The sequence below is a fragment of the Eupeodes corollae genome, chromosome 2 (assembly GCF_945859685.1).
Source record: "Eupeodes corollae chromosome 2, idEupCoro1.1, whole genome shotgun sequence".
Classification (NCBI taxonomy): Eukaryota; Metazoa; Arthropoda; class Insecta; order Diptera; family Syrphidae; genus Eupeodes; species Eupeodes corollae.
In genome coordinates, this window is record NC_079148.1 from 118,873,034 (window position 1) to 119,154,330 (window position 281,297).

Sequence of the window (281,297 nt, forward strand, 5' to 3'; positions counted from 1 at the left end):
TCTTCGAGCTCTTAGACAAAACATATGAGCAGTGTCTTAGCTACGATATTAAAATTGTCCTGGGCGATTTTAATGCCAAGCTAGGAAGGGAAGACATCTTTGGTGAAATAATCGGGAAGAACAGCCTGCACAACAACACTTCCGACAACGGATTCAGGCTCATAGATTTTTCTGCGGGGTGAAACTTCATGGTAGCCAGCACGCGTTTCCACACCTCAACATCCACAAAGGAACTTGGAGTTCTCCAGATCAATCTACCGTCAACCAGATTGACCATATTGCGATCGACGCCAGGCACGCTTCCAGCATCATGGATGAACGAACTTTCCGAGGAGCTAACATCGACTTGGACCACTACCTCGTTGTAGCCAAGGTAGTACTTCCGATTTCCAGACCCAAGGCTAAACAGGGAGGTGCTGGTAAAAGGAACAACGTCGAACGGCTACAATCGCCAGAGATCGCCAAATCATTTTCCGACCGAGTTACAAGTAACCCCTCTCGAAGTTCTCTGCCGCCAACGCAACGTATTGAAAACCAGTATCAACATTGCCAAGATGCAATCATAGAAGCCGCCTCTGATATGCTGGGTGCCAAACAGCCACCAACAAGGAACCCCTGGTTTGATAAGGAATGTCGGCAAGCAAATGCAGCGAAAACCGAAACAACAGGCACGCAAAGCGGCGCTGCATAAAAGGACGAGAGCTGCTAATGAGCTCTATGAGCAGAAGAGGCGAGAGGAAAATCGACTTCTCAGAAGGAAAAAGAGTGAACGCATGAGAAACGTGATGTCGAAGATGTTGAGAGGTTTTAGAAGCAAGAACGAAGTTCGAAAGTTTTATGAACAGGTGAAACGAAATTCACAGGTACATAAACCTAGAACCGAAGGCTGCAAAGGCGAAAGTGGAAATATCATAGTAGAATCGCAGTCAATGCTGAAGATATGGAAGGTTCACTTCAGCAGGCTATATAACGGCTACGACGAACCGTATTCCGCTGTCAGGCAGGATGATCCAACAATCCCGTTCTCCCGACTTAGACGAAGTAAAGATTGCCATATCTAAGTTGAAGTCTAATAAAGCCGCTGGAGCGGATGGCTTGAATGCCGAGCTCTTCAAAGCAGCTGGAGATAAGTTGGTTAGGAACATGCAACAACTTATCTGTAAGATATGGTCGGAAGAAAACATGCCCGATGAATGGAACCTCAGTATTGTTTGCCCGATCCTGAAACTAAACTGCACCAACTATAGGGGAATCAGTCTACTTAACATGGCCTATAAAATCTTCCGTAATATGTAAACGTCTTAAACCCATCGTCAACAACCTGATAGGTCCTTATCAGTGTGGTTATAGACCAGGAAAGTCCACAGTTGATCAAATATTCACATTACGGCAGATCCTGGAAAAAACTCAAGAACACCAAATCGACACCCACCATCTTTTCATCGATTTAAAGGCCGCATATGACAGCATCTACAGGGACGAGCTGTATAGAGCTATGTCTAGTTTTGGCATCCCTGCCAAACTCGTCCGTTTGTGCAGGATGACCATGGAGAATTCACGCTGCTCCATAAAGGTTGGAAACCAAGGTTTAAGACAAGGTGATGCGCTGTCATGTGATTTTTTTAACACCAGTGGCAACAATAGTGCAGAGCTCACACTTCAACACTAAAAGCACTTTCTTTCAAAAGTCTGTCCAATTAGTAGCATATTATGCTGATGACATTGACATAATCAGAAGAACTCAGCGTGATGCCAATGCGACTTTTGTGGGGCAAAACAAAGTACATGCTTTCGTCAAGAAAGGACATTCAACACCGACGCCTTGTTCAAAACGTCAACATCGACAGAGGTAACTTTGAGGTAGTCAAGGACTTCGTCTACCTAGACTCCGCTGTAAACGCAGAAAACAACACCAGCGCTGAGATCAAACCGCTGTTTCTTTGGACTAAGAAAGCAATTGAGTGGTAAAGTCTCTCTCGAGGGACCAAAGTGTTGCTATATAAGACCCTTATCATCCCCGTCCTGCTATACGGTGCAGAAGCATGGACCATGACAAAAGCGGATGAAAGCACCTTGGGTCGCTTCGAGAGAAAAGTTCTTCGTGTGATCTACGGTCCCGTATGCATCGAAGGGGAGTGGAGGAGAAGATGGAACGACGAACTGTACGGGCTGTACAGCGACGTAGACTTAGCAAGAAGAGTAAAAGTCCAACGACTAAGATGGCTGGGTTACGTAGAGCGCATGGAAACCAATGCTCCGGCCCGGAAAGTCTTCGAATCCGCACCCACAGGACAGCGCAGTAGAGGAAGACCGCGGATCAGGTGGCGCGCACAAGTGGAAAGTGACCTCACCCAACTTGGAGCGCGAAACTGGAGACATCTAGCTAGGGACCGAGCTAGATGGAGAAGTTTGTTGGGTGAGGCCCTAGTTCACACAGGACTGTAGCGACACCTTAAGTTAGTAAGTAAGACCACCTAGAGGGCTGAAATTTCAGGATTGTGATCTTTTGCTGTGTCCATTGCTGTAATCATCTTTGAATAAGACCAAGTTTACAACAAGTTATGGGCAAAAATTCAAGTTCAAACTTTAAGTGCGATTATCTCGCTTAATATGCGTCTTAGGGTATCAAAAGTCGGCAATTTTTGAACTCCATTATTTCTTGATCTAGACCACCTAGAGACTGAAATTTCAGGATTGTGATATAGGAATCATTCCCTTTCCATTGCTGTGCCTATCTTTGAATAAGACCATAAGAATTTAGATATTGAAAATCTAATCGAGAACATTTTTTTAAAGAAAACTTTAAATTTTTAAAATACGCCAATAATCAAATTTTAAAAAAACATCAATTCATTTTAGAAAATTATTTAAGGTTTCTCTTAAAAAGTTATCACACTCACACTCACAGCAACACATTTTGAGAAGCTAAAATTCTTTGATTTCTTTTCAATATCGGGTAAAATTTTGGGAAAAAATGCAGAACAACTTTCATTAGCTAGATTTTGGACAAACAAAAAAACATACAGAGTCCTAGTAAAGCATTTTGGAAAAGATAGAAGTCTCCGTATGAAAATATTTTTTTTTTTAATTTGTAGCTGTTTTCAGTCAGTTTTTTATAAAACTGCCCTGCCGCTAAAAGGGGAAGAAATATGCCTCCTTTTCTGATATCATAATCATGTTTGTATCTTACATAAATTATATTTGGATTTCTTAAATGCAATTTTTGTTAAAATATTAAAGCAGAATAAATTTACTTACATATTTAAAAAAATATAATGTTGATATTATAAATCCAAGGAACCGACATACAAAATTCACTTCTTTTTCAACACTACCGATACCGAGATCGACTACGAGACGCAACGCGATTAGTTGAACATATGAACAGAATACAATTAAATTCAAATTTAATTTACATATTTAAAACAAAAAACACTTCAAAATCCTTTTAAATTTAACTTTAATACACACTTATTATTTCTATTCACTTTTTTACTGCAAAATGAGAGACAAACTAAACACCAAAGAAAACAGATTCGAATTTTCAAATTTTACCGCCATTTAACATTACAACATCTACCTACTGAAACAACCAACTAACGGACCCGCTGAGCTGCGTGTACAATGAAACAAAAGAATTGAATTCATTCACAAATTACAATTTAAAACACTTAACCGTGAGATTTCTTTATATTTTCTTACAAAAACTTTAAATTTACCGCTTATTTAACATTTTGTATAAAATTTTTGTATCGCACATAATAAAATAAATATTTTAATTAATTTGTTTCCGTTTCAATTCGAATTAATACACAATCGCGAGCACGAAATTTCACAAACTGAACTGACTGCAATTTCCGGTTAACGAAGAGCGAAGATAAAGAAGAATGAATATGAAAAGAATTTGTGATGGCGAATTGAGGCGATTTCGGTAAATTAGGAAATGGGTATGGGATTTTTGGTGGCGTTCAGGATACCATCTCTTTTCGTTGAAATGCATGAGGGGCATTCGCGATTCGATGCAATTAACGTCTCTTCTTTTCTTCTTCTTTCTTTTGCACCTCATTATGCCCTGGTCGTATATGAACACTGAAAAGTTTAATACGATGTAAAATAAAATTTACAATTATGTACATTATTATGTACATATTTGACTACAAATGTCACAGCATTACATTTGGATCTCTTATTCATTTCTAGAAATTTAGTACCATGTCTTATATCAACCCGTTGATTTTTAGAAAGATTTCTGTGGGTACGAAAGTTCGTACGTCCGTATGTCTGCAAGTCCGTAGGTACTTTCGCGACGTTTTTTTCGTTGTCCATAGCTCAAGAACCAGAAGAGATATCGACTTCAAATAAATTTTTGTCAGTGAACCTTTGATGGGGAAGGTTGACCCTGTGTTGTGCGTCTCCGTTGTGTCTGTGCTCGTCTTTTTGTTTTTTTTTAATTTGTTTGATAATCGTGTCGTGGAGCAGTTTTTTTTTCCACAAACTTTAGTACAGTTAAAAATCAAAATAGTTTATAAAGGAAACAAAAAAAAAAAACAATAATCTACCAATACAATAAATAATTTCACATTACAATAAACAAGTGGTCTAAAAACAACAAAAACAAACAATAGTGCGCTCTTAATTACAACAACAATATAAGCCTGAAATCACACCTCTCAAGAACAACAACAAAAAACAGGAATTAAAAAAAATTATAAGCCACTAAGCACAGCACATCACAGTGAGTAGTATCAGATCCTTACTTTACCCTTCTTCCACAGTTTCTAAGCCTAGTGTATGTATTAAGTTTTCATTACAATCAAGGCCGGATCCAGACTTTTCATCAGGGTGGGGGTCACACACTTAGATGAGTTTTTACTCTTCGCTTAAAAATATTCTTTAATGTTTTGTAAAGGAGGCTAACAAGATTTAAATAACATAATGTGTACGAGTATATTAACCTAACCTTTACACATTTCAATTGCTAAAATGATAACTTAAGTTATCAAATTATTTTAGAACACTGTTGTCCAGCAAAGTATTGTCTAACTATTTAATGTGTATGACATATGAAAGCATTCCCAGATGCTAAGAAATTCAAAAATTCAGAAAGCGAGAGAGGATCTGATATGAAGTAATGCCGGGCTTTTTTGACGAAGTTTTTCGAACTCTATTTTCGGGAGTCTATTATTTTATTCCTATCGCTATCAGTGTGCTTACTCGTATTTTGATCTTAAAGGAGTCAAAAAAACTTAAACATTTTGAAGAGAAAAATGATTGGTTCTTGAATTTAAGTAAATAGGTGCTTTGGAGTACCTACATAATTTTTCTAAAAACTTAAATTAAAACAAATTAAGGTAAACAAATAAGTTTTGAAGAAACGTTTGTGTGGCACTTACAAATTACACGTTTCAGAATCTCTTTTCACTTCAAATCTTAAGAGATTCAAAGTTTGTATATCAATAGATATGACCCGTTTATTATGTTTTTCAATTAGCCATTAGTTTAACAAAAGTGTCACTTTTGCTGTTTTCGGGACATTTATGTGTATTATTGAAATTCGTGTTTAAATATTAATTCTAGAGCATCCAAAGCAAATTCATATCAAGAGTAGATTTGTTTAATTTTTTAAAATCTTTTAAGATTTTTTGTATTCAACAGAAAACCAATTTTAAAATAAAAAAATGTACGACTGGGTCGCTAGAACTTGCTAATTTCTTCCAAAAAGTCTGTTTAAAAATATTTCCTATATTTTAAGATTTAAAAATGTACCTGTAAAATAAGTTTTTCTCAAAAATTTAAATGCCATTTTATTTTTCAAAAAATTTAGATTAACTAATTTTTTTTCGAAAATCATTTTAAATTTCAAATTTTGTCTTAAAAATAGCACTAAATAAAGAGCTCATAAATACATGTACATGTACATTTTACATTTAAATTTCGTCAAACAAATTTAATATTATTCTTAAAATAAAAAAAAATTTGATCATAAAAATTCATCAATTTATTCAATTGATCATCAAAAAGCGCTTCCCAGAAAGTGAAGATTATTAAAATTGAAAAATCCCATGTTTTAACCATGGGGACTGCTGTTATTTTTCGTATTAATAAAATAAAAAAAACGCCTTACGCTAATCGGCTGAAAACCTTAATGTCAATCACAACAATTGTTTGGACTGTAGGAGCCAGGAAAGACAGACAAACGGACGGAATCGGGGTACCCACTTTTTGCAACTTCTCTACTGTTGTAATGTCAATATTGATTAATAGCTCTAGTTCGAAATTGTTTACTAACGCAAAACTTACCATATAGTTCCTATATGTCGCAAGTAAAAATCACTTCAATGTTCATTATTTATATGTTTCAAAAAAATTTAATAATAAAATTGAAGGCTAGGTTGAGAAATTTAAAGGCAATTTAAAATAAAATTGATGATCTCTTATTCAAGGTTTCTTCTTAAGAACCTGAATATTTGCTGTTGTTCATGACTCCTACGACCCCCCCCCTGGATCCGCCATTGATTACAATTGGAAATAATGCATATGATAGTTTGCGTTTCAGCAGATTATTGAATTTAATTTACTGTTTTGCATTACAGGGTTGGATCGGTCTCGTCACTGCTAAGGCATAACACTAGCAGTGAAGGATATGGATAATTTATTCTGTGTTTGAATTCAGTGAATTTTATTTTTAATTTTATCTGTTTTGGTTTTAGACCGTTTTTTTTATTTTGCAATGACTGGACAACTCAGAGTAGAATATTGTAATATTCGTGGCTTAAGGGCGAATTTTTTGTTTGCATAGCGCCATACTGTTTCATACAGGCCAGCTGTTTTGGCATTAAGTAAAACCCAAGAAGGTGAGGATTCTGATCCTGCTGAATTTTGTATTCATGGGCAATGGGTATAGCTTGGTGCCTTTATTCTTTTCCCATCATGGCCTCGCCATATACATTAGGAATGATGTTGCTTATCAGCTCTTACCAGAATATGGTACTTGCACCAAAACTGCCTCCTTTATCAAAGCTCTAATTTAGACAAAATATCAACTTCTCGTGAATTTGATGCTTTGTCTGATTCCATCCAAAGAATTGTTTCGTCCTATCCTCGCACATAAATCGTTGTTACGGGCGATTTCAATGTACACAATTCTTCATGGCTTCATCATTCAGGTCAGACAACACCCGATGGAGTGTGTGCAGAAATCTTCGCTGAGTTGAACCACCTAACTCAGCCCACCCGAATGTCGGACGTTGAAGGTCGAGCAGAAAACACTATTGACTTGTTTCTTACCTCTGATCCTGATAAGTACACTGTTAGTGTTCTATCTCCTCTAGGCACATCTGAATATTGTGTTATATCAGCAAATTTCTCGTGTCAAAACTGTTCAGTTAAAGAAATAGCTTCTAAGAGAACCGTTTGGTAATACGAGAAAGCCAACTGGGACGGTCTAAATAATTACTTTAGAATCTTTAACTGGTCACTATGCTTCCTCGATGGTGAGGTTGACGCCAGCGCTGATATGGTAACAAGTTTGATTCTCTTGGGAATGAGAACTTTTATACCGATCAGGGTTAAAAGTGTCAGACCCAAGGAAAACGCATGGTTTGATGCTAGCTGTAAAGAAGTTATTAGGGTCAAAGAAATAAGTTTCCATTGCTATAAAGCCAACCGTACTGAGCAAAGCCGGAAAAAGTTCAAACAAGCCAGGAAGGCCTGCACCTATATTCGACGGAACAAATTTTTACATGACCAAAAATTACGGCAAAAATACTGCAATGTCCCAAAGGCAGTACAAAGTTTTGGTTATTTGTAAAAAACATGAGGAATTCATCCTCTTCATCGGTTCCTACGCTCGTTGTCAATGACAGTCCTTTTGTTAGCTCTTTAGAGATAGGTAATCTCTTTGCTAGTTCACCACCAATTCCGCCTGTACTTGAGCGAGTTAGTGATTCTATGGGACCAATCTTTTTTCGCACTCGTACTGTGGCAAGAGTCCTTAGAGATCTAAACAAACAAAAATCTGCTGGTCCGGATGGTATCCCCGCTATTGTTCCGAAGAGGTGTCCTTCAACGCTGGCAAAACCACTGCGTAAGCTTTTTCATCTGTCCTATTCCTCAGGTCTCGTTCCGAGCGGATGGAAAACTGCATTTGTCCAGCAAATAACTAAAAAAGGTGAATCTTCCTCACCTTCTAACTATAGTCCAATTGCACTTACGTCAATTCATTCCAAGGTCATGGAAACGCTGATTAATTATCAGCTCAAGAAATATCTTGAAGAGCGAAAGCTTCTTAATGACCGGCAGTACGGCTTTCGAAGCAATAGGTCCACTGGTGATCTCATGGTTCATCTCACCGAACAGTGGAACAAATCTTAACATAGCTTTGGAGAAAATAAGATTATTGCACTTGATATTTCAAAAGCATTTGATAGGGTTTGGCATCAGGCTCTCTTATGGAAAATGCGTGCTTTCGGTTTTCATGAATCCCTATACCTCATTGGATTAGTAATTACCTTTCGAATCATTCAATACAAGTTGTATTGTATGAAATTAAGTCTGAAAACCATAAAATAAATGCTGGTGTGCCACAGGGCTCTGTTCTATCTTCAACACTCTTTCTAATTTGTATAAATGATCTCCTGTCTTCCTCATCTATTCCAAAACATTGTTTCGCTTACGATAGTACTCTTAGCTTTTCATTTTCGTTTTCAGACTCACACCCCCCTTCTTCGGATGTAAAACTGCAACGACAAAATATGATAAGCTCATTAAATTCCGACCTTAACAGCATTGTTCAATGGGGATTAAAAAACCGCGTGGAATTTAATGATTCCAAAACGCAATGCTTTCTTGTATCGCCAGAGTGAGATATACCCCCCTTGCCATTATCAATGGATGGCACTTGCATCAATGAAACTGAACACCTCGATATTCTAGGTATGTGTATCACCAACCACCTTTTGCGGAATGATCACATACGCATGTCGCTAAAAATGCCGCAAGGTGTTTGGGTTTCCTCAGGCGATGCAAGAAATATTTCACCCCTTCTGATCTGGCGGTTATCTACAAGACTTACATACATCCAAAGCTTGAGTATAACTCCCATATCTGGGCTGGTGCTCCTGCAACTTACTTAAGCCTCTTGGATAGTATTGAACGTAGATCATTTAAATTGAAAGATTATAATATCATCATAAGTTCGTTTACTTCGCTCGTCGTAAGCTCTCTTGTCTGACCCTTTTATATCGTTATTTTAACGGTTCATGCTCTAGTGAAATAGCCAGTTGCATTCCTCCCCTTAAACAGTTCAACCGTAATACTCGTGCTTCTAGGAATGTGCACCGACATCTCCTTTTTAACCTTCTTTCCTCTGTCTAGTGCTCACACTGTGCCTTTGCATAATAAGGGTAACAATAACCCCTTGAGTGTGTGTTTGTTATAAAAAAAGGAAGACATTTGTTATACAGATAATAATGCAGAGATATGTAGAAAGGGCTCTCAAGAAAATTTCGTCGGTGGTTTTTTACCATAGCAGTTTAAAAAAAGGTAAACCCTAAATATCTTACGAACCGAAAACGCTAAAGACTTGAATTAAATTGTATATAAAACATTGTAACGTGATACATTAAAAGCATATTTTTTGAAAAAATGCAATAAACGGGTTTTTTATAAAGCAAGAAAACCGAAAAAAAATTTGCCACCTCGAAAATTTTAATAATACAAAATGATTTCATCTCCAAAACAATTTTGTGCAACGAAAAATATCTTTTTTAACATCTGGTAAAATTTTGAGAAAAATCGAATTTAAAAACCTAATACTAAAACTTGGTAACATTTTTTGGACAGTATGTGATAAGATTCGTGACAACCTTTTCAACTGAATACTACATTCGAAAGTGACAATCCTCTCCCTTCGATATGAACAATTATGATGATTTTATTATCTCCAACCATTAGAAACTATTGTTTGCCATTAAACTACCTCAATTTTTAAATATGTAATTCATTTTGTATACCCTTCGTGAACTTTAAAAAGTAAACCTCTTCTCTATACAGCTAGGTAACTCGTATAAGCCCATAATCCATAATATCCCGATGCATTTCATCATATTATTTAAAATATAAAAATGGAACAAAAAGAAAGGCGTTAAAACACAACGAAAATTATTTCATGGACGAATTGTTGCAAAACCATCATCATCGTTATTTGGCTCGGTCCTGTAACGTGTAGCCCTTTCGATGATGAAGGATTGGTTTTAAAATTGATTTTCACCAAAACCCAAATGGAATTATGCGAATAACGAAGGCAAGAGTTCCAAAAGTGATTATTATTTCAATTTTAACGAAAACGCTAACGATTCATTGGGAATTGGGATTGAAATTGTGATTGCCAAAGGATTTTCAGTTCAGATTTTGTTAAATCCACTGGAATATTGTGCGTTGATGGCTTCAAAATGTTTTGGCTTGTATTGAATTTTTGTAATTTTAATAAAAAATCCTTTAAGCGTAATAATAATGACGAAATAATTGGCCAGGATATTAGTAGGCATAGGTAGATACCTATAGATATGAAATTGTGATGTTGGCGGTGGTTGTGGTGATGGTGATGGTTATAAATTTAATGACGGTGGAAAATTAAATTATTGCTGCTGCTGATGATGGTGAATCCTTATTTTCTCTCTGATTCCTGTGCGAAGGTAGAAACTTTTCCAAAACCAACAATATGCATAAACAGGAAGTCGTAATAATGAAACGATTCTTTTTGAAAATAATAATCGTCGTTCGTTTCGTTTTTATTTACATTTTAAGTAATGAAATTTCTCTTTAAAATTGAAATGTTTTATCTGCCTGTTTTAGGAATTTGAAATTGTACAAGATTAAAGAAAAACAAAATTCGATGAATCCTTAAAAGGAAGTCGTGTTGAATGGATTGAAATTTGATAGCCTCAAAATAAATGGTGGGTGTGCCTCAGGGCTCTGTCCTGTCTCCGACAATTTTTCTCATTTTTATTTATCTGTTTTGAAAATTCTTTTCCATTAACTTACTCTACTGTCAACAGCACCCTCATAATTTGATATTCAAATACTTTTAGATTCACAACACTGCCATTCAACGAAAATGTTGAAGATCCACAACATGAGATGTTTGTTGTTATATTCGACCAGCCCAACAAATTAAAGCATACCAAGCTGTTGTTAATACCATTGATTATCTGCTTGAACAAGTACAACTTAATGAATTGATCATCGTCAACAAGAACGGGCTTTAATCTTCCCCATCTCAATTGGTCCACCTCAAATGATCACACATCCTTCTTTCCAACTAACATCTCCTCAGAATCTGAATCGCTGTTTATTAATCGTCTCACGTCTGTCTGATTATGGTATTTTTCAACCTTCCCCATTGAATTTGAAAACAATTTTTTCGAAATGGAGAATAACTGTTATGATTTTCGATCTGATTCCTCCAAATTCAACAATCTTCTTAGCTCAGCCAACTTTGAATTAAGTTCCCTCCACTTAATAGTAGAGTCCCTTACAAATTGTTTTTATTTGATTTTTTCATACTGTATTGAAGAATCAGTACCGTTCTCTCGAAAAAATGATTTCACCTCTGCTCCCCCTTGGTACAACAGAGAGCTCCGTAGCCTAAGAAATACAACAAGTTGTGGAAGATCGTTATACAGTCTAAATCTGATACCGATTACAACAATTATCTTCTCGCCTATAATTCTTTTTCTGAATTAAGGAAATCCCTTTATAACCAATACCTTAACCAAATGGAAAATTCTTCTTCCTTCTTTCTGATGCAAGGACATTTTTCAAGTTTATAAATGTCAAACGAAAATCTGATGGGTTTCCACTTTCAATGAGTTTCTCCAACATAATCATCTCAGATGTTCAAATGGTAGACATGTGCATTCAAGAGGACACAAGCGTCCACAGGTTTTTCCCAAAACCCACCTCTGTCTATAAACTCCTAGTCTCACCTCTCAGCGGTGAACATTGGGTGCCTAGTACCTCAACTGGAGATTGGGTTCCAACCCCAGTGGAAAGTTGTTGGGGGCAGAAAATGAGAGAGGGGGGTTGAGGTGTTTCCACTTAGGCACCTTTCCTTATCATGACGTCAGCGGAGGATTTCCCGATATGGAATCAACGGTGGCGTCTACAGTTCCAGTAAGGTTGAACTACTTAGTGAACACCTTAAAAGGCTTCTACGACTTATTCGGAGCCCAGGTCTATAAGGAGTGGTTTAATCCGGCTCCCCGTCCTTGGAGTTATACTTAGAATCTGGCCCTCCAGGGTTGGGGTTGTGCCGTCAGGGTGACTTCCTGGCCACATAAAAGTCTCATTGTTGCGAAGCACCAATAAGCCTCGGATGGATACGGACGGATTTACTGTTGACAACCAACGCAAACGAATTAAGGACAATGAACTTCGGATATGCACGTGGTATGTTAGGTCCCTTAACAGACCACGTGCGGCCGAAGAATTAGAGGAGGCCATCCAGGAAATACGATTTGATGGGCCGGGCAAAAAGAGGATGAAAAACTGCGATATTTAGTATGGTGACTGCTACCACAAAAACCATCAGCGCTTATTTGGATGCGGCTTTGTCATTGGAGCCAGACTAAGGTAAGAAGTCTTGAGGTATAGGTGCATTAATGAGCGCCTTATGACCATACGCATCAAGGCTTAATTCGGCAACATCAGCCTGGTATGTGCGCACGCCCCTCAGAAGAGAAAGACGACGGTTTAGGCTCATAGCTTTTGCTGCGGGGCGAAACGTCATGGTAGCCAGTACGCGTTTTTTACACTTCAAAGGAACTTGGACTTCTCCAGATCAATCTACCGTCAACCAGATTGACCATATTGCGAATGACGCCAGACACGCTTTCAACATCATGGATGTACGAACTTTCCGAGGAGCTAACATCGACTCGGACCATTACCTCGTTGTAGCCAAGGTAGCACTTCGGATTTCCAGACCCATGGCAAAAGAGGGATGAGCTGGGAAAAGGTACAACGTAGAACGGCTACAATCGCCAGAGATCGCCAAAAACTTTTCCGACCGAGTTACAAGTAACCTCTCTCGAAGTTCTCTGCCGCCAACGCAACGTATTGAAAACCAGTATCAACATTGCCAAGATGCAATCAGAAAAGCCGCCTCTGATGTGCTGGGTTTCAAGCAGACACCAACAAGGAACCCCTGGTTTGATGAGGAATGTCCGCAGGCAAATGCAGCCAAACAACAGGCACGCAAAGTGGCGCTGCATAAAAGGACGAGAGCTGCTCAAGCTTATGACTCTATGAGCAGAAGAGGCGAGAGGAACACATACTTCTCAGAAGGAAAAAGAGAGGGCATGAGAAGCGTGCGGTCGAAGATGTTGATACTTGAGGTTTAACAGCAGGAATGAAGTTTGAATGTTTTATGAACAGTTGAAACAGTTCACAGGTACATAAACCTAGAACCGAAGGCTGCAAAGACGAAAGTGGAAACATCATAGTGGAACCACAGTCAATGCTGAGGATATGGAAGGACCACTTCTGCAGACTGTATAACGGCGACGACGAACCGAATTCTGCTCTTAGTCAGGATGATCAATTCAACATAGACGACGAAAGCCAACAAGCGGCTGCCTTGAATGCCGAGCTCTTTAAAGCAGCTAGAGATAAATTGGTTAGGAGTATGCACCAACTTATCTGTAAGATATGGTCGGAAGAAAGCATGGTCGATGAATGGAACCTCAGTATTGTTTGCCCGATCGTGAATAAAGGAGACCCTCTAAACTGCACCAATTATAGAGGAATCAGTCTACTTAACATCGCCTATGCAAACGTAATATGTGAGCGTCTAAAGTCCATCGTCAACAACCTGATAGGTCCTTATCAGTGTGGTTATAGACCAGGAAAGTCCACAGTTGATCAAATATTCACATTACGGCAGATCCTGGAAAAAACTCAAGAACACCAAATCGACGCCCACCATCTTTTCATCGATTTCAAGGCCGCATATGACAGCATCTACAGGGACGAGCTGTATAGAGCCATGTCTAGTTTTGGCATCCCTGCCAAACTCATCCGTTTGTGCAGGATGACCATGGAGAATTCACGCTGCTTCATAAAGGTTGGAAACAACTTAACGGAACCTTTCAATGTCAAAAAAGGTTTAAGACATCGACAGACGTAACTTTGAGGTAGTCAAGGACTTCGTCTACCTATGCTTCGCTGTAAACGCAGAAAACAACACCAGCGCTGAGATCAAACGCAAAATAAATCTTGCTAACCGCTGTTTCTTTGGACTACGAAAGCAATTGAGTGGTAAAGTCCTCTCTCGAGGGATCAAAGTGTCGCTATAAAAGACCCTTATCATCCCCGTCCTGCTATACGGTGCAGAAGCATGGACTATGACAAAAGCGGATGAAAGCACCTTTTGTCGGTTCGAGAGAAAAGTTTTTCGTGTGATCTACGGTCCTGTACGCATCAAAGGGGAGTGGAGGAGAAGATGGAACGACTAGCTGTACGGGCTGTACAGCGACGTAGACTTAGCCAGAAGGGTAAAAGTCCAACGACTAAGATGGCTGGGTCACGTAGAGCGCATGGAAACCAATGCTCCGGCCCGGAAAGTCTTCGAATCCACACCCACAGGACAGCGCAGTAGACGAAGACCGCGGATCACCCAACTTAGAGCGCGAAACTGGAGACATCTAGCTAGGGACCGAGCTAGATGGAGAAGTTTGTTGGATGAGGCCCTAGTTGACACAGGACTCTAGCGCCATCTTAAATAAGTTAGTAACTTTCTCAGATCCAAAAACCATATCAAATCTATTTGCTTAATACTTAAGCAAATCATATACTGAACATCTTCATGATCCTCATCCACACTACTTTAGATGGTGGCACTCAAACCTCTCTTTCATCTTTTACAATAACTGAAAAAATGGTACTTGCCAAAATAGTAAGCCTCAAAGAAAAACTTTAGCCCTGGTTCTGATGGCGTCAAATCAGTTGTTCTATACAAATGTAGGCATTCTCTGTCAAAGCCTCTAACTGCACTTTGAACCAATGTCCAGAATTCTTCGTCACTGCTAATGCTAGTCATCGACTTTAACATTTCCAAATCCAATCTGAAACATACCCTTTACTTTTTCCCTTTTTGAGTCCGAATTATTCGATTCTTTTAATTTTAAGTCTATAAAATCAAAATTGTTAGTTCTTGTGCATTAAAGAGCTTTTATGTGGGCCTTAGTGCCCACATGAATTAATGCTGAAAACTGATAACAAGAACATACAACAAATCAGTGTTAAGTTATAGCTTGTATGAAGCTGAATTGTTAATCAGGGAACACAAATTCTTCTACAATTTAATGCCTATACAAATTCAGCATTGCCTATTGAACCTAAAGCGGAATTTACGTGCCTCTAGAAACGCTTATCAGTATATTTTTGGTCCCAACTTCGGTCTTACTGTTAGGTACTTACAGAGATTCGTTCTCTTACCTTACTATGCTTATGTTAAATGACTATTTTCTTTTGAAAATGCTTGCACCGTGTCCTTGATATAATAATGTCCCTTTAAGGGTTTGTTCATTCAAAAAAAAACACTACTTCTTTCAATTTTTTATTTTTATTAAAATATTTACAAATTTTAATAATAAGTTATAATATTTTTTTGTTTTGTCGTTTTTAATTTCATTATAGAATTATTATATAATTATTCATTATTTAATACTATTTTATTATGTATATTTGTTTGTCAAATAAATATTTGTAGTTTTTTTTACTTTTATTTAATAATAATTTTTCCTAAACATATTCAAATAGTATAATTATTTGTGTATATAAGTTTATTTTATAATTTAAGACAATATTTAACACTTTGCATTCACATATACATTATTTTTTTATTTTGTTTATTTTAAATTTAACAAATAGAAAAATTAAACAACATTTAAGTACATAATTTTAATCTTTTTAACTGACTTGTTTTTTGTTTTTGTTTTTCTTAAAATGTATAAGTATATATTTTTGTATTTAATAAAATATTACATATTTGTTTTTTTTTTTTTTGTATATAAACATTTATAAAAAATTACAACTTTTATCATAAAATACTTTTATTTATTGTTTTTGTTGTTTGTTTTAATTTGTTTCGTATAACTTTTGTTTATTTTAATTTTTTTATTATTATTTGTTTGTCACACAGGAGAAAACACATTATTTTTTGTTTGGATTTAAATTTAATACTTCAGTCAATATAGTTTTTAATTGAATTTAATTTGTTTAGATTCTATCTGTGTATGTATATATTTTTTTCGATTAAATTACTTTAATGTACATATTTCATTTATTGTTTAACAAAAAAAAAAACATAGATTCTATAAAATGTTTTATTTGTTTTGAGCTGTTAAGTATATATAATAATATTTATAATAATTATTTACGAAAAATGTTACAAATAAATTAAAAGAGTACAAAATGATAACGATGATGGCTTTCACGTCATGAAAACGCTCGTAATTATTCAATGGAGCTAGAACTATTGTGCGAAGGAGCAAGTAGATAGGAGGAAACGAAGCTGCCCAAAATGGCTCAATCAATTCTGAATCATTACATTACACCGATTACGGAATCCAAAAAGGTGGATGAGGAGGGCTTTAAATGACAATTTTGACATTCTTATAATAGTTACAATGTCAAAAAACAATCCAAATCGCTCAGAAACTCATTCATCAGTTTTTGGAACCTTGAGATTATGGTAGTCTTCTTCACTGTTTCTAGATAACTATAAAAGAATACGAAGCATGACTTGCTGTTCGATTTGGTGTGATTTTGTCCTCAATTTTACTATGAGCAGGTTTAGATAATTAAGGACTTCATTTGCAGTCTAGTTAGTTTTTCAACTGTCATAACCTTCAAACTTGGAACTTTACTTCACTAACCTCTACCTTCAGTTCATTGTACACAAACTATCAAAAAGCAAGCTACAAATCCATTACGATTTGTATTTTGTATTGTAGCGAAATATTACTTATTTGTCTCTCAATTTGACAAAGAACCCTTTTACAAAAAAGATTAAATGAAGTTGTGCAAAAAATAAATAATTCATGGAGTAATAAAGTTCAGCTCTCAGTTGAATTGAAAAACATAATCAATTGTCATTGTGACATAAGTTCACTTGACTTGATAGTTAGGGAGATTTTTCTTGACTAACTTTCCAGTCAACTTTCCAATAAAGTTGCCTTAATTGGAAGGCAATTTTTTGGCAGCAGATCAGATACTAGAAACTTGCGTTACTTTCAAGTCCCTTATGCCGCCTGAACTTACCCTATGGTAGAAACGTCAAAATTAACATTTGACTAACCAGTAACCTCCCTGTATTCTCGCCGGCTTCTGTAATCGGTTTAATTGTTTTAATATAAATGTCTGCTTTAATATTTATATGTACGAATCTGATTACCCTCATTAAGACTTTGAAATACAAAATAAAATAAAATAATTATATTTGTAAGAAGAAGATTTGAAAAACTTTTGTCTTAAAAAACGGCATATGACAATTTAAAACTTCGGAACGCCTGACCATGGGTTTTTTAATAATACTGTTTAATTAAATTGTAGGTTCCTTAAATTGGTAGAAATTTGGGAGTTTTTAAGGTCTGGCATTTACTGAGAAACTAAAAGCACCTCAAAGGTGCTACAATCTCCCATCATCATAGACCAACTTTTTGGATTTTTTTTTTATTTTAGTGCTTCAAATCGTGCAGCAAAATAAAGTCAGATACTAAAAGGTAAAAAATCATTTTGACATATTTATTGGTCATGACAAACGGACAATATTTTCATTTTTAATAAAGTTTCTTAGAGTTGTGAGCAACTTACAAAAAAGTAAATGCAACCATTACTTAACAATTTCATTTAATCTTTTGCTTGAGTGAGAAGTTTGAAAGTGGCATAGGTGCCATTTGCTTTTAAAACTTGAAACATCAGGAAAATTTATCTGCCATTGTGAAATATTTATTGGCCGTGACAAACGGAAATACCATATTTTCATTTTCGATAAAGTTTCCTAGAGTTGTGAGCAACTTACAAAAAAGTAAATGCAACCATTAGTTAACAAACTTAAGTTGCTTGAGTGAGAAGTTTGAAAGTGGCATAGGTGCCATTTGCTTTTTAAACTTAAAACATCAGGAAAATTTATCTGTAGAATTTCTTAGTTTCTGCTATCAGCAAATTCAAAATCGTTTAGTTTAATAGACGAGTCTACGAATTTGCAAAATCGCTCTGACGAACATAAAAAAAAAAATATTTGCTGTATCGCACTGTTTCGCTTCTTTTTCTGGATCACAAATCAAAATTAAAATATTTAAGTTATGCTTCCCATATGATTTCGAAGCTCTTAAGCCTAGTACGCTGCTGATGCGAAACGAAAATTCTCATACAAAAATGACATGACGAAATCATAGACGAAAAATTTCGCTGTGCTTTTCGTTTTTCAGTACGCTGCTGAATGACGAAATGCATCATTTTAGTGAATAGCTGTACTAGACTTCTTAGTACAATTCTCCACTCTTTTCGTTCTCAATTTAATTGCTAGGCATATTAATTTCTTGCGAAATTTTGACGTTTAATTTTTTTATTGTAAAAAAAATTGTTTACTTTCGGTGTTTTGACTTTAATTTATATTTGATTTAAAATTAAAATTTATGTGTTCCAACAATACATTTCTGAATCGGAAACTCAGGATGTTGAAGATGTTATTGGTGATGTGCAAGAAGTGATGAAGACGATCAGTGAACTTCAACTTCCAAAAAATAAACCGAAGAAAAAACAAATTGATTTCTCTTCGGAGGAAAAAAAAAGAAACTGGCTTCGTTGGTCGAAACCAGTGAAGCTATTTGGAAGTTGGAGCTTCACAAAAATAATTCAGTCGTAATATAGCTGCAGAAATAAAAAACTATGTACTAACTGCTCAACAAAATGTTAATAAATATAATTCTTTTCTACTTTTGTTTACCAGCAGCTGACTGTCAGAACTTGTCAATTATTTTTGACAGCTGACAGAACTATCCACAAATATTTTTCTGCCGTCGTTTTCGTTTTCATTTTTTTCTACACTTGGAGATCGCCGAAAAAATTCGTTCCACTTCAGCTGCGTACTAGGCTTTAAACGGAACGTGCTGTAAATTGTACTAGTGTTAGAAAAGAACAGTGGTGTAGAGATCTGTTGACGAGAAAAACTTTGACGTTTGACATAGAAGTCCAAGATACCAAACAGTCATACAAAAGTCTCCACAATTTTTTTTGTTCAGCAACAATTTCCGAAAAATGAATAGCTGATGGATTCAAAGTAATACTCGTATGTACTGAAATTTGTATAGTGTCAAAAATTTAAATCGGATTAGAATGAAACAGATTTGACTGTTTGCACAACAAACTCATTGCATTGCATTAATTGGTTAAGAATAATACAAGCTGCGTTCATTGAGCAATCAGAAGGGCTATTCTCAAATTGTTTGGGATTTATTTTTGGCAAAAAGAGATCTGTTCAATGGCTGTATGGCGCCAGTTATAGCTTTCATTGGTTTTATCATTGAAAACAAAAATTGGAATTTTTTTGACAGGTTTTATAAAGCTATCCTTAAAAATTTCTGTCATTGAAAAAAATGTCCTGATTGAATTCCACCGAAATTTTTGCTGACAGAAATTTGTCATTGGAATTATGTAAAACGGGAACCCAAATCAGGTAGTACGCTGCTGATGCGAAACGAAAATTCTCATACAAAAATGACATGACGAAATCATAGACGAAAAATTTCGGGAACCCAAATCAGTGGAACAATTCGTGTCACTTTTGAACATAAAAGTATCAGCTGTTCAAGAAAATGAATTTCCGTCTGAAAAATAGAAAAATAAATTTTTAGAGGAAAATAAATGCGTAGCTACAATTTTTTCCCAAAAAAATTCACTTTGTGATATTATCATTTCTAATCGAAGGGAAAAACCGTCAAATATCGATTTAAACATTTTTCTGGATCAATTTCAATGAAAGCTTTAACTGGCGCCTATGTGATAACAACAGTACAAACTTCCCAAGATAACTTTGAATTGATCGCTGAACGCGATCATTGTAGAGTTGAAATACAGTTTTCTTATTTTGTTTTCTAGGCTTAATGTGTTGGAATCCGCATTTTGACACGTTTGAATTGTTCAATGTATGTTATGGAATTTTTGTTTCTCATGTTAAAAATTTAGAAAAGACTCTTGATGAATTGAAAATAAAACATAAGAAATAGTCAAATCGTCTAAGTCACTTGTGTCCACCATTAAAAGTTGTCTTATAAAACTGACATCAGGTGTGTTCAGAAACATGCGGACTATCTTGTATTTTGACAGCAAAAATGAAAACTTTCTAATTTAAAAAGGAAATTGCTGACGTTTATTACTCTGCTGAACGATTGTATCTAAAATTTAATTTTACTTTCGAATGAACAATAATGCCGAATAAATTAGTATAGGTAAGTATACTGCTGTAAAATTTACATTTATATGCAAATGGTCCCGCCAATTCTTTTTTTAATAAACAACAAACATGTTTATGTATGGAAAAACGAATTCAATGTATAAAATATACCCTAAACATAGACAATTATTAAACTCATTTATTTAAATAGACATTTAAGAGTTCCTATATAATATTAAATCTCTAAACCATATTTAAAATACTATATTTTTATAAATACGTATACACATTAACACAGCAGATCACGTGTCTATTTTATAATTATTATTTTTGAAATATGTACCTTTGAAGCTAACTATAGCTCTACTGTAGTACCCTATCTACCCTAACTATATTTTTTACTATATAAGAGTATCTATAGATATATTATTATCTAAATGTATGAATCTATATTTCTATATGCACAGTTACAAATCAACAGATAAAGCGTCCACATTATTAATATATACTATATATTTTATTTTACAAACAAAGCACATCAAGTTGTCTGTCTGTCTCTGTCTGGGTTGTCTACCTTCAATGTCTAGACCCACCAATACCCTTTTTAAACCTGCCTTACATACACAAATTTGACGTCGAAACAAAATGCATGCAGCATATCCTTCCCGCGTGTGTCGTGTCTGGAAGTCATCTCATCTCATCTCTAGATATATTATTCCGGCAGCAAAACGCAGACACCACTCAAACACCCTCCCCTCCTCCTGCAACCAATCATCAACCTTAAACCAGAGTCAATGAAAATTAGTTTGTGTTTTGGTGTGGTGTTGAATCCGAGGCAAAATTAACCCTCGTCCCAACACACAACCCCAAACCCGGCTGGCTACCCTATTAATTATGTACTTTGTGCACATTATATCAATTCATGCATCGCCATTCAGGGCTTGCACGTTGGTTGTACTATCGCCACCGTTACTACTACTGCTACTACTACTCGTACTACTATCGCTGCAGCTGCTACTACTGCTGCAACCAGTGGCGGTGGTGGTGGTCCCCTCCGAATCCGTAGTCATGGAGCCAAATCCTCTGCCACCACCATCGCTTCCAACTCGAACTACGGTAGTCTGGCTTTTGTCGGAATCAATGCAATCGTCGACGGAGATGTTAATGAGTCTATCATCGGCGTCGGCGATGGCAGCGGTGGTAATGGCATTTGTGGTAGCGGTGGTGGTGGTTGCATCCATTTCTGTAGGGTTCAAGGACTCATCATCGTCAGCACCACCACCACCATGACCATCGCCGTTTCTATGGTTGGCATGTACCGCCGCCGCCACCGCCGGGGGTCATCTGGCAGGACTGGTATCCGATTTTAAAAGTCATACATTCAGGTCAGACATCATTTTCCGGAAGTCGTTCAGTGATCCGTATGTATCGAAGTCTTCCATTTCGCGTCGCGGCGGCAACATCGTATTCGGCCGAGGCAGAGACAACGGAACAGGCAGAAGTTCTGGCATCACAGAGTGGTGTGTAATTAGGGCCCGCAACGAGGAGAACTCCTTTGTGAATCCCTGGTGGACAGAACACAAAAACGGTTTCATATTAATTTGGCGCATTTAAAATTATATACAAACGGTTGACTTACTTTGATTTTATAGCCTCGTGGTGTTCGCAGGATCAAGTAATGGGCTACCTTTGGTGCTGGAGGTGGGACACGCAATGACAATGCAAAGCATCCAGGTTTCGTACTGCTCTGTCGTACCAGAAATGCACCGGGATTTTGGCGCGATAGCACTTCAAGGGATATTTCACGGGGAATGCCAGCCTGAAACCAGGCAGCACCTTTTAATTCGGTTTGTTCGGAGAGGCTAAGACTATCTATCCGCAGAGGTGCTGTTGGAGCGAACATCTTTGGGCTTGAATTTGCTACAAAAAAAAAATATTGTAGGGTGATAACTGATATGATAAATTACGAAAAATTTAACGAACTTACCACTGCTTGTCTCCCGAAGGTATTTCTTTTTAAAACTAAATTCGTTATTATCCTGCAGGCGATGGGACTCGAGCGATGGAATCGCCGTTAGCGATTGTCGACAGGAGTCACCAAACTTGGCGGAAATTAATTTGTCTGGTTCGCAGATGCCTTCATTCACATAACCATCGGAGATGGTTTGAGATGAACCTGAGTTAAGGGAGGATGATGTTGTGTGCACCAGTGGTCGACTGTCTTCTGTGTTCCGCAGGAGACCCATAGTAAGGCGTTTTACCTGCGAAAATTTAAATTCAATAAGTTGTCAATAAAATTATTTTGCAACATTTATTCGTATTTAAACATACATATTTTTTTTAAGATAGTTGGTGTAAGAAAATGTGTTCTTCACATCTTGTAATATTACTGAAATTGGGGTTCTGAGATATATTTTTTAGTAAAAGTCCCGGTACAAAACATTATTTAGAAAATATCCTTAAATAAAAGGCAACATGTCTTCAAAAATTTAAGTCCTTGGTCTCATGAATTTTTGTTCAAATATTTAACTTTTCCCTTTCAAATAAGTCAACAAAATCAGTCATTTTTTATTTTCCCCAACACAAAATTATATAGGCCAGTAACTTTGTGCATCTTTGTTTCGAGCTCCTAACAACATGTTGTCAAAATTTGTGTCTGATTTTCTTTGGATTTACATATGTCTTAACAGTTTCTTCCTTTCAAAAAACTGGTATAAAATGTGGTATCTTTCTTTTGTACCTCGTTATCCTTTAAGGGCAAAAGTTTTAGTACAGATTTTTCGTTTTTGTAAAAGTTAAATAAAATGTGTTGCAAAGAAAATGCAATGAGGTCTTACAAAGTTGCGAGAAACAAAGTTCTTAAAAAGCAGTATTTGTTTTTAATTAAAGTTATATGTTTTTGATAGTTAACAATGTGTATTTTACTCTCAGCAATTATGTATAAACCGCCTTATTCAACTAAAAATTGAAAACTTAGCAACAAGTTGCTGCAACATTTTGATAGGTAAATTTCTTTGTTCTTTAAAGTTACCAATAAATTCCATGAAAATAAAGTCTCTGAAAAAGAATCTATTCGAACTGGTATCCTCAACAAATTACATCTTTCATGTACAACAAGTTTAAGATGTTTTCGATTGTTTTAAGATACTAAAATAATTAACATAAATCACTTCGAAGTTCGATAAATCAAAAAATTAGACCATCCACCGGATGAGATACTGCCCTAAAAAATTCAATCCATCTCCATAATTATTCGTGAAATAAAGAAGATTAAAAAATAAAACTTTCAATAACAGTAAACCAGGAGCCTTGCCAGGAATTTTATAGCAGTTAGTACTTACAAAGGTATCTATAATAGATTCAACCGCAAAACCATTGAGTCTAATTATATTTTAATGAACTTTTTACTTAGATTAGATCTGTCGTTCACCGTTCTCGAAGTTCTTGCCTCAAAAGTGTGGTAATCGGGTTGGATTGTTTCCAAATCGCGATAAAACATTCTCTCGTGTCCTTTTCGCAGCTGATGTGCACATTCATACAACCGGACTTCAAGGATAGAAAAAGAAAGGAATACAAATCCGAAATCAAATGGCAGGAAGAACCAAGGAACTTTCAACTTTCCAAAAAAAAGGAATTAAAAGTTTGATGTTTTTTTTTAAATTCTCGTGTGGCCCACTTTTAACCTTCTTCCTCTTTATTAGCTACCCTCTGACCCTTCTGTTGTATACATGTGGATTTTTCATACCCAAAATGAAATTGAAGCCACAACCTCGAATTCAACCCAAACTAACGACGACGACGTCAACGACAACAACATGACGCCATCCACCTCACCACCAACCGTCTCTTATTTCTTGATCTAGTATTCTTCAACGAATTAAGTTGCAATCAAAAAGGATTTCGAAAACGATTTTGCTCAACATGTGCTGTCGAGTTTTTAGTTCCTTCAAGCTCCAACTCATCAACGAAGCAGGAAGGCTCCTTCCTTGTATGTTAGTTGCTTGTCAATGATGGCTTATATGGTAGAAAGGAGCTCTGATGGAACATATGGATGATGGCGGAAGTGCATGACATTATAGTTTTAGTTTTCGTTGCTTTAGTTTTGGGTTTTTGCTAATTGAATATTCTGTGGTCGCAAGCAACATTTTCGTTTCGTTGTCGTTTCGAAATTTATCATTTTTATTTTGAATTTGTTTATTTTATGTGCAATTGTGCTTGTGAGATGGAAATGTTGACAGTTTGAGTTATTGTGAAAATTATTGCAAATGAGGAAATTTATGTACGTTTGCATGGCATATGAGGACTTTCAAGAAATAGGATGAAAACTTATATGTAAATTTGGACATGTGACTTGAAAATATCATATTTATACGGTGTGTTGCATATGTAATGTTTATGATATCGGTATGCAAAGGAGACATTTCAGTACGTACTTTCCAAATGGGTAACTAAATACATACTATGGCCACTATAACAGAACTACAAGCTAGCCTCATTTAGCCTTCATACTTTTTCTTACATCGAAAAATTAATTAAGATTCGTTAACGTTTACAAAATCACCAATGAAAAATGTTTCCTACATTTTGTCTTTGCATAGTTCCCTAAATTTTAAGCCATTACCCACAGCTGAAATAAAAATTTAATTTATTACGCTAGAGATGTAAAAACTAGTTAAGTACCATTCCTAGGGAATCAATAATTTTATATTTGAATCTTAAATTTATTTCTTATATCCATGTATGCGCCCTGAGCCTTTCACGCCAAACTTAGGAGCTTAAAGGACGGTTTTTGATCGTTGGAATTCGAAAAGACCTAAATTTGCGATACAGAAACACAACTTTATATAGAAAAAATTGCAGTATGGGGATGTTTTCAGGCGGCAGCGCCACTTCCGCCGGTATTTTACGTTAGAAAGTTTATTTTGCACGCGACGACGACGACGTCTTCTCTTTTTTCAGTATAAAAGATAAGCATAAATGGCTCATAAAAGAGGCCTGAGTTAGCAACAATTTGTTGGGTAAAGGAGTTCTTTAACAACAGAATATGTGATTTATGAAACACCGTAAACAAAAACCGTTCTGGGTTTAGATAATCTGTCTTTGTCAAAACATCCTCATCGTTATATGACGCCAGTGTCAATTTTAAATTTGAAATAGTAAGTATGCAATAAAATGTTTAGCTGACCCATTGAAGGTTGGGTTAAGCTATTGGACCATTTACGGTCCAAAGGGGGGGGGGGGGTCGTAGGGGTCATGAATACCCCTCTTTTTTTTTTATTTCGTAGGGAGAATTCAAAACTACGAGTTCTTGATTTTAAGAAAAAAGGTTACACAAACTCCGAGGTAGCGCTGAAATAAAAATGTTCAAGGAAGAAGGTAATAAATGCTCTCCACCATTGCCAAGAGGAAGGGAGTGTTCCGAATAAAATTCATAAGAATCGGACAAGAAACACCACCCCTCGAACTGATATTGCCATATTACAGTTAAAAATAGTTTACATGAACAAAAATTGTTTGGATGAGTTGCAGTTTGCAAGGGAGCATATTTCAAAAGATCCAAATTGGTGGAGAAATATCTTATGGACCGATGAGTCCAAATTCAATCGCTTCGGGTCAGATGGTAAAAAATATGTGCGACGCGGAATAAACCAGGAATGTGACCCTAAATATTCCACAAAGAGTGTTAAGCACGGTAGGGGTAGCATTTTTGTTTGGGGATATTTTTCTTCGCATGGTGTGATACAAGGAAATCCTAAGGGATACAATTCTACCGTATTCTAAGGAGGAAATGCCCTTGAAGTGGACATTTCAACAGGATAACGATACTAAACATATGATAGAGTCTGTAAAGTAATGGCTATCCGCACAAAAAACCAAACCGATTGAGAACTTATGGAGTGACGTGGAAAATTTCACTGTGCGGCGCACAGAAGAAGGATTTTTTTTTAAACAGAAAATGTTTCTTATAGATAATTGGTTGTAATATAAAAAAGCTATTTTCTCTTTTAGTGGGCGTGGAAATGGGCGGAATTTTTTTGGTCAGATTTGCCTTGCTATTCGCTATCATTCCTCAAAATTTCATCAAAATCGGTTCATTGCTTTAGATTTTATAGAGTTTTGTCCGCTCTCCCATACAAGGTTCCCCACTGTGCGCCGCAGCGCCGCCGCCGCCGCCGGTGTGCTGCTGTGGTTAAAAAAAGGGTTACCGAACCAAACACTAGCTATTTGCTTTTAACTGTGTAAAAATGTTTGTTATTAACTTCCCATAGGATGTTATTGTAATGGGTCCGATTTGTCAAATTGAAAATTTTGACATTTCTCGACGTTTCAAGGTCCCTAGAGTCGAAATAAAAGATTTTTAGAAAGATGTATGTGCAAGCGTGTGTACGTACGTTCGTACGTCCGTAAGTTCGTGACGTTTTTTTCGTCGTCCATAGCTCAAGCACCAGAAGAGATATCGACTTCAAATTAATTTTGTTATACAGATAATAAGGCAGAAAGATGCAGAAAGGGCTCCCAAGAAAAGTGCGTGGGTGGTTTTTTTACCATAGCAGTTTGAAAAAAAGGTGAAAATTTTGGTTAACCCTAAATATCCTACGAACCAAAATCGCTAGAGGTTTGAATTATATTTTATATAATATATTTTAACGTTATACCAAACAGCTATATTTTAAAAAAAAATCAATATTACGGTTTTTTTGTGTCAACTCCAAAATTTTACGACTGAAATATGATTTCATCTCCAAAACAGTTTTGTGCAACGAAGAATAATGTTTTTGATAAAATTTTGAGAAAAATCTAATTGACAGTTTTTTTTATAAAAAATAAAAATCTAAAAAAACATTACTCAAAGTTGGTAAAAATTGAATATCGATGCAAATATCTTTTCAAAAACTTGAAATTTAGGCTTCAAACTTATTTTATCCTATAAGAAATATTGTTTTAAACATTCTGAAAAATGTTGAGAAAAATCAAATTGATAATTTTTTTACAAAAAATAAAAACCTAAAGAAAAAATTAATAAAAGTTAATAAAAATTGATTTTCGACTCAAATATCTTTTCAAAACTTTGAGAAATTGGCTTGAATTTACTTTTATCATTCAAAACATGTTGTTGTTAACATTCATTTAAAGTTTGAAAAAAATCGAATTGATAGTTTCTTTACAAAAAATTAAAAACCGAAAAAAAATTAATAAAAGTTGGTAAAAATTGTTTTTCGACTCAAATATCTTTCCAAAGATTGTAGATATTGGCTTTTAACTACTTTTATCTTTCAAAAAATGTTGTTGTCAACATTTAGTTAATGTTTGAATAAAATCGAATTGACAGTTTTTTTTACAAAAATTAAAAACCGAAAAAAAATTAACAAAAAATGGTAAAAAATGATTTTCGACTCAAATATCTCTTCAAAAATTTTAAATATTGGCTCCAAACTAATTTTTTCTTAGAAGAAATATTGTTTTCAACATTCGATAAAATTTTGAAGAAATTCGAATTCACAGTTTTTTTACAAAAACTAAAACTCTAAAAAAAAACAATACTAAAACTTGGTAAAATGTTACTTTCAGCTCAAATAGCTTTTCAAATAGTGGCTTTAAACTTATTTTATTTTTACAAAAAATATTGTTTTCAATATTCAGTAATTTTTATATAAAAATCCAACAGTCCATTTTTTCATAAAAAATAAAATCTACAAAAAATAGTTCGCAAATTTAGTAAAAATTGATACGAGTACATGTAGACAAACTTTTAAGTAAGACAAATTGATAGACGGGATGGGAAGTTATCAGTGTGGGTTGCATCCCAGCCTTTTTTTTTGTTTCGTTATTTATGAAATTTGCTATTTATTTTGTCATAGAAAATCTTGAACTGTTTTAATGATTTTGTTGTTATTTTTTTGTTTTTGTTTGATAAATCAAATATATCTTTGATTTCTTCCTCATTGGGCCAAAAGTTGTTTGAAGTTACGAAAGTGCGTAAAACTTTTATTAAACAGATCTTAGAGTACATTTGCTATTTTACTGAAGATGAAGAATGGACCGAGAACATAATATGAATTGTCTTTTTCCAATAAGGCCGCACAAATTCATCAAAATTTGACCAATTGACGATCCAAAGCTAAAGCTTATACAGTTTTTATTCGTAATTTAGAATTTGGAAAAACTTTAGTAATGCTTTAAATTATTTTCATAAAATTTGTTTCTAAGAAAAAGAGTAAATATTTAGGTTCTTAAAGAGAAACCTTGAATAAGAGATTTTCAAATTGATATAAAGTTTCCTTTGAAATCCTGAAATACGCTTTTAAATACGCCTAAAAAATTCGTAATTCGTAAAAAATTTCGAACTCGAGCTTTTAAACATACATGACATTACGATGGTAGGAAAGTCGAAAAAAGTGGGTCCTTCGATTCCGTTCTGTTCTGTCTGTTTGTGTGTCCTGGCCCCCATATTTCAAAGTATGAAGCCGATAAGCGTAAGGTGTTTTTATTTTTTAATAATTTTTTTAATAGGGCAGCAAACCTTATACGATTTTTTTTGGTTAAACATCGAAAATTAGATTTTTTTTCAAAAATTAACCGATACATATTTTTTAAACTTTCTAATTTTTTTTTTAATTTGGCTACAAGAAAAACATATTTCGGCATTGATTCAGAAGAATACTCTTCATAAAACAGTTATTTTTCATAATTTGTATGTTTTCTCAAGAATGTCATTTTTTTATTTTTAAAACTCTATTGATTGATAAACTCGATATCTCAAAAAGGGGTCACCATGTAAAATGTATAGTTATAAGAACTAAACAACTGAATAACAAAAATATTTTTAAAGCAAATTTTAAAAATTATATATGTTAAAGTTGTTTAAAAAACGCTCTATTGATTTCCAACAAAAAATATTAGTTAATCTAGGTTTTTTGAGAAAAAAAATGGTATTTAAATTTTTGAGAAAAACTTTGTTTGAGGACACATTTTTAAATCTTAAAATGTAATAAATATTTTTAAATAGACTTTTTGGAATACATAAGCAATAGCGACCCAGTCCTGCATTTTATTTTTAACTTCCCATAGAAAATTATTGTAATAGTTCCGATTTATCAAATTGAAAATTTTCATTTCTCGACGTTTCTAAGTCCCTAGAGTCGAAATAAAAGATTTTTAGAAAGATGTCTGTGCGTGCGTGTGTACGTACATTCGTAGGTTTGTATGTCTGCACGTGCGTACTTTCGCGACTTTTTTTCGTTGTCCGTAGCTCAAGAACCAGAAGAGATATCGATTTCAAATAAATTTTATTATACATGCTTTCAAGAAAATTGCGTTGGTGGTTTTTTTACCATAGCAGTTTGAAAAAAAAGTGATTTTGAAATTTTGAGAAAAATCAAATGACAATTTTTTTTATAAAAATAAAAACCTAAAAAAAACATTATTCAAAGTTGGTAAAAATTGATTTTCGACTCAAATATCTCTTCAAACACTTAGTATTATGGCTTCCAACTAATTTTTACTTATTATAAATATTGTTTTCAACATTTTTGGAATCATTTTGAGAAAAATCGAATTGAAAGCTTTCGTACAAAAAATAAAAACCAAAAAAAAAAATTATAAAAGTTGTTAAAAATTGATTTTACACTCAAATATCTTTTCAAAACCTTGAGATATTGGCTTTAAAGTACTTTACCTTTTAAAATAAAATATTGTCAACAATTAGTAATATTTTGAAACAAATCTAATTAACAGTGTTTTTACAAAAAAAAAAAACTAAAAACACAATAATACTAAAACTTGGTAAAAATTACTTTCGAATTAAAAAGCTTTTCAAAAATTAAAAATATTGTCTTCAAACTTTTTTTATTTCACAGAAAATATTGTTTTCTATATTCAGTAGTTTTTTTTTATAAAAATCAAGAGTCTGTATTTTCATCAAAAAATAAAATCTTCAAAAAATAGTACCCAAATTTCGTAAAAATTCATATTTGCTTCTTGATATCTCTCAAATTGATCTCATTCATCCAATTTGAACAAATTTTAGAAATGCTACTATAATTTGTAAAAATGTGTTTTCGACTAAAAATCTATTTAACAAAACTAAATTTTCAAACTAAACTATTTCTTTATATGAAAAATATTGTTGGTAATTTAAAAATATTTAAGAATAATTCAACTGATAACTTTCTTAACCCAACAGGAAAACCTTAAGCTCTTCGCAGACGATAGTAATAGTAGAATAACGAAAATTGAATTCTACTACGTCAGTCTAAAAATTCTTCATATTAGATCTTAATCATTTTCTGGGTTTTTGGATGTTTGTAGCGTTCCTGGAATAAATAGAAATTTAAACAGGAAGAGTATATATTATTTTTGAACAGAAGCTACGTTGCAAGACAATTTCTTAAATGTCTGCGTTAAATGCACCAAAAAACAATCTAAACTAATGTGTCTTAGATCTTAAAAATGGCATATTTAAAAAACTGTTGGAATCTTAATTCAATTTAGCACCTCCTTTCTTAGCAGAATTGGTCTTTCTCAAGGTAAGATTTAATTTGGTTTGACATTTTGAGCAAGTTCCAAAAAGTTAATAGTTAAATATTATTGTAAACAGCTCGTATAAAATGTCTGTACATTTATCATGATGTTCTTACAGTATTGATATTTATTGATCAAATACAAACATCTTCCATCTAATCGGCATTTAATGTATATAAAATATTACCCAATAAGCACATGCAATTTAAAGCCTTCAAGAGCAATTTTCTAAATACCAGAAATTGCTCAATGATTGAGAAATCCTCTTAAATTTTTCCGGAAAATATATATGTTTTTATATTCTATAAATATGTTGAAACAAAACCATTTAGAGCCATTAATTTCCCCAAAATCCTTTCATTTAAAACAAAAACTCTCCTTCTACTAAGCTTTTCCCTTAAAGCGAGCTATTCTCGTAAATTTATCACTCACTCTCTTAAAGAATTGCTTCACTGATTAACTTGAAACAAATGTTCCCAAAAACGAAATTGAATTGTTATTAACTCTCCTCAAACAAAATAACAGAAAAAAGAAAGAAAAACGAAAAGGAAGACAGATGGTTTCTAACTTAAAATGTAGAAGTTCCAAGGAAAATCTCTTGTCCATATTCTAAAATCTCAAGTCAACAAGCAGAACAACTTATTCTTTCAAAATATATACTCTTCATTGGCACACACCAAGAACACCACCGACACAATCCTCCCTCAATCCATCCTATTTTCAAACAACCCAAATTCAAAATAGTTCTAAATGAAGCCAAATGGCCATACAGTCGAAGTCGAAGTCGTAGTCCTCCTCTTTCTATGTCGTCTGATGTTAACTGTCGAGAGTTGGTATGTCTTGCCGTTGTCGTTGCCGCTTTGCCATTGCGAACTTCATATATATGTAGTTAGGACGAGAGGTAAATGCAAATTCAAGTATTTTGCGTCCTTCTCGCTGTATAACAAATCTAACAAATCACCGAGAAAACGCCAAGCAATAAACTTTCAACTTTTAACTTTCAACATTTTAACGTTCAACATTTTCCCTCCAACATCTGTTTTTAATCATCATCCTTTGGAGAAGTACCTCTACTATACCAAAACCAAACCAATCTAGAAGGTATGTATTCATTCTCAACTCAACTCTAACATCCTTATTTTCGTATCCTTTTTTTGCTTTTTTGTTTTTCGTGGAAAGGAAATGCAAAACTATACTAAGAACGAACAACTACAAGAGGGTAGAGATACTCCTACAACTTTACTCTCTCAGTCAGTTCCTGTTTCAGTCCGTGTCCTCGACTTCTCCGTATTCCCTCTGCAGCTGATATGGGCCCACTTGGCTTTGTCCTAACTTTTACTACTGACTTTGTGACACATAAATATTTGGCATCCCTGAGACGAGACACAATGGAGCTTCTGCGTCGGAAAGGAATCCCTATATTCTTCTCACCCAAACCCATCTCATACCCAACCTAGCGATCTGCATATAGATAGGCGAGCTAGAGATGCCTATAGGTTAGGTCTTTAGAATGTCATATACAATCTAACCAGAGACAAGGACACGAATAAAGGAGCTGCGATTCGGGAAGATAGCATTGAAGGCGTCAGGGGTGGGGGAATAGGACAAAGCGTCACAAAAGAAGTGCGGAAAAGGAATGCACGTCATGGCAGATAAAGGTAGAGTTGAGCATAGAGTTGACAAATGTGTTTTCGCATTCTTGTCTGGGAAGCCTTTCTTCGAATCCTGTCCCTTGTTTTGTATTGTTTAGTCATCGTATTGTGTTGTGACTGCACAAAAGTTCAAAGAACGATAGAAACACACAAAACAGGGACACAATGCGCAACCATATCGTCGTTGTTAAGGCGGGGGAGCAGAGTGTGGAGGCTGGAAGGAATGCTTTTTGGAAAAAAAGGACTCTCCAACACCTAACTTAGCAGTCATTGCCATTGCCAACCCGCACTCAGACAGTTACCACCTACCGCATCTTTTCTGTGGGGTTGATGGCAAGCGCTCCTTTTCCATAGGTCCCTCTTTCCTCTCTCTATCTTCATCCATTCAGAGCTCTGGCTCTCCACAGCAAATGTGTTGAAAATGGAAATACCGCACTGTCGTGTAATTGTGGGAAACAATGCCGACAACGAGAAATAGATTCATTCGGAATAAGGATATGGGCATCCCTCCCAACAAGCCTCCTCGAAATATAAGGATTCGGTGAAAAGGAGGGAAGAAGGACACAAATCGAGATATAACCAAACTATAGAACATCCGTACTATTGCCGTATACCTCCGACTACGTCCATGGTCGTACAGCCATGACCATCAAAGTCTGCTTTTTTTTTATTTTTGCATTTGGTAAGCTCCTTAACCATCTGCAGACCTAGACCTTCAGGGTTTTCTATTTTTGGATTGGTTTCGACCATTAAGGAATCCTTTTTTATCTTTTTTATTCCTGCTTTTTATTTTTGTTTGTCATCTGCCTTTTTGTTTGGTTCGCCTCTCTTCTATGACTTTTGTTTGGATAATAAATTTTGAATATCAAACCACAATAGGAATGGTTTTGGGGGGAGAGGGACAGTTTGTTCTAAAAGAAAGTCGACAGCAAAGTGGTCTTTTATAGTGTTTGTTTAAGGAAACAATTTGAAATAGTCTGCCTAGCTGCTTAGGACTATAGTGGGCGACTGGAGAGTGGATGGACAAGAGTTTGTCATTATAAGAAACTGTCTAGAAGACAACGTCAATATTTGCTGAAGAACAAGGAAGACCATTTTTGGCATTCAAAACTTGTTTTGAAGTGGTGATAGATGGATGAAGTTGCATGGGACAGTGTAAGTGGGGTCAAAATGTAAGAAAATAGTAAAAATGAATTGAAGGAATTGAAAAGTAATTGTGATTCCTGCCACAAAAAGTCTGGAAAAATGCTTGAAAGAGGCTTGATAATGAATTGAGGTTAATGAAAATAGTCCCTTTTGAAGTGTGTGGCCCTTAGAGTCTTTATTTTTTGAAGATACTGAAAAATTGTCAAGTCAAACATTTAATAGCATAAACCGAATGGAGTACTATAGACTAGATAAATTTGGAGCGTCATAAGTTGTCAGACTCTTTTATGTTCTATGCGCAACAAATTTAACGCTTTGGGAGAGTAAAAATGGGTTTCAGTGATACCAAACTAATTTTTTAAGACCTTATTGATCACTTCGCACTATAGCTGGACATGGATTACTTGAATGATATTTGTCTTGAGTTCTTAATCCTTTGTTGATTTGTTGGCATAACTTTGGCCTTTCAAGGTTTCCCACATAAAGAGTCCAAACAGTCCAAAAACCACCCTGATGCGTCCAATTGACATCGGTAATAAGACTGTTAACACATGTCTTGAAGGGCATAACCGTTGACCGAAACGATGTTCAGAGCTTAAGTTTTAAAAGAATAAATATGCAATGATGTCTTAAAAATCGTTACTAAACTTTTATATTTTATGGATGCCTTGACTTCTCGAAAATATCTCCCGATTTCTAGACGACGCAATTTGTTTGTTGACGAAGCTACTGAGATAAAATTGTAGTTCGTCAGAAAAGTTGAAAGTGTAATGTAAAGTGACTTATTTTGATTCACGGAGATACGAAACTAGCTTTTTGTCAAATATCCAGGCAGAGAACAGCTTTCAGTGTCAAAATCGCTTACAAAATCTTCTCTGCCGTATCCTTATCATTGTAGTTTTAGACCAGGAAAGTCCACGTCGATCAAATATTCACATTACGGCAGATCTGAAAAAACCCAAGAACATTAAATCGACACCAACCATCTTTTCATTGATTTCAAGGCCTCATATGGCAGCATCTACAGGGCTGTATAGAGCCATGTCTAGTTGAGCAGAATGACCATGGAGGATTCATACTGCTTTATAAAGGTTGGAAACAGCTTAACAGAACCTTTGGATGTCAAAAAAGGTTTGACTAAAATCAAACGAAGAATAACTCTTGCTAGCGGTTGATTCTTTGGGCCAAGAAAGCAATTTAGGGGCAAATCCCTCTATCGATCGACCAAAGTGTCACTGTATAAGACTCTCTGTCCTGCTTTATGCAAAAGTACGGACTATAACAAAAGCGGATAAAAGCACCTTGGGTCGTTTCGAGAGAAAAGTTCTTTGTGTGATCTACGGTCACGTATGCATGGAAAGGGAGTGGAGGAAAAGATGGAACGACGAGCTGTACGGGCTGTACAGCTACGTAGACTTTGCCAGAAGGGTAAAAGTTCAACGACTAAGATAGCTGGGTCACTTTGGGCGCAATGCTCCGGCCCGGAAAGTCTTCGAATCCACATCCACAGCACAGCGCAGTAGATTAAGACCGCGGATCAGGTGGCGTGCACAAGTGGAAAGTGACCTCACCCAACTTGGAGCGCAAAACTGGAAACTGGCAAGATGGAGAAGTTTTTTGGGTGATGCCCTTTTCCACACAGGACAGTAGCACCACCATAAGTAAATGCCCTGCTTTATATTATAAATTTCCATGCTTAATTACTTTTGTTTCTTTTCACTTAGTTTCATTCATATTTTCTTTCGTGGGAAAAGAACGCTTTTAAGCAAACTTCAATCAGAGTTATCAGATTCTGAAGCATATTTCGACTGCAATACTTCCAAAGTAACCAGGTACTATAGTATTGGTTGGTACTTGAAAACGAACAGTATCAGTTTTTTTGTACCGGGTACTAAATTGTTTCAGATCCTAGTATCCGGAATTTGTACGGGTATTCGTCCTTTAAAGTTACAGCTCTGACTTCAGAACAAACTTCTGTTTTTCCGTAAAACTTGGTTTCGTTAAATCTTTCTTTAGAAACTTAGTATCAGAAAGTTCAATAAAATCGCTAAAATTTTCAACCGTTAACTTAACATGAGGCTCAATGTTTGATTAACATTTGAAACTTTTTTTCTAGAATCTGCAAATTATTGCCAATGAGACGTTTGAATGACTTCGAGTCCTGAAAGTTTATAAAGAGTGTAGCTTGTTTAATGATTTTAAATGGAAGAAATTTGTGAAAATATCAGAAATTATTGAAAATATCACTACAAACAAAGAAAATACTAAACAACAATTTTCCAGGATTAAATGTATTAAGGAATTTTATAGATTTGTTATAAGTTAATATAAAAACGCAATGAGATAAGAAGTTGTATTTTTTGTTTAGAATTTAATTTCAGATCCAACGATAAATCCATTGTTATAAATCAAGAAGATTAAAAAACCAACCGACCAGGAAAAAAAACTCATCTTCCTTTATAGAGAAAAAGAAAAAATAAAATAAAATCCTCATCAACAACTTACCAATGGCGGTTTATCAACTAATCGTCTACAGTTATTCATTTCCGTTGGTGAATTATCCTCCTCAGAACTAGGAGAGCGTGGTATGTGGGGATCGTTATCATTGCAACTGTAAACAATATGAAATTGTAAGATATAAATCATAAATAAAGCTAACATTAAAAACAAAAAGATAAACGAAGGAAAAGAAGGACCTTATAACAATAATAAGAAAAATAAATTGAAGAAACTTTTCATGATTGATAAATAATTTGCAAGACACTCAATTTAGATTGATAAGGCAAACAGACACAAAACAAACACACACATACATTCACATCTTTATCTATAGGTAAAAACCTTGCAAGGACAACAAACTATATCAGGCAGGATTGTAGTAGGTACATAGAAAAAAGGGTATAACTTACGATAAACTTATTTGCGGGAGAAGATGAATTGGTCGTCGTTGGCTGCTGGGTGAGCCATGTGTTGTTGGCTGCTCAACTCGAATCCGAACGTCTTGCATGTCTTTATAGTTAGTTTTCTAGTTATCCTTCTTGTTTGTTTTTGTTGTTGTTGTTATTTTTTCAATTTTTTTTCTTCTTGAATGTTGTTCAATTTTTCTTTTTCTTTAGGTATCCTTTTTTTTTCTTCTTATTCTCTGACTTTGTTCACTTGAAAGGCGCCTTATAAATTATTGTCCTGTGGAGGAAAATAAGTTCCAATGAATAAATCATGGGATGTTATGGAAAAGTTTACCTCAAGATGAGTTCTTCTTATTTTTGTATATGTGTGTGTTTCTTTGTTTTGCGTTCGTCCTTTCATTTGCTGGGGGTGTGGCGTGGGTTGATGGGTCAGAGGATTGGAAACGAATTCCTAAATCAATTCCCGTTTAAGGCGACAATTGCCTGATGATATCTCTAAAGAATGAACGGAAAAGTTTGTTCTTTTGTTTTGCACTCTCTTCTCGCTCAATCCGGTTTCCTTATTTATTTATTTTCGTTTAGTTTTTTCTTCGGACATTAATTTTAGCCATTAGATGATTTTCAAATTCGAATTTATGTTGGTGCCAGAGGATGCAATTATTGCAAAATGGATGCATCACTATTCCTGGAAAAGTCGATAAAAAGAAGAAGAAGAAAAATTAAATTAATGAAATGTAGTGTAGGTGGATTTTAATTAAGATAAGTTATTTATTGAAAATGTAAGTCATTGAAAATAAAACAAGGCAAGGAAAATTAAATTTAGGCAAAGAATTGGATTTAAAGGAAGCACAGCGAGGTAGAAAATAGAAGATACTAAAAAAGGATTTTATGAAAATTAATTATCAGACAATGTATACAGTGTGTAAGATTTGAAATCAGTGTGTAGGACGTAGGTATATAAAAGGACAACAATATCAATATTACGTATACGCTCCGAGGCCCAAAGATCTTTCTTAAAATTAGAAATTATTGCTAATATGAACAAGGCACTTACAAATTATTTCATGTATCAAGTCTATAATAATATTTGAATGCAGTTCAAAGTATACAGGTGTTTTGTCATACTGATTAATTGTGTTTATTTTTATTACAGTATATTTTTTAAATTATCAAAGAAAAACTATCTCAAGAACAACACAAGTTTATAACTCTTCTATAGTCTTTAATTATGAGGCTCACATCTGGCTACACAGCTATGTTAATAAGTCGTTTTTAGAGCCAAAACAAATATTTGAGGCTCATTTCGAAAAAAAAACAAAGAGGCTGGGATGCGACCCACACTGACGTCTGTCGATTCGTCTTGCTTAAAAGTTTGTCTATATGTACTCGTATCAATTTTTATCAAATTTGCGTACTATTTCTTTTAGATTTAATTTTTTATAAAAAAACGGACTGTTGGATTTTTAAATAAAAATTACTGAATATCGAAAACAATATTTTCTGTGAAATAAAATAAGTTTGAAGCCAATATTTTTAATTTTTGAAAAGCTATTTGAGTCGAAAGTAAATTTTTACCAAGTTTTAGCATCGTTTTTTTTAGAGTTTTATTTTTTGTAAATAAACTGTCTATTCGATTTTTTTTTTCAAAATTGTATCGAATGTTGAAAACAATATTTCTTATAAGATAAAATTATTTTGAAGGCAATATTTCCAATTTATAAAAAGATATTGAAGTCGAAAATCAATTTTTACCAACTTTTGTTGATTTTTTTTAGGTTTTTAATTTTTTGTAAAAAAAACTGTCAATTCGATTTTTGAGAATGTTGAAAAAAATATTTCTTACAAGATAAAATAAGTCTGAAGCCTAAATTTCAAGTTTTTGAAAAGATATTTGAATCTATATTCAATTTTTACCAACTTTGAGTAATGTTTTTTTTTTAGATTTTTATTTTATAAAAAAACTGTCAATTCCATTTTTCTCAAAATTTTATCAGACGTCAAAAACATTATTCTTCGTTGCACAAAATTGTTTTAGAGATGAAATCATATTTCAGTCGTAAAATTTTGGAGGTGACAAATTTTTTTTTTCAGTTTTATTGATTTATAGAAAAAACCGTTATATTGATTTTTTTCAAAAAATATACTTGTTTGGTATCACGTTACAATATATTATATAAAATTTAATTCAAGTCTCTAGCGTTTTTGGTTTGTAAGATATTTAGGATTAACTCAAATGTTCACCTTTTTTTTCAAAGTGCTATGGTTAAAAAACCACCCACTCAATTTTCTTGAGAGCCCTTTCTGCATCTTTCTGCCTTATTATCTGTATAACAAAATTTATTTGAAATCGATATCTCTTCCGGTTCTTGAGCTATGGACGACGAAAAAAACGTCGAGAACGTACGGAGAAATGTCAAAATTTTCAATTTGACAAAACGGACCCATTACAATAACTTCCTATGGGAAATTAACAAGAAGTCATTGGCCTTTTTGAAGTATTGAATTTGAAGACAAGACGTTTGCTAGTCTCCCCTTAGTTTCTTCAAAATTGAAATAAATCAGTCTCGTCTTGCTATTGTTATCGATCTTAAATAGTGAAACTATTTAATCGGGCTTAAGAAAATGAAGGAAAAAATAGTGACGCTCTACAGACGTTTTAGCCCAACTTGTTCTGATTGGATTAAGATTAAAGCCCGAAATTTTTCTAGTTAACTTTCCATAGGAAGTTATTGTAATGGGTCCGATTTTTCTATTTGAAAATTTTGACATTTCTCGACTTGTCGAGGTCCCTGCGGCCGAAGAAACCATCTTAAGAAAGATGTCTATGCGTGCGTTTGTACATACTTTTGCACGTGCATACGTTCGCAACGTTTTTTTCGTCGTCCATACTCAAGAATAAAAAATAAAAACCTAAATAAAAATTACTCAAAGTTGTTAAAAATGTATTTTCGACTCAAATATCTTTTCAAAATTTGAGATTATGGCTTCCAACTCATTTTAACTTATGAGAAATATTATTTTTAACATTCGGGCAAATTTTGAGAAAAATCGAATTGGGTGTTATTTTTTACAAAAAATAAAAACCTAAACAAAAAATTAATATAAGTGTGTAAAATTTGACTCAAACTTAAACTACTTTTATGTTTTGAAAAATATTGTTTTCAACATTCAGTAAAATTTTGAGAAAAATTGAATTGACAGTTTTTTACAAAAACTAAAAACGTAAAAAAATATACTTTCGACTCAAACAGCTTTTCAAAAATTGAAAATATTGTCTTCAAACTTTTTTTATTTCACAGAAAATATTGTTTTCGATATTCAGTATTTTTTTTTTTACAAAAATCAAAAAAATTGTTTTTTTATAAAACATTTAAATCTACCAAAAATAGTACAAATTTGGTAAAAGTTGATGTTCGGGTATTGATATCTCTCAAATTAATTTCATTCAATTTATAAAAATTTAAGAAATGCAACTAAAATAAGTAAAAGTTTGTTTTCTCTTTAACAAAACTAAATGTTGAAACAAATAACAAAATAAGTTGTTTTCAAGCTGGGTTTCGAGCTAACCTCACTACAGTTGATCAAATTTTTACTCTAACTAATGTCGCTAAAAAGGTTGACCACGTCCCTCAATTGTGATAAACAAGCCCTTTTCCTTCAAGCTGAAACATGAGTTAAAGCACACAGGCTACACCGTCCCCCAACTACAATTCGACAGAAACTTGCAAATTTGTATACCTACCAGATCTTTTTGGGAGGATAGGACATTCTTGGAGGATGAGTCAATCCATTTTTACACAGATGGCTCAAAAACCAAAGAAGGGGTTGGTGGAGGTGTAGATTCTGAACGACTGAAATTAAGTCTCTCATTCCACCGTCCCAATCATTGTAGCGTGTTCCAGGCGGAACTTTTGGCGATTAAGGAAGTCTTGTCTTGGCTCAAAGAAAACGTGATATCAACATCTGATATCCGTATTTTCTCTGATAGCCAGGCCGCTATTGAATCTCTGCACTCTGTCTCTACAAACTCTATAACATTCCATAACTGTCGATCATTTTTAATGGAGATGGCGCAACAGTTGAATATTCACCTTTGCTGAGTGCGGGGCCATAGAGACATTCCAGGTAACTGTAAGGCAGATGAACTCGCCAGGAACGGTACAGTACAGCCCATCCTACCACATTTGGCAAGTACTGGCATACCAATCGCTACTTGTAAACTGTTGCTAATGCAAGACGCTGCGAGGAGGGCAGGCACAAGGTGGAACAATATCTCCACGTGTCAAGCCACAAAAAACATCTGGCCAACACTGGATATAAAACGTTCAAGGTGCTTGCTCTCTCTAAGTAGATCGCATATAAGCTCGATAATAGGTGTCATAACCAGACACTGTCTAAAAGGAAAGCACGCCACGAGACTAGGCGTATTCTCAAATGACTTTTGCAGAAACTGTATGGACGAGGAAGAAACGGTTCTTCATCTTCTCTGCACATGCCCTGCTCTAGCTCGAAAACGCAAGAATTACCTAGGAGAATTCTTCTTTAACGATCTAAACGATTTAAATCATATCGGTATAATCAGCCTCTCACGTTTCGTAAGGGACTCAAGCTGGTTCCATTGAGCTTAGGAAGAAGCCTCAAGATTCATGTGGTTTCACAATGGGGCATTAAACTGGCCTAAGTGTGTCCGTGTCCATCTTGGGCAGCCACTATAACCTAACCTAACCTAACCTAATGTCGCTAAAACTTTCTTGGATAAGAAAATTAAATCTCTATGCTTTTTTGTAGATTTTAAAGTTGCCTTTGATGAAATAAACAGAAAACTATTACTTTTCAAAATAGCAGGTGTTTAATTATCAACAAAATTTTTAAGAATATATGAGAAACTTTATTAACCAGTATTGTAACTCTTGGGATTTCAAATAAATACATCTAAGTCGATGATTATGGTTTTTAGATCTCATCATCTCATAATGATAATGTCAGAAATTACCGTTCTTGGAACCTTGATGGTTAAAGAATAGAGGTAGTTAACAAAACGGTTTTACAATAACACAAAATATAAACATCATATAAAAGCTAAAACATCAGTTGCGAAATCAGCCATTAACTGCATTTGGTCGAGTTTTTTTTTAATAACAAATGTATCCAACAATTAGAAGTTCACTCTGTTATGCTAATGAGGTGTATGATTACAAAGTATGCGAAGACTTTGAAGTTATGGAAAGATATTTCTTCAAACGTGTATTTAAGGTCCCTTTAAATACACCTAACTATGCAATATATGTCGAATCTGGACTACCTCCAATTTTCTTAAAAAGCCTTAAGGCAAATGCAGACTATATTGTCCAAGTTTAAAAGAGATGTGATAATAATCTTCAAAGAAAAGTACTCATGATTGCACTTCAGCGTTGTCACACGCCGTTCAAAGATTGGCAAGAATTAGCTGCTAAATATAATACGACATTGAATTTAGCCTTTGGTTCATGGAAGGATGAATTCTATGACTGCATCTCAGCAATTGACGAACAAATATTTCAAAATTCTCTGAACCGCGCTAAAGAGTCCATGTCGAGAAAGATATACAGCAAACTGAATCATTGTTTGGCGGAAGCTAATTATTTTCGAAAAAAATGCACAATTAACGGATGAGTTTAATATTTAAGATCCGAACTGAAAGGCTAGAGCTAAATTACAGACCTCATACGGTTGATATAAATCATAATTGTAATTTTTGCAACCTTAATCAAATCGAAAACGTTTATCACTTCCTAGCAAGATGTACAATACTCCAAGAAATTCGACGTTTATACTTCAGGAAAAGCTTTCTTTTTACAAAAGAGAGTTACTCAATTCTAAATGGTGAGTGTGGTTGGAAAGTTCTTACCCGGTTTGTTACTGAAGCTATCGCTTACAGAAATACTTACGTGAATCTCTTTTAGAATCAATCTATTATTTTGTTTTAGCTAAACTAAATGCCCATCTTTAAGTTAATGTTGAATCCCTTAATCTTCCATTACTCTTTAATCAATTAATTCATAAATCTTTTAAATTTTAAAAATGTAACTTTTGTAATATATTTATATTAATTTCTATTAGTTTTAATTAGATCTGATTAAAATAAAGTCGTAAACTCAAATGATATTTTATTAAAATATGTCTATGTTTACTGGCAAAATTATATTTAATGTTGAAATACTCTACACTTTTTCATTTTCAATTTTCTTACTGTTTCTTTATAAATGTATAAATGTAAATTTTAATGTAATAATTTTAGATATAATCGGCAGATGGCTTTTAAGCCATGCTTGTAAATCTTTTATTTTTAAACTCTGTACCTTATATGTTGAAAAAATAAAGGTAATTAATAATAATAAAACTAGATTTTTAAACTAAACTATTTCTTGATATAAAAAATGGTTTTGGTAATTTTAAAATGTTTAAGAATAATTCAACAGACAACTTTTTAACCCAACACAAAAACCTACAAACTTTTAAGCAAGACAAATCAACATACGGGATGGGAAGTTATCAGTGTGGGTGCGTCCCAGCCTCAATTTGAAAACATGACTTAAAGTTGGCAAAAGAAAAAAAGGTTAAGAGGAAAACTCAAAAAGTGGGTTGATTAAAAAAAAAATACAAAGCACTTCAATTCAAAACCTTAAAACACTACCCACTTCCCATCAACAACACCTAAGTATTAAATTCCAGCTAAAATAATAGCTAAGAGACCGGAATATTTAATTCTGAATTGTTTAATTTCTTCATGAAATTATAATTAATTATTCCATGAGAACATTTATGTAGTTTCGTCACAAAAAAAAAAACTGGAACAAATGGAAACAAAAAATCCTTTAAAAAAAATCACCCTCCTAAAGCATAAATTTTCTTTAAGACGTTTTTTTAAAAAAAAAAAACACAACTAAAACACAATTGGCTGAAAAGTCCTTGCCTTAAGTAGTCGAAGTTTTAATTTAACCTCTTTTTTCGTAGTTTTTTTTTTGTTGATTGTGTTTTCTTGAAAAACTATGTCAACTCAAGTGTGTTAGGAGCTATAGAATAGAGTACTTGGGTGAATTATCATCCTCGAATATAATTGCTAACATTTTCCCACACTATACTCTCACTGCTGGCTGCCATTAACAACAACCCTACCTACCAACTTTTTTTTAGCTTTTATCCATCTTGTATAATACGAAACACAAAAAACTCTACCCTGAAGGATCTTCACCTTCTCTTCATCCTTCTATAACATTGTTGACACGTTTCAAAAATTTTTAGGTAAAGTCTTTAGGTAGGTATGTATAGTATAAGGTACTGATGGATCCTATGATGATGGTGAAGCTGGTTTTATATGTGCTTTGAGCTTTTGCGTAACAGAGTCAGCAAAATCTGAGGTGCACATGAGAGTATAGAGCAAGTCAAGGACAAAGAAGCAATTTAAATTTTTCGCCCTTAAGGATGTTTTCGACGTTTGTTATGGTTATACACATAAATATGTTTATGTAGGTATAGAGTAGTAGTTAGTGTAGTTAGTATTTTGTGTTTCTTATTTTGAAACACTAACTCTCATTCCCTGCACCCCCTCATCATCATAACCATCATTTTCATCCTCGTCATCACCATCATCATCATCATCATCGTCCTAAAACGTCTTTTGTTAATGTTCTGTTTCTCCCTCTCTCTTTGGGTTGGTTGCTTGATAACTAACTACCTGTCACATGGCAGTTTGTTTTGATAGTGCAACAAGAAAAAGGAAAGCTTGTCCTGCGGCGAACAAGAGTATAGGAGGCTTGGCGTCAGACCTGAATGAATGGGGTGTTGTTGTGAAATAGGCCAAATTTATAAAACAGTCGATGGTAAAATTATTCAAACACATTCGAAATTCACCAAGAAACTTACTTTACATTCAGGCTTACACATTTTCTTGTAAGACTGCATTCTGTAATTGAAAAATGTTTTTAATTGTACATTGTAGAAGCGTGTAAAATTAACGTTAGTTTACTTGTCAAACTGTGCTTTATGACATCTTCAAAGGTAACAGTTACTCCATCAGCGGGTTATCAAAAATTAAACCTGCTATTGGAAATATATTTTATTTACTTACTGTCTTAAGGTAGCGTTACAGTCCGGGACGGACCTAAGCCTCAACCAACTTGCGTCTCCAGGCAGCTCGGTCCCTAGCTAGCTGTCTCCACTTTCGCACGCCAAGTTGGTTGCGGTCTTCACAGACCTGGGTGCGCCACCTGAGTCGCGGTCTTCCTCTACTGCACTGTTCTGTGGGATTGGATTCGAAGACCTTCCGAGCTGGAGCGTTGATGTCCATTCGCTCTATATGACCAAGCCATCTAAGCCGTTGGACTTTAATTCTGTGAACTAGGTCAGTGTCGCTGTACAACCCGTAAAGTTTGTCGTTATATCTTCTACTCCATTCTCCATCTGTGCATACGGGACCAAATTTCATCCGAAGAATTTTTCTCTCGAAACAGCCTTAGACGCTCTCATCTTTCTTTGACAGGGTCCAGGCCTCAGCGCCATAAATAAGAACCGGGATGAAGAGTGTCTTATAAATTGTGATTTAAGATGCTCGAGAAAAAACTTTACTAGTCGATTGCCTTCTAAGTAGAAGGAAGCAGCTATTTGCAGGAGTTATTCTTCGTTTGATTTCAGCGCTGGTGTCGATGTCTGTATTAATAGCGGTGCCTAGGTAGACAAAATTCTTAACTACCTCAAAGTTATAGCTGTCCATGGTGACGTTTTGTTCAAGACGTCGTCGTTCAATGTCCTTTTTTGATGACAGCATATACTTGGTCTTGCCCTCATTGACCACTAAACCCATCTTCTTCGCTTCCGTCGCAATGCTCAAAAACGCTCCACTTACATCACGCTTTGATCTTCCAATTATGTTAATATCATCTGCGCATCCGAGTAATTGGATGGACCTTTGAAAGATTGTTCCTCTAGTGTTGACGGTTGAGTTTTGCACAATTCTTTCCAGAACGATATTAAAGAAGTCGCATGACAGTGCATCTCTTTGTTTAAAACCTTTTTTGACATCAAATGCATCGGTGAGATCTTTTCCGACCTTGAAAGAGCAGCGCGCATTCTCCATCGTCATTCTGCACAAACGGATAAGTTTGACAGGGATGCCAAAACTAGACATTGCTCTGTAGAGCTCTTCCCTATGGATGCTGTCGAACGCGGCTTTACAATCGATAAAGAGATGGTGAGTATTGATTTGAAGCTCCTGGGTTTTTTCCAAGATCTGCCGTAGTGTGAATATTTGGTCGATAGTGGATATTTCCTGGTCCGAAGCCACACAGATAAGGACCTATCAGGTTGTTGACGAATGGCTTCAGACGTTCACATAATACAGCAGAAAGGATCTTATATGCAATGTTAAGGAGACTGATGCCTCTATAGTTGGCATAATTTAGAGCATCTCCTTTTTTATGTATCGGGCTTTTGCATGCTCCGTACCAAGTCATCGCCTGCTGCTTTAAATAGGTCGGCAGCGATGCCGTCAGGCCCAGTAACTTTGTTGGCTTCAGTTAAGTTATAGCTATCTTCACTTCGTCAAGGTCGGTGGGCGGAATTGTTGATCTGCGTTGTCTAGGTTAAGTGGTTCTAACTCCCTTACAGCGAAATTCGGTTCGTCATCGCCGTTATATAATTTGGAGAAGTTGTCTTTCCATATTCTCAACATAGACTGCTTTTTTACTATGATGTTCCCCTGATCGTCCTTACAGGCTTCGGTACGTCCATTTTATTTACACTTCGAGTTTTACACCATGGTTACTTAAAGCTTTTTAGAACATTTGAAAAGAGGAAGGTTTTTGTGTCAGCAAACATCAAAACTGTCAGAATAATTTTGCCCATGACTGTTCATCTTTGGCGTTCTAATATTCCTACTCGTATCATTTTGGATAATGAAAGCATAATTTGAATTTGTAATTTAATTGTTTTTGTTGTGGCAAATGAATCGCGTGGTCTCCAGAACATGCTACGGATACAGGTGATGGTATATATGTATGTTAGGTCCTACGTCTACCTTTACCTATAGAGGTATAGAGGACAACTCTTGATGACACTTTACATTTTCTTTAATTTCATTCAAATGGGCGATGATGAGGTTAACGTTAATAAGAGTCGCTTGAATATCCCGCTGAGTTAGATGCTATAGAATGACTTTCTGTGTCAGCTATTAAGGCTTAATTTGAGGGAGAGGAATGTCTTGTGATTTAGCGGATTCAAATTATTTTATTTAACTTTTTTTTGTTTGCTTAAATAAGTTTCACTGTTAAGACTCGGAATAAGGTATGATGTCTTAATTAAAATTTCACTGAATAAAAAAATAAAATGTATCTATTCATTGAGTTGCAAAACAGGGGAAAGCAAGCAGGAATATGAATCATGATTATTCATAAAAATACAGAAATACATTTACTATATAGGTCATTCTAGAAGAAGGCTATTCAAAGAATGACCCGGTCAGCATAATTCAAAGCGAAAGTTTTAAACTAAGAAAAATATGTAAAGTGTTATTTATGGTAAAATTACAAAATCCTGGTGATATAATTTTGATTTTTCTACTTTGAGGGGAATTATTTTTCTTTACAGTTGACGGAGCAAAAGAAAAGAGAATTATAGAATTTTATGAAGCCTATAGAGCTTATAATATACGAATAGTATCAAAGATTTTGCGTCCCTAGTATATATTTTATTTCTTATGTTAAGTGTGACAATTTCAAAGTAAGATTAAGATTTAATTGAAAGGAATTTTGTTCTACGATCAAAGGCTTTAGGTGCATTTTTGACTAAAACTTAATGATTAGGGTGAAGACACAGAGATATAAGATTGAATTATACATTCTATCAAAGGGTAATTCTTGTTGTTGTTTGAATTTTTTGACGTAGTTTGGAAACTAATTATAATGTTTTTTTTTTTTTTGGATTTCGGCAAAAATCAAGATTAATTTAATAAAATTTTACATTTCCTGCAAAATATGATATGAAAAATAAATAATTTGAAACTATACACCAAATTAATCTCGTAGTGCTGTTCAACATACAAAATACTATGGATTCATTTTAGATCTGAAGATGAACTCTCATATTTCGACATAATTTATTTTATCAAATGTTTAATAATTTTACTTCTTGTACGTTTTTCCAATGTTTCCAACTTTTAGAGGCATAACAAATATTTTTGTATTGCTAACTTATTAACTTCCCATTGGAGGTTATTGTAATAGGTCCGATTTGAAAAATCGAAAATTTTGACATTTCTCGACGTTTCAAGGTCCCTAGAGTCGAATTAAAAGATTTTTAGAAAGATGTCTGTGCGTACGTGTGAACGTAAGTTCGTACGCCCGTACGTTCGCTACGTTTTTTCCGTTGTCCATAGCTCAAGAACCAGAAGAGATATCGACTTCAAATAAATTTTGTTAAGGCAAAAAGATGCAGAAAGGGCTCTCAAGAAAATTGCGTTGGTGGTTTTTATGCCATAGCAGTTTAAGAAAAGATGAATAATTTGGTTAACCCTAAATATCTCATGAACCAAAAACGCTAGAGACTTGAATAAGATTTTATATAATAAATTGTAACGTGATACCAATTAAGTGTTTTTTTTTTAATCCAATTAGCGTTTTTTTTATAAATCAAAAAAACTGAAGAAAGAACAATGGGTTACTCGAAAATTTTACAAATACGAAATGATTTTATCTTTAAAACAATTTTATGCAACGAAAAATAAGGTTTTTAACATCTGGTAAAATTTTGAAAAAAATTGAATTGACGTGTAAAAAATAAAACTCTAAAAAAATCATTACTCAAAGTTGGTAAAAATTGCTTTTCGACTCAAATATCTTTTCAAAACTTGGAGATATTGGTTTTTAACTACTTTTATTTTTTAAAACATATTGTTGTCAACACTCGGTAAAATTTTGAAAAAACTCAAAATAGTAGTTTTTTACAAAAAATATAAAACTAACAGAAAATTCAACAAAAGTTGATAAAAATTCATTTTCGACTCAAATATCTTTTCTAAAACTTAAGGTTATGGCTTTCATTTAATTTTAACTTATAAGAAATATTGTTTTCAACATTTGGTAAAATTTTGAAACAAATTGATTTGATAGTTTTTTTTACAAAAAATAAAAATCCAAACAAAACAAATTCATAAAAGTTGAAAAAATTGATTTTCGACTCAAATATCATTTCAAAACTTTAAGATATTATCTTTAAACTAATTTAAATATTGTTTTCAACATTTAGTAAAATTTTGAGAAAAATCTAATTGACAGTTTTCGTACAAAAAAATAAAAACTTTAAAGAAAATTCAACAAAAGTTGGTAAAAATACATTTTCGCCTCAAATATCTTTTCAAAAACTTGACTTCAAACTTATTTTATGTTATAAGAAATATTGTTTTCAATATTTGGTAAAATTTTTAGAAAAATCGAACTGACAGTTTTCTTACAAAAAATAAAAAAAAATAAAGAAAATTTAGCAAAAGTTGGTAAAAATTGATTTTCCACTCAAATATCTTTTCAAAACTTTGAGATATTAGCTTTAAACTACTTCTATCTTCTAAAAATATTGTTTTCAGTAAAATTTTCAGAAAAATCAAATAGACAATATTTTACAAAAAATAAAAACCTGACAAAAAACAAAACTAAAAATATTGTCTTGAAACTTTTTTATTTCTCAGAAAATATTGTTTTCGATATTCAGTAGTTTTTTTTTTTACGAATTGGATGATTGAATTTAATTTGAGAGATATCAGGAACCAAACATCAAAGTTTACCAAATTTTGCGTACTATTTTTTTGTTGATTTTATTTTTTTTTATGAAAAACTGACTGTTGGATTTTTATAAAACAAATTACTATATTTTGAAAACAATATTTTCTTTGAGATAAAATTAGTTTCAAGACAATATTTTTAAGTTTTAAAAAGATATCTGAATCGAAAGTAAATTTTTACCAAGATTTAGTAATGTTTTTTGTTTTGTAAAAAAACTGTCAGCTTGATTTTTCTCAAAACTGTATCGAATGTTGAAAAAATATTTTTTATAAGATAAAATTGGTTTCTCAAATTTTTTTGGCGGGTGAATCATCTTTAGTTCTTAGATTATTCGACGTGACAATACATTGTTTTTCAGTTTTTTTTTTTTTATTTATAAAAAATCGTTAATTGGATTTTTTTTCAAAAATATGCTTGTCACGTTACAATTTTGTATAATACAAAATTTAATTCAAGTCTCTAGAGTTATTGGTTCATAAAATATTTATTGTTAACCGAAATTTGCACTTTTTTACTTGCGACATATAGGAACTATATGGCAAGTTTTGCATTCGTGCAAAATTTCGAACTCGAGATTTTAATCAAACATGATATTACGATGGTAGAGAAGTCGAAAAAAGTGGGTCCCGCGATTCCGTCCGGTCGGTTTTGTCTGTCTGTCCACGCTCCTACAGCCTAAACCATTGGGTCGATTGAGTTCAAACTTGGAAGTTAAGGTTTTGAGCAGATTCGCGTTAGGCGTTTTTTTCATTTTTTTTTTAAGATCAAAACTAACAGTGGCCCCCATACAATTTTTTTGGTCAAAAACAGAAAATTCTAATTTTCTCAAAAACAAACCGATAGATTTTTTTTAAATTTTCTCTAAAATTTTATTTTTTAACTTGGCTTCTTTTTGTAAGAAAACCATATTTTTGTATTGCTCAGGAAAGGTACCGCTCATAGAACCGTTATTTTGTTTTTTAATTTTCTCAGCAACTTATGATCCGATTTCAATAATTTTTTTTCTGAATGAGCTCTTATATTGCTTTAACAATATTTGATTATCAAAAGTGCATTTTTTTATTGTTTGGATTTTTAAAAAAATATTGAATTTTATTTTTTCAAAATTCGATATCTCAAAAACGGGTCAACATTTTTTTATGAAATTCAAATGTATAGCGTATATTAATAATCTCTAAACAACTGCGTACCAAAAATATTTTTAGAACAAAATTTAAAAATTTTATATATAAAAAATTAATTTAAAAAAAAACCGCTCTAACGATTTTCAAAAAAAAATTTTGAAAAATCAAATGCTTTTTTATTTATAAAATGACATTTAAATTTTTGAAGACAAACTTGCTTTTCGGTCGAAATTTCGAATCTTAAAATAGTTTTTTTTTTTAATATTTTAACTGTGCATGAGCCCGAAAGAGCGCATTATTTTAACAAAATTGTAATTACATTCCTAGCTTTTATCTAAATTAGTGCATAGTGCAAATTCATCAACCTTCATATGGAAGCTCTTTATGTGAAAACATATCCAAGGTTAAGCCTAGTACATACTTGTGAACCATCTCGTGAACCCATACAAATTTCAGTTTTTGGTTCACCCGTGAACTTGCTCGTGAAGCTGAGTGGAGAACAAAGTGGAGAGTTTTCGTTCACGAGCAATTCACGTGCAAAATGTACGGGAACTGTTGGTGAAGCTTTGACATTTGGTTTCCGCATGTTCACAACGTGTACTCACAAGTGTGTACCAGTGAGCAATGTCAAAAGTTCACTTTCTCCACTGGCGAACGTTCACTTCACGTAGAAGTATGTACTAGGCTTTAGATCAAATAGAATGAAGGAAATTGTGTAGACTTTTTGGGTCGAAAATTAATTATCTGCCTTACTCTGTTGGCTGCTTATGGGAATGGCAATAATATTTTTTTCTCGCTCCCTCTGAATTTCTCCACTTTCGATACTAACGCCACACCAACGACTCGGTATCTGGTCGCCCTCAAAGTTTCTGCTCATGAGAGTACTATGGTTTTCATATACAAAGAACGTGCGGTTTTTTTGACAAATCAAATGGCATTTATAACTTTGAAGAGAAACTTATTTTACAGGTATATTTTTAAATCTCATATAAGTACTTTTTTAAACAGAGTCTTTGCATACAGGAGCAAGTTCGTGCGACCCAGTCGTGCATTTTATTTAAATTGCGTCGGTAAAAAAAACACCAATTCAAAATTTTTTTGAAGTCGATATCTCCACTGGTTCTTGAGCTATGGACGACGAAAAAAACATTCCGAACGTACAGACGTACGAATGTATTTTTAATAGATTCGGAAACAGACACATGATCTTTGGTGAATTTTTCTCATTTCTTGAAAGTTGATAAACCCTTAATATGAAAACCAGAGTTAAGAATGCCAATTTCGAGTAAAGAAAAATAAATTCAAAAGTAAAACAGAAACAAAATCCCCAAGTTAATTTAAGCTTCGAGTGAAAAAATGTGTCTTAAAAGATAAGCGAGATCAAACAAAATGTTGACTAATTTTTTAAAACTCCTTCAGTAAAAATGTATTGAAAATTCTTTTTTGAACGATGAGAATCAACATTATTTCTCCTACGCACTTCCCAACTTCACAGTCAGTGAATAAGATAGTCCAGTATCTTGGAGTGATCTAGAAACAAGTTTGAGAAAGTCGAAGAATGGGGTTCCTGTCGAGTTTTACAAAAACAGCACTGATCAATTTAAAAACTTTCTTTTGGAGTACTTTAAGAGGTTAAATAATGATGATTAAATGCCAAAAAACTTTAATAAAGCAGTTATTTATGCCATTTTTAAGAAACGAGATTCAAATCTTGCGGAAAACTACAGAGGAATTTCTCTTCTTAACACTATTAGGAAGATTCTGACTTCAATTCTGTACGAAAGGCTCACTATCTAGATCGAGAACACTAATCGTCTAAGCAAGCTTCAAGCTGGTTTTCGGTCGGGCTTTTCAACGATGGATCACATTTTTGCACTTACCAGTATTGCCAGGAAGTCTATTGAAAAGAAAAAGAAATTGCGTGCTTCTTTTGTAGATTTCAAAGCAGCATTTGATAAGGTCAGCAGACAGGTTTCGATGTCTAAGCTCTCATTACTAGGGATCTCTCGAAAATTTTTGATGATGTATTGTAAATTTTTGGAGACATCAAGCGGCTCTGTATGGGATGGATAAGAGTTTTCGGATTGGTTTGAAACAACAGCGGGTGTTCCACAAGGCTGCATTTTGAGCCCTATAATGTTTGCTTTGTTTATCGACAATATCTGTAATGAACTTCTAGGAGGAAAACTCTTCGCCGATATCCAAGTGAAAGTTTTACTATACGCGGACGATTTAGTTTATTTAGTTGTTCTAGCTGAAAATCCTTTCACTCTGCTGCTCCAAATAAACAAATCAAACTCCTTCTGCGAGAGGTGGGGCTTGCATGTTAACACAAAAATGATTTTTGAAGCCCGTCAAAAAAGAAGGAAGAACGTATGGAAGTAGTACAAGAGTTTAAATATCTTAGAGTCAAACAAAAAAGCAAAGAGGCTAAAGTTGCGTTCAGTTTAATATGGCCAAAGGTTTTTGCCAATCCAAAATATAGGGTCTTTCAACCAACTGTCAACACTTGTATGTGCTACGGTGCTCAAGTTTTTGGATACTTGGCTCTCGACGAGTTTGAAGCAATTCAAAGACTTTTTTTCAAACGATTGAAGCAATTCAAAGACTTTTTTTCAAACGATTGTTTTGCCAATCCAAAATATAGGGTCTTTCAACCAACTGTCAACACTTGTATGTGCTACGGTGCTCAAGTTTTTGGATACTTGGCTCTCGACGAGTTTGAAGCAATTCAAAGACTTTTTTTCAAACGATTGTTTGATTACCAAATTCAACACCAAATTATGCTATTTACGTGGAGTCTGGCGTAACGCCAATATATACTCAAAACCTCAAAATGAACTCGGATTATTTAATAAGAGTGATGAAGAGGGATGAAAGAAGTCTTCATAAAACCATCTTGCTTAGACTACTGCAATCTAATGCAACCCTTTTAAAGAATGGAATCAGCTAGCTATCTCACATGAAGCTAACTTAATTTTATTCTAGTTAAATGTTGATGAATGGAACTCTATGTTTGCAAATGTTACTGAAATAGAAGATATACATCATTTTATTGCGGAATGCCCGATATTACAGGAAATTCGTAGATTACATTTAAATGAAAGATCTCACTGTAAACAGACTTCATGAAATATTAAATGGTTCGCTAGGATGGTCCACCCTATATAATTTCTGTAAGCACGCGCTACATTTCCGAAATAGTTTCCCAACGTAAAGTCCAATCATTCGACCAGTTACCATTATTTAAAACTTTTTAATTTTGTGTTTCAAATCACTTTAAAATTTATTTTTGTTTATGTTTCAAATCATATCAAAATTGTTATTGATTGCTTATCAAGTTTTTTTTTAAATTTTGGCAGAATTGCCAAGTCTAAAAATTTAATAAGGAAAATTAAAGAATTTATCTATCTATCTATCTATCCTTTTTGACCATCCTCATATTATTATCTTCAAGGCAAAATTTGCTTAAAGGGAATGATATTTGCTGTCAAAATTTAAACAAATAGACCACTGTACTGTACGTAACTTGACGAAAATATCTTTACCTTAAGAAAGAATACACCTACTTATAGTTTGCTACAATTTATTGTCTGTCCTGTCTCTTATTTATACCTTTGTGCATGTTGCAACAAAAATTCATTTCAAAAAGAAATAAATAAAAAACTCACAACGTGATATAAACGCAATTTAGAGTTTTATTTAAAACTTTTTCTTTTAAATGTAAAATATCTTCCACATACAATGTTCGACATACGAGCACCGTAACCTCATTTAGAGCGTGACTTTATGGCACTCCTCCCATATTAATTACATTTTACTTGTGCATTCCCGTGGCTCAAAGTTGTAATTTTTAAATTATTGTTTTTATCTCTCGGAATGTCAAATTCCAAACAAAATCATATAAGTATTTTATATCGACAGCGTTAAGTTCTTGTATATTTCCCCTTAAGCTTCTGCAATGGTCTTTGTTATTCTCAATGCATTCTGGGTATATGCAAATTAAAAAACAGAAATATTCTATATGTTCTGTAAAATTTTCGAAATGAATGATGACGTAGGTCACCAAAGTCTTCTCTTTTTTTTCTGTCATTTCCTAAATTTATGTTATCCATCGAGGAGCGATGCGATGTTTAAATTTCATTAAAATTTTATAAAAATGTTCAAATTTCAACACGCCCCACTGAGCTCCGTTTACAACGACATGACAATGGTAACGACGACAACGACAACGTCATGAAAATGACACGCAGAAGGATGATGGATGATAATACCCTTCGTCCTTATCCTGAGCTGCCTCCTGAGTTTATGGGTATGCAAAATTTTATAAAAAAAAAAAATATGAACCAAGTTTGTTCAAACCGACGACGAAGTCATCTCTCACCTTGCAGTGTAATTTTATTTTTAAAATAATAACCCCGACCATGAAACTTCCTCTTTCGTTATCCTTATAAGTTGGCACGAGGTACCTGGTATAGTATTGTAGACATACATACACCGGATATGTTAACAATGGCGATGTTTATTCTGATGAAATGGAAACAATGTAACCCAACTGGAAAAGTCATATATTCTATTGTGTGGAATAACGATTGTTAAATTACATACGTTGATTATGATGATGATGATGATGATGATGATGATTATGATTATGACGATTATTCGTGTGGAATGTCAACGTTTATACGACGAACGGTAGCTTTTGGCATAAGGATAAAAATATAATGAGGATAATGTTATCAAAATTATGCAACGAAAATTATTTAAATGGAGGTCCCATGTGGGTGATGGTTTTTTTTTTGTCTGATTCTGATGGTTTTGTTCTTATGATGCCGCCTACACATCATAATTTCTGTTCTCCTTCACAATGACTTTTCGTTGATGTTCTTATAATAATATTTAAATGACTAAAAATAAAAGCTAAGTCCTTCTTGTTTTTTTTTCTTGACTTGAGCACGAATCCGAAGACTATAACTTATTCAGATGAGTTAACTCACACACTTAAAGACCTTTAACGAAATAGAATTTCATATGAAGTAAAGAAGGAAAGAAGTACTGCGAATTAAAGCTAAGAATTTGAAGTAAATCATCATAGGGAAACTATTACAGTGAGTCAAGAGATATTTTGTAGAATATTTTTAACAGGAATTTTTAATGAAGTGTTTCATTTTTATAATAAAAAAGAGAATTTTTGTTTAAAAAAATAAATAACTGTTAATTATATCTTATTTTATATTCTTAAGATACATTTTCTGGAAACACTTCAACCGAGCCAAAGCCGCAAAACAATCCTCTAGTCTAGTCTCTAGGGATTCTTACAAATAATCAGTAAGAATTTACAAGAAGAACTAAGGAAATTTAAGCGATCTTCCTGGCGATCCTTCTGTGGCCTCCAGGTTACTGAAAATTCTTTCAACTAATCCAGCAATGCCAACTGCTTGAAAAATGCAGACGGCTCCTGGACAAATTCAAGTAATAAATCGCTGAACTTACTATTGGACACTCACTTTCCTGGTAGTTCTCTTACCGAAACTTGCAACAGTTATATACGTTCAAGGTCTTATCACAAGGGATAATCTTCAATGGGCTCTCAATAGCTTCAAACCATTTAAATCTGCAGGAGCAGATGGAATAATACCAGCCGAATTACAAAAGACTTCTGATATAATTGCACCAATCCTTGAGGCAATTTTTACCAGCTGTCTTTAGCTGGTCCATGTTCCCTCGGCATGGAGAGAAGTTAAATTTGTTTTTATACCTAAAGCAGGTAAATGCTCCCAAGTCAATCCTAAAGATCTACGACCTATAAGTCTATCATCATTCCTTCTTAAGACCTTGGAAAGATTGATTGATATACATTTAAAGGCAAGTATTGATACAAGACTTCTGTCTTCGTCTCGACATGCCTACGGTAAAGGTAAATAGGTGAAAATAGCATTACAAACCTTAGCACCCACCATCGAGTTTTCCCTCCATCATAAAGAGTTCACTATGATTGCTTTCCTTGACATCGAAGGTGTCTTTAATAACGTTGGACACATCTGCACTAACTAACTTGTCTGGATGCGGAGGGTATCAGATTGATCGCCTATGCGGACGACGTTACTATAGCAGTTTCAGGAAAGCATCTTAACACCTTAAAATAACTGTTACAAAATGCCTTAGACAGACCAATACTTTGGGCTAATCGGTGTAGACTTATTTTTATTTTCGGGGAGATAAGAAATTCCATTTAACAACCCTCCTTATATTAAAGTTATCCAATTAAAATTCTCAGACGAGGCTAAATACTTGGGTCTTGTCTTAGGTGAAAAAACTAAATTTAAAACGCAATGTACAGAAAGAGCCAAAAAAGCTTGTGTAGCTCTCTTTTCTTGCAAAAAAGCTATTGGTAGTAAATGGGGTTTACAACCCAGAATCACGCATTGGCTATAAACATCGGTAATCATACCGATTTTAATGTACGGTGTGGCAGTATGGTGGACTGCTTTAGAGAAATCTATAAACCGTGATAATTTAAATGAAGTCCAACGTTCAGCTTGCCTATGCGGATTGCTTCACACGACCCCATCTGCGGCACTGGACATCTTCCTCTACCTAACACCTCTTGATATATTTAGCAAACAAATAGCTGCAAGTCTGCTATTCGCCTCAAAGCATCGTCGCAGTGGACTAACAACAACATTGACCGCGCCCTTATTCTTAGGTATTTAGAATCAACTCATAAGCACACAGACTACACTATCCCCCCTTTCTGGAGGTGTGTACTCTAAACGACTGAAATTAAGTTTCTCCGCCTTTACAATCATTGTAACGTGTTCCAGGAGGAACTTTTGGCAATAAAGGAAGTCTTGTCCTGGCTTAAGGAAAACGTGATATCAACATCTGATATCCGTATTTTCTCAGATAGCAAGGCTGCTATCAAAACTCTGGACTCTTTCTCTACAAACTCTATAACAGTCCACAACTTTTGATCATATCTAATGGAGGTGGCAAAACAGTTTAATATTCATCTTTGCTGGGTGCGGGGCCATAGAGATATTCCAGGAAATTGTAAGGTTGATGAACTTGTCAGGAACAACATAACTACGTATCAGGTCACAAAAAACATCTGGCCAATTTAAAGCGTTCAAGGTGCTTGCTATCTCTAAGCAGATCGCATATAAGCTCGATAATAGGTGTCATAACAGGACACCGTCTAATAGGAAAGCACGCCACGCGGTTAGGCGTATTCTCAAATGACTTTTGCAGAAGCTGAATGGACGAGGAAGAGAAAGAAACGGTTCTTCATCTTCTCTGTACATGCCCTGCTCTGGCTCAAAAACACAAAAATTACCTAGGAGAATTCTTCTTTAACGTTTAAACGATCTAAATCATATCAGCATAATCAACCTCTCACGTTTTGTAAGGGTCTCAAACTGGTTCTTAGGAGGAAGCCCCAAGATCCATGTGGTATCCAATGGCCCATTAAACTGGCCTAAGTGTGTCCATTTCCATCTTGGACAGCCCCTTAAACCCAACTTAAGATAATTTTTTGTTATTAAAATGGATAAAAATAAAATCCATTTATCGTAATAGTTACACCACACATAATCCTGCGATAGCTCAAAAACAGCAAGAAACACTGACACGTTGTGGATAAATAGGCTTCTCAACAACCTTTCTTGAACCCTCTGAGGCTAGGAAGTGAGAGTGGGAATCATCAGTAAGTATAATTTTTGATGAAAATTCTCATCATTTTGATGCATTTCAAGGAATTAAACATTGAAGATACGGCCGGTTGGACGTGGCTAGTAATCGACTGAGTTTTTCTGACATAGTCTTTATTTGAAATTGTTTGATAGCGTAGTGCCTAATTCAAAACTTCGATTTTCGACAGCAACAATATTCTCAGTTTTTCATGAGCAACAAGCACAAGGTTTTGATTATTTACATCACAAACTTTTTCAAAAAGTTCAAAAACAATTGTCCTTCAGTTTCACTACTGCTGGCCAAAAGGGTGTTTCAAGGCGACCCTAAAGTTTTGGAAACTATCGCTTTTAACTGAATTTTAACAATTGTGCTGTTTTGTAGCCTATTATGTTCCAACGTAGTTTTTACTTGTCAAGTACCAACTTGTCGAATGCTTAAATATAGTGCTATTCAAATTGAAACCTTTACAGGAAAACTCTTTACTTAAAAAGATTTACAAAATTTAATGAAAATATTTTCTAAAAGCTCGTTAGTAATCACCCTTGAAGTACATTTCAATGTTTCGATTCTTTAGATTTTGTAAATGCAGGGAACTTGCACAAAAAATTGTACTCGTCTGCAAGCAGTAAAAATTGAAATCTTATTTTTCTAACATTCCAATTTAACAACTTAAATCCCTAAGATCGAAAATCCCCAAAACAGGAAGAGCCGATTCCTACATATTAAATGCTTCAAGCTTTAAGGTTAATTGCAGTAAAATAAAACATTCTTTAAACGTCTCATCATTTAAACGGTATTCAAGATGTTTGAATATCCCATTTGTGGATTTTGGTTTTAAGAATTTCTGGGATATTCAATACGTATGGATCGTGGTTTGTACATTTTGTAGTTTGTATTTTTATAAGTTGTCAAAGTAATTATAAAATATTTGGAATATTAATATTTGGAAGTAGTAAAAAATATCTTTTTGTTTTTCCAACATCCCAAACTTAAAACCCTTAAATCGAAAATCCCCATACAAGAAAGACCTTAATCCTAAATATTTAAATGCTTTATATGTAAAGTTATGTTCAATGTGTATAAAAGTAAAATAAAACATTCTTATAATGTCTCATCATTTAAACGGGATTAAGGATGTTTGAATATCCCATTTGTGGATTTTGGTTTCACGGATTTCTGGGATATTCAATATGTATGGATTGTAGTTTGTAGGTTTTTTAGTTTTTATTTGTATAACTTGTCAATGCAATTTTAAAATATTTGGAATTTTAATATTTGGGAGTAGTAAAAATTGCATTTTTGTTTTTCCAACATCCCAAGCTTAAACCCCTAAAATCGAAAATCCTCAAAACGCAAAGACGCGAATTGTAAATATTAAATGCTTTATACGAGTAGGTAAGGTAATGGCAGTAAAATAAAACATTCTTAAAACGTCTCATCATATAAACGGGATTAAAGATGTTTGAATATTCCATTAGGGTTTCATGAATTTCTGGGATATTCAATATGTACGGATTGTGGTTTGTCGATTTTGTAGTTTGCCATTTTAAAATTTGTCAATGCAATTTTTAAATACTTGGAATTTTAATATTTGAGATTTTTTGGGATTATGTTAGAAAAAATATGGCTTTCCTTCAAAAATTCGTTGATGCAATGTTTTTTTTTTATAAAAAATGTAGTACAATGTAGTGAACAAAAAATACTAATAGAAGCAAAAGAACTACTCGTACATCTCATACTCCTTTGTATCCTTTTATATAAGAACATGAGTATTCATATTCCTTGTGTTCACCTCTGTGGAAGAGATAAGATTGCTTTTTGTTCAAAGTCCTATAGTGGAGCTTATAAACATAGTACTACACGTTGTCTTCCTATTCTATTTTTTTGTATACGTTATAGTAAGTAAGTATATATCCCTTTGTATGGTTTTTCTTCTGTCATACATGTCCCTTGATAAAGGAGGCTAACTAGGGAAAAAGGATACTGCTTTAGCAGGTAGTATAAGGATTTTTTCCATCTTCTCGTTTTCTTTTTTGATGTTGCTTTCCTATTAGAACGGTATATATCGTATTAAATGACATGGAACGTTATGAACTAACAAGGGACCAATATTATGTGATATCTAATTAGGTGGGACAGAGTCGGTAAGTGGATTGGGTGTATAGAAAAGGTCTTACTTTTTTTTTTTTTTGTGGAATGTTGGTTGTTGGGTAACCTGGACTCATGATGATTGGGTCGATATAAATACGTACTAGATATGGGGGTAGGAAAAAATATCACTACTTGGAGATACATTTTCATCTTTAGTTACGACCATATAGATTGCTTTTGGGAACGTAACAAACCTACGTATAGATAGATGTAGATGGAGGTTAAAGGCCAAAAGGGATGTTATGTTCATATTAATTTTTTATTTGGGATTTCAATTAATTTTGTGTTGGTTAATTTTGGGTAACGAAAAAAGAAGTTGTCAACGTGCTAAGAGAGAAAAAAGGAATGAAGGAAAGCAGGTGGTGGGAGTAAGATGATCCTTAATTTGCTATCCAAGCACTTTAGCAGGAAGTTATTGATTTAATCAGCGCGTTTAAATTAAACTATGTACGTTTATGGGTAAGTGGTACAAATGGCAAGGAATTCGAATTGAATATAAAGAAATTTACAGTTTCGCTTTGCTTTGTTCCGGTATTATTATTCAACAAAAACAAGAAATTCATTATTTAATTGTATATCTTTTTAAGTAAGTTTCAAAATCCCACAAATTACAAAGTTTGAATGGTTTAAAAAATAAGATAAAATAAAACTTCCCTTTAATAAAAGTCTCAATATTTTTTTATTTTTTTTTTTAAATTTTAATAGACGTTTTTTTAGTATTCTTTTTTGTTTGTATATTGTGCGCGCACTAAAGGGGTTATGAATACCCTTAAAATAATTAAACACAGTGCGAACAGTAAGAAAAGGCGAGAATAGGATTAGAAAGGAGAAACCGAAACATTGGTTTCGAATGTCTGAACATTGTAATGAGTGGGAAATATAAAAAATATTGAGTCAGGTAAAACATTCCACATTCGTGTAGTGCGGCTAAAGAAAGAGTCTCTGTACTTTACAGTACGTCCGAAATCGAGCTCAAGAGTAAACTGATGGGTATTCCTAACAGTACGGGTATTACGGTTGAATTGTTTGTGGGGAGGAAACCAACTGGCTATTTCGCTAGAGCATTGTTTATAAAAATAACGATAAAACAATGACAGGCATGATACCAAGAGCAGCAAATTTCTCGGTGAGAGAACTCCTATCATTCTAAGAGCTCTTTTTCAATTCTATCCAGAAGACTCAAAAAAGTTATTGGGGCTCCAGCCCAAATATGAAATATGAAAGTCATACTAGAGTGCAGGGCAAAAAAAAACTTTGTAAATTATAGCCAGATCAGAAATGGTAAAAAACTTCTTGCATAGTCGGGGATAACCTAAAGACTTAGCAGCATTTTTGGCTTTGTCAAATATGTGATCACTTCACAACAAGTGGTTTGTGATGCATATACCTTAGGACTGAAAGCTGTTCAGTCTCCTCGTTGTAAGTACCACTCATGGATAGTGGCATTGGGGGAGTGTTACGCTATTGTCACAGTAGACAGCATTGAGTTTTCGAAGCATTAAATTCTACACGGTTTTTGATTCCCCATTGGACAATGCTGTCAAGATTAGAATTTAATGAGCTTATCATACGCTGTCGTTGGTAGTCCACATCCTAAACACAAGGATGCGAATCTAAAAACGAATATGAGAAGCTGAGGGTACTGTCATCAGCGAAACAATTAAGTGGGTTAGAAGATTCAGACAAAAGATCGTTTATAAAAATAACGAAAAGTGTCGGAGACAAAACGGAGCCCTGAGGCACACCAGCTTTTATTTTGTTGATAACAGATTTGAACCCGTCCAATTCAACTTAAATTGAACGGTCCGAAAGGTAATTTCTTAGCTAACTAAGAAGGGATTCATCCATACCAAATGCACGCATTTTTGATAAGAGAGCTTTATGCCAAACTCTATCATGCCTTTGAAATATCAAGTACCATAGTTTTACTTTCTCCAAAACGATGTAAAGATTTGTTCCACTGTTCGGTGAGATATACCATGAGATCACCAGTGAATCTATTGTAACGAGAGCCAGTCATTAGGAAGCTTCCGTTCTTCAATATATTTCTTAATCTGAAAATTGATCAGCGTTGTCGTTCTTAAAATTTTGAGCTGAGAAATAATTTCTTTAAATTTTCTTGATTTATAAAATACGGTCAATTGTTTTTTTTTTAATGTTCTTATCAAATCTGTGTATGTTAAATAAAACTAAATTTATTTCTGTAGCATTATTTGTTTCAGAATTATCTAAGACCAAGCAAAATGTTCACTTTTTATTAAATCAAAAACTAATGTTTTTATCTGAAAAATATGAGGTTTTTGAAGTCAATATCGCTGCTGGTTATTGAGCTATGCGTGAAGGATGAATAAGCCACTTTAAGGGTATGAAATCAAAATGGGTTGGCGCAACAGTCCGTTGTGAACCAGGGCCTAGTGACTTACAACTCTCAACCATTCCTGTGTGCGAGTACTGTTGTCAGGAATGGAAGGGACCTACAATTTAAGGCCGAATCCGAACGGCTAGTTTGAGAAAGCACTTTTTCATGACAAGAATTACTCTTGAAGGATTTGTCAATTCCTCGCAAAAGGCAGTACCCGCGAAAATTATTATTTTTTTTTTAATTAAGCTGGCACAGGCAGGGATTGAACCCAAGACCCCTTGCATGATAGTACAACGCACTAACCATCATGCCACGGGTACTACAAGGGTATGAAATATTGACGTAAAATGTTTAAATAAGAAAATCGAAAGATTCATACATAAATAAAGTAAGTATGCGCCCAAGTGCACACAAAACAATTCTTTTGTTTCTAACATAAGTTTTGCTTAACTAAACATCATTCATGACATGATTGAAAATCTCAAACATTCAATACCTTTAATCACCTTCTTTTTACCTATCCATAAACACCGCTTTTTAACATCGATATCATTCGAAAAAAAATACAAAAAAAATCCGATTTTATGATTTCCTAGGTTTAGCCTTTTTCTTTTTATTTTAAATTTTGAAATCAATACATTAAAAACTGCCCCATCCATCAAAGTTAACAAAAATCAACTTCTGTGGTATTTAATACTTAAGTTCCGTCTCAGTTTTCATCCTCTGTCTCTTGATCTCAGTTTATCTACATATTGAGTTGTCCTCGACAATCACCCCACTTTTATGATGAGAAATCATAAGACAACCTTATACATTCAGTCAATGTTGCTCTCCCACATAACTAAACATGGGGTTAATAGGTGGCCTTCCAGACTATGCGGCCATAGCGTAGATCCTTGGAAAAGTTCTTAATCGCCATAACCCCATCGACAAACATTACCTATAAGCCGATGGCAATGGCAGCTCAACTGTGAATTCATTCGAAAACGGTATCCGAGCTGATTTGAAGGGTTTCAAGTTTCAACTTCCATCAGCACACACAATATAAATTCATAGAACGGCACAGGCATAGAGCATACGCCTGAGCTTAAGACTTATGTATACTGGCCGCGCTATAGCACACAATGAGGCAATGTGGCAGTGGTAACTGTGGCGACGACGACGACCGACGACCGACGGTGGTGGAAGGAATCTTTTATTGACCAACCTTTCTTGAATCCTTGTGACAAGTTCATCGAACATTGGACATTCCACCGCATAAAGAAGTCTCAGGTCTTACCCTGTCTTCGCACACTGGGGGAGGATATTCAAACTGTAAGGCCTCCGGCGCGGTGGCTCTATCCAAGTATCCGCATAGTTAAATGATTAAGTTTTCTTGTCAACACGAATGTGGTAATTTGATGATTTCCGATTTTATGCTCGTGTAGATATGTGTGCGTATAGAAGTGAGGGTATATGAGTGTGTTCTTCCTGGAAAAAGTTTTATGCGGTTTTATGGTGTTCGTCCTTGTAGATGTGGATTTTTAGGGTTTTATTTACCTGGGGACACTGTGGTTGCTTCGTGATGGTTTTTCAAGGGGGACGGGGTGGGAAATTTTGTCGTCGTTGCCGTAGTTAGTGGCGTCATCTAGAGCATTGTCCTTGTGTCGATCGGAAGTTGAAGTTATTTTCATTGAAAGGACAAAGGAAGGATTTCTATCTTCTTGGTCTCTCATGCAGTCTACCTACTCCTTCAAGGATGGTATTTAAAAGTTGTTTTTCGGGCTTATGCTGGAACATTACTTGGATTGTTATGAGAGGGACATAAAACCAAACTTGCCAAAGAGATACTATTATACTTTGTTCAGATGATGTTTTAGTCGGCAAATTTTGGGGGCTTCGTTGCTTTGTTTTTATGACAAAACTTTTGTTATAGAAGCTTCTGGTGCTGATGCTGTAAAAGTACCTACCTATATCATTAAGAGTATATATAGGAGGTGTCTTAAGTGAATGCCTCTTTCTGAATGGCCATCAGCGAGTAAATATTTTGTTGCGATGATGCTATTATACTTTGTCATAGAGAATCCTCTTACCTTTAGGTTCCTATATCTATATTTTTATTGTTCTCTAGGGATTTGGTTAATGTGGTAAGTAAATGCTTCTTTAGAGGTGTTAAGAATGGGCTTAAAGCTAGTAAGTACCTCTATAGGTTCTATGGCTTTATATGGAATTAGTGAACTATATTTTTTTGGGAAAGTTTCATTATTGTTACAGTATTAAGTACGGTTTTGTCGAGCAAACAACATACCTTTTTAAATGGTTTAACTATTTGAATATTTTGTTTAAAATTGTTTTGTAAAAAAAGGTAGTTTTTTAATGAAAACAGTGGATAATTATTTAATTGTAACAATTAAAGTATCCAAAAGATATGAGGCAAATTGCTACTAAACCTTTCTGGTCGCTGTATATCGTTAATAACTTTACAAATATGTACCAACTTTAAAGTCTGAAATCGATTGTTACGAGCGTAAGCTTTGACATTGACTTTGTATTATACTAGTTCTGTGAGAAAAAAAAGACTAAGGGTTCTAAATCACAATGTATCAATGGCAAATTTTGATCACAATCTTCGAGAAATGAAGTAGTTCACATCATCATCTTCTAATTCGGGCTTTCGAAAATCATTTGCCATACCTCGGTAAGCTATTCCATTAGAAGTAATAGTTATCCCATTTTTAAATAAGTAAGGTACAATCACATTGCCAACCAAAAACAGCAAAAAAAAGTCATACTTTGAGGATGGAAAGACTTCAGAAGAATTATTAATGAATTTTCCGAGCATCAAATGCGAAGCAGCTCTCGTGATGAAAGTGAACTTCATCAGTGAAGTTCATTTTCTATGAAAATTCAGATTTTTTTGATACAGTGACTAAATCAAGGTTGATCGATCGGTTCAAGTTCTAAAGCTTAAAAGTCTTAAGACATTTCGTCGATAAATGACATTCAAATTCTCAGTTATTCTCTAGCGGTACACATGGTGTCAATAGTTCACATTGAGTGACTTGTCCACCAATTTCACTATTATTAAATTAAATTGGGTGGCGCAACAGTCCGTTGTGAACCAGGGCCTAGTAACTTGCAACTCTCAACCATTCCTGTGTGCGAGTACTGTTGTCAGGATTATAAAGGACCTACAATTTTAGGCCGAATCCGAACGGCTAATTTGAGAAAGCACTTTTTTATGACAAGAGTTACTCTTGAAGGATTTGTCAATTCCTCGCAAGAGGCAGTACCCGCGAAAATTAATTTTTTTAAATTAAGGTTTCACAGGCAGGGATTGAACCCAAGACCCCTTGCATAAACCCAACGCATTAACCAACATGCCACGGGTGCCATTTCAATTTCACTATTACCGAAAAAGAAACTGCTTCAAGATGACCCAAAAGATCTCTAGTTTTGGTGATCTGCGGCTGATACTTTTAATTAAATAGATATCATTCCATTTTTAAAAATGGCGTACTTTTTAATTGTTAAAATTGTTCCAACAAAACAAAAAACGCTTATAGAATTAATAAAGAATCCCTTCCCTCCATTACACACAGGCATATTATCTCAATCGATGCAGACATTGAATAGGGTTCTTTTTATTGCTATGAAGTGTACACGTGGATTGAGTTGATGTGTTTTCGGATAGATAAATATATATGTGTTAACCAGGGCGGATCAGTATGCAGATTTAAAGGCATAACACTGGTGAAAGTCTGTTATTGAAAAGTTGAAATTGGATTCTAGATACTACATATGTATTTAAGGTAATTGTCCGAAATTGTGTTTTACAAGTTTAGTACATTAAAATGTTGGGATTGGTAGAAATTCTACTTTTAACGAATGTGATGCTCTGTCTGACTCCATTCAAAGAATTGTTGCCCATTATCCTCACACTGAAATCGTCATTGCGGGCGATTTCAATGTACACAATTCTACTTGGCTTCGTTATTCTGGTCAGTCAACACCGGAAGGAAGGAATGCTTAACTTGTCGATGAGCCAACTCAAATCCCTGAGGTTGCAGGTCAATCCACCAACACAATCTTGTAGACTTTTTTCTTACCTCTGACCGTAATAAATACACAATCAGAGAGAGTATTACCACCTCTAGGCACATCAGACCATTATATCGTATCGGCAAAATTATCATGTCTAAAAAACGAACCGTTTGGCAATATGAGAAAGCCAACTGGGACGGTCTCAATGAATTCTTCAGGAACTTTAACTGATATGGCTACAAATTTAATTCTTTGTGTAATGAGAAATTTTATACTGAATAGGTCGAAATCTGTCAAACCCAAAGAGAACACATGGTTTGATTCGAGCTGTAAAGAGGTTATTAGGTTCAGAGATGTAAGTTTCCATTGTTATAAAGCCAATCCGACTAAGGAAAACTGAAATAAGATCAAAAAAGCTAGAAAGACATGTAATGGTCATATTCGACGAAGCAAATTTCTGCATGATCAGAAATTAAGGCAAAAAAGATTTTATTTTTTATGAAAAAACGGAAATTTGGATTTTTATATAAAAAATACTGAATATCGAAAATAATATTTTCTGTGAAATAAAATAAGTTTGAAGCCAATATTTTTAATTTTTGAGGCGAAAATAAATTTTTAAAAACTTTTTGTAGGGTTTTTAATTTTTTGTACAAAAACTGTCAATTTTATTTTTTTCAAAATTTTATCGAATGTTGAAAACAATATTTCTTATAATTAAAATTAGTTTGAAGCCAATATTTCAAATATTTGAGGCGAAAATAAATTTTTAAAAACTTTTTTTAGGGTTTTTAATTTTTTGTACAAAAACTGTCAATTCGATTTTTTCAAAATTTTACTGAATGTTAACAACAATATTTTTTGAAAGATAAAAGTAGTTTAAAGACAATATCTATAATTTTTGAAAAGATATTTGAGTCGAAAATCAATTTTTACCAACTTTTATACATTTTTTTTAGGTTTTTATTGTTTGTAAAAGAACTGTCAATTCGATTTTTCTCAAAATTTGTCCTAGCGTTGAAAGCAATATTTCTTATAAGTAAGAATTAGTAAGAAGCTATTATCTCAAAGCTTTTTAAAGATATTTGAGTCGAAAATCATTTTTTACCAACTTTTGTTAATTTTTTTTTCGATTTTGAATTTTTGTAAAAAAAACTGTCAATTCGATTTTTCTCAACATTTTTCAGATTGTTTAAAACAATATTTCTTATAAGATAAATAAGCTTGAAGCCTAAATTTCAAGTTTTTGAAAAGATATTTGAATCGATATTCAATTTTTACCAACTTTGAGTAATTTTTTTTAGATTTTTATTTTTTATAAAAAAAACTGTCAATTTGATTTTTCTAAAAATTTTACCAGATGTCAAAAACATTATTTTCCGTTGCACAAAATTTTTTTGGATATAAAATTATATTTTAGTCGTACAATTTTGGAGGTGAAGAATTTTTGTTTCAGTTACATATTTTGTTAAATGCTTTTTTTTTTTTCAAAAAATATACTGGTTTAGTATCACGTTACAATATATTATATAAGATTTAATTCAAGTCTCTAGCGTTTTCGGTTCTTAAGATATTTAGGGTTAACCAAAATGTTCACCTTTTTTCAAACTGCTATGGTAAAAAAAAACCAACCACGCAATTTTCTTATTTTCTTGAGAACCCTTTCTGCATCTTTCTGCCTTATGATCTGTGTAACAACATTTATTTGAAATCGATATCTCTTCTGGTTCTTGAGCTATGGACGACGAAAAAAACTTCGCGAACTTATGGACATACGGACGTACGAACGTATGTACACACGCACGCACAGACATCTTTCTAAAAATCTTTTATTTCGACTCTAGGGACCTTGAAACGTCGAGAAATGTCAAAATTTTCAATTTGACAAATCGGACCCATTACAATAACTTCCTATGGGAAGTTTAAAATACTACAATGTCAAAAAGGTACTAAACATTTCTGGTCATTTGTAAAAAACGGCCGAAACACCACGTCATCCTCGGTTCCAACGCTCGTCCACAATGACACTCCCTATGTAAGCTTGATTAATAAAGCCAATTTGCTTTTAATTCGACGCTACCGGAAAGTATCATGGGTGTTCCTGTTCTTGGGAGTATAATTGAATCTATGAAATGAGTCTTCTTTCGCACTCGTGCAGTTGTAAGAGTACTGAAAGACCTTGACATACACAATTCCCAACAAGCATCTTAATAGTTTATCTCACAGAACAGTCGAACAAACCCTTCATCTTTTTATAGAAAGTAAGATTATTGATATTTCAAAGGCATTTGATAGAGTTTGGGACCAAGCTCTCTTATTAAAAATGCGTGCTTTTGGTTATGACGAATCCTTTCTTCGTTGCATTAGAAAATACCTTTATAACCGTTCAATACAAGTTACATTGGATGGTTTCAAGTCTGAAATTCATAAAATAAGCGATGGTGTTCCTCAGGGCTCCGTTTTGTCTCCGACTCTCTTCTTTATATTCATAAATGTTCTTATGTCTGCCACTTCTAATCCATTTAACTGTTTCGCCGACGCGACGAAAATACCCTCAGCTTCTCGTACTCATTTCTAGATTCACATCCTTGTCCTTCGATTGTGGAACTTAAACGGCAGCGTATGATAAGCTTAATAAATTCTGATTTTGACGGTATTGTCCAATGGGGAGTCAGAAACCGTATAGAATCTTATGCTTCGAAAACTCAATGCTGTCTCCTGAGTGCCACTTTATATGAGTGGCACTTGCATCCAGGAAACTAATCAAGTGTAAGTACTCGGTATGTTTATGACAGATCAGCTTTTATGGAATGATCATATATTTGATATTGTCAAAAATGCTTCCAGGTTCTTAGGATTTCTCCGAAGGACAGTGCAAGAAATTTGTCACCTCTTCTGATATGGCTGTAATTAACAAAGCCTACATCCGTAAAAAGCTAGAATATAATTCGCATATCTGGGCAGGTGCCCCTAAAACAAGTATAAATCTCTTGGATAAAAAAACAGAAAAAAGGGTTATAAAAATGATAATCGATAGAACTATAATCAAAATATTTACATCGCTTGAACACCGCCATGTTCCATGCCTTTCGTTGTTTTATCGATATATGTTTTGTCGAATTAGTCATTTGCATTCCACCCCTTAAACGATTCAGCTGTAATACTCGCACTTCCAGGAATGCCCATCAGTTTACCCTTGAACTCAATTTCGGACGTACTGTCAGGTATAGAGATTCTTTCTTAAATCGCACATGCTTTAGCCAACTCTGTTTTTCCCTCCCATTTCAATCCTTCCCTATTTTCCTAATGCTCACACTGTGTATAAATATAAACATTTAAAGGGTACTAATTACCCTTTGAGTGCCTGTAAATTATAAAAAAATAATTTAGAAAGATGAAAGCTTCGAAAATATCAGCAACTCAAATAGAGGGCGATTGAAAATGAAACTTATAGCAATATTACTTGCTATCTTATACATAGTCCAAAGGTGCCAAATCACACAAATAAGGTGACCAATTTAAAGGAACAGTTTTTGAAATGTTTTCAGTTCAGAATCAATTAAGTGATGGTTTCAAACGATTATGGCACATTGTGCCGTCTTCTTGGAACTATTGGAGTCAATATTTCACTATTTATTTATTAGATCCATTTTAAGCTTAAGTAAATGTTCCTTAAAGCACTTGTTTTACTTTCAACAATGTTTCAATCTTTATTTTAAAAATAGTTTCATTATTATTCATAGAATCATCCATCTGTGTTGGCTTTAAATATAGCTTTTTCCTTGACTTCACAGCCAGCTGAAAAGTATCAAAACCGATTTATCGATCTTATCCACTCGAGTGTACCTACAACTTAACCTTAACTACCTTCCAACCTACATAAGACCCACTTGCTGCTACTTCATCTAAAAAAAGAGAACAAATTAACTAACAAAGTATGTAGATGCATGAACAACCATTATGTTGCTTTTTCACCTCTTCTATACTTCTATGGGATCTCTTGGAGCCATACAACCATTATTTCAACCTTGGACTTAACAATATTGCAGCTGTTCCCAATAGGTATGTGCTTTCCGTCTAAAAAGTGTGTCGTTCGTTATTATGTTCCACATATATACGAGTATGTAAATCCCCAAGTCCACTTCAAAACTGCTATGTTGTTGTATGATGAAACTTATATAGAAGACCAGAATTCTCTAAAACTTTTGAAAATCAACAATATTCGGCTTCAGAGTCAACCGGAGTCTCATGTACTGAGTTCCACTTTCGGTTAAGGTGATGCAGCACTGCTGTGGGATGGTAAACGAAATAAGAGACCAAAACCAAGTTTTTACAGTATGTCCGTATCTTCCTTCTTTTAATGTTTGAATCAGGATAACACGGATTTGAAATGTACTACGAACTTTTGACTTAACAGAGACTTACTAGACATCACCGATTGATAAGCTTACATTTTGTTCGTCTACTTTTACTATCACTCGAAATGAAATCAAAAAACAATGACAAATTTTATTGAAAAATCTTACTCTAATACTGGAAAAGCCTCTTTCGGAAAAATTTGGGGTAATTTTTGAAATAAATCGAAAAGGGCGTCTTTTGCTTAAGATTTGTTTCTATTTCTAGTACCTTTAACTATTAGTTCTAAGACCCTGATTTCCAAACAACGAACATTTGCAATATTACTCTTTGTTACATAGGATTTAAAAGATATGTTCAATGCCAATGGCTCAGAATCAATTGGACACCTAAAAGATGAACTTCGTGAAGGTACCGAGAAAAAACAGCCTCAGCAGTTAATGGTATACATTTTTCTTTAAAATGAAATAAACATCTATTGTGTTGTTTAAAAAAATCTAATTATTTCTTAATATCAATATGAAACCGCTTATTGGAATACCCTATATTTCTGTGTATTCTTTCGGTAAATATCTATATCAAAAAGCTGATTCTTACGACCTAGTTGTTGACTTTCCTTTCGAAATTGAAAATCCATATTCTTTCAAAACTGATGTTGGCATTTTTCTTCTGTAGCTTCTAACTCCCAGAAACGTTTTGGTTCAGTTCAGTTGAGTTGAGTTTGTATTTATTTTTTTCGTATTCGTTTTGCCTGCACTCAATTTGCTTGGATAAATTACTTCTACATAAGTTGAAGGTTGAGAGTACCTACACAGAAGGTACACATTTAAGCTCCATCTTGCAACCCCTCCCGATTCCTATATTCGCCTGTCACCCACTCACTACCGCCACCCTTGCCACCACCTCAATTCAAATACAGACTCTTCTAATGTATCGTACGTATAGTGTGGACGCTTAAGGCCGGATTTGACCTACTTCGAGAGGGGCTTTGTTTGGAGATTTTCGTCTTTCGTGTGTTCGTTTGAATATCTGCTTTTTTTGTTGTTGTATTTTTGTTGCCTCTCGTATGGTAGTTTTTATCATATAAAAAATCGAACGTTTTGTGGTAGCATACTAGCCACATGGCCAGGCCAGACCATAGGTACTTACGGATCCATACGGAGAAACAGAGTATAGTCATTTGGAAAAATGTGGCATTGAGTTGAGTCGAGTTCATTGTTTGTATAGGAGTCCACTTTAGCTACCCTATTCTGTACCGTCCGTCGTCGTCTTTCACGTCTCGTTCGTCGTAGTATAGTTGTTTTTGGCATATCAGACAGGCACTTTGCTTAGAAAATTAAATGCAGCTTGCCACAATTTCATCCGGAACGACCGACGATGACGGGCCACGAACCGTTGGACGGACCACGGACAAGTGACCGGCGACAGACGGAAGGAAGGACGGGTGGTTTTTCAATTGCAGTATTCAATCTGTCATATCAAATATTTTGGTTAGAGTTTTTAACCTATGCACTGCACGTGTGGTGGCAATAAAGGAGAAGGTTTTGAAATTGCAAACTCAAGTCACATTCCTTTGGTATATTTTTGAGTTGGTGGTTAGAGGGGTAAAATGTGAAACTGAAACTGATGGAATGAAATGAAAGCTTCTTTAAAATGAAAAATTTGAATGCATTTTTTGACATACTATATATGTATAGCTACTTTAATTAGAATTCTATATGAGTGGTTAGAAAAGTCATATTTGAACGTAAACATGTACCTATTGATACTCTTGCTGTTAAATCGGGGATTACACTTTGAACTGAAATAGTTTTTAGAATACGGTCAGATTGAATTTACTTAAGATTCTCTTGCTCTCAATGTTATGGAAATCTAGAAAGTGATTGTATTTGTTTTTCTAGTGATAAAGGTTAATACTTTTATACGTACAATTCGTAAAAAAAAGTAAACTCGAGGTATAGCATATCGATTTTAGGGAATTATATCATCTTTTCTTAAATCACCTGCAGTGTAATCCACTTAAGTGATTTTATATGAAATTTAGCACTTTGAGGTAAGGTTGTTTCTTTGGAAGTAAATTTAATTTTTTAACGTCAAAAATAATGTTCATATGCTTAGTTTTTGGTGGTGTAATATTCTATTTACACTGACAGCTGTCAAAAAGTTTTTGATTTCAATAAATATACAGGGAGTTCGTCGATCAGTGCTACAGAAGAAAACAAAATTTCGCTTTTTTTCTTAATTTGTGACTTATTCCTTAAAGTAAACGATCCGATTTTTAAAAATATTAATTTTGACATTTTAAGGAAAGAATAATAAATGAAAAATAAATACAAAACTTTAGAATATTTTACAAACAAACAAATATTTTACTTGGAATAAAAGTGTGCTGCGAAGAAATGGCATTTATGACATTTGTTAAAAATTTTAGAAAAATCTCACTGACAGTTTAAAAAAATATTCGTTTTTAACTTAACATGGGAAGTTACTGTAATCCGATTTGTCGAATTGAAAATTTTGACATTTCTTGAAGTTTCAAGGTCTCTAGAGTCGACATAAAAGATTTTTAGAGAGATGTCTGTGCGTGCGCGTGTACGGTTTTTTCGTTGTCCAAAGTTCAAGAACCAGAGAGATATCGACTTGAAATAAATTTTGTTATACAGATAATAATGCAGAAAGATGCAGAAAGGGCTTCTAAGAAAATTGCGTGGGTGGTTTTTCTACCATAACGGTTTAAAAAAAGTGAAAATTTTGATTTTCTTCAAAAAAAAAACGTCTGGGATGCGACCCATACTGATAACTTCCCATCCTGTCTGTCGATTGCTTAAAAGTTTGTAGGTTTTCGTGTTGGTTTAAAAAAGCTGTCAGTTGAATTATTCTTAAAAATTTTAAAAAAGCACTAACAATATTTTCATGTAAAGAAATCTTTTAGCTTTAAAGTCTAGTATTGTTAAATAGATTTTTTATTCGAAAAGAAATTTTTACCAATGAATTGAGAGATGTCAAGAACCGAACATCAATTTTTATCAAATTTGCGTACTATTTTTTGTAAATTTTAACGGACTGTTGGATTTTTATAAAAAGAACACTGCTGAATATCGAAAATAATATTTTTTTATTTCAATAAAAAAAGTTTGAAAACAATATTTTTAATTTTTGAAAAGCTATTCGAGTCAGAAGTAAAATTTTACCAAGTTTTAGTATTGTTATTTTGTTCAGGTTTTTATTTTTTGTACAAAAACTGTTAATTCGATTTTTCTAAAAATTGTTCTGAATGTTGAAAACAATATTTCTTATAAGTTAAAATTAGTTGGAAGCCATAATCTCACGGTTCTCGATATTGACGTCAAATTAATTCCTTTCATCCAATTTGTGTTTGTTAATATAGGATATACGAACTTTAAAGAAATGCTACTAAAATTGTTAAAAATTAGTTTTCGACTAAAAATCTCGTTAACAAACAAAGACTTTGAAATCAGAATAATTTAACTGAGAACTTTTTAACAAAACACGAAAACCTAAAACTTTTAAGCAAGATAAATCGACAGACGGGATGGAAAGTTATCAGTTGGGTGGTATATCAGCCTCTTTTTTTAAGTGGAAATAACTCAAACATTTTTATAAAATAAAGATACTGACGGACAAAATATTGAAGTTAATTTTTGTTAAATCTTTCCCAAAAAATCAGTTTTTTTTACGAACGTTAGGTTAAAGTGGCTGTTAGTTGGGAAGTCCAACAAACTTAGACCAAAGTATGGTCCGTTGTGATACCACATGGATCAGTTGATCGGCTTAACTCGTCGAACCAATTGGAGCTCCGAATGAAGCGTAGGAGACAAATAATGTCAGAATTTTTTAGATCGCTGGTATAGTTGAAATAGTAGTCTCCAAGGTGGATTCTATGTCCTTGTAATAAGGCAGGGCATGTGCACAGAAGATGCAACTCCTACAAAAATCATTTGCAGGGGCTCCACATCGAATAGCATGCCTTCCTATCAAGCAGTGTCCAGTCAGGACACCAATAACGTAGCTATTGTGCAATCTACTCACAGAGATTAATTGTTTTGAGCGCCTGGCGCTGAGATTAGGCCAAATTAGTTTAGTCGCTAAACAGGTGGTGGTGTTATTTCACCTGAAGTTTGTTTTCTCTGTGGTATCTTGCTTAAGCATGAGTTTACATATAGCTAAGGGGATACCTATGCTAGCATTGTGAGCCAGCAGAGGTAAAGTTGTTTCGATTTTTGCAAGTTCGTCAGCTTAGAAATTTCAATGGAATGTCTCTATGGCCCGGCACCCAGAAAAAGAGAATGTTGAACTGTGTAGCCATCTCCGTAAGAGATGATCAACAATTTAGGGCTGTTAGTGAGTTAGTGGAGACAGAGTCTAGGGACTTTAACGCAGCTTGGCTATCCGAGAAGATGCGTATATCATTAGTTGATATAACGCTTTCTCTAAGCCATGATAGGACTTCTTTTATAGCCAGGATTTCCGCTTGGAACACGCTACAATGATCGGGTGGACGAAAGGAGAGACTTAAGTTTAGTCTTTCTGAGTCTACGCCTCCACCATCAGCATCCTCCATTTTTGATCCGTCTGTTTATAGGATCATCGTTCAAAAATGATGTATTTTCCCAAGCAGACCAGGGAGGTATAGTCACTTTAAAGCTATAGTTATTAAACTGAGGATGGGGTACAGTGTATTCAATATTACTGTCTATAGTTCTGAACGAGTTCAAAATAGTGGTGTGGCCAATTCCATTATTGATCCACAGAGAGGATGATTCCACGAACAATGGATTTACCAATCCAGGGTTCTTGAATCAGGAAAATATCTTCATTGATAAGCGAAGAAAAAGGGAGGCCGAAGCCTTTATGGAGTGTTAGCGGTTAATTTGGAGGAACCGCAGCATTTTTACTACCGTACTCCCAATCAGCCTCCAACACAGTGATGTCGGAGTCATCTATATCAGAGGACGATTCTAAAAGAATGTCCTCATCTCCGCTGTCGTAGACCTCGGCGGAAAAACCTTGGTCGGTGGTAGGAGCTTTCACTGCTACTGGGGATACCTGGGATGCATCGTCTTCCAATGAAGGAAATGTGACCGATGAACCAGGTTCCTCAGCAGCCGTTTCCGCTTGTATGGGTGGGGAAGGGGGAAGGATTTGTGCCTCGACCCCATCATTTTTGTAGACCCTTACAAGGAAAGTTTTACCGAAATTATTATGACCCAGTAACCCCAGCTTCTCCCGTCGTAATGACTGTTGGACGTGATGCCTATATGGTAGACAATTTAAATTAGGAATTCTCTATGTCATTATATTGTATTAATTTTACGAGTATTATATAATTTTTCTTTGTAAAATTGTTTTGAAATAAAAAAATAGTTTTCGTAAGAAACCTTTTTTTTTAATTTTCTAGAAATCATGGTCATGCCTTTTAAAAATATGCTAACAATTTCATATGTAAATAGGATCTGGACGTGCTTTGGACTTTTCTCCCTCTTAACTCAGACGTGTGTTTTAATTAAACAAATTAAAACCTTCAATGTTGTTGTTAAAAGAAACCTCAAGACTCAAAGGAAATATGAATTTTCTTCTGTATAACAAACAAAGTACAATTTTATTTAATAATTTACAACAAACTCGTAATATTTATACGAACATAGTGTTGCCACAAAAATTCAAATCAAATTCAAATAAAAGCATGCACAAAAAACCCCAAAGAGCATAGCACAAAAAATTAACCACAAACTTGAGTTTCTGTTTTTTAATATACCACACATTTATGGAATATGCAAAAATAAGAATTCCTGCATCCGCATCCTTTCCAATACACCGTTGTTGTATTCGTCCGTCAGAGGAGTTGTGTTTTCATTTTGGGCGAAAAGTCATAATTCCCATGGAAGTAACACAATTTGAATAAATATGACTTATGAAGAACCGAGTTCCATGCTTGGCATTGGAGCACAGTGAAGAGCTCAAAGGATTCAGAGTGAGTGTGTGAATCAAAAAGCACCTGAATTTATGTTGATTTCTCAACTCTCAGAACTCACCTACATTCATGCATTTATGTATATAAGGATGTACATATATCGCGTACTTGAGGAACTTAACAACGACACACAGTAGGAGACTGAGGTATATACGGGTTTTGTGAATTTTTGAATCGAAAAACTTACCGGCTTGCCTCAAACAACAACGAAGTTATGTGTTTAAAGTGGATGCAGACAGCATAAGCAATTAATCGTTGAGTATGCTACCAGTGACCATATATCATTTATGTATGTATGTATAGACTGCATCAAAAGAGCGACCACTTTTGACGAAGGATTCCATTACAATCCAACGGCGCGACACTGCTAGAAAGACTATCCAGAAAGAGGCTTAAACTTGATGTGCATACTACAAGTACTACATACAACTTTGAGTATTTTTTAAGAAATTAATTAAATTCGCTTTTCAACTTGTTGATGGGTTGTTGGGTTTTGTTGTTTGTCCTGAGTAAAGTCGTTTTCGTTTCGCAATAGTTAAGAGCAGTATCGTTGTAAAGAAAGAGTGTTGATAGATAGTATAGGGTGACCATGTTTTTGAAAATGCTAATAACTATTACCATGTTTTAGTACTTGTTTTAAATATTGAAGTTGGTACAAGAATTATTATGTCAAGTTTTTAAGGTTGTTGTCTTATCAGTTTTTATAGGTCCATTTTACGAGTATAATGTTTTTAAACAAAGTAGACGCAAAAATTATTTAAAACATTAAATGTATAAAATATATAGTAAAGATGATTTAAAATTTGATATTCTATTATGATAACAAGTGTACGGATTAAACTCAAACACATCGGATGGCTTGACATTCCCACGCAAAAACTATCACGTGAAGGGCTCTTGGAAGTCTTGTCTTACCTGTGTCTTATATTACGTCAAATAAAGGTGTTCCTCAAGGAAGCCACCTTGGGCCACTCCTTTTTATTCTTTTTATTAATTATTTGCCAAATTATATTTCTTATGCAAAGTTTTTCTTATATGCCGATGATTTCAAGACTTTTAGGTGTGTAAGATCTTCATTAGATGCCAGTAAATTTTAAGCTGATATTGACTGCATTGTTAACTCGTGTACTATGAATGGTTTATAAGTATATCAATATTAAAAAATGCAGTGTTGTTACATTTTTTATGATACTTGTTCCATTAATTTTCAATTAAAAGATTGATAATCATCCATTACAAAGGTTAACAATACAAACAGATCTTGCAGTTATCTTGGACTATAAAATGAGTTTTTCGCTTCATATTGACCACGTTATTTCTAGAGCTAACTCGATGTTGGGTTTTTTTAGCCAGAAGTTCTAAGTCTTTTAAAGATCCATATACTCTAAGAACCCTTTATTTATCCCTTGTCAGACCCTTGCTGGAGTATTGTTGAATTATATGGAATTCCTTTACTCAATCAAGTATTCTTAGGATTGAAAAAGTTCAGAAAGTTCAGGTCAGATTAAAAATTCTACAATGTCCCAAAGGTAGTACAAATTTGTGGTCATTTGTAAAAAACGTACGAAACACCACGTCATCCTCGGTTTTGACGCTTGTCCACAAAAACACTCCCTAGGTAAGCTCGATTGATAAAGCCAATTTGCTTGCAGCATATTTTGCTGTTAGTTCGACGCTACCGGATAGTGTCATGAGTCCTCCTATTCTTGAGAGCGTAAATGATTCTATGGGAAGAATCTTCTTTCGCGCTCGTGCAGTCGCAAGATTACTGAAAGACATAAATCCACTGGCCCGGATAGTATTCCCCCTATTGTTCTGAAGAGGTGTTCTTCAACACTGGCAAAACCACTGCGTAAGCTTTTCCATCTATCCTATTCTACAGGTCTCTTCCCGAGTGGATGGAACACTGCATTTGTCCAGCCTGTCCCTAAAAAAAGGCGAATCCTCCTCCCACTCAAACTATCGTCCAATTGTACTTACGTCCCCTCTTTCTAAGGTCATGGAAACGCTGATTAATTTTCAGTTTAAGAAATATCTTGAAGAACGGAAGCTTCTTAATGACGGACAGTATGGCTTTCGTAGCAATAGGTCCACTGGTAATCTCATGGTTCATCTCACCGAACAGTGAAATAAAGCTTTACATCGTTTTGGAGAAAGTGATAGAGTTTGGCACCAAGCTCTCTTATCGAAAATGCGTGCTGTTGGTATTGATGAATCTCTTCTTCTTTGGATTAAAAATTACCTTTCTAACCGTTCAATACAAGTTTTATTAGATGGTTTTAAGTCTGAAATTCATAAAATAAATGCTGGTATCCCCCAGGGCTCCGTTTTGTCTCCGACTGTCTTCCTTATATTCATAAACGATCTTTTGTCTGTCTCTTCCAATCCATTAAACTGTCTCGCCGAGGACAGTACCCTCATCTTTTCATATTCGTTTCAAGATTCACATCCTTGTCCTTCGAATGTGGAACTTCAACGACAGCGTATGATAAGCTCATTAAATTCCGATCTTGACAGCATTGTCCAATGGGGAATCCAAAACCGTGTAGAATTTAATGCTTCGATAACTCAATGCTGTCTCCTGTCGTAAAAGCGAAACATACCCCTGATGCCACTATATATATGTGGCACTTGAACTATAATCGAAACATTTACATCGCAAGAACACCGCCGCAATGTTTCATCCCTTTCGTTGTTTTATCTATATTTTTACAAACAATTTTCTGTTGAACTAGCCAGTTGCATTCTACCCCTTAAACGATTCAGCCGTAATACTTTCACTTCGAGGAATGCTCATCGGTTTGACCTTGAGCTCAATTTCGGGCGTACTGTCAAGTATAGAGATTATTTCTTAAATCTTATATCGAGAATGTTGAATGCTTTGGCCAACTCTGTTTTTCCCTATAAGTAAATAAAATAAAATAAAATTTAGTTGGAAAAACGTCTCAATCATGTGGCCGTAGCGATCCGCATTAACTGTAACTTTTTGGCCATTTTCTTCGATAAAAATACGGAAATACGGATATATTCCTCTACGACAAATGCCTCGATGCTCACAGTGCCACGCTATTATGATTAGTAAAAACGGCATGTAGACCTCTATCTATCTATCTATCATTTTATCTATAAATAGCTTTAAATATAAACGTCTAAAAATACGGGAGGTTTTTTTGCCGGACCCTGAGAAACACGAACGCTTGGACAACTCTATAAATACCTTTGATTTTATTCTAGGGTTTGAAACGTCGAGAAATCTCAAAATATTAAATTCGATAAATTATGGCATGATTGTTAGTGCGTTGGACTGTCATGCCAGAGGTCTTAAATTCGATCCCAAAACTAATTTTTATCAAATTAGCCGTTCGGATTCGGCTTAAAACTGCGGGTTCCCTCCATCACTTACAACATTGTTTGCACAAAGGATTCGTTGAGAGTTGAAAGTCACTAGACCCTAGTTCTCAACGGACTGTTCGCCACCCAATTTTTTTTTTAAATCAGGTTTGTTACAATAACTTCCAACTGTGAAATGATGGAGAAATAATGTATGTTGAACGTGATATACGTTTGTTCAAACAGGACCCTTGCATGGTAATATACTTCCTGGTATAAAACTTTATAACATGAAAACCTATACCTGAGATATTTATGTAACAAATTACTCAAAGCTTTCAGAAAAAACCCACCTTTGCTCAAATTATTGCCCAATGTCTAAACTTGTGCATGACAATTATTTAGTGTTTTTCAAAATAATTAAATTCCCCTTTAGAATTCCCTGAAGTATCAAAAGTTCCATAAAATTTGTCAACTATAAAATTTATTTAAAATGACACAAAACAGTTTATATAGGCATTTCCAAAACCATCATAAACAGTCATATTAAAAAGTTCTACCAACCTAAATCTCATTAGTTATCATAATTGTTTCCGCCATTAGGTGCTGCCAGTTGCAACAACTAAACTTTTTCTGCTTCTATGCTGTGTCATAAAAAAGGTACCTAGGTATGTAGGTAAATTATTCTTTTTTTTGTTTTTATTGTTTTATGTTGTTTTTATTTTTAAAAAACAATAAAATTCCAACAAACTTAGACCACACAAAATTGGACACCAGGTGAACTGCACTCTGGCTCTGGCACTGCTGGGCTAGTGGCTTGCCCATAGTGGCAGTGGTACCATCATTGACTCCATTTTATGCTATAATTTTCAAAGTCCGGAGTTGAGCAATAAAAATTCTTTACGATCCTCATCTGTGAGTCTACGTCATATGGTCTGGCCAGAGAACACAACACTGATGGTTCTGGCTCCACTGGTAGGTATACCTCTTGTATCTAGTTGTAAAACTCCTTAACTGCAGTTGAAGTTTTAAATTGTAATAAAAAAGTAGAGATAAAGAACTAAGGTATCTCATGAATGGGAACTTCTGTGTTGTGAGTTTTTTTTTGTTCATCATCTCAACTTCAGGAACAGAAACGGTATTGAAAATAAATCCAATTCGACAATGCATATATGTGCAGGAAGCGAGATGTGGATGGGTGAGGGTCCTGGGTCCAGTTTTATGTAACCAAAGGACGCATTAGGACAATAAACCGACGACTCTTCTGAGGCATAACCTCTCAAGCAATTAAATCCTCTGACTGGACCCGTTACGGTCTGCTGCCAAGAGTTAGCTAAAACACCAGTCCAGTATTTAGAGCTGACCCGTTCACTGGTCGGTGGTGAATAGAAACAGGTTGTACCTCTATATGACACTGGTCTGGTCCTTTAAATGGATTTATATAGAATTTGTCTGGGCCAAAAAACAAAAGGACATCCAGAGGAAGGAACAGACCGTTTGATTATAATAAAATTATTATGCAAACGACTCATCTCTCGCAGAGTTGGTTTATTTTATTGGATCTGGCCCAAGAGTTTCTCGCTGCTGATGGTCTGGATGTGTGGTACATGCACAAGTTGGAATGTTTGGCTTGGTTTAACTTCATTGTCTTGTATTCATAAAATGCCCCTGAAACATAAAAGGAAGTGGTTGTCGCGCTGTTATGAACGCTTAAACTGGTATTGAATAGGCCCAAAGGCGAACTAACCAGAAACCAAAATAAAAAATACCACCAGAGCATGTTATGTGTTCATTTAAAAAAATTATGTGTTTTGTTTATATTCTTGGGATGTCACCCGGTCTGGTGGATGACAAACGGTCAGTATCATATAATGGGCTCCCCCCGGAGCGGATGTCGTAAAAATTACACACAAATTTTTGAGGCTATTTTGTTTATGTGTTTTTTTTGTTTCTTTAAAAAAACAGCAATTTAACACATTGCATTATGGGAGTTCGGAATTAACAAAATCAAAACATTTTAAATAAAAGCAATGGACTTTTGGAAAAAATAATACACACAGTGGAGAAGAACAACAATGAGGGAGAACGGTTATGGGCAGACATTCCTTTGTTTCGTTTCGGGCCATAATGGATTGCGGTGGATTTAATTGTGGGGGGACAGTATTTGGAGTTATTTTTGACATAAAATACCAATGTTTTTTTGTATATCAAAGGGTTTTAAACCCCAAACAAACACGCAAAATAAAAACGGTAACAAAAAAACATTTTAAGAACTGACACGTGTAAGTGAGCTTACATACACTGCATAAAGATTCAAGTTTTAAGCTATTTAGAAATGACTATAGATAGGATAAAAAAAAATTGTCACCATATTTTCTGACTTCGAATGTTGGCTTCTGGATGGAAAATTTTTGATTATTTATCGGTATGTAGACAAAAGTTATTGAAAGGTGTTTAATCATATGAAGGGAGTCTTACCAATTCACAGATGATTCGGATTTTCGAATCCAATATTGTCGAAGGTCGAATGCGAATTCAATTTTCTTTTTCTTTTAAATTATTTTAGATTACACGAAATCAAAATTGCACACCGCCGATGTGGCGCAAAAGTTATTATGACACTTTACGAGAAACGTCAGTCGATATGACAAACAGGTGAAAGAAGTCACGACAGGTAGCAATAAAAGTATTGCCAGCACGGTAGCTCAGCTTAGCGGGGGATTTCGATTAGGTGAATATTTTATTAATCGAGGTGATCAATAAAATTGAAATAAAATTGATATCAAAATGATATTGAAATACGAAGTCGTATTGATTACTATGGGCGCCATTAAACTTTTTAATGGAAGTTTACCAAAACCAAGAGCTGAAAATTTAGTCTTGAAATCAACTTACGAAATAAAAAGAAGGTTTTATTTTCCAGATGGGAAATTTTAGTTATGTTAGTTATTTATATAATGATAAAAACCGATAAAAGAAATCACTCGAGAAAAATTATTTCGACAAGAAAAAAATCAAAAGCGGTAAACGCGTCCCGCAATGCCTTTAAATTAATATTTTTACTCGAAGGTCAAAAGGACAAATTATAGGAACAAAAAAAATGAAGGACACCAAAAAGCCATATTCTTAGAAAAAAAAGAAAACACTATACTTAGCTTTTGCGACTTCCCCAACAGCTGTCATAGTCATTTCTCAACAACTTTTCTTCACAGCAGAACACAAAAATCTTCAATTCAATACGAAACTTAAGAAGAAAAAAACTTCATACAAAAATTACGTCTTTTTAAAGGAAAAATTCCTTCACACGATTTTCGTTAATCTTCTAATCGCTTTTGGAGTAATCCAAAAAGTGTCATCATTATGGAGAGCTTGACCCTTCCGGCTACTTGCCCTCATGCAATCCTCTCGGATCTTTTGCGTAGATTGAGATTGGGGTGTGCGACCGAGATGCCAGGTATCATTCATCGCATGTGATCTCTTTAAAGAGGTGATGCGATCACCTAGTAGCTCAATGAGTGAGATCAGCTCATCACTTTCGAACCCCTTCCAGCCAAGACTTTCTAAAAAAACTTGTGGAATTCCTCGCATTACCGAGTACCTACACGGGCTCGATTTCGGTTGAGAAAAAAAAACTACTTATGTCGTGTTAAAGGAAGTCGGTAGCCAAGCCTATAATTAAAATGAAAGTTATTAAAATATTCTTGGAGTAATTTTTCTATCGTCAATACTTTATGACGGGCCCTCGACCATACTAAGTTAAAGTTGGTGTGACTGTTCTACACACATTGTTGGGCATGGGTATCGTCTTCATGCCTTGAGGATATTGTTCAACCAACATGTGGGCCGACCGTCGCACAGTTTGTTGGTGTGGAATCGCACACTTTGGTAAGACCTGTTAAATTTGCCTTCCCAAGATGCTAGAAGAGCAGGTCACTGGCTGAAGGCCCAGGTTTCTACTTAACTCTTCCAGAATTATGAGGCCGCAGTAAGAATTGTTAAGGGTGGTCAAATTTACCGCAAGACACGTTTTTTATTCGCCATTGAACAATGCTATTTAGGTCGGAGTTTCTCATATTTTGTGGTTGCAGCTTCACATCCGAAATGAGGTATGTGATTCTGAAAACGCATATGAAAAACTAAGAGTACTATCGTTAGCGAAACAATGTATTGGATTAGAAGTTGCAAAAAGGAGATCATAAATAAAAATGAGAAACAGTGTTTTGTATTGCTCCAGAAAAGTACCTCTTAAAAAAACATTATTTTGTTATAAGTTTTTTCAAGGACTGATCAAGCGATTTGAAAAGTTTTTTTTTCTGCAAGAGCCTTATACTGTCTCAATAATATTTGATGATCAAAGTCAATGTTTTTGTTTTTGATTTAAATAATATTCCAATTTTTTTATTCGAAATCTGATATCTGGAAAATGTATATTATTTTATTATCTTCTAAATAAATGCATACCAAAAATTTTTTTAAATTAAAATTGAAAAATGGTATACATGTATAAAAAATGTATTCAAAAAAATGCTACTATTTTATTTTCAAATCAAAATTTTTGAAAATTAAGTTTTTTTTTAGAAATTCAATGGCACTTGTAATGTCGTGTATTCTCATCCTCATTCTCACAATTCTCATGAAGATTGTGTACACTACAAAAATGCAAATACTACCTTTTAAGCCTCATTGCTGAAGATATTTTGACACACAAGTGCTGATTGGTTACTAATGTCTTAGCGACGTACTGTTTTAGAAATACATTCGTGAAGTGCGGCTAAAGAATGAAGCTTTGTTCTTGCCAGTATGTTCTAAAGTGGACCAAATATTACTAATGAGCGCTCTTTTGAATCATAAACAATACATTCTTTTCAATGACGAAAACTTGTTAAATTCCATCATCGCCGAGCATTACAGGACTAATACCCTATTAGACACGAAGATAGAGCTCCATCTCATCTTCGATTCATTAAAGAAAAAGAAGTCAGCAAGGGTCGATGGTATATCCAACGTTTTAATACAACATTTTCCTCAGAAAGTTGTGGACATTTATACCAATCTGTTTAACCACGTTCTCAATAATGCATATTATCTGGTCCACTGGAAAACAGCTGTGATGCATCCTCTCCCGGAAAAGGTAAAGGACAACTCCAATCCGTCGAACTTCCGGTCGATAAGTCTTCGGCCAAGTATCTGTAAGGTATTCGAGAAGGTTATAAATAGAGCTCTGTCCAAGTGGGCTGAGAACAACAAAATAATTCCTGAAAATCAGTTCGGCTTTCGGGCGGGACATAACACTTTCCATGCTGCGTCTAAACTTGTTTCTGATATCCAGTGGAACAAATCTAAAAGGCAATTTACGGGTGCGCTTGTCTGGTTGACTTGGAGAAGGCCTTCCACACTGTATGGTTAGAGGGTGTGTATCTAAAGTTAAAAATACTTGGCATAAGTAAACCACTGTTGTATATGCTTTATGACATGCTTAATGGCAGACGGTTTATTGGCAATGTAACATCTACCAAAATATTTGATATTAAAAATGGTCTTCAAGAGGGAGCGGTTAACTCGCCGATCTTTTTCAGCTTTAACACCAGTGATCTGAAAGCTAGTCTGACTCAGGCAATAGCGTACGCCATCGAGCTAATTGCTACAGAACGGCCCCAAAAATTGAGGTTATCAAGACACTTTTGCAAGGTGACTTCGACAAGATTCAGCAATATTGCGATAACTGGAAGTTGAAAATCAACTTTCAAAAATGCGAAACTATTCTGTTCAGGACAACGCTGTATGGGGCCTCAAGGGATACGAGAAAGAACTGGACAAATCTAGTGATTGTTACACCAAATCGACAGCCACTGGCGAATAAAAGCGTGGTAAAGTACCTTGGCATCTGTTTGGATGAGTACTTGTATCTCGACAGACATATGAGTGCTGCTCTGGTCAGAGCTAGGGGAGCCTTTGCCCTGACAAAACGGTTGTTTTTTAGCAGCCGTCTAGACAGCAGAGTGAAGGTGATTTGCTACATGGCCTTTATCTGGCCGATGATTGCCTATGGTTTCCCGGTATGGTTCAACGTTGCCAAATGAAAAAGATTCGGGTGTTGGAGAGACAATGTTTGCGACGATGCCTTGGACTACACAGAACACCAGAGTCGGAGTACAAACATTACTACTCCAACCAGGTTCTATACAACAGAGCCAACATAAACAGAATAGATAATTTATTGTTGGAGCTTGGTAGGGGTCACATTGCTAGAGCGATGTCGTCGATTAACAGCTTAATTTTTGGGTCTTACTACCCCAACAATGAGAACTACGAAAGTACACGTTTATGTAAGTGGCAACATTCAACCTGAAGCTTTAATCTATTTAGACAATCGAGGGCTGATACTGGGTAGGGAGGTGGTTTCGCTAATTAACCACGTCAGCCGTTAAACTGTAGATAGGCGACTCCTTTTCAGTCGAGACTTCCTCGGGTTTCGGTTTTATTTTTTTAAGTTTTATATAAAATAAAAATCAATGATAAAGATACCAAGTTTTTTTAATAAATTGTCTTGGTTTTAGATTAAGTTTTCGTTATTTAGCAATAAAATTGTTCTTATGTCGAAAGGCAGTAGTTATAAGATAATGGATTTACTTAGAGCAGCCGTTTACGGCCAGTAAGATATTTTTTTTAATGAATTTTTTGTCTAGCTTTAAGATAGTTTAAAGATTTTGATAAAAAAAACAGTACATTTGTCAGACGCTAACAAAATTACATGACCAATAAAAACTATCAGCATGAGCTCGATCCTTTTGCGAAGCTTTCAACTAAAATGGGAAACACTTTCATGTTTCATAGACACATAAAGGGAGAGGACAAATGGGTTATAGTAGCACCATCGTTCCTTTACAAATTTTAAGTTATTTCAATATGTCCTCTCCCACAAATTTCCCCAACGGCGGCACTGCTTACGACCGCCTATAAGGACAAATCAATTTAAGTCATGTTTTGATCTTTCAAATTATATGTAATATTTAAGGACTGTTATCGATTGATTTCATGCTTAAAGCATCTATAGACATCGAAACGGAAGAGAACTTTAAAAACAGTTAACAACTTGTAGAAAATATTGCCCACTAGCTTAAAAGGTTGTATTTCTTTTACTTCACTGGATTATTTTTTTACCCTAACCCCTTCAAAATACCTGATGTGCCCCTTTTCAATCCCAAATATAATGTAGATGAACTGAAAGTGAATGCAAAAATAAATAAGAAATTTTAATAATTTCGAAAATATTAAAATAAACTCTTTGCATCATGTCCATTCATCTATCCCATATCTGACGATGTGGATGTTTTTCATTTTCTGTCCATTTTTAATACCTAAACATCAACATTGGTATTATGCTGCCATCATCGCAAAAAACACATATAGGAAATAGGAAGTGCAGAAACAATTTGAGGGAATTTTTTAATTGGAATTCACAAGGCAAATGAATAACTCGCTCGACTTCGACTCCATCTCCATTTTTATGTTCGTTGAACCCTCTTCCATGTACATCTCTACTCATATAAAGCTGCTGATGCCCTGATGGGTATTATTATTATTCCCTTATTCTCTAGGAAAACATATTATTTTTTTTTCGTTGATGATGGGTGTAATGTGGGAAAAAGACTGGACTGGGAATATGAAAAATATGTACGAGTATGAAAAACATCTCTATGTAAAATATATAGTATGCTAACATAAGCAACATAACGAGGAATGTTATTTGCAGAATGCAATTAATCCTATTCCTCTTGGCCAGCTATATTCTATCCCTCTCTATCTCCTCTACATCTTTTCTCTTTCTTCAGGCTCAGTGAATATATAAATACAAATTATACAAAACAAAAATATTTAATGGCAGTCTTGAGAGGGAGAGAAGCTAGAACTAGGAAAAAGTTATATCTATAGAATGAAGGCGACTCGTGACAGAGGTGGGGTATGTTTAGTGTCAATTTTAATCAACACTGATGAATTTGTTAAGGAAAAACTTTGATTGTATACCTATATCCAAACCAAGCCAAGCACCAAGCACAGAGCACCCAGTGGTGACATTATGAAGCTATTTATAAAAAAAATAAGTTAGAATAAGAGAACATTTATTTCTGGACCATAATTGAGGTTATACAATGCATCATGGCTCCTTGGGGAGACTTTTTCTTATTAAAACTTACACAAAATAATGTTGAGGCTATTAGTCAAGATGTGATTAAGCACTCTGACTTAATAATAGCTCCTTTTAGTGTTGTTTAACATTTTTCAATTTAATTGGTTTTATTGGATTAGCCTCGATTTGTGTTTTAATAAATGATTGTTCATTTAGCTACTAACAAATCGTGACTTTGGTATATTTCAGTGAAGAGATGAAGACACATAAACTTAATTAAGTATCTATCCTAATTTCATTAAATTGAATCGGAGGAGTATACGAAAAGCATTATGTGCAGAGAGAGATAATAACAAAAATAGTGTTTGTGGTTTTTCAACATGTTTTGAGAAACTTATAAGAACAGCAATTCAAGCCAGGAAATAAGATGTTCACTTCAAAAAAAAATTCCGACAAATCCGATCTTTTGTGGCAAACTTTAGGGTGGAAAAAAATATTGAATTAATTTTCTTTAAAAAACAAAGAAGTTTCGGAGTACTAACGTAATGGCACCATTTGCTTAGAATTTTATGGTATCTCAGTTTCTTGTTTTCTGATAAAGCTTATAATTTTTTTTAATGATATTTACAGTCTTTAAAAATGGTCTTAGGTTAGGTTAGGTTAACGTTGGCTGCGGATAAGAATCCACTCAATTAAGCCAAAAGAAAGACCCATTGTGATACCACATGAATCTAGAGAATTACTTCTTACTAGTCGAACCATTTTGAGCTTTTGCTAGTTCACTGGGATTATCAAAAGAGTAGTCTTCCAGATGGAGTTTGCGTCTGAGTGAAAGAGCGGGGCAAGTGCAGAGAAGGTGACAGATTGTTTCCTCTTCTTCCTTGTCCATACAGCTCCTGCAGCAGTCATTTGAGGCTACACCTATAAGTGTCTGCCTATAAGACAGTGTCCCGTAAGGACACCTATTAGGGAGCATGAAGTATGCTTTGAGATAACAAGTCCTAACTCCTCCCTTTCAGGTGAAATAGGCATGATGGTTCCATTTTTAGCGAGTTCATCGGCTCTAAAATTTCCAGTGATGTCTCTGTGGCCCGGCACCCAACATAGGTGAATGTTAATTTGCTGCGTCATTTCCATAAGAGAGGTTCGACAATCGAGGGCCGTTTAAGATTTGGTCGAGACACCATCAAGAGATTTAATGGCAGCCTGAATGTCAGAGAAGATATATCGGAAGTTGGTATCACGTTTTCTCTTTGCCAGGAGAGAACCTCTTTGATCGTTAAAATTTCAGCTTGAAAGACGATACAATGATTAGGGAGGCGGAATGAGATGCTTAGATTAAGCTTTTTTTTGCACATACCAACTCCCTCATTTGTCTTGGATCCATCTGTATAAAAATGAATACTTTTGTTATCCAGGAGTTTTTTGTCTTCCCATTCATCTCTGGATGGAATGGATACCTGGAAGTTTTTTTCCAAATAGGGGTTTGGGAATAGTGTAGTCTATTTACTTTGGTATAGAACCAAAGAGGTTCAAAATGATGGAGTGCCGTACATTGTTGTTGGTCCATTTAAATGAGGCGTCGAGTCTTATCGCTGTACTCGCTGTGAGTGTTTGGTTTTCAATGCCCTGCTTATGCAGAGACATTATTTATTTTCACTTTAATAAGGAATTAAATAGCAAGGCTTGCATTCGGTAAAATTTCGAACTTGAGATTTTTATCAAACATAATATTACAAAGGTTGAGGAGTCGAAAAAGTGTCCGTCTATCTGTTTTCGATCTACAGCCCAAACCATTGGCTCCATTGTGTTCAAACTTGGAAATTAATGTATGAAGTTATTGCAATAGGTCCGATTTTTCAAATTGACAATTGTGACATATCTCAACGTTTCAAGGTCCCTAGAGTCGAAATAAAAGATTTTTAAAAAGATGTCTGTACGTGAGTGTGTAGGTACGCTCGTACGGTCGCGACGTTTTTTTCGTCTCAATACCTCAAGAACCAGAAGAGATATCGACTTCAAATACATTTTGTTATACAGATAATAATGCAGAAAGATGCAGAAAGGGCTCTCAAGAAATTGCGTGGTTTGTTTTTTTTTTACCATAGCAGTTTAAAAAAAAGAGAAACAATGAAGCTAGTGACTTGAATTGAATTTTATATTATATATCGTAACTTGATACCAAACAAGTATATTTTTGGAAAAAATCCAATTAATGGATTTTTTTTAAATCGAAAAACCTAAAAAAAATCTGTCACCTAAAAAATTTTACGAATAAAAAATGGTTTCATCTACAAAACATTTTTTTGCAACAAAAATTAACGTTTTGAACATCTAGTAAAATTTTGAGTAAAATCGAATAGACAGTTTTTTTTATAAAAAATAAAAACTTAAAAAAAGCATTCATCAAAGTTCGTAAAAATTCGTTTTCGACTCAAATATCTTTTTAAAAATTTGAAATTATGGCTTTCAACTTATTTTATCTGATAAGAAATATTGTTTTCAAAATTCGGAAAAAATTTGATTTGAAAAAAGAATCGAATTGACACTTTTTTACAAAAAACTAAAAACATAAAAGAATTTAACAAAAATTGGTAAAAATTGATTTTCGATCTAAATATCTTTTAAAAAATTTAAGATTATGGCTTCGAGGTTATTTTATCCAAATTTTGAAAAAAAAAATCAAATTGACAGTTTCTTACAAAAAATAAGAAACCTAAACAAAAAAATAATAAAGGGTGGTAAAAGTTGATCTTCGACTCAAATATCTTTTTAAAACTTTGAGATATTGTCTTTAAACTACTTTTATCTTTTAAAAAACATTGTTGTCAATTTGAGGAACAGTTTTTTTTTACAAAAAATTAAAACCTACGATTCAAATGGCTTTTTAAAAATTAAAAATATTGGCTTCAAACTTATTTTATCTAACAGAAAATATTGTTTTCAACATTCATAAAAAAAAATAAAATTTAGGAAAAAAGTACGCAAATTTAGTAAAAATTAATTCCGGTTCTTGATAACTCTCAAATTAATTTTATTCATCCAATTTGTAAAAGTTTAAGAAATGCTATCAAAATTGGTAAAAATTTGTTTTCGACTAAATCTATTTAACAAAACTAGATTTTCAAACCAAACTTTATATGAAAAAAATTGTTGTTAATTTTAATTTTTTTAAGAATAATTCAACTGACAACTTTCTTAACCAAACACGAAAACCTTCAAACTTTAAAGCAAGACAAATCCACAGTCGGGATGGGAAGTTATCAGTGTGTGTCGCATCCCAACCTCTTTTTTTGTTTTTGAATTTTCTCAGAAACTCATTAACGAATTCCAATAGTTATTTGTACACAAACTCTTATATTCTCTAAATTATATTTGATAATAAAAAATGCCAACTCTTTTCTTTGGAATTTTTATAAAAAAATATAATTTTTTTTTCAAAATTTGATATTTTGAAAGCGAGGTTAAGTTCATTGATGTAAAAGTGCAGCAGTAATGCAAGGTTTGCGTTTACTGCAGTCCATAACTCTGTTCAAAAAATAGTCTGACACTGAAATGCGATCAAGACTGCAGTCATTTTATTTCTGTTGCCGCTCTGCAGGAAAATGTCAGAACAAGATTTGTAGATAAAATAAATGAATATTTATTCAATGCTTTGCAAAAACTTAAATGATTTGTTATTAATAAGTTGAAATATAATATTTTCATTTTATAGAAATGAATTAATGTTCCATTCAAAACATTTATAAAAAGTCCTAATAAAACATTTTTGTTGGACATTTTGAGAGAATTTTGTCAAGACATTGAAAAACCAAAACCCAGGTAACTCAAAGAAAAAGCTTAATTATTTCCGTCATACTTTTTTTTATAGGCGCCTACTTAGATGATATTTATGAACTGTGCAACTAGGTGCATTTTTGAACTCAACCCGGTTCAACATTTATTTAAGAAAATCAAACATAAAATATTTTAAATTTATTATAAATAACTTCAAACTAAATTTATTTTCAAACAGAAATTAATTGAAAAAATCGCTTTAGTTCAAAAATAATTTAGAAAATTTAAGTTTTTTTTTTTTGAGAAATGGCATTCAAATTTTTGAAGACAATCTTGTTTTCCAGGTATATTTTTAAATTATACTATTTTTAAACAGACGCTCTGGTACCGGAGCAATTTGGTGCCATCCAGGCTTACTTACTTACATTATTATAAAAGCAATTTCGTCAAATTTAAATACCAAACACCCTTCTGTTGTCATTTCTGCCTTCTGATAGCTTAAATCACACCTCCTGTGGTTATAACAAGAAATAAAAATTATTGAAGTCTTTTGTGGTTGATTGTGGTTTTACCTACATATTATACACCACATACGTTATGATTGAATTCATGTTTTCCTATATTAGAGGTTAATTGAGTTTTATAAAGCTTGTTAACTTCCCATAGGAAGTTATTGTAATGGGTCCGATTTGTCAAATTGAAAATTTTGACATTTCTCGACGTTTCAAGGTCCCTAGAGTCGAAATAAAAGATTTTTAGAAAGATGTCTGTGCGTGCGTGTGTACGTACGTTTGTACGTCCGTACGTCCGTACGTCCGTACGTCCGTACGTCCGTACGTCCGTACGTCCGTACGTTCGCGACGTTTTTTTCGTTGTCCATAGCTCAAGAACCAGAAGAGATATCGACTTCAAATAAATTTTGTTATACAGATAATAAGGCAGAAAGATGCAGAAAGGGCTCTCAAGAAAATTGCGTGGGTGGTTTTTTTACTATAGCAGTTTGAAAAAATGGTGAAAATTTTGGTTAACCCTAAATATCTTACGAACCAAAAACGCTAGAGACTTGAATTAAATTTTATATAATAGATTGTAACGTAATACCAAACAGGTATATTTTTTGAAAAAAATCAATATAACGGTTTTTTTTTTAAATCAATAAAACTGAAAAAAAAAATTTGTCACCTCCAAAATTTTACGACTGAAATATGATTTTATCTCTAAAACAATTTTGTGCAACGAAGAATAATGTTTTTGACATATGATGAAATTTTGAGAAAAATCTAATTGACAGTTTTTTTATAAAAAATAAAAATCTAAAAAAAAACATTACTCAAAGTTCGTAAAAATTGAATATCGATTTAAATATCTTTTCAAAAACTTGAAATTAAGGCTTCAATTTTATTTTATCTTGTAAAAAATATTGTTTTCAACATTCTGAAAAATTTTGAGAAAAATCGAATTGACAGTTTTTTTTACAAAAAATAAAAACCTAAACAAAAAATTTATAAAAGTTGGTAAAAATTGATTTTCGACTCAAATATCTTTTCAAAACTTTGAGATATTGGCTTTTATTTACTTTTATCTTTCAAAAAATCTTGTTGTCAACATTCAGTTAAAGTTTTAAAAAAATCGAATTGACAGTTTTTTTACATAAAATAAAAACCTAAAAAAAAAATTTATAAAAGTTGGTTAAAATTGATTTTCGACTCAAATATCTTTTCAAAACTTTGAGATATTGGCTTTAATTATCTTTTATCTTTCAAAAAATCTTGTTGTCAACATACAATTAAAGTTTGAAAAAAATCGAATTGACAGTTTTTTTTACAAAAAATAAAAACCTAAACAAAAAATTTATAAAAGTTGGTAAAAATTGATTTTCGACTCAAATATCTTTTCAAAACTTTGAGATATTGGCTTTTATTTACTTTTATCTTTCAAAAAATCTTGTTGTCAACATTCAGTTAAAGTTTTAAAAAAATCGAATTGACAGTTTTTTTACATAAAATAAAAACCTAAAAAAAAAAATTTGTAAAAGTTCGTAAAAATTGATTTTCGACTCAAATATCTTTTCAAAACTTTGAGATATTGGCTTTAATTATCTTTTATCTTTCAAAAAATCTTGTTGTCAACATACAATTAAAGTTTGAAAAAAATCGAATTGACAGTTTTTTTACAAAAAATAAAAACCTAAAAAAAAAATGTATAAAAGTTAGTAAAAATTGATTTTCGACTCAAATATCTTTTCAAAACTTTGAGATATTGGCTTTAATTTACTTTTATCTTTCAAAAAATCTTGCTGTCAACATTCAATTAAAGTTTGAAAAAAATCGAATTGACTTTTTTTTTACAAAAAATAAAAACCTAAAAAAAATTCATGAAAGTTGGTTAAAATTGATTTTTGACTCAAATATCTCTTTAAAAATTTTAAGTATTGGCTTTAAAGTAATTTTATCTCATAAGAAATATTGTTGGTAAAATTTAAAAAAAATCGAATTGACAGTTTTTTTTTTACAAAAAATAAAACTAAAAAAAAAAAAACAATACTAAAGCTTCGTAAAAATTTACTTTCGACTCAAATAGGTTTTCAAAACTTAAAAATATTGGCTTGAAATTTATTTTATTTCACAGAAAATATTGTTTTCGATATTCAGTAATTTTTATATAAAAATCCAACAGTCCGTTTTTTCATATAAAAAATAAAATCTACAAAAAGAGTATCCAAATTTGGTAAAAATTGATACGAGTACATAAAGACAAACTTTTAATCAAGACAAATCGACAGACGGGATGGGAAGTTATCAGTGTGGGTCGCATCCCAGCCTCTTTTATATTTACAATTCAATAAAACACGATTTACTATTTCAATAAAGAAGGCGTTGGCTAGCTGCTGCTATATGAAGCTATCTTGCATGACAATCCAAACACACTCTTTCCACACCTTTTCTATTGTATTATTATTTATTTAAATGGTTTTAATTTAACAAGATATATCAGTACCTGCTTGTGGGCAAGAATGTTTCATTGTTTACATTTATCATTTCATAATCATCATGGCTTATATTCACAATAGAGATAATAAATTTATCAAGTGCTAATAACTTTAGTGGTCAACCAAATAATACGACTTAATTTGTAGTCTCTCAAAACCTGGTTTACCATACAGCTTACATAAAGAAACAAGGTTATCTTTGATAATAACGTTAAATCGGTTTTGTGGTTTATCGACAAAAAGGAGCTTGGTTACCCAAAAACAAACTTTTGTTTTCTAGAATCTTTATTGAAACTAAAACGTATTTTCTTTAACATATATTTTTAAAGTTAAAATATTTAATTTTGGCCTGACATTTTATTTAATTATATGTATCAAATTTGTAAGCTTTTTTTGCAGTGAGGACAAATCTCATCTGAAACAATTTATATGGTTCATTGTTTTAAAAGGTGTGTACAGTACTGTGCAAACATTTGCAACTAGTGGCCATTTCTCTTTTCGTCTCATTTTGATAAATATTAATTTGGTTTATTTTAAGGTTGGTAAGTTTATACGTGTAGCTTGATTTGTTAAGTTAGTTTTAGCCGGGACTTTGATCGATAAAACGGGTTTTTAAGATAAATTCTTTTTAAATAAAAAAAAAAAATAGCGGGAAACAAACAAAAAATCCAGAATTTTGAGTGATTTCAAAAAAGGAGCATCACCAAAGAAATTTCAAAAAATTATTTCATTCACAAATCAATTATTTATAGAATCATTAAAAGTGGAAAGATGCTATGTTATCATAAAGAAAGAAAGGCCTCGAAGCACCACAGCAAAAGTTGATTGGAAAATAACAAATTTCTTCCCAAGAAACCCCTCAGCATCATCCACATAGGCATAATTTGAACTTAAGTTACCCATTGATCCATCTACTATTAGACACCGCTCACTGCAGGCCGGAGTACATGGTTTTGAGATAGCAAAAGAGCCTTTAATTGAAAAAATATGTGAAAGCTCGTTTCGCTTTTTCTAAAACTCATCTTAATTGGAGTCCCCAACAATGGGAAACTGTCTTGTTTTCTGACGAATCAAAGTTCAATATGCACGTATCGGGTAGAAAACAACATGTCAGGACAAGGAGGCCAAGAGGTGAGAGGCTACTTCCAAAATGCACTTAAAGGACGGTCAAACATGGAGGTGGATCAATTTTGGTATTGGGCTGCTTCTTCGGCCAAGGAATCGAGCCAATTCGACAAGTAGAGGGCATTATAAAGACTTTAGACTTTATAGACATTTTTTGTAACATCATGGTGCCATGTGCCCTTTAGGAAATGTACGTTCCAATACGACAATGATCTCAAACATAATTCGAAGTTGGCCAAAAAGTGCATTACAGAAAAAAAGAGGCTGAGATGCGACCCACACTGATAACTTCCCATCCCGTCTGTCGATTTGTCTTTCTTAAAAGTTTATCTATATGTACTCGTATCAATTTTTGCCAAATTCGCGTACTATTTTTTGTAGATTTTATTTATGTTTTTATATAAAAATTACTGAATATCGAAAACAATATTTTCTGTGAAATAAAATAAGTTTGAAGCCAATATTTTTAATTTTTGAAAAGCTATTTAAGTCGAAAGTAAATTTTTACCAAGTTTTAGTATCGTTTTTTAGAGTTTTTTTTTTTGTAAAAAAACTGTCATTTCGATATTTTTTTTAAATTTTACTGAATATTAACAACAATATTTTTTGAAAGATAAAATTATCTTAAAGCCAATATCTACAATTTTTGAAAAGATATTTGAGTCCAAAATCAATTTTTACCAACTTTTATACATTTGTTTTAGGTTTTTATTTTTTGTAAAAAAAACTGTCAATTCGATTTTTTCGAAATTTGTCGTAATGCTGAAAACACTATTCCCTATAAGTAAAAATTAATTAGAAGCTATTATCTCAAATTTTTGAAAAGATATTTCAGTCGAAAATCATTTTTTACCAACTTTTGTTAATTTTTTTCGGTTTTTAACTTTTTGTAAAAAAAAAACTCTAAATTCGATTGTTTTCAAAATTTTACTGAATGTTGACAACAATATTTTTGAAAGATAAAAGTAAATTAAAGCCAATATCTCAAAGTTTTGAAAAGATATTTGAGTCCAAGATCAATTTTTACCAACTTTTATACATTTTTTTTAAGTTTTATTTTTTGTAAAAAAGCTGTCAATTTGATTTTCTTCAAAATTTGTCCTAATGTTGAAAACAATATTCCTTATAAGTAAAAATTAGTTTAAAGCTACTATATCAAATTTTTGAAAAACTATTTGAGTCGAAAATCATTTTTTACTAACTTTTGTTATTTTTTTCTCTGTTTTTAATTTTTTGTAAAAAAAACTGTCAATTCGATTTTTTTCAAAATTTTCCTGAATGTTGACAACACCATTTTTTGAAAGATAAAAGTAAATTGAAGCCAATATCTCAAAGTTTTGAAAAGATATTTGAGTCGAAAGCCAATTTTTACCAACTTTTATTAATTTTTTTTTTTTAGGTTTTTATTTTTTGTTTTAAAACTGTCAATTCGATTTTTTTCAACATTTTTCAGAATGTTGAAAACAATATTTCTTATAAGATAAAATAATTTTGATGCCTGAATTTCAATTTTTTGAAAAGATATTTGAATCGATATTCAATTTTTACCAACTTTGAGTAATGTTTTTTTAGATTTTTATTTTTTTATAAAAAAAACTGTCAATTGGATTTTTCTTAAAATTTTATCAGAAGTCAAAAACATTATTCTTCGTTCCACAAAATTGTTTTGGAGATGAAATCATATTTTATTCGTAAAATTTTGGAGGTGACACATTTTTTTTTTCAGTTTTTTGATTTATAAAAAAACCGTCAAATGGATTTTTTTTTTATAAAAAAAAATACTTCTTTGATATCACGTTACAATATATTATATAAAATTTAATTCAAGTCTCTAGCGTTTTTGGTTCGTAAGATATTTAGGGTTAACCAAAATTTTTCAAACTGCTATGGTAAAAAAACCATCAACGCAATTTTCTTGAGAGCCCTTTCTGCATCTTTCTGCCTTATTATCTGTTTAACAAAATTTATTTGAAATCGATATCTCTTCTGGTTCTTGAGCTATGGACGACGAAAAAAACGTCTCGTTCGTACATACACACGCACGCACAGACATCTTTCTAAAAATCTTTTATTTCGACTGTAGTGACCTTCAAACGTCGAGAAATCTTTTATTTCGACTCTAGGGATCTTGAAACGTCGAGAAATGTCAAAATTTTTAATTTGACAAATCGGACCCATTACAATAACTTCCTCTGGGAAGTTAATATTAAGGTTTTACTATGGTCAGCCCATTCCCCAGACCTAGACCCAATAGAGAACTTTTGGGAAATTGTGAAGAGAATAATTGGGAACAACATTTTTAAGTACAGTGAATCCGTCCGTATCCGAGGCTTGTTGGTGCTTCGAAACTTAAGGTATTTGCCAGGAAGTCACCCCGACGGCACAGCCCCCAACCTGGAGGGCCAGATCCTTAGTATAACTCCAAGGAAGGGGAGCCGGATGAACCGCTCCTTATAGGCCTGGGCTCCGAATATGTCGAAGAAGCCCTATAAGGTGTTCACTAAGTAGTTCGACCTTACTGGAACTGTAGACGCCACCGTTGATTCTATCTCGAGAATTCGTCCGCTGCCGCCTGGATAAGGAGAGGTGCCTTAGTGGAAACACCTCTCCCCCCCTCTCTCGCTTGCTGTTTTAGGTTTTAGACAAGGTGATGCACTGTCATGCGACTTCTTCAACATCGTTCTGGAAAGAATTGTGTAAAACTCAACCGTCAACACTAGAGGCCAATCTTCCAAAAATCCATCCAATTACTCGGATACGCAGATGATATTTACATAATTGGAAGATCAAAGCGTGATTTCAGTGGAGCGTTTTTGAGCATTGCGACGGAAGCGAAGAAGATGGGTTTAGTGGTAAATGAGGGCAAGATTAAGTATATGCTGTCATCAAAAAAGGACACTGAACGACGATGTCTTGGACAAAACGTCACCATGGACAGCTATAACTTTGAGGTAGTTGAGGACTTTGTCTACCTAGCTAGTTCTTTAAATTCAGACAACGACACCGGCTCTGAAATCAAACGAAGAATAACTTTTGCACCATCGCTGCTTCTTTGGACTTAGAAGGCAATTTAGTAGTAAAGTCCTCTCTCGACCATCTTAAATCACCATCTATAAGACACTCATCATCCCGGTTTTCATTTATGGAGCTGAGGCCTGGTCCCTGTCAAAGAAAGATAAGAGCATCTTAGGATGCTTTGAAAGAAAAATTCTTCGGGTGATTTTCGGTCCCGTACGCATATATTGAGAATGGAGGAGAAGATATAATGACGAACTGTACTGGCTATACAGCGACACTGACCTAGTTAGCAGAATTAAAGTCCAACGGCTTAGATGGCTAGGTCATGTAGAGCGGATGAACATCAACGCTCCAGCCCGGAAGGTCTTCGAATCCAATCCCGAGGGACGGCGCAGTAGAGGAAGACCGCGACTCAGGTGGCGCACGCTTTCTGGAGACGCTTGTTGGTTGAGGCCCAGGTCCGCCCCGGACTGTAACACCACCTTAAGTAAGTAAGTAAGTATTTTTAAGTACAAAAGTGACCTATTTGCTGGAACTCAGAGGCAGTGGAATAACATTCCAAACACGGCTATTAATAACTTTATAGCTTCGATGCCCAGAAGATATACTGCCGCTGCCGTTATAAAAATAAAGCTGTTTGAATTTCTAAACAATTTTTTTTTAAAGAAAGTTGTTGGAGACGTTCTAGTTGATAATGTTTTGCACATTACTGTATGTGTGGGAGTAATTTTTACTACCATTAGTAATTGCGTGCCACTTGGATAATTTCCCATTGGTCAGAAATAGAATGTGCCATGAAATTTGTCAGTTAAATAAGAAAAACTTTAGTAATTTATTAAAAAAAAGTTACATTAATTTAAAAAAAAACACCCATTTAGTGGTCTTTTTCAAGTCAGAAAGTCTTTTCCGAAAGTTATGACCTTAGTTATCCCGAATCTGGTTCACTTTAATTTACTTTTAAGTCCAGCTGAGATTTAGTTTTGAGAAAACTGTATGTTCCTTAGAGTTTCTACTTTTGTGATCCAACAAAACTTGAGCTTCATTTGCTAAACTAGCCTCCCTATCATATTTTCAATCTGAAAAATAAAAACTTTCCAATCTGCATCTGAGCAATAAATTTCCCAAACCGCAAATTCATATATACAAATAAAGCGATATAAGCCCAAACTACCTTCCTAACTTACCCTTCGTTATATGAATAAAACAAAAAGTTCAACTCGTATAAGAATGTACCATCGTCAGATACTTGATAAAACAAATTCCGTCATAAAAAGTGAGAGTTTCATATTCCTAGTCAACGTTTTGCCTTGAAGTTGAAGTCTTATAATATAAAAATAGTTAACTTTCAAAATTCCATAAAAGTAAACCTCCATAAAACCAAACAACCAAACCAACATACAAATTTATAACACAACCCAAGCCATCCACCGACCGCCTTCTAGACATCACACAGAGAAAAGCTCGATGGGAAAAAATAAGGAAAAAAGTATAAAAAAAAAATATAAATTTATGAAAATTCCATACTACGAGTATGATGCTGATGCAACATCAGCCTCAGCAGCAGCAGCAGAAGGAGAAGGGGGTAGCAGAAGGAAAACCACACACTTTCTGCTAATCATCCATTCAAGTTGTTCGTTTGGAGATGAAGCAAGGAGCGTTGCTAGTTGCACTAACTTTTAACCACTGACGACTACAAATATACAAACCACAACAGCGGCATCAGGATCAGCTACAGCAACAACTCGCTTGCACTCTTCACTTCAATCTCCACCCAGCATATAATCTGATGCTAATGCTATTTCACATCGCAACAGCAAACCAAACTAACCACAAAACCCATGACAACTGCCTGGAACTGATGCTACTGTTTGATTACTCTCGCATAACCTATCATCAGCATTATACTCGTCCTCATCATTCGGAAGACAAGTTGGTATCGTGGTACCTGACGTCTGCTTGCGTTGCCCCGCTCCACTGATGGCCATCGAATCACCCAAAAGTCACCCATTTATCATGAAAGGAGTAAGACCACTACCCGTTGCCCAGCTCCAAGCTCCCAGCGCGCGGCCATAGCCAGCCCCAACAAACACTGCATTCGAGATAGATAAACCAAAACCAGGAGGGCACCGCAAACAGTCAGCTCGGCATAATATAAAACACAAAAATGGAAAATCGCATTTGCCAAGAAACGAATTACGAACGTGTATCTCGCTATAGTTGTGGACTGCGGAGGCAATCCATCTTCACTTATGCCATCGATCGAGGCCCATTCCGATTCCCGTATCCGCGTATCCGCATCCTCCTTGTCTAAACCAAAAGACAAAGTGAACTGTCGAAGAAAGCTATGCATAGACTGGACTCTGACTATGATTCTGCCTATGAGACCAATATGGACGACCTCGCGTATCTTTTTTTAACCCGCTCTGTTAAAGGTCTGTCCACAGGCGCTGCAGCGGGGCTTGAATCTATCAGCAGCGCGGCTCTACGACACGACGCGACGAACCGGTTCAACTCGGCGCGGAAGTCTTTTGCTTCAAAAAGACCGCATTCACATGGCGGCTGTCAAAACGAATCTCTTTGTTTCTTAAAGACGAGTTGAATAAGAGTTGGGCTTAGGGTTAGGGGGGCTTCACATGATCCGCACATGGCTCACAAGTAGTTGCGGCGGACACTAGAAATACCAGTTCTTATAATTATGGTGAGTACCTACATACACAACGCAACGCAAAGTGTATGATGCCCATAAGTTTAATTCGAATTCCCGGGATGATGCAGGTGACGTTTTCGATATTGGTATGTGTTAAATTAGCTATTTGCCATCAACTTCTATCGCTGGTTGGTTTAGTTGTAGTTGAAGTCTTTAGTTGTAGTTGAAGTCTTACATATAGAAGATGCATTCAATTATCAATGGAACGGATGTAGGATAGAGGTTCATCCGCATTCCGGAACGATAATCATCATGGGAATATTCTGAAGCCACACGGAAAATGATGGACACCGGAGTTGTCACTTGGCACCTTGTCGTCGTCCGCAGTCCGTCGTCGTCGTCATAATCATCACGGTGATGTTGGCGGAGCCGGTGGTTGTGGTAGTAAAATAGTCATTGAGTTAATTAGGGAGCTCGCAGCGCCGGCCGCCGCCGCCGACGAAGCTATAAATGGTGCAAGTGTCTAATGATAAACCTAATGATGCAACCAATGAGAGTGTACCTAACCTACCTATTACCAGACATCTTCAGAAGTTGATATCGAAAAGTCGTTTCTCTACATTGAAATGAATGTATCTGCAAGTAAGACCCGATTATATGAGAACGGTGGTTATTGTGGAATGGAAAGAATTATTGGAGGCTTGGACTTGCCATTTTACGGGGATAATTATTTTTTGTCAAACGGAACTTGTTTATATACAGAACGAGTTTGGATTAAGACAAAAGTGACGAAAGAACGTGTTTAGATAGACTTTTACATAGACTTTATAACAGGAGTAGAAACAGTATACAGGGAGTCCCACAAACAATGTAACATGTAAAAACCAAAGAAACCATATGTTTTCGAGATAATTGAAAGTCAAAAAGCTTATAAGGAAGTTGCGAGTGAAAAATATCAATTGATAATTTGCTTGGTGACAAACATATACATTTATTCGTTAGACTTTCTTAACTTAAAAATTGTTTTAAGTCTGTACACATCCTCTCTCTCATCCCTCCCCTTTTAAAATGTCTTTGGGTATTTCTACTTTTTCTCAACAGATTCCGGTATACTGATATTCAATTTTTCACGGCGAGGAATTCTTTTCACAGTAAGACCAAAGTCGCGCTTACATTTTGTGTTACTTAGTATGAAATAAAATCTTTATTCAGTTGTCAGAAAGCCTGTGTCAAGTTTCATGGCTGAAACACCAACACGCTTCAGATTCGACTTCGCTTGACGTTTACGAGTTCAACCATATGAATTCAATGGCTGCTTTCAAGTTCAGACAGATAGGGTATCCGGGTACCTTTTTGTTAGTGTGTTACGTGTAAAATAACAGCTGAGATGTCAAAAAAGGAATCCAAAGGTATTCAAGAATTTTGGGATATGTAGGTAACTGACAGAACAGCTGATTCAACACATGGTTGAATTTCAAGAAACTTGAAAATTGATTTCAGCTTTTTGTATTGTTGGTAAACAAAAAGATACAAAATGTAAGTTAAAGTTGTAGTTGAGAATGTTCTGTACATAGAAGACGATAAAAAAGCTATTTGCCTCCGAATTTTAGAAGGTTTCGCAACTAAAATATTAATCGTATAGAATTCCAATTGAGCTAAGACTTAAATAAACATAGATTACAGATTAATGTTATCTATTATTTATTAAATTGTTACTCACCTACGAATTCATCATCGGCCGTCGAATTAGTTGAATTATCCATTAAATGTTTTATCTTGCAACAATTTTGACTTCTAAGCTTAAATGTTTCTCTGCTTTTTGTGAACAGCTGAAAGTTGTTTTTATTTTTTGACAGCTATCCCAATACATCCATCCAACTCGTTCAACAAGGTATCTAAAAATCCACCTATCCAAGATACCCTATTCAACATGAGATTGAACGCAGCCAATGCATGCTATTACAATGAAGCTTCGACGTTTCATTTGACAATCGTAAGGAAAAGAACGTAATTTTACGTAATGTAACTCCAAACGAAAGCTTTAGTTCAAATTTGATGAACATTTGCTTTGTCTGACAGCTCAACAGCTGTAAAAAAGTCAATAAACAAAATACATTTGCTTCTGGAAGGATTCCCATTACTTATTTATAGGCTGTGTAAGCTACTTCCGCGATACTTTTTTTTTCGATTTCAAGACTCATACTTTTTTTTACTTTGAGCAAAAAATAATAGTTGCTAATGACAGAAGTGCCATTTTAGAAATGTCATTTTGGAAGTGTCATTTAAATTACCCTCGAAGCAGGCCCAACGTAACGCAGACGAAGCTTAAGCGTGTTTGTGTTTCAGCCATTATGGTTTTGATTAGGAAATTACAGAATTAGAAGTGATTTCAGTGGCATACAATCGTGTGAGCTTAAAATTGTTTGTTGAAAAATTGCCAGAAACGTCATTGACAACCACTGTTAGACGATAGACATTTAAAGTCGCTAGGCGTCATTTTTTGTGACATGGTCTGTTCGGACTCAAAATTAAATCACATGAAAAATCTGCGAACAGTGTGAAGAAAGCTTATTGGCTGTTTTAAGAGCAGTGACGAAACTGAAAGCATTATAAGATCTGAAGACATATAGATATAACTGGAAACGTTAGCAAAAAATGATCTCTATTCTGCTATGTCAACAAATATTCGGTGTCTTGTTACTACATCCGGAGCATATAAAACCTTAAGGATCATAAAATTTTATATGCCGCATCATCGGTATAATCATCACGGTGCATAAGCATTTTTTTATTAACTATAGAGCGAAAACGGAGCACGAAATGGCCCTATTTTCTTCGAAATGTCTACCACAGCACAAAATAAAAATAAACACCTAACAAAAAGAATTCGAGTGGCATGTAAACATTGCTTAAGTCTTTTGGGTTTCTTGATAATTTTGTTTTAATTTCAGAAACCTAACACTCAAACACAGTGGGGACTATTGTCGAAAAAGTTGGAATTATTTGTATTTATTTATTCAACTACGGATATAAATCTTACAGATTACTAACAATTTTAATATGAAAATATAATTAAATACTTAAAGCTAATTTATAATATGCTTTGCAATTGGATTTTAAATTCACATCTGTTTGTAGAAAGATCAAGTTCATTACATAAAGTGTAGAAAAATTTTATTCATCTAGAAAATGGTTCGTTGGAACCATAATTATATCTATGTTTAGGATTGTTAAAGAAATGACTGATACGCAATCTTCTCTCCGGAATTTGTGGGCATTTAATACGGTATAAAAATACATTATGGACAAACAGTACACATTGAACCGAATGCCTTTTTTGTAAAGAATCAAATCCAATCAAAGCACATCTTGACGGATATGAAGTTGCTTAACAACAAATCTTGTGAAAGCCTTTTAAACTCTTTCAATACGAGTTATCCCAATGGAAGTAGGAGGACACCAAAGAATTGGATAATACTCATGACAAATACAATACTAATGATTTCAGAGCATAACGGTTAGAAAACTCGTTGCAGTTTCGCTTGACGAAACCAAGCATTAGCCCTTGTTTACATAATCTATATTTTACAAAAAAGATAACTTCGGACCAAAAATGACTCCAAGATCACGAATCCCAGATTTGCGATCAAGAATCTGGTAGAACATATGGTAGTTGTGGATCATTGGAACTAAAATACGATGTGCCGTAAACCCATTACATTTTGTGTGTTTAATATAAGCATATTCCTATCACACTTAACAGATAAAACATTTAAATAATTTTTAAGATTTTGCTGATCAATTCTATTTTTGTTACAAAGAAAAATTTGTATGCCATCAGCATACATCAAACAAGATGCATTTTTAAGACGAAAGGGGATATCATTAATAAATATTTTGAAAAGAAGTGGTCCCAGATGGCTACCTTCAGGAATTCTTAATGTAGCTTGTATGATATTAGAGAAGAATTTCCCCAATTTCACACATTGCATTCTTTTATAAAGGTAGCTGGAAATCCATTTCAGAAAAAATCCGTGGATGCCAAAAGATCGAAGTTAAGCTAGAAGAATTTCATGACAAATAGAATCAAATGCTTTTATAAAGTCTGCGTAGATAGTTTCTACCTGATAACCAGGTTCTAATGAATCGATGACATATTGACAATAAAGCATGAGATTTGTTGAAGTAGACTTGCTTAACATAAACCCATGTTGTTCAACGGAAATATGTTCTTTTATACTAAAACAAACGATCTTTTACTATAAGCTCAAATAATCAAGGTATTGCAGAACTTATATGTGAGAACTTCCAATCATCCAGAAATTCACCAGTACAGGGACATTTATTAAAAATTATTAGTAGTGGGAACACTAATGTGAATTGACATTGCTTCAGAACCAGAGATGGAATTCCATCTGGACTAGGATTTGAGCTAGATTTTAATTTTGAGATAACATTAAGAATGTCAGACTAAAAGAGATGAAGTTTTGAGATATTAGTATATGTATATACATTTTCTGTTTGATGAAGCTTTAATCCGGAATGTTGAACATAAACCGACTTAAACAATTTTGAGAAAAATTCACATTAACTCTGTAAATTAAAAGTAATACAACCATCAAACTCCATATTTTCTTTCCATTTAAAAAAGTCCAAATGGCTTGGAATCCGAAGAAATGCGCCTTTGGATGTTCAATACGTATTGCTTGTGCAAATACTTGTTTAGAAAATCATATTCTTTACGAAATTGGCAGAAAAGCTTTCTGTCAGCTTCGGAATTTGATTTTCCAAATTTCTTAAAAGCTTTATTTTTAACATTTTTTAAATTAACTAATTCGTTTATTAGACTAAGATGTTTTCAATGATTTCTAACACATCGTTTTTGGAATATATATTGTCTTCCATGTCCCCAACAATAAATGGGTATTGATTTTCCAATAAATTGCCTACGATATTTTCTATGTTTTAAATATGACTTTTATTTATATCTGTTGTACTCTTTGGAGGTACATAACTTACAATAAATAAAATATCTTAACCAAAAAAGCTAACATTAATACATAATTGTTCAATATTTTCTAAAGTTTTACATGAAACAATACTTTTGCTTGGGTAAATGGATTTAATTGCCACTAAAACTACACCACCTCTTTTTTTAAATTCTGTATATGATCTACGATCTTAACGATAAACATTATAAATAATTAGAATGAAAAATTTCAGAAGACGAATAACTCGCATTTAACCATGTCTCTGTAATAATACTTACATCATATTCATACATAGAGCTAGAAATATATAATTCGTTAGCATTTTGGTAGTAAACATTAATAAGATCTAAGTTATTTGAAATGTTTAAGTTTGTAGAGCAGATTGATTTGGATGCATCTACATTATTTTGATAACAACTTATGAAAATAGTTTTGAAAAGCTGAGACAGACACTCCGATATACTTCAAAAATTTTAAAAACATGAGATATCTTACCAATTAAAATGTATAGTCATATCAGTTATGGCTCTGACAATAACAGCCATAAAACTGACAAGATGCAAATTCCTTTGACAGATTTCGGTCCAAAATACTGATCAATTTGATTCTGATTCCGAACAGATTACTTAGTATTTGTCAACTTAATATTTCTGCGTAAATAACTAAGCATGACTGTAAGTTTCATTAAAAAAAGGAAACCACAAATAATTAACTGATAATTAAAAATAAAACTTTTGTACGAACCAAAAAAGAACAACAATTATAAAATTAAATGTCAACATGAGAAAGTTTGATTAAAAATTTCCAAATAATTCTGCACCTTGTGCGACTGTCTATCCCCAATGGACAAACGATAATATTGTTGACACTAAACACAAATGGTCGCTGATACGGTCTGTTTGTTTTGTTTGAATTGAAAGTGACATAAGATCGCTTGACATTTCACATGTCATGATGTTTGTTTAGTGGATTTATGATCGGATCGTTGTAACATTATGTTGACGATTGAATTTGAGCTGCACACATCAACAAGAATTTTCATTGCACAACAATTTCGGAAAGTTTTATTAGATCTTTATGTTATGGTCTAATGATTAAGTAAATATTTGAGTTTGACAGCTAATCAATAACGATAAATAAAGATAATTTGAAATGAAGATAAATGCATTAGGTACGTAAGCATTTTTTGATAAGCTCTATTACTTTTTAAACACAATTCTATCACATATCAATAATAATAAAGAATAAATTATTCAATATCTGTATAGAAAATAAGTTAAGTTAAAAATGACAATATGGTTTTACAAAGGGTTTTTTTAAGCTTTGATGAGTAATAAAGATCATATTGTTGGAGCTGTGTATATTAAATATGTTTTCAATGGCAAGGTCTTTCTTGTTAATAAAAAAGTTATATTGTAGCAGCTGCAGGTTGACCGCGGTTTTAGTCTTAGAATCATATTCTAATTAATAGTTAAAAGTGTTCATTATCTATCCATATGAATGAGGAAGAGGAGAAAACGGTTCTTAACCTCCTCTGTACCTACCCTGTTCTAGCTCATAAACGTAGGGTCTACCTTAAAGAGCTCAGTCACTCTGATATCATTAGTCTTTCACGTTTAGAAAGGAAATTACATTAATTTCATTTAGATCGGAATATGGCTTCAAGTTCCATGTGGTACTTAGTCAACTCAACACAACCTAACGTCATCAACTAGCGAGTAACTTAACTTATTATTGAACATCTGTTTCGCTAGTATCTAGGGCGGGATACGTGAAGAGACCCAGTTATTTTTATCGGTGTCCTCAAAATCGAAAATATGTCAGTCTCTTCTCAAACCCGAACATGTTTTTTTCTTGAATAGTTAAGTTAAATAAAAATTTATCAAAACCTTGAGAGAAAAGGACAAAAACATTGAGTCAAGTTGATAGATTGATCGTATTTTTGCAAATATGTACATTTACTTATTTTTAAAAGACATCTCATAATTTTTGATATTTGTAGTACTCGTGGCATGATGGTTAGTGCGTTGGACTTAACTTAGAGTGTCCGTATGGGACCATTAAGTTAGCTGTAAGTTATGGATAATTAGGCTAGTTTTATAAAATTTTGTCTACCTTTAAGATAGGTTTAAGAATGAACTAATAAAAATGAATTAAAAAAAAAGTGCGTTGGACTGTCATGCCAGAAATCTTGGGTTTGATCCCTGCCTATATCATCTAAAATTTTTTTTTTCAAGGGGGGCAGTACCCTTGAAAAAAAAAATTTGCTAGGGAAAGACTAATTCTTGTCATGAAAAGTATTTTCTCAAAATGGTGGTTCAGATTCGGCTTAAAGCTGTACACACAGAGAAAAACCAATGTAAATTCAAAAAAAATAAACATCATTCAACATGTTTTACCAATGATTTTGCTTCATAGATGTTTCATGTTGATTTAATATGTACATTTCGTAAAAAAAAATTAAATTAATTTAATCTTAAATCATGTTATTATAACATGTCAATTAAAGTTAAATTTATATTGATCTCATGTTAAAATAACTTTATGATACTTTTTAAATCAACTTTATGGTCATGTTGAATCAACTTGGTAGACCTTGTTGAAACAATTTAGTCTTCCTTTCAAATTGATTCGAACATTCCTTTTGAATCATTTTGATCATCATGTTAAATCAATTTTACTAATCCTGTTAAAATAAATTTCTTGACATGTTGAAACAACATGGCTTTTCCTGTTGAATCGTTTTGATCCACCTATTGAAACAAAACGATAAATCATATTGAAATAAATCGATCTCCATGGTAAAACAACATGATTATTCCTTTTAAATCAATTAGTTGTCATGTTAATTCATTGCATCATTATTCAACATGAATTGCAAACAATTGTTTTAATAGTATAAATAAAATAGCAAACAAATATGTTAGTTTAATTATATCTTTCATGTTTATTGATTTGTATTAGTTTTATATGTATATATAATTTATAAACAGTAATTTCAAATCTTTGTTTCTTAAATATATTTACCCATAATTGCAAAAAAAAAGACGTAAGGGCGAGCTTGTGACTAATACAGTACTTTCAATAGCGTTTCGTTTTTGAATTTGCCCAATTCTCAACTTCATAACACAAGATTTAAATTTTAGTACAAACTCTAGCAAAATAAGATATCTTATACAATTTACACATTGGCTATTTGTACATAGTTAAAAAACAGTTTTTTTTATATTTGCACATTAAAGTTTTGTAATACATCAAAACAAATTTAATTAAAATTCTGATCTGGTTCAGTCATAATTAAAAAAAAAAGTGTAAACTTACTAACTTGGCAGACTTTGTATTGCACAAAAGTGTCAATTCGTCAAAAAATCGAAGTAAGTTGCAGATGATTTAAGTTCCAGTTGTAATGTAAATGTTCTCTGCCTTAAAGGTTCATTTTCCAATTGCAAAGATTCATTTATTTTCGTTTCGAACTGTAAACGCCTTGCTCTTTGGTTAACGTATCTGTTCCAAAGGTTACCCCCAGGGTTACCACAAGGAATGAAAACCTAGTCTGGCTTCCCATTCAAGAAACGACAAAGTATCACCATCAATTCTGAACTGTATCATAAGTAGGCAGGAAAACAATTAAATATCTCACTCTTTTTCCAACTGGATAATGTTTCTTGAAAACCAGCGTGGAGATCAATCGGTGAAATCGCTTTTTGAATATCTTCTTTCCACGAGTCAAATTAAATGTGTTCAATAAATCGCCCAACTTTCATGAATAATTGGTGGGCTTATTATTATATTGACTTCAATTTTCGTTACAAAATGTATTGTTTCATCTATTTCTACCGAAGAAGAACAGAAGAAGCTTCGTTTTCTTTTGAACTTATTACTTTTCACTAAAAAACTTTTAACTCTATTAAATCCTACCGACACAAGACGCGACTATAATATAAGTGAACTGATATAATTTGTCCAAATGTTTTGCAGAAATCTGGTTAGGAAAAATAACGGCACTTTATGTAAATTTTGTGGAATTCAATATATAATAATTTTATTTCAACAAGATCTCATATTAAAATAAGAACTATCAATTTTATTTCATGGAGCTTCGATATGTTTTAACACGACCGAATCTTGTTTTAATATGATTAAATATTAAAATAAAATTGAATTCGTCTGATTGCGTTATAACAATACATTATTTATAACGGACTAATATTTTGTCATTCCTAAAATTAAAGGAAAGGGTATTTATGTGGGGAAGACAAAATATAACTCGATTTCAGATATTCATAATAAATATTTCATTTAAAAAATAAAATTAATTGTACTTTAATATTGAAAAAAATTCAATTCCAACAATGTATTTGTTTCATTTTTTATTGTTATAAAACTAAATACACAAGAATGGCAATAAGCAACCAGAAATTTTTTGTAAGCGTTTCGATTTGCTTTAACACGATCCAATCTAATTAAAAAAATGTATCAAGGATTGTTATTTCAATTAGCTTTCAATTACGTTATTCAAGATGTTTTTAAGATCAGACATTTTTATTTTAACAATAAACATTTTTATCATAGAATGTCTGTATTTCATTTTAACATTGTTGAATATCAATTCTATATAAAACAACGTAATTTTAACGTGAATCTTTTTGTGTTGTTTTTTATACCTTGCATATTGTTAAATCATTGATATTATTGTACATAATGACATGCTTCAACATTAAATCAAAATGAAACAATGTTGCATCGTAACGAAATCATTTAACAAAGAACAGATCGCATATCATGAAAATCGACAATTCTTCCTTTTGATTTTACATTGCATTATTTTTCTGTGTGTAGGTCCCCTCCATTCCTGACAACAGTACTCGCACACAGGATAGGTTGAGAGTTGTAAGTCACTAGGCCCTAGTTCTCAGGGGACTGTTGTGGTACCCAATTTTTGTTATGTAAGACATTTATAGAATGTTGTCACCGAATAAGTCTTTTAACTTTAAAATTTCGGATTGTTTTTAGTATTTAAAACAAAAACAATTTAAAAGACTCACGGAGGAGTCACTTACTAACAACTTTCCATTACTTTCCTCCAAAATGATAATTTTTGGCAATAATGTAAAAATATTTAATATATTAAACTAATTTAATAATATTTTTTTATTCAGTTGTAATGGAGTAAATAAGTTTGGAGTCGATATATTTCTCTGTAAGTCAAAACCTTTCTTTGTTCAAATAATAATTGAGTTGAAAACTATTTCTTATGAGTTTCTTTTTGTTTTTGTAGGTTTCCGGGTTTTTTAAAAAAATTTCAATTTTATTTTTCTTAACAGTTTACTAAAAGTTATGAACGATATTTTGCATATCATATCAAATTGAAAATTTTGACATTTCTCGACGTTTCAAGGTCCCTAGAGTCGAAATAAAAGATTTTTAGAAAGATGTCTGTGCGTGAGTGTGTACGAACGTTTGTACGTCCGTACGTTCGCGACGTTTTTTTCGTCGTCCATAGCTCAAGAACCAGAAGAGATATCAACTTCAAATAAATTTTGTTATACAGATAATAAGGCAGAAAGATGCAGAAAGAGCTCTCAAGAAAATTGCATGGGTGGTTTTTTTACCATAGCAGTTTGAAAAAAAGGTGAAAATTTTGGTTAACCTTAAATATCTTACGAACCAAAAACGCTAGAGACTTGAATTAAATTTTATATAATATATGGTAACGTGATACCAAACAGGTATATTTTTTGAAAAAATCAATATAACGGTTTTTTTATAAATCAATAAAACGGAAAAAAAAATTGTCACCTCCAAAATTTTACGACTGAAATATGATTTCATCTCTAAAACAATTTTGTGCAACGAAGAAAAGTGTTTTTGACATCTGATAAAATTTTGAGAAAAATCTAATTGATAGTTTTTTTTACAAAAAATAAAAACCTAAAACAAAATGTATAAAAGTTGGTTAAAAATTGAATTTCGACTCAAATATCTTTTCAAAACTTTGAGATATTGGCTGCTATAAAAAAAACTTAAGATGTTTATAAAGGTTATATTTAATAAGTGCCTTTCTGGAAGTTTTAAGAATGTTTGGTTTCATTTTCCTGGTTTTTAGTATAAATTTGACTAAAAAAAAGGATCCCAGTTAATATATTATATTTATTGTTATATTTGTTATCATTTTAATTTGTTTGTTTTTTTATTATTATCTGCACCTAATCCATTGAACCGTATTGTACCCATTCAAAAATAATCTACCTGTTTCTTCCATTCCCATATTAAATTTTATTTGAATTGACATCTTACAAACCTGAGAACATAAAATACCTTTTCCTTTGTGTTTGTTTAACCTTACAAAATGCTATATTCTCATATATCAAAGATTTTATAATAAAAATAATCGAACAAGCTGCTTTAGGAAGTTTATGTAAAACAACATGAAATAAATAAAACAAAGAATGAAAGAAAAAACCTGACCACTATCAATTCATTCGTCCCACAAAATCCAGAAGCGGTTTTTGAGAAAAAAAAAAAAAAAAAAACATCCTCCATGGCTCTTAAGATGGTCTTTCAGATACACAGATCGGATACCTGTTGTTGTTTATCTAAATGCTTAACTCTCTGTCTATATTTGAATTTGGATTGTTTTTTTTTCGGTTCACAGCACAGAAGATGCTGATGTCGATGCTGATCTAGATCTCGTTTCGTTTTATGTCTGCGATGTCGACATTTTAATCATCACTTTGAGACGTGAGTTCATATCGCCATCATCATCATCATCATCAGCATCAGCTTCCACACATCTCATGCGTCTTCAACTTAGGATTGCTCTTAAAATGCCTTGTTTACCTGTCAGCAAGATTGAAATTGAAGAAGAATATAAGTAGAAAATTACATGAACTTCTTCGGATTCAATTCAAACTTCGGACATGATGACAAAGAGTCTTTTCTTTCAAGGAAACAATTAAATAATATTATCCTTGAGTATCCACAAAATGTGTGTTCTTTAAATCATACAGAAAGCGAGAATATGAGAACAAAATAAAAACAAATTGATTAAACAAACTGAACGAAAGAAAACGAAAAACAAAAACAATTTTATCAGTTTTCTGATTGAATTTAATGGACCATCAATTTAAATAACCAATATAAATGATTCCCGCAATCTATCTAAAGTCTAAAGCTCCACCATTTAACTTCCCTCGAGGGCTAAATACTTGTCATTTATTTCATGCTTCTATTGACTGAATGTGAGGACCAATTTAAATAATATCCAATACATAAACAAAAACAATACTCAACTACAACTCTATACACCCTAAAAAAGAAAAAGATACAAAAGTATCTTTTAGCATTTGAAATTGGAAACCAATATATATTTTTTTTTATTTTAGATAAAAAGCGCAGAATATTTATTTATTTATGAAAATTGACCGCCATCAGTCGTTTTTTTTTGTTGTTGAATATTTTAGGAATTATTTTTTCCTCGTTGTGGTTTTTGATTTACTTTATTTTTGTTGTTGGTATTTAAAATTAACAACAGGTGGAGGGTATGTAAGCTAATCAAACAAGTTTACCTTTTTTATCTAATTTAAAGAGCGGACAAAAAAATCTTTATTTATTTTCTTCTGCGACAATAAAATCAAAAAAGGGGATGAAATTTGTTGCATATACAGGATCGCCGGCTTAATTGATTTTCCTATTTAACTGAACGAAAACGAGTTTTAAAATTTCATAAAAATAGTAATAGTTAACAGTCAATTTTTATTTAGTAAACTAAGCGCTTCATTAATGATTTATGTTATCGATTAATTTAGATAAAAAAAATGTTTCAAAATTTAAAAAATTTTAGTAACTTGGAAGCAATAGAATTGAAAAACATTGCGTCTGTCATTTGCAATTTCAATTCTGGTTGACAGTATTGATCAGAAGAGTGTTAATTTCAGTGACAGCAATTTTTCAATTTTTAACTCCGCTTTGTAAACCACTCAAAAAATATTGTTGACGAAAAATATTATTTGACAATGCAATTAAGCAGGTAGTACTGTAATATGTTCAACTGACAATCTCCCTCAATTTTGCAGAAATTTAAAACAATGTTACACCTGTTTAGCATTTATTGAGGTTGAGGTTGAGTTTGTTTTGCTTTCTCTCTTGAAGTTTTATTTTTCTGCTGTCTGGATGTTAAACTTGTGTTTAAATTCTTATTCTGGACAATATTAGGATGGGACAGAGAACATCTATAAGAAGTTAAAGTGTAGATAATAACTTTGAAGAATTTTGAAACATTTAAAGTAAGGTTGTGTATACAAGTTCCTACATAGGTAGACCTTAGGCAAATTTATAAATAGAAAACAAAATAAGTTACTGTGTTAACTACGTAGGTAAAGTGATGTTTATAGATATGTGTGTTTTTTGTATGTTGTTTTGTGGTTGAAAAGTTTTCAAAATTGTTTCTATAATAATCATTATTATAAAGTTAAGTGTTCTGTAAGGATTTTGTTTGAAAAAGTTTAATGAAATTTGGTATTGGTGATGAGGGAAACCACATAAATCTGAATAAGACCTTCTGATAAATAAAATTTAGTTAGAAGTTTAATTTTACCACAATCATAAGATAATTAAGTATAAAAGATATGAAGATAGACATAATGGACTAAAATACTAAAGTATAAGGGATGGTATCCTTTTAAGATCTTTTGCATGGAAAATAGATATTGGCACTTTATTTCAGTTGTTTTGCTACTTTTGTTACTAAATAACAAGATTTCAAGCTTTTATTTTAGGCTGGCATTACCCGTTGCGTTAACTGTCATGGCAGAGGTCTTGGATACAATTTATGCATGTGCAACCTACAGTTTTTTTTTCGAGTGTATCGCCGGAAATGTGACGATATCCTTATAAAAAGTAGTCCAAAGATGTGAAATCACACTAACACTTACTTATTTACTTACTTAAGGTGGCGCTACAGTCAGGGGCAGACCTGGGCCTCAACCAACATGCGTCTCCCGCCAGCTCGGTCCCTAGCTAGCTATCTCCAGATTCATACGCCAAGTTGGTTGAGGTCCTCTTCAACCTGGGAGCGCCACATGCGTTGCAGTCTTCCTCTACTGCGCCGTTCCTCCGGATTGGATGCGAAGACCTTCCGGGCTGGAGCGTTGATGTTCATTGGTTCTACATGACCTAGCCATCTAAGCCATTGGACTTTAATTCTGTTAACTAGGTAGGTGTCGCCGAACATCCCGTACAGTTCGTCGTTATATCTTCTCCTCCATTCTCCATCTATGCGTACGGGAATGAAAATCACCCGAAGAATTTCTCTCGAAGAATCCTAAGACGCTCTCACCTTTATTTGACAGGGACCAGGCCTCAGCTCCATAAATGAAAACCGGGATGATGAGTGTCTTATAGATGGTGATTTAAGATGCTCGAGAGAGGACTTTACTACTGAATTGCCTTCTAAGTCCAAAAAGGCAGGGCTTTGTAAGAGTTATTCTTCGTTTGATTTCAGAGCCGGTGTCGTTGTCTGAATTTAAAGAGGTGCCTAGGTAGAGAAATTCCTCAACTACCTCAAATTTATAGCTGTCCATAGTGACGTTTTGTCCAAGACGTCGTTGTTCAATGTCCTTTTTTGATGACAGCATATACTTGGTCTTGCTCACATTGACCACTAAACCCATCTTTGCTTCCGTCGTAATGCCCGTCGTAATGCCCAAGAACACTTCACGCTTTAATCTTCTAATTATGTCAATATCATCTGGGTATCTGACTAATTGGATGGACCTTTGGAATATTGTACGTCTAGTATTGACGGTTGAGTTTTGCACAATTCTTTCCAGAACGATGTTGAAGAAGTCGCATGACAGTGCATCGCCTTGTCTAAACCCTTTTCTGACATCAAATGCATCGGTGAGATCTTTTCCGACCTTGATAGAGCAGCGTGCATTCTCCATCGTCATTCTGCACAAACGGATAAGTTTGACAGGGATGCCAAAACTAGACATTGCTCGGTAGAGCTCTTCCCTATAGATGCTGTCATACGCGGGTTTAAAATCAATAAAGAGATGGAGGGTTTCGATTTGCAGCTCCTGGGTTTTTTTCCAAGATCTGCCGTAGTGTGAATATTTGGTCGATAGTGGACTTTCCTGGTCTGAAGCTACACTCTGATAAGGACCAATCAGGTTGTTGACGAATGGCTTCAGATGTTCACATAATACGGCAGATAGCATCTTATACGCAATGTTAAGGAGACTGATGCCTCTGTAGTTGCCGCAATTTAAAGGATCTCCTTTTTTTGGATCGGGCATACTATGCTGAGATTCCACTCATCGGGCATGCTTTCGTCCGACCATATTTTGCAGATGAGTTGGTGCATAGATTAGGTAAGGTTGAGGGGCTGACAGTTGATGTCTTTACCGTCACACTTAGATCAATACAGATCCATTGTGATACCCGTGAGTATTGCTACCCAAGCTTATAAGAAAAACCTTTGTGTTAAGTTAGTGAAGCCATTTAGAAGCTTTGACGAAGTTCAGAACTCTAGTACCTGGCGTGCTATAGCGTTCTTCTATATCCCAAGCAGTTTCTTCCTTTAATGGGAGAGTGCGGGGCAGTGGCACAGAAAGTGCGGAGTGTCTTCATGCACCTCTTCGTCACCGCATCCTCTGCATAGATCAACTGAACTGATTCTCATCTTTTTCATATGATAACCTAAAAGATTATATCCGGTGATTATGCTCACAAGAGATCGAAGTGATCCCTTGTGTAGCTGCTTAATTCTTTCCGTTCTTTGTTTGTTAAATCAGGGGAAGATCTTTCTTGTAGTGCCGCAGGTGTCAAGAAGGGTCCATCTTTTATCGGGTTTGATGGTTATTCTTTTTGAAGGTGTTAACTAGCTGAGCTTGACTTACGTCAAGCATTGACCCTAATCTTGCTAATTCATCGCCTTTCTCGTTGTTTAGTATATCGCTGTTGCCTGATGTTGTGCATACCCCAAGAATCTTAAGTTATTCACGGCAGCATGAAACAAGCTTTGATTTTACCTCAGTTGCAGTAATAACTTTTATTGCCGCTTGGCTATCAATGTAAACGATGATATCGTGGTATTGCCATCATTGATACCTTTTAAGCAGCTGTTGTCACTGCCAGGACTTCTGCTTGGAAGCCGCTACTGTAGTTTGGAAGCCTAAGCGAGGAGGTTAACTTGAGAGATTTAGAATAGAAGCCTGCCCCTTCACCAGTGTCCATTTTAGAGCCATCAGTATAGATAGCTATTGACGGCTCACTGGAGTATGGTATATTATCTATCCATTCCTCTCTGCTTAGGATGGCAGCCTGGAATGGTTTATAAAAATTAAGTTCAGGTATTTTATAGTCTATTGTAGTACTGTGACCAATAACTTTTTGAAGGATCTGGGCATGTCCTATGGAACTGTTCATCCAGACGTTGACTAAATCTCAGGGCACTTTTGGCCTCTTTAACAAGGAGGTTTAGGGGAATTAGATTGAGTATAACTTCCAGTCACGCAGTTGGAGCGGATCTCATTGCTCCCGTAATGCCAGTGCCTGCAAGTCTTTGAATTTTTGTCAAAGTTTTCAGGTTCGTGCTCTTTTCTAAATCTTTCCACCGTACCAAATTACCATAGGTTAGTATTGGTCTAATTATTACCGAATACATCCATCTGATAATTTTAGGGTTTGGTCCCCAGGTTTTCCCGAAAATTCTATTGCGGGAGTAAAAGGCAATCGATGCCTTTTTGAATCTATCTTTGGTGTTCAGGCCCTAGTTTAGTTTTTTATCTAAGATAACACCGACATACTTTGCGTGATCAGAGATTTTAAGAAGGCAGCCTTCAATTAAAGGTAGTAGATGCCATATGCCCCTTAAAGGATCCCCAACGGACTTAACAGCTCTGAGGATCTAAGCAGTAGTAAATAAGTAAGTATAGGTAAAAGCAAAGACAGATTATCTATCTCCTTTGACACAATCTCATTTTTGAAGAATCAAGCTCTTATATATGCTTGTTCAAGTAATTGTCTTAGTATCAACCCACAAAAATAAGCTGACAAAAAATTACAAATATAATTTAATTAATTTTGTTTTCATTCCCTCTCGAATTCTAATCAATTAAAAAGGTTAAATGTGCAGATATGTTGTCCGCGTTTGAATATGTATCCTATGTGTGGTCACCTGTTTTGAAACTTTTCACACAAACCCACACCCCCGAACATACATTCATACATGAAAAAGTAATTCTTCCGCACCTTTTTTCCCATCAAGCTTCAAATTGAAGTCTTTTTTTCTCCATAAGGACTACACGTTACAAGCACATAAGAGTAATATTGTTGAGTAAAGAAATAAATCGCGGGGGGTAAATTGAAGTTAAAATTGCATTAATGAACGAGTAACTTGTTTGCGCAAAGATACTCTCAAAAGCAAAAAAAAAGTATAGGTACCTCTCCTCACTCTTGTGGTACACCACACTAACATTGCCGCCCACCTCGTGCGTCGCCCCGCGATTCTACGTTGTAATCTTTTGTTTTAATTCGTTGGTTGTTTTTTGTTTTTTATTAAGTTTGTTTTTTCATTGAAACTCCCAAAGGATGATTGCAAATCGCAAAAAGGGAAGGAAAACATAAGAAATGAGAGATGAATGTATAGAGTATGAGGTATGGGAGGAGGAAAGGATATATATATAAAAGAAGGGCTGACAATAAATTGCCGCATTCAGTCTCTGTGGGGTAAGAAACTTCACAAACATCTTAAGTCCATTAGTAGGTACAAAGTACAGAGGGAGGTATTATAGGGTAAGAGACTACAAGACATACGTACATATATAATATAGGAACAAAAAATAATATAAGATGAAAAAAAAAACTATAATAAGTGGTTTCTGTAGATACTTTAGCAAACACATACCCTTATATTGTGAGAGAAAGAGAGCGAGAGGAAGCGTTCACGACAAGCGACTAGCTACGTTGAACGTTCAACGTTCGTCGGCCCTTATAAGTGATGCTGTATTACGAGGCCGGGATTTCTGTTCCTTCCTTTACCAAAGTCCCAAGCAATGGTACCTATAGTTACCACTATGCTGCTGACTGCTTCTGTTTTTGTTGTTGTGTTACTGGTAATGTAATCCTTTGCTGTTTAATCCTTTTGTAAATTTATTTTGAGGTTTATTAAATCCGTTTTCTTCTTTGTTGTTAGCAGTTGAGATACTTTTTTATTTTTGAGTTGCTGCTAGTAGTAGATGAAGTAGTATCTTTTATATAGCTGCTCACTGGAAGCACTGATTGTGGTAAGGATTTTGTTGCACATTTAAATATAGATAGATATATTTTTAAACATTTGCAACTAATTCACCAAAAGATTTAAGTTGATAGAAATAAGAAAAGAACACATTCATATATGGATGCAGACCAAGAATCAACCGACGGACCCAACGACAACACGACAACGACGGCAACGACGACCAACCGACGACAACGGACAGCATTAAGTAAAACGAGTATTTCGCGCAAAACTTGTTTGCAACTTTACCACAGCCGCCAATGACTGCACATCTGAACGATGAGTGTGCCTGTGCTGTGCTGCATTTGGGATTTCTGCTGCAAATGCAATCGCGCGACCAAGTGCAATTGAGAGTTTTGAACTCCGTCCACACAAATACACACAAACCCAACTTACGTACGGTCCGGACCGCACTCTCTACAATAAAAATTCGATCCGTTGATGATTCGTAGAATTGGAAACGATGCGTCCAGTGTATTCCATTTTCACTGCATTACCTCGCAGCGCTGCACTGCAAATGATATCTTTGTATAGATATACGAAGGAATAAAAAAGTATCTTAAGATATTTTTTCACTTGAACGTTCTCTTTAGCATGGACCGAGGAGGTTAAAATTGTTATTTTTCGTGCTCTTTTGATCGTGATGTTTGCGGAGTATTTTCGCCCACTTTTTAATCGAACATGCGGGCGCCCCCTATCGGTATAGAATGGGGACTTTTTATAGTCTTGTATATATTGACTTTAAGGTGTGTTACATGTACATGTGTTTCAATAGTTTGTGGCAGTTCAAGGTATCTATAGATTGACTGTTATTTTAGGTGAATTTATGGGAGTTTTTATTGTTGAAGTTTATTAAATTTTAGATATACGAGTAAAAAGTATCTCAAGTTGGTTTAAATAGCACTTTAGGTGATCCAATTGTTGTTTTTTTTATATCTGGAAATAAATACAAAATGGATATAAATTGCAGTTTTTTTTTCCTTAATTTTTTGTTTGTTTGTATGGACAGACTGCATCGTCTATTCTATACTCAAGACCTTACCGTTGACATATGATGCTTATTTGGTAAGAAAACCCAAAGGCACCAGAATATCTGAACCCACGTCCGTTGCTGATATACTACCATAATTTGACATCCTACGCAGACTTACTCGAATTTATTTCTTACATGTTGAAAAAAAGAGAAATAATATCTTCAATAGGTTAAATCTTATTACCGTTCATGGGCTATGTGCATTAAACATACGTAGGAACTGTTTACAAGCCAAGCCATACATAGATTATGCTGTTTTAATGAGAAGGAATTTTGTTTTTTGCCGTCAGTGAACATAAGTCTCGTATTTAGAATGTTGGGTTTATTTTAAGAAAGAACATTCTTCTTTGGAATACTTCAAATGTCAGAAAGATACTTGGAAATAAAGTTAAGATGGGTTCTGTTTTTTTAACACATAGAACTATTGCGGTGTAAAATGTTATAGAGCTTGTGCATCCATCACTTTATTAAGTTTTGGTATCAAGATTATTCCAAGAAATTAACCTAGTTTTGTGATTTGACACCTTGTTCTTATTTTACGAGGGTTTTTGAAATCTCTGGCATAAGCTGACAAACTAGCATCATAGAGATGACGTTCATTGACGATTTGTCAATTCCTCGCAAGAGGCAGTACCCTTAAAAAAAAACTGTAGATGGCACAGGCAGGGATTGAAGTCAAGAGCTCTGGCATGACAGTCAAACGCCCTAACCATCACACCACTGGTACTAAGAGAAATACTACCTTAAATAATTAAATATTCTTCACTTAATAAAATTTGACCTTTTCTTTATGGTAAAAGCAAACAAGAAAAATTAACTCTCCAGGAAAAATGTAATGTAAATTAACCTTTTAATTAACTTCTTCATAAGCAGAATTTAAATAAAAATATTTAAGAACATACATTTTCGTTTTTTGGTATATCAAAAGAATATCTCAATGGTACACCAGGGCGTATACGTACTTTTTCCCTTGAATTTCATTTAATTGCTAAGCAATATTTTTACTTGCGATATAATATGAACTATATAGCAAGTTTTGCATTATTGCAAAATTTATAATTCGAGATTTTAATTAAACATGATATTGCGATGGTAGGGAAATCGACAAAAAGTGGGTCCCGCGATTTAGTCCATCTGTCCTGTCTGTCCACGGTCCTATAGCCTTATACTATACGTATTATGTGAACGTCTGAAGCCATTCGTCAACAACCTTATCAGTGTGGCTTCAGACCAGGAAAGTCCACTATCGACCAAATATTCACACTACGGCAGATCTTGGAAAAAACCCAGGAGCTACAAATCGATACCCACCATCTTTTTATCGATTTTAAAGCCGCGTATGACAGCATCTATAGGGAAGAGCTCTACCGAGCAATGTCTAGTTTTGGCATCCCTGTCAAACTTATCCGTTTGTGCAGAATGACGATGGAGAATGCACGCTGCTCTATCAAGGTCGGAAAAGATCTTACTGATGCATTTGATGTCAAAAAAGGTTTTAGACATGGCGATGCACTGTCATGCGACTTCTTCAACATAGTTCTGGAAAGAATTGTGCAAAACTCAACCGTCAACACTAGAGGCACAATCTTCCAAAGGTCCATCCAATTACTCGGATAGGCAGATGATATTGACATTATTCGAAGATTAAAGCGTGATGTCAGTGGAGCGTTTTTGAGCATTGCGACGGAAGCGAAGAAGATGGGTTTAGGGGTCAATGAGGGCAAGACCAAGTATATGCTGTCATCAAAAAAAGACACTGAACAACGACGTCTTGGACAAAACATCACCATGGACAGCTATAACTTTGAGGTAGTTAAGGACTTTGTCTACCTAAGCACCGCTATTTACGCAGATATCGACACCAGCGCTGAAATCAAACGAAGAATAACTCTTGCAAATCGCTGCTTCTTTGGACTTAGAAGGCAATTGAGTAAAGTGCTCTCTTGAGCATCTTAAATCACCATCTATAAGACACTCATCATCACGGTTCTCATTTATAGCACTGAGGCCTGGACCCTGTCAAAGAAAGATGAGAGCGTCTTAGGATGCTTCTAGAGAAATATTGTTCGGTTGATTTTTGGTCCCGTACGCAAAGATGGAGAATGGAGGAAAAGATATAACGACGAACTGTACGGGTTGTACAGCGACACTGACCTAGTTAGCAGAATTAAAGTCCAACGGCTTAGATGGCTAGGTCATGTAGAGCGGATGGATATCAACGCTCCAAGCCCGGAAGGTCTTCGAATCCAATCCCGATTGACGGCACAGTAGAGGAAGACCGCGACTCAGGTGGCGCACCCAGGTGGGAGAGGACCTCAACCAACTTGGTGTGCAAAACTGGAGACAGCTAGCTAGGGACCGAGCTGGCTGGAGACGCATGTTGGTTGAGTCCCAGGTCCGCCCCGGACTGTAGCGCAACCTTAAGTAAGTAATGTAAGGTTTGCGTTGGTCACAATTTTGTTTGCTTACATCAACTCGAAAGTTTTGTTCTAATTAAGACAAAAATCAAGGCGTGAATGACTAGCTTAAATCCACGTTTGGTGTTGAAGGCTTAGCCTAAAGCCCCTAGCTCTTCGCTCAGCAATTCAGTTCGAATCGATACGATACTGTGCAATATCTGGTAAAACAAAATCAACAAGAGATATATTGCAAGGGGATGGGGTTTAAGAACAACAATGTTGGTGGTTATGTTTCATAGTATTTTTAAAAATTGGTGTTTTAAGATTAACCAAATTCAGCAAACGACTAAGATTCAACACAAGCGCTCTAAATGATCCTAATGTACGTCGTAATTTCATCACCATACTCGGCGATAAAGCATCGAACATACAAAATGCTGGCTTATCGGTATATGCTTTGTGGGACCAAATTAAGAGTGCTTACATGGAAGCTGGAATTGAAACTATACCCAGACAGACAAGAGCTAGAGACCCAAGAGACCCATTACAAAATAACATATCGAAGAACACTTAAAATTAGAATCAATTCAGAAAGTGATGCTCAGCGGAAATTGATTCTACAAAACGAATATAGAGCATCTAATAAGACAGTGCAGCGGTGTGTGAGACGTAACAATAGGGCAAGGGTGGACAAACTTGCGGAAAAAGCGGAACGTGAGAAAAGAGGACGCAAGGGAGATGTATAAAATCACTAAGGACATTGTCGGCAGCGTAGTAGCACTAACTCTAACATCCCGTGTTAGAGTTGAACCTAACAACCTTTTAGTGACGATAGATCATCAGCTACAAAGATGGAAGGATCACTTTTTTGCGCTGCTAAATGATGACCACAATTCAGAATTGAACCCACAATTGAACAACATGCGCAGATCTTATAGTTATAATATAAAACAATAAATACCTTGTACAAGTTAAAGAAACGTGCCAGAACGAGTACCTTACCTATGTGTTTTTTCTATTAAGATCACTTGTTCAACGTATACACATTATACTTATATAGGTATTACGTACAACCTCTACAACTACTGCTTGCGTGTCACTTTATAGCTAAAATCTAAATCATGAATAGCAATTTCTTATAATTATTCGTTTGCTTGTTTTTTTTTTTAAACTTTAACTAAAAAAATAATCTTAACGTAATAACTCCATGTTTGCGCTGAAAACTTTTAGGAAAGATAAAATGTGTTTGGATTGTAGTAAGTACCTTCTACCTACCAATATCATTCTTTCAAGATCATTATAAACATATCCTTATCTATTTTTCTGCATAAAGCTGAGCACGTCAATGAACTATTCTTTATTCGTTTTAGACACCTACCTAACTACACAACCAATAGGCGATCGCTTTACAATTAAACATAAATGTTCTGCCTCTTTCTTATCTTCAGGTAATTTATTTTCCATCCTCGTTCTTCTTGTATGAAATAAAAATGAATCTATCCAAAGGAAAAAGCTTTGAACGAACTAGTTGAATACACAAACAATTGTCTTCGTTAAGTATGCTTACAAGTATTTTTCATTTCCGGAATGAAATGTCCTACGATGAGTTGTGTCTGGGGGTGAAACTAGCTTACCGACAAAAAATGGTGTGTATTCGATAAGTTCATTCAAATACACAAACCATTTCTTTTAAAATAATATTATTATTGGTGTATTTGATATTTGTATTATAATAAAAAGTTAAGTTTTTTTTAACAAATTATAAATTAATATTCAATAAGATGCAATCCGCATCGTTGTGCTTTTTATTTCCTTTGAATTTCATTTGATTGTTATGCAATATTTTTTTTTCTGACATTTGTGTCCCTAAAAATCACTTTTCTAGATAAATGGGTTCATTAGTAAACAAAAATGTCGAAATACCGTCTAAGTCAGTACAAGCGGTGGAAGACAACCACTTTCTAATAGAAATAAATTAATGATACAGACTTTGAAGACATGCAGGACCGCAATAACATTCTGCATAATCTGAGCAAAAATGTACATTTTGCTTCCGAAATTGACAAGTACACTTCGTTTGAGACAGACTATGTCTACGACATTTAATCACAAATCAATTGTTACAATACCTGATTTTATAGCCTAAAACAAAAAACGCTAAATAGAAATCCCTTCATTTGATTTAAGGGCAAATCTCCCAAAAATATGAACAACGCACTTTGTGAAATTTAAAGTAAATTAAGTTTACTAATTTCCAAACTTCACCTTCTTTGACTGTTAAAATCAAATCAACAATTATAAAAAACACGTTTTTTAACCCATATGATGTTTCATGAGAACTGAAATTTCATCAACACGAAACCGTATTCAAGTTTGTTGTTTTAAATCAAAAGTACAAGTATACACCTTTTATTTTTTAAAGAAAGAGAGAGTTAAGATGATCTTAAGATCTCTTAAGATAAAACCTTACTACTAAGAGTATCTACTCGTATATAAATCATATTAATGACGAAACATTTGTTTTCCATTAACACAAACAAAACAAAAACTAAATTACCTGTTAAGTTTTGTTTAACAACCGTTTTTAATAGCTTTCTCATAATCATTAAATCTAAACCATGTTCAAATATTTTCAACAATTAATTAATTTAAGAATTTGAATATTGGAAGCTTGACACGTTAAAGAAACAATGTCGCTTTTCTTACAAAATATTTAAATAAAGGTCAAATGAAAAAGAAAACATTTATTTGTATTTATTTATTTCCATTTTACATCAATAGTATTATTGTCAAATTCTTTATTGAGTCTGAAGAACATAATTCCAAATTTTAAATCGTATTTTTATATACACACCCAGTCAAATAAAACATAAATTAATGGCTTAATATTAATCACACCATCTTCAACATGGTTTTATTTTATTTTTTCTATTCAACAAACTCTTGGTTGATTGAAAATAAAGAAAAAAATTATACATATCGATAGCCAAATCGGATTAAAGTTATTTATTTATAAAAATATAAATAAATACAAAATTCAAATTGGAAGAATATGGAATTGGTTCAGGTTTTTTTTTTGTTATTAATAATTAATAAATAAAAATAAAAATACATTTTTGTATTTTAATGCTAATATTTATGTTAATACTAACATGAAAAACCCATAAGAATAGAAGAGTTTTAGGTTAAAATAATTTGTTAATAAAAAAATACATATGTAATATTCGGAATAGACTTTAGGACGTAAAGCAAATATTTAGGCACAATTTTTCATTGAGGGATTAAACTTTATACTAAGTTTATACTAAGTTAACTTACTTAAATTAATGACTTAAGAATTCAAAAGCAACATTTATTGATGTATTTTAAAGAAAATTGTTGGTTGAAATAAAATAAAATATCCAGAAGTATTAATGGGGTCTTTAACTCCCGCCTGAAGTACTGTCTGTTTTTAACAGTTTTAATTAGATTAATTACTATTAAAAGATGCAAAATGGTGTCGTGTTAATGTTTTTGTTTAAGAATTCCTAATGAAATATTAAGAAAAAAAACATAAAATTCAATTATCAGATTACTTGTTAATTACTCGTGCACTATGTGTTTAAGTGACTTGGTAGCGTACTCTGTATTACTTCATAATTCATTCAGTACCCCTTGTACGAAAATTCATCTAAAAGCTATATTCATCAAAGTCGAGCAATAACTAACCATGTTGTTATTAGGGAAACCATCATTGAAACACTTCACATTCACTGGTTGTCTTTAACGTCTAATAATTTAAGCTTGATACTACAATTTTTCAAATTCTCTACATTATCTTTCATAGCATATAGTTTGAAGGGGAGACATAGCAACTTTGGAAGATTAATCGACCTAACATTTGAATGATTTATCAAAAATCAATGACATGGAGGGTGAGTGTTGGTGTTCTAAATGGTCATTTGTTATAACAAAAAAAAGTTGAATCTTTTAAGGTCCATAAGTATTGTACTTTAAAAGTTTTTCGGATAAATTAATAAAATATTAACAAACAAGACAAAATTAAAGTCAAAATTTGGAATATATTTTAGAGTGGATTCACATTAATTTCAAATAAGAAATTAAGTGGCGCCCAACGTTCATATTCATATTATAAACATTTTATCAATTTATTTTTATTTTTAACTTCCCATGGAAAGTTATTGTAATGAGTCCGTTTTGTCAAATTGAACATTTTGATATTTCTCGATGTTTCAAGGTCCTTAGAGTCGAAATAAAAAATGTTTAGAAAGATGTCTGTGCGTGCGTGTGTACGTAGGTTGGTACATCTGTATGACTTTGCGTCCGTACGTTCGCGACGTTTTTCGTCGTTCATAGCTCAAGAACCGGAAGAAATATCGATAATGCAGAAAGATGCAGAAAGGACTCTCAAGAAAATTGCGTGTGTGGTTTTCTTACCATATCAATTTAAAGAAAAGGTGAAAGTTTTGGTTAACCCCAAATATTTTACGAACCAATACATTTTTTGAAAAATTCCAATTAACGTTTTTTAATGATTTTATCTCCAGAACAATTTTGTGCAACGAAGAATAACGTTTTTAACATCTGGTAAAATTTTCAGAAAGATTAAACCGACAGTTTTTTTTATAAAAAATAAAATCCTAAAAAAATATTACTAAAAGTTTTTAAAAATTGATTTTCGACTCAAATTTCTTTTACAAAAAATTGAGATAATGCCTTTTAAATAATTTAATCTTATAAGAAAACAAAATAATGTTTTTAACATTCAGTAATGTTTTCAGAAACATCGAATTGATAGTTTTCTTACAAAAAAATTAAAAACCTAAAATAATTAACAAAAGTTGGTAAAAAGTGATTTTCGACTTTAATATCTTTTTAAAAATTTAAAGTATTGTCTTAAAACTAATTTTATCCTTTAAAAAATATTATTGTCAACACTCAGTACAATTTAAAAAAAAAATCAAAATTACAGCTTTTTTTACAAAAAATAAAAACCTAAACAAAAATTAATAAAAGTTTGTAAAAATTGATTTTCGACTCAAATAGCTGTTCAAAACTTTAAAATATTGGCTTCATATTAATTTTATCTTAAAATAAATATTGTTTTCAATATTCGTTAAAATTTTAAGAAAAATCGAAATTGCTGTTTTTTTACAAAAAATAAAAACCTAAAAAAAACATAACTAAAGGTTCGTAAACACTGATTTTCAAATTAAATATCTTTTCAAGAATTAACAATATCGGCTTCAAATTGATTTTAATACAATAATAATATTGTTTTCAACATTCAGTACATTTTTTATAAAATCCAACAGTCGGTTTTTTCTACAAAAAATAATACGCAAATTTTTTAAAAATTACTGTTGAGTTCTCGATTTAAGCAAAGAAAATAAAAGTAATAATTTTTTAGATATTTTTAAGATAGAAAAAAGAGACAGAAAATTCTTCAATTTTTAGTCAAAATTAAATATTATTTCTGATGTACAAAATTGTTTGAGGTCTTCGAAATGACCTTTTGTTCCGAATTGAACTAAAATCAGGAATCTAATCTCAGAAATATTTGAATTGAAAAAGCAAGATTCTCAAAAAGCTTTAAACCATATTTCTATGATTATTTGTAACCGTTAAATCAAAATGGTAAACATTTAAAAAAAGTCAGAAATAATACATGAATATTTCATGACGTGAATTTTAAAATATAAAACTTTACCGTTTAACCTCTAGTTCAAATTAAATTTAGAAAAACATACACTCAAAAAACAACACTATACGGATACTTTTTGACCTGAGAGTTTGTAGCTTATTTTTGTTGTGAAAGAAACACAGTGTAAGTATTGTTCTAATAAGGAATAACAGCTTTTCGGAGAATAGAACTTTAAGTGCATTGTCCTGACAGAGTTTGCAAAAAAGATTAGTAACTGTTAATAAATTGGCGACCAGGACTATATAAAAGTATTCATACATTTGTTTAATATTTAATTAATTTGGAATGCACTGTAGTTTGAAAAATAGGAGCAAATTTATACACTCACTTATACTATTTTACTTAATATAACTTAACCAGTTTTGGCCATGAACAATTACTTCAGGAATTTTTAATTTTGTGATATAGCCTTTCTTAAAATTACTAATATTACTTGCGCTTGCTGAAATCCAAGTTAATTTAATGAAAAATGGAAACAAATGAAGCAATACTTCGAACATAATTGATATACAAATATTTAACTGGCGCCCAACGCTTAAAAGAATAGTTTGATTTATTTTGATGTTTTTACTTTCGAGCATAAATATATACCTCCGAAATAAAAAAATAAAAATAAAAATCGTCCTAGCAACACATTTAAAAAACTAACCTAGAATTGAAGTTACATAGCTTCTTAATCATGTCTTTTTTTATAATAGCACATTTTTGATTCTGCAACAAGTGTCTTAATACGGCATTAAATTGTGTGCTATTTTAAATACAACATCACCACAAAACATACACAACCAGAAAAAAATTATATCTTCAAAAAACCTAAACACCTTTAAGTCTTTAAGATGAGGTAAAATTCAAGACAAGAATTCCTCAATGATGAGTAAGATACCTGACCTCTATTTCTATTTTTAAACGTTACAAACATAGAGTTAGAGTGTCTCACTTACACACCGGTTGGGCTTCATAGTTACTATGAGGTGCGATGTGGGAGACTATACCTACCTTGATACTCATGTCTATGTTAGACTCTTCTCAAAACATAAATCTTAATTTTAGAAAACTCAATATATACCCATATACCTGGGAGTGCATGTGCAGTGCATCATCAACAAAATGCACCATTCTCATTCATATTTATACATTTACAAGGAGTGTATATTTTTATATTCAGAGCTTTAGGTAAGTAAGGAATGACACAAAAACTGAGTGTTACACTTAGTACATTAGAAGGGAGAATATAGAATGAAGGTAGGTACCTTGCCTTTTACTTGCAGCTTATTTTATATTCCACATTTGCAATTCACATAAACAATTCTGATGTTTTTTTTTGTTTTAATTATTCCACTTTCACCGGATAAAGTTCCATTTAGTTAAGAGATGATGATGGTATGAGTGGTGTGTATCCCCATTCGCGACCCCAAAAACCAGGAAGAGACTGGTTTCTTTTTAAAGGACATACAAACGAAACCAAAAAAAAAACTGCGAACGTTCCACAAAACTACACTATACTACGTTTACACTATGCCCCCCAAAAAACTGAAATTTATTTAATTTCTTTTTTTCTCTCTTATTTGAATTAAAAATTGTAGGTCTCTTTTTTTTAAATTAATTTAAATTTCACTTTAAAAATAAAACTCACTTCAACGTTTTATATTTTTTCTTTCCTTAAATTCAATAAGGCCGACAAAGATATTTTGAATACAAAATATTGTAAAAAAACAAAACTACGAGTACTTCATCCAACATCACGTACGCGTTCAATTCCAACCGCTCGTCGTTATAAACTGGCCTCGTAGTTAAAGAACCAACATAAATCTAATGCACAACGACTCCGACGACAAAGAAGACAAGAAAAAAAAACGACAAAAGAAAAAACAACAACCGAACGGCAAAAATAAAAACAAAAATCGAAATAAAATCTCAGCGAGAGCGGCTCCATCCATCGTCTTTACTTGGTTCATCGATGGAATGCATCCAACAGAACCATGAGGCAGTATCATAGATACAAAATCCGCACACCACTATACTCTATACTCTACTCTTCCTCGCTCCAAACTACGTCTACCCATGGACAGAAACGGCTGTACGCAATCTATAATATGAGCAACATAAAACGGAACGGCTTCCATAAAAGTACCAGACCAACATAACATAACATAACATTAGATACAATAATGGAACGAGCAAATTCGATGGAACATGGTGGAGCATAGATAGATTTTCATTTTCCATTTTCCATTTTCAGCCAAATAATCGAGTTCGAGTCGTCGAGTGAGGTCCGAAACTCCAAAAGTGTACACGAGTCTTTGTACTGCACAGATACAGAGTCTATCTAGAAGATACAACAGAGCTTAGGCATTTTCGTTGGACTCAGATTGGGAGAAGTGATTTCCCCACACGAAGTACTCGTACTCGTAATACTACTTGTAGAACGTGTTCGCATGTTTCCAATGCTTCCCGTTCCCGTGTGTCGTGTCGTCCAATCCATATGTGCGTCTACGAATGTAATGTTGTGCAATGCAGCACTTGGATTTTGGAAGCACTTGAATCTGTTGCATTCTTTTGCACCATCAGAGAACAGAGAAGCAGTCAGAGACATTAAGGTACACAGAGTGCAGCCATCATGAGAGTGAGTTCTGGTGAGTTACGGAGGGATATAAAACCGGACACTTTCCCCTTAATAATAAATTTATAATTGTGAGGATTTCTCAGAGCAAAGAGATAAAACCAAAAAACTAACACATCCTCATAAAATATCATTAGGTGTGGAGGAGAGAGAGAGCGAGTCTTTTAATAAGGAAACTATATCAACTGGTGGTTCGTTTCAATTCTAAGTCATTTCATTCACCATTTACCGTTTTATTTTTCTTATTGGGTTTATGGGTAGGTTATTGTCATTGTAATTGTTGCCAGTGTTGTTGTGTGGTGAAATTTATGTCATTAAATTTGTAGATGAGAATTTAACTATTTATGTATAGTGTTTCCTTTTATGTGGTATTTAAGTTTATAATAATTTTATGTCTTCTTAAATGGCGCCCAACGAAGTGTTTTTTGTTTATAGTTTGCATTCATAGAATATGTTGAAAAGAGTTGTTTTTTATGAATTTTGAACATTTTATGAGATTTCAAATTTGACATTGGTCAAGCACAAAATCAACTCTCTTAGATTGCTGTTAAAATTCATGTTAATCAGACCAAAACGACTTAAATTAGAGTCCAAAAGAAAAGCTTTAAAAGTAATTTAGAATGACTATTTGATAGTTTTCTTCTGCACAAGAAATGTAGACGCCCAAAGAAGTATTAGTGTAGTTTTAGGGGGTTACTTGTTCGTATTTATTGCAAATCTACACATTTACTGCAAAATTATTAAGACTTACTTTTTAAAGTAATATGATCAATAATTAGACATCATTTGAAACTTACTTATAAAATTGCACTTTGGTTGACGACTTTCAACAATCTGATGTAGAAATGATTTGCATAAAAGTTAAAACTGTGACAGGACTTAATTAATTGCATAGACAAAATGAGCTACTAGTCTTAGGAGATTTCAATCTTCCAAACTTGATCTGGACTAAACAGACGCATGAGAACTATCTATCTCCTACTAACATGTCTTCTACCAATGAATTCTTGACGAATTTTTCCTCATGTGGACTTAGCCAATTTAATGGAAATGCCAACAACTTCAACAAAATATTGGACCTTATATTCTTGTCGGACACACTTAATCCTGATATTGCTGTAAATTCAGCCAATACTCTTCTTGTCACATCACCAAGCATTAGACGTATCTTTTAATTTATCTAGAATTAACTTTAAAAGATGTAGACTTAATGAACTTTTCAACCTGTTACGTAATGTTAACTGGAATCATTTGTTTGAGAACTGTGACAATAATGCTAAGTGCTATTAATTCGACTATGTTTTCCTAAACTTTTTGTATGAGTCCACACCATGGACAAAAGCTGATAATGACTTGGTAATATGCAATGAGCTAAGAAATATGTTTATTGACTATTCAGATATTCGTTAAAGTTGCTTTATTACTTTATTTTAAATATCGAAACCGACATAAAAAAAAAACAACCTTAAAAACTTTTGGAGCTATGTAAATAGTAAGAGAAATACTGACGGGTACCCAAACTGCATGTTTTTAAACTAAGAACTTAGTCATGACTTGGAAAAAATTTCAAATATAATTGCAAATTTGTTCAAAGATGCTTTCGAAGTAGCGAACTCTTGTCAATCGCCTGAGTCATTGGCCCTCTCACAAAATGTCCCTCATTTGAATGTTCGCAAAGCTTCAGAACTTGACGTTTACATTGTTCCAGATGGTGTACCTTCTTATATTTTGAAAAAATGCTTTTGATCTCTGAAGATGAAATCGTTCGCAAAGCTTCAGAACTTGACGTTTACATTGTTCTAGATGGTGTACCTTCTTATATTTAAAAAAAATACCCATCCTACTATCCTATCCTCTTCATATTCTTTTTCATGAATCGCTTAAATCTTCAATTTTTCCTGAAATTTGGAAGAGTTCGTAAATAACACCGATACATAAAAAGGGTAGTTAAAATTAAATACATAATTATCGTCCCGTTGCAAAACTGTCCGTCATCCCTAAGTTATTTGAGTCCATAATTAGTAAAGTCATATCGTTTAATTGTAAGTCTATAATTTGTGACAGTCAACATGGTTTTGTTCAAAATAAGTCAATAGTTACTAACCTCTTTCATTTCAGTTCATTTTGTTTAGATTCGTTTGATAATAATGGAAACAAGTTGACTATGTCTTCACAGACTTCAGTAAGGCCTTTGATAAATTGTGCCATAAAACGTTAACTTCCAAACTTAAATCCCAAGGCTTTAACGATAAATTTGTTAGTTGGGTTTCGTCGTACTTATATAATAGATCATACAGCGTTGTTTTTAGGAATGAGCAGTCATCATATTTTTGTACCAACTCTGGCGTACCACAAAGTAGCCACTTAGGACCTTTACTGTTTATCTTGTTATTTATTCGTTAAAATTTTCAAACCTATTGACTCACTTGAAGACTGTGTACTCCTACAAGATGATCTAAATAGTTTTCGCAAATGGTGTTTTATAAATAAGATTTTGCTAGACATAGACAAATGTAAATCAATGTGTCTTACACTCAAACAAAATGTTTGACTTTCAATTTATTAATTAGACTCTTCTTATTTGACTAAACTCTCTACTTTCTCTGACTCTGGTATTATTCTTGACTCAAAATTAACGTTTACAAATCACTATAACTATATTACTAAAAAAGCAAATAAGCCACTCGGATTTATAAAACGGTTTTCACTTGATTTTCGCGACCCTTATATTCTTAAACTTCTTTATATATCATTTGTACGACCAATATTGCAATATGGCTGCATAATATGGGCTTCCTTTTATTCAGTCCATATAAACAGAATAGAAGGAGTACAAAGAAGATTCATGAGCTTCTGCCTCCGTTTCTTCCCATGGTCCAATAGACTCGAACTTCCACCCAATAATCATAGGCTTACGCTCATACATCTTCCATCGCTTTCTAAACACAGAGAGTACATTCAGCTATGGTTTATCAGTCATCTCACCATCAATTTTGGTACAATTAAACTTTATTTATAGCCGTTTAAGTATTAGAAGACAAGTTCCTTTACGTCCTATATCAAGTACATCAAACTATGGTAAAAACAGTCCCTCAATCAATTGATTTCAGTTTACAACAAATTATACTTTTTGGTATATTCTGTAAGCGATGATTTTAAAAGTAAAACATTTAAAGTACATTTTTTCAACACTTCAGTTTAGCTTTTATTTTTTGAAAATTGTTATAGGCATCTAAGAATAAATCTAATATTAGTCTTAAGTTCTAACGTTAGTTTGCTTATCGATAAATAAATAAATAAATAAATAAACTTACTTAGTTACTTAAGGTGGCACTTCAGTCCGGGGTGGACCTGGGGCTCAAAGAACATGTGTCTCCAGCCAGCACGGTCCCTAGCTAGCTGTCTCGAGTTTCGCACGCCAAGTTGGTTGAGATTTTCACCCACCTGCGTGCGCCTCCTGTATCGGATTGAACATGACCAAGCCATCTATGCTAAGAACCGGGATAATAGATGGTGATTTTAGATGCTCGAGAGAGGTCTTTACTACTCAATTGCCTTCTAAGTCCAAAGAAGCAGCGATTTGCAAGAGTTATTCTTCGTTTGATTTCAGCGCTGGTGTCGATGTCTGAATATAAAGCGGTGTCTAGGTAGATACAATTCTTAACTACCTAAAAGTTATAGCTGTCCATGGTGACGTTTTGTCCAAGACGTCGTCGTTCAGTGTCCTTTTTTGATGACAGCACATACTACACCCATCTTCTTCGCTTCCGTCGCAATGCTTAACAACGCTCCACTGATATCATCTGCGTATCCGAGTAATTGGATGGACCTTTGGAAGATTGTGCCTCTAGTGTTGACGGTTGAGTTTTGCACAATTCTTTCCAGAACGATGTTGAAGAAGTCATATGACAGTGCATCGCCTTGTCTAAAACCTTTTTTTGCCATCAAATACATCGGTGAGATCTTGTCCGACCTTGATAGAGCAGCATGCATTCTTTATCGTCATTCTGCACAAACGGATAAGTTTGACAGGGATGCCAAAGCTAGACATTGCTATGTAGAGCTCTTCCCTATAGATGCTGTCGTTCGCGGCTTTATTATAGATAAAAAGATGGTGGGTATCGATTTGAAGTTCACATTTGAAATTAAAAGAATGAGGTGGTGCAACAGTTCGTTGAGAACTAGGGTCTTGTCTCTAGTGGCTTACAACTAATGCTCCAGGAATGGAGGGAACCTACATTTGAGAAAGCACTTTTCATGACAAAAATTACTCTTTTAGGATTTGTCAATTACTAGATGGCACAGGCAGGAATTGAACCCAAGACTATGTATTTTATGCGTAAGAATTTCGATCTCGAGATTTTAATCAAACATGATATTAAGATGATAAAAATTCGAAAAAAGTGGGTCCCTCGTCCTCGCCCCTTCAGCCTAAACCATTCTGTCGATTAGATTTCTTTTATTTTTGGTTATTTTTTTTTCTTAATTTGGCTTCTCTCTTTATAAAACAAAATATTTAACCTTCAAAGAAGTTTTTTTTTTACTTTTCTCAAGAACCAATGCTCTGATTTCAATAAGCACAAAGCTCTTTTACCGTCTGTTTTTATTCTTTATTCTTTTTTGAATATTTAACATTTTTTCAGAAATTCGATGTCTCGAAAATATTATTAAACTCAAATTGAGACTTTAACAGTCTTATTTAAAAACGCTGTTAAGAGCCTACATAAAGTTATGTAATCTCTATAATGCCTCTAAACGCAAAAATGCTATTTTTTAAAGTTTGCATAGTCTCATAGTAAGCTAAACGCGTTTTGAGCTTGAATAGCGCCTTGATACGGAAATTCTTGTTATTATTATTTCGTAAATGTCATTTTGATTTCTCTCCATTATTGAAAAGAAAACAATAATGCCTTTCCAGTTTAGCTCTTTTATTAATGATTTGAATAATTTTAATAGCGAATAAAAGATTCAACAAAATGAGCCTAAGAAACGAAGAATTATATAGATTTTTCGAAAAAGAATATCATAATAATAATTGGAATTATCCCTTCGGATCTCAGCAGTTGTAATAGAGGAGGACTTATCCCCATAGGTATCCAAGTAATGGCTGAAATAAGATATTGGGGACGGAACGAGATAAGTTTGTACTAAATGTAAACACCAATTTGATATCCGTACCCTTTATGATTTGTTTACATGTAGGTTCAAGACGATGGAGCAGACATCCACGAATATAGCCAACGTACGTTTTGCCAAATTTGTTAGCGAGTGGCAAGGGCATTAGCTACCAAAAGCCCTTTGTTTATGAAATACCCACTTCTTTTTCTTACCAGCTAAGAACTATGAACAAGTTCTCTCAAATACGGGAGTATTTGACTTGACTGTACCCACATAAGGATCCCAAAAGTAGGAGGCCCATCAGGGCAGTACTATATAAACAGAAAAAGATACTTCTCGCTGAATACCCAAGTAGTATTTGACGAATCCCTAAAAATGAATGTCTTTGATTGCCGCTGAAGTGGTCCATGACGCTCATGACTCCCGAATTTTTAGGGAAAGCAGAATTAAACAAAGGTTTGATGATGGAGAGTTCAATGGTCGTCTGCTTGGGGATGGTGGGTACCCTTTTCTAATATCCTCTTTACCCCTGTTTTGAATCCTCGAACGAATGCTGAAATAAGATACAATATGTATCATATAGCTACTCGTAATACGGTGGACATAAGCTTTTGCGTCTGGTATCAAAGATTCCACATTTTGTTATAAGGTATGAAGTGCTCCATAGAAAATGACAAAACAACTATTGTAGCCTTAGCAGTTCTTCATAACTTGACAATTGATTTCCAGGATGGTTTTCCACCCACAACACAAATTTTTATATTTCATTATTTTGTTATGATGAAACTTTTCTTAAAAAGCTTTTTAGTGGCCTTCAACAACAATAATAATTTTTCATATAATGAAACTCTATTTGTTGGCCTTAAGACAAATATTTTTTTGATATGATGTTGCTTGATCTAAATAAATAAAATTGATCAGTTGCTATTAAAAAAATTGTAAAAATAACTTAATTAATAATTTTATTATTCAAACAAAAAAGAAAGAAGCTCAGTTTGTTCATATAATAGATTGTACATACTAAAACTATGATAACTGGATAAATTTTAATACAAGAATAAAATGCAAGGAAAATAAAAAGATACGAACAAAAAAAAACATTTTTAATAAGTTTACAAAAATATTGTGTTACCATGTTTTCCAAACTTGTTAAAAATCCGTCCTTTTCATTTGCTTTAATCCATAAAAGAAGTCTCATATTCTGTGTAAGGAAGTATATTGTTCTACTAAACCTTATTGTTCTACTAAACCTTATTCGTACCTATTTTCAAAGGACATAAACATCCTTAACACAATTTTCCTACTTCTTTCTTTCTCTTTGCCACATTATTTTTACTATAGAATAGCTGTAAATAAAACCTTCAACTTTCACCATATGTCATCTCATAACGTAGGTTTATGTACTGCACAGATAACCCCACTTAAATCCTCACCTATTTCATTCTGTATAAAAGGATTTTCTTTTGCAAAACACAAGAGATAGTTATGTATATTGTTTATGTATTTATCTAGACGTAATAAATATCTACAACTGCAATTTTTATTTCACACGCTCGTAAACCTACGACGACAACGGTCCAAGAGGTTTCGAACACCAAATGTTGTATAGATATACGAATTGCACTAGAACTTTAGTCCTTAGCAGAAGCCTTTTGAGCATGAGCCAACATAATCTTCAATAACCAAGTTCACCATCAGGGTCGGCATTGTACAAGTTCTCGGATGTTTGGTTGCAGGGAAAGATTATGTTATTTTTTACAGTGTAAAATCAACAAATAATACAACTATTTCGTACCACTAAACCAATGCAAGCGGAACCTTAAGTTAGCAAGAACGAGAGAGAAAACGAGTTTGTTCCGAATGCTCTACACTGTCCTAAGTTGGACAAATAATTGGAAAAGGCAATGGAAAACTGGAGGTAATGAGAAAACCAAGCACGTAGAAGAAAAAGGAGAAAATCTCAAAGTCAAAGAAGAACAATATAACACTCATTTCTTGATATTTTAAGAAGAAAAAGGAAATAAGAAGAATCTCACCACTTTCAACTCATGTCGTGAATTCCATTTGGACCGCAATGAGAACAACGTGAAAAAAACACACTGATAAATCCACATACCATCACCTGGGTTAACATGACTGAAGGTGAGCTCGCAACTTTATACTAGCATTGTGCACCAACCTACATCAGGCATGCAACCATGCACCATCATCAGGGCCAGGCCATCAGTGACAATGCGTTTGGATTTAGAGTTGGATTTGCAATCAAACAGGTTTTTTTTTGGTTTTATATTTTAATTCTTTTGTTGTTTTGGTTTTTATTCGTTTTATCTTATTAAAAGATATTCTTTAGAATTACTGTGTCGTGGTGTTTAACTAGATGGCAGAGAGATGAGGCATCGGGACGGTGGAGAACAGAGATTCCTCCCAACTTTTAATTAATAAAGGTTGAATGGGTAAACAAAGAACTTCTTTCATTTCATAATTATTTTTATATCTTTTATGAGTTTAAAGAAAAGTGAAAGATTAATGCCTTTGGTTTTATTACAAACAGAAGAGCCAAGGTTGCTATGGACACTTTGGTGTCCTTGAAAATTCATCAGTATTTTTAATTTTTTAGAAAAAAATATGTTAGCTTAAAAATTTTCCTTATAAAAAATTAATTTTTAAATAAATGTGAATATTATTTTTTTTGTGCATAGTTTTTGAATTTTCCTAGAAATTTGTATAAGATTTTTAAAGTACTCCTTCCAAGTAAAACATTGTTTGTAAGGGTTATTATTGAGTAGGAATTTATGTAACTTAGTTTATTTTTGATTTATAAAAAAATGTCAGTTAACTAATTTTTCCTAAACTCACATAAATTCCGTATTAATTAAAAACATTCACTGTATTTTATTGCTGTTATATAAAGTCAAACTTTTGTATCACCTTTTTTTCTTTGAAATCATAAAAATAAAACAATTTCCTAATAGTCCAGTCATTTGGTAAAAAAAAAGAGGGTTACCTGGAAAGTTTTCCGGGAGTTTTGAAAATTGGTTAATTTATAGATTTGGGTATGCTCTTTTCGAATTTCAACTTTGCCACCTCGCACCCCCGCCGCTCGCGCCGCCATCTTGAAAAAATGGCGCCTAAAACGGTTTGGAAATATCTCCTTTTCGACGCATTTTACGAAAAAAATACTTATGTACAAAATTAAACTAGAAAAAATTTCCTACAATTTATGTATCAATAATTTTTTTCATAAAATCAATAGTTTTTGGCGTACGAGCGCTACAACATCCATTTCAATAGACGTTTTTAAAAAAACTCATTTCCACACCGCCTAGTGGTAGAGTAAGCGGCGCGTTTTTTAAATTGTGGTTTCGCTTATAGGCCTATAGGCCTACTTGGGAGAAATTTTATTTTGAAATTTAGTGCAATATTTCGGTAGAAGCTACATATATTACGAGAAATATTTAGGTGAGCCTGAGTCATCAGTATTTATACATTTATCGTCGTACAGTGTTGTTTGTGTTCTTAGAGCTATGGCTTCTAATACAGAAAATTGTTGTATTTGTGACAGTTCACTCTTGGAAAATGAAACAGTTGAAGTGAAAAAAAAAGGATTGGACACTTTTCGTAAGTCAAGTGTTAAAAGAAATGATAGTAAAGTTAAACTTTTGGCGGGACTCAAATCGATAGTGGTTCATGATGTGTGTCGAAAACGATACAATAATGAGAAGTTAATCGTTGCATCATTGCGTAGAGGAAGTGATGCCACGAAACCTCAGCCACAACTGCGATCCTCGCACCCAGTATTTTCTTTTAAAAAGCATTGTTTTTTATGTGCTGAAGAGATAACAGCAGAATTTGTAGCTAAACAAAAACAGACGCGGCTGTGCAACCGTAATGTAGTGTATAGTGTGAGGAAATTGCCAATGAAAGACAGTATAACAAATCTTTGTAGAAATCGTAATGATGATTGGTGTCGAGCGATTGTTGAGCGTGTTGAGCATGTGAATGATTTGGTCGCAGCACAGTACCATAATTCCTGCATGAAAAAATTATACCAAGCACCACCAGCTGAAGATATAAAAAAAAGGTCCGTATGCCACTGAGATAGATACTGCGATGCAGTTCATTTATTCTTATCTTGAGCAGAATTCCGACGAGTGTCAGTTTTCCTTGGAAGAATTGATGGCCAAAATTGAAGGTGATGACCACCCCCACATAAAAACGGTAAAAGCTCAACTGCTTAAAAAATACGGTGATGATATTTTTATTGCCGTCACTGCCAATAAAGCTCCAGTCGTTTGTTTTCGAAATACAGGATTTAAGTTATTAACAGAAGCCTGGTATAATCAAAAAAGTGATGACAATGCAGAAGAACGTAGGCGTATTGTGAAGACAGCAGCAGCAATTGTTATACAGGACATTCGCTCTACAGTCTATGAAACAAAACATTATCCTCCATCAGATAATTTTTTTCAAGACTCTGAGTCTGATCTACCTGAAACTTTACGCATTTTTCTAGAAATTTGAGAATCAATTGATTACATTTGAACAACGTGGCCGCACAGCATAATTATGGGTCCAGTATTTCCGGATGGTTACACTTGTCAAACAATTCATTGAAGCAGAAAGAATGGGCAATTGGAATTTACATCTCGACACTATTCAGAAAATGATTCCTTATTTTCATGCTAGTGGCCACTTCTTGTATGCAAAATCTTTCCATTTATATTTGCAGGACATGTCGGATTTAAAGAAAGGAATGTCAGCTGAAGAATACGAACTTTTTACAACTAAAGGATATTTTACAATTAGACGTTCTGACAAATTTTGGTGTGGCACATTGTCTGATATGACAATTGAGCTATCGCTCATGAGAACGATGAAATGCCTAGGTGGTCTTACTCATGAACGAGGAGTAAACGAAAGCGTGCTTTCCAAGTGGACTTTAGGAATGGTATTCTTTCCTATTTCAATTATACGGTTATAGTGACGTGAAAAGTAAAAAAACATTTAAACGAATATAGATATGTATGCTTCACAAAATCAGCATATAAAAGTAAATTTAATATTGCATCACTACCACCAACAGAAGCAGCAGCACGACAACATTCATTCCGAGCCTATCACCAGGTCAGAACCGTTATTGAAACTTATTTCTTGCAGGTGTAAAAAAGGATGTCAAAAAGCCTGTGGATGAAGAAAAGCTGGATTAAAATGCTCCGTTATATGCGCAAATTGTAGTGGTAGTTGTAATAATTCGCCAATTTCATCATATAATTACGAACGGCGACTATTTTTGAAAAAGCTTTCGATGAAATCGGAAATGAAGAGACGTGTGATGAACCTGATAGTCACATCGCAGATGATGATGACGAAATTTCAGTCCTAGATGTTTCGGTCGATGCTCAGGACGAAGTCGTAACACGCGGTCCATCAACAGCAAAGCGAAAAAGATTGCGCTAAATTTTAAAATAAAATTTATCACAAGTGGATTAGGCTTTTGGGGAAACCACAATTTAAAAAACGCGCTGCTTACTCTACCTCTAGGCGGTGTGGAAATGAGTTTTTTTAAAAACGTCTATTGAAATGGATGTTGTGGCGCTCGTACGCCAAAAACTATTGATTTTATGAAAAAAATTATTGATACATAAATTGTAGTAAATTTTTTCTAGTTTAATTTTGTACATAAGTATTTTTTTCGTAAAATGCGTCGAAAAAGAGATATTCCCAAACCGTTTTAGGCGCCATTTTTTCAAGATGGCGGCGCGAGCGGCGGGGGTGCGAGGTGGCAAAGTTGAAATTCGAAAAGAGCATACCCAAATCTATAAATTAACCAATTTTCAAAACTCCCGGAAAACTTTCCAGGTAAAACTACCTTCTTTGGACTATAAACAAAAATAAAAACCTTGTTGAACTAAACAAAATTTAGAAAAATAAAAAACACTAGCTGACCCGGCAGACTTCGTACTGCCTCAATCGATAAATAAAAGACTTAAGCTTTTGTATAAAAGAATTTCAAAACAAATAAAACGTAGTGCATAAAAAAGCATTTTTTTTATTAAGCATGAAGTTTTACACACACTGTTATGGTACAGTTTGTTAATCAATTTAAAGCTTTCTCATAAACTATATTTTTAACTTCCCATAGGAAGTTATTGTAATGGGTTCGATTTGTCAAGTCGAAATAAAAGATATTTAAAAAGATGTCTGTGCGTGCGTGTGTACGTACGTTCGCGACGTTTTTTTCGTTGTCTATAGCTCAAGAACCAGAAGAGATATCGACTCCAAATAAATTTTGTTATACAGATAATAAGGCAGGAAGATACAGAAAGGGCTCTCAAGAAAATTGCGTGGGTGGTTTTTTTACCATAGCAGTTTAAAAAAAAGGTGAACGTTTTGGTTAACCCTAAATATCTTACGAACCAAAAACGCTGGAGATTTGAATTAAATTTTATATAATATATTGTAACATGATATCAAAGAAGTATATTTTTTGAAAAAAATCCATTTAACGGTTTTGTTATAAATCAAAAAAACTGAAAAAGAATTTGTCACCTCCAAAATTGTACGACTAAAATCTGATTTCATCTCCAGAACAATTTGTGCAACGAAGAATAATGTTTTTGACATCTGATAAATTTTGAGAAAAATCAAATTGACAGTTTTCTTATAAAAAATAAAAATCTAAAAAAAAACGTTACTCAAAGTTGGTAAAAATTGAATATAGATTCAAATATCTTTTCAAAAAATTGAAATTTGAGTTTCAAACTTATTTTATTGTTTTCAACAAACGTTAAGAAAAATCGAATTGACAGTTTTTTACAAAAAATTAAAACCTAAAAAAAATTATTAAAAGTTAGTAAAAATTGATTTTCGACTCAAATATATTTTCAAAACTTTGAGATATTGGCTTGAATTTGCTTTTATCTTTCAAAAAATATTGTTGTCACCATTCAGTAAAATTTTGAAAAAAATCGAATTGACAATTTTTTACAAAAATTAAAAACCGATACAGAATTAACAAAAGTTGGTAAAAAATGATTTTCGACTTAAAGATCTTTTCAAAAATTTGATATAATAGCTTCTAACTAATTTTTACTTATAAGAAATATTAGGGGTATTCACGATTCGATGCAAGTGGTCTTGTATCGTTGCAAAAGTGCAAAAGTGTAACATTTTCTTCCACTAAAACAACAAAATATACAGACTACAATTTTGTTACACTTTTGCTATACCCGAACCCTATTGCAACACAAAAATACAACGGTGCAAAATTTGTCTGTTGTAGTTGACAGTTTGGCAGCTGTCATTTTATCAGAAATTTTGGTGGGCTTTAAGTTTAAATTGAATTTGAAGTTATTGCCGCATTTATGCCAACGACAAAAATCAGAAAAAAGAATGGAAAAAAAGATTCAGATCTAAGGAATATAAAGAAGTGCCGTCGACGTGACAAAGCGGTAAAAAAATGGACGGAAAAAGAAATTTTAATTATATTAGATTACATTCAAGAAGCTGGATACTTCGAGGTAAGATATAATCAAAATGTTTCAAAATGTTTTTTGCTCAAAAAACATTTTATTTTAGAAGCCAACAGCACAAATATTTTACAGAAAACTGTTAGAACAGAAGCCATTAGACGCCACTTGGGAGTTGATCAGGTGGAAAATGAGAAGCCTGAAAACTTCATTTTCTAAAGCTACAGAGTGGCAAAAATCAACTGGTGCTGGTCTCATGGAAACAGAAAAGGGACTTGGTACTGTTCAAGGTGAGACAACAATTGAGATTTAGATACAATTTTGTATACGTTCCTAACAATTTTGTGTTTATTTCTTATTAGCAAAAGTTCTTAAAATCTGTCCCTGCTACGACAGATTGAAGGAGATTTTTGGTGACAAAACCGAAGGCCGCACTTCTTTCCAAACATATGAGCTTCCAGATTTCGTTTGTTCAGACGAAGAAACCCCGGATCAACTTGGATATGAGATTATTGAGATAATCGAGGAACAAAACTCAAATGATCCAATTGTGTCCATCGAATCTCCTCCTAGTCCATTATTTGAGCTTTCTTGTGTAGAACCACAGCCACCAATACCAATCACACCAACTACACAAGAAAACGGTAAATCTGGTGAAGAGCCATTGAGTAATCCTCGTAAATGTGCCGATAAACTTCGGAAATTTGCCCCAAGAACAGCCATCGACCAGCTGTCCCAACTTCATGCAGAAAGACAAGCCTTCCAGGAAAAAAAATTAAAGTTAGAAACCGATAAACTCATTCAAAATGCCGATATTGAAGAAAAAAAACTTAATCTAAAAAAAGAAAAAATGCAGAAAGCATTAGAAATAGAGGAGAGAAAACTTCAACTCGAAGAAGAAAAGATAAAAAATGATTATGAGATAAGAAAGCTCCAAATTGAAAAAGATGAACGAATTGCATTGAGAGAAATTGAACTGAAATACAAAAATGGATAATATTTACAAAATGTGTACCTACCTCTTGTTAATATTAATTATTTTTTAACTGATTTATGTCATAAGTTATATTAATGAAAAAAAGGTTTATTTTTTTTATTATTTTATTATTATTATATTTTTTTTGTCTTAATTTTAATAACTCACAAATGTGATAAAAAATAAAAAAGCAAATGAATTCGATTTTTAATTTCTTTTCACTTTTATTGTCTCCAAGAAAGAAAATACCTTAAAACAGAAAGATAGGTACTGCTTATTCAAACATGAGATAATACAATCCTTGCCTTTTTATCTCAGAATTTTTCTTATTTGTATTATTTTCATAAGGACAATCTTCTTCCTCTCCAATGTCTTCATTTTGAAAAGATCTACCCAATTCCAAATCAGATTCACTTAACAAGATGTTATGTATGATACAACATACTATTATCCACTTGCAACACATTTTGTGGCTGTTTTTGTTGTGAATGCGCATCCTTAGTTCTTTTAGGCTGCCAAATTTTTCTTTAAGTAGGCCGAAGCAATGTTAAACTCTTACTCGATATCTGCTGTGTCGTAAATTGAATGCTTTTCGTTTTGAACTGTCCAATTGCTCTGAGTTGCTTCTGAATGGTGTTATAAGGAAGTCGCTGAGGGGATACGCAGAGTCTCCCGCGATCCATTGGTGAGCCGAGACATAATTCTCTTTGTTTTTAAAAATTGAGCAGTTCTTAAAAATTTTGGCATCGTGACTGCTGCCAGGGCTTCCAACTACAACATCACGAATCCGTAACTTGTTATCACATACTACTTGAGCTTTAATTGAATATATGTGATTTCGTGAAAAATATGCTTCGTGGTCTATTACTGGTGCCTCTGCCAACTTTATTTCCGTACCATCAATATAGCCTATGCATAATGGTAGCTCATGATAAGTTTCGGCAACGATTTTTTTTCTCTCTTCATTGTTTGGCCAAAATATATACTTGGGTAGCTGTTCTATTAGAGCTCGAAAAACTTTATTAGTAATTTTGCTCAATGTACCTCCATCTCCAACTCCAAAAGTTGTTGCAATTTTCCTAACAGATGCGTTTTCACCTGATGAACCTAAACAGTAGAGAACAATGGCCAGTTGTAGTCCAATTGAGAATTGTTTGCACGCATGTGGTTTTTGAAACTCTTCATCATCACTAATTAAGGAAAGCAAAAGATCGAATTGATGTCTTTCCATTCTCAACATTTGGCGGAAACGATCGCTGTCCAATGTTGATAAAATGTTCTCACGCCAGTCAATTGATTTAGGCACAGTGATAGTTAATCCACGACGAACAGCCAGGACGAACAACAATTCTTCATAAAGTTCAACAAGGATTTCATCGACACCATCTTCGTTTTCACTTTCTGCATCACCTTTAATAAAAAATGTGTGGCATTATTTTTATCTTTATTTTTTTTGTTTCCCCATACTTTCAATCAACATAATTTTATCAGAAGCATTTTCCAATAAATATACAATTATATTTTCTTTTTCACTTTTTTTGGCATCTTTTATGAACAGAACAAATTTATTGAACACAAATGTTTCAATTTTTTTTTGTGTCATGAGAGACGTCATGATTTGACGTTTTTACTATGGATTGCTATGTTTAGAAAAGGTGTGTTCACGATGTAAAAAAAAACCCAAATTTCGCAATTTAACATTTTTTGTTTCATCGGATCGTGAATACCCCTATTGTTTTCAAAATTAGGACAAGTTTTGAGAAAAATCGAATTGACAGTTTTTTTTACAAAAAATAAAAACCTAAAAAAATTGTATAAATGTTGGTAAAAATTGATTTACGACTTAAATATGTTTTCAAAAATTGTAGATATTGGCTTTAAACTACTTTTATCTTTCAAAAAATATTTTTGTTAACATTCAGTAAAATTTTGAAAAATATCGAATAGAACGTTTTTGTACAAAAATTAAAAACCTAAAAAAAAAACAGTACTAAAACTTGGTAAAAATTTATTTTCGACTCAAATAGGTTTTCAAAAATTAAAAATATTGGCTTCAAACTTATATTATTTTACATTGTTTTCGATATTCAGTAATTCTTATATAAAAATCCCAAAGTCCGTTTTTTCATATAAAATAAAATCTACGAAAAATAGTATGCAAATTTGGTAAAAATTGACAGGAGTAGGTACATATAGACAAACTTTTAAGCAAGATAAATCGACAGACGGGATGGGAAGTTATCAGCGTCTTTTTTTTAAATGGAAAGTAAACTCGGTTCCTTAATAAATATGAGACTTAACAACGTCTAAAGTTTTTTTCGAAATATTTTTAGTGCTCGTCTCTCACCGTTCTGCCAGATCCATTCTTAAAAATCACGACTTTTGATTTTTCCGAGCCAACTTCTAGATTTATTGATCATCAACTGAAGAGCAATTGGTGACAGGCAAGAATGACAACGTCATCGGCATACATGACCAATTTGATCCACTTTTTAGCAAACTCCACTCCACAGTTGAGATTCTCCACCAAATCATCAAAGTTCAAATAACTCCTTGGTTCACTTCAATCCTCTCTGATTTTTCTTTTTCATTATAAATGTAGGGTATGGAGTTTTCAATTGTGTTGACAAAATTAGTTAACACTTCTAATTTAAGTAAAGTGATTCTATTGATGGAATCAAAAGCTGCTTTGAAATTGACAAAAAAAGCGAACAATTTTTATTTTAGTCCAGTTTAAACTGCGCAAGTGAACGAATCACAAAGATATTATCCATTGTGGAATATCCTTTACGAAAACTACTTTGAAATTTGCTACCCCTGTTTTCATCTTGCACCCAACTATTCAATCTTTCGTAAAGAACGATTGTGGATATTTTTAAGGCTGCATTCAGAAACGATATTCCTCTTTAATTTTTAGGTTCTTCGGCATCGCCCTTCTTGTAGATTGGCATTATTAGGAAAAATAAGTGATCGGGCAACGTTCCAAATTAGAGTATTATGTTAAGCGCTTCTGTTAATTTGATCTTAAACAAAATTATGCAATTTTTAAAGAATTCACCTGGTATACATTTTGATCCTGCGACCTTGCCATCTTTAAGACTTTTTTAGAACACGACTCACTTCATTTTCAGTTATACTCATATCAAGTTTTTCAATGCAAGTTGATGGTCGTGCATAACTCCAAGATGGTTGTGCTGAAGAATTTAAAAGTGAAGAGAAATGCTGCTGCTAATTTTACTTTTGAATGCCCATTTAATCTCCTCGTTATAACTCAAAACTTGGCTGAATCATTACTTCGACTTAGAGAAACCGCTAAATTTTCTTCACAGTTCTTTTTTTCTTCTTTATACGTATTTTTGTAAAATGTATTAATTTCCAAGTAATCTAGGTTAGGTTAGGTTGGAGTGGCTGTCTAGATGTCATTGACGCACGTAGACCTCAAGGGTCCATTCTGATACCACTAATGAGGTTACTTATGTGAGAGTAATGAATTTAAACAAACCATTTTGTACTTTTAATAAAGTTAGAGAGACGTTTTGTGTCAATCGTTGCCAGTTCACTGGTGTTACCGAAGAAGTTATCCCTTCTAATGGAGAGTGCTGGCTCTTCCTCCTCGTCCATGCAGCTTCTGCAGAAGTCATTTGTGTAGACCCTTAGCCTCAGAGCATGTCTTCCTATGAAGCAGTGTCCCGTTATTACTCCAATTGTAGAGATTATAATTTGTCTGCTCAGTGATATCAAGCCTTTTGACAGTTTTAAGTCAATACTTGGCTATATTTGCTTGGTTGCTAGGCAGGTGGTACTCTGTGACCATTTAGCATTTGTTGTTTCTAGAGCATATTGCTTGAGAAGATATTTGCATGTAGCAAGTGGTGTTCCTATGTTATGTTTTTGTCTAACATGAGGCAGAAGTGTTCCGTTTTTGGCGAGCTCATCGGCCTTACAATTTCCGGGAATGTCTCTGTGGCCCGACACCTAAATGAAATGATTATTAAACTGTTCCGTGATCTCATTCAGAGATAATCGATAATCGTGGACTGTTTGAGAGTTTGTGGAGACAGACGCGAGAGATTTAAGAGCGGCCTGACTGTCTGAGAAGATTCGTATATCCTTACAAGATATAACGTTTTCTTTGAGCCAGGATATTGCTTCTTTAATCGCCATTACTTCGGCTTGGAATACACTTTATTGATTGGGAAGTCTATAGGATAGACTGAGATTCAGTTGTTCGGAAAAGATAACACTTCCAACTCCGTGATCGGTCTTTGAGCCGTCAGTATAGAAGTGTACCGCATCGTCTTCCAGGGGTCTCTCTTCTTCCCAGGAGGATCTTGAAGGGATGGACACATGGAAGCTTTTACCGAATACCATTTTTGGGGTGGTATAGTCTAAGCGATCTGGGATAGATCTGAAACTGTCTAGAATAGTAGTATGTCCAGTATTTTTACTGGTCCATTGAGAGGTGGCTCTAAGCCTTACACATGAGTTGGCGGCCACCTTTTTGGCGAAGATGTAAAGGGGTGTTAGGTTTAAAAGCACTTTAAGTAATCCAAGTAGTCTAACCTTACACTTATTTTGTATTGCAACTTTTGTTTGACCTTTTTTCTTTGAAGTGTTTGAAAAATACAGAAGTTTGAAAAAGACATAACTTGTTGAACTTAATTAAATTTATAAAAATAAAAATCATCACAAACTTAGAAGTGTCTTGCATTGACAAAAATTTAATGATAACGACTTTAAGGGATGCCTTGAAGCATCAGGGAGGTCCTAGATTTTCAGAGTATGTCTAAAATTATAAAGGGCATCCTGAAATTTTAGGGAAGATCTGTATACTTAAGAGGAGACCTTGAAATTTCAAGAAAGTCTTTAAAATATGAATATTCCAATTTGACAAAATGCAGTAAGTCCGGAATCGTTTTATACCACCTTATTTCACGGAACCCATAAATAACATCGTAATCAGAAAATGTTTACAATTACCGAAAAACTATCACGAACACGGTACAGAACGTCGTTCGTAGTAACAAATATCAGTCAAGTTCTTATTACGGAAGAAATTGGTTATAGATTTTTGTTGGTTTAAAATTATGTTTGAAACACATTAAGTGTACACAAAAACCAAGGGATTGACTTAAAAAAATATCATCACATTTTTAACTATAACCCATTCAATTTAACACATTCTTCCCAGTTCTTATTGGAAGTTGTATACTTAGTCTTTACGTATATAGTAAATGCAAAAAAAGCCTGGGATGCGACCAACACTGATAACTTCTCATTCCATCTGTCAATATTTTTAATAAAAAGAAATACTTTAGTTTGAAAATCTAGTTTTTTTTAAATAGAATTTTAGTCGAAAACAAATTTTTACCAATTTTTTACCAAAGTAGCATTTCTTAAATTTTTACTAATTGGATAAATGAAATTATTTTGAGGGATATCAAGAAACGAACATCTATTTTTACCAAATTTGCGTACTATTTCTTGTAGTTTTTATTTTTTAATGAAAAAAAAACTACTGAATATCGGAAACAATATTTTCTTAGAAATAAAAAGTTTGAAGACAATATTTTTAATTTTTGAAAAGCTATTTGAGTCGGAAGTAAATTTTTATCTTTTCCTTTACGTTTTTTTTTGTAGAAAAAATGACAATTCGACTATTTTCAAAATTTTACCAGATGTTAAAAACGTTATTTTTCGTTGCACAAAATTGTTTTGGAGATGAAATCATTTTTATTCGTAAAATTTTCGAGGCGACACAATTTTTTCAGTTTTTTTGATTTATAAAAAATCCGTTAATTTTTCCAAAAATACGAGTATATTTGCTGGGTATCAATATATAAAATAAAATTAAATCAAGTCTCTAGCGTTATTTGTTCGTGAGATATTTAGGGTTAACCAACATTTTCATCCTTTCTTTCAATTGCTATGGTAAAAAAAACCACCAACGCAATTTTCTTGAGAGCCCTTTCTGCATCTTTCAGTATTATTATCGGTATAGCAAAATTTATTTGAAGTCGATATCTTTTCTGGCTATGGGCGACGAAAAAAACGTCACGGACGGAACGTACGTACACACGCACGCACAGACATCTTTCTAAAAATCTTTTATTTCTACTCTAGGGACCTTAAAATGTCGAGAAACATCAAAATTTTCAATTTGACAAATCGGACCCCTTACAATTACTTCCTATGGGAAGTTGAAAATATATAAAATACTGCACGAGAAAATAAAAAAATGTCATAAAACCAAATGATGCCATATTCCAATTTTATCCTTCAAATAACTTATTAATGTTATTTTGTTAAATTGTCATTCTCACTCATTAAAACAAAACAATAATTGTGTGTAAAACAGCAATTAAATAAATGTCAAACATCACACAATTAAAACTCCCAATGGTGTAAAATCAATGTTTAACTTCTTGCTCCCGTCATAATTTACTATCATTCCATCAAGCCCTTCAAAATCATGTGGGTAGAGCTATAGACTTTTGGCATCACATCAAAACAATAATAAAATAGCTGCTAATATCTCTTGAACAAAATAATCGTTTATGAGCCATAAATCCCTTCGCCAGATTATTATCAGTTTTAATTAAAGTTTCATTATGTCGGAAGGGCGACTGAATAACTCCAACTGGAACTTTGCCAATAATAATTATAATAAATTTCACTCCATATTGAATCCAAAAGTCGACAAATATCCGATTCTTGTCATCGTCAATCAGATCCCATTCTACACCATCAGCACCATGCATTTCACTTCTTCGTGTCGGGCGGTCCGTCGTCGTCGTGTCGTTGCCTGTCGTGGACTTTAAATCCTCGCTCTGCTCTGACCACCCCCTGAAAACTTCCGCTTTAGAATGAATATTATGCTCAAAGGTAATTTGCATATCTATTCAAGTCATAGCGCTCTTATGTGCAATGAAACTATATCTACCATTCCTATTCCTTAAAGATTTGATAAGACCAGGAAGGAAGGGGACTTTGCTTCTCATCTATAAGTACATATATGTGTATGATGATTCCTGCAATTTTAAATCGGGTGCAACAGAGGTATCATATCATACCAACCGGAGCGGAGATGAGATTCCCTACGGATGATGAAGACGTTAAGAAGAAGCAATTCTGCTTTGTTGCTGCTGCTGCTGATGCACCTGCTCGGGTATATGTGAGTTTGTTTAAATTTCCCTGGCATGCGGTAATTTATCGTCAAAGGAACTTGCTATTGCACCACCTATAAATACATACATATACGAGTATAAGATTCAATGTTCAAGAACTGTGAAATCAAGAACCTTGCAAGTTAGTCTCAAGCTCGACTAACTAAGAAAATTTATAGCTTCATTCTGATGTCATCATTGGACGGACATCTATGGCAATATGGCGGGCGGGGTAAGGTTATTGAAAGAGGAAAATCATCTTGTATAATATGTAGAAGAAGAAGCAGACATAGCTTCTCTAATGTGGAATCTGCATCAGGCAGTTTCATTGATGTTCTTTCGTAGTGAGAATCAGCAATGCGATGAAGCTTCATCAGACACCATGTTTGAAGGTGAAGCCAATGATGATGATGGTGATGTGGATGTTGAATGTTGATGGTGGTGGGGGTTTGAAATTTAATTAATTAAACCATCAACATTGTTGCATGGCCAATTTGAATTAATGAACGCTTTCCCAAGTATACCTTTTGTAGTATTGCAGAGCGAATTTATTCTATCCATGAAAGCGCGCCATCAGAGTGACTCATGTATCTACTCGAAGTCCATAAGGGGAAACGTGTCACTAGATGTCGTTCGGATACAAAGTTGTAATGTTTTATATGTACGAGTTGCAGCTCAATGTTTGTGTTTCTAATGTTATCGAGGAAGTTGGAAGATGTATTCAAGACATTGTATGGCCTTCGCATTAATTACGTCCACTGTAAATGGTTTTTTGACAGTTGTCGCTTTTGAAGGTGTCATTTTTTAACATTTAACACGTAACATCTTACGCAAATTATGAAAATTAGTACAGCAGTGAAACTTGGGAAATACTCGTAATTTAAGGTGTTAGGACAAGCTTGTGATGTGAAGAATCAAAACTGTGTGCGTCTTTTAAGAACAACTAAGATTGTTGCTAGAGCTCGTATTTTTCACGAAAATTTGTCCATTCCTTGGCGATTTTTGATGTAAGGCATTCCACAAACGATATTTTACCATACTTTGTATTAAGACTTACATTTTAAGGTTTTTTAAGTTTCGTTGACACAAGATCTGAACCCGATCTATCGTCAACAACGTTGAATCTTTGCTTATTGGATCCTGGAAATTCATCATGTGTTGATCCTATTTTTTACGAAAAATAATTTTCAGAGATTACCTCGGAAGCAACGTAAATTATCAGAAAAGCTGCATTTTACACTCGAAAAATCCAACAATGGTTGTTGAAAATGCTCTTATCCTCTATCTGAAAATTTGGCCTCGGTTATTATAGTTTAACGATGACGGTGTGATTAGACCTTACTCATTTGGTTGGTGAATCTGTTACAATTAATAGATTGAGCCACTGAGCTTTGATTAATGACTTCTTATAGCCAGAATTGGAAAATATTGAAGTAAAGAAGAAGAACCAGAAGCTATGCTGTAGAAAAATTTTTCAGACCTGGTACTGTTTTGAAGAAGTGATCACAATAAGTGACCGTGATCATGTTATAATCAATTCTTTAGATTTCTTTCTTGGGGTATAAGTGAAAATTAAAGTCCAAGTTAAAAGATTGAAGATAAGAAATCTGTAATTCGAAATTGCGAAAAAATAAACACCTATTGTTTTCTTTTAAAAATCATATCTATTTTTCTCTCTATTTTTTTATATGTTAGTTATATTACTGATGTGGGCACCTCTTTGAAAGAGAATCCTATAAAATTTATCCAGGCAAATTTCCTTTCAAAATGGAAGATTTCATTTCTAACACCAATTTTCAGAAAAGGTAACAAGGCGAGTATAACAAACTACATGCCCATTGCAAAGCTTTCTTGCATTCCTTAATTATTGTTCGAACAAGTTGTTTGTGAAAGTTCGGCATTTTTTAGTAAGAATCTCATTTGCGAACAGCAACATGGTTTTGTAAGATCAACCGTTACAAATCTCCTCACGTTTTCAAATATGTGCAAACGCTTTAGAACAAGGTTATAAAGTTGACTGTGTATACACTGACATTTCTAGACATTTGGACGGAATTATTTTATTCAAACTTAAATCTCTTGGTTTTACAATATTTTTTAGCTTGGATCAAATCATTCCTTGAAAACAGATCCTATGAGGTAAAATTTAGAAATTGTCATTGTGAACCTTTTGTTGCTCAATCTGGTGTTCCCCAGGAAAGCCATCTTGACCCTTTTCTGTTCATCTACGCTAAAGTGAAGTTCTCAATTTTGCTGATGACATGAACATTTTAAAGATAATAAAGTCCACCCATGGTCCAATTTTTTTACAGGCCGTCATTGATAGTTTCACATTTTGGTGTGTGAAAAATAGCCTTACCCTCAACCTTTCATTACCTGCGTACATTTGATTTCATACATATTGACTTCCATAGAACTACCTTTGGGAAGAATGAAGCTTTAAGTCGAATGAGCATTTTATTTAACTTGAACTGTTCATCGATAGATTTAAATTTAAATAAGGTGGGATAATCATTGTTAAGAGCCAGTGCTACACTATCGTAAACGATTGTATTTTATTTAAAACTTCCCATAGGAAGTTATTGTAATGGGTCCGATTTGTCAAATTGAAAATTTTGACATTTCTCGACGTTTTAAAGTCCCTAGAGTAGAAATAAATAAAATGCACGACTGGGTCGCACGAACTTGCTACTGTATGCAAAAAGTCTGCTTAAAAAAGTACTTATATAAGATTTTGAAATATATCTGTAAAATAAGTTTGTCTTCAAAGATATAAATGCCATTTGATTTGTCAAAAAAAAACAGCAATCCTAGGACATTTCATCCCGCAAATGAAATATACTTGTAACCGAACTTAACGAAAACAATTGTTTATATATTCAACTATTTCGTTCAATTGGATAGCCTTATTTTAATTTCATGTTAAAAGAACCAGGATGGAAAGTAAATTATCTGAAGATAAGAAAGAGGAATATGTATGTTTAAATTATAAAGCGATCACCTATTGATTGTGTAGTTAGGTAGGTGTCTAAAACGAACATAGAATAGTTCACTTCGAGTGCTCAGCTTTATGCAGATGGATAGATAATCACATGTTTATGATGATAGTGAAAGAATGTCATTGGAAGGTATTTTTCTTTCGTACAAGTTTTCAGCGCAAACATGGAGTTATTCCGTTCAGTTTATTTTTTTTGTTAAAGTTCAAGAAATTGCTATTCATGTGTTGGTTACAGTTTTTATATAATCGAAAGCAAGTAAAACATGTGTTAAACAACCTTATTCTTAAAGAACAATATTTTAAAATCTAATATACAAAAGTAACAAGAAAATACTTCTTGATAGACGCTTTAAAATAGATTGTTGATTAAACATATCATAATCGTTTCACGGCCATAGTTGGTATTTACAATAGTTATAGTTATAAAAATACAAAAATAAAGGGTGATTTTTTGAGGTTAGGATTTTCATGCATTAGTATTTGACAGATCACGCGGGATTTCAGACATGGTGTCAAAGAGAAAGATGCTCAGTATGCTTTGACATTTCATCATGAATAGACTTACTAACGAGCAACGCTTGCAAATCATTGAATTTTATTACCAAAATCAGTGCTCGGTTCGAAATGTGTGTTCGCGCTTTACGTCCGATTTATGGTCTACATAATCGACCAAGTGAGCAAACAATTAATGCGATTGTGACCAAGTTTCGCACTCAGTTTACTTTATTGGACATTAAACCAACCATACGAATGCGTACAGTGCGTACAGAAGAGAATATTGCGTCTGTTTCTGAGAGTGTTGCTGAAGACCGTGAAATGTCGATTCGTCGCCGTTCGCAGCAATTGGGTTTGTGTTATTCGACCACATTGAAGATTTTAAGCAAAGATCTTGGTGTAAAACCGTATAAAATACAGCTCGTGCAAGAACTGAAGCCGAACGATCTGCCACAACGTCGAATTTTCAGTGAATGGGCCCTAGAAAAGTTGGCAGAAAATCCGCTTTTTTATCGACAAATTTTGTTCAGCGATGAGGCTCATTTCTGGTTGAATGGCTACGTAAATAAGCAAAATTGCCGCATTTGGAGTGAAGAGCAACCAGAAGCCGTTCAAGAACTGCCCATGTATCCCGAAAAATGCACTGTTTGGTGTGGTTTGTACGCTGGTGGAATCATTGGACCGTATTTTTTCAAAGATGCTATTGGACGCAACGTTACGGTGGATGGCGATCGCTATCGTTCAACGCTAACAAACTTTTTGTTGCCAAAAATGGAAGAACTGAACTTGGTTGACATGTGGTTTCAACAAGATGGCGCTACATGCCACACAGCTCGCGATTCTATGGCCATTTTGAGGGAAAACTTCGGAGAACAATTCATCTCAAGGAATGGACCGGTAAGTTGGCCACCAAGATCATGCGATTTGATGCCTTTAGACTATTGTTTGTGGGGCTACGTCAAGTCTAAAGTCTACACAAATAAGCCAGCAACTATTCCAGCTTTGGAAGACAACATTTCCGAAGAAATTCGGACTATTCCGGCCGAAATGCTCGAAAAAGTTACCCAAAATTGGACTTTCCGAATGGACCACCTAAGACGCAGCCGTGGTCAACATTTAAATGAAATTATCTTCAAAAAGCAAATGTCATGGAACGTTTCAAATAAAGAATCGATGAGATTTTGCAAATCAAGAGTTCTCAAGCTCTTAAAAAATCACCGTTTAGTACCAAATGCATTAATTTAGATCAACGATAGGATTGTAATTACAATTTTGTCAAAATAATTTACTAAAAATAAAAATAATTAAATTATTGCCATTTTATAAATCAAAAAACTGTTGATTTTTCAAATTTTTTTTTGTAAAAAGTTAGCGCGATATGCAAAATTTTATATGCAAAATTTTTCAATTTTCTTCTAAAAATATTTTTGGTATGCAGTTGCATAGAGATTAAAAATATACGCTATGCATTTGAATTTTGTAAAAAAATGTTTACCCGTTTTTGAGATATAGAATTTTGAAAAAAAAATTCAAAATTTTTTTAAAAATCCAAACAATAAAAAAATGCACTTTTGATAATGAAGTGTTGTTCAAACAATATAAGTGCTTATTCACAAAAATTATATTATTGAAATCGGTTGATAAGTTGCTGAGATAATTAAAAAACAAAACAATGATTCTATGGGCGGTACCATTCCTGAGCAATACAAAAATATGTTTTTCTTATTAAAGAAGCAAAGTTAAAAAATTAAATTTTAGAGAAAATAAAAAAAAAATCTATCGGTTTGTTTTTGAGAAACTTTTGGCAACTGTTAGTTTTGATCTTTAAAAAAAAAATTAAAAAAACGCCTAACGCGAATCTGCTCAAAAACTTAACTTCCAAGTTTGATCTCAATCGGCCCAATGGCTTAGGCTGTAGGAGCGTGGACAGACAGACAAAACCGACCGGACGGAATTGCGGGACCCACTTTTTTCAACTTCTCTACCATCGTAATATCATGTTTGATTAAAATCTCGAGTTCGAAATTTTGCACGAATGCAAAACTTGGCATATAGTTCCTATGTGTCGCAAGTAAAAAGGGAGAAAATTTTGGTTTACCCTAAATATCTCACCAACCAAACACACTAAAGACTTGAATTGAATTGTGCATAATATATTGTAACGTGATACCAAACAAATATATTTAAAAAAAATCCAATCAACGGTTTTTATATGAATAAAAAAACTGAAGAAAAAAGTGTTTACGAATAAAAAATTATTTTATCTCCAAAATAATTCTGTGCAACGAAAAAATTTAAAAAATAAAAACCAAAAAATCAAAAAAAAAAACATTACTTAAAGTTGGTAAAAATTGAATTTTCACTCGAATAACTTTTCAAAACCTTGAGATTATGGCTTCCAAATCATTTTATAAGAAATATTGTTTTCAACATTCGGAAAAACTTTGAATTAATAAAAGTTGGTAAAAATTGATTTTCGACTCAAATAATTTTTAAAAATTTGAGACATTGTTTTAACTACTTTAATTTTTTTTTAAATATTGTTGTCAATATTCAGTAAAATTTGCAGAAAAATATTTTACAAAAGTAGGTTCAAATTTATTTTCGATTTAAATGTCTTTTCAAAACTTTGAGATTTAAGCTTACATCTAATTTTATCTTATGAGAAATATTGTTTTGAACATTGAATTTTGAGAAAAATCGAATTAATAGTTTTTTGCAAAAATAAAAATCGAAACAAAAATTTGTAAAAAACGATTTTCTACTTCAATATCTTTTTAAAACTTCGAGATATTGGCTTCAAACTAATTGTATCTTGTAGAAAAAAATATTGCTACTTAAATTGGTAAGAATTTGTTTTCGACTAAAAACTGGTAATTTTTAAATTTTTTAGAATAATTCAAATGGCAACTTTTTTAACCCCCATCTCAAATTTGCCGTTCGGATTCCGCTTAAAAACTGTAGGTCCCTTTCATCCCTGACAAGAGTACCCGCACACAGGAATGGTTGAGAGTTGTCAGTCACTAAGCCCTAGTTCTCAAACGAACTGTTGCGCCACCCAATTTATTTATTTTAACTAACACATGCACTTATGATGAGCCTATGATCGTAGTTTGACGCTTGCTATAAGCTAACTACTTTCTAAAAATTGTAAAAACAAAATACTGAAAACAGTTATTGGATAACCTTGTAGATGATTTTCAAGGAGTATAGTGATGACGTTTAAGTGTCACTCAGAGGCACTATGTTTAACCTAATAATAATTTGTATTTGAAACATAAATATGACATCATAGGCCTACCAAAAGAGCTCTTATCGAGCTCCTCTGAATCTTCATCTTCTCTCTTGAATCATTTGTTGCGTTATTTATTCCATAACTCATAACACTCTTTTACTTTAATAACATTTTTTCGTTTTCGTTTTCATCTTCAACTTCAACCTCAAACCTCATCATCTGTCTAAAAAGTTAATTTCTCATAAAATTTCCAACTCATTTTTCCACTGATTATCGCATTAATATTTTTTTTAAATTTTTTTATTTTCTAATTCCCTACCTGACCTGCCATCACAATCAACAGCAACGGTGCCTTACTTAGTGTAGACCCTTGCGTCGTCTAGTTTTCATCTTCTTGAACTTGTTGCATTTCATAATTCTACAATTATTATTATTGTAACGAAAGATTAAGCTTCGAGACGTGGGGGTAGTAGTAACAAGTTACAACTTATAAGCCATTATCCACCTTCTTCCTATTCGTTATATAAGAATGGTATAGAAGCTAGGTAAGGTATAAGTGTGCAACTTGAAATCTTTCTCGTAGTGTTCTCAGTTCTGAACTCAACTTACTGATGCCATGCCAACTAACATTTTCATTAAAAAATCCGAAAAATAAGAAGAAAAAGAAAACGTTCATCTCTAAATTATTTGCGCTTCCTATTTCTCTACAATGACGGAGGTGAAGGTGGCAGGAAGGAAGGGATGTTTCTGATAAAAACCACTATTTTAAACCACCCACTCATCTTCTCAGGTTTTTTTTTTTGTCTGCAATATGCCCGCCTTGATTCTCTTGTTACCTTTATTCGCGCAATAATTTTCACCAAAGAAGCTGGGAAATGTTCAGACTTTTGCGGTATGTCGTGTCGGTGTGTCGAAGAGGTTCTCGAAGGATCGCGGTAGGGAGCATAGCTAGGGTGTTATGGTAGCTTTTTACAAGCGTTCCTAAGCGGATTTACATTTTTATTACCATGGAAATGTTTCATCACAGTCAACGCCGCCGCCGCGTATATAGTAGCGCAGAGCTCGAATAGAGTTACATCTTCTTACGTTTATACGTTTGAGCATTCATAAAGTAAGTTGGCGTAAGTAGATTGTAGACCAAAGAGCAAAATGTTGGAACTGGTGTAGTGTAACGGTTGGGATAAGGAATATTATAACCGTATAACCGCACAGTCAGAGTCAGAGAGCGTTGGTGGTGGTGTGGTGGATGGTGTGGTATAATAGTGGCACAATTGATGCTGGTGGAATAATTTTAATGCCCGTGTAGTTTTAATGAAGTTATGAGCTCGCTTAGGTACGGTATGAATAGTATAAGTCGCCCAGATGTGGGTGCAAGAGTTGAGAATCTTTTATCTTCCTAAGGTGGCTTTGAAAGATAAAGTCAAAATGAATAGAGGGGTTTTATATACGTTGGGCGATTGGGATATAAGTCAAGTGGGCGGACGGTATGGAGGGCATATAGGATCGTTGGACAATTTTACACCGATGTACTTTACAGTTAATATCTTGGAGGTTCTAAAAATGACTATGAAATGGTAAATGTTTGCTATTACGCACTCTTTTGTAAGTTGTTCACTTGTGTTTTAAGTTTTTTAAGAGATCAAATTTATTAGCGATTTGTAAAGGTAAGGTTTCAACATTATCTATTTATAGGTTAAAATAAAATGATAATACCTAAAGAGTCAGGGTTTTTATATTTTGATTTGTTGTTACTAACAATTGACAAGATTTACTTGTATCAGTTTACAATCTTTTGAAACTTGAAAAGCAAGATTTCTGAACCACTTACAAAAAAGGTAAAATTGATTATACTTGTTATTTGTATTTTGCGTTTCTTGGACTCTAAAGTTATATGTTAAAAAGTAAATTAGGTGGCGTACCAGAACGTTGAGAACCAGGGCCTAGTGACTTACAATTCTCAAATATTCCTGTGTGCGAGTAATTGCAGGGAAAGAAGCGACCTTCAGCTTATATGCCGAATACGAACGGCTTATTTGAGAAAGCACTTTTTCATGACAAGAGTTACTCTTGGAGAATTTGTCAATTCCTCGCAAGAGGCAGTGCCCGTGAAAAACTTTAGATAGCACAGGCAGGGATTGAACCCAAGACCTCTCGCATGACAGTCCAACGCAGTAACCATCACGGGTACTTCAAGAGGCTACCGTACCTAAAGACGCATATTTAAATATTTTTAATTTTAGATTGTTTTTTTTTTGTTAAGTTATCAACTACCTAAAGCATGCGTTTTAGGAAAGCACAGCAGCATCTAACTGATGCTGATTTGTTTTGTTGACCTAGGATCATGGTTGACTTCATTCAACGTAAACTAAGCCAACAATATTTAGATTTTTTTAACAAACTTCGCTGCTGCACTTTTTGTATCCAAAACAACAAAAAAAATGCAGGATATAGATCATAAACAGAAATCCTCAGGAACTTCTTTAATAATGACTAAACGATTCTTTTCATAACAATCACTACTTCAGTGTCGTTTTCATTGGCTCTCATAACGTGCTGATCCGTCATGCACCTTTATGAAAGAATTTGTTGCAATTTAATTACATCTTAAGTATTCCTGAGCACCTTATTCAATTTATTAAACAAATTTTGAATAAAGGTTTGATTTTGATGTTAAAAAGAAAATATGTCTTGTTTTTTGAAAATTAAATTCATTTTTTTGGAAAATTCAACATTAAATCAATAATTAAGTTTTTGTCGACGTATTCAGAATAAATCAATGTTTGTGCATCTTTGGTACCATTTGACTGTCTTGTAATAAAACTATAAATTCTATAGGATCAAATAATTTTGAAGTCGATAATTTTGTTTTCAAGATTTTCGGGTGGAGAATCACTTTCTACGTGGTTAAAAATGTTGGATTTGTAAGAAATTTCGAACTCGAGATTTTAACCAAACATGACATTACTATGGTAGAGAAGTCGAAAAAAGTGGTCAAATAGACCATTTAAGCATACAAAATAAACTGACTTAGATCAATTGTATATAAAACCAATAGTCAAATTATTATTATAAATGCATTTATAATGTTATTCGCAATCCATTAAACAATCATTAACATCTGCATTTCTGCAATCAATGAAAATGATAAAAAATCAAATCGCTTTAGAAGCGAAACTATAGTTTGGAGAAATATTTCATATTTAAATGTTAGAAAAAAAAAACAGAAATATGTTGATCGAAAAATATTCTTTGTGTTCGTCGTCATTATTTGTTTTGATTTAGTTTACTTGCAAAGTACGTGTGGCCCAACTGAGCTTAATAAAAGAGTTCCTCAAACAGTGTTTCTCATTCCTTACAAAGATTAAGTTCACCACAATTCTAGACAATACTTCGTTTGCATATCTTCTCTATGCATATGATCAAGTAAAAACACTGTCAAAATATTACTAGAACATTTCCATAAGACAGGACAAGAACAGACAGTCTAACAGCTTGTACAAAACAAAATAAAAATAGGCTGTGATGCGACCCACACTGATAACTTCCCATCCCGTCTGTCGATTAATCTTGCTTGGAAGTTTAAAGTTTTTAGTGTTTTATTAAAAAAGTTGTCAGTCGAATTATTATTAAAAATTTTAAAATTACCAACAATATAATGAAATAGTTTGATTTCAAAATCAATTTTTGTAAACGAGATTTTTTGTCGTTAACCAATTTTTACCAATTTTTTCGTAGCATTTCTTAAAAGATTTTTTTTTCTTATACAAACAAATAAAAATTGGATGGATTAAATTAATTTGAATTCAATATCTTCTATTGTTCACAAGATATTGAGAACCGAAAATCAATTTTTACCAAAATTGCGTACTATTTTTTGTATATTTTAGTTTGTAATGAAAAACGGACTGAAAATAATTTAAAAAAATATTTTAAATGAGATAAAACTAGTTTGAATAAATTATTTTCGATTTTTGATAAGATATTTGAGTCGAAAATCAATTTTTACCAACTTTTAGTAATTTTTTGTTTAGGTTTTTTATTGTTTATAAAAAAAGTCAATTCGATTTTTCTCAAAATCTCAACAGATGTCAAAAACATTATTCTTCGTTGCATAATATTATAAGTAATCATTTTTTTTTCGTAAAATTAATCGAGATGACAATTGTTTATTTTTCATTTTTTTTAAATTTATAAAAAAAGCAGTTAATGGTATTTTTTCAAAAAAATACTTATTTGGTATCACTAAACAATATAGAATTTTAAAATCTAATTCAAGTCTTTAGCGTCATTGGTTCCTCAAATATGGAGGGATAACCAAAATGTTCACTTTTTTTTTTTAAATTGATATGGTAAAAAAAACAAACACTTAAAGTTTTCTGCATTATTATCTTTATAACAAAATTTATTTGAAGTGGATATCTCTATTGGTTCTTGAGCTATGGACTACGAAAAAGATTTCGAACGTACGTACACACGTAGTCCCAAACATCTCTCTAAAAATCTTTTATTTTTACTCTAGGGACCTTTAACCGTCGATAAATGTCAAAGTTTTAAAATTGACAAATCGAACCGATTACAATATGTATACAAGATGTAAAATAAGATATAATTTTATTATTTTACTTTTTTGTATAAACTTAAAATTAATATTTACAATGGTTTTAATAAAGAATGTTAGTTTAATTATAGTAAAATGAAAAAATAGTGACATTCAATTCACAAAGATATTAAAATAGTGTTGAATGCCACTTCAATTAATATACTTAATTAAAATGAATGGTAGGGGTGACCTTTAACATTAAAGTTCAGAAAAGTTTTAGTCGAACCCTTTTGAGAATACACAGAAAAAATAGATGTTATTAAATTACAATAATTAAAATAAAATTACTTTTTTACACAAATCAAATACATTTCATAGAGTAAATAAAGAACACATCATGAAACTAAACCAGAGTACCATAAACAATTAATTCCAAGTTTGAATAATCAAAATCTTAAACCTTTAGTTTTAAATGACTTGCAAACATACCAGGAGCTGTAATTGTTCTTAAAGAAAGTGGAAGCTTGTAACCGAAACGATAGAATAGAATACAAATTTTGAAGCGCAGTTGTACGGAATGTGGGTATGGTTAAGATGTTCGAAGAGTTCCCACGTAAACTTTAAACTGAAACTAAAAGGAAATTACGATTACCAGACTTCATAAAAAAGGATTTGAGCATTTTAAAACAATATAAATGACGCACTGGAAGAATTTTCAGGTCACAAAGAAGAGGAAAACTCGGATATCTACTTGGTTTATGGCAAATTTTTCTAATAACATATTTTTTCAAAACTTACAGAGGCTGAATTTTGTTGAAGTAGATACCATCCCATCAAACAATTCCATATTGTAGCTTAGAATGGAAAATGCCATAGTAAATGGTTTTTAAAAGCTCAGTTGAAACTAAATTTAGCAAATAGTAAAAGTGCCTCATTGTAAACTTAAAGTACTTTCCCAAGTTATCCGTGTGAATTGAGAGTTTTATTTTGGAATTAATTATAAGGCCAAAGTATTTAAAATCATTCACTTTTTGTATTGGAAAACAATTGGACGCACAGTTTTGGTTAGTATAAATTAAATAAGTCTTGGTCACGGTTAAAAAGTTAAGGTTAGAAAGCTTGAACTTTTGACATTCTGGGGCATGCTACTGAAAATAAACTTCAAATTTTTTTGAAGGATGATAAGCTGAACAACATTAGCTTCGTTTTCGAACTAATAACTAAATTATGTACCGAAAACCATATTTTCAAAAATTCAAGGTCCCAATTTATATCTGAGACCAAATCCAATCGACTATAAGTGCCATAAGAAAAAGCAACATCGTCCGCAAACGCAAACATACATATTATATTCGCTTCTGATCTCATCCAACTTCACGCTCTGACACCTATTTTCAAGATAAGATCCAAACGACTTTACCATGCAACCACGGAATCCAGCTTTTACTTATTTTCGCAGTAAGATTTTATTGTTAACCATATCAAAAGCCTTTGTTATATGAATAAATAAACCAACTGTGCACCTTTTTGATCTAAATTGAACATTATTTGGTCACAAAAATGTAATATCGCTTCTACAGTTGATTTTCTCTGATGAAACCCAAATTGGACAGGATTAAAAAAATTTGTTTTGTTCAAAAAGCTAACCATCCTTGTTCATATAACTTTTCAAAAATCTTACTAAAGACGGGAAGAAGAGATATAGGTCTATAGTTGCACCTATTACTGGCCGAACCTTCTGTAACTTCCCATAGGAAGTTATTGTAATGGGTCCGATTTGTCAAATTGAAAATTTTGACATTTCTCGACGTTTCAAGGTCCCTAGAGTCGAAATAAAAGATTTTTAGAAAGATGCCTGTGCGTGCGTGTGTACGTACGTTCGTACGTCCGTACGTCCGTACGTTCGCGACATTTTTTTCGTCTTCCATAGCTCAAGAACCAGAAGAGATATCGATTTCAAATAAGTTTTGTTATACAGATAATAAGGCAGAAAGATGCAGAAAGGGCTCTCAAGAAAATTGCGTGGGTGGTTTTATTACAATAGCAGTTTAAAAAAAGGTGAACATTTTGGTTAACCCTAAATATCTTACGAACCAAAAACGCTAGAGACTTGAATTAAATTTTATATAATATACTGTAACGTAATCTCAAAGAAGTATATTTTTTGAAAAAAATCTATCTAACGGTTTATTTTATAAATCAAAAAAACTGAAAAAAAATGTGTCACCTCAAAAATTGAATGACTAAAATATGATTTTATCTCCAAAACAATTTTGAGTAGCGAAGAATAATGTTTTTAAAATCTGATGAAATTTTGAGAAAAATCGAATTGACAGTTTTTTTTATAAAAATTAAAAATCTAAAAAAAACATTACTCAAAGTTCGTAAAAATTGAATAGCGATTCAAATATCTTTTCAAAAACTTGAAAGTAAGACTTCAAACTTATTTTATCTTATAAGAAATATTATTTTCAACATTCTGAAAGATGTTGAGAAAAATCGAATTGACAGTTTCTTTACAAAAAATAAAAACCTTAAAAAACATTTATAAAAGTTGGTAAAAATTGATTTTCGACTCAAATATATTTTCAAAAATTGTAGATATTGGCTTTTAACTACTTTTATCTTTCAAAAAATATTGTTGTTAACATTTAGTAAAATTTTGAAAAAATCCAATTGATAGCTTGTGAACAAAAAATTAAAAACCTTAAAAAAAAATTTAACAAAAGTTGGAAAAAATTAATTTTCGACTCAAATATCTTTTCAAAACTTTAAAATACTGGCTTCAAACAAATTTTGTCTTTTAAGAAATATTGTTTTCAACATTCGATAGAATTTTGAAGAAAATCGAATTGACAGTTTTTTTTACAAAAAATAAAACTCTAAAAAAACAATACTAAAACTTGGTAAAAATTAACTTTCGACTCAAATATCTTTTCAAAAATTAAAAATAGTGGCTTCAAACTTATTTTATTTTTCGGAAAAAATTGTTTTCGATATTCAGTGATTTTTAAAAAATAAAATCTACAAAAAATAGTACGCAAATTTGGTAAAATTGATACGAGTACATATAGACAAATTTTTAAGCAAGACAAATCGACAGACGGGATGGGAAGTTATCAGTGTGGGTCGCATCCCAGCCTCTTTTTTAAAAAGATTTTACTTTTTATGAAAAAATGGACTGTTGGATTTTTACATAAAAATTACTTAATATTGAAAAAAATATTTTCTGTGAAATAAAATAAGTTAGAAGCCAATATTTTTAATTTTAAAAAGAGAAATAATTTTTTAGGTTTTTATTTTTTGTTAAAAAACTTTCAATTTTATTAAAAAAAAAATTAAAACAATATTTCTCATAAGATAAAATTAGATTTATGCCAAAATCTCAAAGTTTTAAAAAGATATTTGAGTCGAAAATAAATTTTTAACATCTTTTATTAATTTTTTTTTAAGTTTTTATTTTTTTTAAAAAAACTGTCAATTCGATTTTTTTTCAAAATTTTATCAAATGTTAAGTTCGAAGCCTAAATTTTAAGTTTTTGAAAAGATATTTGAATCGATATTCATTTGTTACCAACTTTGAGTAATGTTTTTTTAGATTTTTATTTTTTATAAAAAAAAACTGTCAATTCGATTTTTCTCAAAATTTCATCAGATTTTAAAAACATTATTCTTCGTTGCTCAAAATTGTTTTGGAGATAAAATCATATTTTAGTCATTAAATTTTGGAGGTGACAAATTTTTTTTTCAGTTTTTTTGATTTATAGAAAAAATCGTTAGATAGATTTTTTTCAAAAACTATATTTCTTTGAGATTACGTTACAGTTCATTATATAAAATTTAATTCAAGTCTCTAGCGGTTTTGGTTCGTAAGATATTTAGGGTTAACCAAAATTTGCACCTTTTTTTCAAACTGCTATGGTAAAAAAACCACACGCGCAATTTTCTTGAGAGCCCTTTCTGTATCTTTCTGCCTTATTATCTGTATAACAACATTTAATTCAAGTTGATATCTTTTTTGGTTCTTGAGCTATGGAGGACGAAAAAAACGTCGCGAACGTACGGACGTACGGACGTACGGACATACGGACGTACGAACGTACGTACACACACACGCACAGACTAAAAATCTTTTATTTCCATTCTAGGGACCATGAAACGTCGAGAAATGTCAAAATTTTCAATTTGAAACATCGGACCCATTACAATAACTTCCTATGGGAAGTTAGAAAAAGACGTTCCAACGATTTTCAAATAAAAATTTAAAAAATTATTCTTTGTAGAGATTTCAAATGGAATTTAAATTTTTGAAATCAACCTTTTTTTGTATGATTTTGTTTAATATTTGAGGAGCCAAATGTTTCAAAAATATCTTATAAATTGTTCTACAGTTAATACTAATTTTGTAGTTATGCTGTGACATTGTGTAATATTTAATTTAATTTCTGTATTTCTTGATAGAAATATTTTTCAATTATATCCTTCCTTCAAAATTTAAATTTCTTCATACAAAAATGTAGTTTTACTAAAATTTGTTTGACTATATGTGTTACAACCTAATGATATCTTTGGAATGTTTGAAAAAGTGTCTCATCATTTTTTCTTAAAAAGTCACTATATTTTACGAATAATTAATTGGTACAAAATCTCAGGAATTTTATAATAAGTTCTCCTTCAAAGTTCAGATTTCATTGAAATAAGGACATTTTGTATCCTGGACTATGATTTTAGTTGTTGCCTCCCATTACTAATTTATAACCATTATTTCATTACTCACACCTTTTTAAGGTTTATCAATGTTTCAAAACAAACAAAAAAGTGTCTATTTATAACACTCGTGGAATTTCAAATCAGATTCAAGAAAATTACATTTAAATACAAAAAATTGATAGATGACTATGATGACAAATGCAGGAAATAGATACAATGGCAATCGAAAGTATGAGCTACATACATAAAATTAAGAATGTTTGTTTGGATTTAATTTCTCACAATGCGACAATTTTGATATCAAATTATATTTTCTTTCGAACAAAACAACAAAAAAAACTTTTCTTTACCTCATGTTCATTTTATATGTAGATTTCAAATTTAGTAATTTTAAAAAGAATGCTGAATGAAATTGTGAAGTTACATACAATCAATTGTTGCAAACTTTTGATGGTGAATGTTTGGGTGTAGGGCAGTTGTTCCTCATATCTCGTCAATAAAAAATTATATACACAAACAAATATCCATTTAATGACGCACCATTTGTGGCTGTCATTGCCATTAAATAGAGTATTTAAGTACAAAGGATAAATTTTATAGTCGTTTCTGACTTAGATAAATTGTATGTGAAACCAATCGTCCAATTATTGTTATTAATGCAACCAAATGTTATTCGTAATCCTTTGAACTTTTGCAATTAATCAAAAAAAGGTTTGAAAATCAAATCGCTTAGTAAGCGAAACAATAGTTTCGAAAAAGATTTCATATTGGAGAGTTATACAAAAACAAAAAAACCATGATCCAACAAAAAATGTGTTTCGAGTTAATTCTAATCATTTATGTGGATTTAGTTTACTCTGAAAATACGGGCGGCGGTCTTAATGAACTCATTGAAAAAGTTTACGATGAAAGTAAATCAGGTACCGTGTATTTCGTGCAATTTGACCAAGATTTCTTAAGTGAATTTGTGACAACCCATCCGCAAACGCCTGTGTCGATTATACAAGACTTTGATGTTAGTTCATGGACAAATATCACTTCACCCGCCATCTTGGTGGTACAGGCGGGTCTTGAAGTACCAGTTTTCCAAGATAATCAAATCCTGACCAAATTGATAGCCAAAATTAAAGTCAGGAAATTTGTCATTATTGCGGCCGAAAATCTCGAAGTCCTCAAACAGAATTTCGCATTCTTTACGAAGAATAAGTTCACTAGAATTCTTGGAATCACTGATGACAACACTTCATATGCATATCTTCCCTTTGACGATGATCGAGTTAAAAAACTGTCAAAAGGTGGAATTCTACCGAATCCCTTGAAAAACTTGAATGGATTCACTTTTCGGACAATTATACAGAAGGATATTCCTAGAACTTTTCCATACACCGATAAGCAAGGAAAACAAAAAGTCGGTGGATGCTTTGGACAGCTTTTTGCAGCCTTCCTTCGACACCATAACGCAACTTACAAAGTCATTTTCATCAACAACTCAACACAATTGAACATCCCGGCTGTGAAAAAAGCCACAGCAGATGATCAAATCGATATCAGTTTTAATGCACATCCACAATCCTCTCTTGACTGGAGTTATCCTGTGAAGGTTGTCGGATGGGTGATAATGGTTCCGATCAATGGCTATGTCAATCCACATGAGTACTTCAAGAAACCATTCACCCCAACTGCCTGGCTATGTATTGGATTGGCCTTGGTCTACATAACATTGATGCGAGTCGCTTTGAATAAATTGACTCAGAGGCCTTTAGAGATCTGGCCAAGCTTTAGTCAGATTTTTCTAACGATGTTAATGTTACCCACAGAGAGAGCCACTACACTACCCCAGCGATTGTATCTTCAGGTGTTCCTGTTTTCCTTCATAATTTGCAATATTTATGTGATCTTCTTTACGTCATTCTTAACAGCCTTCATACCTATCAAGCAATTCGACACCCTGGAAGACTTGCTCAAGAATAATTTTCCGATCTTAGTTTCGGTTTTGGACTGGAGACACTTATCGAGACCTGGCAACTATCCCATAGGAATCAGGGACTTGCATGTTCCCGTTGATCACACCACCTACTACAAGGAGCTTCTTTCGATGAAAAATACCAGCTACGCTTATACCCTTGGTCGTGATCGAAGAGATTTTCTTGTTAACATGCAGGCTTCACTGGCGAAACCTTTGTTCCGTAAGGCCCGCCAAACTATGAACTTCTACCTGGTTGGCTATATTTTGCCATTTCATTCACCATTTAAGGACATTTTAAACGATTTCGTAATAAGAGTGAAGGAAACGGGTCTGATGTTGAAATGGGATGATGATGTATTGCGCCAAGCTCCTTTGGCAGGATTTGATATGAATATCGATCGCAGTAATTTCAACGAGAAGCCGATGAATGTTCCATTGAATTTAAGGCACTTTCAATTCGCATGGATTTGTGTTGGGACTGGATGGATTGCTGCAATTTTGGTATTTTTGGTAGAATACTTTTGGAGTCTTAGTTTTGGATCTTAAATTCTTATTATGATAAGCTGCACTTAAATTTGGTAAGGCCGTTCTGAAGCCTTGTCACGAATAACTTGACCTTGAAGTTTATATTTCTATGCACTTTTTTAGATGTGATCAAATATCAATTTGAATAAAATATTCACAACTGTTTTATAAACATTCAAATCAAATTGTTTAAAGCAAAGTTTAAATAAATCATCATTTGTAAAGTGGAATTCTGGCAACGTTAAGAAAACGAGTTTAGTGGAAAAGTTCTTTGAGGCATTAATTTGTAGGTTTATCTGGGTACTGCTGTTAACTCTACAAATGACATCAGCGATGAGATCAAACGTAGAATTACCCTTGCTAGTTGCTGTTTATTTGGCCTAAGCAAGCAGTTTAGAAATAAGGCCCTTTCTTTCTGTATGGTGCAGAAACATGGAATCTCTTCCAGGCGGATGAAGAATGTCTTGGTAACTTCGTGAGGAAGGTTTGCCATACGATATATGGTCCGGTTTTTGTCGACAGGCAAAGTAACAACTGGCGGAGAAGATATAATCTAGAGCTATACGAGCTGTACAGCTATGGTATGTCGAGCGAATGAACATAGAAGCTCCAGCTGGTAAGGTATTGAACTCCAAGCCTGAGGGAACAAGAAGCAAAGGCAGGCCTCATCTCCGGTGGAGTGATCAAGTTTCGATACTGGAGGCAGGAAGCTAGAGATCGAGGAAGCTGGCGAAAGTTATTACTTAAGGCCCAGGAGACCAATTTTCTGTAGCGCCAACTAAAGTAAGGTAAAGTAAGTAGAAAGAAAAAGACTACGAAGAAATCTCATACTAATAATCTAATCATAACTCTTATGATCAATTTAAGGAATTTTTATTTCCCCTTTGTTGGGGAAGAAAAATTCAATAGTCATAAATATAAGCTTCTCGAAAACCTTGAAACATCTGTTGTCTGGAAGATCGTTTGACATGTTTTTCATTTTCAACATATTCCCTGTTGACTGCTGTTAAGAGAGGACCAATAAAAAAAAACGAATACCTGCCATCGCATCGCATAAAAACATAAACAATACAAAAACCATGTCGGCAAAAATTCCCCCGTTGAATGCGTGGTGATACGTTGCTGAGCCAATGGTCAATGATCTCTGTATGCGGATGCGGTTCCATGGTTCTGGCTGAGGTGATCATATACCTAATTCCTTTTTTTTCTCCTCCTTCATCCAGAGATTGTCTTTGTTATGCGTCTATAGAATGCGCGAAAAACTCCTGTGTGCGGTCACCGAATGACCAAAAGTTATCTGTTGATTTCGTTTAGCCACGCCAAGAAACACGCAAGGCTTAGCAAAAACAAAAATAATAAAAATATTCAAGACTTCCTGTGTCCAAAGGAAAAGAAGGTAAAGTAGGTATGGATAAACGAGGTCCATTTCGTACACACAAAACGGGTTACAAATTGGAACAATTTCGGCGAGAGAAAACATCATTTTGGTCAACCACGACAACTAACGGACGCGACGCACGACGGCGACGGACTTGACGAAGGAGGTGGACAACCACTCCTTTACGTTCATATTGGCTTTTGTGTGTAGATGATCAGCATCAACAGCAGGCTTTGTGGTTCCTTTTCCGTTTATAGGAATAATTCAAGTTATTTGGCTTTCATCGAACACCACTGATGTGCAACAATAACAACAACAACAACAACTATATGCGGCATCCTCGTATATTCATAGAACCGAGTACTTTTTGGCTCAAATGATTTGTGGCCAAACGATCGACAAGCAATTTGCGGTCTTCATTGTTTGGCCTCAAATCGAGAGGCTCAAGCGTGAAGTTGATTTATTGCCCCTTAGGCGCGGGCGTGATAGCGCGGTGTCGGTCGGTATTGTGGTGGCTTTAACGTTTGATAGCCATGGTATTAGAAAACGATGATGATTATATTAGAAATAAAAAAAAATACTGTGCTTCTTTTTGTATAACGGGTTCTTGGATTATGGTTGTTTAAGTAAACACTTTTGCTACGATTTAGGGCAGTAATGCTTAAGGCGATGTTATTTATTGATTCATGAAGGTTAACGGTAACAAGATCATATAGGTCGTGGTGTATAGTCTGTGCAGCAAGTTGGGGAACATGTTTTAATGTTTTTTGGTTCGACGGAAGTTGCTCCAAAATGAAACAAAAAGAGTTGTATAGGGTCATTCGTTTTTCTATTTCGAAAAAAAGTCATGGATTTTGCCAATAAGTGTGAGAAGCGTTATCGTTCTAGAAGATTTACAGAATGCTTTTTTTGACGAAACTGTAAACTACTTTTTACAATTTCAAATCGCATAATTATAATGGCAAATTGGCTTCACCAAAAAGGTGGTTTGTTTCTCACTTTTTCGGAACTTCATATAGTCAAAGCAATTTTTTCATTCGCTGTTCAAAAAAAAACACCGGGAAGTCAAACATTCTGATTATCAGCATTACTTGCATTTGTAGAAGCAACATTTTAGACTAAGCGTACATTACGATGATGAACAGACCTAAACACATCAGTAAGTTTCCTTTTTTATCACATCTTCATCTTCACAATTTAACCCATAACGTGCTAGTCGGTCATATCACTACTTTCGAACTAAGTTTCAATTAAGTTTAACACGTTTTTCTATTCAGAGCCCATTGAATTTAAATGATGTTTGAAACAGTTTAAACTTCCAATCTAGGTATTGTTTTAGATGATCTTGTACTGTTGTCTGATAATCCTTCCAATTTGCAACACTTAATTGAGGATTTTAAGACTTACTACATTCATTGGAATATTGAAATAAATCTTGATAAGTCGGAATTTCCGCAATGGTGGAAGAAGAGCAGCGTGCAAAAAATGGTTTAACAATAATACTGAAATAAAGGTGTCTAATCAATACAAATCAAATACCTTGGGGTAGTGTTTAATTGCAAAATGTCTTGGAATGAGCATCTAACCAACAGATTAGGAGCATCTAAAAATTCCATCAATGCAACATGGTCGAGACTGCTGGGAGACAATACCGTTCAATATTCAAAAAGTTCAAAATATACAATGCCACCTCAAAAGCTTTTATGTTGCACTGTGCTCAAGTTTGGGGATACCGCGAATACAACCAAGTCGAAAAGTTGCAGCCTTCCTTCATGAAAAGATGCTTTCTAACGTCCCAGCAGTTACATTTTTTTTTCATAAGACGAAATCTAAATCTTTCTAATAATAGATTACCAAACATTTTATCGAAAGCCATTAAACAAGAAAATCTTCTAGGCTAAGGAATGGTTGGATCTTTTTCATGGATGTTCGAGAATCTACTTGAATGGCCCAGCTGACATAACATTCTCTTGCTGAAAATGAAAGAAAAATACTGGGCTGATTAGCAGTTAGTACGACCCTCGACAGCACTGTCTTAGGACTCTAAGTTAAGAATTGTCATCCACACATTTGACAGTCCTTGTCAAACTACACAGGGAAACCAACATTTTTATAGCACGGAGTTCACTTGAACTATTGGATACTCATTTCGTCCTCCATCATATCTTTCTCGAGATTATGGTTTACATAATTTTCCAGCTACGCAAGTAATTGGCAAAATTGCGAAGAAATTTGAAGAGACTGTGTTGGTTACAGATAATGTAAGGCGGCCTGTGCATCATAGTTTCGCTCATACCACTGAAAATATCGCTGCTTTAAGTGAAAGTGTTGCCGAAGACCCGAATGTATCGATTCCTCGGCGTTCGCGTTCCCAAGAATAAGGACAACTATTTGGATCTACACCTTCATCCATATAAAGTCCACTTTTTACAATAACTAAAGCCATTCGAAACGTTCGTAGATACGTCGAATGGCTGCTTGAACAACAGGCGGTAGATGGCGATTTTTATAACAAAATTTTCTTCAGCGACGAGGCGCATTTCTCACTCGGTGGGTATGTTAATAAACCAAATTTACATTGTTGGGGTTCTGGGAACTCTCAAGTAATTGAAGAGAGGCCATTACATCCACATAAAGTCACTGTTTGGTACATTGTTTTATCCGGAGGTGTGATGGCATCTAACTTCTTCGAAAACGACGCCCGATGTAACGACTGTCACCGTCAATTTGGATCGTTATGGTCATATGATAACGGTTTTTTTTCCTGTTATTGAAGAATACAACTTGGAGAGAAAATGTAGTTTCAACAATACGGTGCCACATGCTGCACAACTCTAGCGAATATTGCAAGACACATTTCCTACACGCTTAATTTCTCGTGCGTCGTAACGATAACAACTGAAAAACAAGATCATGCGATTTGACACCGCTGGAATTTGTTTGTGGGGCTACGCGAAACGCCGTGTTTATGCATATAAACCTTTAACTCTTCAACTCTTGAGCACCGTATAACCAACATTCGTCAAGTTTTGGCAGAGATGCCGCCCAATAAGTGTCAAATAGTGGTTGAAAATTACCTTAAAAGAATCGATGCTTGGAACACTGCACAAGGTGGTCATTTAAATGATGTAGTGTTGTGTTTCACACATAATGCTAACGTTACAAATTTGTAATAAAAAGAAATATTATTAAAAAAAATGAAATGTTTTATATGTGTTTTATTAACGTTTAGAACATTAAATTTTGTCTATGTTCTGGATTAATTTTTAATAATTTTCGGTGTTTTTACGTCTTTAAAAAAGTGTCATTCAGATTTTTCTAAAAATTTAAACTCTTATTAAAAACGTCATTTTTCATAATAAGAAAATATTTTAAACGTTATATAATTTTTAACTTCAGATATAAAGTTATTTTAATGGGTCTTATTTGTCAAATTGATAATTTTGTCATTTCTCGACGTTTCAAGGTCCCTAGAGTCGAATTAAAAAAAATTTAGAAGGATGTCTTTGAGCGCGTGTTTTTTTATATAGACACAGCGTGAGCACTAAGAAAGGGGGAAAGGGAGAGGGGTTGAAAGGAGATGTCGGTGCGAATTGGTTTTGATTTCCGGAATATTGCAATGGATCGAAAAGAAAGAGTGTGGAAAGGATATCCACATTCGCATAGTATGGCTAAAGAACGAATCTCTGTACTTGACAGTACGACCGAAGATGGGCTCGAGGGTATATTGATGAGCATTTCTAGAAGCGCAATTATTACGGTTGAACTGTTTAAGGGGATGAATGCAGCTAGCTATTTCTCTAGAGCATACACCATTAAATTAACGGTAAAAGAGGGTGAGGCAAGAAACATTTCGACGATGTTCAAGTGAAGTAAATGATTTTATTATGGTAATATCACCAATCAATCTAAATGCTCTACGTTCAATACTATCCAAGAGGCTTAAGTAAGTTGCAGGAGCACTAGCCCAGAGATGGGAGTTTTACTCAAGCTTTGGACGTATGTAAGTCTTGTAGATAACAGCCAGATCAGAAGGTGTGAAATATACCTTGCGGCATTTTTGGCGACATCGCGTATGTGATCGTTCCACAAAAGGTGTTCAGTTTCCTCGATGCAAGTGCCATTTATGGATAATGGCAAGGGGGGTATATTTCGCTTTAACGATACAAGACAGCATTGCGTTTTCGAAGCATTAAATTCCACGTGGTTTCTTATTCCCCATTGTACAATGCTGTTAAGGTCAGAATTTAATGAGCTTATCATATTTTGTCGCTGCAGTTCCACACCCGAAGAAGAGGGGTGTGAATCTGAAAACGAATATGAAAAGCTAAGAGTACTATCGTCAGCGAAACAATGTATTGGATTAGAAGTAAAAATGAGAAAGAGTGTTGGAGATAAAACAGAGCCCTGGGGCACACTAGCATTTATTTTGTGGTTTTCAGACTTGAGTCCATCCAATACAACTTGTATTGAACGATTCGAAACTTAACCTATTGCTACGAAAGCCGTATTGTCGGTCAATAAGAAGCTTTTGATCTTCGAGATATTTCTTGAGCTGATAATTAATCAGCGTTTACATGGCCTTGGAAAGAGGAGACGCAAGTGCAATCGGTCGGTTATTAGACGGTGAGGAAGATTCGCCTTTTTTGGGAATAGGCTGGACAAATGCGGTTTTCCATCCGGTCGGAACGAGACCTGAGGAGTAGGACAGATGAAAAAGCTTAAGTAGTGGTTTTGCCAACGATCAAGAACACTTCTTCAGAACAATAGCAGGGATACCATCCGGCCAGCAGAATTATGTTTGTTAAGATCTTTTAGAACTCTCTCTACAGTACGATTGCGAAAAAAGATTTGTCCTAATAGAATCACTAACTCGCTCAACTATAGGCAAAGTCATAACACTCACTGGCAGAGTTGAATTGGCGGCGAACTGCCTAGCGAAGAGACTAGCTGTCTCTAAAGAGCTAACAAATAGAGTGTCATTGACAACGAGCATAGGAACCGAGGAAGAGGAAGAATTCCTCATATTTTTTACAAATTACCAAACATTTTTACTGCCTATGGGGAATTGCAGTAGTTTTTGCCCTAATTTTTGGTCATTTAAAAATTTGGTTCGTCGAATATCGGCGTTGAAGGCCTTCCTTTCTTGTTTGAACTTTTTCCGACTTTTCTCAGTACGGTTGGCTTTATAGCAACGGAAACTTACCTCTTTGACCCTTATAAACTCTTTACAGCTTCATCGAACCATGCGTTTTCCTAAGGTCTGATGATTGTAACCCTATTCGGGACAAGAGTTCTCATTCCCAGGAGAATCAAACTTTTGATCATATCAGAGCTGGCGTCAACGTCGCTATCGAGGAAGCATAGTGACCAGTTAAAGATTAAAATTGGGTGGCGCAACAGTCCGTTGTGAACCAGGGCCTAGTGACTTACAACTCTCAACCATTCCTGTGTGCGAGTACTGTTGTCAGGAATAGAAGGGACCTACAATTTCGGGCCGAATCCGAATGGCTTGTTTGAGAAAGCACTTTTTCATGACAAGAATAACTCTTGAAGGATTTGTCAATTCCTCGCAAGAGGCAGTACCCGCGAAAATTATTTTTTTTTTTTTTTATTAAAGTGGCACAGGCATTTATTGAACCCAAGACCCCTTGCATGACAGTCCAACGCACTAACCATCATGCCACGGGTACTACGACCTGTTAAAGTTCCTAAAATAATTATTGAGACCGTCCCAGTTGGCTTTCTCGTATTGCAAAACAATTTTGTGCAACGTTTTTAGAAAAAACTAATGGACAGTTTTTTTTATAAAAAGTAAAATCCTAAGAAAATCATTACTAAAATTCGTAAAAGTTTAATTTGGACTCAAAAATCCTTTCAAAAATTTGAAATTATGGCTTCCATCTTATTTTATCTTATAGGAAATATTGTTTTCAACAATCGGTAAAATTTTGAGAAAAATGAAAACTTTTAAAAAAATAACAAAACCTAAACAAATGGATTAATAAAAGTAGGTAAAAATAGATTTTCGACTTAAATATCTTTTCAAAATTTTGAGATTTTGGATTAAATCTAATTTTATCTTATGAGAAATATTGTTTAGAACATTCGTTCAAATTTTTTTTAAACTAAAAATGGAAGTTTTTTAACAAAAAATAAAAACCTAAAAACCATTTCTCTTTTTAAAATTAAAAATATTGGTTTCAAAATTATTGTACCTCACAGTAAATATTTTTTTTTGGCATTCATTGAATTTTTGATAAAAATCCAACAGTCAGTTTTTTCATAAAAAAATATAATCTACTAAAAACAGTACGAACTTTTGTTAAAATTGATGTTCGGTTCTGGATATCACGTGAACCAAAGAAGGTATTGACTTCAAATTAATTTCTTTGATCCAATTTGTATTTGTTTATATAAGAAATACAAACTTTTAAGAAATGCTACTAAAATTGGTAAAAATGGGTTAACTACTAAAAAATCTCGTTAAGACAAATAGATTTTGAAATCAACCTATTTCATAAAATGCAAAATATTGTTATTAATTTTAAATTTGTTTACAATAAATCAATTTACATCTTTTTTTAACAAAACACGAAAGCCTACAAACTTTTTTAGCAAGCCAAAGCGATTGACAGGATTTCAAATTATCAGTGTGGGTCGCTCGCAGCTTCTTTTTTGATTTGACAAATCGGATCCGTTACAATAACTTCCAATGTAAAGTAAATTATTTGAGGAAGACAAAACTATCAAACGTCAAATTAAATCGCCTGCACTCAATGTGAATACCGCCTTAATCTTAAGTATTGACTATAGGTTTTGATAGGAGTAGATTTCCATATCACCTATCAGAGTAATGATGACATAGCTTTTCTAGAATTATACTAGTTCTACAAGTACATTTGTGAAGTGGAAGTTTGGAATGTTTATGTATGTATTCGTTCATGTCCAGACTTAGATATCACTAATGTTTGACCCTCAAAAGCGGTAGCTCGTAAAAGATTCCAATATTCTTATATCATCCATGGCCGCTCGGTGGCTGCGGTCGGTGTTGTTGTTATAAATCTTTTATGAGAAGCACAATCCAATTGAATTCCCAATAGATTCCCATATTCGTATTCCTCTCTCCCCCTTCCCTGCCTTTTTCAACACCTCATTTTATGTTTTTTTCTCTTTTTCCATTTCGATTGGCAAATATTTATGTATTTAGGTATATATACGAGTAGTTCATTTAATATAAAAGAATCCCATTGACCCCGATCCAAATGGTTGTGAGCTCTGGTCGTGTACTATTTTCATATTTTATTTAATTTTCTCTCCATCCGGGACGAAGATGAACTATATCTGTCTGAATTCCTATATATCTAGCTCTAGATACAAATACAGCCAGTCATAGAGTGATTTCTGTCTTACTGGGTATACCTATGTATATAGTTAGGTTTTCTGGAACAGCTTTAGTGAAACTATGATGATCCAGTTTTATGCAATTTAACACAATGCGAAGCCCTCTAGGTTGGTGGTGATGGGAAGCACTGCACGCCTTCAGCCAGCTTCAACTTTATATATATATTGATGGAGCTGAATTTGAAGCTGGATGATGGTGTGTTCAAAAGAGTGAGCAACTAGCACTTATATAAGAATCCAGTAGTTCTCTCTGATGGTATTCGATTGGATTCAGTTTGAGTTCCCATCAGAATTCCACACTCAATTCCCATGAAAGTGATTTAAACATCCATTTTCTCTATCCGCATTTTATTGTATTTCGCCCATCGGCCTCCCCGTGCATCACCATAAGGAACCTTCAGGAGCACATGATGTAGATATAGTTGAGCTAGTTGATACACGAAATTTCCATCTTATCTCACTCTTCTCTTGCAGAACATAACATCTCAAACGTCCTTGTTTCCTGTTTTGTTTTTTTTTTTTGTTGTTTCATCCTGCAACTCGAACTTTTTCCCACTTTTGCACATTTTCAATTTCCCGTTGTGGAAGAGTGATGAAAATGGGAGCTGAGTTGAGCCGTTGAACTTTTCGTGTGGTTGGCTTGGCTGATAAAGCTTGCGCGACTATAACGACGACGACGACGGGATAAACAAATGATGCAGCTGATGTGGCAGTGGCAGCAGTGGAAGAGGTGCGCGAGACGAATCGTTATCCTTGTGCCTTTTTGCAAAGAAGCAAACAAATGAAATTGCGAAGTCTTTTCTTTCTATCAGCCAAACATCCTTCCATACCAGACTAGGACTAGGCAGTCAAAGCGCAATATAACTAACCTAGTCATAGACGGAGTCTTATGGAGTTTCTTCGCACACTGAAGACTAAACTGATTTGATGTTGTTGGTTTGTTGGTGCGATGATTGTGAGATGCTCTTCTGGTGGATTGTGCTTTCAATGTTAAATTCAAACAAAATGATTTTTATTAAATTAAATTGAACATCCTTTCTCTGTAAAACTATATTGGTAGAAACTAAGATGTGCGATGGGAGTTTTTGTGTGTCGGGCTGTTTGATTTTTCTGCAACTGATGGTGCATCAAGGCTAAAAGTGTAGTAGACAGGGATTGAGTGGAGTGAGTCAAAACATAGTGCATCTTGTTTGTTTACGATGAAAAATTAAAAGAAAATTGTTTGAGTAGCACTGATGTGATTAGGCTTGTCATTGTTTTTTTTTTTTTGTTCTTGATGGTATGATTCAAAGAGAATGCCAGTGAAGAACAGAGAAAAAAATATAAAGGATCATGGCTCAGAAAAGAAGAAAGAAACACATCGATTGTCTGTCAGGCTTTAAGCTTCTACCTCTGCTTTTTCAACTTTAAGGTTTGGGGTATATTTAATGTTTAAATTTTAGTCTAATGGATTTGAGTTTTAAATACATGCTGTTTCATGCTGAGTTTCTAATGGCCCTGACAACTACCTACATCCATGGAGTAAGATCACAATCATACAAAATTTCGCTATCCCGAATTGAACAATTTAAAATTTGAAGATATTTGCATAATATCTAAGCATGAGGGCGAGATTTATATCATATAGGAAAATAACAATAAAAAGTCCTTATTTAAGTCAATAATTCCTCTAAGTTTTTACTCAAAATTCACATATTTCTAACATAAAAATCATTGCTGACAGTTTAGATTTAAATTCTTTTATAATATTGGATTTACTCTAATGATTATAAATGTTTGATTCCGTGTAATGCCTTAACTGATTTTGAAGTAGAAACGATTGATTCTATGCTGACTATGCGTTTTGTTCAGGTCAATGGAATCCGTAATAGTATTAACCGTATTTTAGACTTAGTATATACATATGAAGACTTAATTTTAACTGTAACTGAAGCTACTTTTTAAACTTAAAAGGTGAAATGAAACGAATGTATAAGAAAAGTTTAAATGACTGAGAAAAGAATATGAATTTTTAAAAAGATTTCTTTATCGCCAGCATATTTTATCTGTAGAATCCAAAATTAAGAGGAATCCTAAAGCTTTTTGGACTTTTCTGAATACAAGAAGGAAATCGCTCGGTATTTCTCTATCTATGAAATACAATGATGTTCTGAGCAGCGATTTAAAAAATATTTGTAACATGTTTGCGAACTTTTTTCAATCTAACTACGTTGCTGAGCCAGAATCTGCTTTTAAACCAATTCGTGATGTCTCGTCTGTAAATTTGGGAAATCTTTATGTCTCTAAAAATGATATTTTATCTGAACTATCATCTCTTGATGGCTCTCCTACTCTTACACCTGACAACATTCCAGCAACGGCCTAGTCACTGATAAAGCTTCGGTTCCCATCGATCACCGAAATCAAGCATCAGTGAGTGTGAAATGTAATGTAATGTAATGTAATGTAATGTAATGTAATCTAGTAACCCCGTTTTATATAATCTTTAATCTTTCGCTGTCTACAGGTGTATTTTTGGATTGCTGGAAGTACTCATTTGTCACCCCGATTCATAAGTCTGATTCTAAGCAAAATAATGAAAATTATAGGCCAATTGCGAAACTACAATTGGTCCCCAAAGTCTTCGAAGCTATAGTCAAGCGAAAACTCTATTCTGTGACTCGGTCTCTTATATCCGAAGATCAACATGGGTTTGTAAGTGGTAGGTCTACGGTATCAAATTTGGCAATTTTTACCAACTTCTGTCTTTACAGTATGGAACGACGCTTTCAAGTGGATGCTATCTACACAGACTTTGCTAAGGCCTTTGATCGTGTTCAGTTTCATATTTTAGAGCGTAAATTATTGGGCTTGGGTTTCCACGCTACTTTACTGAGTTGGGCAATGAGTTACTTAAAAAACCGTAAGCAATATGTAAAATTAGGTTAGCATTTTTCGAAAACGATTTTCAATCATTCGGGTGTTCCACAAGGAAGCCATCTAGGACCTCTTTTGTTTCTTTTATTTATCAATGATTTGCCAAATTTTATTTTAAATTCAAGTGGATTACTTTTTGCGGATGATTTTAAGATTTTTAGACAAATTAAAACTGTGTCTGATTTTACTCAACTTCAACTTGATATTGACAGGCTTACAAATTGGCGTGATATAAATTTCTTGTATTTAAATATTCGTAAATGTTCGGTGATGTCATTTACTCGAGCTAGAAATCCAATTTTGTTCGCATATAACATCTCTCAGAGTGATCTTAATCGCGTTACGGTGCAAAAGGATTTGGGGGTTATTTTTAACTCTCAGTTGAGTTTCGCCTTGCATATGGACTTTTTGATCTCTAAATCGAATGCTATGCTTGGTTTTATATTTAGAAATTCTAAGGAATTTAGCGACCATAACACGTTAAAGACTCTGTTCGTATCCTTAATTTGGTCTAATCTTGAATATTGCTGTACAATATGGTCACCCTACTACAACAAAGGATCATTACGGCTGGAACGTATTCAAAAAAGATTTACAAAATTTGCTTTGCGTAGAACTTACTTGCATTCTGATGTGCCTAGCTGTAATATAAGATGCCAATTAATTCAATCAAAGCCACTCCAAAACAAACGAGATTATTATTTCGCAATGTTTGCCAGGGACATTCTGTGTAACCACATTGATAGCCCTATGTTGCTGTCTTTATTTAATATCTATGCTCCTGCGCGTTTCCTACGACCTAGAGAAAAAGACTTCTTTTATATCCCAAGACACAATACTAATTACGGTTTGAATAATCCTATATGCAATGCTGCTTCCTGTTTAAATAAATTTGAGGATTTATTAGATTTCCATTTAAGTCGAAATGAATGTAAGACTCTACTTGTAAATAATATATAATTAATTAGATTTAAGTTTAGCTTATAAGATATTCTATGAAAGTCAAATGTACTTGTTAGAGTTAAATAAATAAATAAATAAATCGATTTTTGTCAACAAGATTTGTAGTCGAAAACCAATTTTTAACAATTTTAGTAGCATTTCTTAAATATTTGTATTGCTTATATAAACAAATACAAATTATATGAATGAAATAAATTTGTAGTCAATACCTTCTAATGTTCGCGAGACATCGAGAACCGAACATCAATTTTTACCAAAACTTGCGTACTATTTTGTGTAGACTTTTTTTTGAAAAAAAAATAACTGTTGGATTTTTATAAAAAAATTACTGAATGTCACCAACAATATTTTCTGTGAGAAAATTAGTTTAAAGCCAATATCTCAAATTTTTGAAAAGATATTAGAGCCAAAAATTAATTTTGACCAAATCTTAATAGTGGTTTTTTTTTTTCTTTTATTTAAAATGTCTGTCAATTCTCTTAAGCTAGTATCTCAAATTTTTGAAAAGATATGTGAGTCGAAAATTAATTTTTACCAACGTTTAGTAATTTTTTTTTTAACTTCAAATAGGAAGTTATTGTAATGGGTCCGATTTGCCGAATTTATAAACTTAAAATGTTCACAGTTCCCGACGTTTCAAGGACCGTAGAGTCGAAATAAAAGATTTTTAGAGAGATATTCTTTTTTTATTTATTCTATCAAAATCAAAAAACTATCTTAAAGCTTGACAAAAATTCTTAAAAAAACTAGCGTAAATTTCAAAAACTCAAAAAATATCTTACTGGCCCTATGCGGGTGTTCTAAGTTAATCCATTATCTTATAACTAATGCCTTTCGGCCTAAGAACTATTTTAATGCTAAATAACGAAAACTTAATCTAAAACCAAGAAAATTTATAAAAAAAACAAAGAAAACAGTGCATCGCCATTCTGCACAAACGGATAAGTTTGACAGGGATGCCAAAACTATCCTATAGATGCCGTCATACGCGGCTTTAAAATCGATAAAGAGATGGAGGGCATTGATTTGCAGCTCCTGGGTGTTTTCCAAGATCTGCCGTAGTGTGAATATTTGGTCGATAGTGGAATTTCCTGGTCTGAAGCCACACTTATAAGGACCAATCAGGTTGTTGGCTTCAGACGTTTACATAATACGGCAGAGAGGATCTTATACGCAATGTTAAGGAGACTGATGCCTCTGTAGCTGGCGCAATTTAGAGGATCTCCTTTCTTATGTATCGGGCATACTATGCTGAGATTTCACTCATTGGGCATGCGTTCTTCCGACCATATTTTGCAGATGAGTTGGTGCATGCTCCCTTCCAAGTCATCGCCTGCTGCTTTGAATAGTTCAGCAGCGATGCCGTCAGCTCCTGCAGCTTTGTTTGACTTAAGTTTAGATATAGCTATCTTCACTTCGTCAAGGTCGGGTAGGCGGAATTGTTGATCTGCGTCGCCGAGGTTGAGTGGTTCTATCTCCCCTACAGCGGAATTCGGTTCATCATCGCCGTTATATAATTTGGAGAAGTGATCTTTAAGAATTCTCAGCATCGACTGTGGTTCTACTACGATGTTCCCCTGATCGTCTTTACAGGCTTCGGTTCGTGGCTGGTACCCTTGGAAGTTTTTTTTTACCTTTTGGTAAAATTTACGAACCTCATTCCTGTTCTGACATCCCTCTATCTCCTCGATAGCGCGCTTCTCATGCTCTCTTTTTTTCCGTCTAAGAAGCCGGTGTTCTTCTCTCCTCTTCTGCTCGTAGAGCTCGCGAGCAGCTCTAGTCCTTTTGTGTAGCGCCGTTTTGTATGCCTCCTGTTTCGCTGCGTGAGCTTGTCGGCATTCGTCGTCGCTGTGGTGGCTGTCTGAAACCTAGCACTTCAGAGGTGGCATCTCTGATGGCTGCAAGGCAATGTTGCCACTGGTTTTCAATGCTTAATGCAGGTAGCATAGGACTCCTTAGGTTATTAGAGACTCGATCGGAAAATTACATGGCAGTCTCTTGCGATTGTAGCCGTCTAACGTCGAATCTTCTCACAGTACTTCCTTGTTTTGGCTTGGATCGGGATATCCGTAGCCGTACCTTGGCTTCAACGAAGTAGTAGTCCGATTCAATGTTCAATGAACAGCCTTTCGGAATGTTCGGATATCCTGTATACTGGAGAAGTGTCGTGCGTTGATCGTAATGTAGTCAATCTGGTTGACGGTTGATTGATCAGGAGATTTCCATATCCCCTTGTGGATATTAAGATGCGTGAACTGCGTACTAGCTACCAGAACGTCGCGCCCCGCAGCGAAATCTATGAGCCTGAATCCGTTGTCGGAGGTGGTGTCGTGCAGGCTGTATCTCCCGGCTATGCCACCATAGATGTGTTCTCTTCCTAGCTTGGCATTAAAATCTCCTAAGACAATTTTAATATCATAGCCAGGGCACTGCTCATATGTCTTGTCCAAGAGCTCGAAGAATATGACTTTGGTGTCTTCATCTTTCTCCTCTGTTTGGGCATGCGCGCATATTAGGCTTATGTTGGCGAATTAAGCCTTGATGCGGATTGTCGTGATGCGCTCGCTCACACTGTTGAAACTCAAGACTGTTTGCCTAGATCTCGTTCCAACAACAAATACACACCCAAATAGACGCTGTCTTTGTTCTCGGTAGCAGTCGCCGTTGTAGATGTCGCAGTATTTTAGTTTGCGTTAGCCCGGTCCATCCCATCGAACTTCTTGGATGGCGGTAATATCTGCCTTGCAGCAGTTTAGGGCTTCCGCTAATTGGTCGGTTGCACGTAGTCTGTTAAGGGATCTAACATTCCACATACAGATCCGAAGTTCGTTGTCCTTATTTCGCTTGCGTGGGTTTTCAACAGTGAATCCGGCCGTATCCGAGGCTTGTTGGTGCTTCGCAACTAAAGGTATTTTTTACGTGGTCAGAAAGTCACCCCGACGGCACAGTCCCCAACCTGGAGGGCCAGATCCTGAGTATAACTCCAAGGAAGGGGAGCCGGATAAACCGCTCCTTACAGGCCTGGGCTCCGAATATGTCGAAGAAGCCCTATGAGGTGTTCACTAAGTAGTTCAACCTTATTGGAACTGTAGACGCCACCATTGATTCCATCTCGGGAGAGGTGCCTTACTGGAAACACCTCTCCCTCTCCTCCCTCGTTTGCTGCCCCCAAAACCAGTAAGCCTAATTTAAGCATATCCTGGCTTTGTATATGTTTTTTGAATATTTTAAAAATTTGTTAAATTGCAAAAAAAAGTTTTATGAATCTTTTAGAGAAAATCGAACAGTTATACAACAATGAGTTAACGTGTTATTACGATTAAGGAGCAAGCTTTTATGGCTCGATTAAAGTGTTAAAATCAAATTTACCACATTCTGCAAAATAAGTACTTCGAATATTTGTTTTTAGAATATTTCCCCAATGACACATTAATTTTGTTTGACAAGTGTCATGTGAGGAATACAAAATTTGTATGCTAGAAAACATTTCCTTTGAGAATCAATCGAGAAATAACCTTTTTTTAAATTTATTTTATAAAAGTAAACAACTCTCGTTGAACATTTGTTTGACATTTTGTCACCTTTTACTTTCATATGCTTTGGAACATAAGTCTCATTTACACCAATTACAAACAACTTTTCAAAATAAAACTTTGTAACTGAGTCATGTATGGATATAACTTTTCTAACATTCTTTCATATAGACATTGAGAGTCATGGCAACCTACACCTACAGGGAACAGCTTTTACACAAAAAGAACATTTATTATTCAAGATACACATCATCCAGATTGCAGATGCAAAAAGTTACAATGTGGTGCAAGTGCAAAATGTGCATATGACTCACAGTTCTGCTTCTTCTGATTGCCATTTATTCTACTTCTTATTCCCTTATCCACAATCACAGAAATGCAATAAGTTAACTTTTCAAATGCTCTTTCTCCCCATACCCTGCTGCCATCATTATAGGTACCAAAGCAAAGCGAGTCACATAACTTCTCGTAATCGTTCTCACTAAATAACGCACGTTCCCCAAAATCCTAAAAATCTTGAATTCCGTTTTCTTATTCGAGAACTTCACCCTCTTCTTTATGTAGCTATCAGGGGTTCCTTCTATATTATATTTAGAATTCATTTTTGAAAATTCCTTTTCACACACTTACGTTATATTGTATCCTTGGGTTGGTTTGTCTTATATGACTTGAGGTACAGTTGAATCCTTGGCGCCTTCAGAACTTATATATAATTAGTTGAACTGTTCTATATAACTATACACGAAAAAAAACAGACTGCTGTTTCGTATTCACGAGCTTTCATCTTGATTCAAAGCATAAAATTTGGGTTAACATTTTACTCGCTGATGCTTTAGGGTATACGAAATATTCTATATAGAGCACAAACCGTTTTTACCTCCCTGTGTCGTCCTTGATTCTCAAGGATCTCGGATCTCAACCTTCTTTCAAGCTTAGCGACTAGCGAGTAATAATTTCAAATTCACTTTGTGAAAGCAGAACAGTACCTCTGTGCCGTTCCCCCATCCACCCACTGCTACGACATCCATAGGGAATGGAAAGCAGCAACAGAGCCTGATGATGATGGTGGATGGCGTGAAGTAGCAAGTGTTTGCTTCTTATTTATCTTTGAGTTTTCTAGATGTTGTGTATCCTGTGGATACGTTACCTAGGTTAAGGATAACAATAACAAAGCACACAATTAACATAAACGAATTCATTCATCTGCTCAAGGTACTCTGTTGTGTGTACCTTCCTTTCCTTTCGTAGTCATTGTTATTGTTGTTATTGTTTTGTTTACATAACAGTCAGAGGGGGGGGGGACACGGTGGTAGAAGAATATAACTTTATGTTAACTGAAAAAAACACTGAAAGAAGAAAGTCAAATGGCTTTGTTGTTTTTTTAAAACTTGAATTGTTTAGAAACTCATGATAGAGCTGTTTGTTCTGCTTAGTCGTTTTCGTTTGTGTTTGATGTAAGGAGTTCCGTTATTTTAAATGTTAGATACACTTACAAGAAAAAGATACCAAAGTTTTGTGAACGCTTTTCACTTGAAAATTCATATAAAATACATTTAAAGAAAAAAACTCCTTAACTTAACTCAAGTTTTGCGTTTGAGAATATGCATACAGATTTGGACATTAAAATAGACACAGGGACAGTAGTTAAGAGCAAAACCAAAATTAAAACAACAACATGCATTAGTAGTAGTTTTAACCTTTATCAAAAAAAAGTAAGACTATCTTATGCAAAATTACATGGGTTTAAATTTTTTTAGGCTGTTGATTGTTTGGAGATGACCGTTCCTTAGGTAAGACTGTGTTTTTGGTGGACAATGAAATAGAAACACATTGGAACACAGACCGTAACTAGTATCAACAATATTAGTTTTTAATATTTTTATAATAATTCTTAACAGCTGTCCTTAACCGGTTCATATTCCCTCGGCATAAAGAGTAGTTAAAGTTGTTTTTATACCCAAAGCAGGTAAATGCTCGCAAGTCAAACCTTAAGATCTACGAACAATACGACTATCATCATTCCTTCTTAAGACCTTGGAAAGATTGATTGATATCCACTTAAGGGCAAGTATTGATACAAGATTTCTGTCTACGTTTCAACATGCCTACGGTAAAGCTAAATCGGTGGAAACAGCGTTACATATCTTAGCACGCACCGTCGAATATTCCCTCCATCATAAAGAGTTCACTATGGGTGCTTTCCTTGACATCGAAGGTTACTTCAACAACGTGGACAAATCTGTAATCACATCTGCACTAACATCTCTCAATGTAGAGAGTTCGGGAGTTAATTCAAATAACTGGGCAACTCTTCTGGCAGACGATTCGTTGGTAGAGGGACACCGCAAGGTGGTGTTCTACCACTCTCCTCTGGAACCTGGTCTTGAATGAAATCCTAACTGGTCTGGATGCGGAGGGCTTCAGAGTGATAGCCTATGCGGACGACGTTGCTATAGCAGTTTCAGGAAAGCATCTTAACATTCTAAAAGAACTCTTACAAAATGCCTTGGACAGACTAATTTTTTGGGTTGATCGCTGTGGACTGGGTGTTAACCCACACAAAACCGATATAGTCTTATTTTCGAGGCGATACAAAATTCCATTTTTCAACCCTCCCTACATTAAAGGAATCCAATTAAAATTCTCAGACGAGACTAAATACCTGGGTCTTGTCTTAGACAAAAAACTTAATTGGAAACGCAACGTACAGGAAAAAGTCAAAAAAGCTACTGTAGGTCTCTTTTCTTGTAAAAACGCTATTTGTAATAAATGGGGCTTATAACCCAGAATCACGCATTGGCTATTAAATTAAATTAAATTGGGTGGCTCAACAGTCCGTTTGAAAACTAGGGCCTAGAGACTGACAACTCTCAACTATTCCTGTGTGCGAGTACTGTTGTAAGGAATGGAAGGGACCTACAGTTTTAAGCACGACCCCATTTGCAGCATTGGACACCTTACTCTACGTAACATTAATTGACATCTTTAGCAAACAAATATCTGCAAGCTCTGCTGTTTGCCTCAAAGCTTCGTCGCAGTAGACTAACAACATCATTGGCTACTCCGTAATTCTTAATTAGAATCAATTCCAAATGCAATTCGACAGAAACTTCCAGCTTTTTATACTTCCCAGATCTTTCTGGGATGATAGGACATTCCTGGAAGACGTGTCAATCCATTTTCATACAGATGGTTCAAAAACAAAGAAAGGGGTAGGTGGACGTGTGTACTCTGTACGACTTAAATTAAGTCTCTCATTCTGTTTTCTCAACTGTAGCGTGTTACAGGTGGAACTTTTGACTATAAAGGAAGTGTTGTCCTGGCTTAAAGAAAACGTGATATCAACATCTAATCTCCGTATTTTCTCAGATAGTCAGGCTGCTATCAAATACCTGGACTCTGCATCTACAAACTCTATAACAGTCCATAACCGTCGATCATCTCTAATGGAGATGGCGCAACAGCTTGATATTCACCTTTGCTGGGTGCAGTGCCATAGAGACATTCCAGGAAAGTAAAAGGTAGATGAACTCGTCAAGAACGGTATGACCCATATTCTACCACGTTTGGCAAATGCTGGCATACCAATTGCTACTTGTAAACTGTTGCTAATGCAAGATGCTATGATGAAGGCAAACACCAGGTGGAACAATATTAGCACGTATCAGGTAACGAAAAACATTTGTCGAACATTAGATTTAAAGCGTTCAAGGTGCTTGCTATCTCTAAGCAGATCGCATATAAGCTCGATAATAGGTGCCAAAACCAGACAATGTCTAGTAGGAATGCACGCTATACGCGGCTAGACGTGTTTTCAAATGAATTTTAAAGAAGCTGTATGAACGAGGAAGAGGAGGAAACAGTTCTTCCTGTTCTCTGTACATGCCCTGCTCTAACTCAAAAATACAAGAATTACCTATGAGAATTCTTCTTTAACGATCTAAGTCACATCAGCATAATCAACTTCTCACGTTTCGTAAGGGTCTCAAACTGGTTCCATTGAGCTTAGGAGGAAGCCTCAAGATTTGTGTGGTATCACAATGTACCAATAAACTGGCCTAAGTGTGTCCGTTTCCATTTTGGGCAGCAACTTCAACCTAACCTTACCTGTCACGGGAGCAAGCAACATAAAATTGTCCGTGGGTAAAACAGTGATTTGTGATGTCAAAGCCTGCAACCTTCAGTGTCTGTCCCTGTGCCTTATTGATGGACTTAGCAAAACAAAGCTTTATAGCAAATTGTACTCGTTTAAATTCAAACGGATATTCGTTAGAAATCATCCGTATCCTGTAAATGAAAACGACTTGGCCTTGGGCTGAGCCGGAAAGAATTTTAGCTTGAATCACGTTCCTCTGCATAGTTACTATCCGTAATCTAGTACCATTGCATAATTTCGTTGCATTTAAATTCCTCAAAAGTTTTATTGGAGCCCAAAATTTCAAGTCCAGTTTAAGCGGAAGAAGACCGGATGTATTCAAAGAATTCAGAAATTCAGTTGGAATATCAATAGCATTATCTTAATCAGTCAGATTCAATAGGAAGATTAGTTCGTTGTTGAGCCTGTACGTCTTGGCACAACTGGCATTGTTTGCCGAAAATCACGAGCGCACAGTATCATCAGCTCAGAGCTTCATGCCCACCTTATTTACCATAGTCGATTCGTCGTTACTGGATGAACTTGTAGTACGTTAATTGAATAACCGTCTTCACCATGACATAATATCAAAGGGTATTGAAAAGCATCGTAAGATTGGTGTATTCCACTTACACGTTTAAGATTGTCGCAAAACGATATCCCTTCTTGTAAATTCTTGTCTAACAATTAATACGGCTACATCATCAACTTGAGGTGCATTACAACGACCACTGTGTTCTGTCTTAGCGCACGGTCAGCTCTGATAATGGCTTCAAAATTTTCTATATTCGGTGGCATTGCTTCAAGAACACTCTTGAAACTTCGCACGTAAGGATTGTGACAATGTAACAAATAATGCAAGTCCTATAATAATTCGTTGTAAATATTTTGGCCTATCGACATTCGTCGGTGTACTTTGCTCACCGAGTCATCCATGAAATATATTTGCAAACATTTCGGTTCGTCAGGGTTATTTGGTAAAAGAGATCCAGCTATAGACATAAAATCTCCATGTCTAATTTCTTGGCAGCGAATGACGTCATTTGGAAAGCAGAATTGTTAACACGAATCATATCAAGAAAATGTTTAGAATCTCAATGAGAATGATTCAAGAGACTTTTTAATGGTTCCGGTTTATCGGCAACTTCTGCCAATAAAACTTTTCCTCCTGAACAGCAGAAACCTTGGTATTTCTTAAGGCTATTTGAATGCACAACAGAAATTGCACTTGGTATTCATATTGGTTTTCATATTTCCTCTCGAAACGTGAGATCAGTGAGTCAGTGATATTTGGAGTCTAACATTATCGGACTAACTTAATTTATGCCTAAGACCTTCTCCGTGAAATCCTCTTTCATTAAAAAAAACTGCATGACAATTGGATAAGAAATTTCGAAGCCAAACCGTCACAAAAATTTCCTTGTTTGCTTGATTTCAGTTTTTTATATATAGATACGAGTAAGTTCACTTTAGGAAGTAAATTTAAATTATTTTAATAATAATACAGTTCTAAGGAAAACATGGGAAGGGAAATCTTCGAGGGAAATTCACAGAATAATGAGCAGATCTTTCAGGTTGATTGCAAAGGCAATTTGACCACTGAGACCCAAAAAAACAGCTGGGAAAACCAAGCAAAACTACCTCAAGAGAATACTGAAAGATCATTTAGGCCTCAAAAACAAAATCCTTACAAGTCTTCAAAGGAAATACAAAAAAACTACAGCTTCCAATAACTTCCAGAACTGTTCGTAGAAAACTTATATAAGCTTACTTGATTAGAAGGGTCACAAGAATGGTGCGTTAAAAGAATTTCTTTGAAAGAAATATATCCCAAGAATTATGGCGGCAATACTATACTCTTGGGAAAATTTTCTTGGTATGGCGTTCGACCAATACATTTGATTGAGGGTAAAATGGATAAAAATATGAAGCTGAATATCATGAAGAATACGGACGCTGCCTTATGCGGACGAGAACATGTCTCTCAAATGTGATCTACAGCAGGATAACGACCCTGAGCATTCATCCAAATCTGCTCGAAAGTATTTCAAAGAACGAAAAAATCAGAGTATGGAACATTTTGGGGGCGATAAAAAATGCGTGGTTGGGAAACATTTAAGAAACAATAAAGCCGAACTGTGGTTGATGGTTCAACAGGATTGATATAATATTTCAATTGATAGATGCTGCCCATGATTTGATGATGTAATCAAAGCTAAGGGCCAGCTACCAAATATTAAAATACTTTTGAAATTTAATATGTGTATCTATTTAAATGTCCACGAAGTTTGTTCGTTTTCTTACTTTTATGAATTTAAAATATTTTAAGTTATAATTTTACTATAAATGATGGGTCTTTTATTTTGAAAGAAAAAACAAATAAGAAAATGAAGACCACCCTCGAAAAAAAAAAATATTTTTTTAGTCCATAAAAACTTGAATTTTTGAAACTCTGTTTTGTGTTTTTATTTTAATGTCCATATCTGTATACGAGAGTAGTACCCGTAGCGTGACTGTCATGCAAGAGGTCTTGGGTTCAATCCCTAAATCGCGGGTACTGTCTCTTGCAGGAAGTGACATATCCTTCAAGAGTAATTCTTGTCATGAAAAGTGCTTTCTCAAATTAGCCGTTCGGATTCGGCATATAAACTGTAGGTCCCCTCCATTCCTGACAACAATACTCGCACACACATAGTCACTGTTTGGCCACATAATTAAAAACTAAAAAAGAGGCTGGGGTGCGACCCACACTGATAACTTCCCATCGTGTCTGTCGATTTATCTTGCTTCAAAGTCTGTAGGGTTGGGTTAAGAAAGTTGTTAGTTGAATTATTCTTAAAATTTTTAAAATTACCGACAGTATTTTTCATTTGAAGATCCAGTTTTGTTAAATAGATTTTAAATCGAAAACAAATTTTTACCAATTTAAGTAGCATTTCTTAAATTTTTACAAATTGGATGAATGAAATTAATTTGAGAGATATCAAGAACCGAACATCAATTTTTACCAAATTTGCGTACTATTTCTTGTAGATTTTTTTTTTATGATAAAACGAACTATTGGATTTTTGAAAAAGCTACTGAATATCGAAAACAATATTTTCTGTGAAATAAAAAAAGTTTGAAGCCAATATTTCAAATTTTTGAAAAGATATTTGAGTCGAAAATCAATTTTTACCAACTTTTATACTTTTTTTTAGGTTTTTATTTTTTGTAAAAAACAGTCAATTCGATTTTTCTCAAACTTCGTCTTAATGTTAAAAACAATATTCCTTATAAGTAAAAATTAATAAGAAGGTATTATCTCAAATTATTGAAAAGGTATTGGAGTCGAAAATCATTTTTTACAAACTTTTGTTAATTTTTTTCGGTTTTTAATTTTTTGTAAAAAAACTGTGCATTCGATTTTTCTCAACATTTTTCAAAATGTTGAAAACAATATTTCTTATAAGATAAAATAAGCTTGAAGCCTAAATTTCAAGTTTTTGAAAAGATATTTGAATCGATATTCAATTTTTACGAACTTTGAGTAATGTTTTTTTCAGATTTTTATTTTTTTATAAAAAAAACTGTCAATTCGATTTTTCTCAAAATTTTATCAGATTCCAAAAACATTATTTTTCGTTGCACAAAATTGAAATCATATTTAAGCCGTACAATTTTGGAAATGACCTTTTTTCAGGTTTTTTGATACAAAAAAAAACCGTTAAATGGATTTTTTTCAAAAAATACACATCTTTGATATCACGTTACAATATATTATACAAAATTTAATTCAAGTCTCTAGCGTTTTTCGTTCGTAAGATATTTAAGATTAACAAAAATGTTCACCTTTTTTTTAAACTGCTATAGTAAAAAAACCACCCACGCAATTTTGTTTAGAGCCCTTTCTGCATCTTTCTGCCTTATTATCTATATAACAAAATATATTTGAAGTCGATATCTCTTCTGGTTCTTGAGCTAGGAAGGACGAAAAACCGTCACGAACGTACGGACGTATACGAACGTACGTACACACACACGCACAGACATCTTTCTAAAAATCTTTTATTTCGACTCTAGGGACCTTGAAACGTTGAGAAATGTCAAAATTTTCAATTTGACAAATCGGACCCATTACAATAACTTCCTATGGGAAGTTAAAAAGAATATGAAAACCAAACTTAAAAAAAAAACTTTTTTTATGTCAATAAAAACTTGAATTTTTGAAACTCTGTTTGGTGTTCCTATTTTAATGTCCATATCTGCTTAAGAGAAGAATTTAAATGTTACTGTAATCAATTTGCAAGGGCATAATAAGTGAGTCTTTTGACGACTTTAAGTTGAAAGGTGTTGCATAAATAAGTTGCATGTTCTAATAAACTTTTGGTGGATAGTGGCTTTGACCTTCGTCAAACAAACTGTTTTTTCATGCACGTATAAGGTTTTTATCAAAAAGCAAGTTGTCCCCCTGTCCCTTATCTTTACACATTAGAAATCACCTGATAGAACATATTGACCTCTTCTTTATCAATTTCAAACCCTACTCTTTTGAATGACTAATATTTTTATTCAATACATAATGACTCAAAACAATGAAACTAGGGCATGTTATAAATTTCAATACAGTACTCATCGGCTGTCTGATCTAACCAGACGTTTCTCTGTGCGGTACATTCTAATAAGCAAACATTCAAAAAAGAAATAGATCACCAACTTTAGTTGAAGACATTCATTTGTCTTTCAACGTTAAAAATCGTAAAATGAGTGCGGATGACCATAATCTTAAATATGGGCGGTTTACCCCCCTACAATGTCTTCCCGACTCAGACACCGATATTGAATGTGAAGAAGTGTTAGCTACTCCAGCAGTTAAAAAAATTAAAATACCTTCTATTTGTGTATTACAACAAACAACCCAAAGTATACACGCTATGCTTAAAGAAATTAAAGTCCATGACTATTGTATAAAAAAAATGTCCATTGGCATTAAAATAAACTGCAACAAAAGTGAAGACCATGCAAGTGTGTGTTCCCAACTAAAATATAAAAACTGGCAATTTTTTACTCATGACCTTCAAACAGTGAGGTCATTTAAAGTTGTTCTTTTTGGGCTCGATGAAATGCCAATTGAAGAATTAAAAACTGAATTGAACGTACTTGGTTTAAAATGTGAAAACATAAAACTAATAAAAAAAACAATATGAAAATTTCCTTGATGTTTTCTATATAGTCTTTCTCGAACGCGGTTCAGTTAAGCTTGCAGATCTCAAAAAAAAAATTCCATCTGTATTTAAAACACAAGTGAAGTGGGACTTTGCCCGACGTCAAAAGCAAAAGTATACACAATGCTTTAACTGCCAGATGTTCGGACACGGAGAAAAAAACTGTCACATCAAGACCCACTGCGCGATCTGTTCTGAAAATCATGAAACAAGTAAGTGCAAATCAACCAATATCAAGTGTGCAAACTGCAGTGCAACACACAAGTCCAATGACCTCTCATGCTTGAGCCGTAAAACCTTCTTTGATATGAGGGAAAAGCTTTCTAACAAGAACAAACGTCAAACTCAAGTTCTTAAAACAATGCACCACACGCATCAGTCATCATATGAACCAAACACCTCTGATTTCCCACCTCTCTCAACTCAGCGGAGAGCACCCATGCAAGTAAAACCGGTTTCTATGCCTGTTTCTGCTCCCACTGGCAGTGGTGCTTGGTCGAACAACAATACTTTTACTGATGATAGCACCAGTGCTCTCTTCTCTATGGATGAAATCAACCAGCTTACTGCGGAGATGATAATTTTGTTGGGTAAATGCAAGACCAAACAAGACCAATTTAATACTATTGCACAATTAGCAATTAAGTATCTTTATAATAGTAGTAATAAGTAATGAATAGGACATCCATGAATATAATATGTTGGAATGCTAAAAGCATTCGATGCAAATCCATTGAATTTTTTGCTTTTCTTAAAAAGCATAATGTAGATGTAGGTTTAGTGTCTGAAACTTGGTTAAGTTTTAATGACAAATTAAATAATCAAGATTATGCTTGTTATCGTCTTGATAGAGATGAGAGAAGGGGGGGCGGTGTTGCCGTGTTAGTTAAAAAAACAATACGACATGAATTAATTCCAATTGTAAATACAAAAATAATTCAAAACTTGGGAATTAAAATACCTTTTGCTAATGGAAGTGCATTAAAAATATTTTCTGTTTATTTTCCGGGAGGTTCAGCTAGTGCGGAAAAACGTTTTCATTTGAATAACGACTTGAGAAAGATGATAGGTATAAATGATAAATATCTTATTGGGGGTGATTTTAATTGTAGGCATAGAAGTTGGGGTTGTCTAAGAGCAAATACATGGGGTAATATTCTTGCTAGCCTTAACTCCAGGCATCAATTTGAAATTTTGTACCCTCCTCACCCAACTTACTATCCTACTAATAATAGATCAAACCCATCAACTTTAGATTTTTATTTAAGTAATATGCCTAATCTTTTTAACCAACCTATGGTCATAAACGAGCTTAGTTCAGATCATTTACCTGTTCTTATAAAATCTTTTGATTCACCTATGGAAAACAAAAATGAAATATTAGACATTAAAAATGCTAATTGGTCTACATATAAAAAAGAAATTAGATCCAAGTTGACATGTATACATGCACCTTCAATCGATGTTGTCGATCAGCAACAAATAGACTTTGCAGTTTCTTGTTTCACGACTGCTGTTGAAGAAAGTGTTGACATTTCAGTTCCTAAAAAACAAATATTATGTCATGACAGGGCCAACTTATTACCACCTAACATTTTACGTCTAATAAAAACTCGGAACAGCAACCGAAGAAAATGGATAAGAACAAGAGACCCTCATTATAATTCAGAAGTTAAGGTACTTAATATATTAATAAAGGATTCAATTTTAGCTTATAGGAACCAAGCATGGAATCAAAAATTACAGAGATTAGACAAAGGGAGTAAACCTTTTTGGAATTTAGTCAAAATAATCAAAAAGAAAAATACGTATATTCCAGCTTTCAAAGTTGGGAATAATGTAATGATTTCAAGTGTTGAAAAAGCGAATACCTTGGCTGAAACCTTTTATGTAAACCATTTGACTACTACAGGTATCCCTTGTAATACTACAGTTGAGTCAGTGGTCAGTGACTCAATCAATTTTATAAACTCAAGTACTGCAAATGATATTTATGGGCATGTTTCATTTCAAGACGTCAAAGATGTACTTATGGCACTTAAAACAAGAAAATCTGCGGGTTTTGATGGTATTAAAAATTTGTATTTAAGGAATTTGCCAAAATCGGGAATTAAGTTCTTACAACTCTTATTTAACTGTTGTTTGAAGGTGAGCTACTTTCCTAATGTTTGGAAAACAGCCAAAATAATACCCATTTTGAAGCCTGGTAAAAGTGCAAATTCACCAAGCAATTATAGACCAATAAGTTTATTAAGCTCACTAAGCAAATGTTTCGAACAGATTCTAAAAAGTAAACTTGTGTCTCAAGTGACTAGAAATAACATTTTACCGCTTGAGCAATTTGGCTTTAGGGCTCACCACAGCACAGTACATCAAGTTCATCGAATTACCAAACACATTAAAAATAATTTTAGAATGGGTAAAAGTACGGGCATGGTACTCCTTGACATTGAAAAAGCATTTGATACTGTTTGGCATAATGCATTATTACACAAACTTTTAAGACTCAATTTCCCAATGTACCTTATAAAGACCATTCAATCCTTTCTGTCTGAAAGGAAGTTTAAGGTTTCAATAAATAATTGGTTTTCTGAATCTTACAATATCATGGCAGGTGTACCTCAAGGCTCGGTGCTAGGTCCAATCTTATACACTATCTTTACCTACGACTTTCCATGTTTAACAAACTGTGATAAAGCTATATTCGCTGACGATACTTGTATCTTTTCATCAGATTCAGTTGGTTTCATTATTGAAACAAATCTGCAATCTGCTCTTAATGTAGTTCAAGATTATTTGTTTGATTGGAAGATAAAAATAAATGCCTCAAAGACTCAGGCTATCTTTTTCTCAAGAAAAAGAAAAGCCTGTTTCTTGCCAAGCAATAATCTTCAAGTTGGTGGAATAAGTACAGAATGGCGTTCAAGTGCTAAGTATCTTGGAGTTCATTTAGATAAAACTTTAACTTTTGGCTTGCATGTACAAGAAGTAATCAAGAAGGTTAATATAACTATCAAAACTCTTTATCCATTCATAAACCGCAAATCTAAACTGAGTAATGATAATAAGCTCCTGATATTTAAAGCAGTTTTTCAAGCAATTATGTTTTATGGTTCACCGTGTTGGGGGATATGTGCAAAAAGCCATATTCGTAGACTTCAAATAGCTCAAAATAAAGTTTTAAAAATGATTCTGAAGCTTCCATGGTCGTTTTCAACAGCTGAACTTCACGCTATGTCAAACATAGAACCAGTTCTGCAAAGAATTGACAAAATCAATGTACGCTATAATTTATCTTGTTTATCTTCAGATAACATATTGATTTCAAACCTAGCTTCTTAGTTATATATAATTATTATTGAAAGTACATTTTCGTTCTTTTTTCTTATTTTCCTTTTTAAGACTGATTTGTGATATTAATTTTATAATTTACTTTAAATTTAGTTATTTATTATTATTTTTCTATTTATTTATTCTTTATCTATTAATTTATTTATTTACTTATTTATTATTTATTTATTTATTTATTTATTTATTTATTTATTTATTTATTTATTTATCTATTTATATATTTCATTATTTATTTATTTATTTATTTGATAGCTAATTTATTAATTTATTTATCAATTATTTGTTTAATTTATTTAATTTATTTGATTTTTTGTTTATTTATTATTTTTTTGTTTATTATTGTTTGTTCATTAATTTATTTACAATTAATTTTTCTTTTTTTTTTTCTTTGTTTGTTTTTGAACTGTCTTATATATATTTTGTTATTTATTTATTTAATTTTGTTTATATATTTATTTATTTAATTGATTATTTATTTATTAATCCATTTGTTAACTATTTACCATATAATGAATATATGTAAAACTTTAAGTTGGGTTTGATTTAAATACCTCACCGCCCACCCTTCTCCTCTCTAAATCCTCAAATCAATTTAATGAAGGTTTTTATGTAGCTTTTCCTTCAATATACTGTTAGTTGCTTTTCATTACTTGTATTAAAAAATTTATTATTTGTCAGTAGTAAGGTAGATTTATACCGTAACTCTGTAAATTGTGCAATATAGTTTAAGAAAAAATGTAAGAATATTCTGCTACAATAAATACAATACAATACAATAAATTTCAATACGCTAGTAATTACGAGAAACCAAATCTAGGTGGATTGGAGTGGAGGTCATTATTTATTTATTATTTTAGCCTGATTCCTTTACACTCAGTAAAAGAAAACTGGATACATTTTTGTATTTTCATTTATACACTAAATTAATATTTTATTTTTGAAATTTTATGCAACTCTTCACTAAAAATGTTTTGGTTTTAAGATAGATTAAAATTAAGTGAGATCACGAGAAAAAAGTTACAAGGGTTTCAAGTCATAAACTGTCAAATTCTATTGAAAAAAGGTGATTAGTTACTCTTACTTTATAGTTATAGGTACAATTAAAAATTCTTGTTTGTTTTTCATCAAATTTTATCTGTGCAGCAATTTATTTAAATATTTCAGCAACATTAAAGAAAACTCTATTTAAATGTAACAATTCATTAGTCTTTATTTTGTCAATTAAATTGCATTTCATCAAAACTATTTTGCAGAAAAAAAAATCCCTAAAATATTTAAAGAAAAGACAAAAATGAAAACTAAACTAAATGGAAGTTGTTTATGTTTTTTTAGCTCGAACTAGAGACGTTAAAGAACTTTTTAATTAAAATAAAAATGCCAACTTTTGAACAAAGCACCACCACAACCAATTCGCAACGTAGACAATTTTTAACATCACACAAACGCACACTCGTACATATCTAAATAAATAAACCCTAATCCGACTTCAGCCCGTTTCCGGTCCAACTCTTCTGTCTTTTTTTTTGTTTGTATTTCCCAGGAAAATGTTTCATGCTCCACAAAAATACACCCTAAAACATCCCAGAAAAAAAAAGAGAACACAAAAATACTACAAAACCAGAAAGAATGTCGGACATCCCGAGGGAGATCAAATTAAATTTGAATTTAAAAACATACCTACTACAACCATTCAACTTCAACCGCTCTGGTTTGCCTCCCATCTCAACCATCACCCTCCACACCCTCAGTTCACTCATATAATGCTACTAAAGCCTCTATAGTCAAATAAAATGTTCCAAAACAATGCCCGACGAACTGCAACTATTGCAATTTAGGAATGGACTCGCGGAATCCACGATGTCGATGCATATATCCAAAGCATGGAAAAAAGAAAATAACGAGAGCAATCTAAATGCAAACGATTTTTCGGTTTTCTAAACTAAAATCCAACCCTAAACTACCCTCCCTAGTACGCTATGCCTTATAAACCACGCACATATACAACCCCACCCACACGCCCTCTAACAAATAAATGGATACCCGCACAAGAATTAAAAAAAAAATGAAAAATGTATAAAAATATATGTAAAGGCTGCAAGCTTTGGTGCACTTAAACAGCCTCTGTAGTGTGTCTCGTCAACAGTGAAGTTGCTCATTTATCACTCACTCTGGCATGCAGCATGATCCCCGCAGCAACATAAAAACTCTAAAAACACAACAACAACAACAGCAGCAGCAAAAACCGCCACATCACATCAGGATAGTGTTGCTGTTGATGTGCAACAAAATCGTCCTTTTTCTCTGCACTGCTGCTCTGTGTTTTGTGTCCCCACTTTGATGCAATTGCACGTTCGGGTGCTTAGGTATTATTTGATGTTGTGTTGTGTGTTTGATGTGCAAACATGTAAACAAAAATATTCCGGCTCCAACAACACAGGATACAGGATTCTATGAAGTAGGTAGGAGGATGATGATGGTGATAGCGTTTGGAGGCACCGCGGCAGCAAGCACCCTGCTCATATAAACATGATGATGACGACGACCAACGACGACTATGACGACGTGTTGTTATTTCGCAGCTAGTTTACCCGCGACGACGATGCGACAGACGGGTGTGAGTTGTTTGCAAAATAGTTTCTGTAGATTTTTCTTTTTCAACCGGAAATCAAAAAAAAAGACAAAATGGAGGCAAAAAAAGCGGAGATACACAAAAAATCAAAACAAGTATCAAAATAGCCAGAAGCACAAATGAAATAAATAAAATAATGCATCCCGAGAAGAATATTTTTGTTTAATCCAAGGTTTTTTTTGGATTTTGATAGTCACATTTTGAAAACATTCTTCATTCATGGTTGTGTTTCATTTGTCTTATTTAATATAAAAAGTATTGATAACATGAAATTCTCGACAATATGACGAGTTCAAAGAAGTGCATACTTTTTAGTTTTGTTATTTAAGTTTTAGTTTGTTTGTCTCCTGGCTAGATGTCTCCAATTTCTGGCTTCAAGTTGGGTGATAGCACTTTCCACTTGTGCACGAAACTTTTTGACACCTCTGCCGCAATACTCAAAAAAGCCCTATTGATATCACGCTGAGTTCTTCCGATTATGTCAATGTCATCAGCATATGCTAGTAATTGGACAGGCTTTTAAAAGATGGTGCCTCTACACTATTCTTTCAATTACGCTGTAAAAAAAATCACATGTCCGCACATCACCTTGTCTGAAGCTTTTTCGACATCGAAAAGTCCTTTTAAGTTTTTTCCAACCTTTATGGAACAGCGTGAATTCTCCATGGTCACCGCAAACGGACGAGTTAAGCAGGGATACCTAAACTATACATGGCTCCTCTATACAGCTCATCCCTGTTGATGCTGTCATATGCGGCCTTGAAATTGATGAAAAGATGGTGGCTGTCGATTTGATGTTCTTGAGTTTTTTCCTCGATCTGTCGTAATGTGTATATTTGATCGACTGTGGACTTTCCTGGGCTAAAATCACACTGGTAAGGACCTATCAGGCTGTTGACGATGGGCTTTAGATGTTCACATATTACGGCAGAGAAAATTGTCTGTTTTACTCATCGGACATGCTTTCTTCCGAACACATCTGAAAGATAAGTAGGTTGATAAATACCTGGAAAATTAACGGTTACATCTCAATTTCGAACAAATATGGTCCAATCACATCACCAATTGAAACTATAAGTAGGCTTTTCAATCTTAGATTTTTAGAGCCCTTAATACCCTAATTCACTTAATTAACATTTAATCCACTTTAGGTTAAATTGAACCTCAGTCCAGATAATTTTAATACATTTCAAGGACCCAGTCACAAAGATACGACGGCGCACATTGCTGATAATGGCCCGGTTTGAAATCTTGTTTTCACTCCACTTTACTTTAAAAGCCTTAAAATCTGTAAAAAACATACGAAACACCACGTCATCCTTATTTCCAACGCTCGTCCATAATGACATTCCCTACGTAAGCTCTATTGGTAAAGCTAATTTTTTTATTGCATCACAACTTGCTGTTAATTTAACGCTACCAGAGAGTGTCCTGAGAATTCCTGTTCTCGAGAGCGTAAACTATTTTTTGGGACAAAACTTCTTTCACACTCGTACAATTGCAAGACTACTGAAAGACCTTGATATACACAAATCAGCTGGCCCGTAGAATATTCCCCCTATTGTTTTGAAACGCTGATTAATTATCAGCTTAAGAAATATCTTGAAGAACGGAAGCTTCTTAATGAATGGCAGCATGGCTTTCGTAGCAATAGGTTCACTGGTGATCTCATAGTTCATCTCACCGAACAGTGGAACATGTTGCACATGATATTTCAAAGGAATTTGATAGAGTTTTTCACCAAGCTCTCTTATTGATGCGAGCTTTTGGTTTTGACGAATACCTTCTTCGTTAGATTAGAAATTACCTTTCTAACCGTTCAATACAAGTTGTATTCGATGGCTTCAAATCTGAAATTCATAAAATAAACGCTGGTGTTCCTCTGGGATCCGTTTTGTGTCCGACTCTCTTCCTCATAATCATAAACAATCTCTTGTCTGCCACTTCTTATCTATTAAACTGTTTCACTTACGACAGTACCCTCAGCTTTGCATATTCGGCTAATACTCACATCCTTGTCCTTCGGATGTGGAACTTTAACGGCAGATAAGATCATTAAATTCTGATCTCGACAGCATTGTACAATTACGTCACTCGAACACCACTGCAAAGTTTCATGCCTTTCGTTGTTCTACCGATATTTTTATAAACAGTGTTCTGTAGAATTAGCCAGTTACATTCCCCTCCTCAAACAATTCAGCCGTAATACTCGTACTTCTAGGAATGCACATCCAAGGTTAAACTAACCTTGATCACAATTTCGGACGTACTGTCAAGTATAGAAAATCTCTTTTTAACCGCACATCGAGAATGTGGAATGCTTTACCCACCTCTGTTTTTCCCTATCATTTTGATATTTTAAACTGTAAGACCAATATGCATCGGTATCTCCTCTTTAATCATTCTTTATTTTTCTAAAGCTCGCAACCTGTTAATTATAAAAAAAATAAGTTTTTATAAACAAAAAACCTGGCTAAAGTCGCAATATTCTCAGTGGTCTTGAGTATCGCTTTCGATTCTTTCCATCATTATCACTAACAGATCAAATTTTATCACCAGTTTCACTATTGATGGCCGACAAGTTAAAAGAACTTATAGTTTTGGGACATGTGTCTTCAAAATGCTCGCCATTTTTGTAGTGAATTTCAAAAACTGTGTGATTTACTTGTCAAATTTCGAAAGATGTCTGTTTGAAAATGGAAAATGTAGAAGAACTTATGGATAATCTCCATATCGATTATCCAAGAGGCTTTAAGTCGCACGATGTTAGAGGCTTACACGATGCTGTAACGTACCGTAAAACTATGAGGTTATACGAATTTCTATAGTGTCAGAAGACAATACTATGGAGGATATTTTTTGTTTTATACCCTTTAAGCTAAAATGATAAGAGATTCCAGTAATTTATATAAAAATAATACAACTTTTAATTGAAACCATTTTGGATGAACTCTAAAGGAACTACATAGCACACGGTCAAATACGCGTTCGCGACTACAACTACGTCTTTATACTTTTTTTTTCATAACCTTATTGCTTTGTTTATGACAGTCAAAATTCCATCAATGCCAACAATACACATGGACTTACCTTCCTACCTTAAATAATTGCCACTAAACATTCCAGTCAAATATACAGAAATAAACTGTTTGACCTTCCCTAATGGCCATCTGGTGGTGCAATAAAATACAAAAAAAATTAAACTAACCAAACAAAAGCAAAAGGAATTCAGATCCAAATCGGATCACGATTCATAAAACACAAATGGCATTCTTCGACATCCGGTTTCAATGGACCGCGCACAAGAACACAATACAATCGAACAAGTTGACAGGAAAGAAAAAAAAAATAAATAAATTAAACCAAGAAAACAAAATATAAAACGAAAGAACAGTAATTTCCTCCCAAATTAGAGTGTAGAACAAAAATACCAAAACCATCAGCTTCCAACCATAGCGCTAACAGCTGCATTGTGAGACTTTTTGCTTGCAACCAACAACGGTACCTATAGAAACCAAAACCAACTCTTTTACTTTATGTATGTTTATAAAAAGTGTGCAAAGGGTAATTCCAAAAATATCTTAACAGAATGCAAATTGATTTAAAATTTCGCGCCATTTTTGATGACGTCTTTCCAAGCAATGATACTTCACTATACCCGGCAGCACTGTGTCCGCAATCTTTTCCCTTCTCATTCTTTAAATGAAAAGTGTTACGTGTGCGGCAAGCTCCAGGCAACGTGCATTATTTTTTGTGTGGTATCGCCACCGCTCCGCGGCCGTTGCCGTCCGTGTCGCGTCGACTGAATTAAATCGCTCAGTTCAAGTCGAGCATAAATAGATTCATTACGGCAAGGCAGAAAAAGTCGTCCTTCCATTTAAGTGTGTGTTTTTCTTTGGTTTTTACAAATTGACTGGCATGCAGCATGAGTTTTCTGTCTCCGAATCTAAATGGATTTTCGGATTCTCTGTCTTTGCTATATCCACGGTGTATTTACTGACGCATGCCATAGAGATACTTTATAGAAAACAGAAGAAAAGATTCTATTTTCGGTAATGCGCTGCGCTTCCTTGAGAAGAGACCTAATGGATAATTGGCTAATTCTGGTGTAAATCATTGCTGCGTGAGTTGCAACATGACAGGCAGTATGATGCACAACGCATGTTCCACGCGTTACTTTGATCTCAGCAGAGGCAACAGACTGCAAGCATCACTTATATAATGCCAACGCTTGGATTATTTTTTTCATCTTACCGCGACTAGAAATGCGTACCTACCTACAATATAATATTTGCACAAAGATTTGGTAATCCTCCACATCCGCGCCATCATAGAGGTGACAATAAAGATAATATTTCGTGAAGTGGCAAGCCAGTGGTGCCACTTACCCATTTGAAATTATTCCAACCGGTTACATTATGTCGTATTGAATTTGTTTTAATTGTTTAATTTGAATCCTCCAATGGAAAAAAAGGTGAGCAATATATTTGCTTGGTTTTGAAAAAAGTCTTGAGATTTAAGTATGGAATCTAATGAAAAACTTGTTCCTAGACTCTTATTCGTTGTTCAATATTTGTATTAAAACAATAATCATTCAAAAAAAGGATCAAAGACTGCAGTCAGAAATATTTTATTAGGTATTCTTTAACAACGATACATTTTACTGTTTAAATAAATGCTTTAAATTTGTTTAAAAAATAAACTATTCTAAAAAAGACTTGATATATGTTGAAAAGAGTATTATGGTGAGCAAAACAATGTATTGAATTAGAAGTTGCAGACAGGTCATCATTAATAATAATGAGAAAGAGTGTTGGAGATAGAAGAGACACCTGCGGCACACCAGCATTTATTTTGTAGTTTTCAGAATTGAACCTATCCAACACAACTTGTATTGAACGATTCAAAAGGTAATTAGTAATCCAATGAAGGAGGGATTCATGAAAACCGAAAGAACACATTTTTTATAAGAGAGCCTGATTCCAAACCTTAACAAATGATTTTGAAATATCAAGTGCAATAACCCTACTTCCTCCAAAACGATGTAAAGATTTTCACCACTGTTCGGTGAGATGAACCATGAGATCACCAGTGGACCTATTGCTGCGACATCCGTATGGTTGGTCATTAAGAATCTTTCGATCGTCGAGATATTTCTTAAGAAGATAATAAATCAGCGTTTTCAGAACCTTGGAAGAAAAGGACGTAAGTGCAATAAGTCGGTAATTAGAGGGTGAGAAAGATTCGCCTTTTTTGGGAGACGCTGGACAAATGCGGGTTTCCATCCGTTCAGAACGAGACCTGAGGAGTAGGACAAATAAAGAAGATTACGCAGTGGTTTTGCCAGCGTTAAAAAAAACCCTTCAGAACAATAGCGTGGATACCATCCGGAAAAGCGAATTTATGTATATTAAGATGTTTTAGAATTTTCGTCACAGCACGAGTGAGAACAAAGATTGGCCCCATAGAATCACTAACGGGCTCGATGACAGGCGGAGTCATACCACTCAATGGCAGCGTTCAACTGGTGGGGAACTTATCCAGCTCCTCATGAACCGCAACCCAGACTTGTAAATGCTTACAAGGGCCTCTGTTTCTGCCCAGCATTAGTCTGTTCTCCCTAAACATGGGAAATCTGCAAATCCGGCTCGAAGGACCAAATGTGACGTCTAAGTTTTTTGTTATAAAAAATTAGTAAAAAAAGAACAAAGAAATAAAACATCAACCACTTCGTAGAAATCAATTTTGAATTATATTTTTAGTCACAAGACTATGTATATTCGATCATACAACAATTTCATTAATTATTTGACATTTAGCTCATTTGTGGACTTTATTTGATATTTTTTAGAAGGTTTGTTTCCTTCAAATGTTAAACTGTCCTCTCTCTGTAAATGTATTACTATTTGTAATTGTACTTTTGTACAGGTCCCATCGAACCATACGTTTTCCTAAGATCTGATGTTTTTAAAACTATTCGGGATAAAAGTTCTCAAGCCCAAGAGGAACTTGTGATCATATCAATGCTGGCGTGAATATCGCTATCGAGGAAGCATAATGTCGAGTTAAAGATCCCAAAAGGTCCCAGTTGGCTTTCTCGTGTCTCCAAACGGTTCTCTTAGGAGTTCTTACTTTAACTGGAGAGTTTTAATATCTGCTGATATAACACAATGGTCAGATACGTCTAGAGGAGATTTAATACTAATATTGTATTTATCAGGGCTAGGCTCGTCGTACCAAGTCCAATATTTGAGTGGGCTCATTGACCAGCTGAGTATGGTGGTTCAACTCAGCGAAGATCTCAGCACACACTCCTTCAAATGTTGTCTGGCTTAAATGTTAATGTCATGAAAAATTGTGTACATTGAAATCGCCCGTACCAACGATTTCAGTGTGAGGATAGGACGAAACAATTCCTTGGTTGGAATCAGGCAAGGCATCAAATCACGAGAAGTTGACACTCTGTCTAGATTGGGGCTTCCATAAAGGAAGCAATAGTGAATGATTTGCTTATTCACGGAAAGTTTAAACTATATAAAATTGGTAAAACAATTGGTGCAGATACCATATTGTGGAAAAAACTGATAAGCGACATCATTCCTAATGTATATGGAGAGACCATGGTGGGAAAAGAATAGGGGCACCAAGCTATTAACAAATTCATTAGGATCCGAATTCTTACCTTCTTGGGTTTCACTCAGTTCCAAAACAGCTGGCCGGTTCAAAACAGAATGGAAGTACGCTGAACGAAAATACGCTTTAAGCCCACGAGTATTTAGATATTTTTTAATATTATACTTCCAACGCTTGACGTGATTTTTTCAAAATTTAATTTGTATTATAATTTGTATGTTTTAAGTTGACTTATGTTACTGAAAATGTAATAAGATATTAAAAACAACATTCCATATTAATAAATAACACTTCTTAAACGATATCCATTCTTATCAGACACACAAAGACTACTAAAAACCACAATGCTTGTTTTTTTTTAAACATTGTAAATGCATAGGCAAAACATCTTTTTATCCCACTTAATAGTCCTTTTCTTAGAATCTTCAAGTCTTGCACGCATAATGTACTACATTTTTGCATGGTCATCAAATAGTTTAAGTGTCCCAGGTGCTCTCGTCTGTCTCTTCTAACCCCATACATTTCATGTCCAAAGATAGTCAGTATCTAATTGTGTGCACACATAATTATTAGTCCTCTTAAAAGGCTTAGGCACATCTCTACATATACCTTGTACACGTATATGTTTACGTATGTTTAAACTCCTATTCATTTTAATGAAGAAAAGTGTGCAATCTAGGTTAAGATTCTCGACATCGCTATCACAATTAGAACGCGTTTCTTAATCTCCGATGTATCTACCTACCTACCTATCTGACTTCCTCCACCTGTATATACCTACAAAGCCTTTGAAAAAGACTTTTATATCAAGATCTTAACTTTTGAAAGGAAAGTACTATTCATGCAGTTGTGTTACAAGTAATTAAGATAACCGATTTCAGAGCTAAAAGAATGGTAATGGAGGCCTGATGATGAGTAAGTATAAAAAGATTGCTAACAAAAAAGTTGTATACACAGGTGTGTTCTTATAGCCTTAAGCTTCAAAGTCGAGAAAACAAAAAAGTACTAACACCCTCATTCTCGCTCGTGTAAGGGTATCTATGTATGTATGTGAAATGTAGATATTTAGGTATATACGAAGAGTAAACATCATTACTGGGAGTATGCTAGCCCCAAAGGCCTCGGCAATGACAACGACACACAATGTATGTACGTAGTAGGATACGTCAAGACAACGGTGGTGACGACGATGACGAAGTGGTTGAGTGAGAAAAAAGGATAAACAAAAGCAGATTCAAACCATCAACAGCAACAGAAACAAAAAGGATAAAATAACTCTTTGCAAGGATAATGATATGCACATGTGAGATAAATGAACTTGGGTGTTCTATATCGAGGAATGGGAAAAATCGAATGTAGCGCCTATTATTATTACTTGGAAGAATCAGCCTATAGGCACAGTAAGAATTGTATGTATGTAAACTTATAGATATATATAGGTAGGAACTCACAGAGATTGTATTAAATACGCAAGCTAGTGGAAGTGATACGTTTTAGCAAAAGCAAAAGGTTCTACTTTCTGGCTTTGTCAGGTTTAAGAGGATGCTCGAGAAACGCAGGAAATTAATGCCTCAAGGCTGCGTTTGTTGCTTTTCTGTATAGATATTATAATACACCTCAATTTTTAGATTCGCACCGCACAATGTTGAGCAAAGGTAATAAAGTCTATCTACATAAAATAAAGGTTGAAGCTAGGAGCTTAATAATGAAAGTTTTAAAGTGTAGAATAAATACGAGTATTTTTTTTAAATTATTAAAGATAAAGTCGCTAAATATAAAAGTCTTTTTCACGATTGTTAAAGTTATTATTTCATTTATCATTAGGGTTAGTTTTAACTGAAGTTAAACCTAATAAAGTTGTTAAAAATTTGATTAAAGATGAATTGAAAAATGATATTGCACAAAAAAAAATGTATAAAATAAAAAATGTGTATACGCCCTGTAGTCAAGGAAAATACACTTAGAGACTATTTTAGTTCCTAACACCCAATTTAAAAAAGAGGCTGGAATGCGACCCACACTGATAACTTCCCATCATATCTGTCTGTTGTCTTGCTTAAAAGGTTTGTAGGTTTTCGTGTATTCGATATCTTCAATTTTTCCCAAGATATCGAGAACCAAATTTGCGTACCATTTTTTGAACACTATTTGTTTATGAAAAACGGACTGTTCGATTTTTATCAAAAATTCACTAAATTTTAAAAACAACATTCTATGTGAGATAAAATGAATTTGAAACCAATATTTTTGATTTTTGAGAAGCTAGTTGAGTCGAAACTACATTTTTAGCAAGTTTTAGTATTGTTATTTTTTTGTAGGTTTTTACTTTTTGTTAAAAAAAAATCTATTCTGTTGCGGTAAATTTTACCACAACAAGATTCATCTCTCTTTTTTCTAACCACTCTTAACGAATTCTTACTACGGCCCCAAAATTCTGGAAGAGTTTAGTGAAAACTTGGACCATCAGCCAGTGACTTGCTCTTTAGCATTTTGGGAAGCAAATTTTACAGATTTTACCAAATTGTGCGAAAGGTTTCAACACCAACGAACTGTGCGACGGGTGACCCACATATTCACCTGATAATATCGTCAAAAGCATGAAGACGATACCCATGCCCAACAATGCGTGTAGGAAAGTCACGCCAACTTTAACTTAGTATGGCCGAGGACCCATCATAAAGTACTAACGATAGAAAATCACTCCAAGAATATTTTAATAATTTTCATTTCAATTATAAGCTTGGATACCGATTTCCTTCAACACGACATATATATGTAGTTTTTCCTCAACCAAAATCTAGCGCGTGTAGGAACTTGGAAATGTGAGGAATTCCACACGATTTTACAGAAAGTCTTGGCTGGAATAAGTTCCAAGGTGAAGAGCTGAACTCATGGGTGATCTCATCACCTCTTTAGAGAGATCGCGTACCATGAAAGATACCTGACATCTTGGTTGCTGGATGGAGGAAGTTGCAGGACCGAGACAGATCAATCACCACGCATAAGATCAGAGAGGATTGCCTGAGAGTAAGTAGCACTAAGAGTCAAGCTCGCTATAATGATGGCACTTTTTGGATTGTGCCCAAAGCAAAAAGGCAATCGAAAAATGAGGGAATTTGTTTTTTGAAAAACCTACGTAACTTAATTTTTTTTACGATAATTTTGTTTAAGTTTTTAATGAGTTATAGATTTTGTTCTGCTGTGGAGAAGTATTTGGTTGAGAAAGGACTATACGATAGTTGTTATGGAAGTCGAAAAGCTAATTAAAGTGTTTTCTTTTTTTGTGTCCTTCCTTTGTTTCTAACTCGTCCTCTTGACCTTCAAACCATAAGTCTATTTTCCCGGTACCAAGGGAAGTGTTTAAACGTTTGAATTTTTTTGTCCAAAATTTTCTTGTAGTGATTGTTCTTGGTTGTGTTTACCCAATTTTTTCTTATTACTAATAATTTTCGTACTTTATATTTTCACACCTTTTTATCGGGATTTGACCTTCTGTCAATCTCAATTTGTTATTTTGCTGTCATAAAAGATCCTGGTTTTTATATATCGGCTTCTGTTAAGGGTTTTCAGGCAATACAAAATAATTTTAATTCCCCATCTGGGAAATAAAATAACTCTTTTATTTCATAACTTTGGTTGAAGACTCATTTTTCACCTCTTGGTTTTGGTAAACTTCCATCATTGAATAATAATAATATTTGATTCGAAGATCCAATATTGTTTTAAATATATACATATATTCAGTCCGTCGGGTCGGTCGAGGGAAGGGAAAATTTACAAAAATTGGATTTTTATTAAAATTTTATAGACCATTGAAAACAATATATTTTGTAAGCTAAAATTAGTTCGAAGAAGTAACATCAAATTTTGGTAAGGATATTTGAGTCAAAATTCTATTTTTACTAACTTTGAGTAATTTTTTTAGGTTTTTATTTTTTTTTAAAACTGTGAATTCAATTTTTCTCAAAATTTTACCAGATGTTGAAAATGTAAGTTTTCATTGCACAAAATTGTTTTAGAGATAAAATCATTTTTTATTGGTAAACTTTTTGAGGTGACACATTTTTTTTTATATTTTTTTAATTTATAAAAAACCGTTAATTGTTTTTTTTGGTTCGTAAGATATTTAGTGTTCACCAAAATGTTCACCTTTTTTCAAACTGTTACGTTAAAATAAACCACCCACGCAATTTTCTTGAGAGCCCTTTCTGCATCTTTCTGCCTTATTATCTGTATAACAAAACTTATTTGAAGCTGACATCTCTACTGGTTCTTGTGCTTTGGACGATGAAAAAACGTCGCAAAACTACGAACGTACGGACATTCCAACGTACAAACGCACGAACAGATATTTCTCTAAACATGTTTTATTTCGAATCTAGAGACATTGAAACGTCGAGAAGTGTTAAAATTTTCAATTTGACAAATCAGAAAGATTATAAAGATATGGGATGTTAAAAATACAATGAAAAATGATTACAATAGAGAATATTCTAGTAAACACCGACTTTGAATTAGACCAACTTATTTTAAAGTTGATAGGGGGTTAGAAGGTTCTCTCCACCTTGATTCTGCTAAAAAGCTTATAAATTCCTCCTGGAAAGATATAATCGGGAACAATGAAATTAAGATTTCTGCGAAATACAAGGTCTTTGAATCAATTATGAGCTCTGTCATGTGCTATAGTTGCCAAACTTGGGGTTACCGTTCATATGAAGAAGTTGAAACACTGCTACGATATTTAAAAAAAAACTCTTCCGACTGCCGATGAATACGCCAAATTACGTTTTTACGCTAGAAACAGGTTAACCTTCATTATACCACTATACTCTCGAGCTACATTTTCATTATATTCTAAAAACTCCTAAATAGGTTTTCACCTTTTAGCAATATGCCCTATCTACAGAGACTTATGATGCAATTACTTCGGTGGGTTGACTTTGACGATGAAACAAACTAAAACCATATTGAATAGTTCTAATTGGGTAGCCCTCAACAGTTATCTAAAAGATGCACTCAAATATAGACACTACATAAATATTGAATTTACATAGTAGTTGCATCAAGGTGCTGCGACAGGTACTTTTCATCACGATTTTAAATTTTTGTTCATTTTCTTCTTGTAAAAACAAAACACATGAGTAGGGTAACACCCCAGGGTGGTGTCCTTTCGCCTCTTCTATGGCTCCTGGTCATAAATACAATTCTCGTTAAATTAGAGAGATGTGGAGTGAAGGCGGTAACCTATGCGTAACCTATGTAAATAAAGTACACCTCTGTAACTTTCAGCAAAAAGTGGGACTTCAGTCGAAGATGATTTTATATACGTACACAGCCGTAGTACGTCCAATCTTAGCATATGGATTGATTGTGTGCTGGCCTGCTCTTAGCAAAGCTTATAATATTGATAAGCTAAAGAAGTTTCAGAGATCTTCTACCAATCGACCTTTTTATTAAATACATAGTTTCCTGTAGCGCTATTAGGCTGAAGAAATCAAGCAGCTGGTTGTCAAAACCGTATGGTCACAGCAACACAACGAAATTGATTCCCTCAGTTATTATAACGGTAGACACTGACTACTGCACTCCTACTTTGAGCCTTAGTAATGGTTTTAAGTTTATTTTCACATCCAACGAAGATTGGGAGGATGACATCGTGTCGATAAGTTTCGACACAACCATCTTTACTGACGGCTCAAAGATGGAGTGCGGAGTTGGTTCTGGGATCTTTTCTGAGTCCCTAAATGTAGCTAAATCCTTTATGCTTCCTGACTTTAATAGCGTTTTTAGGCTGCACTGCTGGCAATAAGGGAGACATGTAAGATATTTTAACAAAGCCCAAACCAAAACCGAAATGCGGCTATTTTTAGACAGTCAGGCAGCTGTCAAAGCCATTAACTCGGCCACATCCTCATCTTAATTGCTTGCGAGCCTGAATATTAAGGTCTGTGTCACCCTGATCTGGATTCCGGGCTATAGCGGTATCGTGGGAAATGAACGGGCTGACGAACTAGCCAGGCAAGGACCGGCCCTTCAATGGTTAATATTCCTCTTGGTGCTATTAAGGGTAAAATCTTTTCTATCTACCAAGTTGAATCAACCCGAAGGTGGAGCAATTTACCCAACTGTATTATATCAAGGCTCTAACAGAATCGCTATGGAGGTTCTCTATAAATCTATCCATTAAATCTCGCCATTTTTACCTACCTTCTTCTTGTAAAAGATCCAAGATGTAAATTTCTCTTGTTTTTTCTCTTTTTTGTTTTATTACAAAATTTTAAATTAAAAGTTTTAATTTTCATTTAAATTACTTTAAATTTATTTTTTTATAATACATCCTTACAAAATTTTTAACGAATCAATTGGGCAGATGGCAATGCCACACCAAAACTTTTTATTTATTAAATTTGAATTGTAAATTTTGTAAACTTTATTATTGAAAAATAAAAATCTAATCTTTATATTTCCTAAAAATATTCTTATTTTAATTTATGTTAATTTGTTACTTTAGTTAGCAACCTTAAATTATATTTGAAATTATTTCACTCAAAACCTAGAACTTCTAAGAAACATATTTTCTATACATTTTTTGGATCCAAAAAATAAAACCACCAGCAAACCGCATTTTAATGACCAATTTTGAACTTTTACCTTTAATTTTGGAAATATTGTTAAACCTTTACATTTCAAATGAAATGTCACTCGAAGAACATTGTACTAACGTCCAGCAAAAAGTTCAAGCTAAATTGTTCTATGAAACAGTGTATTCTTTTTGATATATATTCTTAAGACTAGATTAAATAATTCTTCCAAAAGAAAACCTGACGATATTGGGACGTATTTATTTAATTGCATTTAAGACAGCAACGCTGCTTTCCTGCCAAAAATCCTCCGTTAAAATCAAGATTTTCTACAATTTTTTGTAACAAAAGAGAAAAAAAAAATATTTGAATAAAACATTTCAACAATGAGTAAAGTTCATGAAACTTAGTTATCCCTTTCTCAAGTACGTACCTGCCTATGATGTTTGTCTTGTATTCCTCTTGCATTCAAAATCATCATCATCATCGTCATCGACGTCATATAAAATAAGAAGTTTCATCTATTTGTCTGTCACTAGAAATCGTTTTTGTTGTTGGTGTCGTATTTTTTCGTTCTTTTCATTTTTGTACATAGTTATGTGTCATGATGGGATTTTCGGTACCATCAACCCGGTTAAGAGGGTCGTTTTCACACTGAGTGTGACACTTCGGTGATTTACGGCTACGTGCCTGGAATTTGCAATTACCTTTGAATTGCAGAAAATTTGATTTGGCACGTGCTCTGGGAGTTAGTTTGATGGTTGTTGAAATAAAAAAAAAAACACAGTAGATGAAGATGAAAAAAAAATCTGCTTCTTTAAGAGCAACATTACCATGCATAGGTAAGCTAGATACACAAAAGCATCAGTCTCCTTTCTATGCCTCTATTATAAAGCTCTATAGGTCGAAAAGAAAGGAACTAATGGGATACTTAAGGCATACAGCATCAGGCAAACTCTGAATCTTGTCGAGTTTAATTGAATTTGTGTAGTCATTAAATGAAGGAAGAGTAGTTGAATGAATTTAGTGTATGTGTTATTTTTATTTTATATGAATTTTCACACACCATTGAAATAGAATGAAACTTCGGGGTAGAACGAAAATCGATCTAGAAAAAAGGAATACAATTATGTATTTAGAGGATTAAAGAATTCAAAATTGCTTTTGAAACGATTCTTGAAAGTTGCAGGGGAGTCAAATAAGTTCATATGATTTATTAAAGATTTTGCGGTTATCACTTTATTTCAAGATAGAAAACAGCGTATTAAAGTATAGTTAGTGATATTCTAGCTGAAAAACTTGTTTATAAAAAAATACTAAAATTGATATTAAAATATTTTAATAGAATTTGTTTATAAAAAAATACTAAAATTGATATTAAAATATTTTAATAGAATTTAATTTCTTGTAGAAAGAACTACAAATTAGTTTTTTGTTTAAAAACAAATTGAAGGTAGTATATATCAATTTTTATCGCGATTTTTAAGTTGGGAAAACAATTCTTAACATTTTTTCTAAGCAAAATTTACATACGTCATAAACGTCATTACTTACAGTACAGCATACAACATAAAATAATATTTTATGTTCTTAAGATTTTCTGGCTTATTATCTGTATAACAAAATTTTTTTGAAATCGGTATCTCTTCTGGTTCTTGAGCTATGGACGCCGAAAAAAAAACGTCGCTAACGTACGGACGTACGGACATACGAACGTACGTACACACGCGCTCACAGACATCTTTCCAAAAATATTTTATTTCGACTCTAGGGACCTTGAAATGTCGAGAAATGTCAAAATTTTCAATTTGACAAATCGGACCCATTACAATAACTTCCTATGGGAAGTTAAAAATATTATTAAAGGTAACATTAAGTTTACGTTAAATATCATACATGCATATCAAGAAAAGAACATTTAAGTTAGACCAATTTGGAATTTCATAAAGAGGTTAATTAATATAAGAAGTCCCATGTTTAAAGAGTCCAACAGGGCAACTGAAGTAAAGTTGAAAGTCTTCGGCATACAGATGACAGGAACACATTTTGATCAAACTTGGAAGTTCATTGACATACACTTAGTCTAAAAAGTCTCCGTACAGCAGTCTTATTTAAGTGTTTTTTTTGAAAAAAAATACAAGGAATAAATGTAAAAACCAAAATAGTAACATTGAAAAAAAGTTAGTTTTCACCTTCACCCTTTTACCAAATTTAAAAAAAATGTGATTGTGATTTTCAATTGTTATAGTAAATATTTTATCTCGAATCACCAAAAAGAAAGCTGCTATACGGAGACTTTTTGGAATATTTGTATATATACAGAATAGTAGAGGACTCAATATCGACCCTTGAGGAACACCGGACAAAGTAGGCAAGAAACTGGTCAAACACTCTTAGGCGCCAGTTATAGCTATCATTCAAATCGATCCCGAAACATTTTTGAATCGATATTTGACGGTGTTTCCCTTTGACTAGAAATTAATGAAATGAAAAAGTGTAATTACCCATTTATTTTTCTCTAAACATGTATTTTTGTATTTTCCGGACAAAAATTCTTTTTCCTGAGCAGTTGATATTTTTATGTGCAAAAGTGAAACGAATCGTTCCACTGATTTGTGTTTTAATTTCACACAATTCCAATGACAGATTTCTGTCAGTAAAAATCTGTCGGTGGCTCTCAATCAGGAATTTTTTTTCAATGACAGAAGTTTGTAATGAAAGCTATAAATGGACTGCCAAAAAAATTCGAATGTTTGTTTTCAATGATGAAGACCAATGATAGCCATAACTGAAGCCTTAGAAAAATCAAGGAAGACTAAGAAAGTCACATTATCCTTAAACAGCACTTGTCTTTCTTATAAGTCAGGCAAAAAACTTTGTATTTTTAGTCTTAACAAAAATAACCTTTCATGCGAATTAGCTTAAAACCTTAATGTCGAAGTTTCAACACATTTCACCCAATGGTTTGGGCTTTAGGGCAAGATAAACAGACAGACGAAAGGTCGCAAGTAAAAACATGAATACATAGATATTTCGCTAAAGAAGTTGAACAAATATTTTAGGGTCCTTGGAACGTAAATGTAAAATTTCAAAGTTAAGAAAAGGTTGCAACATGTTAACAAAATTTCCAATTTTTGTATTTGCTTTTATTAAACATATAATTTACTTAAAATTTAAAATTTCGGTTAAGCTGAAAATTATATGTGTTTTCTAGTGTGCAACCATTTTTAAGGCATAGTCTAATTTTTATACGGAACATCTTTTCTAAGAAGTTTTCTTACAAAAGTTTTTTTTTCATATATAGTACAGTGGAAAATTGCCAAAAAAACGATCCGCAGTAGTCCAGTTTTTATGATTGAAAGTTGATACAATTCAATATAATTCAGAATAATTTATCAAAAACGGTTACAAAAAAAACGAAATTCAGACAATAGTGATAGTCGATTTCAGAGTTTTAACCAAACAATTTAATATAAAATAAAAACTTCAAGAAAGGGATTTGTTTGTAGACTACTACATTAACATGAGGTGTTGAAGCGAGCTTGAAGCTCGCCTGAATTCTTTATATATCTGAATCGAGTTGGAATGAGCTTGATTCACCGACCAGAATCGAGTCAAAATTTGTGAAGTAAAAGACGTGTGGAGGATTTGATTTTACAGATAATACATTGTAGTATGTTTATTTGCATGTTTGTCTAAAAAAAATATAGCTTTGTTTTAGGTAGTATGTTATAAGGAGCTGAACTATTCAGTTCTTCATTGTTTCGCACGAATCACACTATCTCACTTGCACTTCATAAGTAAGTAAGTAATTCATTTTATTTACATATTAACTTACAATTAAATTACAAAAATTAATTAAAAAGCTATGGCTAAGCCATCAGCCAGGTTAGCAAATTTTTAAATGTGTATTTGAATATAAAAATTAATTTATAAAACAAAAATTTAGAAAAACATTAAATATTTAAACGTATTCTGAAATTAATAACATTCTATATCTACATCTATATATATAAAAGAAAGTCGTGTTAGTTACACCACTTATAACTCAAGAACGGCAGAACAGATTTGGCTGAAAATTGATAGGGAGGTAGCTTAGAGCCAGGAGACGGACATAGGATACCTTTTATCCCATTCGACATTGTTCCCGTGTGACTTGACATGAAACGTCAGTCACTATAAAACGTGGTATAACAAAAAAGAATCAGACTTGGAATAACAAAACGCAAATGACAGCTATGTAATTGACGTAAAATGACAGCTATGTAATGACGTATGGATGACAATTTGATATTTGTAAGAAATCAATATTAAAACTATTTCTATTAAATAAATAATTACGAAGTGGATTGAAGTGAAGTGAAGTTTAATTAAAAGTGAAGTGAAGTTTAATTAATAATGCGGCGACCAAGACGATCGAATCTTTCCCGACAAAGCCGTAATGCAAGAAGAATACAAAATACTGCAAATGAAAGGACTGAAGAAGAACAAGAAATTGCACGTGAACAGCGCCGCGATAGTATGACTCGACTTCGTGCTTCTCAATCACGAGAGCAAAGTAAAGCAGCCCGTGAAACAGCTCGGTTGGCAATGCAGAATCGTCGAGCGAACAACAGAAGGCAATAAATAGATAATTTGCGACGCAGAACAAGATATTTAGGTGATTTGAATCCAGCAGCGTTTCGAAAAGACGAACTTATCAACAAAGTATTTCCAAATATTATTTCTAACTACAAAAATAGTGAATGATTGAGTGAGCGAGCAATTTTAGCGGCTAAGAATAAAGATGTAGATGACCTGAACTACATAATTCAAAATAAGATCATTGGAACAATGCATTCATTCAAATCTATTGACTGCGTCACAAATGAAGATGAAGCCACCAACTATCCAATTGAATTTTTAAACTCTTTGGACGTGCCTGGCTTACCACCACAAAATCTACGCCTAAAGGTTGGCTCTGTAGTAATCATGCTTCGAAACATAAACTAACCAAAACTTTGCAACGGTACGCGTTTGGTGGTTAGTAAATTGATGAACAATGTAATTTACGCTACGATAATGATAGGAAAATTCAAAGGTGAGGATGTTCTCATTCCGAGGATCCCGATGATCCCAACCGATATGCCGTTTGAATTTAAAAGACTTCAATTTTCGATACGTATTGCATTTGCCATGACCATCAACAAATCACAAGGCCAATCCTTAAAAGTTTGTGGTTTAAATCTAGAACATTCATGTTTTTCCCATGGTCAATTATACGTGGCATGTTCACGGGTCGGAAGACCATCTGCGTTCTTTGTTTTTGCGCCTGATAATAAAACGAAAAATGTCGTGTATCACAAGGTACTTAAGTGAAGAGCAACCTATGTAGTAAAATACAGAAATAATAATGAATGATTAATGTAGTTATTTAATTTTTTTTTGTATTTTTTTCAATAAAAAAAAAACACAATCTGCTTATTTATTGCCATTAAGGCGGAACAAAGTTCGTCGGGTCAGCTAGTTTAAAAATAGATTTTAAATAATTACTTATTTTTTACCACTCGCGGGTGTTTAGTAGATCAATAGCCTCTTTCATGGATAATGAATGTTTTCCGAAGAAAATCAACTTTTGTGGTCTGACTATTGGGCATATACTTATAAAGTGAGAGCAATCCTCTTTCGCGTGTAGATTACACAGGGAAAAAAAATTGGTTGAAGCTTCCATTGTAGGGGTTGCCATTTAAAGAGAGAATCTCACACCTTGCTTTAAATATCAATGATATTTCACTACAGTTTAGTGCGTCATAAAAGAGTTTCTTTTGTTCAAGTTAAAATTAAGCTGGCTATATAGTATCCTGCTTTCAGACCCACGAGGCATTTTGATGAACGTATCACGAGTGATGTCTTCATGTTTTTGAATAATGCGGTATAGTTGATCTTTCAGATTACCTATGTTGCATAGATCAATTTGAAAGGTTTCTCCACAAGTGTTACCAAGAGTTTGCCACCTGTCTTTATTTCTCATCTCATACAAAAAGAGTTTCTTTGAAAGTCTGCATTCACCATATTGACTGCATACCTTAATTATGAACTCGGCTTGTGATTAAGTTAAGTTAAGTTTTTTCGCAGTCCGGTTTCTAGGTAAATAGCATAATTAGGGGCATGTTAAAAAGCTTTTTTATAAAGCTCCTATTAATTTTTTCAATTTTTTCATACTACATACAAAGAGTTGATTTAACCACTGAATCAAATATTTTTTATTTCGCAAATAAACTTATTCTTTTGTTTGAAAGCACATTTTTATATGAGAAGTTGAGCAAACTTTGAGAGCTTTTGGCTTTTTCAGTTAGATGTTGTTTGAAATTTATGTTTGAGTTCAGTTTAACTCCCAAGTATTTAACATCTTTAACTGATTCCAGAGGATGCGCATCATACTTCCTTTCAGTGTGAACTCTTTCGAATCGTGCAAAAACCATTATCTTTGACTTTTCGGCATTGATTGTCAGTCCCCATCTTTTGCATTAACATGATAAGCGATTAATCATTAGTTGCATGTGTTCCAGCGATTCAGAGAGTATGACTAGGTCATCTGCATACAGCAACACATTTATTGTGACATTCACAATCCTTGCACCTCCAGGCAGTTCATCTACTAAGTCGTTTATAAATAAGGAAAACAATAGTGCACTGAGAAGACTTCCTTGCTTCACACCTGTAATTGTGCCAAACCATTCAGAATAAGAGATGCCGTTCCAAACAGCTGCAGTTGTATCCGTGTACATATTTTGAACCACATTAATACATTTTGATTATATGCCAATTTGGGAGAGCTTGTAGAAAAGCGCATTTCTATTAACAAGGTCAAAAGCTGCTTTGAAGTCGACAAAAATTAATATGTTCAATAATTCTTTCTAAAGCATGTTTGTAGCTCTGTTAGAATACTTTTCATTTCTACCCACTTTTCCAGCCTTTTTACCAAAACACCGCAAAATGTTTTTGATATCACATTCATGAAAAAAATATCTCTATAATTTTCCACAACGTCAAAAGAACCCTTTTTGTGTATGAGAAATATCGCAGATTTTTTTGAATGAGGAGGGTGTTTCGGCTGTAGAGAAGATTTTGTTAAAGAGAATTTGAAGGCTATTCCAAAATGTAGGTGTTGCATTTTTGAAGAATTCGTATTGTTCGCATTAAATATCACGGATTGTATTTCACCAATTGATAATTCAACGTCTATAATTTCATCAAGAGTTAGTGGTTCAGCATAGAAGAACGTCAAATTAACATCGTTGGAGAGAAGAAGTCTAAAATGTGCTGCAATATCTTCAGCAAATACACCTACGCCAGTCTCAAAACTCATTCCATTGATTTCCCTCGCAATTTATAGAATTCTTTCGAGATTTGTGTTCGACCTAATGTTAAGGCTGGTTGATTTTCAAATTCGAGTTTTTGTAATATACGAGGGGCGTTCTCGGTATCGATATGAAGGAAAATGCGAATTCAATTTAAATTGTTTTTATTTTTCAATATAATCTCCCCTAACATCAATGCATTTGTTACAGCTTCAGATAAGCTTTTTTAAACCCTCAAAAAAATAAGTTTCCTCTTTCCCTGCAAAATACCGATTTATTGCCGACTTGAGTTCTTCATCATCCGAAAATCTTTTTCCACGAAGACATTTTTTCAAATCCGGAAACAGGAAGTAATCACTAGGGACAAGGTCTGGACTATAGGGTGGATGTTGAATTTCTTCAAAACCACAATCTCGCACAGCAGCCTTGGAAACTCGCGCCGTGTGAACAGGAGCGTTGTCATGAAGAAGCAACACACCCGCTGCGAGTTTACCCCGTCTTTTTTTTAAATTTCCTCCCGCAAATTATGCAAAGTGGAAGCGTAGGATTTGGCGATGATGGTTTCACCTTTTTTTTTGTACTCAATAAGTAAGATTCCCTTGATTCCCAAAAAACTCTGGCCATGAGCTTCCCGGCAGGCTGAGTGACTTTGAACTTCTTCGGGGGGTCTGTTCCTTTTTTATGCCACTGCATGGACTATTATTATATCTCGTATATTACTTTCAACGTACCAGTTTTTTATACAATCATTATTCGTAGATTGCAGGGCTCGAAGAAGGGCAAATGATTTAGTACGTGCTTTCCAGCAGTCTTTATCGAACCATTTTTGTTTAAAAAATACTTTCTTCGTGCCTGTAGTTTTGTTTGGTGCGGCATTTTGAATAGACTCAGTAAGTTGATTAGATAGTGCATCTGTGGACTTTGTATTCAGGACGTTTACTTCAATAGGCATATGATCTAAAAAGGTCTCGCAACCAACTTCGAATTTATGGATCCTTTCGATCAATGACTGTTAACTGCACAAAAGTCGTTCAAAAAACGGCAAAAGCCATTCAAAACTTTCAAATCATACAATTGCAGTAACTGAAGAAGATCTACTCCATTCTTATTAGAAATTACGTCCGCTGAGTTCTTGATATCAGGCGAAATTGAAGTATTCGATATATTTGTTGATTTGCATTATATTATATCAATTTTCAAAATCATTTGTTCATTTATTGCAATTTATGTAAAAAGGGATGATACACATATTCTCCTCCTTCAGACATTTTACTATTGTTGTACCCTCAAACTCACCAAAATTGTATGTATTTAAGACTGATGTTGTTATGCCATATAGACTTCCTCCACTTAGACGACCTTTGACAGAAGTTTTAATTGCTTCAACCCACAAAATCTTATACCCACACAAATATTTTCCAAATTTAGTAAAATTTTTATTTGTAACGTGAGTTTCGAACAAAAAAAAATATTTCAAAATTCTTAATATATTCAAAAAAGTTTAAAAACATATTAAACATCAAAACACTATGTTTATTTTAGAAAGTGCTATCAAACTTAATGATTTTTAAATCTTCTTGTTCGGTGGAAACACCAAAAAGATGTATTTGATCTAATCTGAGATAAACATTTGGTGGAAACATAGGAAAACTCTATTATCTTTTTTCTAGTTTTCTCTTGTAATAAGTACAGTTAGTCCATTTTCATAAACAAAACAAAATAACATATACAGTAATAAATTGATTTTTTTTTTCGCTAATGGAAAACACATAATTCCAAATGCACAACTACTCAACGAACACAGCCACTGAGATACAAATGCAATATCAGTCGTACCAACATTTTAGAACAAAATCACATAAGATCCATTCGAGACTCGTATAAATGTCAAAAACCCATCCGTAGTAAGATTCTACTTTAACTTTTATCGGTAGTATTCATACTGCGGAATGTGTTTCTGTTCCTATTCTGTAAGATCCTACTATACTTTTGATAAATTTTCCAACAAAACACGGGTAATACTGTAAAACATTTTATTTCAAATCTAAATTGAACTGTAATGTTTTTATTTGGTTTATTTTGTTTACTATTCTATAGTAATTGCTTGATTTTTAATACTGAGTGTTTTCTCCGAGCACTTGCTTCAAATTATTCAAATATTTTATTATTTATTTGTTTATGTTACGTGGAAGTGTTTTATCATCAAAATAAATAAAAACCCCCGTTCTTTCTTTTTTAATATTTTACTAGCAGGATAGCTAAATTAATTCATTATCCCCTAGATCCTATCACTTATGAACGTACAAAGGATCAAGAAGTAAGTTAGAACAGACAAATTTCACAGTTAAAACCCTTTTGTAAAATTTCAAGAATAAAAGCGGTATGAGTAATTAAATACTGCTTTTATGTAAGTCTAAGAGATTTATGTACCTATACACTTTTTCACATCACAGATCTCTGGATTACAATGCAAACACTGACGAATTTTTTTAAGAGCTATCATAATAGAGCTGAAACCATTTACACGTGCGAAAAGTGTGAGCAGCATTTTTTGATGAGGATAATTTTTTGTTTGAATCCTGTCAACATTGAGATTCCATTATCCAAATTAGTCTGGTCTCACAACTTTTAGGCACAGATAAATATTAGTCCAGACTTTTCCATCATCAAAAGTTCACATATAATCGGATTTGAAATAACAAACAAAAACAAATAAAATAAACTCGTAAAGGTGCAAGTGTAACTTTAACGAAAAACCATATAAAAGTATAAAAGAGATTTAAAGATTATGCATGTGTTGATATAAAATAACAAAACTTTAAGCCTTTTTGCCTAGCCTCAGGATATTGTATAGTGATACTAACACTGTTCTGTATGCAAAAATGGATACTGAAGCAAAATAACTCGCACAGCTCTAAATAATGTCATGGGTTTTAGTTTGATGTCCTTAGAACAATATGCATCATTTTTTACATTCTGTTTTTGAAACAAGGAGCATAACAAAAGGATACAAAAAACTAGCAACAACAATAACAACACAGATGCTTTGTGGCAGGTAAATAGCAACACATATTGTGGCATAAAAATGAAATGTAGGCCGCTGTCGTGAATACAAACAAAAATGAAAGAAAAAAGCATAATGCCTGCGAATGCTTGGTCATGTGGGTTTAGTGTACATCCTGCATAAGTGCACTCTGAATAAAGAAGGATATTTTGTTATTTATAGCATAAAAGTAAAAATGATTTTTTATTTCTGAACGTTTTAAAAAGTAGTACTATGGAAAATAAATATGTAATATAAAATCGATAAAAGCTCGTTGGAACTTAGTGATTTTCAAAAATATATATCTCAGTAAAAATGATAGCTTCAAGGTGAAGCTTTTGAAATTTTTATTTGTGTTAAAAACAATTTGAATTTTAAACGCATTTTCAATAAAACTGCAGAAAAAATGAACAGATTACAAGCTTTAAGCATAAACATGTGATCCTTAATTTGTTTGATAATACTCACAAGGGTCGACCCAACACTAACTATTTCATGAAAATTTGAAACTAAAGTGACAATCATTTTAATTTTTTCATTTTTATTTAAAAAAATCACTAAAATTCTGAAAATTTAGTTGTTCCTTAATTTTATCTAGTGGCGGGATTGTAGACAGCAAAAATTTTATCTGCTGCCAAAAAATGATCAATTATTGTAAATTTAAAATTTACAGTAGGGTGGAGCCTCAATATATGAAGAAATAAAAAAGTTGCTGTATTAAATTCGAATACCTAATTTTTGTTGCGAGGACTTTAGGTTAAAATTTCTTTTTGTGTGGAAAAACGGCAAAATACTTCGCGAATATATTCTTAATCTTATAAGCCCGTCTCTTGCTTTTTCACCAGCTACTGTACTTGAAGTTTCGGTCACCATCTTCATGCAGCGCTCAACTTGAGTGTGACAAGATTAGTTTGAAATGACATGTCGATTGGAGTTTTTTTTTGTAGAATGTCTTCTAAATCCTGATCACTCATTTTCTCCAATAATGGGGGGGTGCTGTAACTTGTGATTCGACCCAAATAATAAAATCAATATAGTCTTTGGCATTGAAGTTTATTTTCGGCATTTTAAAGACTCTAACTGAAGACCTACGATTTTTCTAGCTTGGATAATTCTTTTTAACCCCAATTCTCTGATGTTAGGTCTTTCATCACAAAGCATTGCCATTAATATGTTCTCCGGATGTGCAAAATAAGAATTGCGTTGAATAACGGGGGTCAATTATTTCTCTTACGCTCGAATTGAAGCATCTTGACAAATTTATTAATTCGAAAACGTGACTTGGAACATTTTGGAAAGAACTGTCTTTTTTCACACTGAACCAAACTGGGTCATACAACTTTACAATGTATTCTGCAAGTATTTTTAAGTTTTCACTTGGATTAGATGTGGCAACATAAAGCCTTAGAATTCTATTGGCAATTGTCAACCACCTAGAGTGTGCCATTTTTCCTGGGTTTCTGTTGGAGAGATTTCTAGGACAGGATCCTTTACTTATAGCGTCACACATTTGAAACAAATATTTTCGATCCGTACTTAAAGTATCTTGGATTTCTTTTGTCAAAGCAGGTGTCTCTCCAATGTGTCCTAAATGTGTCCAATTTAATAATTAAATGACGCAGAGGCAATTCATTAGCATGTAGTTATGAACCATTGCAGTGGTCTCCCCAGCTTCAACTCCATTAGCCGGATAACCCCACTTTTCCAGCAAATATTTGTAGCAGTACCATTGCAACCAATAACAGACAGCTAACTTAAATCCAATTCTCTGTCCGCAAGAAAGGAGTTAAAGGAAAGGAGCTATAGTTTTGCCTTTTTCAGTGAATATGGTAAGATCTCCCCGGCTCCGTTATTAGTGCAATATGTTCCATTACTTTAGTCACTCTGTAAAATCGTTGGCCTCGTTTTTCACAAACCAATGTCTTGTCTTTTCTTCCATCGAAATAAATGCTTTCAATGCTCGAAAGACAGTCTTTAGTTTGGAGTACTTCTCTTTGTCGTTTTCTGGCCCTATGAACTTTATTTCTGTCTATGACGTTTTTGACGACGTGGTTACCAAGCCAACATCCTGTAAGACTGCACTCGCAACAGCTGCTGCTGATCGATCCGAAATGTCGTATTGATCGAGATCTTGATCTTGATCTAATTTTTGTGCTTATTGATTATGTTGTCAAAGTTTTTTGTGTTAGTACCTTCCCACTTGATTTTTTTTTCTCAAACTTTTTTCCTTTAGTTTTTTGGTTTCCAAAAGGTCCAACCCGCATATAGCCATTTTTCTGTCATTACTTTGATCTAAAAGAAAAGATCTTTCTAGTAGGGGAACTTTCTTATCTCTTGGACAAACACAGTTATTTAAATTTACGCACTTGCACGAACAAATATCAAATAATTTAGTAAGAGATTTATTCTTCCAGTCTTGTAAGTTGTTTTTATAGTTTTCATTTTGTTTCGATTTTGGGTAACTCAAAAAATGCAAATATTTATCATAGATACTTTTCTTTTGTTGTTTTACGCGTTGTATTGTCACTGAAGGCAAAGATGCAGTCTTCCATGCGTCAATAATGTCAAGTCCTAGGGTTTCAAATATTTGTGTGATAGATGGCTACTTTAAATTATTTTTATTTTTTTGTTCATTTCTCACAAAAATTATGTGTTTTATAACTTCAGCAATTGTCGGTAACACTCTTTTATTCATAAGGCACGTTGCTCCAAAGATAGGACAGTCGGAATGTTGTTGAGTTACTCCCTTCAATATTTTGAACTGTAGGTATTTGATAGAGAAACGAAAATCATTCCCAATGCGACCACCAGCTGCACTTGCGACCGATTAACCAAATCGGAACCGCACTACGAAATTCGGTACATTCGATAGTGCGAGAAAACATTTCTCATCGAACCAGTTGCAGTGAAGACCGACACCAAGAAACAATAAATTGCAATAACAAAACTATGTGTGAACCCTATTTTCTTCCGGTCCAGTCGCTCAAAAAAAGAAACGATTTCGTAATGCAGAAATATTCAAATTTTATTCTATGACTTGGTAGGTATTAAAAAAAAATGGCTTCAGGTAGTATTCTTAGAATGCTTTTTAACAAATATCTTGAAAACGGCTCATCGCAATTTCAAGATTTTAGTGTTATTTCCATACAAAATTAAATCGTCTTTCTTTTTTGTTAAGAATACTTTTTTGTATGATTTATACTTTTAGAGTTACAGAGCCGACAAAAAAAGTGACCATTTCGCCTATTTTCTAAAACTTTCAGCTGTGGTAGAGGACTAAGAAAAGTGAAAAATATTTTGTTTTCTTATTTTTTTACGTATAGTTTCCGTAATTATGGAATCTTTAAAAGCTATTCAAATTTGAAAATCGAAAAAAAAATGACGCTCCACCCTAATGCACAGGTTTTAAAAGGTAATTTTTGTTTGAAATATTTTGAAAATTTAAGCGTAAAGTGCTTTCCAGATCTAAGAAATAATAGACTAGGGAGAGCTAGTGATGGAAACAAAATGTTGATTGACATAGTTTGTGATTCAAAACATTTTCAAATTTGTCCTGTTTATTTAAATTATAATAATTAGAGCTCAAAATATGCTACAAAACTTTTTAGTTAATAGTAATTTAGAAAACCTCATGATTATTGGTGATCTCAATGGTCGTATTAATAATTTTTAAAACTCTCAGCTTCAGAACGATTGAAGGTTTTTCTCCACGAAAAACTCACTTGATGAATGTCTTAACGGTAACGGAAAGTTACTGTTAGAAATGTTTGAAGAATGTTACGAACGAAGATTCTAGTGGTAACTTTACATTTATTTCAACCCAAGGATGATCTGTTACAGATTTGTGCGTAAAGAATGGAGATTGGCTCAATTTATTCAAAAGTTTTGAAGTACAACCAGCGAACTTTTTAAATCATTTACCAATATTAGTCCCATGTGAGTTCTTTTCAGAAAAAAATAATAGGGAAGTTGAAGAATGTCCGAGTTATGGGTAAGCATGGCTAAAATCAACGTAACAAAAATGGTGATATGCTTGTCGACTTCTACAACGCTCGTCAACTAGTGATTGGGGGTTCTTTATTTCCGCACAAGACCTGCCACAAAATCATTTGGAAATCTCCTGATGGTCGAACCAAAAATCAAATCAATCACTTTATACAGCAGAAATGGAGGAATGTACTGTGCAATGTTCGTAACGAAATAAAGGCAGATGCAGGTAGTGACCATCACTTGCTACTGGATTTGCTTCGGTTATGAACAGTTGCTGTACAGCGTCGCTTAGAGGGTATAGCAAGGAGACCAAAATTCAACACAAGCGTTCTAAATGACCCTAATGTACGTCGTAATTTCGTCACCCCACTCGGGGTGAACATACAAAATGCTGGCTTATCGGTAGATTCTTTGTGAGCCAAATTAAGAGCACTTACTGGTATTGGAACTATACCCAGACAGACGAGAGCTAAAGGTTCCTGCATATCCTTAGACACCTGGGACAAAATCACATATCGAAGAACACTTTAAATTAGAAAAAAATTACGAAAGTGATGCTCAGCGGAAATTAATTCTACGAAACGAGTAAAGTGCATCTTATAAAACAGTGCAGCGCAGCGGTGTGTGAGACGTGACAGGAGGGCAAGGATGGACAAACTTGTGGAAAATGCGGAAGATGCTGCAGGAAGACGGGACTAAAGGGAGCTGTATAAAATCGCTAAAGACATTTTTGCACAGCGTAGTAGCACTTACACTAACCATTCCGTTCTACCTTTTAGTGAAGATAGCTACAAAGATCGAAGGAGCACTTTTGTGCATTGCTAAATAATGACCACAATGCAGAATTAAATCCACACTTGAATAACATGCGCAGATCTTGTAATGGTATTCACACCAGTCAGATATAAGTAATGCGATACATCTTCTAAAAAAAAAACAAAGTAGCTGGGCTTGATAGTATTCCCGCAGAATTCCTTAAAGCAGACCCTGAGGCAGCTTCCAGTATTATTCCTATAAGAGCTGTCTTAATTTAACTTTGGGTGATTATAATTATGTCTGTGAGGACCTTTCTGCTTCTGATTTAAGTTTAATATTTGAAATACGGACTTAAACTCTTGAGCTCAACTACAGGCCACATAGAATTGACATGGATTCGATTTGTTCACTCTACAACTTAAACCAAAACGAAGATGTTTACCATTTTCTAGCAACTTGTCCTATTTACAGGAAAATACGCAACCCTGTATTAATTAATTAAAGAATAAAGTCAATAAAGTTTAGTGATATCTAATTTAAGAAACAAAAGTGTTAGAAGACACAGAAATTCATAGACTATAAAAATTGATGTGAGTCCTTATTATCCTGGTGATTATTGCAAAAGCAAAAAGTGCAAAGAAAAGAAAAGGAAAAACAACAACACCAATGCATAAAACATCTGTCAAAAGTCCTCTTCATGACTCAGCATCCGAATCTTCTAAAAGACGTCGTATGGCTGGAACACCGAAATCCTACGATCAACGAGAAATAAGCGCTGAAAAGTCTATTAATATACCTATTAGCGACTTGACCTCTGTTATAGAAAGCACGATGGCTAAACTCTTAGAACCCTATACATCAGTTCGAACCATAATCTTAATGAAAGGAATTATTTTCGAGATGAATATAGTGTTGACGAAATATCCATGATGGGAAGATTAAGAGGTGAACTTCTTTGCCTCAACTACATGCCACATAGAGACGATCTACCGATAATTTGTGATCTATGTAACATGCAAGAGAGAGAGGATACCTTACATTTCATAGGCCGGTGTCCGGTCTTAGCTGAAACCAGGAGATATTACCTAGGTGCCAATATCTTATCAGTTATCCAGATAATAAATCTCCTCAATGAGATGAACGTGCTAAAATTATTTATGTACTGCAAAGCTGCGTTAAGATATCGACATAGAATAATTGATCAAGACTTTTAATCTTTGCGTAAAGGTAGTCATGTTAATTACAAGTTATTCAGTTCTTTTTTTTTAATTAATTATTCTAATAAAATAAGAGATTTAATACATGTAAATTTTATTTTTGTCAATCGGCTGACGGCAATGCCATGCTCAATGATTTTGTATATATATTATGTAAACTAAATGTTTGTAATAAAGAAAATCTATCTATATATCTATCCTATTTTATAAGAAATCCGTAGACTTGATTTTGATAAAAGTCCCAATATTTCCTAACTCCTAAAGTTCGCCTTTTTCCGAAGTGATAGAAAAGTGATCAAATAATATCGACAAATTTAAATACTGTTCCTCATTTGTATGTGTTGAACAAAAAGACAGATTTTCCCATAATACAATTTTTGAAATGAAAATGTCCAACCACTAGCAATAAAATAAATATATGTGTAATATTATTCAACATTTATTTTGTCAGTGCCCTTATAATAACACCCTATACCCAATCTAAGTTAAACTGCTCAAAAGATCAGTGAAGCATAAAATGTTCGGATTCTATTATGCTGGAAAACATTAATACCCCATCATCAGAACACATACACTCTACTTACTCCAGCAACTTGTTTTTATACCTCCAAAAAGTCATAATATAATTTTTATTATTTCCTGTTTTGATGCAAACCATAATTTGAAAGTAATCTCTTACAGCTGACTGGGCTTTTAACTTGCACGTTATAAATCTATGTTGGGGGTTTGTCTGGCTTTGGAAATGCATACCACAGCGTCTAGGCATCAACATTAACATTAGCAGCAAAAACAAACCCTATCCTTACCTTCATAGAAAATAGGTATGAGAAATTGTCCCAAAAAACATAGTCGAATGTTGTAACCCTTAACCTGTTGGTTATAAAGCATTCACCAAAAGCAACCAACATAAACCACAAAATTCAAAACTTTGTATTACCCAAATGCCAACCTATAGGGTTTCGGTCGTCGTCGTATCGTCACCATACCGACAACGTCAACATTTCAAAATACTGGGGATGCAGTTGATTCAAAAATATTATTTTTAGCATCATTGTAAGCCTCCTTTTGCACTCTCACAGCGGTTCTAGGAATCTGTAACTTCTATGAGCGATTATTTCTCTAAACCCTTAGCGATTGTTTCGTATATTTCAAAGCAACAGAGGGTTGATTCTATTTAATTTTATGTTTTTCTTTTGTTCAAGTTTTGCATTTAATTCTATTTGAAGGGTAACCTTTTTAGTAGCATTTGTTTTTTTTTTTTGTGGACGATGGTTGAAGCCGTTTTTCCAATGCTCAAGGACTTTTGATCAAGTACTTTAACACAAAACTCTTTTCGGTCTGATGCTTTTTCAACTGTTAGCTCTCTCCACTATAACAACTGTTGGGTGTAACAATTTCAACCCCTAGAGGCTTTAGAAGAGTGTATGTCCTAATGGAGGAATTATTTCAGCTCGGACAATCTTAGTATGGTGATGCCGTCGCCCTCTCCACCCACTAAGAATAATTTATGCACATCGTTTAGCCATAGATCATTAATTTGCTTTTTATATAAGGGACTTTTTTCTTCCTCTGATGTTACTATGGGAAATTCAATAAGAGAAAAAGGAAATATCATATCATCGGTGTAGTTACTTAATTTTCCTCCAAAACTTCAAAGCTTTTAATCCAGGAAACCGTTTATAGTTTAATAAGAAAACAATGATTCAAAACATTTAAAAAATGTTATATAACCAAAACTAGAGAACGTTCTTTTTTTTCAAAATAATGTTCGAAATGTTTTAGCCGGATTTTTTAAATAATTCATCTGTTTTCCAAATTTGTTATAACTTTAAATTTTTCAATTTATCTATAGCCATTCCGGACAGAGTGTTTTTCATTTTTATGCGTCATGATGATGATGTCTACGTCCTACTTCAAATCCACCATCCGCATCAGTATCCCGAGCCCAAGAGAAAGACCTTTATTGTAAATTTAATTAACTTCCACAACAACATCTGGGTTACCAGTATTTGTTCCGCCTTCTATGTTTATATACTGCAAAGCTCACAATCTGTTAGCGTCACTTTATCGAAACGTGCTACGGACACAATGGAAGCACTTCAATTTCCACCTACCATCCGGAGGCTTTTTACAAAACGTTATTCCGTGCCATTCTCTTCGAGTGACACAGTAATTCCAACTACGTGCTTCCGCTGCTGCTGAATTCTATCAAGCACAACAACTATGAGTTAAGCACAACAATCACAAGACGTAAGCCCGAACAACCATAGTCTATCTTAATAGAAGCGTATATATACAAACTAGGTCGTCCACGTCCTCATCATCATCATGATGGTCCTCTCAGCCTCAGCCTCAGCTAGCTAAGAAGAAAAGGACACAACAAAAATATTATCGTCGAAGCCTATAAAAAAGGGACTTTCATTAAGTTTTCTAAAGATTCAATACAAGATTCCTTCCGGCCTCTGGTGATGGCGATGGCGATGGTGTTTGCGATGGTGAAGGTTCCTCGTTTCCTGTGTCGGCATCAACCTTTAGCAATCGATAGTATAGTTTGCTGTTTTGTCCTGTGTCCTCAATAATAATAATTATTATTGAATTGACAAAAGAGAGATAGAGAGGGTAGCGGTGAAAAGTCCTTAGAGAACAAAAAGTGTCATGATTCTTTTGCAAGGATGAATATTCAATTCAAAAATCAACTTGAGAGTTTATTTTTTGTCTCTTCTTTTACTTTGAATAATTATTGAGATTCTTGAGTAGCTGATGTCTCCCCCAATATTATAAAGATTCCAATCTTATGTAATTAATTTTTTATCCTTCATAAAAATTTTATAATAAGAATTAGCTGCTGTGAATATAAGGGACAAGTTTCGACTTTTTGAGTAGAGGAGAAAAGGCATATTAAGCTCGTTGATGAGCCTTAACTTTTTTTTGGAATGGGCAAGAAAAATTTTAATAGAAAATCCAAGATAAAATGATGTCTGGCTATGGATGAAGTTAGAGATAGGAAAAGTTTGGCACTTAAGCTTCTGCACTCTCAATAATTTTCGAATTTTCCAATTTGTAAAAAAGAAATTCAATGTCCATTCTGAAAAGTCTTATCCTGTCTGTTTGTTTTGTGTGTTGAAGTGCTTAACTTTTTTCCTTTGTTTTTGCTCAGTCGGGTCGGGATACATAAATATTGTAATTATTTTTCATTCTTTTACTGGCAGTTTTACGCGTGGATAATCTTGCTGTAAGGATATTTGATGGACATTTAATTTGTATTTATCTAATGTCTTACACTCACTCTACGTAATTAAAATTTGTGTTTTTAAATTTTCTTTTATATTTTCAAAACTTTTAAAGCGTCGACCTTCGGGAAAGTTAAACTAAATTGTATTAAAAATATTTTCAATTAATACATAGGAAAATATTTTTCGCAAAAACTTTAACTTTTGAAACGTAGCACAAACACCAATAGTGCTAAGAACAAATCTCAGAATTTGGGGAAAAACAAGGTGTTATTAAACACCGTACCTTGAAAAGATTCTGTTCAAAAAAAAAAAATGATGAAACCCAACAAAAACTAGGGGCTTGGCTTAAACTTATATTTAAATCTTAAATCTTTGATCGAATCTAACCTTAAAAATATTTTAGAATTATTATGCATCTAAATAATAATCCTGTGTTTAGTTAAAAAGAATTTTATATTTAAATTTGTAATAGCATAAGTCAAGTTAAAGAAAAAAACTAGTTAAATAAAAAACTTCTATGAGAACCGTTTGGCAATATGAGAAAGCCAACTGGGACGAAAGCCTCGATAGTGACATGGATTCCAGCGCAGATATGGTTACAAGTTTAATGCTTTGTGGAATGTGAAATGTTATCCTGAACAGGGTAAAATCTATCAAACCCAAAGAGAACTCATGTTTGATTAGAGCTGTAAGGAGGTTATTAGGATCAGAGATGTAAGTTTCCGTTGTTACAAAGCCAACCCGACTGAGGAAAACCGGAATAAGTTCAAACAAGCTAGAAAGACATCTAAAGGTCATATTCGTCGAATTAAATTTTTGCATGATCAGATATTAAGGCAAAAAATACTAGTCCAAGGTAGTAAACATTTCTGGTCATTTGTAAAATACGTACGAAAAACCACGTCATCCTGGGTTCCAACGCTCGTCCACAATGACACTCCCTATGTAAGCTCGATTGATAAAGCCAATTTGCTTGTAGCACAGTTTGATGTTAATGCGGAGCTACTGGAGAGTGTCATGAGTCCTTCTGTTCTTGAGAGCGTAAACGATTCTGTGGGACGAATCTTCTTTCGCACTCGTCCAGTTACAAGAGTACTCAGAGACCTTGACATACATAAATCCACTGGCTCGGATAGTATTCCCCTTATTGTTCTGAATAGGTGTTCTTCAACGGTGGAAAAACCACTGCGTAAGCTTTTCCATCTTTCCTACTCTACAGGTCTCTTTCCGAGCGGATGAAAAATAGCATTTGTCCAGCCTGTCCCTAAAAAAGGCGAATCCTCATCTCCCTCTTACTATCGTCCAATAGCACTCACGTCCCTTCTTTCAAAGGTCATGGAAACGCTGATTAATTATCAGCTCAAGAAATATCTCGAAGAACTGAAGCTTATAAATGACAGTCAGTATGGTTTTCGTAGCAATAGGTCCACTGGTGATCTCATGAATCATCTCACCGAACAGTGGAACAAATCTTTACATCGTTTTGGAGAAAGTAAGATTATTGCACTTGATATCTCAAAAGCATATGATAGAGTTTGGCACCAAGCTCTCTTATCGAAAATGCGTGCTGTTGGTATTGATGAATCCCTTCTTCGTTGGATTAGAAATTACCTTTATAACTGTTCAATACAAGTTGTATTGGATGGTTACAAGTCTGAAATTCATAAAATAAATGCTGATGTTCCTCAGGGCTCCGTTTTGTCTCCGACTCTCTTTCTTATATTCATAAATGATCTGCTTCCACTTCTAATCCATTAACCTGTTTCGCCAACGACAGTACCCTCAGCATCTCACACTCGTTTATAGATTCACATCCTTGTTCATCGGATGTATGATAAGCTCATTAAATTCTGATCTTGACAGCATTGTACAATGGGGAATCAAAAACCGTGTAGAATTTAATGCTTCGAAAATTCAATGCTCTCTCCTGTCGTTAAAACGAAACAAATCTCCGATGCCACTATCTATGAGTGGCACTTGCATCCAGGAAACCAATGAACTATCAGTACTCCGTATGTGTATTATATATCACTTCTTATGGAATGATCACATCTTCGATATCACAAAAATGCTGCCAGGTGCTTAGGATTTCTCCGACGGTGCAAGAAATTTTTCACCCCTTCTGATCTGGCTGTAATTTACAAAGCCTTCATCCGTCCTAAGCTTGAATATAATTGCCATATCTGGGCAGGTGCCCCTAAAACAAGTTTAAATATCTTGGATAGAATACAAAAAATGGCTTTAAAAATGATAGGCCATAGAACTTAAATCAAAACATTTACATCGCTAGAACACCGCCGCAATGTTTAATGCCTTTCGTTGTTTTATCAATATTTTTACAGACAATATTCTGTTGAACTAGCCAGTTGCATTCCACCCCTTAAACGATTCAACCGTAATACTCGCACTTCCAGGAATGCTCATCAGTTTACCCTTGAACTCAATTTCGGGCGTACTTTCTTTCTTAAATCGCACATCGAGAATGTGGAATGCTTCAGCCAACTCTGTTTTCCCTCCCATTTTGATGTTCAGAACTTCAAGACCAATGTGCACCAGTATCTCCTTTTAAATCCTTCCCTATTTTCCTAATGCTTGCACTGTGTTCAAAAATATAAACATATCAAGGGTACTTATATCCCCTTGAGTGCCTATAAATTATAAAAAAAGAAAAAAAAACCGTTAAAATGGATTTAAAAAAAAAATATATATTTCTTCGATATCACGTTACAATATATTATATAAAATTTAATTCTAGTCTCTAGTGTCTTTGGTTCGTAAAATATTTAGGGTTAACCAAAATGTTCACCTTTTTTAATCTGCTATGGTATAAAAAACCACCCACTCAATTTTCTTGAGAGCCCTTTATGCATCTTTCTGCCTTATTATCTGTATAACAAATTTTATTTGAAATCGATATCTCTTCAGGTTCTACAGGAGCTATGGACGAAGAAAAAAACGTCGCGAACGTACGGGCGTACAAACGTACGTATACACACGCACGCACAGACATCTTTCTAAAAATCTTTTAATTCGACTCTAGGGACCCTGAAACGTCGAGAAATGTCAAAATTTTCAATTTGACTAATCGGACCCATTACAATAACTTCCTATAGGAAGTTAATAATAAATTTAAGCGTAGACAGACTTTTTAATTTTCAAATAAATTTAGGCCATTCTTCTCCTAAAACGCTTAAAGAGTTGATATTCAGTTCGTGTCTACTCGTCACTTGGTAAAGATGTAGTGTGTGAATTGTATAATTTAGCTTCCCACGGTCAATAAAGCAAAGTTACTCACGAACGACCACATAGTAATTCTGGCAATGGCGAATATCGCCCTCGCAGGAAACATTTAAGCGTCAATAGTGAAAATCATTCCGTAAACATGAATTTAAATCAAAATTATTTTCAACCATTACAATAAGAATTAAATCTTTGTCTCTTGATACTTATGATCTTATTAGAACTGAATTGACAAATCACAGATACGAGTTTTATACACGCTCGCGAAAATCTGCGAGACCGTTTAAAGTAATCTTGTCAGGCTTAAGCCTTATCAAGGAAAATGATATTAAACAAGAACTTATACAGTCTGGTGTAAAATGTATTGACATCAAAACAATAACACTTAATTCTAAATCGAAGTTACAATACAAAAACTATTTATATGTCATTTATATACAACGTGGATCGATAAAATTGAGTGAACTTCGGCTTAAAGTCCCAAGTTTATTCAAACTGAAAAGGCAAATCATTTTGCAACAAATTTGTCTACTAACAACACTACTCCAGCTCACTTAAGTGACCCTGATACTATTTGTGAAGTTAATAACTCAATAACAACCATCTCTCAATCAGACATAACTTTGCCTCCCTCTTATTTTGCGAACCATAGTAAAACAAGTTTTCTAATAAAATTAAAATCTAAAATCGAAAAAGTCGCGTGTCTCAACCTATGCTATTTCAAAGTTTGTTAGAAAAAAGCGTCGATTATTCCAATTCACAAACCAATTAAACCTAAAAACGAAATTAATAGCTATAGGCCAACAAGTTTGCTCTGTAGTGTAAGCAAATTGTTCGAAAAAATAATCAAACAAAAAAAAAATAGATGAACATATTGAAAGATATCATATTCTACCGATCTTTCAGTTTGGATTCAGACAAAGCAGTACTATCCAACATATAAATGATAACTTCAATTACAAAAAATCAACTGGTCTCATCATGTTGGACATAGAAAAGACATTCGATACGGTCTGGCATGAGGGATTGCTTCACAAGTTCAAGTTGTTTAATTTTCCAATGCCAATAATAAAAATAATTCAAAGATTTCTGTCTGATAGAGAGTTTGTGGTCATATTGAACAAAAAAGTCTTCTTCTACACAAGCTACAGTATCCGGTGTACCACAAGGTTCGGTACTCGGACCTATCCTTTTCAATATTTTTGTAGCTGACTTTCCTCAAATTGGTGACAATGTCCAAATTGCCATGTTTGCAGATGATACAGCCATTTTCGCTTCAGGAATTTTCTATAGTGATGTTCACCATACACTACAAGAATCACTTAATAAACTTGAAGATTATTTCAAAAAATGGAAAATCAAGATAAATGCTCAAAAAACCCAAGCAATATGGTTTTCACGTCGGTCGTCGTAAGCCATGTTTTTTACCTGGAAATGTAAATCTTCATTTGGACTCAGTCAACATCGAATGGTCTGAGCATTGCAGATATCTTGGCATTATGTTAGACAAAAAACTCAGTTTTAATACACACATATCCATAACTATAAATAAAGTAAATAGGTATATCCAAATTCTCAATCCTATGATATTCAGAAAATCTGAACTGAGTAAGGACAACAAAATTATTTTGTTCAAATCAGTTTTTCAATCCACATTCCTCTATGGTGCACCTGTTTGGGGCGGCTGTGCCAAAACTCATAAGCTGAAACTACAAAGATGTTAAAATAAAGTGCTTAAGATTAATTTAGATCTTTCAAGGTGTTACTCTACACACAGGTTACACGAACTAGTAAATATCAACTTTTTAAACCTAAACATTAAAATTTATAAAGACAAGTTTTATCGCAATAATTGTTCTTTATCCGATAAAGAACTCGCACGTCAATTACTTCAATAACAATGAAATCTAATGTATAAAAAATTCCTGTCACAGTGTTAGTTGCCATACTCATACGAAACGGCTTAACCAAATTCAATGAAATTTTGTATATATATTTGGCAGGTCTGAGAATAGGTTTTTATCTATTTTTTATATTCCTTATGCTATATGGTTTAATTGCATCAACATCGTAAACGGTCAACGATCTTACGATAGTATTCAGTGACGCTATATTGAATGAAGCATAGATTGCTATTGAGGATCTTTGCATTGTCATTGCCAATTTAACACTCAGAATGCAGAACAAAGAATCATTTATGACCACATCATGCTCGCAGTTTCGGCAGGACAAGATGGATTCTTTTTTTGGATGCAAAAGTTGGAACTGGCAAAACATTCCTTATTTCGCTCATTCTTGCTAAAATACGATCAAATAATGGTTTCGCATTGGCTGTTGCATCTTCTGGGATTGCGGAAACTTTATTGGATGGAGGCAGAACAGCTCATTCAGTACTTAAATTCCCACTAAATATTCAAAATAACCCAGGCGCGGTGTGCAATATAAAAAGTTGTCATCAATGGCCAAAGTGATGAATGCACTATGGCACACAAACATTCACTTGAAGCGTTGAATAGGACATTGAAAGATATAAAAACAACGACAGACTAATTGGCATCACTCTTTTCAGGTTATTTCAGATAAATACTTCCCGTTATTTCGCGTTCAACGTATACGCTGATAAGATCAACGCTTGCTTAAAATCATCGCCACTGTGGCGTTACGTTAAAAAAGTACTACTGAATGTAAGTATGAGTAGGTATTCAAGTGCTTCAAGATCCATCCGCTAAAACATTCACACAACAACTGATTGAATTAGGAGACGGATACTACAGATGAAACTGGATGCATAAAACTATCTGTCGATTTTTGTACGGTTATTGATTCACAAGATGCCCTTATTGACCAGATATTTTCCGATGTACACAGCCAATATTCAAATCGTGATTGGCTGGCAGAAAGAGCTATTTTATCAGCAAAAAATCCCAAGATACAACATTTGTTAACAGGAGACTTGGTGTCATACAAATATTGATACAGTTTGTGAAGCTGTAAATTATGCAACAGAGTTTTTGAACTTATTGGATTTACCAGGCATGCCAACGCATAATATACAACTGAAGGTTGGATCTCCGGTAATTTTGCTTCGTAATTTGAACTCACCACGGTTGTGCAACGGCATGTAATTAGTTATTAAAAAATTAATGAAAAATGTTATCGAAGCCATAATTTTAAATGGAAAATTCCGAGTTGAAAATATATTATTAGCGCGAATCCTTTTTATACCCACAGATTTGCCAATTCAATTCAAAAGCCTTTAATTTCCAATTAGATTGGCATTTGCACTATCAAGGCCAAACGAAGTCTGACGCCGGCTTAAATTTGAGCCGTGCTTTTCACACGGACAATTAAACGTAGAGTGGTATCAAGTGGGCAAACGATCCAGTTAGTTTGTATTAACGAAAGATGGGATCATAAAAAATATTGTCCACTCTGTTGTATTAAAGGATTGATAAAGAATTAATTTTATTAATTAAAAAAAATTGTTTATTGATTTGTTATTTTAATATTTTGTCACCGTTTACAGTGTTCTATATCTCTCCCACTTATATACCACATCCTGACATACTTAAAATAAGTTATTTATTGCTAGCAAAATATTCTTTAGAAATTTTTTATATGACAAAGCAACGTTTGTCGGGTCAGCTAGTATACATATAAAATAAAGCTACTAATGTTTGCTAAAAGTTCCTAGTTATTGATTTTAGGTCAACATGATTTGAATTAAACGCAATAATATTTTGTTATTGTCCAATATCTATTTTAGATCTTAATTAAAATATAACAATAAATAGTACAAAAAAAAAATCAAAGTTTTAGGTCAATATTATATAATTAGAATAAAATATTCAAAAAATATTTGTTTCTATTATTTTATGATAATTTTTCAAAAACATAAAAACACCACACAATTGGGGAAAATAAAAACAATCAAATCCGTAATTTTCAAACTATAAAGTCAACCACATATTAAACATTATAATATTATTACATGAATATAAAACATCCTTGTGTTTAGGGTTTCTAATTACCAATATATATGAATGTATACAATACATGACCACATTTCAAATATTTGTCAGCTATTTCTATTTGATTTTGTAATTCATCCACTTGATAATAATTAAACCGATAATCTGATAAAACACCAAAAATAAAAATGAAAAAAAAACACCGTATTACACATTATTGATGTGAAATATTTTACAAACCACCAATTATTATATGTTTTATCCTATTTCCATCAGAGCCATAATAATAACACCATCGCATCATTCGTGTTGTTAGCCAAAGGGTTAATTCAAAATCATGTTTTCCATTTCAGATTCCATTAATTTTCACGTCCAGACATTTTAATTAAATCAATCCTCAAATAGAAGGCCACTTTAACCAAAACAAAAAATACACAAACAAATTCGAAAGGATTTTATTTTATTTCAAGCCCAAAATAATACAAAAAAAAAGGACGAATTAAAATATTTATTTAATTTTTCAATGGAAAATACGAATAATTAAAAAGAAATTCAAAAAAATAAAAATATATGTATGTTTATTATTAAATGCAACGCATTGATGCAAATTTTCTAGATTATTTCATTGCCCACTCTCGCCCCCCCCACCGCCTTTCAAAGCGGTGCATCGGTTTTTCGAACCACCATCATCGCTGCTTGTCATTATCTCAGTGCTATGATGTGGAATTATAATAATTTTCCATTTATGAACACGAACGTAATTATTTCACCTCAGGTTTGCTGCCTATTCATGAGGAAGCCAGAATAAAGCCCAGGAAGTCAACCCTACTCCCATTCCATTTGCCCATCCATCGCAAAATATCGCATCGCCTGCAGGGGGTTGCTATCATTATGAAGGTTCGTATAGAGGTATTCCTCCTGCAGACACGTAGAGATGACAGATCCTGGATTGCTATACAAATAACATACTTAGCCATACAGGAATTTTACATTGCATTCAAGGGAGGGTATAGTTTTGATATGGTTGCTGGATAAATAGCGAGAGTAGAGGTGGAGTTGGAGGTGGATGCTGCGAGATGATTAACATTACGTAAATCAGATTTTAAAGAGATTTATTATATTGGATCTCGGGAAATCAGCAAATTCCAATGGATGAAGGTGAATGAAGCTTATTGAAATTCCTGACAGATCATAATAGTCATTCCATGGGTGATTTATTATGTGCATTGTGTTGTGCATTGTAAGGTTTATCGTTTAATTGGATTGCAAATGAAGTGTGGTGTCGCATGTTGGCTTTTTGAGTAGTAGTCTGATTGTGATAACTACTTGTACGAGTAGGTGTGCTTGATTTCATTTTTTGTTGAATGTTTTAAATTTTAAGCATTTTTATTTTTAAATTTTAAAGTTTATTTTTGGATTTTAAAAATGTTAATAATGTTTGTCGTTCAATAAATGGTAAAACTCAGTCAGTCAATAATTTGATTCTGGTGGCTTCATTATGTTATCTCAACTCTCAACCCAAATACCTTATGAACGACATTTAAGAAACCTTAAGTCACATAGTTCCGTTCATTTTAACAACCTACTACGAAACTACGATTTGTTAGGAATTGTTGTTTGAACAATTTTTTTTTTCAGTTGAAAGTCTGACATTCGTAAAAGATTCGTAAAGGATGATGCGTTTGACTGTCATGCGGGAGGTCTTGGGTTCAAACCTTGCCTGTGCCATCTAAAGTTTTTTTTTACGGGTGCTGCCTCTATTTTTTTACATTTCAGAATTTCAGAAAGTAGTTAGCTTATAGCAAGCTTCAAACCACGATCAGAGACTCATCATAAGTGCATGTGTTAGTTGTTAGTGAGACAATAATACAATTAAAGCCTAACACACGCACAAAATACAAAACATAATTAACGTTTAACATGAATTAATACAGAACAACAAAAGTTAAAATAAAGACGTTTACGATAGTGGAGCACTGGTTCTAAACAATGATTTTAAAACTATCAATGTCGGTTTGTAAAAGGATACGATCATGACTTTATAATCTTAAACATTGTCATGTGATCAGCAAAAATGAGAACTTCACTTGAAAACAGACATGACGATACGTTGTTAATAGACAGGATGAACAGAAGAGGGCCAAGATGGTTTCCCTGGGGAACACCAGATTGAGCAGCAAAAGGTTCTGAAAGACAATTTCTTAATTTTACCTCATAGGATCTGTTTTCAAGGTATGACTTAATTCAACCTAAGAAAAATGATGGAAAACCAAGAGCTTTAAGTTTAAATAAAATAATTCCGTGGCTAAGTTCGTCACAAGCTTTAGAAAAGTCAGAGTATACTGAGTCAACTTTATAACCTTGTTCAAATGCTTTAGATTAGTAATGGTTGACCTTTTTTCACAAAACCATGTTGCTGTTCGCAAATGAGATTTTTACTAAAAACTGGTACACTTTCAATTAAGATTATGAAAATATACTTCATCAACTTCTTCAGGGTTATTAACAGATGACTCACGGAAATTTATTGCGAAAGTGTTACAGGTATCAGCAGTTTTATCTAACGAAAGGTTCTTGTAAGTAAAGTTAACTGGAAAGCCATCTGATTTTTTCTTTAAGTTGACAAGTTTCCAAAATTGTTTAGGATTCTCTTGCAAAGAGGTTCCCATATTAGTAACATAACAAATTACAAAGAGACTTACATTCACTAAAGAATTCAACATAAACAGAGAAGTTTATTGGAGACAGAGTTTTGAGATAATCTTTCCATGCCTTGTTTCTTTTGTTTCGAAGTAAACGCAATTCTTTCGTGTACCAAAGGTGGTAAAAATAGGTATTTCTTGATATCTTAAAAGGAAGATTTTTTTCGAAACAATTATTAAGTATCTTATAAAAAATTGAAACTGCTTCGTTAATGTTAGAAAATGCTAAATTATTAGCAATTCCAGAAATGGTTAAATCTTCAGACAACAACTGGAAGTTAGCTCTTCTGAAGTCACAATGAAAATTAATTACTATGTTCAGTAAGGTGATTACTTAAGTCAAGATATTTATCAATATTAGTAATTCCGGATCTAGATTTTAGAACAAGAGTACTAATAGCGTCAGAAGAAAATACTAAATCGGGAATTCGATTTTTTGAGTTTTTAGTACAAATTGTTTGCTGTAAGTCAAAAAGAAGGATTTTATCGAGAAAAGATAGTTCCAACTATGAATAAGAGAGAGAGGCTTCAAGGCAAGATTATCTTTCGATGGAATCCAGTCAATGTGTGGTAAATTAAAATCACCTAGAAGTAAAATATTGGTGTCAGCGCAGAACAAACTGATAACAAAGTTTAAGGATAAGGAGAGTTCGCTATAAACAGACTCTAAACTTTTTGGAGGAATATAAACTTTTAAAATGAAAATAGTCTTGGTCAGTACCATTATCTTTAATAATAGTTCAATTAATAATTCAAAAGGAAAATATACAGTAGAAAAGAAATATGTATTTTTTACCGCTATGAGAACACTTCCACCTAAATCCTTTGCATTACCAACATGACGATCAATTCTGTAAACTTCGAACTCTTGGCTGAAAAGTTCTGTGTCGGAAAAGCTTTAATTAAGCCAAGTTTCTGTCAAACGAATACGTCCTGTGAAAATGATTGGGAGTTGAGAAAAATGTCAGCAGTCTTACTACGAAGTCCCCTTACGTTTTGGTAGAAGTGGGCAAGTCTGTTGAGTTTTTTGATTGGTTTTCAAAGAAACACCTCGTTTTTGACTTTGTGTAAATTCTTTGACTAAAGTCTCCGCGGGCCATAAATATCTATTGCAAATTGAATCGAAGAACGTATGATTCGTTACTAATTTAAAAGAAGAAACAAAGCTGTTTGGTTTATTGATCTTAGTACACCTGATAGATGAGCTACAAGGTATGCTCTTGGGAGAAACTAAGTGAGAAATTATATCTTCTTGAGTTTTTGGTTTCAATACAGCTTTGATATGAAAGGAATTGTTTATTACTGTTACAGGAATGTTTGAGATTTGTAAATCAAAAATCATAAAAGAATCTCTATACTTGACAATACGTCTGAAATTGAGCTCAAGGGTAAACTGATGAGCACTCCTGGAAGTGCGAGGATTTCGGCCGAATAATTTAAGGAGTGGAATGCAACTGGCTTATTCGACAGAACATTGTTTGTAAAAATATCGATAACACAACGAAAGGCATGAAACGTTCCGAGGGTGTTCTAGGGATGTAAATGTTTCGATTATAGTTCTATTGCCTATCATTTTTAAAACCTTTTTTTGTATTCTATTCAAGAGATTTAAACTTGTTTTAGAGGCACCTGCCCAGATATGCGATTTATATTCAAGCTTAGGACGGATGAAGGTTTTGTAAATTACAGCCAGATCAAAAGGGGTGAAAAATTTCTTGCACCGTCGGAGAAATCCTAAGCACTTTTCAGTATTTTTGGCAATATCAAGTATATGATCGTTCCATAAAAGGTGATCTATGATACACATACCAAGTACTGACAGTTGATTATTTTCTTGGATGCAAGTGCCACTCATAGATAGTGGCATCGGGGGTGTGTTACGCTTTAACGACAGAATACAGCATTGAGTATTCGAAGCATTAAATTCTACACGGTTTTTGATTCCCCATTGTACAATGCTGTCAAGATCAGAATTTAATGAGCTTATCATACGCTGCCGTTGAAGTTCCACATCCGATGAACAAGGATGTGAATCTTTAAACGAGTATGAGAAGCTGAGGGTACTGTCGTCAGCGAAACAGGTTAATGGATTCGAAGTGGCAGACATAAGATCATTTTTGAATATAAGAAAGATTGTCGGCGACAAAACGGAGCCCTGAGGAACACCAGCATTGATTTTATGAATTTCAGACTTGTAACCATCCAATACAACTTGAATTGAACGGTTAGAAAGGTAATTTCTAATCCAACGAAGAAGAGTTTCATCAATACCAAAAGCACGCATTTTCGTTAAGAGAGCTTGGTGCCAAACTCTATCAAATGCTTTTGAGATATCAAGTGCAATAATCTTACTTTCTCCAAAACGATGTAAAAATTTGTTCCACTTTTTGGTGAGATGAAATTTGTTCCACTGTTTGGTGAGATGAACCATGAGATCACCAGTGGACCTATTGCTTCGAAAGCCATACTGTCGGTCATTTAGAAGCTTCCGTTCTTCGAGATATTTCTTGAGCTGATAATTAATCAGCGTTTATATGACCTTGGAAAGAAAGGACTTGAGTGCTATTGGACGATATTAAGAGGGAAAGAAGGATTCGCCGTTTTTAGGGACAGGCTGGACAAATGCTTTTTTCCATCCGCTCGGAAAGAGACCGTTAGAGTTGGAAAGATAGAAAAGTTTACGCAGTGGTTTTGCCAGCGAAGAAGAACACCTTTTCAGAATAATTGGGGAGATACTATCCGGGACAGCGGATTTGTGTATGTCACGGTCTTTCTGTACTCTTGCAACTGAACGAGTGCGAAAGAAGATCCGTCCCATAGAATCATTTAAGCTTTCAAGAATAGGAGGACTTACATAGGATGTGTCATTGTGGACGAGCGTTGGAACCGAGGATGACGTGGTGTTTCGGCCGTTTTTTACAAATGACCAGAAATGTTTACTACCTTTGGGACATTGTAGTTTTTTTTGCCTTAATTTCTGATCATGCAAACATTTGGTTCGACGAATATGACCATTACATGTCTTTCTAGCTTGTTTGAACTTATTCCGGTTTTCCTCAGTCGTGTTGGCTTTGTAACAAGGGAAACTTACATCTCTGATGCTAAAAACCTCCTTACAGCTCTAATCAAACCATGAGTTCTCTTTGGGTTTGATAGATTTTACCCTTTTTAGGATAACATTTCACATTCTACAAAGCATTAAACTTGTAACCATATCTGCGCTGGAATCCACGTCACTATCAAGGAAGCATAGTGACCAATTAAAGATCCCGAAGAATTCATTGAGACCGTCCCAGTTGGCTTTCTCATATTTCAAAACGGTTCTCATAGGAGGTTTTTCTTTAACTGAGTTTTTTAGACATGAGAATTTTGCAGATACGATACAATGGTCTGATGTACCTAGAGGCGGTAATACACTGATTGTGTATTTATTAGGGTCAGAGGTAAGAAACAAGTGCAGGGTGTTGGCGGATTGACCTGCAACTTCATTGATTCGAGCTGGCTCATCGACAAGCTGAGTTTATTGATTTAACTCAGCAAAGATCTCAACATACCTTCCTTCCAGTGTTGACTGGCCAGAATAACGAAGCCAAGAAGAACTGTGTACATTGAAATCACCCTCAATGACGATTTCAGTGTGAGGATAATGGGCAACAATTTTAATTTTAAATTTCTTAGAAGAAGCTAACACAGAATTCCGGTTTTTCAAAAAAATGTGTGAATATAACCTTTACATACAAGAGACCAAACAAATCCTTTACAATTTTTTAATGAATTGTCTGACCCAATTTGTATTGTATTTCCCTACAACAATAACAATGTCGAATGACAATCTATTTCCAACTTAAAAGTGACAACGACTGACCCAAATTTTCCTGTCTCCTGTCCCCCTTTTTTTTTTCTTTTGTCATTGTAAAGTTGTCATTTTTTTTCAATTTAAAAAAAAAAATGCTACTTAAATTATTGCTTATGTCCCCATCCGAGGACTCAAGAGTAGCTCTACACTTTCAATAATTTTCATCTTTGTTATAAAATTAATTTCAACTTTACAACTAGGTCGAGCTAAAGATCCTTGTTTTATGTACCCATTATAAGGACAGAAAAATGCACTTGTTGTTTACTTGAGATAAATTTTGCAGCCATCTAGAAACAGGAGACAAACAAAACAAACTAAAAACTCAACTAAACTGAACAGAAACCAAACAGAAACAACAACAAAAGAAGAAAATTGGTTCACAACAACAATTACATGGTTCTGGTAGCAGTTTGTTTTGTTATAGCAGTTTTTCCAACATGGAGGTGCTGAAGGGTTACGAAATAGGAACTCTCAAGAAAACAGGCACTTCGAAGGACTTTTTGATTAACTTTTTCTCTATGGGTTCGAACAATGAACAATGTAAAAAAAAATATAAAAATAAAAATAAGAACGAAAAAAAAAGTTGAATAAATGAGAGGAAAACAAATCTTGAAAGTAGAACGACGACGACGAAGTTGACGATGGCTACGACCAAAAAGTCGATGGTATTTTTATTTTTCCTGAAATTTTCCTTCATCATCGTTTTTGTCAGCATCACCATCGTTGGTGTCTTTATTTTGTTGGATATCTCGCTTGTTTAATGTCCTTCCCACGCCATTTAGTCCTTTATATTATTACATGGTGCTTCAAATGAACAATGTATTTAACGGTTTTATAAGGACTAGAACACTAAATCAAGAATAGGTACGCTCTTCAACGTTCAAACTTTGGAAGAATTCATTCTAATTTCAAATACCTCAGCAAGAGCGAATGACATTTGAAATGTTTCCTTTTGAAATAGAATCCCATTCGTCCTTTTTTTATGTTTTGCAATGATTCATTTCGTTTTGTGAATTCTGAGATGATGAATATTGGGATAAATAATAATCAAATGTAACTCGATATCAAAATTTGAAATTCAAATTAAATTCGGTTCTTGTGTAATGTAGGAAAGGTAGCAACCTAGGTTTGCCTTTAGTCCTTTCAACATTTGAAACTTTAATTGGGCAAATTTACACTCTGTTAATACAAATTTATGCGCTCAATTATGCCTTGATGTGTAGAGGACTATGTGTTTGATGTGAATTCAAGCAACATGCTTCTCCAGACATCAAAAATGTATATTGTAGAATCAACATATCCGTTTCTGTATGTCCAGACACATACAAATTTTATTCATTGATTCAGCAAAATTTGTCTTAAATTTCAGAAGTGATTTATTTTATAAATTTATTTAACTTCTACATACACATATGTATGTGAACGTAAGTATAGCATATATGCTTCATGCGTTGGTTTGAATAACTTTTGGAACTTTGCCAGGACGACCAAAGACAGGCCAAAATGTCTACAGAGTAGTTTTAAATAAGAATTATTCAAAATTCAATTCAATCAACACAAAATTTCAAAATGGTTGCCTTATAAAATTCTCCTCTACCTTCAAGAAGGATATATCGATTGAAGAATCCATAAGGTCAGAAAAGATAGAAGGTGTGAGTCTTAGAGGTTTGGTCAATGGATTCTTGCTTTTCTGTCTCTTTTAACAAATTTCCTTATAGAAAATCATTCTTCTTTAAAGGAAAATAATTTATTTAATCTCTGAGGTCATGATAGCCTCATTTATCTTGTGGCCTCCTCGCACACTGAAGACAGTAGCTCTAGACAGCACTCTACATTATTATAAGCATAGAAGCAATTAACCCGGATTAAAAAAAAAAATCGCAACTCATCCCTTCTTCTGGTTGGTATCCCCAACTTCCATCACAGTGATTAGATTTTTCAAGCAATATCCTCTAATTTTTTTTTTGCTATATCCTTGCGATAATGGTGAAGGACTTGGACTACGATGGAAGTTCTTTTGCGGTTCCAAATGAACAATGCTCTAATAAGCGGTTGAAATTCAATTATAAGCTTAATTGATTCTGTCGATTTTGATTTGTTTTCATTTTTTAAAGAGTTGGAAAATGAGTTTAAAAAAAAAAATAATCAAAAGTTTTCTCATTGGTGAACGATTGAATTCACTCTAATACCATTCTAATTTTGGTCGAATTTCAAGTGGTGGAGGGGGTCATAACCATTATGGTTTTAACTTTACATTGAAACTCTTTTAACATTGTCGAATAGCAAACGTTTACATTTCTTCAGGTTGTAATGTCCGTAGAATCTAAATTCGGACAAAAATAGGATGAAAAACTGCGACATTTACAATGAGGACTGCTACCGAAAAAACCAACAGCGCTTATTTGGATGCGGCTTTGTCATTGGAGCCAGACTTGGCAAGAAGTCTTGAGGTGCATCAACGAGCGCCTCATGACCATCCGCATCAAGGATAAATTCGGCAACATTAGCTTGATATGCGCGCACTCCCCCACAGAAGAGCAGGATGATAACACCAAAAATATGTTCTTAGAGCTTTTGGATAGAACATATGAGAAATGTCCTAGCTACGATATAAAAATTGTCCTGGGCAATTTTAAAGCCAAGCTAGGAAGGAAAGATATCTTTGTTGGAATAATCGGGAAAAGCAGCCTGCACGATACCACTTCTGACAACGGATTCAGGCTCATAGATTTTGCTGCAGGGCGAAACGTCCATGGTATTTATATCGAAGCCAGACACGCTTCCAGGCAAAACAAGGAGGTTTTCCGACCGAGTTACAAGTAACCTCACTTGAAGTTCTCTGCCTCCAACACAATGTATCAAGAACCAGTGACAGCATTGCCAAGATTCAATCAGAGAAGCCACCTCTGATGTACTAGGTTTCAAACAGCCACCAACAAGAAACCTTTGGTTTGATATGGAATGTCGGCAGGCAAATGCAGCCAAACAATAGGCACGCAAAGCGGCGCTGCATAAAAGGACGAGAGCTGCTCATGACCTCTATGAGCAGAAGAGGTGAGAGGAATACCGACTTCTCAAAAGGAAAAAGAGAGGGCATGAGAAGCGTATGCGTTCGAAGATATTAAGAGGTTTAAAAGTAGGAATAAAGTTCAAAAGTTATATGAACAGGTGAAACGAAATTCACAGGTACATAAACCTAAAACAAAACGCTTACAAAGGGGAAACATCATAGTGGAATCGCAGTCAATAATGAGGATATGGAAGGACAACTTCTGTAGACTATATAACGGTGACCACGAACCGAATTTCACTGTCAGGCAGGATGATCCATTCAACATAGACGACGAAAGCCAAAAATACCGTCCTCCCGACTTAGACGAAGTAAAGATTGCCATATTTAAGCTAAAGTTTAATAAAGCCGCTAGAGCGGATGGCTTGAATGCCGAGCTCTTTAAAGCAGCTGGAGATAAGTTGGTTAGGAGCATGCACCAACTTATCTTATAAGGTCGGAAGAAAGCCCGATGAATGGAACCTCAGTATTGTTTGCGCGATCCAGAAAAAAAGGAGACCCTCTAAACTGCACCAACTATAGAGGAATCAGTCTACTTAAAATCGCCTATAAAATATACTCTGCCGTAATATGTGAACGTCTAAAGCGCATCGTCAACAACCTGATAGGTCTTATCAGTGTGGTTTTAGATCAGGATTGTCCACAGTTGATCAAATATTCACATTACGGCAGATCCTGGAAAAAACCCAAGAAAACCAAATCGACACCCACCATCTTATCATCGATTTCAAGGTCGCATATGATAGTATCTACAGGGACGAGCTGTATAGAGCCATGTCTAGTTTTGGCATCCCTTCCAAACTCGTCCGTTTGTGCAAGATGACTATGGAGAATTCGAGCTCCTCTTTAAAGTTTTTGGAAACAACTAAACGGAACCTTTTGATGTCAAAAAAGGTTTTAGAGAAGATGATGCGTTGTCATGTGATTTTTTTAACATTGTGCTTGAAAGACTAGTGCAGAGCTCACACGTCAACACTAGAGGCACTATCTTTCAAGAGTCTGTCCAATTACTGGCATATGCTGATGACATTGACATAATCGGAAGAGCTCAGCGTGATGTCAATGGGGGTTTTGTGAGTATTGAGGCAGCGACGGAAAAAAAAGGTTTAACGGTTAATGAGGCAAAACAAAGTACATGCTGTCGTCAAAAAAGGACATACAACACCGACGACGTCTTAGTCAAAACGTCACCACCGACAGACCTAACTTTGAGGTAGTCAAGGACTTCGTCTACCTAGGCTCCGCTGTAAACGCAGAAAACAACACCAGCGCTGAGATCAAACGCAGAATATCTCTTGCTAACCGCTGTTTCTTTGCACTCAGAAAGCAATTGAGTGGTTAAGTCATCTCTTGAGGGACTAAAGTGTTGCTTTATAACACCCTTATCATCCCCGTCCTGCTATACGGTGCAGAAGCATAGACTATGACAAAAGCGGATGAAAGCACCTTAGGTGATCTTCAAGTGATCTACGGTCTCGTATGCATCGGAGGGGAGTGGAGGAGAAGATGGAACGAAGAAGTGTACGGGCTGTACAGCGACAACGACTTAGCCAAAAGGGTAAAATTATAACGACTAAGATGGAAGTGGTCTCACCCAACTTGGAACTTGGAGCGCGAAACTGGAAACATCTAGCTAGGGACCGAGGAAGATGAAGAAGAAATTGCTGCACGAGCGATTTTATGTACTTTGGTACGTCCCTTCGTTTGTAGTACCTTTTTGATTCCCTATATCTCAAGAATAAGCAGATCTTTCGACTTTAAACCTATTTTGGATAACAGATTCTAACATCGGAATTGTGCAGAATACACTTTCAAAATTTGATTGGTTTTTTTTGTGCTATAGAAACTCAAATTAAAACAATATTGGTAACATTACCCGTGTTTTTTTGGCATTCCATAAATAGTAAAGTAGAAAATTCCCAAGAAAATGCATCGGCAGTAGCCAGGTTTTTGTATTTAGAAATTGGTACAGCTAAAATAATATCTGTCAGAATAATACTTAAAAAAAATAATCACAAATAGAAGAAAGTTTAGTGAATATCAAAAATTAAAATTAACTCCAGCAACCAAACTAATAAAATTGACAATTTTCAAGAAGAATTGGTAAGAAAACATCTTTAAATTGAGATTCTTTAAAAATATGTAGTTTATTTAACAATTGAACCTTTGACATAAAATAAAAACTTAAAGGAGGGGTATTGTTCGTAGACTACTACATTAACATGTGGTATTGAAGCGAGCTTGAAGCTCATTTCTAGGCTATTATTTCTTTCGCCTTAAAAGAAAGTTTTACTATAACTAAAACAAAAAGAGCGCAACCTATTTTATTGCTTCAGAACTGTTTGATACTACGAAGAATGACGTTTTTGGCATTTGGCTATATTTTAAAGTGACAATTTTCTTCAATAATTCAAAAAAACTACGCAACAACAGACAACATGTCAAAACAGATATAATGTCAAAATCTAAGTCAAAATTTTGTCTACTGAAATTATTGAACCTGACGTGGCCGCATGGTGCCTCAAAGGCAGATTTTGGTTCAAAATATAAAGATGCTTTTAGGAAAGTTCTGTTGAGACCGACACATTTATAAAGGTTAAGTAAGATTTTCTGGGTTGATGCTTCGGTTATAACCAAACGGATCTTTGTTAATGCATTCTGCTTGTGCTCCTCAGAAAATAATATGGATTGTGTAAGTTGTAGGAAGGTTAGTAAACCATCCTGATTTGTAGGAGAATTTCAGAATGTCCTTAATTGGGAAAGATGAGACGTCGCATAGGCCAATAAAATAGAATTTTCTTAGTGTAGAAATTCTGCTTATGAAATTCTTGTCAATAGCAGAAAAATAGAAAGGTATGCCCTTCCATCTCCTCATCTCACATCCTCTTCATAGATCTGATGAGCTTATAACAATTTCCATCTTGTGGGTACGTCTCATAGCTTTGATTTTTAATCGGGACCGTCATATTTTTACTGTTAAGGAAACATCGTTTAACAACAACTGAAAAACTGTTATTTATTTGCCTCAGAAAGTTATTGGGCAAGTACAGATAATAAAGGGTGATTTTTTTGAGGTTAGGATTTTCATGCATTAGTATTTGACAGATCACGCGGGATTTCAGACATGGTGTCAAAGAGAAAGATGCTCAGTATGCTTTGACATTTCATCATGAATAGACTTACTAACGAGCAACGCTTAAAAAATCATTGAATTTTATTACCAAAATCAGTGTTCGGTTCGAAATGTGTTTCGCGCTTTACGTCCGATTTATGGTCTACATAATCGACCAAGTGAGCAAACAATTAATGCGATTGTGACCAAGTTTCGCACTCAGTTTACTTTATTGGACATTAAACCAACCACACGAATGCGTACAGTGCGTACAGAAGAGAATATTGCGTCTGTTTCTGAGAGTGTTGCTGAAGACCGTGAAATGTCGATTCGTCGCCGTTCGCAGCAATTGGGTTTGTGTTATTCGACCAAATGGAAGATTTTACGCAAAGATCTTGGTGTAAAACCGTATAAAATACAGCTCGTGCAAGAACTGAAGCCGAACGATCTGCCACAACGTCGAATTTTCAGTGAATGGGCCCTAGAAAAGTTGTCAGAAAATCCGCTTTTTTATCGACAAATTTTGTTCAGCGATGAGGCTCATTTCTGGTTGAATGGCTACGTAAATAAGCAAAATTGCCGCATTTGGAGTGAAGAGCAACCAGAAGCCGTTCAAGAACTGCCCATACATCCCGAAAAATGCACTGTTTGGTGTGGTTTGTACGCTGGTGGAATCATTGGACCGTATTTTTTCAAAGATGCTGTTGGACGCAACGTTACGGTGAATGGCGATCGCTATCGTTCAATGCTAACAAACTTTTTGTTGCCAAAAATGGAAGAACTGAACTTGGTTGACATGTGGTTTCAACAAGATGGCGCTACATGCCACACAGCTCGCGATTCTATGGCCATTTTGAGGGAAAACTTCGGAGAACAATTCATCTCAAGGAATGGACCGGTAAGTTGGCCACCAAGATCATGCGATTTGACGCCTTTAGACTATTTTTTGTGGGGCTACGTCAAGTCTAAAGTCTACACAAATAAGCCAGCAACTATTCCAGCTTTGGAAGACAACATTTCCGAAGAAATTCGGGCTATTCCGGCCGAAATGCTCGAAAAAGTTACCCAAAATTGGACTTTCCGAATGGACCACCTAAGACGCAGCCGCGGTCAACATTTAAATGAAATTATTTTCAAAAAGTAAATGTCATGGACCAATCTAACGTTTCAAATAAAGAATCGATGAGATTTTGCAAATTGTATGCGTTTTTTTTTAAAAAAAAGTTCTCAAGCTCTTAAAAAATCACCGTTTATATGGGACTCTTTTTACAATTAATTTGATCACAATTTATAAGTAACGTGTTTTTTTTTTAAACAGTTATGTGCTTAGAACCGCTTTTTCAATCTATAGGTACGATTTTGAGTTTAAATTATAGTTCAACTTTACATCATTAAAAACGAACCAAGAAATCTGAAACACAAGCTTTTACACAAAGTTCACTTCCATTCAAGCGACAGAGTTAGTTAACTAAATGGTTAAAACAGCTGCAAAATGTGTAAGATTAGTTTTTGTTTTCATTCAAAACTTTTATATTTTCTCTCTTAAATCATAGTCCAGGAAAATGAGTGTAAAATAGAATTCTTTCGACAAAATTCGGTATATCTGAATTTTGATGAAGAGCTCCACTTATACAGTCCCTTAAATGTTCTCTTATTTTGAAAGATTTGTACCCACAACTTTTTCCAAAAAAGAACTATAGTTTTCAAGTAATTTTTAAAAAGTGTACTTGAACCCCTCCCCCCTCTTAATTGCTTACTTCGATTCAAAATAAGATTACTTTTAAATGAGTGTTAGCGACCGACACATAAATGAAGCTCTAGACCAAAAACGTAGCTAGCTTTGAATATTTAACGTCCATTAAAAGCCTTTTAATTTATTTTTGGAAGTAAATATTTTGAATTAGAAACAGGAATAGTTTAAATTTTTTTTACTGACAAACTGTTAAATTTAATCCAATTCAAAACCAATTGAAACTATTGCATCATTCAATTATTTTGACCTTAATTTGAAATGTGATTTGTCTCTCATGGTCTGATATAACGATAGAACTTGTTTTTTTTTCCACAATTTCAAAAAAAAAAACATTCACCAAACTTTTCCACAAACATATTTTTTCGATTTTGTGCAATTACACACGGGTATTACATTGAAAAGTTGAACGGCACTATAATAGCATTTCCAACAGCAACACACATACATAGGACGTAGTCCTTTTTGTGTAAAAGTGGCAAAGGATCAAAAGAAAACTCGTTAAAAGTTTTCCTCAGCTATACACATTACAGTATACACTTTGGCGGTGGCGCTGCTGACGCTGGAGCTGGCGATGGCGATATGGCATGACGGTGGCCTGGCCTCTGACTGTTAGTTGGAAAAGCTTTTTCTTGTTCCTTTCTATGTTCGGCATACTCATATAGGCATCAGCGTTGAATGGCGAATTACATACGAATGCACATAGATCTATAAATACTATTACTCTCAACTCAACTGCAATTCATCTCCCATCTGCTAACCATATCGACATCGCATTGGAGTGCAATTTGAATCCTATGTGGAACGGCTCACTGCCTTTCCACAGTAGTTGTCGACACTCTTCTCCTGCCATAAAAAGCATTGGCAGTGCGGCTTATATTATGTTGGTTTATAGTTCACCTTTCTCAAAACTAGAGGGGTTGAAGCGAAAGCATCATCATCATCATCATCACAGAGGGAACTGACTGTAACATCCTGTTCCTGCCGCTTGCTGCCACTGTTACCTTCATCATATCTCACTGAGTTGCTATCCAATCCTTGTTAAATTTGAGTTCGATGTTGCATTGTAATGGCTCCTTTGATTTCTGTTGCGCAGATTTTATGATTGTGATGGCTTTTGATCTTTTTTGCTAAAGTTAGAGGTACTCATGTATAGAGAGAGTTACAATCATTGCAATAAACTTTATGCAAAAGGATATTGCAAATACAGGTGTTTATTTTTAGTCATGTTGGCGGTTCCGACGTTCAAAGGCTTCACAAAGTAAAAATTCATTTAAAAACTTATTGCTTTTTTATAAAATGGGGTGAGAAGCAAATGGATAGCAAGGCTTGCAATAATACTTTGCTTTGAGCCTTTTCAGAAAAAAATAGAACGATTTTACCTAAGATTCCTTTTTACGCCGCCGCCGACCTACTCTTATCATGCCACATTTTTATACTGAAAAATATGTACATTAAGTTTTTAGCGGGTCAAAAAGCTTGCATATTGAATGATTTTCAAGTTATGTGCCACTTGAATTTTTGCCTCTAAAACTTAAGGATATTGAGGACATTTATGTCAATCTGGTCGAAAATAAAAGCAAAATGTGTGTAGTTTATAAGAAATAAACAGTTAACGTTTTGTTTTTTGAAAGCCCTTAATGTTTATTTTGATATTTTTAATTGAATAGTTTAATTTATTTGAAATCGATATCTCTACTGGTTTTTGAGCTATGGACGACGAAAAAAACTTCGTGAACGTGCGGACGCAAAAATCCCGGGTTAAAAATTTTCTAGGAGCCCGTAAAATTAAAAGCAATGAGGAGATTATTTTTTTTAAATCTAAGCTTCTTATCTATCAGTCACAAGCTTGCCGATCTGTGCCCCTGAATATGATTGGCGTACATTTTTATTAATATTTAATTAACTCTGAGCTATTGAAAGAAAGTTATAATAATACTAATTTCGAATTTATTTTATTTTGAAAATTTTTAAAGTCAAAATAAGGGGCCCAGCTGCGTAAAACAAAACACAAATATTTATCTCGGTTTCTGTTTTAACCAAGTTTCTTTTCTTCTATTTTTGTTTCTGCTGGGAACGAAATTTTTGTTTCGGTTTCGGGGGACCGAAAAATCCCACTCAAACGTTTTTCAAGTGTGCTTTCCGTAATATTAATTAATTAAATACGTTGTTTACTGAAGATTGAAGGATTTCAAATCACTTAAAAGTGTGTATATAGCGAAATGTTGTACTGCCACAATCACATTTTTTGGTGTTTTTCAAAAGTGTTTCAACTTGTTTAAGCAGCAGTGCCCAGCGTTGGGAAATTTTTAAGAAAAGTGTGCCCGGATCCCTTCACAAACTTTCTGATACAAGATGGTCAGCTAGAATTGAGGCAGTGAAATCATTTGCAAATCTTCTGGAAAATCTTAGAGCATTATTAGAAGCCTTAAGTGGTATTAATGGCGTTTTAAAAGATATGCTCAAATTTGAATGCATCCTGATGTCTTCCATTTGGTGCAAGGTTCTTAGCGCAATAAATGAAAGAAGTATCATTCTTTAAGCCAGAAACATGACTATTGACTTGATCTCCGATTTGAAGCAGAACTTCTGCTTTCTTGATTAGTCTCCTTCTTTATGTGCACTAAAACAAAACCCTCATTTAATCTATCTTAGTGAGAAACTACAAACAAATATTAGCAAACTAAAATCTAATGGACCAACAGCAGCCCTATGGATTCAGTTGCTTAATATGATTACATTGATTAAAGATTTTACACACGCTGAGCGGTCTGGCGATTGGAATGCCCATATTAACTGTGTGAAGAATATGATTCCATATTTCTATGCCGCCAAACACTCCTCGTACGCCAAATCATGTCACCTGTATTTGCAGGACATGATAAAACTGCACTCTGTGATGACCCTAGATGAATTAAAAAACTTTGTGCCAGAGGGTTACTTTACTATGAGAAGAACTGACCGATTTTGGACAGGGGTGTGGTCGGACCATACAATTGGATAAACTCTAATGCTTGGAATTAATGAAGAGTATGGTTGGCTTGATACGAGGGCGTGAAATCACTGATAGCGTACCTAGCAAATGGGTTCTAGGGCTGACTGCTACTCATGAAATTTGCTCATCACTCCAAGAATTCACTGGCGCTCTTTTTTCTACTAGTGAGAAACATGAAGATTTCGGGGAGGCACGTAAAATTAGAGATAATACAGACAGTGCAAAGCAAATTGATTCCAAAGTCATCCTCCATTTCTAGTTACAAATGGAATCATGTCAATAGCGAGTGGCATCATTGGTGATGATAAAGTAACTTGCTCCAATGCTTATTCTTTAGGCATGCAGGCAATGAGCCATATATTATGCCAACTCCCTTTGTGTTGTATGTCAAATTCTATAAAGATTTGAGGTGAAACTGTAATAACAGATCCTTTGATAATATTCCAAAGAATAAGTATAAGTAAGCAATCCGAGGAAGACTTAAAGGCTAATATGGACTATGATTCTAAAACGACATAAAGTATCCACAACAAATATTGATTTCCTTGAATTTGACATTATTGTAGATGGTGGCTTCTTGCTACACAAAGAAATGTGGCCCAAAGATTCCGATATTAAATTTGTACTGAAGTATTTGATGGTTACTCTTATTTGGAATACAGTACAAAAACAGCAGAACAAAATCGAAGATATAGACTTAAGAAGTCAGTCGATATTCAATTTGATCATGTAACAGTGATAAAAAAGATTTTCTTTCCTACGAAAAGAATAAGTCAAGATTGATACCTTTTCTATCCACGGCACTTTGTAACCAACGAATAGGTGAGAGAAGTACCTGACGATGCTGACTTATTAATTAATCAAACTTCAATAGTAAAAATGGAGACTGCAAACGTTGCAGTGATAGGTGAAGATGTTAATGTTGTGTTCACCAGAAAAGGAAAAAAGAGGCTGGGATGCGACCCACACTGATAACTTTCCATACCGTCCGTCGATTTGTCTTGCTTAAAAGTTTGTATTTTTTCGTGTTGGGTTAAAAAAGTTGTTAGTTGAATTATTCTTAAAATTTTTTAAATCACCAACAATATTTTTCACATAAAGAAATAGTTTAGTGTGAAAATCTAGATTTTTTAACGAGATTTTTAGTCGAAAACCAATTTTTAAAAATTTAAGAAGTATTTCTTAAATTTTTACAAATTGGGTGAATGAAATTATTTTGAGAGATATCAAGAATCGAATATAAATTTTAACCTAATTTGCGTACTATTTTTTGTAGATTATATTTTTTATGAAAAAAACGGACTGTTGGATTTTTATATAAAAATTACTGAATATCGAAAACAGTATTTTCTGTGAAATAAATAAGTTTGAAGCCAATATTTTTAATTTTTGATAAGCTATTTGAATCGAAAGTAAATTTTTACCAAGTTTTAGTATTGTTTTTCTTTTTAGAGTTTTATTTTTTGTAAAATTTTATCGAATGTTGAAAACAATACTTCTTATAAGAAAAAATCATTTTGAGGCCAATATCTCAAATTTTTGAAAAGATATTTGAGTCGAAAATCAATTTTTAAGAACTTTTGTAATTTTTTTAAATTTCTCCTAAAACAACTGTCTATTCGATTTTTTTCAAAATTTTACTGAATGTTGACAGCAATATTTTTTGAAAGATAAAAGTAAATTAAAGCCAATTTCTCAAAGTTTTGAAAAGATATATAAGATATTTTTTCTCAAAATTTTACCAGATGTTAAAACCCTTATTTTTCGTTTCACAAAATTGTTTTTGAGTTGAAATCAATTTTTATTCGTAATATTTTCGAGGTGAAACATTTTTTTTCACTTTTTGGATTCATAAAAAAACCGTTAATTGGATTTTTCCAAAATATGTAGGCTTGGTAACACGTTACAATAAATAATATAAACGTTATTTTAAGTCTCTAACATCATTGGCACTTGAGATATTTAGGGTTAAGGACAATGTTCACCTTTTTTTTTAAACTGCTATGGGAAAAAAAATCACCAACTTAATTTTTTTGAAAGCCCTTTCTGCATTATTATCTGTATATTAAAATTTATTTTAAGTCGATATCTCTCCTGATGGTTCTTGAGCTATAGACAATGAAAAAACGTCGCAAATGTACGGACATACAAACGTACGTGCACACGCACACACAGACATCCTTCTAAAAAAAAATTATTTCGACTCTAAGGACCTTGAAACGTCGAGAAATGTCAACATTTTCATTTTGACAAATCGGACCCAGTACAATAACTTCCTACGGGAAGTTAATAAAAACTCATTTGAAGATGACTCGTTTATTGGAACGTAGAAGTTATCGTCGTCAATTTGAATCCAATTGAGATACCTATACTTCGTCTTATATATGCTGATACAATCAATAAATGTCCTGTTGCCATTTTAATTTTCAAGCATAGTATTTCGATGTCTGTTGATCAAAAGTCGTCAATCAGGTAACTATTGAAAGTATTGTTTTTTTCTTAGTGCACACTCAAAGGGATATACTACCCTTGTTATGTAGACACAGTGTGTGCCGAGAAAGGGATAGGAGGAGATGTCGGTGCCCATTGGTTTTGAATTACTGACTATTGCAATAGCTGGGAAAGACAGAGTGTGGCAAGGCATTCCACATTCGCATAGTACGGCTAAAGAACAAATCTCTGTACTTGACAGTACGACCGAAGTTGGGCTCGAGGATATATTGATGCGCATGCCTAAAAGCGCGTGTATTACGGTTCAACTGTTTAAGGGGAGGAATGCAGCTGGGTAATTCTCTAGAGCATAAAACATTAAAATAACGGTAAAAGAGGGCGAGGCGCGTAACATTTCGACGATGTTCAAGTGACGTAAATGATCTTATGATAGTAATATCACCAATCAATCTAAATTCTCTACATTCAATACTATCCAAGAGGCTTAAGTAAGTTGTAGGAGCACCAGCCCAGATATGGGAGTTATACTCAAGCCTAGGACGTATACAAGTCTTGTAAATAACAGCCAGATCAGAGGGGGAGAAAAACTTCTTGCATCGCCTTATAAAACTCAAACATCTTGCGGCATTTTTTTCGACATCGCGTATGTGACCGTTCCACAAAAGGTGGTTGGTGATGCACATACCGAGAATATCGAGGTGTTAACTCTCATTTATGCAAGTTCCATCCATGGATAATGGCAAGGGGGGTATATTTCGCTTTAACGATACAAGACCGCATTGCGTTTTCGAAGCATTAAATTCGACGCGGTTTCTTATTCCCCATTGTACAATGCTGCTTAGGTCGGAATTTAATGAGGTGTGAATGTGAAAATGAATATGAAAAGCAAAGATTTCTATCGTCAGCGAAACAATGTATTGGATTAGAAGTTGCAGACAAGAGATCATTAATAAAAATGAGAAAGAGTGGTGGAGATAAAACAGACCCCTGGGGCACACCAGCATTTATTTTGTGGTTTTCAGACTTGAATCCATCCAATACCACTTGTATTGAACGATTCGAAAGTTAATTACTAATCCAATGAAGGAAGGATTCATGAAAACCGAAAGCACGCATTTTCGATAAGAGAGCCTCATGCTAAACCCTATCAAATGCTTTTAAAATTTCAAGTGCAATAATCTTACTTTCTCCTAAACAATGTACAAATTTTCTCCATTGTTCGGTGAGATGAACCATGAGATCACCAGTGGACCTATTGCTACGAAAACCGCATTGTCGGTCATTAAAAAGCTTTCGATCTTCGGGATATTTCTTGAGCTGATAATTAATCAGCGTTTCCATGACCTTGGAAAGAATTGACGTAAGTGCAATCGGTCGGTAACTACACGGTGAGGAAGATTCGCCTTTTTTGGGAATATACTGGACAAATTCAGTTTTCCATCCACTCGAAACGAGACCTGAGGAGTAGGACTGATGAAAAAGCTTACGCAGTGGTTTTGCCAGCGATGAAGAGCACCTCTTCAGAACAATAGCAGGGATACCATCCGGACCAGCAGATACGAGTGCGAAAAAAGATTCGTCCCATAGAATCATTAACTCGCTCAAGTACAGGCGGAGTTATAACACTCACTGGCAGCGTTGAATTGGCGGCGAACTGCCTTTCAAAGAGTTTTGCTTTCTCTAAAGAGCTAACAAATGGAGTGTTATTCACAACGAGGGTAGGAACGGAGGAAGAATTCCTCATATTTTTTACAAATGACCAACAATTTTTACTGCCTTTGGGACATTGCAGTATTTTTTGCTCATGTAAAAATTTGGTGCGTCGAATATGGGCGTGAACTTATTCCGGTTTTTCTCAGTTAGATTTGCTTTAAAACAACGGAAACTTAACTTCTTGACCCTAATAACCTCCTTACAGCTCACATCGAACCATGCGTTATCCTTAGGTTTGATGCCTTAAACCCTATTCGGGATTAAAGTTCTCATTCCCAGGAGAATCAAACTTGTGATCATATCAGCGCTGGCGTCAACTTCACTATCGAGGAAGCATAGTGACCAGTTAACTTTGGCAATACTTTCTCGTATTGCCAAACGGTTTTCTTAGGAACTTTTTCTTTAACTAGAGAGTTCTAACACGAGAAATTTTCTGATATGACACAATGGTCAGGTGTGCCTAGAGGAGATAAAACACTAATAGTGTACTTCGAGGATCAGAGGTAAGAAACAAGTCAAGAGTGTTTTCTGCTCGACCTACCACGTCCGATATTCGAGTGGGCTCGTTGACCAGCTGAGTTAGGTGGTTTAAAACAGCGACGATCTCAGCACACACTTCTTCTGGTGTTGACTGGCCCGAATGTTGAAGTTATGAAGAATGATATTCGATACACGCCACTACTAGTGTTATGCCTTACTAGTGACAAGAATCGAATCCGGCCCTGTTAATGCAGAACAGTAATATTTTTGCTGTCGACAATCTGTTATCAAGGATGACGTAGTCTGTGTATCAATTGTATTAGTTATTAAACACAATGCAATTTAATACACATGCGTGACTGTACAAGAAGAGGGGAAAGTGAAGGATGGTACGCACTGTGCTATGTTGAGTTTGAGATTGTAAGAGAAAAAACCTTCCCTTTTAGCCTAAATTTCAAAAACTCTGTTCAATAACCAAAAAACACACCCTCACTTTACATAATAACTGACATATCGTAAAAAAGAAAAACAGGAATTCACCAAATTTCCCCCCGCCCTGCACGTGGCGCCCTGTGTCAATGGTATGGTTTGGTGTGGTGTTATTCAAAACTTTTAAAATTAAAAACTTTATCTCTAGATAGCTACCCTCTTTTTCAAAAGTGTTTTCTTTTATTGGCACATTTTTCAAATTATCCCTAAGTGATAAAAGCACGAGCATACACTTACAAACAACACACACACTTTACCTCCATACACGAAAATAAAACATCATCAATTCAAATATTTTCCTTTTTTTTTATTTTGGAAAATGTTTGCCCACTCGATTCCTTTTCCTATAAATATCAATGAAAGATTCCTGTTTAAAAGTATATAAGTAAGTAAGAATGAAAAAAGGGAACAACGCAAATATGTTATAATATTAAATAAATAATAACAGAAAAAAACATCAAGAATGTCCTTCCTTTTGCAAATATTGCCTCCGGCTATTATATAAATAAATACAAAAAAAATAAAAGCCGTCCAAAAAGGAAGTCCTTTTCTTTTGTGTAATTTTTAATGAATTTTTCCAGCAAGCTCAAATAGGCGAAACAGCAAGAAAAATGGTTATTTGTGATGACAAACTTGCTGAAAAGTTGTTTTTTTCTTTGCTAATTTTATCCGAAAAAAATGCATAATAATAACAAATAATAGACATTGTTGGTGTTCGTTATTTTGTGTTTGTGTGTGTTGGTTTTTCTGTCGTCGTCCTTTGGGAGGAAGAACACGAACATTTTGAAGCGCAATGTTTACCCAAACACATGCCCACACATTTGGGGAATGTAAAAGTGTAATTTTAAGTGAAAATCATCTTCTTCCCGGCAAATTTTTCCTCTACAAATGATATCACTGAGTTAAAATGGAGTGAGGGAAGTTGGCGAGGGAGTAGAAAAAAGTTTTGTAGAATCAGAAAAAAAAACAACGTCCTGTCAGGATATGAAAAGTCCTCGAGTGATAAGAAGAGTAGAGCTTCAGTAAGGTTTTCCCAGCCGTTCTCTGATATATATTTTAATGTTTCTCGCTTTCGATATCATCTCAAGCCTGGTGTATCCTCATTCTCGTCTCGTGTATGTGAAAGTCCTTGCTGGCTGCTATCAGTTTTGAGTGAATGTGATGATGTGATGGGGGAATGAAGTTTTGTCGGTTCAAAACGGAAACAAACGAAAAATATTATTATGATGATGATTATGATGATGATGATGGTGAGGGGACAAATATTTATGGTTAAATGTATAGAAGTAGCTGCTGAAGGTCCTTGTTTTTTTCTATCTTCTTCCTTTTGAATTCATGAGTTTCTACATAGATTTGTTAATGTTCTCTGCGATGTGCCTATATTCTCATGAGGCAGACGGATAAAGTTTTTGGTTTGTGTTTTTTTTTTTGTATTAAGGAGGGTCTGTAAATTTTTATCAAATTGTGGGCATTTTGTCTCTTTTAGTGAATTTTCATGTTTTTTTATTTTTGCAAGAAACTTTAAGTGTTGGTAATTTAACCGAAGTATGGAGATAACAAGAGGACCGATCTGTAAGTAGCAGTATTATTATATTAAAATTTATTGTTGACATTGACTGGAAAGTTTTTCTTAATACTTAAACGTACTTGTTCGCATAAGTCGTCAGACACACTTGTTCCTATTACCCAAAATAATTTTGAGAGATATAACTACTAAGGTCAATGTATGATATGGAACTATATCACGACACACATTTAAGAGATAAGAAGACTCAAATTAACAGCTTTATTTCTGCCTTGAAATTGAAGCTGACACAGCAATGGTTGATTTTTATAAGTATGTTATGACAGACACTATGGAAATGGAAGCCATTTAGAAGCCTGGAAAATATTTCAAATTCAAAAGTTCATGTCCACTGTTTAAAGGAGATGTTTAGATCGAGTGATTCTTTACCAAGTTTGAATACACTTTGAAACCAAACTTTAAAAAGAGAATGGGATGCGACCCGCACTGATAACTTCTCATCCCGTGTGAGGATGTGTCTTGCTTAAAATTTTGTAGGTTTGCGTGTTTTTGTACTGCTCTACTCTAGTCACGATTCAGGAAAAGCTCGAGAAGCTGATGTTGGGTTACTCCTAACAAAAACGGCAAATCGGAGCCTTATTTCATGGGAGCCCTTGGGGAAAGGCTCATCAAAGCTAGATTTCAGAGTAGAGTACGACCCGTCACCATTACGCACCGAACGGAGCTCGCATCTGATGAAGAGAAAGAATGCTTTTATAGTCAACTGGGATCCGCCTACCACAACACTGCCCGCGGAGATATTATTTTGGTTACGGGAGACCTTAATGCTAAGCGGGGTAAGGCATGTGATGGGTGTTCACGGAGTCGGCAATTGCAATGAGAATGGTGAGAGTTTCATTGACTTCTGCAACGCCAATAGCCTTGTGATTGTTGGCACTATGTTTGAACACAAACTCTCTCATAAAATTAGCTCATTGTCGACGGACAGGCAACCGTCTTCCAACCAAATTGACCACTTCGCGATTAGTCGACGCTTTGGAAGCAGTCTCTTGGATGTACGAAACAGAAGAGACGCCGATATGCGACTTCACCGTGACCACCACTTAATGATAGCTACCCTAAGATTGCGGAGCCCCAAATTCAACATCGCCAGACTAAAGGACCCCACGACCCGTCAACAATTTAGGGACCAATTGTCACACGAAATGAGAATAATCAGTAGCACAGTACTTGAAGACATCGAGTATCATTGGAATGCTGTGAAAAATGTTTTCATTTTAGGTGCTGACAGAATAGTCGGTCGGAAAAAAGGAAGCAACAACACTTGGCTTTCAGAAGAATCCTGGGCAAGGATCAACGAACGCAATTAGTTAAGCGCTCGAATAACTGCTGCACAAGGGGATGAAAGAAACGAGCTGGAGTCTTCGTATCGCATGAAAAATAGAGAGGTTCACCGCAGTGTGCGCTGCGACAAGCGGCTGCAAACAGGTGCGACAGCAGGACCGTTTACAGAATAATCAAAGAGGTGACCGGTGCACACAGCTCAAAGAAACACCTGGTGAAAGAAGTAGACGGTACTGTGATAAGTTCGGTGGATGAGCAAGTCAGAAGGTGGAAAGAACACTTCTCCGTGGTTTTAAATAGAGTGTTTGCAAACAACGTGCAGCTGATACCTTCTGAAGCGCCTGGAGAAACTAATCTTTGAATCCACACAGCACCTCCCAGTAAATATGACATCGTTGCCGCAATTAAAGCACGTAAGAACAACAAAGTGGTAGGACTTAATGGAATTCCCGCAAAGCTTTTACAAGCAGCGCCAACTTCATCAAGCGAACTGTTTCATCCGCTCTTAAAAGAAGCCTGGACCACCGAAAGATTCCCTGATGAATGGAAGAAGAGAATTATCGTCAAGCTCCGAAGAAAGGAGATCTTACAAAGTGCGATAACTGGAGAAGACTTTGCGATCTTTCTGCCGTTGCCAAAATAGTACCAAAAATCATACTGGAACGCATCAGAGAAGACCTTGAGGCCACATTCGATTCCGAACAAGCAGGATCATTATTAAACAGTGCGTTGAATATCGATCACCACTACACCTGCTGTTCATCGACTTTGAGAAGGCCTCTAAAAGAGTTAACAGGAAGTAAATCTGGTTAGTTTTGCGGAGGAGAGGCATCCCAGTAAAACTGATTGCTGTTATTAAAGCAGCACGATGATGGTAGGCTGACGATTTTGAAATCCGAAGCGGAGCCAGACAGGGCTGTATTCTGTCTCCAATATTGTTTTTGATGGTGATAAGCGAAGTACTGCGCTCAGCTCTGTCAGGTTGGGGAGGGATCCAATGGATTGACAACATATTTAAGGCACTTTGACGATGTTTGCTTACTCTCTCATAGGATCATGGATATCCATCAAATGACGACAAGTGTGGAGAGAGAAGCAGAAGTTGTGGGGCTGAAAATTAATTCCGACAAAACAAAATTAATCAGCCTCGGAACCCGACCATCCTCTCAAATAAATATTTTCTCGCAAAAGGTGGAAAATGTGGAGAGCTTTCAATACCTTGGAAGTATCGTTTTCATCGAAGGTGAAACCGAACAAGATGCCATCGGTAAAGCAAAAGCGGCTTTCGGTATGCTATCAAAACTTTTTAGGAATAACTCAGTCACCTTTAGTGCTACCACTGTTTCGCAGAAATATCGAATCTGTACTCCTTTATGGGTGCAGCACTTGGAAGGTTACTTCAGGCATAACAAGAAAGCTGCAAACATTGGTGAAAAGATGTCTTTGTAACATCCTAAGGATTTTCTGGCCAAACCACATATTAAATGAAGTCCTTCATAGAAGGACAGGTCAGGAACCTATAGAATCTATAATACGAAGACGTAAGTGTCAATTGATTGGACATACGCTTCAAAAAGTAACGACTGCATTGCAGGCCAAGCAAGTGGTGAGAGCTGCTCATGAGCTCAATGAGCAGAAGAGGCGAGAGGAATACCGACTTCTCAGAAGGAAAAAAGTGAGGGCATGAGAAGCGTGTGGTCGAAGATGCTGAGAGGTTTAAAAGCAAGAATGAAGTTCGAAAGTCTTATGAACAGGTGAAACGAAATTCACAGGCACATAAGCCTTTAACCGAAGGCTGCAAAGACGAAAGTGTAAACATCATAGTGGGACAGCAGTCAATGCTGAGGATATTCAAGAACCACTTCTGTAGACTGTACAACGGCGATGACGAACCCAATTCCTCTGTGAGGCAACAATCCTGTCCTCCCCACTTAGACGAAGTAAAGATTGCCAAATCTAAGCTGAAGTCTAACAAAGCCGCTGGAGCTGATGGCTTGAATGGCGAGCTCTTTAAAGCAGCCGGAGATAAGTTTGTCATGCACCAACTCATCTGAAATATATGGTCGGAAGAAAGCATGCCCGATGAATGAAACCTCAGTATTGTTTGTCCGATCATGAAAAAAGGAGACCCTCTAAAATGGGTTTGTCCATCAGTCTACTTAACATCGCCTACAAAATCTTCTCTGCCGCAATATGTGAACGTCTGAAGCTCATCGTCAACAACCTGATCAGTGTAATTTTAGACCAGGAAAGTCCACAGTAGATCAAAAAGTCACCTTACGGCAGATTCTGGAAAAAACCCAAGAACAACAAATCGACACCCACCATCTTTCCATCGATTTCAAGGCTGCCAAACTCCTCCGTTTGTGCAGGATGACCATGGAGAATTCACGCTGGTCCATAAAGGTTGGAAACAACTAAACAGAACCTTTCGATGTTAAAAAAGGTTTTAGACAAGGTGATGCGCTGTCATGCGATTTTTTTAACAACGTGCTTGAAAGAATAGTGCAGAGCTCAGATGTCAACACTAGAGGCACTATCTTTCAAAAGTCTATCCCATTACTAGCATATGCTGATGACATTGACATAATCGGAAGAACTCACCGTGTATCAATGGGGCTTTTGTTAGTATTGAGGCAAAGGCAGCAAAAATGGGTTTAACGCTAAGATCAAACGCAGAATAACTCTTGCTAACCGCTGTTTCTTTGGACTAAGAAAGCAATTGAGTGGTAAAGTCCTCTCTCGAGGGCCAAAGTGTTACTATATAAGACCCTTATCAACCCCGTCCTGCTATACGGTGCAGAAGAATGGGCTATGACAAAAGCGGATGAAAGCACCTTGGGTCGCTTCGAGAGAAAAATTCTTCGTGTGATCTACGGTCCCGTATGCATCGGAGGGGAGTGGAGGAGAACATCGAACGAAGAGGTGTACGGGCTGTACAGCGACTTAGACTTAGCCTGAAAGGTAAAAGTTCAACGAACAAGATGGCTGGGTCACGTAGAGCGCATGGAAACCAATGCTCCAGCCCGGAAAGTCTACGAAGAATAAACAGGACAAAACATAAAAGTTGCAGGTTGGATGCAGGAATTTTTTCGAAATTTTTAAGTAATTCTTAATACTTTTAAAAATTAATCCAGCAAAAGCATTCATGTTTTAATTTATTTACATGTCTGGAAAAGAAATTATTTATAAAGTACTTATCAGGTACTAAATGATTACTGGGTTTAATTATGTGGATTTACATCATTCACAACTTTTGTATTCATAATGAATGGAGTTAAAACCCTTAACTATTTAAAAAAGTTTTGCATTTTTCAAAACAACAGCAACTAACACAACTAACAAGTATCTCGCTTAATATGCGTCCTAGAGTATCAAAAGTCGGCACCTAGAGGACAATTTTCCATTATTTGATAACATTTTAAAGATAAATTTTAAAACGAAGCAGTTCGAAAATTGGTTTAATATTGTGTTTTTGAAACATCAAGCCAAAATAAGATAAGTGGAAAATGTATAAAAAAACATTTTAGAAATATAACGAACATGCTTTAACGTCATTTATTTTTAAACTAAATTCCTCAAACACATTTTTGTCAAGATTTTCTTTGAAACTAAATAAAGTGACTTACCTATTTGAATAAATAATTTTTAAATTATACCGCAACCAACCCACATAGAAAATCAACTTCCTTCTAAACACTACCGATACCGAACGCGACACCAACGGGGAAAAGCGACGCGATTTGTTGAATAATTGAAGAAAATGCAATTAAATTATAATTTTAACAATTAAAAAAATAATCATTTCACTTTAATATACACTTATTTTATTTATTCACTTTTTTATTGCACAATGAGAGATAAACTAAGCACCAAAGAACTAAATTTTAATTTTCAAATTAACCGCCAATTAACATTACAACATCTACACGCACACGTATGTACCTACTTTTCGAACCGACCAACTAACGGACCCGCTGAGCTACGTAAGAAATGAAATAAATGAATTGAATTCTAATTCAGAATTTATAAAAGAAAACACATAACTTTGGAATTATTTGATATTATTTAGCATAAAATTTAACTTTACCACTTATTTAACATTTTATATGAATTTTTATACCACACACAATAAAATAAATATTTTAATTGATTTATTTGCATTTCAATTCGAGTAATAACACGATCGCGAGCAGAAGAATATTTAACAAACTCTTACCGGAACTTCCGACCATAGACACACCATATATAGTGTGTCTGTGCTTCCGATTCCGACTAACAAAGAAGGAAGATGAAGAACGAGAAGAAAAAGAAGAATATTATGTAATTGCGAATGGCGGCGATTTAGTTAAACCAAATTGATGGGCGCGTTCATCATATCTTCTTTTTTGTTCGAATTCAGGTAAATGGCTAAGCCGGATAGAATGATGAATAAAAGATTGAGTTCAAATGGAATTGCAGTGAAATTCAATAACACAAAAATTTTTAATTGTAAAATTATTATTTGTTTAATAAAAATAAAAAAACAGGCTGCAGAAATGAACCACACAGAATTGAAACCCCATGAATAATTAGGCTGGGATGCAACCCTACTATTAACTTGATATTAATTCACTTTAAATAATAATGTTCTGCAATAAATTGTCATTTAAGGAATTAAAAAAGTAAAAAATCAGTAATAATTGAAGCTTAATTAGAAGTGTTAAGTCAATTAATGGCTTATTGGGATTTTTTTACAAAGTAAAACTGTCAAACGAGTTTTCAATTGAATATATTTGAATCAATTTTTTCTCTAAAGATATTTCAGTCGAAAATCTATTTTTATTTCAAGTTTTTAACTTCCCAAGGAAGTTATTGTAATAGGTCCGATTAGGCAAATTTAAAATTTTGACATTTCTTGACGTTTCATGGTCCCTAGAGTCGAAGTAAAAGAGTTTTAGAAAGATTTCTGTGCGTGCGTGTGTACGTACGTTTGTCCATCCGTACGTTCGTGAGGTTTTCGTCGTCCATAGCTCAAGAACCAGTAGAGATATCGACTTCAAATAAACTGACAAAATAAACTTGCCAGTTCGTACATTTTTCGAAAAAAAAAATTATTTCATCTCCAAGGCATTTTGTGCAACGAAATAAAACGTTTTAACATCTGATTAAATTTTGAGAAAAATCAAGTTGACAGTTTTTCTCATAAAAAAATAAAAACCTAAACAAAATTACTCAAAGTTGGTAAAACAGTCCGTTTTTCATAAACAATAAAATTTACAAAAAATAGTACGCAAATTTGGAAAAAATTAATGTCCAGTTCTTGATATCTCTCAAATTAATTGCATTCCTTCAATTTATACACATTTAGGAAATGGTACTAAAATTGGTAAAAATTTGTTTTCGACTAAGTCTATTTAAAAAAAATTAGACTTTCAAACTAAACTGTTTCTTAATATAAAAAATATTGTTGGTAATTATAAAATTTTTAAGAATAATTCAACTGACAACTTTCTTAAACCATCACGAAAACCTACAAACTTTTAAGCATGACAAATCGACAAACGGGATGGGAATTTATCAGTGTGGGTCGCATCCCAGCCTATTTTTTTTAAGGAAATAGAAAAAACCGTCTATTGGATTTTGTTTAAAATTGCACACAACTTTAACTTCAAAATTTGGTTTAAGGTTAAAGAAGTTTAAAGTCAATTGGCAAAATTCATAGTTCTTTCATGAATTTTATTTTTTTTGAACAATAGCCTATAGTCTAAAAAAAATATACAACAGAACCTTTGTTTAAGATGTTTTCAACTCTATAAAACGTCAAAAATAAACCGTTCCTCCGGTGGTACAACGACGTAAGTGCAAATTTTGAATTTTTTCATTTAAGTATGTCACAGCTCTTAACAAAGGTATTTTCTTCTAATAAAACAAAGACCTAATTGAAATTGTTCTATTTGTGTCCAGAGGGCAGATATGTCTTTGTACCGTTACATTGTTTTTAAACTAAAGTATCGCAACTACATACATTGACTTATCTGTCACTTTTGTTTTGTGAAAAGAAAAAATCTATTTAAGTGACGTAAGTGTGTCATTATTCAGCCAAATTAGCATCGCTTTCTGTATTTACGACGTTGTTACAAAATGGAACGTGGAAAAAAGCTGGCAAAACTTGCAATCGCAATGACAAAAGTTGAGGCTGATTATCCCAAAGTTTCTCCAGTCATGTCAGATAAGTGCGAGCCTCAACCAAGTACTTCTGCATTCGCTTATAATAAAGACAACAAAAAGGTGAAAAACTATTTCACTGCGACAAGAACTAGTGGAACAAAAATGAATTTAAGAAAAGTTTCTCAGAAAACATTCATTGAAAGCACCAGTTCGGAAAACGAAGACTTTTCTGCGGATGAAAGTGTTTTCTCTCCTGCAGAAAGGCAAGGTTCAGAGGGCGACAGAGATTCATCAATTATATCCAGTACGACAAGACTCAATTACAACTAGAAGTCTCGGTGGCCAATTTAGCGTTAAAGAAGGGAAAAAAAGATCTTTGAACCCAAACAATTGGAAGCAGAATGTAGCAAAAAATTACGCAACTCTGGACAAAGCTATGTTTAGAAAACTGATAAGTTTGTTAAGGAAAGAGTTATGGGACCACCTTGCCCTAATCGTTGTTAGTTGGCATGCTCACCAAAATTTGATGAAAATTTAAGAACGGAACTTTTCAATAAATATTGGAGTCTCGGTTCTTTTCAGGGTTAACGTGATTTTTTAAACTCTTGCATTCAACCACTGCAGTATAAATACCGTCGCATATCAATGAAAAATAGAAACAAAGTTCTCGTGTTTGCAAACAACTTTCAGTGTCAGAAAGAGTTGTTCGATAAGTTATTAAGAACAAGGCATCAGGTGAAATGATCAAAAAAGATCAACGCGGAAAGCATTCCAATCTTCCGAAAACTGACAGCGAAATACTTAATTCAATAAGGTCCCACATAAACTTTATTTCACGAATCGAAAGTCACTATTTTAGGGCTCAGACTTTAAGGGAATTTAAAAACGGTGGGCTGTCTATAGCTAAAATGTATAGGCATTATGAAACGGATATTCAGTAATGAATTTAATATTTGATTCTTTGCACCAAAAAAGGACCAGTGCGACAATTGCGAAGCCTTTAAAAATTGAACAGAAGAGGAAAAGGAGCAGTTAGAAGGCTCTTACAAGCAACACCAGGATGAAAAGAAATTAAGTCGGGATGAAAAGACCAAAGACAAAGAAAACACATCTGACTTAGTAGTAGCCACGTACGACTTACAAGCTATTCTTCCAGTTTCTATTGGACAATCATCTGCTTTTTTTTATAAATCAAGACTTAACTGTTAGAATTTAACTGAAAGTTAAATAAGTAATACCTGATAGGATCTTGCGTGCTTATGTTTCTTCAAGAGTTATCGGTCACTCGTCCAGGTGCAGACGATGTGTTTTACACCGACAACTGTGGTGGTCAGCAGAAGAATAGGTGAATAAATTACATACTTAAACTTCCTAAGAATAGTAAAATTTTGAGGATATTTTGATTAAGGTTCATAATTGGAATGAATTTTTATGCAGTATTTTTACTGCACAGTGTTATTGAAAGGTCGCTGAAGAAAGCCAAAAAAGCGGGATCAATATACGTGCCCGACCAATATGTGTCGATCATAAGAACAGCTTAGAAGAAAGGAAATGCTTTCATAGTAAAGGAATTGAACTATAAGGACTTTCACGATTTAAAGTTGCTTTCTGAGGAAATGTGTTTTAATATTTCCAAAAACATTAACGGCGACCCATATAAAATATCAGAATTAAGCTTTTACGCTTTGAAAAAAGGCAAAACAAATTATAGCGACATAACTTTGAAACAAGTTCTGTTTAAGTCGATAAACCATCGCTCTTCTGTCGCAAAGGAGTTGCAAGGTATACAATTAAAGCCCGCATACACATCAAAAATACCATTAGCATGTATTATGTTTTTTTTTAATTAAAACAGTTTTCAAAATGTTAACTCGTGTTTTTCGAAGAACCGACTTTATTTCATTTACGTCATTGTACCACCGGAGGTTCGACAAACTAATTGAAAAAAACTACATAACATGTCATTTTATTAAAAAGATTTAAAGCAAAAAACAAAAATTTAATTGTCAGTAGACTTAACAATCGATCAAGATTTTGATATTTTACTTAATGTTGAAATTGTACCACCCAACAAAAAACCAAAGCACTGCTTTGCTTTACACAAATCAACAACACAACACTTTTGCATAATATTTTTTTTTTCTACAAGAATTTTTTATTGGTTGAAGTGAAATCGTACCACAATTATTGTAGTAGAATATACCATAAAACGTTTTCTTACTAAACAGAGCTGACCACATCCTTTACGAATAGCAAATGTGTCTGACCTGGATGTTAAATTAAGACTCTATATGCGGAACTTCAAGAAACTTCATTTACAATAAACTCCGTTTATTGATGAATTTACGAGTACATTTTGACCAAGGCAGCTATTTGACAAGGAACGATTTTACACAAAACACTAAATGAAATTGTTCAGCAATTAAATAAATCGTGGAGTAATAAAGTTCTGCTTTCAGTTGAATTAAAAAACATGATCATTTGTCATTTTGACATAAATTGACTTGACTTCAACCGAAAGGAGATATTTCTTGACTAACTTTCTAGTAAGCGGTCAATAAAGTTGCCTTAATTGGAAGGCTGGCCAACCAGATACTATCGAAACTTGCCTTACTTTCAAGTCCATTATGTCGACTGAACCTGCCTAATGCAACTGTATCAAACTCTATCACTCGTTTCTTATATTTCGAAGAATTTTTACGATTTACAAACATTGCTCGTTATTTGACATTTTTGTTTTTAAATGACTTGGCTTCCACAAAATATTTTTTAATGTAGGAAGCTGCAGATATAATTATCAATTTACTATCAGGAAAAATTATATTTTTCATTATCCACGTTATAGGCTGATAGCTTGATATTTAAAAGTGACTTCTGCTCCAGTTATTTTTGGGAAAATATTTATATTGTAGGCTTCAAAAACAATAATAAATGTTTTATTTGAAAAAAAGACGCTGATAACTTGCCATCCCGTCTGTTTTATTTATGTTGCTAAGAAGTTTGTAGGTTTTCCTGTTGTGTTAAAAAAGTTTTAAGTTGAATTGTTCTTACAAATTTTTAGATTACCAACAATATTTTTCATATAAGAAATAGTTCAGTTTGAAAATCCAGTTTTTTAAATAGATTCTTAGTCGAAAAAAATGTTAACCAATTACAGTACAGTAATTTTTACAATTTCAATTTATGAAATTAACTTGAGAGTTGTCAAGAACCAAACATTAATTTTTACCAAATTTGCGTACTATTTTTTGTAGATTTTATTTTTTTTTTATGAAAAAACGGACTGTTGGAAAATATTTCTGTGAAAAAAAAATAATTTTAAAGACAATATTTTTAATTTTTGTAAAGCTATTTAAGTCGAAAGTACATTTATATCAAGTTTTGGTATTGTTTATGTTTTTTTTTGTAAAAAAAAACTGTCAATTCGAATTTTCTCAAAATTTTTCTAAAAGTTGAAAACAATAGTTTTTAAAAGAAAACAGTAGTATATCTCAAAGTTTTGAAAATATTTATTAATTTTTTAACTTTTATTCGTTTTTTATTCGTAAGATTTTCGGAGTGACAATTTTTGTTCAGTTTTTTTATTTATAAAAAAAAAACATTCATTGTATTTGTTCCAAAAATATGCTAGTTTGTTATCACATTACAATATACTATATAAGATTTAATTCAAGTCTTTAACGTGTTTGGTTCGCGAGATTTTTAGGGTTAACCAAAATGTTCACCCACACAATTTTCTTGAGGGCCCTTTCTGCATCTTTCTGCATTATTATCTGTATAACAAAATGTATATGAAGTCGATACCTCTTCTGGTTCTTGAGCTATGGACAACAAAAAAAAACGTCGTAAGAGTACGGACGTACGAAAGAATTTCTAAAAATCTTTTATTTCGACTCTAGGGACCTTGAAAAGTCGAGAAATGTCAAAATTTTCAATTTGACAAATCGGACCCATTACAATAACTTCCTTTAGGAAGTTAAAAATCTTCTAATGATAAAATACCTATACCTTTACCTACAAACTTGAAATTCTGCTCCTTGACTGAAGCCCTAAATCATACAAAATGCTTATCCGTCCTCTTTTCGTCCCATCAGGTTGATATAAGATATGATACTAAATTTTTAGAAATGAATAAGATATGCAAATGTAATGCGGTGACATTTGTAGTCATATATGGACATAAAATGTGAACGCCCCTGATACATTTCAACCGAAAAGAGATGGTATCCTGAACGCGACCAAAAATCCCATACTCATTTCCTAATTTACCGAAATCGCCGCAATTCGCCATCACAAATTCTTTTTCTATTCATTCTTCTTCATCTTCGTTATTCGTTAACCGGAAATTGCAGTCAGTTCAGTTTGTGAAATTTCGTACTCGCGATTGTGTAGTAATTCGAATTGAAAAGGAAACAAATTAATTAAAATATTTATTTTATTATGTGCAATACAAAAATTTCATAAAAAATGTTAAATAAGCGGTAAATTTAAAGTTTATGTAAGAAAATATAAAGAAATCTCAAGGTTAAGTGTTTTAAATTGTAATTTGTGAATTAGAATTCAATTCATTTGTTTCATTCTCCACGTAGCTCAGCGGGTCCGTTATTTCGTTGGTTCGGTAGGTAGGTAGATGTTGTAATGATAAATGGCGGTAAAATTTGAAAATTCGAATCTGTTTTCTTTGGTGTTTAGATTGTCTCTCATTGTGCAGTAAAAAAGTGAACAGAAATAATAAGTGTGTATTAAAGTTAAATTTAAAAGGATTTTGAAGTGTTTTTTGTTTTAAATATGTAAATTAAATTTGAATTTAATTGTATTCTGTTCATATGTTCAACTAATCGCGTCGCGTCTCGCAGTCGGTCTTGGTATCGGTAGTGTTGAAAAGGAAGTGAATTTTGTATGTCGGTTGTTTGGATTTGGAATATCAACATTATATTTTTTTGAATGGGTGAGTAAATTTGTTCCTTCTTTAATATTTTAACAAAAATTGCATTTAAGAAATCCAAAAATAATTTTAGTAGGATACAAACATAATTCAAACAGTATTTAGTAGACATGAATTATGATTTAAAAAAATCATCATAGAGTTAAAAGTTATTAGCCGAGTCTTACCTTAGCGTTTAAAATACTTGTTTTAGATGTCTTAAACATTTTTGAAGAGCCATATTTTAAGAACCTCATTTGATAGAATAGGCGTAGTTGGCGCACGGTGCACAGGGAAGATAAAAATCGTTCAAAAAGGCCCGCATATTTCTTCCCCTTTTAGCTGCAGGGCAGTTTTATACAAATCTAAATAAACCAAATAAAATCTAATTACATCATTTTTAAATTACACTTCTATCTTTTCCAAAATGCTTTAGTATGGCTCTGTATGCATTTTATTTATTATTTATAATGTTTATTTGTCTGTCCGAAATCAAATTATTAAGCTGTTCTGCCATTATTTCCCAAAATTTTGCCTATTTATCGGAATTCTGTGCAAAAAAAATGCAAACGATATTGAAAAGAAATCAAAGAATTTTAACTTCTCAAAATGTGTAAGTTCTTAGATTAATAAAAATGTTTTTCTGTATTATTTATTTTAAAGGAACATTTTTTATTTTTTAATGGGGGGAGTCTGGGGATAGTGTTGCTGTGAGTGTGATAACTTTTTAAGAGAAACACCATAAATAATTTTCTAAAATTAATTAGTGTTTTTTTAAAGTTTGATTATTGGCGTCTAGATCAGTTTTTGGTACAACATATTTTGCCTGCATGTGTGTGCATCACATCTTTTAAAAATTTAATTTTTTGAAACAAAATTTTTCTCAATTAGATTTTCTATATCTACATTCTTATGGTCTTATTCAAAGATAGGTCCAGCGATGGAAAGGGAATGATTCCTAGATCACAATCCTGAAATTTCAGCCCTCTAGGCGGTCTAGATCGAGAAATAATAGAGTTAAAGTTATGGGCAAAAATCCACGTCCAAACTTTAAATGCGAATATCTCGCTTAAAAACGCATCTAAAAGGCATAAAAGTCGGCACCTAATGGACAATTTTTGAACTCCAATATTTCTTGATCTAGACCACCTAGATGGCTGAAATTTCAGGATTGTGATCTAGGAATCATTCCCTTTCCATTGGTGTGCCTATCTTTGAATAAGACCAACTCTACAACAAGTTATGGGCAAAAATCCATGTCCAAATTTTAAATGCGAATATCTCGCTTAAAACGCATCTAAAAGGTATCAAAGTCGGCACCTAATGGACAATTTTTGAACTCCAATATTTCTTGATCTGGAACACCTAAATGGCTGAAATTTCAGGATTGTGATCTAGGAATCATTCCTTTTCCATTGGTGTGCCTATCTTTGAATAAGACCAACTCTACAACAAGTTATGGCAAAATTCCATGTCCAAACTTTAAATGCGAATATCTCGCTTAAAACGCATCTAAAAGGTATCAAAGTCGGCACCTAATGGACAATTTTTGAACTCCAATATTTCTTGATCTGGACCACCTAGATGGCTGAAATTTCAGGATTGTGATCTAGGAATCATTCCCTTTCCATTGGTGTGCCTATCTTTGAATAAGACCAACTCTACAACAAGTTATGGGCAAAAATCCATGTCCAAACTTTAAATGCGAATATCTCGCTTAAAACGCATCTAAAAGGCATAAAAGTCGGCACCTAATGGACAATTTTTGAACTCCAATATTTCTTGATCT

At 34.0% G+C, this 281,297-nt stretch overlaps 2 protein-coding genes and 1 pseudogene across 3 annotated transcripts; 1 reads left to right on the forward strand and 2 right to left on the reverse strand.

Annotated features, from left to right (window-relative positions):
• Nucleotides 1-21,376: 21,376 nt before the first annotated feature.
• On the reverse strand, nucleotides 21,377-131,676 carry LOC129947930 (EGFR adapter protein). 2 transcript variants are annotated; one of them, XM_056058700.1, is made up of 7 exons: nucleotides 130,863-131,676; nucleotides 37,018-37,368; nucleotides 36,687-36,960; nucleotides 36,283-36,388; nucleotides 22,446-22,719; nucleotides 22,098-22,378; nucleotides 21,377-22,023 (listed from the first exon to the last, which is right to left on the reverse strand). In XM_056058700.1, the coding sequence occupies exons 3-7, from the start codon at nucleotides 36,782-36,784 to the stop codon at nucleotides 21,832-21,834; spliced, it is 951 nt and encodes a 316-aa protein (XP_055914675.1). In that variant the 5' UTR covers nucleotides 36,785-36,960; nucleotides 37,018-37,368; nucleotides 130,863-131,676; the 3' UTR covers nucleotides 21,377-21,831. The 2 variants fall into 2 exon arrangements, with proteins under 2 accessions (XP_055914675.1, XP_055914674.1); XM_056058699.1 differs by lacking the exon at nucleotides 130,863-131,676 and adding an exon at nucleotides 120,105-121,401.
• A 14,356-nt stretch (nucleotides 131,677-146,032) lies between these two features.
• Nucleotides 146,033-147,373, reverse strand: LOC129947645 (uncharacterized; annotated as a pseudogene).
• A 22,377-nt stretch (nucleotides 147,374-169,750) lies between these two features.
• LOC129945210 (uncharacterized) lies at nucleotides 169,751-171,451 on the forward strand. Its single transcript, XM_056054870.1, has one exon. It carries the CDS (start codon nucleotides 169,751-169,753, stop codon nucleotides 171,449-171,451), a length of 1,701 nt encoding a protein of 566 aa, XP_055910845.1.
• The last annotated feature ends 109,846 nt before the right edge of the window (nucleotides 171,452-281,297 follow it).

Coding starts and splice junctions, on each gene's coding strand:
- LOC129945210 (XM_056054870.1), top strand. CDS start 169,751: ATGTGTTTCGAGTTAATTCTAATCATTTATGTGGATTTAGTTTACTCT.
- LOC129947930 (XM_056058700.1), bottom strand. CDS start 36,784: ATGCAAGACGTTCGGATTCGAGTTGAGCAGCCAACAACACATGGCTCA. Junction 36,389..36,686: donor CTCCCGCAAATAAGTTTATC/GTAAGTTATACC, acceptor TATTGTTTACAG/TTGCAATGATAACGATCCCC. Junction 22,379..22,445: donor CCTTCGGGAGACAAGCAGTG/GTAAGTTCGTTA, acceptor TTTTTTTTGTAG/CAAATTCAAGCCCAAAGATG.